Below are 288,358 nucleotides of genomic sequence, written 5' to 3'. Positions count from 1 at the left end.
TCTGCAATTCCATCGACGACAGCTGTCTTTGTCTTGGAGTTTCTCTCTTCGTCGATTTTTTATCACAACCTGTGGACAGCTAGACAAACGTATAGTGGTGGAAATAGAGTTGTATGTGTGCTTTGTTGAATGGTGCACTCGATGGAATATCTAGGAATGATAGTGAAAACATTAGGGGGAAATGTGATCAGATTTTAAAATTTATAAAACATAAAATAGTATCAAAGATGAATAACATTTGGCATATCTAACGAAGCAAAAATAATTTACTGGATGGTGTGAAAGCTCAAGGTAAAGAATTATTAGTTTACAAGCATTTATCAGTTATAAACTGAGTTTCAGTGCGATTTAGGTCCAAACTAAAACTAAATTACAAAAATTACAACTGAAATTGAGCAAAAGAATTAAAAGTTAAGGTTAACGTGCTCATAAAAGAGTAGGTACGGTGTTAACATTTTTTAAATTGGTTTGAGTTTTCAGTCTTCAAATGAAAAATGACTCACCCTGTGCAAGCTCACATACATAGAAAAGAGTTTACAAATGCATAAGATATGTTATAACCACTGTACTAACTACTTTCAACAAAAAACTATGACCACAGTTGAGACATAATGTGACTTATGCACCAGATAGATTAATTAAAACCGAATTAACCCAATATGAAACTTATTTAAAGTGTACAAAAACTTTATTTCTTTCACCTTAATCCCTATCTAAGGGGTCTGATTGGTCTAGTGGACTTCTGTGTTAAAGGTCCTTGTTAAAATCCCATTAATCACAAGTGTATTAAATGTATTTGTTAAAAGACTTTGGTGTTCCAGAGGTCGTCTTATTAAGCTAAAGACCCAATAATCTAGAAAACATTAAAAACACAATTCTCTCAAAAAAGAAGAACCTTCTCTGCCCAAACTTCCTCCAACACCCTACAACAACCCTAACCAAAACAAACACAAGGAAACAAACGCAGTCAACAATATACAATATGCGACCCCGGAAATCTTAGCGGGAATCAATAAACAACAATAACAAAGACGAGCAATCAAAGGAACAATGCTCAATCTGGGGAAGACAAGTGTTTACAAACTTAGACCTCACACTGGGATAATGTAGCTCACCCTTCCACAATCCCAGGGCGAGAGTTAAAAATTGAATGAGTGATTGCTAGGGCAGGGATAGGGTGAGTCAGTCACCAAGTGAGCTTCTCAGGGACTGCAGATCTAGGTATGTACAGTTGCTGTTTGTGTTGTGTTTGGGGTCTCGAAGGACCATTTTTTTGTTAAACCGATACACATGCTTACGGTTTTAGTCATACTAACACATAAAGAGTTATTTACACACACTTTGTAGGACTTAAGTAATTATTTTCACCCAGACAATAATTACTTAGGGCTAGTAGATAAATTGTTTGATTCATAATCAGAAGGTCGTGAGCTCATAGTCTCATACGTCAAGACTTATAAGTTCAAAACCGATTATGGTTTTGGTCATACTGAAACATATTTTGTTGTTTTCAATGCATGCGTTGCAGGGCTAAGTAGTCATTTTTAGAGCTAGGGCTTCTAAATGGAATTTGTGCTTGTCTTTTATTAATCAGGGATCGTTTAAAATCATGTGTTAATTAGGAATTGTTTTTTTCTGGTTCAACCATAAGAAAAGCTAGAATCGTTTTGATAGTTCAAAACTGGACCTAATTGTCCGGGGTTTCGTTTCAGTAGTCTAGCCTAAAGAACCAACCGATATAAGTCAGTAAAAACGCTGAAAACTTATTTTTCCAACATTTATCGCACACTCATATTCAAACATCAAAACCTTCTTTTTCGGTGTGGTAGAAATCTAATGTAGAGAATCAAAGAACTGTCTTAAGTCTAGGACATCACTTGTAAGATTTTCTTCTTTGTAAAAATAATTTCTTAACAACATTTTCGGCATTTTTTGAAATTAAAATCATTATTTTATTGGTTGTTTTATTGGTTTTGGTTGGTTTGGTTATTGGTATTTTAATGCCTGATGGATCTCATTTTTTTAAACCACCTCAAACAGACTAGATAAATTAATAAATCAGTAACAAATATTTGTTAAAATTTTGTAAAACAATATTGAGGCAAGGTTGGGAGCTGAATTATAACAATTAACAATATACAATCTTTTGTTCAGTGATTTGGTCAGCAAAGAATGATGTAGTACGAAAGAACACCTGTTTAAATTTATTACAGTAATTACACTACAATAAAAATGTTTATTTTCAAATATATCTGTTTTAGCAGAAGGAAATCAATTAAAAGCAAACGTAACCTTAAAAACTTTTCACATATTTTGATATTTTCAACTACATTTCTTTGCATTAATTAGTTACCAAATAAATAATTTTCCATTATATTTTTGATCCCTTTATACATTCTGGATGTTATGTCAAATTTAATACATGTAATCACCACCTATATCTTAAATACAATTAAGTTTCAGAAAACCGGTTTTCCAAGAAAGGACTTGCCCCAGATCTACCCTTCTAATTGTCTTAAGATGACCGACGTTTTAATGTCCTCTATATTCAGGTCAACCGCGTGCTGTGAAATTGCTATTTAATCGATAACTAGTTGTGTTACCAGATAATGGATGTTGACAACTTAATTTGTCTTCGGTAACGACGAAAAGGTTGGTTAGTCATAGTGTAATGCAGCAAATCGACATTTTGGATTGCAATACAATTTTGTAATATAAGAATAAAAGTTGCTGTAGACGTTAGTATACTGTAGTAGAAGTATCAAATACCCACTTTAAAAATATATCAAATGATAAGTAACAAAACTGCTGTTAAGAATTCAGACCGCTTAAAGGATACTAATGTTGTACGGGATGTTAAGTGGTTGGGGTAAGCTCTTCCACTATGTTAAAGGGCCGAATATAAAATAAAATACTTTTTTTGCCGTAAAGCGCAGTAAAATACAAGCCATATGTTAAAATTAGTAATTATAATGAATAAGGTACAGCACAAATAACTTATATTAGATATACCTTGGTTTTTGTTGCCTGAGTTCTTGTAGGTAAGATGTTTGTGACACTATATAATTTCGCCACCTTATGTGGTATCTTCAGGGAGGTCTTGGAGCAAGAACTCAGGCACTTAAGTGCTAGTTAAGTGTATATGGACAAACAGCTTTGTATGCCAAAACGGTTGACGACGAATTACAATATGTTACAATACCACACAACAACACAATACAACAACAACAACAACATGTATTACAATATGTTAGCCACAAATGAACGTTTTAACTTTTTGAGCTTTAAAGACTAATGTCACAAAAAGATCATATACGAACTTGTACAAAAGGGTCCGGAACCAATAGATTCGACGGTTTACAAAATTAGTCCAAATAAAATCAATCATACCATGGCAGTTCCATTTCAATCGAGTTCGGTTATGTATTTTACCTACGACCGTTTTTTATATATATATACTAGCCTTTTCTATTCAATTTCTAGAATTTAAAAAAAATAGCTTAAAAGTATTTTTTACTTACTTTACAGAATTGTTTTGTTACTTTACAGTACAAGTTTGGTTAATAAGGTTCAAGGATTGAGAGAAAATAAGTAAAATTGTAATGCTTTGAATACCAACTTATCAGCTGTTAAGGCCAACTGAATTTATTATAGTATAATGAGTGAGTGGTTGGGACAATGATTCGTTGCATCAAAATCAGTGGCAATGAGAGGTTATAAACGAAAACATAACCTCTCTTAGACGTTATGCGCAGTGATTTTTAATAATTAAAAACCGGTTTTAGGTAAAGTAGTGTACGCATTTCGCGTAATTAGCCTTTTAAGATCTTTAAGCGATCGTTGCAAAATTTTCACGGGATTATCAATTAATGTTTCCTTAGCAAGCTCACATTTCAGACCACTTACACCGTAAAAAATCCCGAAGAGTATAAACTCACAAAATTCCCTAAAAGCACTTTCTCAAGCATTTTACGAGTACCAATTCGCGACTTTCACGACGAAAATAACCGGAATCTTTCTCAAATCCTGAAATACAACATCCTTCTGGTTCTCATCCTCTATTTTTGGATTGCGGATGCGTGCGGTGAATTAAACCTGGAAGTAACAGGTGTAAATGATGGGAAACACGACTCAAAACAAATATAAATGTAAATACCGCTGGACTTGATGAACGGAGTGGAATGAACCGGGGCAATAATTAAGCGGGAACAGCGGTCGCGGACCAGAACACCTGTTAAGCCCTACGGCGCTGCGGACCCGCTACCGCTCACCTAGATAGAGAAGCGACCTTCACGTCCGGGGGTAGAGGGAGTTCTTAGCGCCGGAGAAATTTCTTTGTGAGAATTTTGTTTTAATCAATTATGTAAAATATCTTGGTGAGAGTGAAAAAGAGTTTAAAGTTTACGCACTAGTTAATTTTTTTAGATGGGATGAAGTTTGGATTCATTGTTTGTCTCATTTGTTGTTATTGCTTATTTGTATTTTTATATGTTGAGGAAGTAGTTTTGGGGTTGTAATCTGCGATTGAAGATTTTAATGTGTATTTGTGAAACCTTAACAGGAGTTAAGTTATCGTACCAAAAACTACTTCTTTCAAATCCAATCACACAGGAGGAATTTTTAATATTTTAATTTGTATAAGATAAAATAACATCCACCATCACCAAATTACAAAATGATTAACACATGTTCCTTCACACAATAATTTTAAGACTATGAGTTTCGGAAAGCAAAAATCCTGTGATAGTTCAATGGTTTAGGCCCTGAAATCGCAATTTCCATTTTGTTCCGCTTTCTTACTTAGTTTTCATAAGAGATTCTACAGTTGGTAGTAGCATAGACAACAAGAATTAAATGTAGACTGTCAGCCCTGCTGCGGTTACCATGGTTACCATAGGTTCTGGCGCACACCGCTGGGAGTGCCATGTAGTTACGTAGTGCGTACGCCGTAATTACATGGTGCTCCCAGTGGTGTTCGCCAGATCCTAAGGTAACCACAGCACGGCTGACGGTCTATATTTAATTCTTTTTGTCTATTAGGTTCCGAGCCACTGGGTAATTCCTTCAACACGTAGAGTTTCAGTCAACTGGTCTCGTGCTCGAACCAGTTTAATGTTAACTGTAGCGTAACTAATACAAATAACAAACTCGTAATGGATGTAATTTAATCAGGTTTCCATCTAGTTTAACAATTTAATTATAATCTACATTTGTTTTTAACACCAATTTAAGAAAATCTCACTTATAACTTGGATGATTACTTATCTTAAATTTAATTGGCCATTGACAAAAATTTAGATGTTAAACTCACAGAGTCAATTTGATTTAAGAGAGGATTTAAGGAAAAACTACCAAGGGGCGTAAAGAATGTACCAACCATATATTTTAAGGTTGCGGGGAATTTAAATTCTCAGACTAGACTCCCTAAGAGGTAGTCCCTCACATTTAACTGGGTGCGGAAATCAAATCTTTTGGTCCAGTACGAATTCAAGAACAACGTAAGAGAATGGTAGCTAAGACAAATCTAGTTTAAAAATATTAAACAGTGGAAATAATATTTAGGGAAGGGAAATATAAAGAGTGGAATTCCAATGCGTAATGATGAATAGAAGAAATTAAAAAATATTATTTGGTTTCTCAAAACTAGTTCGTCATCCATTGATTACTTACGAGGGATATGAAGAGAACGAACTCTAATATTATACATATTGTAGATAAACCGTTCATACCATCGATGAACTTACTTCTCAACTTTCAACTCCAACATTTATTCCATTCCCTTTTCCGTATCCAATCTTCCGCGAAATCTACCGCTTACTTTACCTCATTGACGAACGACGAAGCCAAACACTTTGTTACTTTCATAACCGCAATAAAAAGTCGGAACAAGTAACTAATTGGACATAAACGCTAGAATAGAAGACAAAGCACGGTCAATTAGCTCTTTAAGGCAACAAAGCTTAGGTAAGGAGCCACTTTATCAATAATTCAGGACAAAAGACAACTTGGAAGACAAAGCTTTGATTCAGCTGGACTATGATAAATCCCAAGTATTGGGCATTAGAGGCCGCCAATAATTCTGAGATAATTGCACGAGGCAGGCTCGTAAAGTCGTAGTTATTGCCTGATAACAATACACCTCATACATTATTTATTGGCCAATGTGTTGCTCGTGATACGTTCATTGCGAGTATTGTCTGGCCAAAGTCTCTAACGTTGATTGTGAGTATTGGCTGGCCACACTCACGTTAACTGTGAGTATTGTCTGGTCAATGTTTCTAACGTTAGTTGTGAGTATTGGCTGGCCAAAGTATCTAACTTTAAGTGTTGTCTTGCCAAGTTATTTAAAGTTAATTGTGAGTATCGTCTAGCCAAAGTCTCTAACGTTAGTTGTGAGTATTGGCTGGCCAAAGTATCTAACTTTAAGTTTTGTCTGGCCAAGTTATTTAAAGTTAATTGTGAGTATTGTCTAGCCAAAGTCTCTAACGTTAGTTGCGAGTATTGTCTGGCTAAAGTCTCTAACGTTAGTTGTGAGTATTGGCTGGCTAAAGTATCTAACTTTAAGTGTTGTCTGGCCAAGTTATTTAAAGTTAATTGTGAGTATTGTCTAGCCAAAGTCTCTAACGTTAGTTGTGAGTATTGTCCGGTAAAATTCTCTTAAGTTAGTTGTGAGTATTGTCTGGTCAAATTCTCATAAGTTAGTTCCGATTATTGTCTGGTCAAAGTTTCTAACGATATCTGTGAGTATTTAATGGCCAAAGTCTCTATGGTTTGTGTGAGTATTGTCTGGCTAAAGTCTTCAACAACGTTATTTTATTGCTTAATATTCTCTGATCTAAGTTCTCAAAATATCCTTTGAGGGTTAGGTCGTAAAGAGAGCAGACACATTTAAGGAAAGGTTTTTCGTTGCTTTACCTTTTTACGTCCAAAGATAAGAACAAGACGAGGTTATACATTGAATTTTTACCGGCGTACGAATTGGTAAATTTCATTCTTGATGAATGCAACTAGAGTAAATTATATGTTATTCTGTTAATCATTTATATGTCTAAGCTAATTAATTTTCCAAGCATTAATTTCCAATGACTTTTATGAAAGTAGGTTCTTTGAAAGCGGATACTGTTTTTTGTTTTTGTTTTTTTCTAAGACTCTCATCCTTTAAGGCTGGACATACAGTTTTATGTGTGTTTCAAAACTCCGATTCACAGGAAGATGACACAATTCATTAATAGTGACTAAGATTCGTACACGGCTTCTAGGGGAGTACCATGTTCTAGCTACTAAAAAAACATATAATTTTTACATGCAAAAACACTATGAACAGCGTTTCACCCAACCGTATCACATATACAGGTGCACCACTCGACCAGACAAACAGATTATGCAAGGAGTTGCGACAGTTTTAATTGGAAAGCGGTCGAAGACCGGCTACAATACTACATTGTCAGATGCGAGAAACAGGGCAAAACCGGTATTTTTTCAACTTAAGGGAAAGTGGGAGAAATATTCTTTTACTGTTTTTGGAAATTAGAAAGCAGATTCGACGGAAATTCGTTGGTTTTGGATAATTAATGTTGTTGTTGTCGTTGTTGTTGTTGAAAAAGTTTATTCAATTTGCATTTTAATTTTTTTATAAAATTAATTAGTTAAGATAGTTAGATTTTTTTTTATACAACTACGTATCACGAATAAAATATTTAAAACTCGTATAAAATATTTAGATATAAATATGTATTAGGTTATACCACCTTATTTATCGTGGTTGTGATGCATTCGTTATTTAAATCTGGACTCCAATACAAAATTGATAACGTTATTCATCATGTTTCAAAAATGTCAAGAATAGTTTGCTTACAATTTAATTAGTAAATTAGACAAAATCTTAGTATTTTATAAAAAGCTCATAACTTACTTTGTAAATAGGATGGTACGTACTTCCGTAGATACTTAGAATCAGCAGCATTTTTTAAACACATACAAAACTCAGTGTTTTTTTTTAATCTCTACTAGTTTAAAAAAAGTTCATGCCAAAATGATATTGTTTAAAAATTTATTATAAACACAATTCCAAACTAGTTGCAATAATAAAATATGTAAAAACAAATCATAGAGTTACAAATGATGTTTCATACTTTACAGAACTAGCTAAAATCGCAATCATGTCGATTATCACATTATATTTTACTTTTATTTCAGAATTTACAGGCATTTTACACCTTCCAATAGTCCATCCATCGAGTCGTTAATCGCTTAAGATTAATCGACCTATCGAATCACACTCATAATCGACCCATCGAACAAACCACAATCGACCTATCGACCATCCATTGTTGCTGTGACAAAACGAGTCAGACTTTATTTATTGAAGATTAAAACAACCTTATTAGTTACTCCCCGCCACGAGCTTATATCGCTTGGACCGAATATATTTATAATATTTTATCCGGTTCTTCAGTCGGCGCTTGCCGGTCTCGGGACTTTCTTAATCAAATACTGAATTTACGATGTATTGAATCACTCGTGGCGTCATTTTCTCTCGACAATAATGAGTCGCCGTTTTTCTCTTACGTTTTGTAATTTCGCTTTATTATTTCGTTACGTTCTGCTATCTCATTTGTTTTAAATGCTGGATGATGGGTTGATGTTGGGTGTTGGGTGTTGATTTTGTTTATTACTCATCAAGTGTTTTTGTTGTTAATTCGTTACCTACTCATGTTAAAATTTAGTTTTTGTTCGAGCTAGGAACGAACAATCTTCGCTGAGATTGTTCATATATATTGCTGTATATATTTAAATCTAATTATTTGAACAATTTAGTAGTATGTGGTGTTTTAAAAACAATCTAAGGAAAAGGTTAAAGACTAGTAGAAAATGTGTTCCTTTACTAAGTTTAATTTTTAATAAAAATGCACTATAATATTCTTAAATATTAATGTTCTCAAAATTCAACCTGCAAAAGGTTTAAAAGACCATTCTCAACGAAATCACTACAAACTATTTCAAACCACAGTAAGGTATCTAAACATCTTAGATGGATTCAATCTAGAAATTTAGCAATCCGCAGATGTATCTAAACCACATAAGTTTAACTAACTCAGAGCATCCAGTTTAAAGAGTATTTTAATTTTAAGTTTAAACAGTATTCAAAATAGATATTTATCCAGCTTCTAGAGATGTATTTAATTATTTGCTTACCTATAAATTAATACAATAATAGGTTTTTTAGTACCTCCGTCAAATAGTCTAATGATGAACATTCAATCTTTCAATGTACTATTTGACGAAGGTACTTAAAAAACGTATTATTTTTTAGTAAAATAGTCAGGGGCAAGAAGCATGAATTTTGATATAAATTAATCTTGTGGACATTTTAAGATCACCTACCGTTTTATATATTATCCTAAGTTTTTTCTTTTCATTTTATATTTCAAAAGTCATGTTTAGGCTGAAGATGTATCCAAACCTTAGAGATGTATTAAGCTCCAGAATAGTATTTAAGAGCTTGTGATGTATTTAAACGCCAAATATGTATTTATTTCCTTGGGATGTAATAAAATCCTAAATATATATTTAAATGCTGGAGATGTATTTAAACCACCCCCAAGAGATGAACTTTAACCCCCCGCCCCCAGAGATGAATTTAAACTACACCGCCCCCAGAGATGTACTTAAACCCCCCAGAGATGTATTTCAACACCCCCACCCCCAGATATGTATTTGAACCCCCACCCCCCAGAGATGTATTTCAACATCCCCACCCCCAGATATGTATTTGAACCCCCACCCCCCAGAGATGTATTTGAACCCCCACCCCCCAGAGATGTATTTGAACCCCCACCCCCCAGAGATGTATTTCAACACCCCCACCCCCAGATATGTATTTGAACCCCCACCCCCCAGAGATGTATTTCAACACCCCCACCCCCAGATATGTATTTGAACCCCCACCCCCCAGAGATGTATTTAAAACCTCCAGAGATTTATTTAAACCCAAGAGATGTATTTTAAACCCCGAAATGTCTTTTAACCCCGATCTACTTTAACTAGAGAAATCTACCTCGCTCGCAAATATCCAAACCACACACAATTCATCTTAACTAAAAATGTATCAAAATCACATATCTTTAGTTATGTATTTAAAACACACGAATATATTCAAACCTTGCCTCTATCTAAACTAGACACGTATCTAAACTACTTTTTTTCTGTTTCAGACCCAGAGGGGAAGGTGAGTTCCATCCGTTATTTATTCGCCACCAAAGGTCACCAAGATTTGATCCGGCTGTAGTTCATGTAGGTAGTTCATACCATGTAATTAAACATACGACACTAAACTACGTGCTGGTGTGAGATGGCACGTAATATTTATAGCCATGCAACCTTTCATGATAAACGGACGTGCAGAGATCTTGTGCGTGAATAAATACTAATTGAATTTGAAAGGTCTATTTATGAATATGTTGGATTTGTTGCTCTATTTAACGGGATTGGAAAAGGTTGAAATTGAACTGTGAATTGAATTCAACATTTGTTTTGAATAATAATGATGGGAAACAGTATTGGATTAGGGGAAAATGGAGTACAGTATAAATTTGTTTAAACCAATAATTATAGGTTGTCTTATCAATAATAACATTGTTAAATAAGTGTCTTGTAGAATGTGCTAACATTCTTACGTTACACAGAATTTTTATTAAATTTATATTGTAAAATTATAAACTATAAAAAGTCAATATTTCACAGAAAAGTTATCGTTCTAAATGTTCGTTTTATAACCAGCTTTATGGAAAGTAATACTTATTTCAGATAACACATTTTAAATTATTTAAAATTATCAAATATTGTTTTTAAAATGCTTTCATTAACAGTCTGAGCAATTCCCGATATTACCTTATATTTAATAAGTCGAATCTAATAAGTAATCTAAAAATAATTCTGAGAGTTGTTTAATTGAATGAATTAATGAATGGTTTATTCCATTAAATTTGCTACATAGTATAAATGTTTTCGTTTGATAACGTTACGTTATGATAACGTTAATAAATGATAACGTTACGTTGTATACGTTTAAATTTTTACTATAACTATTACATTTTACAACAAAGAAAAAAATCAAGAAAACTGAAAGAAAAAATTAACAAAGTTGTGAACTTAATGTTGAATGATATAAAAAAAACTAACAAAACGAACATAAAGTACATAATTTTGTAGCTGTAGGTAGTATTTTGAATTCACTCTTTTAATACTTAGCAATTGCTCGATTTCGAGAAAAGAGGACACTACTAATAACATGATTATCAGTAGGGTTATTATTGTAAATACTATTTTGAAGTAAAACATTGATAATAAATTAAAATTTGTGTAACATTAATTGACTTTTAATTTAAAATAACAAATTTGAATAACGTATATAAATTATTTGTCTCTATTTACAACTTTTTTCTTCATCTTACAATATATTTTACACATATTGCTCTAACATTTTATTTATATTATACTTTATTTACAACATACCTTTTTATTGCATTATTTTATTAATTTACAACCGGGTAAATGGACTGTACGTTTTAAATACATCGATGGTTTCGAAATATTTCATCATTTCACCTTTTTTACATTATGCTGTGTGTAGTCATATGATTCTTTAATATTTAAAAATTGGGAATTTTTTAGCATTTCCTCAAACCCGTTCAATTTACAATTCAGTTTTTTACAAATCTCCATTGCACAATCCACACCGTGCATAAAATAAAAGCAATTACTGCGTATTTCCGGACGTCTCTATCAATGGCGTCTATTTCTGTGGCGATATTTTCTAAGTCATAATATAATTTGCGTCACGACTCTCGACCACTGAAGCCATCAGAAAGTAAAGTGTGCGCCTCCTACTCTTATAGACCTCGGCCCATTCAACATCTAAATGATTGTGTTTAATTATACATTTCCGTTATTTTGCAATTTCTTCATCCATGGCGCTCATCCAGAATCCGTAGTGAGAATGTGAGGAAGGGATATCGAATGAACTTTTTGTGGTTCATGTTTCGGGTGGAAGGTTGATTTTGTAGAAATTTCTATTGTAATAATTTGGGTTATTGTAATAAGTTGAAAACATGTTTTTTTCGGATAGTGGTTTTGTGTTACAGGAACAATTTATTAATATAATAAGAATTTTTCTATTAAATAATTGTTTGTTGAATTCTTTTGTTCATTGTTATTATATATTAATAAACTAGATTGTGACAAGAGTTTATTTAAAAATGTAATTGATTTTTGAAACATTTTTGGTCAGTAAAGATATTTTAAACGGTTGTTATAATAAACATTTTAAAATAATTTCAATAATGCCGACAAAATATTATAAGATTAAACTTTTATTTTAGCACATTTAAGAAATTGTGGTGATTTGAAATTATTTTGTAAAATAACCTAAAGTAATTTAGATTCATTTATGTAAAAAACTAAAGTAATTAGAAATCGTTCATAAACCGAGTATTGATGCAATAGGTATTATAAACTAAAATACAGACTAAAATGTATTGGATCGAAATAAAATAAACTTGAACTTGATTTTTTTATTTCCATCAATTTCTATTAATAGTTTTCGCTGTAAAAAGTAGATTAATATAAAAAACCTAAACCAAAAGATTGTTCATTTTAATGGTGTGAATGGACGACAATTAATTGAAAACAATTATTAATCAGCTATGTTTGTGTTATTAAATTTATGGAAAGTAAATAGAAATAGGTCTAATAACACACTTGACATATTCATGGCATTCGCCTATTGGGTCTGATAATGATTGGAGTATCGAAACAGATGACCGCTTACAGTTTTTTATAATATAAATTATGTATTTACCGTCTTATGTTTCAAAAGTGTTATTAAACCTACTTTTATATACGTTTTATAAATAATTTCAACAGTAAATTTAGCATAACTCAATAAAAAAATCATATATTTATTATCCAGTAAATACGTTTACTTCCCTATTATTGCCCTCATTAAAAAACCCACATTTCACTATTTCGCCACCAGCAGTGAAACTATGCAACAAAAAACCTTACTTTTTACACTTAGCAAATTAGGGGGCCAAACAATCGGATTGGACAAGCCCCCAACACTGAGATAATCCGGAGTTTATTACCCCTAATGCTAGCCCACACGCAACAGTGCTACTAATGAGTAAAAACAACGGAGATAGAAATGATGGACTCACCTGTTCTTCCGTCTCAACTGTACATCCGGTCGCGTATTTTTTGCGTCCATCTGGGTCCATTGAGGAGAAGCCAAGGCCCATTCACCCCCCCCCCCCTCTCCCACACAGAAATATGCTGAGATAAATATAGGGGACACTGGATATCACCTGGGCTGAGTATCAGTAATGCGCTGAGATCAGCTGATTTGAGGAAAGGATCAGCTGTTCTGAAGTTATATTAGCTTATGTGAGGTTAAAGGATGTTTAAGTTTACTTTTGTTTATGGAATTAAAACACTCCTAAACGTTTTTAAAGAACATAATGTATGAACCCGAACAATGGGACGATTCCCAAGGTGAAATTTTGATCTTCAAACTCTTATTTATTTACAATATATTCAAAATGTCGAAATATTTTCAATATGGACTTAAACCACTCCTAAACGTGTTTTAAACTTGAAACTTTAAATTGTTTCAAAATATAAAAAATATGATCCCGAATAATGGGTACATTTCCAAATCACGATATATTTAATTTTAAAACTCTCCCTCTTCTACAAAGTATTTAAAATTACGAAATATTGTTTCGATTATTATTTAAGTTTGTATATTTTATATACTGTATATTTTGGTTGAGTTTTACGCTGGTTTGTTTGTAAAGTAAACGAGCCATCAAAATTAATGTAGTGTTAGTAAATATTTTTTTCATTTTTTTGTGGAGTTTATTTCATATGGGTAAATTTTTCATGTGATAACTGAAAAAAACTTTACTTGCCTTTGATAAACATCCGCTTACCAAAACAGACAGAATTTAGTAATAAAAGTAAAAAAATAATTCCCTAAACTCGAAAGTTTGGTTGAAGTAAATCTTATCGCCTTAAATAAAATATAAAAATTAAACCAAAATCCAAACACCTAACCTAATGAACAGCCTTGAAATAAATAAACCTTAAACAATTAATAACAAAAATAATAAATATGTTCAATAGTGTATATAGGGGTGGTAATGATTTTATATTTTATTTTGAGTTTTTACTCTACATGGCGTATCACTGATTTAAGTAAGGTGTAAACCTAACCTATCAGCTGGTTCAATTTTCTTTCACCCTAAACCTTCCATTTAAACATACATACTGCATTTCAGCACCATGTTATGCTATAGATAAATTATTTTAGTTAATACAATTTAAAAAAACTCTCAAACATTACCTAAACCTACATAAATCACAACCAACTTCTTATAAGTTCAGCTCAATATAAAATTACCCAAAATTAACCCGTTCAAATAAATCACCCCTTAAACAAGCTTCAACACGTAACAATTATATGAAGGGGAGAATTTCAAGAACTTAAGGTAATTGTAGAGGAAGAATCGTTCAAAACGTCATTTGTTTCAGTTACCTAACTACGGACCCTCCGTTAAGACTGGCAAAGTTTTAAATGCTTTAGACATTAGTTTTGTTTAACGAGCCTTGAAGCAACGACACAGGTTCAACTCTTCTGTTATGCAAAGATTCCCCAACTTTCTGTCAGTAATTACGTTTCTGTATTTTGGAACATTGCAAGTCATTATTTAGTTAATTTTAGCTGACGAGTTTAGTTAATCGTTGTTATTAGTTTTGTACAATTAGTTGTTTTACTTATTTTATCTTTAAGCTATGGTTATTTGATGATTTTTTAACTTTATAGTTTCATCTCTTCTTTATCATTACAAACATAATCATTGTCATACACGTTTTATTAAAGAAATACATGTTGCATATGCATTGTGTAAAAAATAAGCAATTAGTTAAACGAATATTAAGTATTTAATTGCCATTTTAATTTATTTACCTTTAAGTCCAAACGGGTTTAAAACTAGGTAAACCCAGTTCTGCTAAAATTATTTAAAAAAATCAAATAGGTAGTGTTAAAAAAATAATTTTGCATAGTGATTTTTCACTTTTGTAAGACAATGACATGGATTTATTGTTTTTTTAACTGATTTTGAATGTAGATTGAGTTAAAAGTATAGGGACTTGTATGTCGTAACTCTGTTGTCTACGATCAGCTGTTTTTAACCATCAAAAATAGCTAGGTCCAGTTTTGAATCATCAAAAAGCTGCTGACTTCTAATAGCTAGACGATAAATATACAAAAAATATACATAGTAAATAAACAATAATGTATTTTAATGTAAGCTATAACTAAACTACTTTACCTAAGTCGCACGACGTATTAAGGCAAAAATACACTACACGAATTTTTCCAAACTATTGTTTAAAATCGGTATACCGCTTGTAACACTATTAACCAGTATTATAGTAATCCACTACAACGCCTATTAATCATTAATGGCGCCCTAGGCGTTTATGGAGGAGCTACAGGTAGCATCGAGCTGTATAACAATTAGGCGGTGTTAATGCTGTATCGCCTATCGTGCCCTAGGCGCAGTCTGGGGATTGGCGCACACTGCTATTATAATTATGTAGTAGCCTTACCTGCATCTATGATCTAGTAGCTCCTATTAGAGAGTATTAACCTTTTTGGTTTCCTGAAGGCAGTTTTCATATTTGACTATCGATATCTGAAGTTATGTCTTAGTGCTAGAACATTTGAATTGGTCAATTGTACACTAATTAACTTTGTTTGGTTTATAAAGTGTTTTAACAATTGTCTATTACCTTTGTATAAACCCGTAAAGAGTTCAATCTTTACGATTGCTTATTTACACACGGGTCTTTTCAAGAAGAGCGTTGCCACTCTTGAACAGTACGCCAAGCGGTTGGGGTAGGATAGTTGATAGATGATGGTTACAAATATGGTAGCATTTACAAAAATGTATTCTTTTTCTGCAATACACTGCAAAAGAGGGCACGAATATACATTGATGTCTTTGTGAAAACTTTCTCATCAACATATTACACAAGATCACAATTTTTGCTTTTTGTATATATTTTGTTTGTCATTATACTAAACTGAACGAAACAACATTAAAGTAACATAGCCTAACCAATGTAAAAGAGTAGCATCTCTTTTCTTGAATATACCTATATACTTTCTATCTTTGAACTAGTGGTAAGATATAGTTTTTAGGACAAAATAGTATAAAATTATACGTAAAAATTACAGTTCAAAAAGTTATTGCAACTTTTGTAATTTCCCCCATAAACTATAGTCACTCCCACGGCTTACCCATGATAAAAGTTGTTGTCAAGCTAATGGGATGCTGATACCGTTTATGCATTTACTTCTTGAACTACTAGTAAGCTGTAAAACGTATAAACGTAAGCTAAAAAAAAAAACAAATCAATCACAGGTATTTCAACTCAAATCTACTTTTCTCAACCGTTACGTACTCGAATAAAGGAACAGTTGCACAAATAAAGCGAAAGAGGCAGTTTAAGAGAGGGTGCTTAACACTATTGTCACCCTAATTGGCGCCCTCTAGCAGCCTAAGGCGGTGAGCCTACTGTCAGCACAGTACGTGGGTATACTGTCAAGTGAGCGGGGGAAATGGAAACGGGAAATGTAACAGAATCGCGGACGACACTGGTTACTTATTCGTAAAATTATTTATATGACTTAATTGTATTGAGATTGATTAGATAGTTTGTGAAACTTCTTTATACTGCACTGACAATCCAAAATATCAGCAAACTGACACTATCTTCCTTTTATGCTTTCAACAACTTATCATAGCTGGTAGTAACAATGAATTCCGTAGTTAAATCAATAATAAAATTCCAGACATTTCAGTGTTTGCAAGGTAGCTGTATCAGGGTGGTCTGTGCTGATACTTCCAGACACTTCAGTGTCTCCAAGATATCTGTATCAGGGTGGTCTGTGCTGGTACTTCCAGACATTTCATCGTCTGCAAGGTAGCTGTATCAAGGTGGTCTGTACTGGTACTTCCAGACATTTCATTGTCTGCAAGGTAGCTGTATCAGGGTGGTCTGTGCTGATACTTCTAGACATTTCATTGTCTGCAAGGTAGCTGTATCAGGGTAGTCTGTGCTGATACTTCCAGACACTTCAGTGTCTCCAAGATATCTGTATCAGGGTGGTCTGTGCTGGTACTTCCAGACATTTCATCGTCTGCAAGGTAGCTGTATCAAGGTGGTCTGTACTGGTACTTCCAGACATTTCATTGTCTGCAAGGTAGCTGTATCAGGGTGGTCTGTGCTGATACTTCTAGACATTTCATTGTCTGCAAGGTAGCTGTATCAGGGTAGTCTGTGCTGATACTTCCAGATATTTTAGTGTCTGCAAGGTAGCTGTATCAGGGTAGTCTGTGCTGATACTTCCAGACATTTCAGTGTTTGCAAGGTAGCTGTTTCACTTGGTCACCGCAGGCATTTCAGATCTCGTTTCGCCGCCACCACAAACACTACAGACGTCAGTAGCCGACCTGTCCAGGCTCATTCTGCTCTGTTGTTTCACATTCCGATTTCGGCTGATTACACCAGAGTGGAACTAAACCCGACCGCAACAACAGATAATTGTGACTCATCTGGTGTGGCTTTGTTCTACTTTCTAGTAACCGACACTGGGACTTCCCGTGTCAACTCATGTTTTTTCGCTAGCAAATGTAATTGACGTCATGGGGATTTTGAAATTGGTATTTTTTACTATAGTTTATATAATCACGTGTCTGTCCGTATGTTTGTTACTTATCCATTATTACTGTGGTGTTTAATTTAGTCTTGGTTTGAGCTCTTGTGTTTTAAAAGTTACTGATTAATAGGCCTATGTGTGTAAAGTGTCACATGGTAGAATTATCTTCCATGAATCATTTTTTCCTTTGAAGATGTTTAGGATATCCAATATCCACGAAATTAGTTGACTACAAAAACTTCTGCTTGTGTGTGGAAAATGGCGGTTTTATTATGAAATATTTTGTTAGCTCGATTAAAACATAGAAAATAAAGGATTAGAGGTTTTATGGTTTAGATTTTTTTCAGTTTAGCCAAGACAACATGGGATAAAATAGAGGTTGTTTGAATAAAGACATATATTTACTGTCCGGATAGTTTTTGAAATATCTAATTTTCATATGTAAAATTATAAACAATTGTATGGTCCTGTGACTACATTACTAAGATACCCTGGATGGAGACACCAAAAACAGCAAAATAAAAAAATCTACAATTTATTTGTTATCTGAGAAAATTAATCAAGTTAAATCAACAAAAAAAATAGAAAAAAACACATTTTTTTTGTTTTCCATGTTAATAGGTCTAACATTAACAGCATAGATTTTAAAACAAAATTGAATTAGTATTACTAAACGATAAGACTGTAAAATATACTTTAAATTTCATCTTTTAATTTTGCCTAAAACTTCTTGCTAACGAGTAAAGTCTGCCTAACCAGACTAAAGCGAAAGAGGCAGTTTAAGAGAGGGTGCTTAACACTATTGTCACCCTAATTGGCGCCCTCTAGCAGCCTAAGGCGGTGAGCCTACTGTCAGCACAGTACGTGGGTATACTGTCAAGTGAGCGGGGGAAATGGAAACGGGAAATGTAACAGAATCGCGGACGACACTGGTTACTTATTCGTAAAATTATTTATATGACTTAATTGTATTGAGATTGATTAGATAGTTTGTGAAACTTCTTTATACTGCACTGACAATCCAAAATATCAGCAAACTGACACTATCTTCCTTTTATGCTTTCAACAACTTATCATAGCTGGTAGTAACAATGAATTCCGTAGTTAAATCAATAATAAAATTCCAGACATTTCAGTGTTTGCAAGGTAGCTGTATCAGGGTGGTCTGTGCTGATACTTCCAGACACTTCAGTGTCTCCAAGATATCTGTATCAGGGTGGTCTGTGCTGGTACTTCCAGACATTTCATCGTCTGCAAGGTAGCTGTATCAAGGTGGTCTGTACTGGTACTTCCAGACATTTCATTGTCTGCAAGGTAGCTGTATCAGGGTGGTCTGTGCTGATACTTCTAGACATTTCATTGTCTGCAAGGTAGCTGTATCAGGGTAGTCTGTGCTGATACTTCCAGACACTTCAGTGTCTCCAAGATATCTGTATCAGGGTGGTCTGTGCTGGTACTTCCAGACATTTCATCGTCTGCAAGGTAGCTGTATCAAGGTGGTCTGTACTGGTACTTCCAGACATTTCATTGTCTGCAAGGTAGCTGTATCAGGGTGGTCTGTGCTGATACTTCTAGACATTTCATTGTCTGCAAGGTAGCTGTATCAGGGTAGTCTGTGCTGATACTTCCAGATATTTTAGTGTCTGCAAGGTAGCTGTATCAGGGTAGTCTGTGCTGATACTTCCAGACATTTCAGTGTTTGCAAGGTAGCTGTTTCACTTGGTCACCGCAGGCATTTCAGATCTCGTTTCGCCGCCACCACAAACACTACAGACGTCAGTAGCCGACCTGTCCAGGCTCATTCTGCTCTGTTGTTTCACATTCCGATTTCGGCTGATTACACCAGAGTGGAACTAAACCCGACCGCAACAACAGATAATTGTGACTCATCTGGTGTGGCTTTGTTCTACTTTCTAGTAACCGACACTGGGACTTCCCGTGTCAACTCATGTTTTTTCGCTAGCAAATGTAATTGACGTCATGGGGATTTTGAAATTGGTATTTTTTACTATAGTTTATATAATCACGTGTCTGTCCGTATGTTTGTTACTTATCCATTATTACTGTGGTGTTTAATTTAGTCTTGGTTTGAGCTCTTGTGTTTTAAAAGTTACTGATTAATAGGCCTATGTGTGTAAAGTGTCACATGGTAGAATTATCTTCCATGAATCATTTTTTCCTTTGAAGATGTTTAGGATATCCAATATCCACGAAATTAGTTGACTACAAAAACTTCTGCTTGTGTGTGGAAAATGGCGGTTTTATTATGAAATATTTTGTTAGCTCGATTAAAACATAGAAAATAAAGGATTAGAGGTTTTATGGTTTAGATTTTTTTCAGTTTAGCCAAGACAACATGGGATAAAATAGAGGTTGTTTGAATAAAGACATATATTTACTGTCCGGATAGTTTTTGAAATATCTAATTTTCATATGTAAAATTATAAACAATTGTATGGTCCTGTGACTACATTACTAAGATACCCTGGATGGAGACACCAAAAACAGCAAAATAAAAAAATCTACAATTTATTTGTTATCTGAGAAAATTAATCAAGTTAAATCAACAAAAAAAATAGAAAAAAACACATTTTTTTTGTTTTCCATGTTAATAGGTCTAACATTAACAGCATAGATTTTAAAACAAAATTGAATTAGTATTACTAAACGATAAGACTGTAAAATATACTTTAAATTTCATCTTTTAATTTTGCCTAAAACTTCTTGCTAACGAGTAAAGTCTAATATTACATTTCGAATTAAAGAAACCAACAATAGGAATAAGAATGACATTTTTAACTTAAAATCGACTCTACAACCCCTCTCAAACAACCTGTTGCTCAGACGGATTTAACTGACAATGAATCTCACAATAAGCCACCCCAGAAGGGCGACAACTCCTATTCCGCGAATTTACAACATCTGTTTTCACTTGATAAACTATTTCCGACAAAACAATGATAGTCCCATCATTACAGTAGATTGGAAAGAATGGGTTGCCACGCAATTTTTTCCCCGGGTTATTAGAGTTAGTTCTCGCTCAAAAACCGTCGAAGGAACGCTACCTAATGGGCCTGGGACAGATGGTATACCGCGTTGTGCTATATTGTGTTTTATATCATTTTGCAAAAAAGGCGGCGTTTGTTCTTGAAGAATGCTACGTTCGGTCTTTCAACTCGAATGTTTTAAATATTCTCATATGTGTGTAAATCATAAGGTATGATGTGAAAATTGCGTGTGGGAAAATTATATTGAGAAGTGGACAGACTAAATTGACATATGGTAAACCTGGAGATTTAGAATAGTTTAAAATATGTAAGTCCGATAAAAAATAACTATATTCTGGGTATTTGCAGGTTACTTCAACTTTTAGTTAGTCTTACGATCACTAGAACGTTATTTTAGTAAAACCGCTTGTATTATGTCTAAAAAAAAATGTTAACTAATATAATGTAGCCGAAGAAGGAAGCGCGCACGTTAAAATCTATCCTAAATTAGGACGTAAAACACAGGACACTGTAAAATTACAGAAGTCAACATCCTTAGACGATTTACATTACAACGGGTTTCAGATACTGCATTAAGATAAAAGGTCTACTTTCAAAAAAATTTCAAGACCAAAGATTATTTAACCATAAATATTAAGAAAAAAGAAAAATCAGATGCCAAGATCATCACCTGATGTTTATTTATTTATCAATTTGATGTTTTTTAAGGTGAGGTTAAATATGTTACTCTTGTAAATGGCCTAAAGGTCGAAACATGTAGAATTAAAAAAAATAATAATTTCTGCGTACTGAGTTAGTATGTTTTCTTTAATATTTATAATAGAAGGCCCTTTATCCAAACAATTGCATAATAGTAAAAAAATGGGAATATTGGTACATCCAGTTCGTTGATAAGGAGATAATAGAAAACACAAACGCACCTAAAGTTACTGAACTTAAACAAATCTTCATATTATTTGGTCTGACTGGTAAAGATGTGTGTTTTTAGTGGTAGACAATTACACGATTTTTATATGTTTGGTGGAGCGAGCTAGTCTAGTGGTAGAGCGTGGACTTCGGGGCCCGGGGTTCCGGGTTCAAATCCCGCCAATCACCATTATGGAGTTTTTGAGGTTTTTTTAGGAATTAACTATTTATTTTTGAAAGTGCTTGACTTTAGCTATACTCCCAGAGACGTGTTGTTTGTAAAATAATATCCAACAATATTTCTGGCAAACATAAAAGTCCGTATACACAAATCAAAATAACCACCTTATTATGCAGTCTCAACAATCCAGGAAACAAACACAAGAATAAATTCCCGTTTAGGAAACCAGACATTTGTTCCAGCTCGTAGAATCAGTGGGTAGTCCCATATTACCGCATCTCGTAAGTTTAGTATGAGTATCAATCATTTTCGCTACGTACCAGAATGATTTACTTTGTTGGCGTGCAATACCAATAAAGATTTATGGTTGTGTTGAGTGGGGTTCGCACGAGCAGTAGTGGATTTGAGCTTAGATAGTGAAAGATTTTGCTTAAGTGTTGTAATCGATTGTTTTAGAAGTTTGTGAAATGTAGATATGAATACGAATGTCAGATAAAAACACATTTAGTTATAAAATAAAGTTTTGAAAATGATACTGCAACTTAAAAGTACATTTCACCACAAGGGCGTAAAGTTGTTCTTTTCGACTAAAGGCCAAGTTTTAAAGAAGTTGAGTGAATTTTGAAAAGACACTTTGCTTGTACGATAAAATATATTTTTCGCCATTTTGCACCATTATTTAAGCTAAAGAAAACGGAAATACTTTTCATGTAAAGATAACTTCTCAAAACTATTTCCAACTTTGACGTTTAACTCTTGGGTGGTCTGAAGATCACGTGATAGGAAATTCAAGGTTTAAAGAAGCTGCAAACATCACAAAAAAGAAGAAAAAATTGAACAACTCCGAAGAAGAAAAAAGTTACGGAACCTAAAAGTTACGGAACCTATAACTACTTCCAAGTTCATTTTAGGACATATTTCGAGTCTTCCTTGAATGATAAATTGGAACAATTTCGTCATACAGGAATATTTTGACTAAATGAGCCCAAACCACAAGGATGAGTCAATAGTCAATGGACAGAAGCTACAGGAGTGGTGCAGGCCCGTTAGAGCCGGAGGCGAGCATTCCGGCGCACGCACACAAACACACCAACACACACACTTACACACCAACACACGCACTTTAGCCACTTGTCGGACCGGCCGCTCGCACGCCTAATAACCCGAGTTTTTCAGGAATCCAACATTTTAATTGAACGCCTGCGAACCCCGGACCTGTTTACCTTCGCACTTCACGCGGAGATGAGCGCCCGTTTATCGATACGGTGAAAGGAGTTGATTTCATAAGTTGAGGGTTCGGCAGGAACAGGTATTGTTGCCTAACTTTGGTGGAATTGGAGGAAAGTCTTCAAGATGAGGTTTTGAAAAGGTAACAGATTGGGGTCAATTTGATTAGGTTTTAAAAATACGAAGAAACCCATGTGCAAATTGCTAATTTTTTATAGAGTTTAAAACTCAATTTCAAGGAAATAGTTATTTGTACAACTAGACGGCTCGTGAGTAAGGATTTCTCTCGAGTGAGGCGATTGCACTTTGCACTCGAGTTGCACATATATTTTTTCCTACGGTTACCATAAAACAAATAAATTGGTAAAGAAATGTGCCTTCGTTGCAAATCTGGAGTGAGACAAAGTAATTAGAGTGAGACAGTGTTAACCATTGAATTGGCAACTTTGCTTTCTCAAATCAGTGAGAGTACATGTACATTATTAGGTAACTGTAGAAAAAACATTTTCTTGTAGATTTGCATAGTTCCTTTATAAGTTAAAATAGGCTCAAAAATAAGCACAACAAATTTAATTTAATTTAAAAATTAACACAGACCTTATGGGTTGCCATGATTAAACGAATTAACAAAGAAATATAAAATGAAAACAAATTGTAGAAATTCCAATGACACGTTTTATTTACAGCGTGGGGTGAAAATAGAGAGTCTGTACATTACATATATTTGATAGAGTGTTAAACCAATGGACGAGCTCTAGTTCATATTTAAACTGTGATAAAAAATCTCTGTCAGCATCATTAGATCTTTGTAGGAATGGCAGCTGAAAAAGGGATGTCACAGAGAAAATCCTCAATTTAACCCTTATGTACCTGACTAAAAAACCTGTTCCTTTTGGAAACTTAGGAGTCATCCTGAAAAGCTCGAAGACTCAACTTCATCCTCATACTCTAAACTTCTTACGAGTACCAATTTCAGAATATTATACTAATATCACACAGTTTTAACCCCTTTCACCAGTTACAATAGTCGGTACAAGTGCGGCGGCGGCACAGGCGTTGTCTGCTTGTACTCCAATGTATCATTCATACTTTACACCATCATGTATTATGTATCCTTGGAACATCCTGTAGTGGAAGTTATGGTGTTCGACTCGCCTTAAATAGTAGAGAAGCGCTATATTGCTTGTACTTGTTGTCAAAGAAGTCACCGCTGGTGGTAACGGTTATTTTTAACAGTAATTTTTGAAGATTTTACACCACGTTTAGGAAACTCCTTCAGTTTTCAAGTGACTAATTATTAGTCTACATTTACCTAACTACCTTGTCTAACCTTATCTACCTAATTTATAGACCATCTTGAAGGCTTGAATGATTAAATTAATGAAAATCCTCCTTTATCGGGACGAACTTAGGACGTTCGTCCCAAGTTAAAGGAAAATATGGACCTCCATCAAGACTATATCAAGACTATCAAGACTATCCATCAAGGCTCATGGTCCTTTATTACAGCTAACATTTTAAGGCTTCGGACGGATAAGACGGTAAAGTTATGTTTAGTTTCAGTTTCATTTTGTTTTCGTATATTGTTTTTAGGTTATGTTATATGTACCATATGTGAAAAAACTTAGGTTAGGATTAATTGTATATGTGAATTTTTGACAAATTTCCTTACCGAGCGAAAAGTAGAAAACACTATGAAAAGTCCAGACACTAAAATTAAAAATTTGTAGGTACAGTAGTTGTAATTTCATAGCTAACACTACTTAATACTCATATAAAATATATGATAGACTCATATGGAACTTAGCCATCCAACCCCGTTGTATTTGAGGGCAGCGCCTTCCAAAACTTAACCGCAATTTAGGTGCTGCTAATAATTTGCATAAGTGCGCTAAAACGGCGCTAATAGCAATAATTGGAACAAGTCATTAAACTAATGTTGAAATACACACTGGTCTAGTACTACAATAAATAACCTATGTTATTATTAGGTAGTTAACAGAGTGATTTTAATGTGTCCAAAAATTAAGAGGTCGTCGGTTCGATCCACAAGAAAGACTGTTTTTATGGTTCAAAATTGAACCCACCTGTCATTGGGATTTTTACTCGAATTTATGGGTTTGTCTAAAAAAAAACAGCTGTTCTTAGTAATTTAAAAGCTACACATATATTTTTCATTCCATTCTATATTTGATTAATTCATATTCAGCTTAAAATATACACCCGAGAATGTGTTGCTGTCTTAAAGAATCCAAAAGATTTGGATGTACTGTAATACGTAAAAATACTCAATAACATACAGACACTCTTCACTCACATTCTTTGCAATACTATTTTAAGGTTTAACTCATGAAGTAATAAAACTGTTTATGAACGAGCACAACCAGAAAAACTTGTTCCATTACCTTACGAAATGAAGGAAATCGTCTTGCAAATAAACAATGCAAAAATCTGCATATATAATGTCATGAGTGAATATTAAAATTTTCCTTGTTGAAGAAACCGCATTCTTTGTTAAAAATGTTTCTCCACGTAAACGTTTCGGTGCCATAAAATAAAATCATCAAATTAAATATGCCCAAAAGAAAAATTAAATACTTCGACATTCACCTATTGGGTCTGATGATGATTGGAGTGCCCAAAGAAAAAGAATATTGATCTATATTAATATTTGGATTGTGTTTAAGAGATGTTAAAAGGAAAATAAAAATACATATTTGCAAGAAAATTAGTTTTTGAATTAATACACTGAAACGCTTTCTTTAGAAAATTGAATTTGTGTACAATTTACATCAAGTTAGGGCCTTTAAATTAACCTAATAAGTTTTAATAATTTGAAGCTTATATATAGAGGTATTTCATAATTGCCATAAAATTAAAATTACTATAATTTGCAATTTTAATTTTAAAGCGACAATACTTAGAGACTTAAAAAGTGCATAATACGAGCATAATCATACTTTCTAGAAACGTGCCTAAACATCATCGGAAATCTACTACCTTTCGTAATTTCTTTGTTTTATTCTAATTGAATTTTCATTAATCCGGACAACTTGATATCTCCATTAGTTCGGATTATTGAAGGTCTACTGTAATTAAGAGGGTTGTGTTGCTAACCTAGAGGTTATACTCTGTATGGTGGACCCTGTCTCCTGACCCAACGCCTACCTGGTCAGTAGTTCCAGATAGACGAAGGTCAGTAGACAGGTTCCATCATACAGACTATAGTGCCTCAAACTTCGGTGCTAGGATATGGGTTCGATTGCCGAATAATATGAATTTTTTTAATTTAAGAGGCTAGAATAGCACATCCTCAAAAGTGTTAATAATAATTTAAATCAAAACACTGGCATTCACATTATAGATTAAAGGATTTAGGAACAAACCAATCGAAGACGCTTCAGATTTTTAAATTCATTTTATTATAACTCCTAGGATATCTTTCTTCGTCCAAGATCTTACTCGGTCCTCCAATTACCGAATTCCCAGCTACCGGTAGCGTTTAGATTAATCGACCGGTCGACTCGGTTCCCACGATCCGAACGAAGCCGAAGTTAGCCGAAGTGGACCGATCTGTCAGACCGACTAATGGTCATTCTTTTGGTATCGAAGATGACACCCAATATTTCCAAGTTGACATATCGTAGCTTTCCCACGAGCTGCGGCTGCATTCCTAAACGCGAAATAACCGGTTTTTCTGAAGCTACTATTCAAATAGCCTCTATTGTCTGACTCATTATCACTGAGAGCCTCGGAACACGATCTAGGTTTGGTGTTTGGGAGAGAAATCGATGTAAAATAGAGTAATCATGAGATGACCCATGTGCAAATAGTGCATTTTGAGCAGATTAAAACTTATAAAAAAGTAGCCGATTAAAAATCAATTTTTGTCAACTTCGTCTTTTGTTTATAATTAAATATTAAATTGAAGGATCAGCTGTTTACATTTAAAATTGTTATTTCAGCATCAATGAACCTTTGAAAGCGTAGTCTAAAAATAAAACGGGAGGGGGCAAATCCTTATAGCAAATTACCTTTTTCGTTACCATTTTTCACTCTGCTAGGTAATAAGTTCTAAAGTGGAGCATGAATTGTAAAAATTGGGTAAGTAGGGCAGCTGAAAAAGGATGTTACAGCGAATACTCTTACTGTATGAAGTATAAAGATCTTTTGAAGATGCAATTTTATTTTTCAACTGTCAACTGATGACAATGTTATTGTGTGTTTTGCAATTTATTGTTACTATTTCATTTTAGTATTTAAGACCCTTGGAACACTATCTTTGTGCTTAATATATTAATCACTGTAACTTAGAGTAAAAACTAAACTTACTCTCTTTTTTAGTCCGGTTTATATAGTGTAATATTTTTACTGATCAATTATTTTTATTTGATCAACTTACCTACTGTGAGCAAATAGAAATATTTTACTCTTAAAGGTTTTTTTTATATTGTAGGGTTTTTGAAAAAATAATCTAGGAATACATAGTCGAATGAACGCTTCTAAACTTAACTCCTAATAATGTTTACTAGATTAACCATATCAAGAGGTACATTTCCTATGTTTCAAGAAGAAGAAATGAACTAAATATTTATGTAATGTATTTTAGTATTCAACTGTTTCATTTGGAGACCACCAAACCTGTACTATAGTCTGTCCCCCACAAGAGGGACTCATTGTACTTCTGTATCCCCATCTTTTACCCACCGTCCGTTGTTGTCTTGGGTTACGTCATCGCTTTGGCGGTCTTCTCCCCAAACCTCGACACCTAATCACTCAAGGAATTTATCTACTGAAGAAACCTTTCTTCATAATTCTTTTATAATGGGTGATGTGTTCCGGGAATAAATGTCTCCGTTTTGTTCGGGTATGTGGAAAATGTCTGAGGTATTTTGATGCTGTGATAGCCGGGCTATGAATATATTTCATTCTGTGTTCGACCAGTTGGAAATGATGAGAGGATTCGTAATATATCTGTATTTTTCAAGGGGGGTTTGTTAACCCAATATTGAGGACGATAATTGATTTTGTTCTAATCTGTTCACTTTTGTTAATAGGAAAAAAATATCTTTATGGACCAGCTGTTGCAAACTTTTATAAAAAAGATTTTAGGTTGAATAAGCTACTCACAGTACGTGCTACTGTCAGAATTAAAGGAGTGAGTATAGTGGTTAGAGGGTGGGACTTCGGTCCCTGAGGTCTCGGGTTCGAATCCCGCTCAGTCACCAATGGATTTAATCTCAGTTATAATGCCACAACTCCTAGGTCTAGGCTGAATTAATGTGAAAAATAATCCCGGGCTCGTGCCCAACGTTATAGGAAAAAAAACTGTCAGACTTCAAGATGTCAATTAATTTAGTATGTTGTCATATTTAACGGGGCGTAAAGACACCACAGCTTAAACAAGTTTACTTTTAGAAAACAAAAGTTGGTGTGGACAACATAAATAAGTAATTGAAAACAGTATTAGCTGAAGGCTAAATTTATCTACAGTAATTTTTATCATAAGACCTGCTACAGCTTTTATAATAAATACCCCCGCCGCAGCAAACCTGCCGTCTAAGCGAATTTCCATTTGGCCGAATTGATTTTTAATTGATCTATTTAAATAACATTAGGTTTAACGAGTACCTAGGTTTGCTGCTACAAGGAAACTAATAAAGTAGTGTGTTTTTAGTAAAATATTGATAGCTTACTATAAAATAAATAAATTTGCCAAGTTTGATCAAAATATATCCATAAACAAGCAAACTACAACATTTTACAATATTCTCCATAAGACTAACATGGGAATTTTAAATTTACCATTTTTTTAGTTTTCTCCATAATCATTAACCGTACAAAAACACTTTGATATACTGAATTGTTTGTTTTTTTAAGCTCTTTAAGAAGGTTTAGAGAAAAATTGGGAAATTTTGTGTTTTGAGGGTAAGAAGTGAGAAAAACCAATTTTTACCCCATAAAACCCCCCATAAAACCCTGTTCCCATGGTCCGATCATGCTGGATCGCGAACTCATTCAAGTTTATCCCGCCTTACACCTTCAAACCAAATTTTATCAAAATCGGATAAAAATTACTCAAGTTATCGTGTTCACGGACACACATATATACAGTATATATATATAAATCTATATATATATATATATATATATATATACATATAAAAATTTGAACGAATGGTGTTTTTGGCCTCTGGGGACATTAAAATGAAAAAGTAAATCGGTCCCGGGCTTAAGTCTTACCATGAGACCTACGGTAATAGCTACTTCCCTATAGGGAAATTCGCTAAAAGAATAGAGAATAAAATTTATAGTACTATCCATAGTCAAAAGCTTTTACCACCTTAAATTTGGTGTAATGGCCCTGTATTTGTTCGATTTAAATGCAATATAGTCTAGATTTTTACATAAGGGAACGTTTTAATAGAAATTTTATTCAAGAAATGTCATAATATTTCAGTCAATTTTCACTCCGACATCAAATAATAAGACTTAAACATTCACCTATTGGGTGTGATGATTGGAGTGTCCAATAGAAATCCATCATCACTTACCATCTTTTATACGTATCGTCTTGTGATTCAACAGTATAAGTGAAAATTTTACAAGTTTTATTAAACATATATTTTGTTCTTTCAGATTAAATAAGGAACATTTAAGTAAGTCAAGCTAAAATCGAAACACATTCGATCATAATACGACTCATTAAAAATCTATCGACGACGTATAAATGAGATGCAAACAGATTACAATAGTTTCATGAAAGATCGTCTTTAACAAGCATATAATTGAAGCTGACCTAGCAAGTGTAATAAGGCCTGACCAATTACTTTGGCACACGTACCCCCCCATATAGAGGGGGGGGTTAAGGGGGGGTTATCTGGAGGTACGTGCGTCTATGCAGGACGACCGCACGCATCAGCACTGCAGCCAATTAATTATTGTTTCAAGGCTATTATTACGCAGAAAACGGATAACCTGAAGGTAACTTCAATTATAAGTCAGTGAGATGAACTTCTAGACGAGTGTTTAGTTCAGAGTTAGAAAGTTGTATGCTTTTGGGCTTTTGGAGTGGGAATTGTGAGAGGTTGTATGTTAATTTGGATATTTATTTATTTATTTATTTGACGGTAACAACCATTTACAATAATATGCTAATATGCTAAAAATTCTAACAAAACAATACATATGAAAGATTTGATGACTAACATTGTTATGGTGCGTTAACATCATGACATATTTTTACAATAGATGATAATAAATGCGTGTATAGTGTTATAGTACATGATTAACTACACAAAAGATAGATATTTGCTTAATGGCTAAAATATGAAAAATTAACAAAGTGATGATTGCAATACATATAACAAGACAGACAAAATAATTGAGAATTGACAACAATGACATTAATAACACAGCCATAGTGATACATGCAATAGTGTTGAGCAAAACAAAAGAGAAAAACATTGAGGAAGCAACTGACATTAACTAAATACATGTCTCCAGTAACTAGGATTTCCACAACAGCTCATTTATAGTGACTTTGAAAGACTTATGACTAGAATTGAAGAAGTCAACTTATATTTTGGGTGGATCGTGTGAAATCGGCTGCGTGAAGAAACAAACTTTCAATTGGACCAAATATTTGGGAGGATACGCAACCACATCACCCTTAAACACTTAAACAACCACACACTACTTTAAGGACACAGCTATTTCTTTTTAGGGAAGAAAAGAAATGTGCATTTTTCCTAGCATATTAAATTTTCCTTGGTTTTGTGGAAATGGATTAATGGAAATAATGTTTCTCGGTGAGAGGTTATGATAAACCGATTTTTTTTTGTTTTCATTTAGGCTGACACCACCTCTGCCAAAAAACCAAAATCCATTTTTCATGAACAAGGATAACTAAAGACGACGAAACATAATGCACACTGCAATCCAAGGACTATGTAGTTGATTAAAAAGGAATTGCATTAAGAAATTTCAGTTTTGCAGCCAAATTCTCTGTTTCAAGTCAAGTGCCAAAAACAGCCTTTGATAATTTTCGTACTTAAAATAACATAATAACTGCAAACTGTATTTTTATCTTTTATGCATCAACTTGACTTTACCAACAGTTTTTAAGCTTGGCGATTTTTTTTTTTAGTTTGACCTACAGCTTAGTAACGAATACGAACAGTCGGACCACAGTTTCTACAGCACACACCAAAACGCATTATCCTTTGGAAGGATTTTAACCAAAACCATGAGAACATAAGTCCTGTGTTTTTGGTGCCACGGAAAATATTAACTTTTAAAAATCCAAATAGAATTATAAATACATTTATAAAATGCAAGACAATACTAAAATAAAAATAAAAAAAATCAATTTGTGTTATTTCTATAGCAAATTTAGTGGGATACATTTTATGTTTTGTCAAAAAAACAATTTCTTTGTAACAAAGATAAAAAAAAAACATATCCAACCTTAACAATGAAGGATACTTCAGTCAGTATCTCACTCGCACGTTAACCCTCTTCTCATGTCGACACCATAAGTCCCATAAAATCGTGACGTTACAGTGCTTCTTCAACCCGAGAGGCTTAGGCAATCCACTCGCATCACCTGATTACGAGTATTTATACTCGTGCAATTGGCAGCACTGCGTGTCGTCATCGCTCAACAATGAAACACCTGTTGTCAGCAGCGTTGCCAACGTTATAAAACTAACTTTCCCAGCAATTACATGTACCCGTTCTTTATGCTGATCGTTTGCTAGAGTTTAAGCGTTTGCAGGATCGTTTCTCGTGTCTTTGCTTACGACCCGCCCAGCTTGTATCTCTTGTAAATAGACCTATTAACGTGTACAACTTAGTGTTATTTTGTTTTCCGCAGTACAAGTTTGTTTTCGTGCAATGTTGCTGGTGCAGTAATTATTAATTCTCGTGTTAACGAAGGGGAATCAACAGTGTTAACTCTTGGCAACAGTGAATATACTTTTATTTAGCTTATATAACTATGCAAATCCAAGCATCACAATCTTACGTGAAAGAAATTATACATCCAAGTTATTCATCCTCTTTTGTTCATTTCTTTACCTAAAAATGGCTAGGTAGTCTTAAAAACACAATATAAGGTGATTAAAATATTGTTCAATGCACAATTGGACATATTCACATTTGACTTAAAACGTTAAGGCAAAACATATCTTCGGTCTCTAAGTAAGTAGATGTGAGTAGGGGGTAAGTATATGTTACATTAGGAGCATCTGCCACAACATGCATAATATTTCAGATAGTAAATGCGACATATTAGCGAAGTTAATTAGTTTATCATCAATTAATATTTTCCAATACGTTGGTTTGGCGTCCCAAAGTCTAAAGAGTTAGGCCTATACAGTAGATTGTTAAAGTGATCTACCTCAATGTCTAAAGAGTTGCACAGTAGTTAGTTCCGGTTATCTTTCCAAAGTCTTAAGAGTTGCACATAAAATCTTTAGAGTGATCTGCCCCAAAGTCTAAATCGTTAAACAGTGGTTTGTTATAATGACCAGTTCCAAGTCCAAAATGTTACACAGAAAATTGTTACAATGATCTGCCCTAAAGTCTAAAGTGTTACACAGTAGACGGTTAAGGTGATCTGCCCCAAAAGTCTAAAGAGTTACACAGTAGATTGTTACTGTGATCTGTCCCAAAGTCAAAAGAGTTACACTGTAGATTTTTACAGCGATCTCCCCCAAAGTCTAAAGAGTTACACAGTAGATTGTCCCCAAAGTCTAAAGAGTTACACAGTAGAGTGTCCCCAGAGTTTAAAGAGTTGGAAGTAGATTATCCCCAGAGTCTAAAGATTTACAAGTTAATTATTACTGTGATGTGCCCCAAAGTCCAAAGAGTTACACAGTAGAGTGCCGCCAGAGTCTAAAAAGTCACACAGTAGATTATTACAGTGATGTGCCCCAAAGTCCAAAGAGTTACACAGTAGAGTGCCCCCAGAGTCTAAAGAGTCATACAGTAGATTATTACAGTGATGTGCCCCAAAGTCCAAAGAGTTACACAGTAGAGTGTCCCCAAAGTCTAAAGAGTTACACATTATATTGTCCCCAGAGTCTAAAGAGTAACACAGTAGAGTGTCCCCAGAGTTTAAAGAGTTACACAGTAGAGTGCCCCCAGAGTTTAAAGAGTTACAAGTAGATTGTCCCCAGTGTCTAAAGAGTTACACAGTAGATTGTCCCCAGAGTCTAAAGAGTAACACAGTAGAGTGTCCCCAGAGTTTAAAGAGTTACACAGTAGAGTGCCTCCAGAGTTTAAAGAGTTACAAGTAGATTGTCCCCAGTGTCTAAAGAGTTACACAGTAGAGTGTCCCCAAAGTCTAAAGCATTAAACAGTAGATTGTCCCCAAAGTCCAAAGAGTTACACAGTAGAGTGTCCCCCAAAGTCTAAAGAGTTACACAGTAGATTGTCCCCAAAGTCTAAAGAGTTACACAGTAGATTGTCCCAAAAGTCATAAGTGTTACACAGTAGATTGTCTCCAAAGTCTAAAGAGTTACACAGTAGAGTGACCCCAGAGTCTAAAGAGTTACACGGTAGAGTGACCCCAGAGTTCAAAGAGTTACAAGTAGCTTGTCCCCAAAGTCTAAATGCTACACATTATATTGTTACAGTGATCTACTCCAAAGTCTAAAGAGTTACACAGTAGATTGTCGCCAGAGTCTAAAGAGTTACACAGTAGATTATTACAGTGATGTGCCCCAAAGTCCAAAGAGTTACACAGTAGATTGCCCCCAGAGTCTTAAGATTCTCACAGTAGATAATTACTGTGATGTACCGCAAAGTCCAAAGAATTACACAGTAGAGTGCCCCCAGAGTCTAAAGAGTTACACTGTAGAGTGTCCCCATAGTCTAAAGAGTCACACAGTAGATTGTAACAGTAATCTCCCCCAAAGTCTAAAGAGTTGCACTACAGATTGTTCCAAGCAGAGCAGGTGTTTCGTCATTGTAACCGAGGCAGGGCGTCCAGGATCATTAATATCCCGAGTGAAAGGGTTAGCCATCAATGAGTGAGGAAATCAATCACGGGAGCAAATTAGGTAAACATTGTGAGCGAGTATCAATGGGCCTAATGACGCGGTCTGGACGGATCCATTATCCCGCTAGAAGTAGTGATATTCTTGTCTGCAGCATCAAGAGTTTTGCGGATAGTTTTTTAAGTGCGAAAATTTTTGTTTAAAAAAATATATTTATGAACTTAAATATTCATTGATTTTATTATTGAACACGAATTTCCTGTAATGTATGTGTTTTTTTAACTTAGTTTACAAATACAAGTTTTATATGTAACAATTTGTAAATAATGTATAAAATCGAAACTAAATATTGATTTTAAGATATAGCTTTGGTAGTTTGATTCGGGTAGTCAAATTGTAATCGGAATTCCAAAGAAAGAATTTAGCTGTTGATTTTACTTTGTTGATTGGAAACTTGGGATTTTGATTATACAAACTGTTGTTTCTTTTTGTAACGCTTAACACTTAAGCTTTAAGTTAACCCATCAAGTATTTTTTCTCTTAAAACTTACACGCATGTACTATGCTTGACAAACTAAATGGTCACTATTTAGTCTTTTAGTAAATAAATACTTCATTTAGGTTGAATACTTTATGTAACAAATTATTTCACTGAAATAAAATCTGAAATAGTTTAAGATAATTGAGGAAACTTTGGTAAAAATAGTTCAGTTACCGCATGGCCTTTAATGGAGAGTTTCTAATACTGAGAAGTGTTTTGTGTTGCGATAAAGTTATAATTTCTTTTCTTAATTGGTAAAAAAATGACAGGTCATAACCTTATCACGTTGCAAAAAATTCAATGATCAATATGATTGAAAACCCGGTGTTCAAAAGTACAAAAGTGTACAAAGGTTCAGTACAACTTCTAGATCAGCTTCACCCACAAACACATTCACAAGAAAAATCGCTATGTTTTAAACCGATGATACAAATTTGGCTAAGTGATGTCTAGAAAGCCCACCTGTTTGTATCGCCTTCACACTACCTTCCAACCCAATACAGGAAGCTTGTAAAACCCAATGTTGTGGCATTTAAACTGGAAATCAGCCTATAAATCTAGTGGTTTCATAAGACAAGAGAATGAGGACAATAATTGTGCTGGTGATATGATTTACCACTTGTATCCAGGCCGGTTATGTAACTCTGAATGGATTATCTCGTCCTGTCCAGGCACCTGCTAGTGGTACAGGTTGTCTACTGGGGAAAACTTTCCACTTTGTGTCTCACAAACATTAATTATTTTGAAGTTTAAAGATTCTCTCCCCCCTGTAACGAGTCTTTAATGACATAGACTCAATGACACACTTCAAACAAGTGATTTTACAATTTCCGCTGTTGACTTTGCTCGAGAAAAACATTTGATGTATTTGCAAAGTGTAGACGCATTTAACCTTTTTCTCATCACCCGTGGTACTTTGAGGAGATTCTAGTTAGCTGCGTATTAAATCTACTTAAGGATAAATATATTAATTAAAAAAGAAGAATAAGAAAACTGTACAATTCATTTGAATACAAAATGTAATGTTCACAAAAACTCCTGCACAAGTATTTATTGTCACAATAAGCCATCTAATAGTGTATGTACTTAAATATTGTTCATACTTCACATATTGAACACATATTGAACAATGTGTGTGCTTGGAGTAGTAAACTAAAGTTAGGTTTAGATTATTACTTTGGGATTATCAATGAAAGATTCAAAGAAATCCTTAATACATTTGAATGAAATAGTGACCATACAAAGTAGGTATTTTAAGCCAAGTATGAAATGGAGATGAGTGTAGGATGAGTGGCGCGATCTTGTAGTTTTGTTAGTGACTAAGGCCGACTTTTCCTTAGACACAGCTGTTAATTAACAGCCGATACAGCCAATGGCAACAAAGTTTATAGTGGAATCCGAACCACATTTTTACCTTGGTATATACGAATTGGTCTAACTTTCAGAATATTACTGCGGATAGTCGTAGTACTCACTCGTGTGGACGTTAGTCCACACCAGGGAGTATCGCATCTACAGTGCATGCCTCTAAATATCCACAATTCGTAACCTCCTAGTAGCTGGATTACAGGACGACGCCACCCGTCCTAACCTGAGCTTACCTCTAAAAATGTTGAATAACTAATAAATATTTTATAGTATTTGTAAAATAAAAATCTTACCCTAAACACAGCATTGAAAATTTTCAACTTTTAGTTTTGTAACCCTATTGTGGGTTATAAAAAAGTGTGGATAATCTATCCTATAATTTATAGTAGATAATTTATAAAATTGATAGATAATTTATCCCTAAACATAAGTGTGGATAACATTATATCAGTATGTTAAGTCAAGAAAAGAAATGTCGTAAATTTATCGTAAACGTAACGTTTTATGGTTTAAACTACAACTTTTCACTTTTTGTGACAAAGCTATGCCGCCGGTAGTTTGGAATCTACTTAAAACTAGTTAAACATTTTTGAACGACCAAGTAAAAAAGGTGTTTGATAGAATAATTCGTGTCTTTTTGGAACTCTTTTGCAACGAGGAATTAAATTTATTGCTCTCAATCTCGTCTATAATCTAGTTCATTTCTCATGGCGCCACCGGGGTCCAGTAGTAAGTTATGATGCTGAATCTACGTAAATCATCATAAACAAATAACATCCCGACACTCTCACACACACACACACACACAGCGGTTAGAAGGTCCAGTGCCTTAGGCGCAGTTTTGAACTCATAAACAACACAGGTTGCTCCCGGTCGACCGACGAGGCCAATATATCATACCCCATTATGCTAATTTGGACCCAGCCTACAAATTATCTCTGAGGTATTGGCGTTAATTTGTGTTAATTTCTTTTCTTTTGACGCTTTCCTTCGTGGTTATTATCGTTATGCCATTTGGGAAATCGTTGAAGTTACTTTTTAGTAACAGTTATAAGTCAGATTTCGTACCTTGTTTGTTAGATTTTGTGATCAATTTGCTATTGAAATATTCTAGTTATTGCAATTCAGTTAGAGGTTGGACCATCCAGTGTTAGTAAGATGAAAGAAAGCATTTTATGAAATTTATTACATAATTACTAGCATATCTCTATTTCTTGTTTTAGAACTGATATATGAGAAAATCTTACCATATTGAGTAAAGCCGAGTTGAATAAGTTAAAAATGATTGTTAACTGTAATAGTCTGTAACAGGCCAAAAACGGTAGTGTTTTGACATCAAAATGATTTTTTATATTTTTTATTAGTAGTCAATGGGAATAGTGTCTCGTTTTTTAGACTTCATCGTGACAACACTTAAAAATTTGTTTTCCTAAATTTGTGATCTTAGGTAAGGCATATAGTTTAACAAATTTCTTCAAATCATTATAGTGTTTGGTTATGCATCATAATAACTAGACAGGATTCTTAGACCACTACAAAAAAGGCAAACAATCCAAAACACAGTGGAAACATAACTCTGATAAGTTTCAAACCCGTAAACTCTATTAGTAAAATTTCTAATCAACCTACCAACTAAACATATTTCCTACCAACATCAAAAACGTAACTCACCCGTTAATCGTCCGAATTTCCCAGACAAAAGGCCATAACTAATTTCCAAACTTAACCTAATAACGGGGGATGGCGCGCGGGCACGATAACTCAATTGAACGGTCAAGAGGACGGGGTCAGAGGGTTTGAACATGATCACTATTAACCCTTAACCCCTTCCATGTGTGCCATTGTCTGGGTAATTGTACAACATAACTCTTCGCTACAATGGGAGGCAGGCGCCAACCGACTTATCACCAATCGCTAATCCCTCGTGTGGGAAATGTAATTAAATAGTGGAGAGAATGCGGGAATTAATATGCAGACGTGGTTCGCACATGAGATTGATTCTCGCTGGATTGTCTGTTGTTTCGTGTGTATTTGATTTTAGCTGTGGAATCGCTATGTTTAATGTGTAGAGTATGATTCTCGTGTGAGGATTGATTGTTGTAATGTGGAGATTGCTTTTGAAAGTAGAACTATGTTGCGAAGTTTGGAGATTGATTCTCGCTGGATTGTCTGTTGTTTCGTGTGTATAGATGGATTTTAAGTGGGGTTTGATTCTAGCTGTGGAATCGCCATGTTTAATGTGTGGAGTATGATTCTCATATTAGGATTGATTGTTGTAATGTGGAGATTGCTTTTGAAAGTAGAACGTATGTTGCGAAGTTTGGAGATTGATTCTCGCTGGATTGTCTGTTGTTTCGTGTGTATAGATAGATTTTAAGTGGGGGTTGAATCTAGCTGTGGAATCGCTATGTTTAATGTGTTTAGTATGTTTCTCATATTAGGATTGATTGTTGTAATGTGGAGATTGCTTTTGAAAGTAGAATATATGTTGCGAAGTTTGGAGATTGATTCTCACTGGATTGTCCGTTGTTTCGTGTGTATGGATAGATTTTAAGTTGGGTTTGAATCTAGCTGTGGAATCGCCATGTTTAATGTGTGGAGTATGATTCTCATGTTAGGGTTGATTGTTGTAATGTGGATGCTTTTGAAAGTAGAACGTATGCTGCGAAGTTTGGAGATTGATTCTCATGATGACGATGATGATGTGGGGTGTGATTCCAACTGTGGAATAGTGTGTTTTGATTGTGGAGTATGATTATCATGGAGTTGGGATTTATTATTATAACGCGGGGGAGCGAGCTGGTCTAGTGGTCAGAGCGTGGGACTTCGGTGCCTGAGGTCCGGGTTCAAATCCTGCCTAATCACCAATGGCTTTTATCCAAGTGATAATGCCGCAACCCATAGGTCCTGAAGTAATGTGAAAAACAATCCCGGGTCTCGTGCCTAGCGTCCTACGAAAAAAATATTATAACGAGAAGATTTATTCTAAAATCGGAACAATCTGTTTCGCGATATTTGGAGTTTAATTGCATCTGGGGTAGTAATCCCTCGATTCACAATTAAGAGAATTAATAGCTCTCGATATTTTCTGCGAGTAATGTATATTCTTGCAGTGGAATCGTCTATTAATTAACATGGGATTAATTCACTCTGTTAGGCTGGCTGTTGTTTCGTGTGTGAGGTTTGATTCTGGCTTTTAAATCTTGTGGTTTATTATAATGTTTATAATCGATTCTACTATGTAGGATTGTTCTTTATTTCTTGGCGTGTGTAGATTGATTATTCCTGTAAAGTTTCTCTTGCTTATGTGCTGCTTTAATTGCATTAGCCCAAAGACATTTTGATTGGCCAGTAGTTATTATTACACTACAAGGCATACAACGCCATCTTTGAAAGTACCTGTTAAATCAAATAATAGACCAAACTGGCGTACTTTTAGTGATAAAAAAAAAATATATAAATCCGAACACAGTAATTTTAACAAAACATTTTTACTCAAATCCTCCTTTTCAATCACGAATCGTTCGGAAAAATAACCACTCACAAAAGCAACAATTTAATTAGGCAAATCCGTAAAGCACTAAAGAATAGGGAGAGGGGAATCGATAGCAAAAAGTGAACAATCGGGAAATCGAGGGGATTTCCTTTAACAAAACAACTTTGCTGATCAAAGAGTGCATGCGTAATGGAGGTCACTTGAAAGGCAAAAAAGGCCACCGACAATCATCTTAAATAATTAAAGAGGTGGTGTAAGGGTCGTAGGGTCGGGAGGGATAGACTCCCGGGACCTTCCTTTGACGGAAGCCCTCATCTACATATTGCCGGACTGGGCAAAGGCATTGTATCACTCCTGAAGCTGCTTCGCCTCTGTAATGCGCTCGGCGTCAACTGAAATTCAAATTCGAGCTTAATAACATCAGCCCACAGATACTCGGGGATAAGTTGTAATGTGATTTTCAACTCGCAAATGACAGTGTTTGGAACTATGTAAATCTTAAGTGTGAGGACATGATTGTTTAGTATATGGAGAGAATATATAAATCGTCGTGGTGTTTTTACTTTCGCCCCCTATAATATATGCAGTATTGTTTTGTCAAAATTTTCGATTTTTGGGTGGAAATATGTATTTTGGGTCCCTATAACCCCAAAATAGTGGTTTTTGAAATGGTGTCTGTGTTTGGATATGTACGGAGATACTGAATACAAATGCGGTACGATTTTTATTAAATTTGGTATGTAAGTACCAATTCATAGAAGATATTGCATCAAAATAAACAAATGAGATAACTCAACCTAACAATGCTGCCCTCACCACGAAAATTAATGTAAAACACAAAAGTGTATCACATTTATTTTCAAAAACAGACAAAAACTACATTATAGGGATTTTGAACAACCCTTTAAGTCACATGACCCTTAAACGTAAAATTCAGAAATGATGTTTATGGGAATAAGCTCAAACTAAAACGAGAATGTAACTGGAAAAATACCGGGCAACCACGAATATTAGAACAGAAACGGTATGTAACAGAAACATAAACAAATGACGTCACTGTTCCGAATGTCTAGACTAATAGCATTAACAGCTGGTTTGTAGTTTTTCTGACAGTTTCATCTAATAAATAAAACAATGTTTACTTTTGGGCCAGTGACATAATTGGGTTATGTTGATGGTCCATACCGTTTCTGATCTAATATTCGTGCGGACAAACTACCCTCACAATCATGTATCCACAAAATATTTCAAAACCAATAAAAGGTTAGGTTTAGCTAACCTTATCCCTCAAATTCTGATAGAGCGAAATTACCTCGTGAGAAATACACATTTACCCAGAAAATTATAGAAAGTTCATATTAAAATAAGCTTGAAGATAAGACTAAACATTATAAATAACCAACAACCTAACTCACAAAAGAATCCTATAACCAAATTTACCACGACAAAGCATGGCATAGTAAATCAAAACGACATAAACTCGTCGGGTAATTAGTCCTGAGCATCTGCGGCATTTACGATATTTACGACAGTTACGACGACGTCGTAATTCATAACGTGGCTGATCGCACATTTGTAGGGGCGGCGGCGCGGCATAGATCACATGGGGCAAAATAGTGCGTATCGTATGTCTGCAGGAAGAGGCAGATCATCAGGAAGATATAGTGCAGGATATATATACATCATAGGGTACGTGAATTGATCTGTAGAAGGGGTTCTTTGTTTTGGGGTTGTGATGCGTTGTTGGAGATGTGAGTCAAAATCGTAGGGGGAATCAATTGTACGTCAGTGAGGTGAATTCGATATGTGTTTTCAGTACCTTTGGAGCTGATCTAGTTGTAGAGTGGGACTTCGGTAACCAAGGTCGCGGGTTCGAATCCTGCCAAACATCAATGGATTTTAACAAAGTAATATCGGGACCTCTATCCTGAAGTAACGTGAATAAGAATTCACACCTAAAACATAGAAGAATAAAAAGAGTTAAAAATAGTAGAAAGTACCCGTTTAGTACTGATACATACAGTTAAGAACCGTTACTGTATTACAAAATACATGAGTTAGAGCAGGTTAGGTAATGTAGAAAAAATAATGTTGGGGAAATGATGAAAGTGAAATAGCCACCCTAAACTAACCTGAGCCGATTTTAAATGTAACGCTAACGGATTTTTATTGGCTTATTGATAAGGGGAAGTTTATACCAAGTCCGTTGACAAATTGTTATGATATCAACATAGTAGGCATTATTCATAAAAAAAGTACCATTTATTGATGGTCGACTTATAAGGATTACGTAAGGTAAGCTTTTCTCATTCATTCGTTTGAAATTAAACTTAGTGATTCCGTTGTTTTAATGTTGTATTTTTAAATTCATCCATTGCATCATCAATTTAATTCAACTCAAAAATCGCTGACGAACCCAAAGAACAACTCCCAGGATGTGAATCCCTATTTAAATGTCCGCAAAACGTCAGGAATAATATATAGCGCACGCGGTAGAAATTCCGCTGATTACACCGTTTCCGAAGACCTGTTCTTTGCTATCTGAGGTGAGAATAGATCGTGCGATTGAGCCGAGGTGATATTAGTCTATCACCTTCGATTGATGTATGCGAGAAGTCGTGTCGGCAGCGTGGGACTTATTGAATATATCGTGACCAGCAACACTAGCGCTGCACAGGCGTAGTGGGAGAAACAAACATCTCCAAGTCGTGCTGTTTGTGGTATTGTTGAGGAGAAACAAAACCTGTTGTGATATGCGAACTGAGTGAAAGTCGAGGAGAAAAATGTGATTAATTTAGTGTTAAGTAGGTGTTGTTTGAGCTTGGGTGAATCTTTTGTTACTCGTTGTTATTTGTAAGTACTTGGTAGTAGTGTAGCGAACTACCGTGTAGTAGCTCAGTGCGTCTTGGGGTGATGAGCCAGACATCGATGGTTCCAGACGTTCACTGCACTGGCCAATTTGACTTTGCCCATAAATGGTATCTCACTGCCTTTGAACCACATTTGATCAGTACGTGAACTTCTGCACCTGCTCAACTCTTGTTTTGCTTTATATACTCCACGCATGGTTGCGAGTACTTTGTAGACAGGCAAATTTAAGATTTAAAAAAACCACCAAACTCTTGAAAAAAAAGTCTAAAGTTGAACTAAGTTTTAGTTTCGGGACCCCAAAGTCGTATTGATGGTTGACACAAATAGAAATATGTAGAGAGAAACTAGGTTGCAAGGAAAGGAAATCGCAACTTATTCTAAATCCTCAGAATGAGTCTATCAAAGTAGCATTCACTTCGTTCCACTCCAACAAAAATCTTACATAAAAAGCCGTTCAATGGAAAACATGGAAACAGGTTTAACATAGAGTGTTTCAATCAAGTGTAACGGCGGCTAGCGGCCTACAAGATTTACATGGAGGCCGACGACCTAGGCTGGGCAAAAACTAGGCGAGTTTACATCCAGACAATCAAGGTACAGCTCTTAACGAGGCGCTATGTCACAAAACGCATCGTCGCGGTAATAGCTGCTAAACACACGCTGCAACCGCTCCACGGTAGTAACAGGTATCACGGAAATACCTGTTATTACTTTCTATCGCTACAATAAGGATGCTCTTGGCAGTTGTCGAGAACTTGGAAAAAGGAATGTCGTCGGATGTCTCTATCTTCCTGTGTTTATTTAAGGTGTTCCTGTGACGATTTGAAACGGCTTCTGAGAAATGTGAAATCGAAACACTAGAATGATTGTTTTAAAAGCTCGATTTGTAGGTTAGCTACTATGGGATTCTTTTCAACTTTTGGACTTTTCTTTCAACCTATTTCGTTTCGTAATATTTTTCTTGGCCACAGACGCTTGAGAAAGTTGAAGATTATTTAGAATTCCTTTATAATACTGCAGAAAAAAGGTAGCTTAGCAGTAGCTCCGTGCGGTAAGTCAAACAATATTGGTTCAAGACTGGTTGCCTATAGTTTATTCAAATAACGGATGAGACTACTGCGGCCTATGAATAAGGTTTGTATTCATTGACCGCATGAAGGCCCCATCCTCGATCGCCTTCGTAATTTGAACTAACTATAAACTTACTAGTGCAGTCCCACTGGATTGTCCTTCTGACTTTACTTCACTGTCTTTGGACCACCCCACTCTTTGGTAGTATGTGGTGATCGAAAAAATAGTTTTAAAATGAGAAACGTTCACCTTAATAACATTTAGCTCTTGTTTAGAGGATGGTTATAAACTGTATCCTACATCGGTATGCTTTACTTGAATTTATCCATTGACATTTCCACCATTGTCTAATTGCCCAGGCACGTTGTACAAAGAACACATTCCCCTCAAGAAGAAGAATATTGTTTCTGACTTGAAAATTGATAAGTTGAAGACATCAATATGGGGCAAAACAAAATGTATTGGTGATTTGGGAGTCAAAACATCTAGAAAGAATTTTCAGCCTATTTCAATATGATACCTTTTGTTTTTACGTGGTTGAATTTCATTAAATGAAGTTCAACCAAGAAAGTGTCCTCTTTTAGTCTCTTAAAGTCTTAAAACAACTTTTAACTATCCCAAAATCAAGGATCAAAGATTGAGTAACAGTAGAATGAGTATTTAAAAAGTATCAACTCTCTAGACAATATCCCACACACCTCAGTACACGATGTACATCGCAAGAGCATCTCATGAGTTGTACAAGGCTGTAGTGACGACATGTATGTAGATCGTGCCAGGAGAAGACCTCCTTTGTTAGGAGATTAACACTTGAGCCTTCACAAACACCGCTTTGTAGCATTGTAGTATTGTGGTCGGCCTTGTATTGTCAAACACTTCTGTTTACACGGCCTCTCGCCTCTAGTCACGGCTGAGGTGTTTAAGCAACCCAGGTTGGGAAACAGAGCTTTTAGTTGTCTAAGTACCCCTGTGGTCTTTTATTTTGTGTCTTTTTCCTATTTTTGTGTTTCGAAAACTTTGACATTTCATTCTTATTACTATGTAATTGTAAGTCAACATTTAGGGCAGCGAGCAAGGACATCAGTCTCTAAAGGTCCCGGGTTCAAATCCTGCTATATCGCCAATGGATTTTATCGAAGTGATAATACCGCAACCCCTATGTCTATATTGAAGTGAATTTAAAAATTACTCGTGTCAGAGACAAGCATCCTATGGGGAAAAACAAACCTTTTGTAGATATCCTAATTAATAACAAAATGATGAATCGCAACTAAGTCCAGAAACAATCTTACTCGGAATTAAACGAGTGAGCTTCAAATTTGAAGGCTAACACTAAAATCATTAGGCTGCCTAAACAGTTAATTACAACTTGATTTCATTTGATTGTAAAGCACGTTCAAATATCAATGTCAGCTTTTGAAAAGGAAATAATACCTTACCAATTCCAATATCTAGTACAAGTTTTGTATTGCTTATGTAGTTACATTTGATATTCAATTTGATGTATAGTAAATATTAGTTCAAGTTTGAAATTCCATTTCACCAGGTACTCGGAGAGATTTTAGAACTTAATTTCAACATGATCAAACATAGTGGACCATTTGTTACCCGCCAAAACTGTCGTGTTTACCCGCCTAGTGCTGATGGACCCAAAAGAGCGGAATGTCGGCGAAACCGGTTCAGTTTCAGTAATAATTAACCAGCATTCCGCGCTGTAACGGGTCCCTGTTTCGATCAATTATATGGAGCAGTTCCACGACCGCGATTGCCGACTGGTCGCAGTACAAGTGACACGTTTTTGTAAGCGTTATGCGACTCCGAGAAAGCATTGTGATCAACTCCGGTCGTCTTAATGGCAGAAATCTTCTGATTCTTTTTTTTATCTCGTGAAAGGAAGTTTCTTGCATGATAGTAGGTCTTTTAGTAAAAGGTTGTGATAATCGTGTTTTGAGTTTCCAAAACATTAATAAACCCCTGATAAATTTTGTGAATCCTCAACCACTAACCACCGTATGTTTTCCCCTTCTCATATTTTATCTTGACTATGTACTCCTGATTCAGTTACTGATCCGTCAGCTACTACCAATCGCTGTGGCTCTCATACTTTATTATGGACTCCTAATACAATTGTTGATCCACCAGTTTGATTCCTGATACATTTGCTATTACTATTTACAGTTGGTCTATGGGTAGGGTATGTACTCTTCTCTTCGTACTTTGCGATGGACTCCTGATACCACGAATTCCTCTTATTTATGCATCAGCTGAACTCCTAATACAGTTTTACAGCTGACTACTGTTAATGTATGTATCGTTCCATAGTTTACTATGGGCTCCTGATATATTTACGGTGTCACCAACTACTATAAACTACTATCAGCTTTCACACTATGGACTCCTAATACTACTAATGCAGTTGGTAGTGATCCACGACCTACCAATCACTGTATGTTTTTCTTCTCCCTTACGTAACTATGTGCTCCTGATACGTTTACGGTGTCACCAGTTACAATAAATCACTATCAGCTTTCACATCATAGACTCTTCATACCGCCTGATACAGTTGCCGATCCACCACCTACCAATCACGGTATGTTCTCCTCGCCTCATACTTCACCATGGACTCCGAGCCCCCGGCTCAGCGGTCAACTGCGTCCAGTTAGCGTAACTTGGATGAACAACCGTTTATAAACTGTGTACAGAGGTAATTGGCAGTTAGCGAGGAGGCATCAGTCATACAGCGCTGCTAAGGTATTGACCTCACTAATTGGGGACTCTAGGTGCTCGAGACGAATCTGGAAAATATACCAAAATTTCAGGGATCAGTTATAAGTGACATGTTTGAGCTTTCACTGAAGATTCAGTAATGAGGCGTAAAGTGAGTGGTACTCAGTATTATTTGTAAGCATAACTTAATTTAACAAACGAGATGCATTAGTTGTGATACTATTTATGCACCAAGTGTAAAATTTTGAACCTAATCCTCGAAATTTACTTTCCTGCACTTCTGTATCTAATGGTTCAATATTTATTATGCTTTGTGAAAAGTCATACAGTTTCATTAATTGGGTTTAATTTATCCATCGTTATGAAGAGCTCACGACACAGGGGTGAAGGGCGAAAGCCTGATCAAATCCAGCTTATAAACATCACCCGAATTTCGATAAACCTTAATGCAAAACCGTTAAACCCCTTTCACCGTGCATTTCCGATTTCACGCCGCAATTAAAAATCCGTCAAAGGAATAAAGTGATCGTGGGAACGGTGAGTGGGGATAATTGAAAATGTTCGGTAGCTGGAAACAACGGGTGCACAGGGATCGGCCAACTTAAACATAGCTGTTAAAGATTAGCGATAAAAGCGTAGTAAAGCGAAGCGAGTGGCGAAGGCGGGCTGAGATTACAGGGCAGCGGGGATCATCGCGGATTCGTGCGGCGTTGAACAACAATTCACTTATCTCACCGGTAATACCGCGTTTTAGAACATTCTGATATTCTGGTAGTAGTGAAATGGGTCTGTAATTGTTGTGATCGGCGTGGTCGCCGGGCGGGGATTCGCCGTCATGACTGTGGTTTTCAGGTGTTGAAGGTAGTGAAGTGTTCGGCAAAGGTCAGTAGATAATGTTGGTTTATAGTTGTTCATCTGAAATGGATACACAGTAAATATTTTAACAATTCCATGAAAATCTTTGGTTAAAAGTGATTATTATGTAATTTATTTTAAGGTTTTTTGAGATATGTCCATACAACATTTTACACCAACAGACAAAAAATAGATATTTTATTTAAGCCATTTGCTGGCACCGTTTAAGTAACTTTAGTCATCACTGGTTATTTGAAAACATTTATAAACCAAAAAAGGTTTTTTGATTCAAAGATTTATTACAACAAAAAACAAGATTATAAGAGAAATCCTTTTATAACAGAGCTTAACCTTTCATAACATAGCTCTTCAAGATCCAACGGTGTTTGCCCAAAGTCTAGTGTTATCACCCTGCTTGACTCATCTATTGATAACAGAGGTGCGTTTGTGATAGTCCTTATCTCCAAGGTGCCTCCAGAACAAACAATTTGCATTTGCACAAGTTATTTGCTTTCCAGCGTTAAACGTCTGATAGGTTGCGTATCTTGGTTTCTCAATGCGACTCAAGAAAAAGTCAAGTGGGTTAGCTCAAGCTTTAGATTGGTAGGTTTCGTGTAGATGTCACTATTGCTGGTTACAATAAGGGGGGGGGGGGCAAACGAACAATCATTTAGCTGTGCTGGACTATGGTGTTAGACAATAATTCAGTAATTTAACGGTTTGAATTTGAAAAATTTTTCTGGTACATTCCCACTCAAAAAGCAACATAGAAACAAGAATAGAACCTTAATAATTCATTCCTGCAACGTAAATTTTTCGTGTGTATTTTTACAGCTAATTTTGTCCTGGGGTGATTCCGTGATGAATGCAGATACTCTCCTTATTATCATAAAATAAATGCCTAATTACATTTGGTACGTCATATCAATAATGTTCAATGGCAGACTTCATCACAAACCAATGTAGATAATACTAAAACTTATTTTCCCATTTTACATTTTACGCATGTTTTTCCACTACCTCTTCAGCACTTATACTAGTAGTACGCTTATTCTGCGCGTAACGGGATGAGTGAACATGATCGCAGTAATGAAAGAGTCCACCCACACCTAGCCTACTTACCGGTGTCACTGGTGAACACAATGTTATTTGTATGGGCAAATCAACCAAATCTTAGTCAACAACAATCCTAACTTCTCATCCATTAAAGTCAGCAAAGTCATTGGTAATATACGTAATGGATTTCCAACAGTTATCGATAGGAGGAAAATCCATCGTTCCTGTACAACATGTCTTTTGATTAAATGAAGCCTATTTCCATATTTGTTATGAGGCCTATCATAAACAAAACTAAGCCAAACTGAACTAATCTAACTTAACCTAATTTCCAAAGCACGATGTAAGGAATCTCCTAAAAAATATTGTATGGCTTACAATGATAATTTAAAACAACTATATCGTAATTATATCATCTAAAAATGATTAAAAATCCAATATATATTTATCTAACTAATGAAGGGTTCCCACACTCCGGACTGCTCGCCTCAACTACTTCCATCACCACTTCCTACGTCGTGAACATGTTTCCCTCCCTTCCTATGCCAATTTAGTATTGCAGGTACATTAACCTAACTGTCACAAAGGGTCCCCACACTCCGGACTGCTCGCCTAAACTACTTCCATCACCACTTCCTACGTCGTAAACATGTTTCCCTCCCTTCCTATGACATTTAAGTATTGCAGGTACATTAATCTAACTGTTACAACGGGTTCCCACAATCCGGACTGCTAGCCTTGACTACTTCATTCACCACTTCCTACGTCGTGGACCTGTTTCCCTACCTTCCTTTAGCATTTTATTATTGCAGATACATTAATCTAACTGTCACAAAGGGTTCCTACACTCCGGAATGCTCGCCTTGACTACTTCCTTCACCACTTCCTACGTCGTGGACCTGTTTCCCTCCCTTCCTTTAGCATTTTATTATTGCAGGTACATTAATCTAACTGTTACAACGGGTTCCCACACTCCGGACTGCTCGCCTTGACTACTTCCTTCACCACTTCCTACGTCGTGGACCTGTTTCCCTACCTTCCTTTAGCATTTTATTATTGCAGGTACATTAATCTAACTGTTACAACGGGTTCCCACACTCCGGACTGCTCGCCTTGACTACTTCCTTCACCACCTCCTACGTCGTGGACCTGTTTCCCTACCTTCCTTTAGCATTTTATTATTGCAGGTACATTAATCTAACTGTTACAACGGGTTCCCACACTCCGGACTGCTCGCCTTGACTACTTCCTTCACCACCTCCTACGTCGTGGACCTGTTTCCCTACCTTCCTTTAGCATTTTATTATTGCAGATCCATTAATCTAACTGTTACAACGGGTTCCCACACTCCGGACTGCTCGCCTTGACTACTTCCTTCACTACTACTTCCTACATCGTAGACCTGTTTCCCTCTCTTTCCATAGCATTTAAGTATTACAGATATATTAATTTAACAGTCACAAAGGATTTCCACACTCCGCACTGCTCACCTTTCCGCTTCATTTACCACTCTCTACGTCGTGGACCTTTCCCCCCCCCCCTTCGCATAGCATTTTAGTATTACTAACATCTTTGAATATTTAATATTCAATGCCAACATTAAATTGAATAATGTAAAAAGCTGCTTTGTTCTAAATATATACATATCTAACAAAAAACCACTAAGTGGTAACACTTTCCCCGCCAAGTTAGCAATCCAAAAAAGTTAATAAATCATTACTTTTTCCGCCAAGAAAAACAATGTAATGTATGTAAGTTTGGCAACTTGGCGGCAGACTTTTGCTTGGTTTTTTTCATTTAAGTTACGTTCGTGGATAATTTCACAAATCAACTTCTCTAATTAATTAGTCCAACTAAGTATAATTTATGAAATGTGGCACAAATAAGGTCAAATTTTGTAAAATAAGCTCTCACCTAGCAATGTACCAATGGGAGGGATACTTGCTCAATGAAACTAGTTTTATGGTATTTTTTAAAGGGATCGAGCAAAAGTCTGCCGCCAAGTTGCCAAACTTACATACATTACATTGTTTTTCTTGGCGGAAAAAGTAATGATTTATTAACTTTTTTGGATTGCTAACTTGGCGGGGAAAGTGTTACCACTTAGTGGTTTTTTGTTAGATTTTATTTATTTTTGTAGAAAATTAACAGTTAAAATAAAAATCCTCTTTTCTCTGATATATAGACCACGGCACAACTACATCTCATTTAATTTCAATAATATTGTTAATGTAGAACTAAATTCTACATTTTTGGTCTTATCTGCTTTAAACAGATTAAAAACTTTTTGATACACGTACCAAAATTACTATTTAACAAACCCACTGGGCTTAAACTCAGTTTCAAATTTCATCAATGCTCATCTTGAACAACATAAAATGTGTTGATGTTACATAAGTGTTCTAATAATTAAACCCGTATATCTAAAGACTAGTGTAAATTGAGCCCTTATTAGAGATGTAAAAATGTAATCAAACTAATTAGGTTTGTTAGAAATAGCATAAGTCAAAACAAATATTGAATAACTCATTTATCCTAAATTTACATATCACTTTTTAATTGCTTGTTTAACATATGTAGAGTGATTTTCCCGATCGTTTTATTTGTTTTAGTGTATCAAAACATAGAACAAACCTTAGTACTAGCGTACTAGTACTAAGTTTCAAGTTCCTACGTTTCATATGTTTTGATAAGTAGTATTAAACTGTTAAAAATGACGAGCTGCTATACCAGTGTACCATCGGTACACTGCATTTTTCAATGGAAAGTATCGGGGAATATCACTGCTCTAAGTAATTTTATATAGTAAGTAGTTCAAATCATTCAGTATACCTGAAAAAATACTTTATAAAAGTATTAAAATAATTTTTCAGCTGTTCCTATGAATTTCTCTAACATTTAATTAATTAAGATTTAATCGCAGCTGGTCCTTCTTTTGTTTTGATTTTAATCCCATGTTATTTAAATGGGCCAAACTCGTACTTTGAGGGCTTGCCAAGGGTTTATGGGTCAACGCACCGACTTGAGACCCTCAAAAGGCACATCTACACGCTAAGGGCTTTCAAACAACATAAAAAACATTAAAATTGAGCCAGTGGTTTGGGCTGTAGGTCCGTCAACATTTAAGGAGAAGAAGGAGAACACGGAAAATTTGTGAATTTTCAAACTAGTTTTTCTTGGCTCAAACACAACCGTTTTTTAAATTCTTTTTTTTAATTTTGTTGAGAATGATTGCCCCTATCCAGTAGATGAACAATTATTTTAATAGCTTTTGTTTCTTCAGAGCTATAGACGAGTAAAAAAGCCACTTTGTCACGTCATGTATATATACACTGCAGCAGCTGTGTACCGCTGGGGGACTTGGCGGGGCGAAACGCTGCCGCGTTCCTTAATATTTTAGTTTAAAGGTTAATTTTAATACTGAACATAAACGGTATATAACTGTCGATTAATATTGTAAAGTTAAATTTATTTTTCAGAAAGTTGTGAAATTTAATTAACTTAAACAACATTATTCTGAAACCTGTGAAATTATAATGATATATATTCATAGACGCCAAACTGTTTACTCCATGAATGAAATAGCTTAGAGTAAAAGTCGTTCTCTCTGTCTTAAGTAGACAACAAAATTGTTGGTCGCAAAAGGTAAACAAATGAAAAGAAGAAGAAGGTAGCTCCTAATGTTATTCTTATGGGACAAATTTAAAATTGTTTTTAAGGTTTTTATAATTACTACTGAACAGAATTGTCTAGAATTTTAATGAGGTCTTCCCACTGGAGTCATAATTATTTGTGCAAAATTTGAACGCTATAAGTGCAACGGTTCTTGAGTTTTTGGTGCGAACACACGGACTCACAGACAACTTTTCTCCGACTCCGCTATACACGATACATAGATTCGTTCACTTCGTTCACTCATCTATTAACACAACCTGACAAAATGTTCATGTCCAAGTCAAACGGGACTTTGAAATATTCCAATTTCTACCTGAACCAATACGACAACCCCGTAGTTCTGAAACGACCCAAAGGTTTTTTACATTCTTCCACCAGAACACTCTTCCATCCTGTCTTGACAATGATCTGGGGCGGCGCAAACAGGTTAACAGATTGATGCGATGGATGACTGTGATTATTGTAATAGTCGCAGTGGCAGTGGCGTGCCCCAGGGCTGCGTTCTTGGACCGTTATTGCTAAATATTTCATCAGTGGCGGTCAGATCCTTAATGACACCTGTGGGAACCTGGATATACCCCTCGGCCACCGCTGTTATTAAAGAGTTGCATTATTTTCAGCAATTTTCATTTACGTTTTGTCCATTATTTTGGAGAGAAAGCTGTCGGGTTCGAGTAAAACTCGATGGAAAGTTTGATGAGATAGCGATGTTAGTTCGAAGAAAGTGTTCGTTTTGAGGAAATAGTGGAATGTAATCATTTTTATGAGTGATCTTGTTTTACTCCCTGTGGTTTCGTTACACCTTCCTTTAAATCAGGAATTTTGTCATTAACTCTGATTTTGTTGAAGTAAAATGTTTTTCTTGATTCAATTCCATCCCGTTTTTCTTGATTCAATTCCATCCCGTCCAATCGCTGCAGTACGTCTAATCAATTTGCGGTTGAACATAAACTAAAACGTACTCATCTCCCTTCTTTAAGATGTGTACTATAGTTGGGTACTACAGTGTACTTGCAGTTACAACAAAGATAATAATATATTTTGTTCTTACCGGCTACTCAATCAGGGGTGATACTGCACCACGGCCGTTTCGGAGATAACTCCATCTTCAGGTGCGTATTGTTACACTAAACGTATCCAAGGGCCTCAAAACGTGTCTTGTTTAGTTTAGTGTACCACTACGCACCTGAAGATGGAGTTATCTCCGAAACGGCCGTAATGCAGTATCGCCCCTGACTGCGTAGACGGTATGAACAAAATAGGCTATATTATTATATTTTCACCCAATCTGCCTCACTCAAGATTTACAATAATTAAATGAAAAATGTAATAGAAATAGAGATATAGATAGAGATAATTTACTCCGCTGACTCATCAGGGTTCTTATTTTAAGGTAAAGATGAGTAAATGATGAGTGTTGAATTGATGAGAGGACAGCTGTGTTACTGACTAAGACATTTTAACATTAGACCTATCAGACCCACTTGTTGCGGTCCCACAGACCGATTCAATCGTTCAGACATTACAGAAACAACACTAGACCTATCACACACCCCTGTGTCGGTCTCCCAGACCGATTCAATCGTTCAGTCAGGGCAGAAACAACACTAGACCTATCACACACCCCTTTGTCGGTCTTACAGACCGATTCAATCATTCAGTCAGCACAGAAACAACACTAGACCTATAACACACCCCTGTGTCGGTCTCCCAGACCGATTCAATCGTTCAGTCAGGACAGAAACAACACAAGACCTATCACACCCCCTTGTGGCAGTCCCAGACCGATTCAGTCAGTCCCGCACCGCTGCGGAAGTCAGTGTCACTACGTGTGAACCTGCCACATAATGAGTCCACATAGTGATGCGGTCGCGGCTAAATCGACGCGATATTTCAGAACTTCCTCATCAACTTCGTTTCACGCCTTTCTTCCTTTAGCAACCCTTTTTGCAATCATTCATGTCGCTTAGCTCGTATAAACAAAGCTCGTTATTTTCTCGTTTTATTTTCTTAGTGAATAATCCGTGGCGAGTAATTGGATTATGGGTTAGAGGTGCATCCAAGATGGGTTTAGAGTAAAGAAGGTGGATTTGGTGTCTCTTTGATTTATTTTTAACGTTAGTAGAAACTATGACAAACAACAATTAAAGAACTTTTAAACGTCAGATATACATTTTGACTGATATTTTTAATTAAAATATAATATCATTTTCCATTGCATTTTCTTGTCTACGCCGTTGACATTTTTCAGAGGAGATGAAATAGAGTGTATTATTCAAACCCTTTTGGGTAAGCAGTCCTAAACCATAGGGTTTGTGGATGTACCGCTACTACTCTACTACTTACTCTACTACTCTAGGCTAGCAACACACCCTTAAGTTATCACATTCTTATTTCATTAACACACCACGAATGTAGGTAAAGGCATGTAATATTTAAAATACTTAAATTTATATGTTAGTACTAAAGGATTAGATGATTTGGATAGTGAACCGAAAGTTCAGAAAATTTTGTAAAAAAATAATTTATAGCTAAAAAATTATTATTATAAAATAATTTATAGAGAAAACAAATAAAAATTAAATATTGTAAGGCCAAGTAAGGTATTTTAGGAAATTATTAAAACTACTTACAGCTAATCACAAGTTACATAGAATTTTTTCTAACATTTATTTTTGTAACGAACTTGTTAAATTACCTCTTCAAATGTCTATTAAAAGGATATTTTCCGAAAAGATGAGAAGGAGAGATCGTCTGGTATCACCGCCGACATCACGCTAATAACGCGGCATTCCGTCCGGTAATCGTCGGCGTAAACTCACGATTACCTCCGGAAATTGCCGATTAAATTGAAATAATAAACAGCAATCTGGAGAGCAGCGATCGCCACGATCTCCGTGATAAATCGCCATCCCTATTGTAGCAGTAACTGTTTCCACCTTTAGATGGACGGCGATTAAATCTGATAACTCTGTATTAGCGGGTCCTACACTGTGTAGTGAGTTTTAGAAGTGGTCAATTGTGGATTTTGAGAAGTCTGAGACTATACAGGGTGTTTGTAAATACCCCCGCTGTAGCAAACCTGCAGACTAAGCGAATTTCCATTTGCATGAATTGAAATCTATTTAAATAACATTAGGTTAAACGAGTACCTAGGTTTGCTGCTACGCCAACAAAGTTTGTTTTTAGTAAAATAATAATAGCTTAGTTTAAAAAATAAATTTGCCTAGTTTGATAAAAATATATCCATAAACAAGCAAACTACAACATTTTACAATACTCTCCATAAGAATAACATGTCAATTTTGAATTTACAATTTTTTTAATTTAATTTTTTTTTTCTCCGTAATCAATAACCGTAAAAAAACACTTCAATTGCTAAATCATTTCTGTATTTAAGCTCTTTAAAATTGTCTAGAGATAAATTGGAAATTTTTGTGTTTTGATGGCCAAAAATTAGCAAAAATCAATTTTTAACCTATAAAACCTCTCTTAACTCACAGTTCCCATCGTCCGGTCATGCTGGTTTAGTTCCCTATTTATTAACTTTAGTTTAACAAGATCTACGCTAGTACAAGTAAATCGGTCCTGGGCTCAAGTTACTTACCATGAGACCTACGGTAATAGCTACTCCCCTATAGGGAATATTGCTAAACCACTTTACCATTCCCCCATCCTCTTTCCGCGCGGCTTAAAATTTTGTTTAATCAGCTGGTTGGTGTATATTTAGCTTGGTAAACAATAACAAATAATTGTTGAGTTTCTAGAATCGCAATGGAAAACGCATTGTGTGGGTTCATTGAAACCAAGTCTCGTGTTGTTTTTTAACGGAGATTTAGGACAAGATACATTGGAATCTTCATTAAATACCTACAATTAGGGCTTGGTACTATAGTCTTGGACACTGGCAGTGCGCATCACAAAAAAGGGAACGGTTGCCCCAGGATCAGCGATGAAGAATGTGTTAACAAAATCGTGAACAACCCAAAAACACTTTGAAGTTAGGTAAACTCCTTACTATGTACTAAAACTTGAAATTATTTCCTTGACTTTAATTGTTATTTCATAGCTTTAAATGGAGAAATAGAGCGTTTATGGTTGTTTGAAGCTGTAAAGTGTTTTTATAAACACCCTGTATAAAAATACTTTTCATCACTACATACAGAAAGTAGCTGTCCTTATACTATATAATATCTGAAGGCAATTTCTACGAAACATTACTCCTCCGTTAATAATGGACGGATTTTTACAAACAATGTGTCAAAATTAAGAATTTTTTGTGTAGACGCCCCCCTTTCACCAATTCCTGAAATAAAAGTCCTCGGGCTTTGCCCCATAGGCCATCGAAATACCAATGTATTTCTCTTGAAGAAAAGATTTTGTTAACTTAAACAGACGAATAATTTGTATTAATAAATTTCTGTTCATAGTAAACACATGATACACACAATAGCGTTCGTTTTCAGAGTGAGTATATTTTCAGTTTCGTTAACTGGAGTGGGAGTGATTGATTACATTATCTTTGAGATGACTTTTTTATGCCATCGGAAATTATGACTGTTATTTGTTTTTGAATAACGCCTGTACTTTGGAATTGCTCAAATTAAAACAACAGGTTCACTAGTTTTCTATAACAGCTGATTCAAAGAAAATAATTGTTTTCCTCTCTAATTCAGAACAAGGGATGAACGATCAGCTGATTTTTTTTTTTTTTAATTACATTCAATGCTAAGAAACGCAATTTTCTAAAATAACCTTCCTTAAAAACAATCAGCAGATTTTCTTGCTCTAAATTTAAATTTACTTTCCCTTGCTCTCAATCAGTTCTCCATCTGCCCACCACGTAGGCTGTTGTTTATTTAACATTAATTTTCACAATTTAAATCAGCTGTTTTTACTGTTCAACAATGTAAATTAAACAGAAATATACAAAAGCTAGTGTTGCTGTGTTTTTAGCATAGTTCCTGTTTACAATAAACATAACCTTGAACATGTAATCGTTTCATTGCCAGGTAGGAATTTTTCATAACCACTTTTCGGTTATGAGTGGAACCCAAACACATAAAAAAAATCTAAGATTTTGAAGAAAACATAGGAGGAGAAAGTTAAAACAATTACACTACTAAACCTGCTAAAACTCCGATTTCCCCCACAATTGGCCTGAGAACCGTCGGATTCTTGTGTTAAAACAATTTGCACTCGTGTCAGACCCCGTGGCTACATACAATGCCCTCTAATAGCCTGACAATAGCCAGGGAGACAATGAGAACTAACTCTGCTCTCTGGTTGACTACTACATAGCCCAGTCAGGACAGAGGCAGTATCAGTGACTTACAGGTATTTTGTTAACTTTTACAATGGCTTAATTAGTCTAGTATTTGTTAAACTAATGTTATTTAAATAGGAAATAAATTACATTTAAGGAGATATGTTTTTGAAAATCAAATGAGGCAAAGTTAAATTTGCTTACTCTGCAGGTTTGTTGTGGTGGGGTGTTATTTTAACTCTAACTTGAGTGTTTGTGATTTTTCAAACAATAGGCCTAAAGATTTGGCGTCAAAACTGTTAATATTGCTAATATTGAGTATTCGTAATTACCTTTACATTGTATTGTACTTAATTATCAATCATTATAGCACAAGAATCTTTTATTAAAATCATAAACAAAATTAAAAATGTAACTAATATGCGAACCCAAATGGACTTATTTTAGTTCATACAGTAAGGGATGGGTTTGGAATGGAATGTAAAATACAAGGGTATTCATTAGTTTATCAGGAAATTATTAGCTTTATTACTAGCTAAGAACAGCATTTTCTTTAATCAGGATTATGTATTAAACGTCCAACGATTTAGAACAAATGAATCCAGTTCAAAACTTTAAAATGGCTACTGGTTTTTCTCAGGTTTTAATCAGCGATATTTTGATGTGAGCACTAAAACTACATAACCACCGAGCTATAAAAATATCTCATAGTAAAAACACAAGTAAATCTGCATTTCCAAATTATCTGTTTCGAGTTCCACAAGTTTTTGCTAAATATCGCATCCAAAGTTAGATTAATATCCCCTTTTTTCACAACAACTCTGATTATATTCAACGCTTACTAACGCCAAAACAATGTTCCCCTTCTCACAATATCCAGGCAGGTCACGATCAGCGGATCGTTATATCTTTATACGCTGACTCAGAAACGGTTAATCCTCTCGTTTTGTCCAATAACATTTCTTGTCCGATCATCCTTTTGATTTATTTGAAATCTGCACGAAGCATCCTGTTTGCTTAATGAAGCTGTCTTGATATTTCGTGGAAAGAATTTCGTTTTAAATTAACTTCTGGAGGCAATTTGGCCAGTAGGCTCCTAACAAGTAAACAAATTGAAGAGCAATTTATAAGACTTTTTGAATGTTTTCTAATCATGTTGAAACCTGTTTGAACCTAGATTACTGGACTTAGAGAAATTCTGTGTTGTAATCCATCATATCATGTATTAAAGCCACTGGTGCCAATTGTTATGTAATTTGTACTGTAATAAAATATTTAGAATCTGTATTGACATTTCCAATATACAGGGTGTCTCGTGTATGAACACATGGTATTATGGAGAAAAATGGTCATGCATTACGAAAACAACACGTTTCTCTGTTATTATTTATCTATTTTTAACAGACAAAATATCATTGAAAACTACATAAAATTTACCAACTTTTATCTCCCTTGCAATTCCTTTGTAAAGTTAATGGTCTTCGTAAAATTTGTCATCAAATATTTTAAATGGCCGCCATTTTGAATCGGTTTATTGTTTTTTGGTATAATTTTAAACCAAAATAGGTCTTAAGAAGATAAACATTTGTGCAAAATCTCAACGCTGTATAGAGACAGTCGGTAAATTAGGCACCACAGATCCATGTTCTCATGGTGAAATGTGTTTGTCTTAACCTAAGCAATAATATACATGTGTCCAGAGAGTTACGGGACACCCTGTATTATCTGCAAACACTGGTTTTAAGTAATAAATAGTTTGATTTGATTTCATGTTCAATTGATTCCGCTGTTCAAAGATTAAAAATCTTCATTTTCTATGATTGACTCTTGTTTCTTTTTTTGTTTTGTACTTAAATGGCAAATCAATTAATCAATTGAGAATGCTATATGGTGTAAATTTAAACTAATAGACTTCAAAATCTTTAGCTATATATAATGTGTTATCCATTTTAGCGAATTTCCCATATAGGGAATAAGCTATTACCGTAGTACTCATGGTAAGACCTGGACGCGGGACCGATTTTTTTTTCGTTTTGAGGTCCCTAGAGGCCAAAAACACCATCCGTTTAAATTCATATATATATATTTATATATTTATATATTTATATATTTATATATTTATATATTTATATATTTATATATTTATATATTTATATATATATATATATATATATATATATATATATATATATATATATATGTGTCCGTTAGCACGATAACTCGAGCAAAAATGATCCGATTTTGATGAAATTTAGTACAAACGTGTAAACCTACGTTTATTCGAACGAGTTCGCGATCCAGCATGATCGGACCATGGGAACGGGGGTTTACGGGGGGTTTTATGGGGTAAAAATAGGTTTTTCCCATTTTTGACCCAAAAAACATAAAATTTAGCAATTTCTTTCCAAATCATTTTGTAGAGCTTAAAAAACAAATAATTTAGTATACTCAAGCGTTATTATACGCCTAATGGTTACGGAGAAAATTCCAAAAAATTGTAAATTTAAAATTCCCATGTTATTCTTATGGAGAATAAGTAAACTGTTGTAGTTTGCTTGTTTGTGAACATATTTTGATCAAATTTGGAAAATGTTTTTATTTCTTACTAACTATTAACATTTTACAAAAAAAAACAGTTTTACCCTCCCTGATGCAGCAAACCTAAGTACTTGTTAAACTAATTCTATTTAAATAGGGAATAAATGTTATATTTTTAAGTAGACATTTCAGTGTAAATCTAATCAGTCAAATGGAAATTCGCTTAGTCTGCAGGTTTGCTGCGGCGGGGGTATTTACAAATTTTATCTGCAGAATTCCTGAATAACCTAAAGTACGGAAGTTTAGTGGATTTATCAAAGACAACCAACCAGTATTTCACCAGACGTAAGAAGTGTACTAATAGGTTTGGCGCCGTTTTCGCGGATCTTGGCGCCAAATGTACAAAAATTTTATCTCAACTTCGCGATGCATCTAATTATATTTTCATACTTGACTAAATCTTACATCCTACATACACCTCTGATATGTTAACTTTGAATGTGTTTGAACAAATAGTTGTCTATGAAAAGTTTATTCGGAGTACTGTAAGAAATTATCTCTTATAAAGATTAGTCTCAGTTTTGATGAAATTGCTAGGTGATTGTGTTTTAGAGTTTGTTGATGAAATTGTATAGTTTGTTAATTTTTTTTTAGTTGATGGGGATATAATAAATTTGGATAGTTTGCTGTACGTCCCAAAATGAGTTTGGCATTATAAACTTAAAATCTCATTATATCAGGAACTTCAGTTAAAGGGCTTTATTGAATCAAATTTAAAATATTGAAGATACATCAGCTGTTGGATTTTTTTAGTATATAATTACTTTTACTTGAGTTAACCTTTTGATTATACCATAGATTTCTATATTGCATCAAGAACAGTGACGGTACGTTTTTCTTATAATGTTAGTGTTCAAAGTGACACAAGAATCATAAAGTTTGGAAGGAGCCTTATGTGTTCCAATTGGGGAAAACGTGCCTGTAGAGTATTTTTACTTGTGACATGGACATCGATAAAATTAATTTACATAAAAAACAAGTGATTAATCAACCAGCAGTTAGCATTGGATGAGGCAGTGATGAGTTAACATATTTTGTCCTCTCCTAGTGGTGAGGCACGGGCAGAACAACTAGTAAAACGTGGTTGCAAACCATTGAGAACCTTGGACAAATTGTGATCAACCACATTTATATCTATCTCATTTACACTTTACGATGTCTAGTTATACACCGGTCCCTTTCGTCAATACCGCCGCAGGTGGAAAGTTAACTCCCTCCACAATGGCTTCGGGGCTATTTTCGGCGGGAACAGGAACTTGTAAACTTGTCATCGGATCATTTGGAGGCAGCGTGGGCAAAAATCCCCGGGGTTTTAAATGTTTTATCGGCAAATCCGACGTCTTCTCAGGTCGTTGAACCGGTTTGCGCCGTCATTTGACAATGTTTTTCTTCTTTTCACCCCAACAAGTTGGAGTCCGTCCAAAGTCAATGTTGAGATTGACAAGTCACATTATTACATGTCAGAGTTGCGAGGAACAGCTTGTAAATCGGAACATCTGAGATAAGGTTAGCATAAATTAATTAAGGTTTTTGTAACAATCTTACTAACTAGTTCTATAGCAATTAGCTGGAAAATATGTTGATTTCTTGTTTTCCAATATGTATTAACGTCAGTTTGTATAGTGTTTAAAAACCTTTCTTTGATAGCTTATGATCAAATATAAGCAAAATGAAGGCACATTGCATGTTTGTCAACGTAATATATTAAACTTTTAAACAAATGGTGAACAGAGGAAGGGGTTTGTAGTGTACCAGCTGGTGTTATTGTCACATGTTTTAAGATGAATTAATTGTCGATATGTTTACAGTTCAGTTGTTTGTTTACTCACTTAGAATACACATCATGTTTTCAAAATATGTCTAAATATTTTATTCTATTAATATAATAAACCACAACACTACAGGGTTTTAACGTTTAAATGTACCATAGAAAAATCATTGATTCAATAACGATTAAGAACAATTAGATAATAAAATAATGCATACTCAATAAAGGATAGAAAGTAAAATATTGAATATACATTTAAATTGAATAAATACATATATTTATTTTAAAGAGTCATTGTAATAGAGATGGGATGGAGGCGTTGTCCTGTAATGCAGCTACTAGGATGTCACGAATTATGGATATTTATAGGCATGCACTGTGGATGCGATGCTCCCTGATGTGGATTAACGTCCACAATACGACTATCCGCAGTATTATATTAAGATTTAGGCCAATTCGTATATGTACCAAGGCAAAAATGTGGTTCGGATTCCACTATAAACTGTAGGTCCCTTAGATGCCATTAGCTGTATGGGCTATTAATTAACAGCTGTGTCTAAGGAATGTCGGCCTTAGTCACTAACAAAACTATAAGATCACGCCACTCAGCCTTCACTCATAATTGGGTAAAAATACGTACATATTGGTGTCCTTATCTTTCATACTATCTTAAAAAGGTGAGGTGAGGTGAGTTCGAACCATTACCTAAAAAACATGTGAAAAATACTGAATACATTATAAAACCCACAAAATTCATCTATAAATAGCTTGTTAATCTATAGAACTTCTTGAGTCAGGTCAAGTTGCTGTTATTTACAAAGATCAGCTACCTAGTAACAAACAATCAACAACTGGTGACCTTCTCTCTGAAAAAACTCGGTTATCCTGCTGGAACTCAGCCTTTTGTTAAAGTCCAACACAATAATAGACAGAAAGTAGTTTTTACATAAGCCAGTTGCTCAGGCGACCCACGTCCTTTGGCAATTAATATCTCCAGCTTTCACCGCTTCTGCGACTCCTACTGAAGTCGGTGCGGAAGTGCAAAATTCCGAACGAGAACCAACCCACAGCTATCGTTGTATTTTGTGTTTTTACAGAGCGTTATGTTAATTCAGAAATTAATGTTTTCATATCACAAAGTTAACAGTACAATTAAAACTTTGTGGACGATTTCAGGGTGTCTAGTGATCACTGAAATCGGAAAATGTTTTCTATTTTACTAGAATGTCACTTAGGCTAGGTGTACTAATTTTACTAGGAGTGACCTAGGTTACTGATTTTACCAGGTGGGTCACCTAGGATACTTATTTTACTGATGGTTACCTAGTTACTGAATTTACTAAAGGTCACCTAGGTTACAGATTTTACTAGGGGTACGTAAAAGACCAATTTAATCTAAAACGATTCCTAGCTATTCAATATAGATTTAATATAGATAGATTCAATATAGATTTAATATAAATAATAGGGTCACAGCTATTAAATAATTTGTAAAGTCGGATCTTTCCATCTGATGAAATAAGAAGCAAAAATATTGAATTCATCAATTTAATAACTAAATAATTTTTTTTCATCAAGGATAATACGATCTATTTCTCGAAGATCACAAATTTTCCTGATGAGAATAGGATCTTAATTTTAAAAAATTCCACCATAAAAAATGTCTGGGATCGCAGTATACATGCTTTATTGTCAATGAGCTTTCTAGAACAATATTAACTGAGGTAACATTATTTTCAAAACCCGAATTTGTTTAAATATTATCTTTGTGTAATATTAGATTACTGCACAGGCCATTCATATTCAAACAGTACAACAATAAAAAGTCACTCAAAAAGAGGAAACACTCTGTAAAAATCCTGAAAGTCAAAATCAACTTAAATCGCCTCCAGCAGGTGATTTGAAGGCCAACTAAATGATTCAGGGGAACAGAATCGACAGGAAATATGTAATCGGAAATGCGAGCGGGACAATCGCCCCCCGAAGATTAGCCCGCGGTGACATTGGGGGGACCCCCTCTATTGTACCCCCCCCCCCCCCCACGGGACGAGTAGTCTTTGATGCTGTCACCCCTAGATATGACACTGTAATATTGTCTGAATCCACAATAAGAAAGACGCCGCGGAATAAGGAGCAGGTGAGAAATATTAATGAGCACAAGAAAGGGGAAGTTTGGAAAAACAATGTTCAAAGGGAAACTTTGTGTTTTCGTCATTGTGGTGAGTTGGTCTAGTGGTTAGAGAACATGACTTCGGTTCCAGAGGTCCCAGGTTCAAATCCCGCCAAATCACCAATGGATTTTATCTTGTGATAATGCCGCAACCCCTAGGTCTAGCCTGAAGTGATGTGAAAAACAGTTCCGGGCTCGTGCCTAGCGTCCTAGGACAAAAAAGTAATCATTAGATGAAAATCCTGTTAATGGTTCAGTGTTAGCTTATAGCTTTATTAGTGCACTATTATACATTGGAAACTCTTAAATTGCATAAACTCATGTAACATGACGAATAAATAATTTGGATATTTTTTATTGTGTGACCTTTACGAACAGTGATGTAATACAGGGCGTTTATAAAAGAATCATCAGGTTTTAATGGCATGTACCTCGCCCAATTCTTGTCTCACATTAATATTAGAAACATGTGCTTAAAAAGCATGTTTCCAAGTTTTATAATCAGCTGTTCAATAATCAGTCTTGGTTTTTTTATTGGACGTGTTTGCATGTTTGCAAAATAATTACAACTCAAGAACAAAAATTTGTGTTTTTCATTACGGTATGACAAAGTGTTTTTCATTAAGTGCATATTTAATAACCGTCCAGCGTGAGTTTTGGAGTCATTTTAAAAAACACACTAAAGCATTTTAAGGTGGTATCGCCAGTTGAACTCTGGAGGTGTATTAAAATGTAAAAGCAGTGGTCACGCAAAAGTTCTCTTAGAAACTGAGGTGGATTGCCAGATTTAACGATAATGACTTGACCCTTCTCAAATGGCCCCGTAGATCTTCTGATCTTTCGTTGTGTGATTTTTTACAACGTTTTTATAATGACAATGCCTCAAACACTTCAAGAGCTCCATGGACGAATTCACAATGCTGTAGATTCAATGAACCTTGCGATGCTAGCCGGTGTATGGGACGATTTAAACATAAATTGGAAACTTGCTCCACGGCTAATGGACGGCACATTGAGCACTTATAGGGGTATCTTAGAAAAATTTAAGAGTTCTTCTTTCTGTTGATATATTTTATAGCCATATTTGTTAAACATTAACGTCAATAAAATGTTTTAAAACCTGATGATTCTTTTATAAACGCCCTGTACATTAAAAAGACTTAAAATCAAATTGGATGAATCTTGATGGCCGGGTTACAAATTATAGACTTTATCTTTTTTTAGGTATATGCATAACAACTTTTTGCGTTTACTTGATTCATTGGGTGACAAATAGAAAGTGGATACAGATTCCAACTTGGTGTATTTTTTGTTATCATATAAAGTGTCTGCCACTCTTAGATCCCTAAAAGTGTGAATTTATTACTTTTTGCTGCAAAATATCTACTTTAGTATTGATTATTTAAAAAAAAAACTTGAGTAAACGTAATTAGCTTCCAAGCATTATCAGTGTTTTTCTTTCACTCTGTCTACTTTTCATTCTGTGCCGTTACATACACGTTCAATCTTTAGGACATATACATTTTAAAGCACACATTAAAATTGTGATTAGCTTAGGTTTTTGTTATGATTTTAATTTTAATTGGTTCAAATACCTACATGATTTTTGATGACACAATTCTTGTGGAGCTTAACAATGTTTTTATGCTAAAAACTTAATTAACTCTCTTTTGCTAAAACAAACATCAGTTAGTTGTTATTCCCAATTATATTACAATGTATAAAACGCATGGGGGAAAAATTAAAAATATATTTACAATTACCTGGTTTTGAATTAAAAAATAATATTTATTAACCCGTAAACTAGGGAAAAATAATAAATTTTACCAAAAAATGTTTTAGACAAAACACTTTACAATTAAAAACAACTCATTTAGTAATTTAATTTAAACCGCCATCACAACCACATTGTCCAGCATTTCTCACATTTACTTGTTTTAATCCAATTTAATCGCCAAAAGCGAACTCATTTCTATATTGTGATTACTCTACAAAAATAGCAATTTTCTCGGTGATTTCTTGTCAAACTCACGCCCAGTGGGGGTCTTTCTGGGGAATTACTAAAGACAAAGAAGTCGGCTGTCAACGACAGCGATTTTTATAAGGGAAAGAATAATTATTGTACTCCACGGGGCCCGACGTTTCTTGGCATTTTGTAATCAGCTGGTTCTTGGCAAGCTGTTTATAAAACTTGCGCCTTATAGTGGAGACGTCCAGTAAACAGCTGGGTTTACTGCTGTACTGGACCGGAGCGAATTGATGGGGAAGAAGAAGAATGCCGGGGTCGTCAGCTGACTAGTGGGAATGTTATGATACAGATCAGAATCTTGGATCAAAGTGGTTTAGAATTCTTGTCATATCAGAGAAGGTGAAGGTACAGTGTTTTACGGGTTTGAGAAAAAAAATTGTAGATGTTTGTTACTAGTATTATTCAAGTAGTGTACTTTTTTAGTTTAGAGAAGGTTTGTTGTTTTTTATCTGACCAGTTTACTAAGTGAGGTTGGTTAGGTTTGGTAACTTAACAAAATCTTACAAAACTCATCTAATCATACTCTACATAACCTAAAAGTACTGTTTTCCAATATCCATTCGTTGTAAAATGGTTTATTAAATTATTTTCTATTTTCAAGGGTTTCTTTTATTTCTATATGATGTTCCCTGTTGTCTTGTAATTATTAAGTACTAAAGTCAATATTATTTTTTATCGATTGTACTTGTCGAATCTTATGTATTTTTATCAGATTTTTCTTACAAAAAAGATCTATCGTGCTTTTGTTTTTTTCCATTGTTGTTTTGTAATTATTAAATACTAAGGGTCAACATGACTTTATATCTTTTGTGAATCTGGTGTATTTTTAACAGATTTTTGTTCCTAAAAATATCTATTCTACATTAGAGAATAAATTGTGCTTATAATGAAAAATAGATCTCACAAAACGTGTATTTTAACAGAGAGACGTTAAAGGCTCAAACTTAGAGAGTTGAGTCTGATATATCTACACACTTAAGTTATTAATTTATCCAACAAAACAAAAATCCATCTCACCTTCTTCAACAGAAATATTACCGTGCACAAAATCTATATCGATCTCGAAGGACCAAAAAGAAACCGAAGGGTTGTGATGCACACAATTCATCAATTCGAAAAATCTCCCCGAAAATAATTGTGCCCAAAATGAGAAATAGATCGCGGAGAGAAAAGGGAAACTGAAAAGGCTCGAACAAAAGCAAGGTTGTTATCGTCAAGTGAAGCGTGTTGTGGTGTTTGTTATTATTCACCGCATTGTAGCAGGTTATCCGGCCGATCTGTCCCGTGAGTTTGCATATTTCGAGAGGAGGAGCTGAAAGACCGAGTGGCAGCGCAAACAAGAAGGCATTGTAAGTAGAGATGAGGTGCTCAAAGGTTTGTGTCCAGCACTTGACAAAATGTGGGTCAGCTGAGACAAAGGGGTGGCATTGTAAAGTCTTTTTACTCTTTATGGTGGAAAAGGGTGTTTTTGAGTGGAAGGGGGTATGTTAGTATTTTATAATATAGTGATACAGATAGACATATTTAGTTAGAACGGGTATTATATCACTTCATTTGTTCGTTTTGTGATATCGCTTCTATCCCTTTTTCAGATAAAAAATACCCCTGCTACAGCAAACCTACACCCTATTGTACCCCTCAAATTTTCGGTTCTGATGTTTACTTAGCGATTTCCATTTTGTCTGATTTTATTTCTAGTAATATTGATGAATTTAATGGATGTTGCCTCTGGGGACATGAAAACGATAAAGTAAATAGGTCCCGGGTGTAGGTCTTACTACGGTGATGGCTACGGCAATAGCTTCTTCTCTATTTTCCCATATGAGAAAGTTGCTAACATAGGTTTCAATACATCCCTTTTAGATATAATTCTTATTGGTCATATAACAAGTGTTGTAAGTATTTTTATATCCTATGATATCCAGAGTTTATTTTGTTTATATATTGATAGATATCGACTAGTTTTGATGTTTTTTTACATAATTTCCTATATTACAATCAATACGTAAGGCATATACATTTTTTATTTTACCCTGATATAACATAAAAATAAAATTAATATTAAAGTAATTATCATCAAAGAGATATCAAAAGAAACTTAATATTTCCCAATAGAATATAAAATCTTCTTGCAGTATCTTACATCAATAAATCGTTTTAACTACGGTTATAAATTAATTATAAATTAAGAGCATTGTTCAAAAAGAGCTGGGTCCAGTTCAAAACACTCACAGACTTCGAGCGTTGACTTTTTGCGCTTTCATCACACCAAACCAATAACCTAAGCTTAGTCTTAAAAAAAGATTGTTTATTGTAAAATTTAGTTGGTTTACTGGAGGTAGCCGAATCGTTTTCAAGGAGGTTCCGGAGGAGCCTGTATCAAAATGTTAATTGTTGGATGGCCCTTGAGTTGATGATCCCTCCAAAAAATATCTTTTTTTTTCATTCCATCTGCGTTAACACACTCAAAATTAAACAAAATCAATAAAAATATATAGGTTACCGACACAGCATCTCCATACAAATTGCGTACTACAGGAAACTTTTATGGATCATCCCCAAAACCCCAAAGGAGGATTTAGGTCAGTATGACGTCACCCCACTCGACCCTTGTCACACTGGAGGGGTGAATACTATTAGTAGTTCCATTGTCAACTCTCAAAGGAAGTGACACAATGTTAGGTCGTGTTCTTGCTTTAGTACTTTAGAATCCTCCACTTCTTGCGCTGCTGGCAACAATATCTCATTGACAATGTTCAAATTGTTAGTTTTTAATTTAAAGATGCTTTAAACAAGTATTTCAGTGGTTAACTGGGTTGAAAGTTAAAATTGGATTCTCTTATTAAATTCGATCACACTCATCGGCATCTTTGACCAAAATTGTCTAAAATCGTCGTGGTACCTCCGCTTCTTGCACTGGCTACTAAGTCTTTTGATGAATCTACAAATTATAAGTTTGTTTTTTAAAAAGGCTTTGAACACTAATTGTAACTTATGGTGTCAAGGGTTATCTGAATGGAAAATTTTCACACTCATCGGAACCTAATCGATTTTCTGATCAACAGACTTAATAGCGCTCGCCTTTTAATCTGAAGTTTAATGGTTCAATACCGTCTGGAGTCGATTTTGCACCTAGATTCTATTTAACATAATGGACTATCAGTTAAAGATGCTATTTGACATTGGACTAACAGTTAAAGATGCTATTTGACATTAGGCTATCAATTAAGGATGCTATTTGATATTGGATTATCAATTAAGGATGCTATTTGACATTGGACTATCAGTTACAGATACTATTTGATATTGAACTATCAATTAAGTATGCTGTTTGACATTGGGCTGTCAGTTAAAGATGCTATTTGACGTTGGAATATCAATTAAATATGCTATTTGACATTGGGCTATCAGTTAAAGATGCTATTTCACATTGGGGTATCAATTAAAGATGCTATTTGACATTGTGCTACCAATTAAAGATGCTATTTGACATTGGAATATCAGTTAAAGATGCTATTTGACATTGGAATATCAGTTAAAGATGCTATTTGACATCTGGCTATCTATTAAATATATTATGTAACAAAAGTTCGATGTTAGACATTAACAATACCGTTGGACCATTCCTTTACAAAACCTTTAAAAATACAAATGGCGTAGATAAGCCCAAAAATACAGTATGATTCATAACAAAATATGCATGATCTCGAACTCTTCTTCGAGAATACTTCTCGTGGACCTAACATTCTCATCTTACTGTGAGAGTTGTTTAAGATTACTTATCAGCTGTTCTCACTAGAAGCGTGTTCTCAAGAGGTTGGCATATACCTCACTCGCACACGCACTTGGTCTTATCCCTTGGCAAACATTGGCAAAGATAGGTGAACGTGAGTACCTTGAACTTCCCAGGTTTTATCTGTCTTCTGTGAATCAGGCTGAGTCATCAATGAATGCCTTGCGAATCGGTGAAGATTTCAGTATGCAATGAGAAATTGGTATTTGAGTATCCTCCTCTAATGGATTTTCTGTTGTGATTTGTGTTTGTTAGTTTAGTTTTACGTTAGTAAGCCTTGCACAGCTAAACCTGGTCAGTAAAAAGGTTGCATTGCTCATCTCACTCCATTATAAACTACTTAGATTCATATTTATCTTAAAATACACATTTGAGGGTCTAACAGATTTTTCTTTACTATTTAAGGGAGAGGAAGAATATGCGTTTACGTATATAGGTGGCACTGCGCATGGTAGTACAAAGCCACTAAACCGTGGTTTCCAAAGAAAATGCAATATATAATACAGTACTACAAATCTAGAATCAAAAGAGTAGACGGATAAAGGTTTCAAGAATACAAATTCGTTTCTCAATCGCTTACTTTGGAGTAGTTTTCGTATTCTTAGCTTCAAACAATGTTATGAACAGCTGTGATAAAAATACAAAAGTCAATTCAGATAACCCTAAATAAATGCTTTTATTAAAGCTCTAATTAGATAATCATTTTACAATCTTTACTTTCCAATTATCACCTATTTAGGTTGCCAGTGACGTTAGTTTATCAGTGACTAAGCCCTTTGTATTGATCAATTGTCAAATATCCGTTCTCACCTTTCCTGATGTTTGTTTTTGTTATCTAAGTCCTGATAACTCCGAGATAGACTCAGTATTGTGATCTGTCGACTCTTCACCTCGAGAAGGCATAGGTCAGTATAGAGCAGAGCACTGGGGAATTCCTAATGCATTCACAGATTATTTTAGCAGTACTTTGTGAATCCACTTAAAGTTCAACTGTTTTGTACTTGAGTTTCATTGAAATAGGTACAAATCTATGTTAATGTTGGCACTTTTAACGTTTAGTAATATTATTTTGTTTTGTTACAGGATTTACATTTTGGAGTGAGAATGTTGAGGTGAGTCCAGTTCCAAAGTTTTATTCTTAAACATTTATAAATAATTTAGTTTTATAAGCATACTAAGGTGTGTAAAGATAATGAATACCTTAGTGTTTAAAAAATAACTGCAACATTTTATTTGGTAGAGTAGAAATCTATAATTGTTCATATATTCATTTTATTACATACTAGCAGAGTACCCGTCCTTCGTGCGGGGTTGGCATATAAGTATAAATTGCTTATTGCAGTTATACTCAAGCTTTGCCTTTGCAATGGGGGGAGAACGCAGTTTGATACAAATTACTTCTTTAAATTTAAATTTACAGTTTACTATAGTATTACATATCTACCATAGCCATCATTTTCAACCAATTCACCTAAACAATAAAGAGAAAAATAAATATAAAAAATTTTCAAAATATCACAAATGGTTCATTAAATTAAAAACATAAACATTACTGTAAAAATCCCTACTTTGACAGTTCTCATTGCGTATCGCAGTTTTTGTTGCTGCTTAGTTAAAATTAGTTGTTTTCATAAATGCAAAAAAAATAATAGTGCTGCATCCTGTTGGTTAATGTTATAACTGTTTAATGCTCTTCATGTCATAGAACCAACTTTTTTAGTTGAAACAGCTGACTAAATTCGTTAAATCCCTTTAAATATGAATACTCATAAGGTAACATGGGGAACTGCAGAGCCACTGGGGTGGAGTCCGAAAGGATTTTTGAGATAAACATATGCCTATATGTTAATCGGGAATGTGAGGTATCATCATGCCAAATTTCATCCCAATCCGTGTAGTAGTTAATGCGTGATTGAGTTTCAAACAAACAAACACACAAACTTTCACATTTATAATATTAGTAAGATCATAGATAAATCTCAAAATTTAACCGAATTCTTTAGATTTACAAAATATTTCAATCATCCAAATGTTTTGTAAACTTAAAACCAATAAAAAACAAATTATAAGTTAAGGTTTTTTTTATTTATTTGAATGGAAACGGCCACATAAGGATATAACAAACAAAAAAACAAGATAAAAGGGCCCTGAAGTTAGCTTGAAAATTTCCAAACAGTGGCAGTGAACCCATGTAAATTTATCCAAAGGTAACTGCAATTATAGGTTTTGTTTGCTTAGAGGCTTTTCAAAAATATACTTTGACATTATCTAGCAATTAGTGAAAATTAAATATATATATATATATATATATATATCCATTTCAATAGTAGTTCAATGTCAGAACTGGAATAGTTTTAAAAATTTCAAGGTAATTATTTCAGTAAAAAAATAGATATTGAAAAAAAAAATCAAGCCAACTTGGGTCGTGCAAAATCTTTTAAAAACCTCTCAAATTCATCAATCACCAAGAACGATTTGTGCAAAGCGAATCTCATCAAGACAAACGAGATTTGGGAAAAATTGATTAGAAGAAAAATGAAACAAATCTTCCAGTGACACATGCAATCCTAAAGTAGTTACAAGGTAACACTGTTCATTAATCAAAAAGAGGGGTAAGGGTTGAAAGGGGGAGGTGAATTTACAAAGAAGCAATAACCCCCTTCCAGGGCTCGCCCGGAGTCTGAAAGAATAACGGAAGTTACCGTAACGACTTTTCGCAACAAAAAACTAAATGAAGTTCTACATCCACACGTGTCAAATATAAAAGGACGCGATCGGAAATTGAAAGAAAATTACTTTCCATACTTTGTTCTGAACGAAGATGTCAACGCCAGTCTACTTGGAAATAACGGTGCTGTACGTTAGGTTCCGGATGAAAATATTGATTAAAGTGTCTTTTATTAGTTAGGGTTATGAATAAATTTATATTTTTTTATAAGATGAAACTAATCTAAATATAATTTTACAGCTAGGGTTAAACAATTTTAAGGAAACTTTCGGGATGATCTTACAAGTAGAAAAATAATTTAAGTTTACCACTAAAACGAATGCTTGTTGTTCTTTTCATTTTTGTATGATCCAAGAATTTTAAAGTCATAAAACTCTGCTTTTTAAAATCCATGTTACTTATTAATTACTGTAGTATATCGATATTTATTTACATGTCTATTGATGGAACTGAATGATTGTTCATAGAAGTTAAAATTCTAAAAGTAAATAAATATTCCGCTACAATTCTTTTACTAACAAATTATAGATTTTTGATGAAACATTTATGAAAATTGTACACATGTTTGGATTAGGTTTCTCAGCATTTTTCTCGCTACATGTGTTTTTAAAGAAATACCTGTGCCCGTTATAATTAGTATATACTTTAAGATATTGATTATATTTTTTTAGTGTTTACATTAAATTTTCATTAACGTTTGTACATTTATGAATTGGTAAGATGGGTTAGGATGGAGTAAAATGATATATGCAACGATGGTTGTCATTGACTAAGAACAGCCATTCCTTTTGTTAGAATTATTTATTAAAAGTTCAATGAACAGAACAGCTGAGTGAATTTAAAGCTAAAAGCTAACTTTTCTCAGCATTGAACTAGTGAACTTATGATTGTCAAGTGAGCACAAACCTCTATACCCAGATATATTATTTTGTTAATCATGGGTCTACGATTACCAACTTCCTTTATCAGAAAATTACATTTCTCGTTAAGAATAACTGTCGTTAGACCAAACCGGACATCAATAAAAAATGTAAATATAATAATGATTCCATAGAATTAACTTGTTGTTTTTACATTAGCTCAGTCCACTTCACCACACAATTACAAACCAAGGAAGCTTTAATGATATCCCGGAAGACACAGAGATTCTACTTTCTCCTCTTTTCTCGCTTCGGATCAAATTCCCTCCAAATCGTACGGCCTGGAGGTCTCTTGGCGCCAATTTTTGAATAATTGACCGCCTCATGATCCATGACCGATATTCGACACTCGCACTGCGCCGGGAGACGAGTTTTATCTAATTGTCACCCTTGTGTGCCATTCGTTATGAAAAATATTGGATTTTTCCCTCAATGCAGTTTTAATCTCATCATACGTTCTTTTTTTGGAAATTATTTTTTGTTGCTTTGTTAAAATATTGCTACTTTTTGTAAGTTCAATCATGGACAAAAAGAAATCAACTATCGTCATCTTTGCTGTGTTTACCATAGGTTCTGGCGCACACCACTGGGAGCGCCGTTTAGTTTGTAGCGCGTACACCATAATTACATGGCACTCCCAGCGGTGTGCGCCAGAACCTTTGGTATCCGCAGCACGGCTGACGGTCTATACTTAATTCTTTTTATCTATGGTTTAATGGTCTCATTAGGTTGTTTTTTTTTACAAAAAATAATGAATTTATTAAAGAAGTATATTTTAAGAATGTGGTATTGATAGGCCTACACATATTGGTATATATCTACAATTGTTACCTTCAAATATAAATGTTGTTGGTTCGAACCCAAACGGAAACAAATCTCGAAGTGTCATAATTGTCCAGTTGATCATTGGGCTAAATAAAATTGAATCACTCACATTAAACAATTGCTACGACAGACCACAGACAAAAGTAATTAAATATAGACTGTCAGCCGTGCTTTTGTTACCATGGGTTCTGGCACACACAGCGTAGTTACGTAGCACGTACGCCGTAACTACATGGCGCTCCCAGCGGTGTGCGCCAGAACCTATGGTAACCGTGGCACAGCTGACGGTCTCTATTTTATTCTTTTTGTCTGTAGACAGACTGAGTGAAGTAGTTTTGTTCGGTTTGTCTCTTCATTGTACAAGTCCTCGTACATATGGTTGTACTCTCTTCCAAGTTATTCTTTTAGGAAATATCCTTATAGGTCAACACAATTTATTTCTTCTTTCTCGATTTGAGGATTCAGAGATATAATTCGTGGTCCTATTCGATCTTCCCGTCCGGTCATTTAAAAAAAATCAATTATTATTGACAGATGGGTCCACTCTTAAGCCATCAAAAATGTATTGCAGTGTATCAGAATCAAATGAACAGCCGATCATTACGACTATAGTCTGTATGGTGAAACCTGTCTACTAACCCTCCTACTTACGAACTGGTCAATAGTTTAAGGCCCGGGCCCAAACAGATCAGGTAGATGGTTATGAGACAGGTTCCATCATACAAACTATAGTACAACGTTCTCAAACTAAAATCAGCACATCTGCAAATTATAGCAAATATTTCTCTCTATTCTTTTTGTACCCTCGCCTACATTGAAAGTAGAAGCAGCGATTGCGCCAATGCCGACCGATACGTAAACAGATTTATAGAACCAGATTCGAACAATGAGCCTAGAATCATCATTGTCATGATGCAAATGCGATCAAAATTAGCATGATTTGATAACGATAAAGACACAGAGGAATCGCCTGCAGTGTTATTAATTGTGCAAATTAATTAACTGCTTTATTAATTCTCATGAAGTAATTAGACAATACCACGATGAATGGTAATGCTATTCTTTACTTATGGTAATTCAACCCGTCCCGGGGCCATCGTTTGCTTATCTTGTACTTGCATTGTTCTAGAAGCGTTATTGCGTGCAATTCGTCAGGTAATTGCAATCTTCATTGTTTTTGTAATTGAATTGCAATACGCACGGCAATTAAGGTTGGTTTAGTGTTTTGCGGTGCAAAGCTCGAGTGCATGAAATTAAACCGTGCCGAGGCGGCGAAGAGAACTTTCAATTTCTTTTAGAGAAAAAGTTTGACTTTTTTGAAACTGTTATAGTACTATTTACTAGCTGATATTTTACTATGTACAGTATTGCAAAAGTTAGTGACTTCCACCATGAGTCATCCAAACAAGAGTTAATTTTTCTTCTCCCCTACTATTAGAAATTCCATCCCCAAGTTAAAGTTGTGAGCAGTTTTTAAAATTAAAATCTTCCTAGTTAATTTGAGCCTCCGACAGATTGTGTTGATCTAAATTACTGATTTGTGTCAAATACGCGATCTTTTTTACCAACTCAAACTAATGACTTATTGTGAGCTATAGCAACTGTTATGGCTCATCAACTACGTCAACACCAAAAATAAGGTTGAAAATAGAATTTTATTCACCAGCGCATTCTGTAAATGGCTCACACAACTATTTTATTTTTTTAGTAAAAATGTGGCAACAGCTGGTTCATATAGATAGTCTACTTCAGTGTCTAAATCCATGTTCGTATATCCTACTGTAAATCCATCTCACTTAACCAGAAAAATTCCGAAAAAATAACGTGAAAAATCAGCTGATTACCTCTACACCAGCTGATTATAATTTATTCTAGGTATAAAAATAACTATTTCAACCCAACAACCAATGAGAAGAAGCAATTTTGCTCCGAAGTGTCGTAAACAATTAAAATCACACCTTGCGAAATTTCCTTTGAAATTTACTTTGGGAACGTTAAAGCTACACACAATGTCATTTATCTAGTTTCTCAGTCGCCATTTTCTAATCCTCCCCAAATCCGCCGTCTACATTGTCGCGTTTATTTGTGTCTGCGGTTTTGTCGGCCAATAAGAAAGGCTGGTTATCCCCCGGCCTCGCTAGGCGGCACGTTCTTGTTTTTAACTTCTTTACTAACGTCTTCTACTTAAGCTGTAAGAATTTACGAGAAACAGTCGCCTGAGCCCTCGCATTTGTTTTTATTATACATTCCATACTTATTATTTATGTGCCTCTTTGAGGCTATTTTCGTCCCGGAGTTTCGTGGGAGGTTGTATTTCCACGCTGGATTCGACGGTATTTGGCAAGAATCGGAAGAACTTCCGCTAGTCAAAGTGGATTCGCACAACGTTTAATGTTAAATGGATGTCGTGGGTTAAAAATACAAATGTTTGTTGTGGGATGTGCGTCAGTATGCTCGTAGTAGCTGGTGAAATTTTGAATAAGGTATGGAGACAGATTGTTTTGGAATGAAAGGATAGTAAAGAAATTGGACTAAAATTTTGATAACCGTTACCCAATATAATAAACCAATATAGATTACTTCACATGTTGTATTAATTAAATAGACATTTAGGCTACACATTGAGTATAACATATGTGAATTCACTACTGCACCTACAGTTTTCACATCATAAATATCGTATCGATGTACTCTTATTATTCTAAAATGGATAATACGGTAGTTTATTATTTACTGTACAAATTATGGTATTTTTGGTGAAATACTAAAATATTGTAAGCTAAATGATGAAATATGAATAAAATGTCTACAATAATAAGTTTTTGACAATAGTAATTTCCGTTTGTACTCGAATAGTATGGCAACATTTTTACTACATTCTTTTCCAAGCTCAACAAATACATACAGAACTTAATTCAAACTTCAAGTTTGTTTTTCATTGCTGTGTTGCGTGATCTATATTTACAATATAGTAAAATGCATACCACTTAATTATATTGAACTAAACATTATTTGGTCGCCATTCAATAATATTTAAAAAATTAATAAAAGATTATTATATCTAGTTTGTAAACTGAAAAATCTTATAAGAATCTTTCATTTACAAAAACTATATTAAACCTTGTCACAAATAATTTAATCTGAAATAAAATAACTTCCAACTCCAAAACTTTGAATTTCCTTATAATATTTCAAGCAAAACTCCCCATCTCACAAAGAACATTCAGTTAATTAATTAACGTAAACAAAGTCGAGGTGAAGAAAATCAGAGCATTAAATATGAAGCTTTCAACTCGAATTCAGCAAAGGTTATGCAGATGTTATGCAAATGTGAACTTTCAACCCCGAACTTACAATGGTAATTGTACGGTAATTAATTACAGTAATTGTTTAGGTAATTGTTTCTCTGTAAACTACCCCTAATTACCCTCCCTTTTCTCACCCCTCTTTCTGTATCTCGACTCAGATTAGCAGTTTCTTGTTCACTTTTTTCTTCACCCTTTTCCCACCCTTTGCTCCAGAATAGACCTGAGTGATTGTATGGTCCCTTTAGCCGCTTCCTGTCTCGGCATCGCTCGTTAATCCTATTCTCTAAAAAAGTGTCCCGTGTCGTTTTATCCAAAAACAACCCGACAATCCTTTTGTGCTGGGGATCAAATTCTTAAGAGTTTTTTTTAGATTCCTTAAAGTTTTTTGAGCTTTGTCATTTGCTATGAAAGTTTTAGGGTAATTGAATATTCCTTTTTTGTTTATTTGCAAGTTTTTGTCGTTTATTTTACATGTCCTTCTATTGGTTTTGAAATTACTAAAGCGTAAATTAACTAAATAATTCTGTTCAAAAAATTGCAACCTGTGCAAGTGTTTCAAGTCAGTTAAGCTTAAAGTGTGTGTTAAATTCTGCTAATATTCCCGTTTCATTTTTAAGTTAGATTTTTCGAATAGTGCGTTTTCGTTTTTTTTTTATGTCAGAGGATAGTCATACATAGGTATAATCACATAGACGTAGATATTTTTCAGTAAATAAAATGTTTTCAAAACAGTAAAACAATACATACTAAACGTAGCTAATATTACAATTTATTTTCATCTTGTCTAAATGGATGATAAAACTATAGAAAGTATGGTAAATAATGATATACAACAGACCAGTTTTAGACCGCAGAATATGAAGTTCCATATTGTATGAGTCACATCTGGTGTTTGACCACTGGACACATAACACTGCTCTACCGGGTAGCTAGGGACACATAACTGCCTTGTTCCTTCTCGTTAAATAGGGAATGGTCTTGCACATGCATAACGTTTTCTACACATTGGAAACCATAATTTTCTTAAGTTATATTTGAGTAAGTCAACATAGGGGTTATAATGTGTTTATTAATTTCGCGAGTAAATTCGTGCTAAAATATTAAATATATTGTATTAACAATATTTAAATAATTAAATATTTATTAAATAGTAAATATTTGTATTCTAATAGTTTTAATCGAAAACTGTAAATATCAAAATTTAACTTTCGTTCGATTTTTTGTTTGTAATATGTAGGAGTTTATAAATACGTACAAATGATATCTTACAGTTTTTGTATGTTTTATTTTATTTTCAGTACAAAAATTTTAATATTTATCCGTCATGGTAAAGGCCGTCAGACAGAAACATTGAAAAAATAATAGAACGCTTTCATTTGTTAAAACTGGGTTTGAATGTGGTTTTAAGCGGTAAAAGTAAGTTTTTCTCCATTAATGACCCCTAAACATACTTAACAGTTTCTTTCCATACCCATTTTGTAGGTTTTAAACACAAAAAATGTAATATATTGAGGCGCTGATGTAATGGTTATCTAATGGTTTCAAAAAATTAATAAAAATAAAAATTATTTTTGATTTTTTCACGTTATTCATATGGAGAATAAGTAACCTTTTGTAGTTAACTTGCTTATTGGTATATTTTGATAAAATTGAGCATATGTCTTCATTTCATTATAATATACGTGGAACCTCGATAACCAGACCCTCAATGAAAAGTCAACCTTGATAACAAGTATTATTTAATAATCCTAATGAGAGTCTTGTTATCGAGGTTCTACATTGCCATTTTACTAAAAACACTCTTTATTACCTTCCCTGTAGCAGCAAACCTAACTACTCACAAAACTTATTTTTATAAATAGTGAATACATCTGACAAATTTAAGGGAACATTTTAATGAAAATTTAATCAGCCAAATACAATCTGCTCAGTCTGCAGGTATGCTGTGGTGGGGAAGACACACAGACACAGGTTGTTTATCCAGCTACTGTGGGGTGAAAGTTGTACACCGTTACAACAAAGCTCTAATACATGCATCAGTCTGTGGGCGCTCGCCCTACTTGCCGCGCATTAATTGATATGTTATTACATGTTGCTAATCGCTCTATGTAAATGGGCGCTGCCTGTTGCGCCTTGGGCGCTGGATGCTGCGATCGCCGTGATCTGCCCAATCATAACGGTATTAGATGTACGACGCTGATACGGTGACGAAGGAAGAGGTGAAATTGTTGAGAAATAGTTGAAAAGAAAGATATTTTGCAATGTGGATGAATAGACTGTTTAATTTCATTTTGCTGATGTTCTAACAAATATCATTTAGCAACTGTTTTACTGATTATGACTTGATGTCATAAATTATTGGTGGTCATAAATTATTGGACACATTTTATGATTACATAAACCAATAACCAAGCAACTTAGAAACTTGGAAATTGTTTTATTGAATGGCAAATTTAAAATAGTTTTATACAGTAACTGCAAAACAATAATTACATGAATGTCAATAGTTATAAAAAGTGGTTATAAAAAATGTGCAAAAATCACTGAAACAGTTTGTGTAAGTTTTTTTCTTTAATGACTCGTGTTGTGGCATATACAGCATGGCATAGTTAGCATGGCAAAACCAACAATGGACCTTTCTACACCAGCTGTGTATGATATTTGGTGAAAAACCTCAAACTGACTTAAAAGTAACAAATTTACTAGGGTTCAATAAAAAGCAAAGTTTTTGGTTTAATGAAAGTAAATCTGCAATAACAGTTCGAAGAAGGTTTTGTTTAGAGTAGAGCCGTAATTCTCCGTGTAAAAATTTTATAAAATGGTGGTACAGTCAGTACGAATGACTGGGAAGTGTCCAACATATAGTCTAAAGGGTCCTCATCTCAAAAGAACATAACTTGCAATAACAGTTGAGGTGATCTTGATTGTGTTTTTATAACTACTTTTCATAATTGTTGACATTTTTATAATTAATTTTTTGTAGTTACTGTATAAAACTGTTTTAAATTTGCTATTTAATGAACCAATTTCCAAGTTTATATGTTGCTTGGTTTTTTATTTATGTCATCTTAAAATGTGTACAATAATTTATGAGCACCCTGTACTGTTAGTTTTTTTAACAACAAATTCTGTACCTGTAGTTTTTTGTTTATTTATTTCCATCCCTAAAATAAAACTTACAAAAGAAAACAATTTACAAGATGGCGAAGTGTTTGCACAAGATTCTTAAAATATGCATTCACTATTATTCTATAGGGTAGTCCATATATAAATCCCAAAGTACCCATATACTTTTGAGAAAACTATAAGTCACACCCCCATAAACCAAATACTTAAAATGTTCGTCATGACGAGAAACCTTGCGCAAAACTATCCATTATTTCATCAATTGCCCTTTAAGGTAATTCTTTTCTAAAGGGAACTTTCGATATACCTAATGTTAAAAATACCTCAGCTGTACTTATTTGTTCGTTATTCTTTTAATTTATTACCTTATTAAAATGTGATTATTTGTTTGTGAAGTCAAACGGGGTAATGCCCGTGGGTAACAGCTAGTTAACATAATTGATTATTAACATTAACTATCTTCCAGTTATAAAATAAACGTACATATTTATGCTTTTATTGGTATTTAAATTAAATAATAAACTTTTAGACAGTTATTTCAATCTTTTTCATTTGATTGGTCTTAACCAATTCATACAATTTTCCCTTTTGTGTTTTATATGCTATAAGAGTGAAATCGTGCTAGCTAAATTGTTTTAGTCCAAATTAATTAGGAACGAACTATAGGAATGGATTCAATGATATTTTGAATTCAGTATCATTTAATTTCCAATGATATTCGTAATTCTAACAGTGTAAGTTTGGATTTGAATTTCGCCAACAACTTTTATCTATTATGATTCCTCACCCTGTTTTGGAACCCTCTTTAAGCTATTTATTCCAGTTATTATACAAATGTTGACGTGATAAAAGATAGCTTGATATTTTAGACGATAACTGAATCTATATTAAGGACCCTTACACAGAAAGGCTATACGATAATTTCAATACATTTATTCAATAACATTATCCAATATTTTATACATTCTTTAACATGTTACACCATGTATTCTTACCCCTAAGACACTAATATTTTTGAAGCAAACACATTCTATATCAGTTACTTGGAACAGTTTATGCACAATTATTTACATACGGTGACTAAACAATTTGAGACAAGCGTACATAAACTGTTCCAAACCCAAATGCGAGCGTCCCATTGGTTGGCACAACTTAGGCCACGCCCTCCACCAAACTGCGGCCAAGTACCATTATCCGCTTGACAACTGTAGGTTTGTTGTTTATTTCTACCATGTCCACTTTTCTCTATTATTATACGACCTTCCTGTGTTGTGCGTCAGAAACCCGCCATTTGCTTTTGGGTGAATTTCGGAATCTTGTGGGGGTTTTAATTTTGAGGAGCACTTAGGGTGTTTTTGTGGCTGAAAATGTGCCAAAGTTTCAACAGAAATTCATAGATCAGACTCGTAGATAGACTGTATATATACAGGTCATTATGTGCTTTAAAATTTCAAAATTGCAATTTAAAAAGTCATATAACGTCATATCACCATTTGATAAAACTTGTGGCAATCGATTCATTTACAATAGTTACGGTATATAATTTATATAAAGTTTTATGAAACAATGATTGATAACTGTATCATAATCTTTGAAAGATCGTCGATATAACAATTAAATAACTTAATATGCAGTATAATGTTTGAAAGAACATCGTTTTCTCGAGTTTGAATGCTATAAACTATGGTTTAAATAACTTTTACTACCGTAAAGTTTCTTGCAACCCTTTTAACGTTAAAAGTATACAAATATAAATGTCAATAATGGTAATATTTCTAAAATTATACTAACATAATAGAGTGGTTCTTATTATCACGCTAAGTAATTATGCACGAAAAAACTGCAAAGACTCGAAATATAATCTCACTTTCATATATGAAACATTTTGAATACTTATGTTTTACATGTTATTCATACATAAGTTTATGTTTCATAAGGCTTTATTTTGTGTTATTATGTAAACAAATATCATAATGTATTGATCATACATTACTCCAGTCGAACGCTCATTTACTTTCGTAAACATTTTTATATATCCCTGTGAATATAAATATGTAAATTTGTTGATCGAAGACAAATCATTACTTTTATCCGATGAATTCATCAGTGTTCATTCGGTTTAGTCAAAAATCGATTAATCGACGCCACACCTGAGCAGATCAGCTGTGCGATAAGTTTCCCACTTTATGATTACACGTGGAATCTATAATTACTGCAGCATTTTGGCACCACATAAAAACTCAGGATGGCGAACAGCTGATTTCTTAACTTGTTTAGAGCTTTCAACAGGCTATATATTATAATGAGATTTATGTAAGACATTGTAACAGTTGTATATGTCTACAATATGTAGGCCTACCAGCTTTTTACTATGCAGACCAACATTATTGGTATTTTTCATATCTTTTTCAAGTTAAAATTAATTCATTAACATTTAGTGTTAGATTGTTTCACAAACAATAGAAATATAAAAAAATGCACACTAGATTAAATAAATGTCCTTATGTGATTTTGAGTTTCTAATTAATATTATACGAAACAATTACAATGTTACTTTTGAGCCAAAGTTAACAGCATGCAAAACAACAATTTTACAACTAATAGCATAAAGTCAATTTAGGATGGGACTTAAAACCCCCACATTGAGGTCTTCGGAGCTACTTAGATTTCAACAACTTACGACTTTGAAAACCTACCAATATTTTAGTCTCATTTGTCTGTCATACTTTTGAATCCACTGTTAAGTAATTTACCCCCGTTGCAGACCTGCAGACTAAGCGATTCCCATTTGCCTCATTGGATTTCCTTTCAAATATTTCTTGAAATAATTTCAGATTTTTTACATTTGGTCTCACGAGTACCTAGTGTATTTTTATTAAAATGTTAGTAGTTTCATTTAAAATATTTTTTTTTTAGTTTTGTCAAAATATATCTATAAACAAGCAAGTTAAATCACTTAACTCTTTATCTATAAGATTTTTAATTAACGTTATTTTAAATTTTCTTCGTTATTAATAACTGTATCCAAACACTTCAAGTCTCTAAATTATTTGTTTTTTTAACCTCTACTAAATGGTATAGAAAGAAATTTGGATATTAAATGTTCTGAGAAAAAATAGAAAATACCAACTTTTACCCCATAAAAGCTCAAGACTACAAAAACTACAAAAACATTTCACGAAATACTAACATTTTCAAACGCTGATATAGAGGTAGAATTAAAGTGGTTTGCAGGAGAATATATTGTGCGCTTCTGCGGAGTTATCGAAGCCACCGTCCACCAATACGGACATAAACTATGGCATGCAAGTTTAAAGCGGAGGCTAACTTATAGCACAGTGTTCCAGGGATTGGGAGGGATCGGACCAATAAGAGTTTCATTTCTTTAGAGTGCACAGTGTGTCAGTGCGTTCAATGGAGGATGGACTTGGGGAGGGATAGAGGTGCATTTGAACTTTACTTTAAAAAACAAATTTTGAATTTTTGTTTGTTTTTGAAAATTAAAAAAAAATTTGCAAAAACAATGTTAAGGGATTTAGATTATAATTAGAAAAGTTAGTGACGAGCTAAGGAATTATTTATATAATTATTTTTACGGTGAATGTTAAGATTAATAGTTGAACACAATCAGAACATTAAATTTGACTCATTACTTAAATTTAAAAATAAATAATGATTTAATGTGACAAAGATTGTTAAGGTAGAAACAAAGTAACAACGGAAACAACAACTATAGTGATGATAATTTTTAGTAGGGACCGTTCTAAAAAAAAAAATAGTGATATTAGCTTACACACTTTAAGACAACCTTAATAAATTATAAATTCAAAAAATAAAAAAAATAATGTGATTCCACTTGCACAATTATCATCAGTCTAAAGAGTCTAACATTTAAGATTTTACCATAATGTGATCATATTTATTGGGTTATACGATTTTGATATTTTATTGAAATATTAAGTTATATATTAAGAGAATAATTAATTGCATCTAGCAAACTAATTAGAAATTATAGAGCTATAAGATTTCTAATGTAAATATAAGTTTGTAAAGTATTTAAAATGTTACATGGGTATTGATATTAAATAGTTTGGGATATTTTTTATTTACGATGTTTAAATTCTTTTATAACATTTATTACAATGGTTTATAAATACTTACGATATCAAATATTTCTTTAAACATGGCATATGTCATATATTTCTTCGATCATAAATTATATCCTTTCTAATAAATTAACAAATTATTTTTCTCAAGGAAAATCACAGTCTAACAAAGTGTACAATTTATAAGTGTTATTTGACGTATCTTTTATTTACTTTCCGTAATTTATATTAAAATATCATACAGAATTTTTTGATATTAAAAAATTAATTTTCTTCATAAAACAGTTTTATCCAAAGTTAATGTTTTAATTCAACCATTAGTTTCTGGTTGACATTCCGACTAGTTAGTTTCGATAGTTACTAAAATAAAGTTCCCAAAATAATTTTCCCTATATTTTTTTACACTTTAAAGGTGTACCAAAGTCCTTCCCCCGGCGAACAGCCTATAGGCCATGTTTTATGTCCCGATGTATAGCCAGCCACTAAGGGTCTTTACTGAAAATTTATCTCCGATCTTCAGTGTTTTCTTCCGTCCATGTTATACTTTTCCCAGCAAAGGGGAGTGGAGATCTCGTATCCATGGGGCTTTATGTATTATTAATTCCCATAACATAAAGTTTCGTTTGATCGCTGCAAGTTTACTACCAATACTGTGATGGTCCAGTGGAGTGGTTATTTAATTTTTAAAGGGCTTCATGTTTTGTGTTGTGTATTTTTTGGTAAAGAAATACATTTCGTGAGTAAACGTCATTTCCTTGCAGTAAATTCGCTGTTACAATGCTACATCTAATGTTTAAAGGCAGTTGAATATTTTGATTACTATTTTCTTTTATTTAACAAATTGTTATCTATTACTACAATACAATATTAGAAAAATAGTTTTGTTGTAAAAAAAAAAAAACAAAGCATGACTTGTGAAATTTATATCATCAATCTAATTCAAATATTTTTCACGATACTAGTTAAGAAACAAGATATTGAAATACAAAGTGATAACAACTCTAGATATCTAAATATGTTTTAATTACCATTTGTAAATGTTGTAATACTTTGATCTAATCAATAACAATTTCATTGCTAGCCTAGCATTTTAAAACTGTTGATTTGAAAATTTATATACAAAATTATGTGTGTTAAGTTGTTGGTAAAAGTTTGTTCAAAACAGATATTTGTTTACGAAAACATCATTCATATATTAGTAATCTAAGTACTAAGTACTATCACCACATAAGATTAAAAATCCTTGTAGTCGAATTTGGGCGAATTATTGGCAACTTTTAAAAACATTGGAGCGTTGATTATAGCTATTTATTGCTTTAAGTCATAAGTCATTTATTCAGCCAAATCAACCAAATACAATTAGTGTTAGCTATGTCAAAAGTGTTGGCTATGTCAAAAACTTTGTTACTAACTTTGGAAATCTTTAAACCAAATACGTATATCCATCCAAAAGTACAAAAATACGTTAAATAACACTTGTAATTATACATTTCACTTATACTGTTTACTCAAAAGACGGTAAATATATACAGGGTGTCCCGGAACTCTCTACCAATATTTTAGGGCATTGATCCTGGGTAAGAAACGTGCCTAAATATCATATTTAAATTGTCCGGAAGTCCTTAGTTACTCACACAGCCGCCATTTTGTTTTTTCAGTTATTAATTTTTTTCTAAAGAATGGTTAAACATACGAAATGGAAACTTTGCACAAACATTTATGCCAACTAGACAAAGCTACAAAAAAATTATGAAAATTTTTCAAATTCATAAAACAAAATGGCGGTCATTTAAAATTTTCTTTCTTAAATAACTCAAAAGCCATTGATTTTAGAAAAATTTTAAATGACCGCCATTTTGTTTTATGAATTTGAAAAATCGTGACAATTTTTTGGTAGCTTTGTCTAGTTGTCATAAATGTTTGTGCAAAGTTTCCATTTCGTATGTTTAACCATTCTTTAGAAAAAAATTAATAAGTGAAAAAAACAAAATGGCGGCTGTGTGAGTAACTAAGGACTTCCGGACAGTTTAAATATGATATTTAGTTATGTTTCTTACCCATGAGCAATGCCATAAAATATTGGTAGATAGTTCCGGGACACCCTGTATAAAAGATGGCAAGTGGTGATCGATTTTGATTGGACACTCCAATCGTTCAGATCCAATAGACGAATGATGAAGAAGCTATTTATCTAAACTATTGCCTGTCCTTAGGTATAGCAGCCGAAAAGAAGCCCACATTATAAATGGTCAACCTGGCGTTAAGAGAAAAATATTTAATCACCACCAACGTCTTTTAGTCTCAATAATTGGGATATTGAAAACACAACAAATATTCTTCATATTTACAGTACATCAAAGTCCACCTGTCGTGTCTAAAATCCATATGATGATTTGGTTTTAGTGTCTACATCACTGTTAATATAGTACCATAGACAAGAAGAATTATAGACTGTCAGCCGTGCTGCGGTTACCATGGTTACCATAGGTTCTGGCGCACACCGCTTGGAGCGCCGTGTTACGTAGGCCGTACGCCGTAACTACATGGTGCTCCCAGTGGTGTGCGCCAGAACCTATAGTGACCATGGTAGCCACAGCACAGCTGACAGTCTATATTTAATTCTTTTTGTCTATGGTAGGACGTCGTCAAGGTACGACCAGGTTATGTGACGTCAGCTGTTCACTGACGGCCAACGTTGACATGTCAGCTGACCGAGAGCCTCAGTCTTCTGTGACGTCAGCTGTTCACTGACAGCCAACGTTGACATGTCAGCTGACCGAGAGCCTCAGTCTTCTGTGACGTCAGCTGTTCACGGACAGCCAACGTTGACACGTCAGCTGACCGAGAGCCTCAGTCTTCTGTGACGTCAGCTGTTCACTGACGGCCAACGTTGACACGTCAGCTGACCGAGAGCCTCAGTCTTCTGTGACGTCAGCTGTTCACGGACAGCCAACGTTGACACGTCAGCTGACCGAGAGCCTCAGTCTTCTGTGACGTCAGCTGTTCACTGACGGCCAACGTTGACACGTCAGCTGACCGAGAGTCTCAGCCTTCTGTGACAAGTCGTGCTGGCGATATCTGATCACTTCACAATGGATATGCTAAAACAGAGGCGCAGAGCTCGTGGGAAACTAGAACTGAACTTCGTCTGGGTCCTCGGTGGCCGGGACAAATAGAGGACAGAGAACATATAAGGAATGGGGAGTAGAGGACAGAGAATAAAGGGAAAAGGACAGAAGATATAGGAGTTAAGGAGTTGATTATAGGACATAAAACTAATCTTGACTGAAGGACATATAAGACAGGGGATTATTAGAGGATAGAGAACAGATACTTAAGGACTGTAACTCAGAGAACCCATGTAAGGACATCATGGGACGAATGAAGTACAGAGGAAAAATAGGAAGGGTAAAAATAGAGGACTGATAACAAATATTTGACAGTTTGAGGATAGAGGTTGAACTTTGCACAGAAAAAAGGGAGGAAAGAAATTGGGGATATGTCCAGAAAATTATAAAGTAAAATAGATTAGAGTTAAAGAGGAGTTTTTTTTAGGAAGGGACAGAAAAAAATAATATGAATCCAGGACAAACTGAAGTCAAAGAGTACATACAAGATACATTAGCTGTTGCCCACGGGCTTCGCCCCTTATTACTTCATAAGTATTAATAATACCATTGATTGCTTAAATTAAGCTGATATAAACAAAACAGAATACAGAAATACAAACAAATAATCACACCTGATTTTAATAATGTAATAAATAGGCAAGAAAATATAATAAGAATAGCAAACAAATAAGAAAAAGCTGAGGTATTTTTAACATTGGGTATATGGAAAGTTCCTTTTATAAAGGAATTACGACCTTAAAGGGCAATTTATGAAATAGTGGATAGTTTTGCGCAAGGTTTCTCGTCGTGCCGAACACCTTAAGTATATGGTTTATGGGGGTGTGACTTTTAGTTTTCTCAAAAAATCATGGGTAGTTTGGGATTTATGTATGGATAGTATGGATTAGGGTAAAAGTGCATTAATGCATTATAAGCAAATCTAAAAGTTAAAATAGCTTACTGAGCTTAACAATTGTGAAATCTCTTGATATACGATTTTGTTCATGTATAGTTCAATGATAAGTAAACTGATATAAATTGATTCTCCAATCGAGTAATTTCATAGTACATAATAACTATTCATTAAGTCTTAGTTTCACGAAGCATGATTACTTTAAAAAACAAATTATGATTAAAATACTCAAGCCATATTTAAACATCAAACACAAGAAACAAGCGTACTACAAATTATATAAACTCAAACTTTATAAAGACTCTCTATTATCCCTCAAAAGAAACAGCTAATTTGATTACATTCTCAAACAGCAGACGCAGAAACCTTTCAACAGTGTCTCGCTCATTTAGAATATTATATCGGTAATAAAGAGATTTCCATACAAAGCAAGCCCCTGATTAAAGACTGGCTTTATCCCAAGATCAAGAGGGAGACTTTAGCAATCACGGAATTGACGATCCAGAGCATTAATTACATAAAAGCCTTATCCTGAATGGCCAGAGTGCGGTCTGCAGAAACTCCTGTAGAACCATAACGTGATCAAAGTGATAAATCTTATTGTGTTTGACCTTTTGACCCTTCGTTTCATCCGGAAAATATCATTTCACCTTTTCGATTTCTTGGGTTTGACTCTGGATGAGACGTTCGATTATTTTTATTGAAGTAGGAGAGGTCTGAGAAGTAATGGAGCATGGACATAATGGAATGTAGTTTACAGTTATCAGTAATACAAATTTTTAGACCAATGTAATAAAATAAGAAAAAATATTGGAAATTTTAACAACTTTTCTTAGGTACTAATACATTTTCTAGCAACTTTTTTTTTTGGGGGGGGGGGGGATCTGATAGAGCAAAAGAACACATACAATAATTTCAAAGATGAATATGTTAAAAATTACAAGATTGTTTATATTATGTGTTCCCTTCGCTAAAACACTGGAACATGTTCAATCATAATTCTATTTAACTACTGTTAGGTGTGTAGCCTAGACCTCGTATGACAAGTTCTTTAAAAAAATTATTTTTAAGAATGTTACATAAAATTACTCATACAGAAAGTATGTGTTGATAAGATTCAAGGGAGCCAGTGAAACTCTTTTTGTGCGCTGTCTTACAATACAATCAAGAAGTTTAACCTTAAAATAACCATATGTAAATATAAAACTTATGCCTGTTGAGTCTTGATATTTAGCAATTGCCGCTTTGTAGAGCTGGTTGACGTTTCGAATGAACTGCATCTTCAGAATAAGCTATATTTTTACTATGTTGAACGCCAATTTAACTACATGGTCATCTCCTGAAAAAGAAGAATCGCAAGTTTTGTTTTTGCCAAGGAAGCCTGTCTTCCATTTTATACTATCTGACTTCATCACTCTTAAACATTTCCGCAATCCAATTAACTAACTCTTTAATTCATCTCAAAATGTCTAAACGTCCCTTTCCGCCATTCCCGTCTAAAAGTCAAGCCGTAGATTCCACAGATATACAGGTAGCTGTCGAGAGCTGAATAAAATGTCGGCTTTTCATTAGCGAGGACTCCTGATATTTACAAACAGGTGGGAATACAGAGGTCGAGGAATTTGCCGGTTATTGTAACGGAGAAAGATCGAGCTCACAATTAGATGGGGAATGTGGAGAAATTTAATACTGAGTGGTAAAAATGTCAGAGAATTAAATCCGGCACTATCTCAACATGTGTGTGTGTGTGTGTGTGTGTGTGTGTGTGTGTGTGTGTGTGTGTGTGTGTGTGTGTGTGTGTGTGTGTGTGTGTGTGTGTGTGTGTTTGTGTTTGTGACAGTGAGAATCTCACGATCCAGTTGTTCGGCTCGAGAAAGGATCTCTCGCCACTTGACCTTCTCTCCGCCTCCAGATTCTGTTCTGATTGAAGTAGCTACTCGCCTTTGCATGTTTACAAGTTTGCACGAGTGTGTGTGAGTGTCAGAATGCGTGTAGGCGAGTCGAGTCCACTCACCCGAGATGCACTGCAGTTGCATGACGACGATTGTGGAGGGTGTGAGGAAAGTTTGTAGAAGACATGAGAAGTTGAAAGATCGTGCGTGTAACTTGGTGATTTGGAGATTTCGTGATGACTAACTGGTTATGAGTGATGGTTTGAGACTTGTAAATTTGTTAAATTTCACTACGGATTTAGAAATGCACATGGTAATGTATGTAACGTAAAATTTGCCAAAATGAAAAGATCCAATTTTTAACTTTGTTCAATAAAATTTTCATATAATACGAACAAGGCTAACTAGGGAGTAATAACTAAAAAAAAATTATCACTGTTGCATGTCATGCGCTGGAGTTTATAAAATTACAAATTATTTCGGATGTAATCATGATATTTTATTGATCAATCAAATTTATTAAACAATTTTGTATCCATAGTGTAGTATAGAGCATAAAGGATTCAATTATCAATGTTGATACTACACCATCAATGATTTTGGCAAATTCCTTCCGAATACTTAAAACCTTCTTTCCAGATTCCAGCTGATGAGTTGTAGGCCGTTGGACGATTCTCCGCATTTTCCCGCTGTAAATCAGATTCGGCTTTCATTGTTATCGAACCGCCGAGGCACAATGGAAGTGAGGCCGCGGAACCGGTCAGCGATTATCATCAGTTAATTGTCGGCATTAGACAATAGCGGTCTTTGTCGCACCTGCAGCACCGTGTATAGAAACTTGCGGGGAAAGCGAGCCCGCGGGGACGAGACTATTAGACGGCGCATGTCCGTCATTACGGCTACCTGAACACAATCGCCCACGTATCCGGCCCGAAGGACCAAACTTTAGATCCGGCCCGAAGGACCAAATTTTGCATAAATATACGTAACCGGCCCGCCAACCTCTCATTTCAGGTCGTTAGTAGTTGTAGATATTTTATGATTGTTTTCGAGACTGAAATGCAGAAGCACAGTAATAAAGATTGTTTTGTAAGAGATTTTAGAGACAATGTAATTTAAAAAGTAGTTTAAATATTTGTTGCGAAGCAATGTTTTAGATTTTTCCTATTAATAAGGTTTCTGATCAGTTTGAATATATTTAGCAGCATGATTTGATTACAACACTTTTTTAAACAAAAGGCTTCTGATGTCTATATGCAAATAAAATTCAGTTTCCTACAGAACGTTTGTAATACTTTTATACTTTTTTAATACTTTTTCAATGAAACGGCGACAATACAAATTAGGCCTTTTAAGCCAAGTATGAATGGAGATGAGTGTAGGATGAGTGGCGTGATCTTGTAGTCTTGTTAGTGACTAAGCCCATACAGCTAATGGCAACTAAGGGACCTACAGTTTATAGTGGAATCCGAACCACATTTTTACCTTGGTATTAACGAATTGGTCTAATTACCAGGATAGTACTGCGGATAGTCATAGTACTCACTATGACGCTAATCCACACCAGGGAGTATCGTATCCACAGTGCATGCCTATAAATATCCACAATTCGTGACCTCCTAGTAGCTGGATTACAGGACGTCACCGTCCCAGTCCTTTGGTACAGCATCCCTAAAAGAGTAATTTTTAGTTCACAAGTATTATCGATCAACGTAAAAATCAATTTAACATTATTGTAAGAAAACATTACCCCATCAATCATGGTAATTACCAAATACAATAACAATCTTTCAGAAACTACTCCCATCTCTGATTACTCCTGTAATCCTCTGAATCTCCCCACACTCCCGAATTCCGAAAGCGCCCTTATCTGATCCTACCCGGCAAACTTTGCCAAAGGTTATAATAGCGGCCTCAGCAACTTGTCGATCACTCTATCAAGACGCTGCACATTAATTATTCCGGCGTTATAGTAACCGCTTCAAAGCCCCCTTTTATTCCCTCTGACCCTGTCATCCAATATAGCATTATCCGCTAAACTGGCTCGTGCTTTACTACCGGCCTGTAATCCTGTTATAAGTTTATGCTTTGCCTCGTCAACCGCTATGACAAACTGCATATGTAAATAACTGGATTAAATAAGAATTCTTGAAGTTTATGACAATAATGAAGACCATGAGAGGAGGAAGTTTTAAAATGTTAGGGATTAAATACGCTGACGTAGTATGTGTGGTATTGAGATTATTAAATATTGGGTGTTAAATTATTGGGATTATATATTTAGATGGGTTGTTTCTTTCGCCATCTTCCCAAATAAATGACAGCTGGATCCAGTTTCAAACCTAAACGCTACTGACTTTTCACAGGATCGAATTGGAGACCTTATTGCTAGACGAAATACCGCATAATCTTTAGCTACTCACCTGTTATATTCTTTTGTTCTTCGGTACTAAAGAACGTTTTTTTGTCTTTGACACTTTTCATGTTTGATTCACTGTATGTAGCCGTCACATCTAGCTGCGTAGCTGAAACCAAAATGGTAAAGAAAGATGAATTTAAAAGCAATAAAACAAACGTTACAAAAACCAACTGATATGGTGACTACCAGATTTTTTATTTTTTACTAGGTGTCCCAAATAGTTTGTCCGCTATTTTGTCATACAAATTTGGACTGAAAAGTTTCTGACAGCTTAAGAATGAGGGGTTTATAACTATTATAAATTTATTCGGTATTTACAGTTTTTACAGAAATAAACATGAGAATTATTTTGTAAAAAAATCTTAACATCATGCTTGGCGAATAAAATAAAATTTTTTCTTGTGACGGCCAGGAAAACGGAAAGGGGCGGTTCAATACTCCCCATCCCCCTTATAAAGTATAACTATGCACAAAACGAAAACCTACCAAATTAAAAACAAATGTCAGTTATATTTAGAGTATCCCGGTATTCACCCGACAAAAATTCATAGACCAAAACTCTAAACGCCTCATCCCAATCAATAATTCCACCTTAAATAATCAACTACATAAAAAACAACGTAGCATTATATCCTAACGAGATCATTACACACACTTGAATTTTCAAAGAAATTAGAAACTGCAATAAATCATGAGTTAACTGCGACGATAGGGCGTGTCGGCGCTCGTGCGTGAAAGGCAACGAGACCCGTGTACGGTCGACACGGCACGCAGACATGGGACGTGGCATTTCGCGTGCCTCGGACATCCATGGGTCATCCGCGACATCTGGTGCGAGGGGCGGTCAGGAGTCTGGAGAGTGTGCAAGGCTGAAACGCCATCAAGTTTAGGCAATGGTGCTAACTTTATCATGTTAGTGTCTTAGGTGGCATTTTGAGTGAATGAGTTTCAAATGCTTTCAGAGCTGTTCTAAAATGTTCTGTACATGACAGGGATTGAACCCGGTTCCTCTAATACCAAAGTCTAAAACGCTAATAAATAAGTGAGGAATCACACACGATCTTTCTGAAATAACAACAAAAACAAAGTATGATGAGTGTATAACCATAGACAAAATGAATTAAATATTATATTCAGCCGTGCTGTGCTTAGCATGGTTACACTAGGTTCTGGCGCACACCGCTGGGAGCGCCTTGTAATGCGAAGGCCGTAACTACATGGCGCGCCCAGCGATGTGCGCCAGAACCTATGGTAACCACAGCACAGCTGACTGGTCTATATTTGATTTTTTTTTTGCCTATGGTATGACCAATGCTGAAGAGGTTAGAATCCTAGAACAGCCTCAGTAGAGTCATCGGATTGAATGATCGTGATAATGTAACTTCTTAATGTCTGGTCTTTTCCAGTTAAGACATTGTATATTTGTCTTGAATATTTGTAAAAAACGATTGGTGTTGATCGTTTTGTCGAGTTATTACAGTGCTCTCCTAGTAATCAAAAGGACGGCGGTTCGATCCTGAGAAAAGATAGTAGCTTTTTGGTGGTTCGAAACTGGACCCAGATGTTTTTGATCATTGGGCTTCCAATACAATGGTGGTGACTAATAAAACAGCTGATCTTAGTCAGTAACAAAGCTACACAGATCACACTTCATTCTACACTCATGCTTCACTCATATTTGGGTTAAAATACGCACCTAGGTGGCGTCTCAATTGGTAATAAAGAAAAAAACAGTAGTTTAGTTATGGGGATGTGTTTTCTAAGAAATAGTCAGACACTGTCATATTGTACAGTGGGAAAATAAATTGCATCAAATACCTGTTTATTACTCTGTCTGGTGGGCTGATCTAGTGTTTTAAAACGCGAGAATAGTTTGGTATTCTCGAGATTAAATGCCTCCAAAAATAAAGGGATTTTAAATACTTAGGGTAATAGCGCAATTCTTAATCCAAAAAGGTGATATATATATATTATTTTAAGCCGTGTGTAGCCTTGTTACTGACTAAGATCAGCTGTTTCATTAGTCACCACCATTTTATTGAAAGCCCAATGCTCAACGACATCTGGGTTCAGTTTCGAATCATCAAAAAATTACACACTTTTCCCATGATTGAAGCGGTAACCTTCTAATTACCAGGTGAGCACTAACCACTGAGCTACCCAGCAATAGCTCCATGACGAACGGTGTGTATAAATAATTATTTTCTTGTACAGCCGGAGTCGCCTCCATTGACAAGCCCCTTGCACATGTATATGTCATAGGCGCAAACACTACATGGTCATCTTGTACCCGCTACGTCAAGTTTATGATTTATTTATCGTCGGCGTCCTTTAAGTCTCGCAGTGCAAGAAAACACGGTTCGTCCGCTGTGAGTGAACTCTTAAAGTGGAACTTGGCTGTTCCTGGAGAATTAATTTGCTAGTGATGAATTTTTCTCTAGTAAAAATATCTGATATCGTATGTAAATTTTTTTCAAACCTGAAAGAGTTGTGAAAAAAGAAGAATATCCATGTGAAATTGAATACGTGTATTTCTTTCCCCATATGTATATTTTTCATCTTACAATCCATGAAGATACTTGATAAAATTTTGAGAAAGTTGATTTCTCGATTGTTATTGTGTAGGAGGCTCTATACAAAATACTGTGCGAGTATAATGTTCCTATAACACTTAAAACATTTTTTTCATTGTTATTCTCAACCAACCAAAACACTCAAATGAACATAAAATGTGAAGATTAGTGTCAAAAGAGTAAAAAGATTTGATCAATTTTTTGGTAAAACTAGTCGCAAAATTCTATCAATGGAATTGCGATAAGCATGTATTTTAACTATTCTAAATTGTGCTAATCTCCAGATACAGTGCGAACTTCGGTCCCTGGTTCAAATCCCGTCAAATAATCAATGGATTTTTTCTAAGTGATAATGCAGCAACCCTTAGGTCTAGCCTGAAGTAATGTGGCTAGTAATGTGGCTAAGGCAAGTATATGGAAATACCTGATTAAGTCAATCAACAGATATCATAAGTATTTTTTGTTAACTAATTAATGTAATCTTCAGGCTGACCATCATGATGATTTCAGTAACTCTACTCCTTTCAATGCACTTACACTTCAACAAATACCCAAAAAAGTAGCAATCGGTATTTATATTACACTTTCAACAGTTTTTAGGCTACTCCGCACAGCATAAATGAACTCCCCCGACAAAACTCATGTGCAATGAAACATCCAGACCACTCCGCCCACTTTAGTTTTGAAACCATCTTCAGCAAAGTGAAAGCGACAATAAAAGATGTTCCAAACATTTGTCTCTTAAAGTGGATAGCGTTGTAAACTCCAGTTATGCTCGGCAAGCCTTTCATCAGACTATGAAGCTATGAAACAAGGGGGAGATATGACAGATGCTTCTGCTCCTACTACTTTTGACACCCTTGTCTCTCGCTATTAGCAACCATAGTCAATTTGGCGTTAGTCTCCCACTTGATACATTGGGAGTTTAAATTGGGAGTCTTCATCAGTCTATATCAAGGTTGAAACTCATTTTGTTTTTGGGGGTACCTCAGGGATGCAGGCTGGGGCCGTTTTTCTTTTAGTTGTTTATTGATGTAAATTGTATCTAAAATATGGGGGTTTGCCTAGATTCCTAAACTACAAGAGTTGGGGTAACCTCAGGGATGCAGGCTGGGCCGCTTCTCTTTTAGTTGTTTATTGATGTAAATTGTATCTCAAATATAGGGTTTCCTAGTTTCCTAAGCTACTAGAGTTGGGCTACCTAAGGGATGCAGGTTGGGGCCGCTTTTCTATTAGTTGTTTATTGATGTACATTGTATCTAAAATATGGGGTTTTCCTATCGTCCTAAACTACTAAAGTTGGGGGTACCTCAGGGATGCAGGCTGGGGCCATTTTTCTTTTAGTTGTTTATTGATGTAAATTGTATCTATAATATGGGGTTTTCCTAGCTTCCTAAACTACTAGAGTTGGGGTAACCTCAGGGATGCAGGCTGGGCCGCTTCTCTTTTAGTTGTTTATTGATGTAAATTGTATCTCAAATATAGGGTTTCCTAGTTTCCTAAGCTACTAGAGTTGGGCTACCTCAGGGATGCAGGCTGGGGCCATTTTTCTTTTAGTTGTTTATTGATGTAAATTGTATCTATAATATGGGGTTTTCCTATCGTCCTAAACTATTAAAGTTGGGGGTACCTCAGGGATGCAGGCTGGGGTCGTTTTTCTTTTAGTTGTATATTGATGTAAATTGTATCTAAAATATGGGGTTTTCCTATCTTCCTAAACTACTAGAGTTGGGGGTACCTCAGGGATGCAGGCTGGGGCCGCTTCTCTTTTAGTTGTTTATTGATGTAAATTGTATCTAAAATATGGGGTTTGCCTAGATTCCTAAACTACAAGAGTTGGGGTTACCTCAGGGATGCAGGCTGGGGCCGCTTCTCTTTTAGATGTTTATTGATGTAAATTGTATCTAAAATATGGGGTTTTCCTAGCTTCCTAAACTACTAAAGTTGGGGGTACCTCAGGGATGCAGGCTGGGGCCACTTCTCTTTTAGATGTTTATTGATGTAAATTGTATCTAAAATATGGGGTTTTCCTAGCTTCCTAAACTACTAAAGTTGGGGGTACCTCAGGGATGCAGGCTGGGGCCACTTCTCTTTTAGATGTTTATTGATGTAAATTGTATCTAAAATATGGGGTTTTCCTAGCTTCCTAAACTACTAGAGTTGGGGTTACCTCAGGGATGCAGGCTGGGGCCGCTTCTCTTTTAGATGTTTATTGATGTAAATTGTATATAAAATATGGGGTTTTCCTAGCTTCCTAAACTACTAGAGTTAGGGTTACCTCAGGGATGCAGGCTGGGGCCGCTTTTCTTTTAGTTGTTTATTGATGTAAATTGTATGTAAAATATGGGGGTTTCCTAGCTTCCTAAACTACTAATTAACAGCTTATCATATCGTGGTTATTTGCCTAACTGTCTCTATTTTTAATAGTAAATTTATTGACTTGGATACTGGAGTAGATACTGACAAGGCTGCCTCGTCTATTCTTAAAGTTATTTGGATGGCATGAGCCTTTTGCAAAGTGTATTGTTTGTTTATTTATATATTTTCACCCGTTACAATTGTAGATACGGGACAGTGGTCTTGTTATTTTGGCATTTTGTAAATATCGGGTGGTAAAGCTAAAACAATATTTTACTGCAAGACCTACAGTCAGGAGTTCACTTTAAGAAAATTATTTCGTATCCCAAACCTGCCTACATGTTTAACGATAAAATGTAATATTTGTACAGTTGTATACCTATAATCATATATGATGACTTTTCCCCTGAGTGGTATAGAGCGAATTTTCACGTTTGATATTTATTTCTCGTTGTTTAATCAACTTTGGAACTAGTATAACCAAATAAAATGAATTGGTACACACATTTGTAAACTATATTGTTTCCTCTGGTGTTTTAACAAAAGAGTACATTTTAAATTAAAGAGTAGAGGAAAAATTCCTACATCAACTCACTGAAACGTTATTATACATGAAACATAGATACACCAATGATTTGCAAGTGAAAAGTAGCCATTGCGTTAAAATCATTGATTATACCCACGCACTAAATACTATTAATGAACAGTTTAATTAAATTCAACCCCATAAATCAACCGCCACAAAGTTAACAGCTGACTCTAGGTGTCTCGGTAGTCGGACATAAACATAAACACCCCATAAACCTCGGTCTGTAATGAGTTGTTATAAGCTGCAATTTTACACTTTATGTTCCCTTGTAAGCCGCGTATTACCATTAGTCTTCCATTACACTCTCGGAGTTATTGTTTCACTGATTGGCTTTTTGCAGTGTGGACGTGTGAAGATTGTAGTGAAAGGAGTCAAAGCAGAGTTGGGAGGATGGTTTTGAATAGATAAATTGAAATGTATATGATGAGGTGGAGCGGGAGGTTGTGGTTGGTATTTCGAATTTTATAGTGATGTTCCGAATTTAAATTTCAACGATAGCAATTAGGTTTTTGCTACGCAATCCGTGACTATAGTAAAATCTCTCTGTAGCTATAGATGTAGTAAGGAAAATAAAAAAAATAAACTAAAAGAGAATGTGTAAATGTGTTAAACTGTATGAAGAACTTAGTAATAGCCAGTGCTAGAGGCACCAGAGTGAGCTGGTCTAGTGGTTAGATCACGGGTCCCTGTTGTCCCGGGTTCAAATCCCACCAAATCACCAATGGATTTTATATAAGTGATAGTACTGCAACCCCTAGGTATAGTCTGAAGTAATGTCAAAACAATCCCAGGCTCGTGCCTAGCGTCCTAGGTCAAAAAGAGGTAAATACTGTGTCTCCTCTCCTGAAGGACTCAAATCAAATCCTTCACCATTGTTATCAGCTTTGTGAACTTCTAGATAATATTCCTATTTCTTCCCCATGTAGTTAAAGGGATGATGACGAATTATAAATTAAAAAATTTAATGTATCCAACCCACTAAATTTTTACTTGACATCCAATTCAATTCTTTTGGTCAACGACGTACATGTTTATGCGTATTTAAGCTGAGTATGAATGAATGGTAAGTATATTATAGAGTGAGATGATCCGTGTAGCTTTTTTACTGACCTTAGTCCAGTTTTTTCATGACCAGAGTCATTTATTCATTCATAACCCCATATGATGGAGGAATTGTAAAATTTATTGTTGATTTAAAATAAACAACATGCAAACCTTTGAATCTCATGTTAATTCAATATTCTTTTAATTGATACTGCAACTTTTATATTACATCAAAACTATACTTTTCTTTAAATTCACAACAAGTAATTTCACGTTCGCTAATATCTCACAGCTAAAAGCCCTATATCAGCCGTTATCACTGGATCCCATCAGGTCCTAATCCGTCCAGAGTGTCCCAATGGGGGGGGCAGGGGGGGTAATATGGGGGGGGACAGATTGGCCAGCAATGTCCCGCCAAGTCGCGTAAAACTGGCGGCTTACTGTCCAATCTCCGTCCAATTAAGTGAAGCCACCTCGTCCCGGCATTGTTGTACTCTTCAGCGGTCTTTGGCGCGTGAAAGCTCCTGTTATTAAATTCTCTTCGACACCAGCAGAGTGGGTTTTCTATAGAGGGGATTTTAAAGATTTAGGTGGGGTAAGATGTGATAGGGGATTAAACTGGAGTGTGTAAAGTGTTGTGATTAAAACATGCTGCTAAGTGTATTCCAAGCAATCCGTGTAAGGAACTAACATCTAACCTTGTCAGAAACCTTATTAGTTATAAATTCAAAAACATTGCCTATTTAAAAATATTTTAACTAACCTTGTCCATGCTATCTTACAAAACTTGAGCTTCTGCATTTCTGTTTCGAAAACAATCATTAAATATGTATAACTCATAACGACACGAAATGAGAGGTTGGCGGGGACTACGTATATTTAGGAAAAATTTGATCCTTCGAGCCGGATCTAATGTTTGGTCCTTCGGGCCGGATCTAAAGTTTGGTCCTTCGAGCCGGATACGTGGATAATCGTGTTCAGATTACTGTTAAATTGTCGTATGGCTTTTGGAGGACGTTTAGTATAGAGAGTTCTCTCCTGAAAGGACTGACATTTTTGTTTTTGAAATGAGGTAAATATACACTTTTAAGCTACATTATCATAGCATCACTACACAACCAAACTTCGTTGAAAATTGGCGGAATTCGAGATCCAGAAAGAAGGTTGCTTTCTCAACATTAACTAGTAGCAACCAAAAATTTAAAACTAAACTATCACGTCTAGACAGTTATTGAGATGAAAATCCCCTTTGTGGAAACGACAAACTCAAATCGAATTTATTTCTCAACATTACAAATAAAATTACAAGTTTATCTTCAAAACAAAATACAATGAAGGTAGATTAAAAGCAGTACGTTAATTTGTACACAATTTACAACAACATAATCCTACTGAACTACTTTCTAGAGAAATAGAGAGTAGACATATAGTATTTCAATTAATAGCCCTACATACTGTATAAGTGACTTATCATTTACAAATTTCGCTTTCCAATATTGGTACGATTTTTCAACTTCACCACCTCCTGCCAAATAGAGACATTCTAGTGACAATCATTAGACATCTAAAGACAGTTCTAACAAGCCTACAAAGCAGCGTCACCCAGACAGAACAATACTCCATTATTCTCTTTCATCCACTTCATTACCAATGGCAATATGGTCTAAATCATTATCTCTTTACTCCCCTTCAGGGGCCGGATTGATGCTAATTCAGTTCTGTGCAGCTAAACAAACAGCACAACAATAAACTACAGGGAACTAATGTTTGGAAATCAAACATCGTTTCAATTTTGTTGACGATGATATTCAGTTAACTACGAGTGGTGACTTGCTGGTTTTGAGCCTGAGGTTACTGGGCTTGTGCCTCGGTTGTTAACAGATGTGATGTTACTGACATTGAGTTTTTTTAGCGTGCGTTACTTAATTTTTTTCAGCGTTATGGTTGTTGATAATTAGGTTGTGTTTAGTAATTTGTTTGTAATAGCTACCGAATATTTGTGTTTTAGTCTAGCTGCAGCGAAATAGGTGTGGTGCGATTTCTGAAACCTCTATAGCGATCTGCTCCTAGATATTTAAAGTTACTATGTTATAATTGAGAGTAAATTATGAAATTGGTTCTTTTGAAAGTAGTAAGCTTAAGAATAGTTATTTGTTTAACTAGTCTCGTGTTACACATTATATTTGTTCAACAGTTAATATAAATTGTATAAATAATTGGTCTTTCAAACACTGTACAACACATTTTTAGGTTAGGTTAAATCCAAACGTTGAACTAAATGGGAATCCCTGAACCACCTGATCGTAGTCTTAGTATCTTTAAGTGTTGCCAGCCTATTTCCAAGCGTACACGAATTAGGTTATTATAAAAGCACGCTGTTTTGATTTGTTTGGTTGGAATACTGGTGTGCGACAAAGTAAAAACTGTGCGGCAAAGTAAGTAAATGTAGCAATTAGCAGCTTTCTGTAATCAGTGCAAGGAAGCCCACTTTGTCGGGTGACTTTTAGGGAAATATTTTTAACTGTCCAGTGTGTAATTTCAACAAATTAGATAGATTTTGAAAAATTTATGTAATCTTGATTATTGGTCTTTAAATAAATGATCCTGACTGATGAAACAGCTGATCTTAGTCAGTATCAAAGCTACAAAGATCATCTCGCAACATTCTACACTCATCCTTCACTCATATTTGGGTTAAAATACACACCTACGGGATGTTCCATCTCAATAAGCTGGTAATTAATTTTGATTATATGAATATTAAACATTTTATTGTTTTACAATTTATATTCTAAGATTATTCTCTACTTATTAGGTATTATATTACAACCAATTAATTTCGTCAAATATTCCATAGCTGTCTCATACAGTTAAAATCAAATAATTAATTAACCTAAATCAGCCTAAATCACGAATCAACTCACCAACTTCAATCATTGTAGAGACCGTAATTAGAAAACTCGATGAAAACAATTTTGAACTCTTTGTCAACGATGAATGGAACTCGATAAGAAATACTCGAACCGAAGAAACCCTCAGAAACGACATAATGAGTTGATTTCTCCAACCGTCACTGGGATGAATTGGTGTCAACCCCATGATTGTTGTTATCCCCCTTCCCGCCAAATCTCCCTCCATACAGGCTAATTCATCACGTTGAAAGGAGATTTGGCGCGCAAAACTTGCAATAAGCGTTCCCTCGGAAAAATAATGTCAATATCTGTTGAAACGCTGAATGGAACGTATTCAGCACCTAATACTTTCGTCGCCGCGAAGAAACGCTATATTATGTCGGGTTTAAGAAGTAATCCGACGATATTATGAGGGATTTCGACAATTATTGGTGTAATACATTGTCGCTTGGCAACCTCGTTTACAATGGCAACCCTTCCCCTACCCTAGGGATAAAATACTGTATTATCCCTCCCTTCACACCATTCGGATAAGGAGTCTTAGCGGTTCCTGTTGTAATAGTGGGGATTATGTGGGATTATTATCTCTTTGCTCGTGATTTGGAAAATGATTTTGGTGCTGAAATTATTTGATGACAATTGTGTTTCCTTAGATGTTGAATTAGTAATATTTTCACAATAATTAGTTGGAAATCCTTAATCAGAATATAAATTAAATTGAAATTACGTATAATTAAGTAGATTTTAAGAACAATCGACAAATATTTCCAAAACTGTGTTAGTATTTAATTTGTTTATCTAAATAAATAATTTTGTAATAAATGTAGTTAGAAAATATTAGATCATAAACAAACTAGACTGTGCGAGTATTAAAAGTGTTCGCCTTCTAATCTGAAGGTCGCTGGTTCGATTCCAAACTAGATCGTTTTCACAGATGTTATTTGTCGTTAGATATCAAATAATGATGCTTTCTAACAACAGGACGACGTTAAATATTAACAAGGGTTTGGACCGTTCCCTTATAAAAAATGTTTACAAACGCCTTTCGAGTAGACATAAAAATATTAATACGAATATAATTTTAGCATCGATTTATAACTTTTCTTCCGATACTTTCTGTACGTAATACATTAACAAAATATTTTGTGACACGGTGGCATTGAAAAGTGATTTATTGTAAATTTATTTAATATAGTTTTTAGTCAGTTATCTGGAAACGAAGTATAGATCTTAAATAGGAAAAAAAAGTGTTTAGATAATTTATTAAAGCGCAATAAATTAAAATCGCAGCATTTACATTATCGCATTTTAACCAAACGTGGCTATTATATTAATTTTTCAATACAAAAGTTTAAATAATTTTCTTTCTATAATTCTAAATTATTCAATCTACTACGATTATTATTTTATATAATATTCAAATTGAGTTGTACTCCATGAAAGAATGTCAGGTCCACCGATATGCCGTTGCCGTGTTTCGCCACAAAAGCCCTTTTACTCTTTGACATTAATGACGGTTTTTCTTCTCCATTCACAGCCAAGATGGATCACCCGCCACCCAATAATGGATTAGTTTTCATTATGTTCTCAGCGTCTCTTCTCCCACAATAAAATTCCGCATCTGGAAACTCTCATGGAGCTACCGCCCTTGCGACGTTCTAGACGGGTGAAGATTATATAAAAATGTATAACAAACACAATCTTTAGATATTGATAGAATTATACGTTTAACACCTATGCTGAAGTTTTACCATGTTTTAGAAAAAAAGGGATATTGTTATCGCCTGAAAATGTTCTGGTCACTAGATGGTATTTGATATGTATTGAGGTTTATTAAATACTAGAGACAATAACTGGATTTGGAAATTTTTTTTACAAAAACTTTTTCCGTTATTTTATCATGGGGAAATCACCTTTAGAAATTAAAATGAAAAAAAAAAACTCTTGGATATGCCATAGATTAATACTTAACTACAGTTTTTCAAAATAAGACCTCTGATGTGTTCCATACGAAAACCACTTGACGACGAAAAATACTTTCTCCGTATACTATTTATAGGGAGAGAAAGTAAAAAATTAAACAAATACATTTACGTTGAAGACAAATCAATAAAATTGTATGCTTTTTAGTAGTCATTTATTTTCGTTGACCAAAAACGCAAGGGGAGGTTTATTTCAATGTAAATAGCATCTTGTCATCTTTCAAAATATATAGACTACCAAAGTATTTAAGGAGAGAAAATATAAGTCTGATACTGTCGTGGTCATAGTTACTACTCTATGAGGGATGATTCAATTACGTGTATTCCATATGAATAAACTAGCCACAATTCAAATAGAAGATTTTGAACCACTATCAAGTAAATGTGAAAATGTACTTGCTTTGGGTTGTCGTAAAATAAAAACAAAAAAATATATCCTGTGCACGAGACTACATCGACACCATTATTCAATAGTGCATACTCAGAAGACTAGCCCAAATAAAAAATCATAATTTTATACATACCCTAAACGCCATTCCAGGTACTTAGGTATATTAGTAAATTCTGAAATAACCGAACTACTGTAGTATTTATAAAAAAAATATAAATTTCACACAGTAAACTTAAAATGCACGGATATGTATTCTCCAAAAATGTATAAAAAAAAAATTTTAACCTAGATTATTTGTATCTACAAAATGGCCTTCACTCTTCTTTATGTGATTTATTTTTTATTAACACCCACACATATATGAATATCTTACGTTGTAGCATAAAACCCCTACACACCCCTACAGATCACAAATTGCCCTTGTGTTTCAAAGGTGTTTCAGAGGGTCGGGGGTGCAACTGAGATTGTTTACAAGGGAAGGGTTGCTGCGGTATTTTTAAGCCTCTGTATTAGACGTATCAGACAAAACATCCGCAGTCTACCCTCATGGCAACCCCTTCATATACTCCGGTGTTGGGGGTTGATGGCCTAGTTTGGCTTCGTTTTTAGTGTTTCTTATATTGTTGGTGATGTTTTTGTGGGCTTTGCACTTCTTTATTTTCTCTGGTGATATTCAGTACTCGATTAGATACGACGAAAACATACAAAGGAATATATAAAAGGCAAAGCCCTCACTGACTCACTCACTCACTCATCACTAATTCTCCCACTTCCCATTTACCTAGGACGCTGAAATTTGGTACACCGATTCTTTGGACATTAAATAGGAAAGCTAAGTAGTTTTTATTCTGATCGGGATTCCGGGCTCCACCCCAGTGGCTCTGGAGTTTCCCATGTTAACCTTATGATTTTTCATATTTAAAAGGAATTATTGAATCTTAACAGCTGTTTCAATTAAACAAGTTGGTTCTGTTCTGTGATGTTCAATAGCATTAAAGTTACAAGGATTACCAACAGGGTGCAGCACTATTATTTTTTTTTAATTAATGACAACAGCTAATTTGCAACCAAAAGGTGAGTGAGCGTAGCGAACGAACTTCAACCTGGAGGCGAGTTAGCGTAGCGAACGAGCTAACCTGAGGGCAAGTGAGCGCAGCGAACGAGCTCCAACCTAAAAGTGAGTGAGCGTAGCGAACGAACTTCAACCAGGACGTGATTGAGCCATGCGAACGAGCTCACTTATGAAGTTAAACGGGGCAAAGCCCGCGGGTACAGCTAGTATATATATACAATCGTCTTGGAAAAGTCAGACTATACACAGAACCTGAAATGTTCTTATTGTTGAAAACTTTATTGTTCCGCGGCCGAAATACGACTAATTTCTTTGACAAGTTTCTTATCTGCTACAACTTTTTAACTAAACTGGCCTCACCACAATTAAAGTACTCTGATATTATAATACGAGGAACTGTTTTATAAATAGTTGGAAGAATGGTAAGCCGATGTTTAAAGCTTTTATTTGTGACCCAGCGAGTTATCTTTTGATTATTAAATTCGCACGTTATCCTTTTTAATAACATTTCTACAAATGTTTCCCACTCATAGACGCTTTAGGTTGTTCACAATAACAATTATAAATTCTAAAACAACGTTATTTCTATTTCTTCTACTTGGTGGTGTTATGACTTTCCTATGTTTCCATAGTTTGCAAATTGCAAATGGCTCTTTCAATGAGTGCTCAAGAAATGCAGCACAATGTTAATTCAGTTTTCTTTTGAGTACATTAAACCGTCCGGGCTTTCTAACTTTTTCCCATTGTAATATTTACGCCAACCCAAATTTAAATAGTAAATATTTAATTTCAACCAAGTTAAATTAATTAAAACTGACCACCATAATAAACATTTGTAGTACACGTTTCCTTAAATTGCAACTAAAATATTAACAGCAATTAAATTATCCAGCTGATAATGTAAACAAATATGTTCTTCCTCAGGATAACATGGGAACTTTAAAAGCCACTGGGGCAGAGCCCAAGGGAATTTTTCAAAAATGTATGGTCAGTTTGCAAATCTACACACCTACTAATTTTGGTGTATAATATGTGCGGTTAAATCTTAAAACAAAATAGTATATTACGTTACTAGTCCTGAAAATAAGTGTTTACTGGACGAGTGTGGTTGTTCCCGTGCGAGACGAAGTCGAGTACGGGATTACCATACGAGTCCGGTACACACATTTTTTACGAGTTACGTACGATAGTTTACGCCGTACTACTAAATATTTACAAATCTTTATATATGACCACCAAATAAAGGACTAAAAATCACTAGTCGTAATCTCTAAGAGAGGTTTTTTTGTTTACAAACACTCATTGCAACGCAAATACCGTATAATCAGCTGATTGGTGTCCGGTAAAACTCATTACAGTACAGTAGTACGCAATGAAACCCCATTTGATTAAGCTGGCGGCAAAAAGCTGTTTTCTGGACTAAATCCTTGCGTGGGAAGTTCGTCAAAATATTGTAGTGTGGCGTAAAAGCCTTATTGTTCACAAAGTTTCATGTGGTGTATTAATAATATAGATTTGAGAACTGTTTTTTCTATTTTAGAATTTGATTTTTTATCATGAAAAAAGAAAATCTGGTTTTACAACTGAAAGATGTAGAAGGTACGTGTCAGTTTCTGACACTTTTTTGTGTTGAGGGGGTGAGGGGGGGGGGGGTAAAGAGAGGAGTCTAGCAGATACGACAGTGCAAGTCACCTTGCCTCCATTAGCAGCTGATTTATCTCGTTGTTCGCTGCATTAACCTCTACTCCGCTACTGGTGCTGATAACAAACCAATCATCGTGATAAGTGGAAACTGATCAGCCAGGATTTGTGCTGCCTCAAGTATAAAGTCTACTTAAACTTAACGTGGACATTATGTTTAAAGTTAATTACTTTTATCTACTTCTCAAACGACTTTTCTACGTTTTTTGCAAATGGATAGAGTAAAGTTACAAAATAAGTTGCTGGTGGCTGGTTGTATTATTCATGCTAAAACGAATCGAGAATATTCATTTAAATACTTTCGATCTTGATTTAGATTTGCTGTAACAAACAATACGTAGGTGTCTTGAAATAATAATTACCATGGAACCCCGAACATCAATTACTGGAAACGTTACATACAATTCTTAAGTATCTACACATCTTACTGGGCAACCCCTCTCAAATACTCATGAGTCACAAGGCTACATTTCAACCGTACTGATGAAAAATTGAAACCGTTTAAAGGGGTTTATTGGGTAAAAATGAAAAGCTAAGGATGTTTTTCTACACGATATGATCAACATTCATCCGTTATTACGCATACTATATACTGTTCGGTATTTAATTCCATCTACGAATACTAGGACAGTAATGGTATAGATCAAAACCATAAACAAACTACACCACTGGCTCGATAATAAACATGTTTTTATTATTTTTTTACGGTCAAAAAACTTTTAAAAAATTTGTTAATTATATTTGTATAAGATTCGGGCCAAAGACGTAATTAGTTTTTATTAGGATCCATACCATTTCCGTTCTAATATCCATGATTACAGTTCATTCATGAACTAGAAAAGCTCACCAATTCCTCTGCTTGATAAGGTCCAAGCACAAATGTCTGAAAACTACGTCGGCGAACAAATTCAAGGTTAACACACCACAAACATATTTTCATAATAATCTATTTCAGTTTACTGTTTCAATCGCACTTGGCACACATTGATCCACTCATGAGTCACATAATGAAAACGTAGCGAAGATTGAAACAACAAAGAGAAAGAGTCACTCAGCCAGTAATGGACGGCGGTAAACAAAAGAAGCTAAGAATATCGACGGAGACGTGAGAAATAATAACCGGGATACAATATAGATGATAAACCATCGGCTAAAAATGGGACGCCAGAAATAACAAAGCAGAGATGATTGTTGGGATGATGGAAGTGTTGTGGCTCAGAGACAACGGAATCGCTGCGTTTTGTAAATTTGATTCTCGCAGTGATTTTGTAGTTTTTAAAATATATAGGTTAGTTTTACGTCGATGTTTTATGTAAAGGATATTTGATATGCTGAGAGCGTTTCGTAAATAATCTTTATATGTTAGCCAATACCCTAAGGGTTTTCGTTGTAACATCCCTTTTTCAGCCGTTTTACCATTGGAGGTGTCCTCAAAGCTTATAATCTAGTGAATATAGACGTATGGTAGAATATTAAATTTCATCACTAGGGCGTAAAGTGACTTTTTTCGACCCGATCTCAAGATTTACGATCGAAGCGAAGCCGAGGACAGAAAATGAGCGAGGGTAAAAAAGACACTTTTTTCCCATGAGTTTAACCCGCTTAATACGTTTACTCATATCGCATCATTATTAACTAACTAAGCTAGAAAGCTAAAATACTTTTCATGTAAAGACAACTGATGTAAAAGACTTCCAGCTTTTGTTCGATTCTGCTCATGTAAATAAACAGCCGTTTAGTAATTGATTTATTTAATTCGTCTATTACGATTATGTTACCGTACATTATACGATCGATATGTCGAACTTTTGACAACAATAAGCTAAAACGTCACTTAATAAGTCAAGCAATAGCTTAATAATTTTTACCCTTGACATTGCAACAATTGAAATTAACAACAGCTATTTTTTACTCCCTAGGGACTAAAGGTTAGGGAGTAAAAACGCTACTTTAGACCCTCAACGCATGTATAAAAAACGGCTGTTCTGCACTATGACGAAAAGGTAATTTAGGGCTTCACCCCTGAAGTTTGACTTATTCCTTGAGTTCACTACCATCAAAAATACTATGACGCTGACCAACTCTCTTTATAACGGTTTAAATATGAATTTTTAATTTTTAATTACAGCTATCACAGTTTCCGAAGTCTTGTAAACAAGAGATGAACCAGCTTATGAAAATGGATTTCAAAAAGGTCACTTTTTGACAATTTAAAACCTGATGGAGGTAGGCAAATCACTCTTTAAGGGTTTAGTTGAACATTTAACAAATTAATTTTACTCTAAATTAATATTTTTATTTAGCTAATCAGTGTCTTAGAAATAATAATCTTTGAAAAGTAATAGGGTATTGCAATATTAGTTTTGCCACGCTAGTAAGCTTTTAAGCCTATTTAAATGCACCCGAGTTCACTCGTAACAATATACAGAAATAACAATAACAATATGTCCAAGTAAGCTACCTTCGCCACAGTATTACTGCTGAAGCCAAATAGTCTTGTTTTGTCTTCACATCCAAGTTCCGCCTTAACATATCATTTTGTTTGACCTCATAACGATCAGATTGTGCCGACTCGTTCTAACTCAAGCAATTTTAAAGAGGTAGTTTTGAAAGATACATTTGTTGTTGGAACTTGCAAGCACGATAAAAAGCAACTGCAATAGAATTCTGCAGTTTACGGTTATTATAGCATAAGATGGCGATATGTTTCTGGATAATTCGAAACGCTTCCTGGCTAGCAATGTGAAGGAGTTTTGTGATACAAATATATTTTTATGTATTTGATAACATGCATTCAAGATTATGAGCTACATTTGTGAAAATCAAACAACCATATTGAAAAAAAAAATTTTGTATAAAATTATTAACATCACAAGGTGTATTGTTGGTATAAAAAATCTGTTGATATCATCAAAATTGCTGAACAATGATCTTATACCAGCCAAATGAGCAAACAAACTAAATCTTGTAAACTATTAGTTAAATTGAACTAATTTTTATAAAATCATGGTAATCAAATTAACAGGTTTTATCTGAGTAACCAATGAATTAAACTAATTCGTATCATCCGGAAAACCAAATAAATGACCTATTATCATACAAATACAGTAGCTAAATTAATGAGATACTATCCGAACAACCAATCAAGATAAACTGTATCATTAGGATAATCAAAAAGTCAAATATCATTCGAATAACCATACAATAAATCGAAACTCTTCTAAATTTTGAAAAACCAGTTTTATTACCCAAAGTACTAATAAATTAGTTCGAAATAATTAATCACATTCGATTTCATCGTAATAAAACGGGCTATAATTATAGAAATCAATAAAATGTGTCATCCGAATACCTATTTATTCGGATTTGGGACACTATCCGAACAGCAATAAAACAAGTTCGCGTTATCCGAATAGCAATAAAACAAGTTTGCACTATCCGCATAGCAATAAAACAAGTTCGCACTATCCGAATAGCAATAAAACAAGTTCGCACTATACAAATAGCAATAAAACAAGTTCGCACTATCCGAATAGAAATAAAACAAGTTCGCACTATACGAATAGCAATAAAACTAGTTCGCACTATCCGAATAGCAATAAAACAAGTTCGCACTATTCGAATAGTAATAAAACAAGTTCGCACCATCCGAATAGCAATAAAACAAGTTCGCACCATCCGAATAGCAATAAAACAAGTTCGCACTATCCGAATAGCAAAAAACAAGTTTGCATTATCCGAATAATCACCTAACGAGTCTATCCGATCACAATGTTAATCAGTTTTCCCACAACCCCGTCTTACCTCACAATGAGTTTGGTGTTACAAAGTGTTTCTGCGTTGAAGGGTTGCCACCCTAGAGTGGGAGGTTATCGCTATAGATTTCCCATTAATCACGTGTTCTTATCTCCCCCCTCCCCCCTCCATGTTCCCGGTCCACACAATTAATAATCCTCGATCAAAGGGATGTTTACAATAATGTATTATGTGTTTGTAGTCGTCGCCGCTCAATATCGACTATTATACCTAAAGCTGATTAGTGTTAAGCTTAAGCTGATTGCGGTGATAATAAACAGCTTTTTATCTGATCTGCTAATCTCGTTGTGGCGCTACTTGTTGAGTTCGTTTTGTATCTCGATTTATGAGGTATGTTGTGATCTATTAATTAAATGATTGGCATTGATAAATTATATTTAAAATAATGAATTGATGAACTGAAGGTTTAAAGCTTTATGTGTTAATGGATATTGTCATAACGTTTTTAATAGTTGGTGTACTACAAATTAGAGAATGAAGGTATATTTCAGTAAATTCAACATCGACTGAATAATTAACAGGCTGCGTACTTTTAACCCTCTAATTTGTCTATTCTGGTAATGAAAAAAACATAGAAATATACATATTTTGTAGATTTTACTAAATTATAATATGTACAGCTTACTACAGTTTTTCTAGATTTAACCATAGACAAAAAGAATTAAATATAGACTGTCAGCCGTGCTGCGGTTACCATAGGTTCTGGCGCACACCGCTAGGAGCGCCGTGTAGTAATTAGCGAGTACGCCGTAACCACATAGCACTCCCAGCGGTGTGCTCCAGAACCTGTGGTAACCGCAGCACAGCTGACGGTCTATATTTAATTATTTTTGTCTATGATTTAACTATCCTTTTATCAGAAATGGTTTTAATTTTTCTATTTGCTCTAAACATTTGTAACGTAAAGCAAAGTCTGCCCTAGAATAAGAGGATAAAATAAAACATTATAGTCTGTATGACGGAGCCTGTCATTTGACCCTTCGTCTACATGGGAACTGGGTAATGCCCAGGACAGTCCCAAATAGACGGAAAGTCTGGAGATAGGTTGAATAATATAGACTATAGAAGTTAGGCTTCCATCCACGGTTAAAGTCAACAGTCAAATCCTGGTCTCGTTAAAATGTTGAAATTACTGACCGACGTTTCGGATGAGTTTCTCAATCCATCTTCGAGGCAAGCTACAATTCAACTGATAACGATTAAAATGTAGCATATAAAGTTTTTAGTCTAAAGTTGAGTGAATTCTTATCACGACCAGTGTACAATCTTCTATACAGTTGCATCCTACCCCTTCTCCTTGGCTGTCCGCTATATAACCAGTTTCTCAAGTTTTCTGGTTTGCAAATCTGCATATTATGACTCCTAGGCAATGCGTTTTGACTTGTTTTGCTAGCGACTGGATTAATAAAAGTCTACAGTGCCAAAGCGGCCAATCGAGTATTCCAGGCCTTGTGAAACTAAACTAAATCATAGTGAATGTTCTGAGTGAAGTATCGAGTAGTTTGTAGAAAGTACAATGTTGCAGGTGTAGGTTATTTGAATTTTGAGTGATTGTACAGTAGGCTATAAATAATAATTCTGATAGTTGAAAAAGGTGAGGTTGAAAAACGTGATTTTATACTTCTAGACCTATACGTCTACAATTAAAATAATCGTTTCTGAGGAACCGACTTCACGGACCTTAAAGTCATGAAATTAACCTAATGCCTTAAAATATTTCACTCTTTCGAATTAGACTTTTACAAAAGAATGATATAAGTTAACTGGTCCCATTATCCTTACTCTAAAATTTCAGTACTAAAATATTAACCAGTAATATTCCAAAATATTTGTTTAAAAGATACATCTACAAAATATTGTAAAAAGCCATCTTTGCAAGAAGCTCTAAGAAAAAATGCACGCATGAAATGGACTTTCTAAAAACATCTTAAGAAAATTGTTAAAATAATAACAATTACTTTTGTAACAAATGAGTTTTTCTGTAAGCAAATATTAGAGCGATAAGTATTTCTGCAAATGTTCAGTTGTAGAAAAGAATTTATAATTAGCGTTCTCAAAACATACCTGCAGCATTTACTCCTGCAACATTTCTAAATGATCTTTCTGCAACAAGCTTTCAGGCAACAGACTTCAGCGACATCTCGGACAACCTCATTTGCAGCATCCTAGCAACAAGTTGCCGGCCGCGATAACGCTCTAACGGGATAATGGAGAGATAGATTAGCGAGGTTGAGAAGACGATAAATTTGTCACGAAGGGGAAAGATGATAATTAAGGTTGCAAGGAAGAAAGTAAAAATGGGTGGAGGAGTCGTAATACGTGTTGTGTTTGTGTGTGTTTGTGTGTCTGTGTGTGAGTGTGTGTGTGAGTGAATGAGCCTCTCCCATTAAGAGGTTGGATGGCTATGTTTGAGTTCCAATTACACCGGCTACAGCGCTCCCTGTGAGAGATGGTAGGAACTAGAGGCTGCAGGCAATTGCTAGAAGGTAAAAGTCTTCTATTGTAAAAGCTACTTAGAGCTACTCAAGGGGGTTTGTCTAGTTCGAAAAGTGCATTGTAATTAGATGAAATTGAGTCGCCAATTAGTAGTTCATCTATCATAAATAAAACATACTTCTTAATATACTTTTTCATCCTTATGAATGAGCTGAAGACTTTGCTACGATTAGTTCTGCCTGGAATAAGTTAAGGATGTTTATTTATTGTTATCAAATTGATTATACAACGGTTTTGGCTAGATATAACGATATATATAAACAATAGTTGGCCTCTAGTATTATTACCAAACCGTAAACCACAAATCCTTAACCTAAAATGAAAGGGAAACTCTTAGTGGAAATCAGCAAATCTTAAACGTCACAGACATGGAAACAGTTTCATCTTTTGTAATACGATGGATGATAAGTCTACTAACACTATTTAAGGTCTAATTTAAGGTCTAAGTTACCATTCGTAAATACAAAGAACTCGAAATGTAACCAATCACTCTTGAACTATTGGGCTTTTAGTACTTAATTTAACTTGCTCAATCAACTAATCTTCCAAGGAATTACACCATATTCCACAGCTTACACTTACTCTTAGCTTAAAATACGCGAAAATCAAAAAACATTGAGCTTAATGTTCGTCTTTATAAGTTAGCTTTACAGTTTTCCAATTAAATGATTTTTTTACATGTTAATGCTTTAGATGTTAATCCGCCAAAAAATAATAAATTGATATTACCATTGAAAAAATATTAATACTTCAACGGGTCTAAATGTAGGTATAGATGCTTTACATGTATTGATATCAAATTATTAGACTAGACGTATGTACAGTAGTTTAATGAATTTTTGACTTAACTTTGAATTTGGTTAGAAAACATGTATAAACTAAAATAAAACTGCCTAATTTGGTATGGACTTCAGTATAAACCCAATTTATATTATGCTTGAATGTTTTTGTATTGATTCTGATGGCATTGGCAGCACTGAATCAGCTGTTTTTTTTTTTTACTGTAAAAGAAACAACAGTTTTAGGAAACAACACGTTTTCTAACCAAATTCAAAGTTAAGTCAAAAATGCATTAAACCACAGTACATACGTCTAGTCTAATAATTTGGCCACCCTCTGTAAACAAAATTTTCACGATTTTTCACGGTTAAATAAATAAAGGTACGATAGAAATAATATTACAGCTTCGCCTCTATCGTAAAACTTGATCTCGGTTGGAAAAGAGTCACTTTACACCCTAGTGATGAAAAACATATCAATATCCGTCCAACAAATCTATCGAAAACAGTAGTTTGTGTATAGAATAATTTGCTATCGTATCGTTTTCTATTTTTAAGATGGAGAATATTTACCAATCAAACATAGACAAGCCGAGGATCTACATGGTAGTCTAGATTGGCTTTGTAACAGTCAGACTGACGGCAGCGCCTGTGGCCGATATCGGCGCCAATTAAAAAGAATAATGGGCGGGCGACAGGCGTGTGATTGGGCGTTATTTAGCCTACCAATTACGTCCCATTGTCTAACGACTACATCTGAGCGCCTCTCCGTGATCTGTCTTTGGGGAGGATTCCGCGAGTGACAGTAGCAACGAGAGTTTCGTGTCAGCTGTGTCGTGTTGCAAATGTGTCACTTCTGATGAGTTGCAACTGGAACTGTTGCAATTGATATAGGTATGTCACTTGTGTCAAGTTGTTGCAAATGTGTCACTTCTGATTAGTTGCAACTGGAACTGTTGCAATTGATATTGGTTACCGGTTTGTCACTTCTGATAAGTTGCAACTGGAACTGTTACAATTGATATTGTTTATCGGTATGTAACTTGTGTCAAGTTGTTGCAAATGTGTCACTTCTGATTAGTTGCAACTGTTTCAAATGATATTGGTTACCGGTTTGTCACTTCTGACGAGTTGCATCTGGAACTTTTTCAATTTATATTAGTTATCGTTTTGTCACTTGTGTTAAGTTGAGTTGTAACCGTGACAGTGTATTTTGTGACGAGTTGCAACTAAAGTGTTTTAGTTACGTTGATATTGTTTGTCGGTTTGTCAATTGTGTTAAGTTGAGTTGTAACCGTGACAGTGTAACTTCTGAGTTGCAACTGAAACGGTTTCAATTTATATCAGTTACCTGGTTGTCACTTGTGTTAAGTTGAGTTGTAACTGCGACGGTGTAACTTGTGACTAGTTGTAACTGAATGTGTTGCAATTATGTTGATATTGTTTATCGGTTTGTCACTTGTGTAAAGTTGAGTTGTAACTGTGACAGTGTAACTTGTGACGAGTTGCAACTGGAAGTGTTTCAATTTATATTTTTATCGGTTTTGTCACTTGTGTCGAGTTGTTGCAAATGTGTCTTTTCTTAAGGGTTGCAACTGAAAGTGTTTCAATTGATATTGGTTACCAGTTTTTCACTTGTGTTAAGTTGAGTTGTAACTGCGACAGTGTAACTTGTGACATTTGGCAATTAAAGTGTTGCAATTATTTTTATATTGTTTATCGGTTTGTCACTTGTGTTAAGTTTAGTTGTAACTGTGACAGTGTAACTTCTGAGTTGCAACTGAAACGGTCTCAATTGATATTAGTTATCGGTTTGTCACTTGTCTTAAGTTGAGTTGTAACTGCGATAGTGTATTTTGTGACAAGTTGTAACTAAAGTGTTGCAATTACGTTGATATTGTTTTTCAGTTTGTCACTTTTGTTAAGTTGAGTTGTAACCGTGACAGTGTAACTTCTGAGTTGCAACTGAAACGGTTTCAATTGATATTGGTTATCGGTTTCTTCCACATATATTAAAATTTGTTGTAGCTAAAAGTCTATCATTTCTGACTAATTTTGGTTGAACGTGTCTATGTTTTTGTGTGTATTAAAGCAATTGGAATTTCTTACGTTTATTTAATCAACGGCCCAAAAAAGTCAAATTCATATTTGTAATCACTGCATACATTGGTGGTACATTGTGACCATTTTAACCATTAGAGTTTGAATTACATTTATAGTGGCTATCGGTGAATCGATAGTGTTAAGCTGTAGTATGACTAACTAGCTAAAACATTGTTACTTGTGACAAGTAAAAAATAAACGTGTTTCATTAACAATAATATTGGTGTGTTATGTATTTTGTGTTGGCGTTAGCTGCAAAAATGTTATGAGTTGAATTTTGTCTTGAAAATGTAATTTCTATCCAGTTTTTTTTTCAAGTGTTTTACAAGTGTTTTTTTCACCTTTGTCGAGTTCAATTGGAAGAGTGTAACATTTATTGAGTACTTATTCCGATTTTAATTGTCAGTGGGTGGTTTGTTTCGAGTTGCAGTACCTAGAATGTCACTTGGGCTCTGTTTTAGTTTGAGTCGTATTGCAAGATTGTCACTCGAATCGTAGGAATGGTTTATTGTTTCCAAACTAAATACTTGCCATTTAAGTGGAGTATTCATTTCAAAACTTAATATTTGTTTGATAACTAAATACAAATTTCAGTCTTGTATCCAAACAAAGCTATTTTAATGTGGAACTTAGATATCCCAAATTAATTGGCGCAGATGTAAAAACTGTTTTCAAATGTTCATTAAGAAAAAGTTCATAAAAGCATTAATCTATAAAAAAAACCAAATAATCGTTTAAGTACTTTTCAACATACTTCAATCAGTAAATCTTTGAATCAAAGAAGTAAGCCACAGCAAAGCATCAATGAAGGTAACCAAAATGTTTCTTTGGACCAAACCTTATCTACTTGAGAGTTTCAGTTTACAAAACCCTCATCAAATCATAGGATTGCGAAAGTCGAAATAAGAAAGGTGAAAGGGTCTAGTAAATTACAGGATTTTCCAGATATTCTTCGGTATTCGAGGGACACTTGGTCCATTCAGCCTTAGGCTCTCATTGGGACATTCTATCTTACCACATAATCTACACAAACTAACGAAAGTCTTTATGTGGTTTAATTACTTTCATTTAAAATTTAGATTGGGTTCTTAAACATTTTGATTGATTTATTACTAATTTGTTTTGAGTAATCCAAGTGTGTTTTGGTTTAGTTTCACCTAACCTTCTGTTTTAATTAATAGTTGGGCGAAGATTAAAATTAAAATTAATTTACTTTATTCAAATAGTTGTAAAGGTATATAAAAAAGTCTAAGCATTTTTTCTGTGTGAAGTTTTTCAGAGCCTAAGAATATTAATTTATAGTTGTGGTAAAATATAATTAAGCCTTAAATTTGTTGTCTCAATTTCCCATTTGGGTTTTCTTTCTGGACATTGTTAGTCTTAGTTAATTTTGAGTCATACGTAGAAAAAACATCCATAATCGTATTAAGTAAAGCAAGGGTGAATTGATACACATAACCTAATTAATACACTTTAATTTGCGAACCTAAGACATCTGTTTTTATTGTTGTCCATCGTGTTGCCGCCTTAACCACTGACTCAACGAAAATAATTTATTTTTACCAAATTTTTGTACAAAGTCAGAACATTTCTGTACCATTTGAATATTGATACTCGTATTAGTTTATAAGGTTTCAATACTTACCCTTTAAATAAGATCTTTCCTTTAGTTTTTATGAACGGAAGTTAGCACGACTGGACATTATTCACAAATAAAACATGAAGATTAATTTCTATTGGCTCTAAAAGTCTGTGTGGGCGTGATAAAGTAGGATTATAAAGATATAAAGGAACATTAATCATAGTTTTTGAAACACCCAACTAATTTTTAATCTTGGATTAGAAATTGAGAACGAATCAAAATTATAATTATAATGTAAGTATATTAATAGCTGATCTGTTAACAAATAATTGTTACTATTTTTTATCTCAAATTTTTTGTATTGACATGGAATTAAATTTGTTAGTTAAATTTGAAATAATAATAATATGTTAAATATCTTCTATTTATTTATCATCTTAAAGTAAAGTTAGCGCTTTTTAGACCATAAGGTGTTTTTAAAATTTGAATTAGTAATGTTAAGCACGTATCAAAATAACATATAACTACATGGAAGTCTGTTAGTATTTTTTTTTTTTTTAGTATTTGTCATCAAACGTTAAACATGCATTTGAACAAAAATCTATTATAACTGTCCTAAAATAGTGCTTGCAATTTAACTACATGTTTATCTAATAGTCGTTTTCTGATACAAAAATCTTTTTTTAAACCTAGAACATATATTTCAACTGGAATTAATTATAATTATCCTAAAGAAGTTCCTAACATTTAAACTAAATCATTCACCAGTCGTGTTCATGTTCTATATCTATTTCTTTGTTTTCAGAAATTCCAATGGCAGAAGGTGAAAGAAAATAAAAAGGTAAGAATAGAATAAGAAGAATAAGAGTAGAATAAGTGTACAATCATATAAATCAACCCTATAATGGGTTGTAGGTTAATTTTATTAAGATTATCTAAAAAAAAAACGAAAGTTGTTCTAAAAAGCTGGTGTACTAGAGAAACGCTTATTAAAGACATTTTTTATTTATTACTATTTATTTATTCGTGGAATTTAAAGTTAGAGTAAAAAAACATTATAATTACTTGATAATAGGTTAATATAACCGAAAATTAACACAAAAAGAAGCACCACACACTACATGTCAATACGTAAATATAAAAATATAAAATATTCGTACAATCTAATTATTATCAATAATCAATTATAAATGATCAATAATTGAGATGGGGACGCCACCTAGGTGCGTATTTTAACCCAAATATGAGTGAAGGATGAGTGTAGAATGGTGTATGATGACCTGTGTATCTTTTAAGATCAGCGGTTTCATTAGTCAGGATCATTTATTTAAAGCCCAACGATCAGAAACAGCTGGGTCCAGTTTCGAACCATCAAAAAGCTACTGACTTTTCTCAGGATCGGTACATAATCGTTACTTTTGAAGATAAGCCACACTTTAGACTACAATTGTTACATTAACTCAACTGTTTAAATGAACAACACAGAGCAAACATAATCCCACTATTAGTAGTTACGGCACACATAAAAACAGAGTTTACAGTTTAGTCGTACTTATGTCCTTTTCACTTTATAAGATCTATTTCAAGCGGTTTTCCGCTGCCAACTCAGACAATTAAAACAAAATGAATCAGCTGGTGTTGTTTTGTTATTGTTATTGTCGGCTTGTGGTATTGTTGGTAACACTGTTGGCTTCCCGCCATTTTCTGACATGTTAATGATCACTCCCTCCAATATTACCTTTGTCTCAGTCTATTCTTTTTCGTAACACAGTAAAACCGTCGGTTTGTTTCGTCTATTTCTGCGATCTTTGTGATTTAGACAAAGGATTTAACGCTTTTGTTTGTGGTTTTTAAATTGCGTCTTTTGATAGGCTAGTTTATTTGCACGTTAGACCTTTGTTGTTTTAATGAGCATAAATATCCAAAGTTTATTATTTGTTGAGAGTGTAGTTGTTTTCGTGGGGTATTTCTAGAAGCTTTTGTTGGAGGGATCCTTCACTGGATTATTAATTAAGACCTTTCACTTCTTAAAGTTGGTTTCACTTAATACATTTCCATAATCAGATTCACGAAACGTTATTGATATAGCAAATTTGTCTGATTCATACATAATTTAGAACATTTGCAGCTTAAACTAGATTTTGCTATGTAATTGTGAACATCAGTAGAAATTTGGTATGCTTTACACTTTAAGGCATATTTATGATAAGAGTACTTAGGTCCACTGTTTCAGTTTATGTCCTTATTGGTATATATTATGGGCACATTCATAGCTATTTGTCCTATAATACCTCACTGTGGGCCAACAGTTTTTATGGTAACAGGTTGCTTATACTTTAAAAAAGAAGGTGGTGAGTAATTTGTAGTGTGAATAGAAGAACACATTGTAAGTCCCTTTTTGTGGGTCTTAACATTCTCACATTTCCATCTTTGTATGTTTTGGCAAGTTTGTTGTATTTAAAAGAAAACATTCCTCACTTTGAAAAGATATCTGATGTGCACTAGACCTAAAGATAATCTGTCCACACTAAGACATTAGTATACAGCCACTCAAAATAGTTTTGAGTACCAAGGTGTTAAAATGTACAATTTCTTCCCTGCCTCCATCAAAAACCTGTGTGTTTTAAAATTCAAACAAGTTTGAAAAACCACTCTAACCCAGGCTTGCCTGTATAAACATGAAGAGTACTTTGGTTTAGAGTTTAGGTTATTTTAGTGTAAATGCCAGAGCCATCTTGATTGTTTTGTTTTTCGTTTGACGATTGTCATGAACTTTGTACATAGTTTTAACGACAATAAATCATTCATTTCATTGCACGTTCTTACCATTATAATTGATTATACTAGAAAATAATTGGATGATTTACTACTTTTACCGTTTATATGATTACAATATAAACTCACATTACATAACAAAACCCATTGGTGATTGATAAACCTCAAATACAGTAATCACACAAGGGCAGAAGTCCGTTACTCTATGACCCTATGACTATGGTGAGATGAATCGCAGTTAATCGTAGCAGTTACAATAATGACAACCAAAATAAATGTTTATGCAAAATTAAAAATTTAACTCGTTCCCAGATAGCTAAACATTATGTATAATTATTTCCTTATTCAACCATTTAAAAATCCAAATGCGTTATAGAATCATTGGTCTAAGAAAATATACAACATGAGGTTTTACATAAGATCGGTCTGGTTATATAAATGCTTACCAATAATTATTTTAATAACCATTTTAACATATTAACAATCGTTAAAATCAACTGCTTGCAACATACTCATGTCTATTCACTTAATTTGTATTTACGTGTACACAAATATCATAAATCTTTGAATTATGTTTAAGATTATATGCAAAACGCATCATAGGTTTATTATGGTTTTGTCTATACTTTGATGTTGCTCATACCAAAGACTTAGTCTATAATCATATAATTGGTAATTTACATAAATAACTTTTAACACAACAATTTCTCAAGTCTCCCAATAACTCGCCATCTATATTCTGTATGATGGAACCTGTCTCCAATTCCTCCGTCTACCAAGGGACTTTCCAATGGTTTAAGACCTGGGTTGTTCCCAGGTAGTCAAAGACAAGTTATATCATACAGACCATATTCTGTGGACACTTTACCTTTCCACTATCCGCTATCCGCTAACTCGCCACTTCCGCTGGCCCCTGCCCAGCGACTACGATCAGCTGTTACTTGTCATCTTCTCACCGGAAACACTGCACAAATAACTGCGTCCCTCCATTCTGATATCATTATCAACTTCCGCTCCAAGACTTTCCTTGTTTTTACATCCAAAAATATTCGTACACCTTGATTCGGATCCAAGCCAACATTCTAGTAAATTTTTTAAATGTGTTAAAACGTTGTTATGACTTCGTTCTAGTTTGCTAAAAAAATGTTCACTTACATTGAAGAATGGTTTCATGAAGATTTTTTTAAAAGAATGAATCGATACATGCAAATTTGTAAATAATTATATAATCTCAACAGATAAATGCGATCTCAAACAAAAATGTAATGGAATGTAGTCTATAATCTAACAACTTGCGAGCCAGTTCACAGTTGTCTGTAAAATAAACTCCAATTCACTAATATATGTACATATTTCAAGGACAAGACATCGTTTACTAGCAAATTGTTCAGTCGATGGAGTCGTCAGATAGTTAAAACAAATTTACAGATATTAAAAATTTAGATGGTTGAGTTTAAACTATATGACAGTACAACAGACTGAAGAACGCCACTATCACCTGTTAAATACGATGTTTTAGATCTATACATGTATAAATCTGACTAATATTAACCCTTAATAGGAAATAATTACGTAAGTTTAGTTTTACATCATTTCAACATATCAGGGGCTATAAAACATTAATATCTACACTGGAATACCTCAATAAAGCACCATCTCTTTAACTTGGACATCTCCAAACGTTTAATCGTTTAACCAATCAGCTGTTTAGCTGATATCTTCCTGGCTACTGTTGACAGGATGTGAAATGACCCGTTCAAGTTCCATTGTTGTCATTTCTCAGCTGTGTTGTCGAACAGCTGATTTTGGCTCGCTGCCTTCTCTATTGTGTTTCACAGCCTCCTCTATTGTTTCACCGCTAATCGTCGACATTCCTTTTTCATTCACTCGATCAAAGACAATGGTCGCTCGTTAACCGTTCGGTTTCTAATTTTGATTCGTTAAGTAGTTAGTTCTCGTTAGTGCGATTGTTGATTCGTTTGGTTGGTTTGTAATTTATTTGTTGAAGGCGCCTTTGGTGATCACGGATAGTCAGAGAACCAACTAATTGATGAAAGGTTGGTTATGAACTTTTTTGATGGATTATTGTACAACAGCTATTTGTGTTTAAGTGCGCAATAACTTTTTGTGCTCGTAATACACACAAGAATTTTCCTACCACCATAATTAACTTATTATAACACACTGATTAACTTTTTAGATGCAAATAAGATGTAATCTAGGTTATGTTATTTCTTACCGGTTGTTAACTAGTGTACTAGCTCCATGGCTGTGATTGGTCTTGAAACGACAACTGTGAAATCAGCTAATTTAGCGAGCGGGAATGATTCATTCCCGCTTTAGAGCGGCAATGAGCTATTTTGCGTACTGTTTACAGGTATGGAAAAATGATAATTTCCATGCAGTGGTAGGTAAAAACTTTTATTTGGGTGATTTAAGATTTACCAAAGTTTGTGATTCTCTTTTTTATGTAGAAATTTGTCAATTCTTTAATCTCAGATTATGTTCGACAAATAAGATGGGTTTTTTTCTTATAATTCAACGATAAAATTAATTAATTATAATTTAGGCCTAATGCTGTAAAAACAGTTTTTACTGTGTACGTTGTCTTCGATGTTTTCATCATACAAAATCAATAGTTTAATAGCTTGTTTTAGTTATTCTTATACAATTTGACAGATTTATTATTTTCAATGTACTGCTGCACATGTTGAGTTGATTCAACCAAAACAACTATTTATTATGTAACAGTAGTAACCGCACACTCACATTTTTAATCGATATAAATTGTTCGCGAAAAACTGAAGTTAGAATTCCTTTTATCATGATTCGTTTTCAAAAACAAAGCCTGTCTTGGATAAGTTAGGAATAATTATTCTTGGACACAAATTTGCTTTATCGGGTGTAATAATTTAATTTATTACAATCGCAGCTGTCCTTACAATATACACATGTACATTACATAGTAGTTTTTAAAACAGTATACACCTTTTTTAAAGGTAAAGTATGTAATTACAAAATAAAAAATAGTTATATTATGTTTATTAAATAAGTGTTGCATAATAGAACAGAAATTAAAAATTGCAACGGCGCCAAAAGCAATTTAGCTACTGCAGAGTCGTGCAGGTTGCTTCTCGCAGGAATACTCGGGCGCTGCCTCCAAGTTATAGAGATATCTTTTTCTTTCCAGATTTCCCACGTCACCAATAAAAAAATAATACAATATTCAAAAACATGTTTAAAAGGCATTATTTATAACATAACCAACGTTTCAGTGGAGGATATATTTTTAAACCAGCGGTATATTTTTTATTCATTTATAGTTTATACTTTTATTTACATAAGTTTATCTCTATACTGATGATCTATTTAAATATTTTATGTTCCTACTTTAATATGAAATTTATTGTTCAAACTAGGCGTTACATTTTTATTTTAACTGTAATGTATTTAAATTTAACATACGTTATGGTGAAAAAAGGAAAAAAATATACTGTTAATACTGTAGATGATTATTAATTGTTCTTTAAATAAAGGGTACTCTTGAAAACACAAAAGGATAAAAAGTTTTAAAATTATTAAATACCTAGAAGATCACCCAAATTGTATGTTAACTACTGTATATCTAAGTATATTTTGTATACTTCATACCAACTTCAAACAAGCTAATTTAATGAAATATGCTTCTAAATACTGAAGCAAGTCACCCTAATTCATCTACCAAAAAAGGTTAAGTTTAATAAATTCAAATAGAAAATTTAGTTGTTATAGATAGCTACGAAATAATTAACTGTCCTATACTTTGTATTGCAATTATATTTTAGTATTTTAATTTTTTTCATCATAAACTGTGCAAAGAATAATATAATACCACATATAAAGTACTTCATTCAAAATATGCCCTCTGAAATAACCTCTTTACACTATTTCCCATTATTGGCCAACTCAATTAAAATCCACCGTCACAAAACGATCTGAAAATTCTCACAATCCGAATCCACTCAGGTATTAAAACGATCGCGAACACATTCACAAAGAAATAAAAGTGGATTATATCCAGCGGGGTTTAAACTAATCAGTGAATGAACTCAAACCGGAATATAGGATTGGCATTGTACAGGGAACGCTGGTATTGGAATATCGAACCGAACTGAATGGAAACGGAATCGTACCGATAAATAGGGACAACGGTTCAGGGACAATTTGGTGATTAAATGGTGATTGGTAGAGTGGTTTACAGAATACTGTGAGGTGGATCGATAGTCAATTGAATGTCTTGGAGGGGTTTTGTCTTAAAACCAGGAAAAGTCTTTGATTAGTGAGGATTTTATAGGGTGGGAGCTATGCGTATTATTTGTTCACTAAAGGTTTTTGTTTACGATAAGTTATTGTTTTTTCTTCCATTTTAATGTATTATGTGTTTTGTATTTAGGAGTATAATAGGGTAAAATCGATCGAGTCCTTTTATGGATTTGATTATGCAATTGTTGATCTTTTTCCGTTATATCACAATGTTTTTCAGGTTGAAATGTCATGATGATCTACAATGTACGGTTTACAGTTTGGGTAGGTTAGGTTGGGTTGTGTTAGGTTAGGTTGGGTTTAGCTAGGTTAGGTTGGGTTTAGCTAGGTTAGGTTGGGTTAAGCTAGGTTAGTTTTGGTTTAGTTGGGTAAGGTTGGGTTTAGTTAGTAAGGTTTGGTTAGGGTTAGGTTAGGTTGGGTTAGGTTAGTTTTGGTTTAGTTGGGTAAGGTTTGGTTAAGTTAGGTTAGTTTGGTTTAGTTAGGTTAGGTTGGGTTTAGTTAGGTAAGGTTTGGTTTAGTTAGGTTAGGTTCTAAAAATAACCTAAAACTTCAATTATGTTTTATTAAAATGCCTCAATTTGTTTCAACCGGCTTTGTAAATAAAAGAGTTTGTTTCATTCTTATAATGTCTTTGTGTATTTTAAAATACCATTTTAATTACTTTAAATACTTAATAACCATACAATTACATTTAATTTAACTATTCCATCATATCCACTTAAACACATTCTACTTCCAGGTGAAAGGCTAAATAAACCTACATTAAGGAATCCCGCATGCAGAAGAAAGGCTCTACGTTTAGTAATTAAAAACACTTTGACCGATTTGTAGCAATCAGAATGTCATTATCGTCGAGGCAACGTTCCAGTGTACTTATGTAAGAGTTATGTGTGTGTGTGTGTGTGTGTGTGTGTGTGTGTGTGTGTGTGTATGTAAGTGTGTGTGTGTGTGTGTGGAAATCGTTAATCACGAATGTACCCTGACTAATGACTGGCTGTCAACGAATCCTAACTTTCAAATTGAAACTGGATCCCCGGTTCCCGCCAATCGTTCAATGTCGACCGAAAAGCCCGCCAGATTAGCACAGTTTTTACCCGATCAGCTGACAGTCTTATCTGCGAGTTGGATGACTGATGAAGCAGGATTAAAGGATGTTTTGGATTTGAGTTTAATTTGAGTTGAAATTTCTTCGTGTGGGGCGACTTCTTGTTTTGCAAATGTTTGATTAGTAGTGTAAAAATGTTAAAGAGGAAAAAAGATTATTTTTGCATAGGAAAATACAGAGTGTCCCATAACTCTCTACCGATATTCCTGAATAAGAAACTTATCTACAAATCATATATAAATTTTCCGGATGTCCTTAGTTACTCACATAGCCGCTATTTCGTTTTTTTCAATTATTATTTTTCTTCTAAAAAGGGATTAAATATATGTAGTGGAAACTTTGCATAAACATTTATGACAACTAGACAAAGCTATAAAAATGCATGACAATTTCTCAAATTCCTAAAACAAAATTGTTGCTATTTAAAATTCTGTTTATCAAATAACTCAAAAACCGTTGACTTTACAAAGGTTTTAAATGGCCACCATTTTGTTTTATAAATTTTAAAAATTATCATAATTGTTTATAGCGTTGTCTACTTGTCATAAATGTTTGTGCAGAGTTTCAATTTCGTATCTTACCACTCGTTTTGGAAAAGAAATAATAAGTGCACAAACAACAAAATGGTGGCTGTGTGAGTATTTAAGGACTTCTGGACAATTTAGAAATATTATTTAGATAGGTTTCTTACTCAGGAACAATGCCCTAAAGTATGGTAGAAAGTTCCACCCTGTATATCTTATATGATAACTATGATATGGATTTTCTGGAATAGGGGGTTGAGTCTCTCTAAATTTTGTATAATCAGTGTACATAAATACGGGAAACTCAGAATAACCTGGCAGTAAAAAACGGTTTTTAGTTTTAATTTACTTATATCAATTTTCCCTCTACAACTGATTTCAATATTAGTTTTCAATTTACTCCAGACCTGTATATTAATGATTTAACCTCTACGACAGACCAATATCAGTTTTTCCCTACGACTGATCTCATAAAGTCATTTCAGCATAAGTTTATACATGTATATGAGTTTTCCTTTTGCGACAAACCATAAAGTTTTCTATTCACGGTGGATCTTTATATTAATTCCCACTCTACACCATTACTTGTGTTGAGACGTATCTACAAACATAGACAAAAAGAATTAAATATAGACTGTCAGCCGTGCTGCGGTCACCATGGTTACCATAAGTTCAGACACACCGCTGTGAGCGCCGTGTAGTTACGTAGCGCGTACGCCATAACGGCGCTCCCAGCGGTGTGCGCCAGAACCTATGGTAACCGCAGCACAGCTGATGGTCTATATTTAATTATTTGTGTCTGTGATTCAAATTAGTTTTCTCTCTACAGCAGTCCTCTGTATAATATCTCCCATTTACAACATTTCCCTTCTCCCATCGTGGAAGTACAATCTTTCAATTAACTTTGTATGGATACCAAATACCTTTATACCTTTATATCAGTTCCCCATCAACGACAAACTTAAGTTTGATTTCCCCTTAATGAAAACCCTCTGTATAGCTTCATCTCTCTACGAGATTTCCCCCTTATAGAAATAACATTTCAACGTTATACGATAACCTTCTATATCATTCCCCACGATAACTCTATATCAGTTTCCCCGTGACACAATATCAGTAATATCAGTGACAATATCACCGTGTCTGCGGTAGACCAGTGCAGTGGTGTGTTGTGGTGGCGGCTATAACCAGAGAGCTAATTCCGCCGGTGACGTATTGGAGCAGTTCATTCATGGGCTAGCGTCGACCTATTATATCGCACCGGGATTGCTGTATACCTACCACCGTAGACTGACTGGATCAAGTATAAATACAATAGGTAATTAATTAATTTCTTGATATATTTATCACAATTATTGTTCATGTGTCTCGCTTTTACTCAACCACACTTATTACATCTACAGCCTATAACATTTTTTTTTCTAACAATGATTCTAATTCTTTCCACCCCGCCTTATGAACATTGTTTAGAAAAAGTTTATATTATTTACAAGTAAAATGTATCATAACACTCACAACTTAATTAAATTTATTTTTACTATGTGAGATTAGTTTTTCCACATTTTATATACTTTACCATAACAATTATAATCTATATTATTATTTTTTAATATAGTAGGTCAGATTTTCCTTGAAGCTTTTAATTCAGGAAAAACTTTGAAACTGTAAAATTATTGTTTTCATAGGTTAGAGAAAATACCCTCTTCAGAGATCTCTGTTTAACTACATAAATAATTAAATACTATTTTTGGGCCATCGTGCTGCTTAATTATAAATTAAACTAACATTTTCCATGGACAATAAGTAAATATAAACAGATAAACAGCAAATCCACCCCAAGAATCCTTTAATACATCGCTACTAACAGTAGTTAAATCTTAAAATTAATTTAAACAAATCAAAACCATCAATACTCACAGCATAGTTTGAGGCTAGCTGGTCCGGTCACCAACAGGTGTGAGGCTATGTGTAGACACTATGTCACCGGACACGGAAGTGAGGCTATCTCTGGCGCGCGCACTTCTGGCCACTTCCGGTCCACTATCACGTCATCAGCTGATACAGATGTGGCTGTGTTCTACACTTGCATTGAGATAAGGAGTGAGGTGTACCTCAGGGATGCGTTTTGGGTCCGTTTTTCTTTTTTTATCGCTATAAGACTTGGACAAGACCAAACTCGTAAATTGAACCACAAGAATGCTCAGGGATGAATTTCGGCGTGATTATCTTAATTGTCTTGATGTCGGGGTAGAACTTATTAGGATTAAACCAACCTAATTAATTATCGTACTTGTGATTGTGCTCTAAACTTGAATAGTAAAAAAGCAAGCAGTCGATGTCGGTGTCAGGGGTCCATTCTTCAATCTTATGATTGGTGTTTACAATGCGATGACAAACATACGTTCTTTGCGTTCTATATATGCGTTTTGGATCAGATTTTTTTCTATTTTGGTATTTTTACTAGAGGAATTATAGATGGAAGTACTTAAACGTTTTTAGGGAAAGCGGTCCAACCTATTGTTGTTAAATTTAGTAATAGAACCATACGCACTAAATAGCTTGTGATTGATCATCTATACGTATATTTTCTATTCTTATCTTATATCGCTGATGGATTTAGTAGGATCTATACGTATATTTTCTATTCTTATCTTATATCGCTGATGGATTTAGTAGGATCTATACGTATATTTTCTATTCTTATCTTATATCGCTGATGGATTTAACATATAGTAGGGAATAAAACAAATCTTTTGAATTGATTGATTATATTTGTGTAATTGCAATAACATATGTTTCATTTAAAAATTATGTTTCACTAGATATATTGCTGGTAAATCGCCTTGATATATTTTAATTCTAGAAGACAATGAAAACAATCCACACTGCACCAGTATTTAAATGCTTTTCACAATCCATTTACTCCTACAGAATTTCTGTTGCTCTATTGTTTTGCCAAGCGCATTCCACACGAGCAATTTAAACAGCGTGACAGGAGGAAAAATTAAAATATTTCCATCAGTTATGACAGGACAGAAAACAAAAGCCAACGTTTTGTGGCAGTATTCTCATTAGGGCGAACAGGTGCTTCGGTGAGGCTATATCTGTATAGCACCGTTGACAACAAGCAACAATAGTGGGACGTGTGCCATCCACACACACACACACACACACACAGAGTATGAATAGCCCACACCGAACGCTGGATCAAAATGCGGTCTATTCAACGAGGGTGCTAGATCATTCAGTGGGGAGTCCCGGCCTCCCGCGAGAATTTAGGATTCTCCGGGACGATTTTGGTTTTGGATGTGACCCGTTGATTTTGGATATTTCAGTTAAAGTTCTCGTCATATTGTTGAATATTAACTCTGAAGGAAGAGTTTTGAGGAGAAGCGATTCCATCCCCTCCACTTCGCCCTTGAAATTGAAATTGAATGTTTGAAATTGATATACAATAACTTAAAAAGTGGTGGGGGATCCAAGAAAGCTTCCCCTAAAACAGTCTAAATTTCGTTAACGGACATTAATTGAGTTTATGTGGTGCTCGCTTCACAATCTAAGGGTCGCAGGCTTTATGCGAATCAAACATAATGCGGAACCTCGATAACAAGTCACACTTGATAACGTGTCATTTTGAAATCCCCTTTAGTTTATTTTAGTACTAATAACAATTATTGCAAACCTCGATAAGAAGTCAACATTGATAACAAGTTTTATTTAATAATTTCGCGACATTCTTGCTATCGAAGTTTTACCGTAGCTTTTTAACTGTTAGATTTGCTTCAAAATAAACAAACATCTAGTCATCATAAGCTAGTACCATCTCTAAGGTTATTTGGATTTATATAAGTGGTAATGGGAAAATAAATAGCTTACCTTAGTACGTAGCAATTGTGTTGGTAAAGGTAATAATATGTCAAAGAATCCCCAGTTTTAGGAACTCAAATTAATTTGTTTACCTTTGGTTGGCCTAAGTTCCACTACGTAACGTAAATTGGTTGGTAACAACCCCCACCCGCTAACATACAATTATCACAACACAATTTAACGGTATTTCAGAAAATTAACATTAAAAAGAGCCACAATGTTTTACGACGCCCAACCCCCAATGAGTGTGACAAGTAAAATATTTTAATCTCTTTTCTATACGCTTTTACTCATCAGCAAGATCGTTTAAACTGCAAATTAGTTTCCCTGTAATTAAAACTACTTACATGTAACTAAACTGTTTCAACGAGCAGCAAGTTGTCCAAGACAGATGAAATATAATGAGGAAGTAGTCGATAAACGAACGGAGTAGGTTGTTTTGACTACCTGGCCATATGGCATCTCTGGATGTTAATATGGGTAATTATAAGTAGGAGGTTCTGTTTTGTACCAGGTTAATATGAAGATTGAAGACCATCTCGGCTGATGTTAATGAGTGCGCAGCAGCTGCAGTAAATATAGAAACAATCTACAATGCAAGTTTGGTATATTTGGGAGAATCGTGTAACTGACAGCAGTACACTCTTTTTTTGCTTAAGGGGAGTCCAAGGTCCTATGTTTAGTAATGTTAACTAAATGTCACTTTTCTCAGGAGTTAGAAGAGGTAGGATAGTGAAACTTGGTATACTAATACACTAGTCACAGACACAAGATTTTTCATTTAAAATAAAAAAGAATTATTTTATGGGATTTTATGGATTTTAAAAATATTTGTTTCAAAAATAAATTTAGTTTTTTTAAAGACTTCTACTAAAGATATGATGACATCTTTATGTCTGTGTTTGGAATAAGTAACTAAGACTACATGGTAAAAATTTCACAGCTGTATGTATTACCAGTCCTGAAAAAATGGCATTAAATTTCTAAAAAGTAAAGTTGCGGAAATCGGTAAGAAAATCCTCCAAGGGTCAACGAGTTTTACCTTTAAAACGTCACTGCAATGTTATGGAAAATATATTTTTTTATACATTTATAGGTTAGTAATTAAAAAAGTAAGTATGCCATTTTAGAGAAGAAATTCTGTGCTATAAAAAGGAAAAATTTTAAAAACTATTTAAAATTTCGACCTGGACTCCCCAATATAATCATATTTAATATATTTAAACATATAAATAAATTAAAGATGTTCAATATATTTCATCATGTGCATAGTTCTATTTGGTCTTAAATTAGGGAAATGGCATAAAAAAAACATCGTCACTCTTTAAAGTTATCAGAAGTAAAAGTGTCTTTTAATTGTCTACTGCTGATTAATACGGATAAAAGGTGGAAAGAGAAAATGGATTTGAATAAAAATACTTTGCCATATTTAGGAAAAGCATCTACATTTTTACGTATAAAATTTAAGATACTATTATTTGAAGTTTTTTGAATGCATGAAATGAATTATTTAATAATAGCACAACCCTGAACACATTTTTATTTCACAGACAAATAATTTTCTCAGCATTATTTGTTGCACTGCCGCTTTTAGAGAACACTTGCAACACTGTCAAGTTGTGGAATTCTTACAAAACTGTCCAGTTGTGGAATCCTCGCAATATTGTTTCTCTTGTGTCATTATCGTGGTGCAAAGACGATGTAACGTCTTCCATCTGTCTACACGATCATGTTTCACGCTTGTAAAGTTGGCAACGCCACAATCAGCTGACACCCTCGTTGTCTCATTGTTGGGTGACAATACTGCCAACCTTGCAGGAATGATTTTAACAAGCTTTGTTAAGTAGTTTCCACAAGAGAATGGCTCTTACAATTTAAAGTTGAACATAAGTGGTTTTGTATTTCTTATAATTTTAATTTATACAGTAGCGACAAAATATCTGTTAGGAAACATATAAGGAATAAGCTATTACCGCAAATATCTTTGGTAAAATCTGGATGCGGGAACTTTCACTGGAAATCGGGTTATTTCAACCTAAGCTATTAACATTTCACGTAAAACACACCTTACACTACCCGTAACAGCAAACCTAGGTAATCGTTAGAGCCCAAAATATTTAAGTAGGGAAAACCTGTCATTTTTAAGTAAAAATAAAATCCATTGCGGATGGATATTTGCTTAGTCTGAAGTTTTGCTCCAGTGGGGGTATTTTTAATACTTAGCTTGCAGGTTTTAGTAGTTCTTTCTACACCTCAGGTTTTTTTTATCTCTGATTCTTATTTTTCAACGTCTATGTACTTCATTTAATGTTATGTTTTCCCATTTTTAAATCAAAATTAGTTCTTTTTATCGCTGGGGGGAAAAGAAACCAGCTGGAGGGAAAATAGCTTGAAATATCAATCTATATACTTGAAAGTCTATTTACAATACATTTAACATTGATATCATTGATCTTGAGTCATACTATAATCGATGAAACGTTAAATAATTATTTAAATTGACAACACCTATTTTAGAACATACGCGAAAAATCAAACTGGAAATTCCTTTAAACCTGCTTGTCGTATACACTCTTTTTTAAATAAATATGTATGGTGGACATAAGCTTCAACCTAAAAATTAAATTTAATTGATTATAAAATTTTCTTCCCCAGGGGTTTCGTTCGTTTTTCGTCATTGTTTATTAGATTATTGCTTTTATCCCTTTTTGGATAGGATTTTGTTTATTGTAGTTAATTAATAGTTTATTTATTCCTTTTTTTACATATATGTATGGATTTTATAAATAAATGACCGAAGTTCCGACCTTAGTTTCTACAGCGATTACATTTATTTCATTTATTGTATTGATTTTATTTATTGTCGTTTGATATACAATGTACAATTGTCAAAGAGCAACAAAGACATTATTATTATTAATATTAAATATCTAAAACACCAAGTTATTTCGTGATATTAATTAATAATCAAACAAAAAAACAACAACAATTCTAGTACGATAACAATTTAGGAATATTTTTTTATTTACGATAATTACTCTCTACTCTTAACTACTATCAATTGGCCAACCGCACATCAAAGAATTCTATTCATCTCACAAAGCGAACTGTAATATAAACAAACCTTAATAAGTAAGAGAATAAATAAGAGAATAAACAATTTCTTTTGCTACTCCAAGAGCGTTGGAAGGGTTTGTTTTAGGGTTCCACAAAACCCCTTATTTGCTCAAGCTTTGTCATCACTTTGTTTTGGGACTTAAATATGCAATGCGGAGAAAACTTTTAATGTGTTTGTACAGGGTAACTCAAAGGAATATACCCTTTGCAGAATGTATTTTTACCAGAGTTTTCACTTATTTAACTGTGATTATGTAATGAGTTTGGGAATGTTTTCACAATGTCAATAGTTATTGTGATTATTGGGTTTTATTGAGTATTTTGTTAGATAGACTTATTCAGGCAAAGATGAGGAAAATATATAATACCTACATTTTATTTTGAAACTGACATGTCCAGGGTTTTATCTAACTTTGTAGGGGTAAGTAAATTAAGTTTTCACAGTTTTCATCCAACTCTAACATTACATCCAACACAAATAATAGTTCGTTTTATGGATAATTTCCGTAGATTAATGTCCCGGTTGTTATTCCTAGCAGATATATTTTACTATTTCATATTTATTAATAATTTACAGTTTTATTGGATTTTTAAATTTTCTATAATATTTTGTATTCAAGAATTTGTCATTTTTCCTTGCTACTTTAACGTCGTTCCTATTTTATGAAACAAATAACGGAACCAGATTTTAAATCAACTTGTTTTAGCGGATTTTGGTTTCATATAAGTAATTGTTGTGGGCAGTAAAAATTAGTGTTGCTATGTTGGCAACGCAAATGCCAGCTGATCATTGTTGGCGACCAGCTGTAAACTATTCTGCCAACATTCCGAAAACAATGCCACTGTTGACATCAGCTCGTACGTAAAGTATGTCACCTTCTTTAAATTATTGTTGCTAGTTGAGCGCAATGATTTTAAACTAACTAAAAAAACAAATATTTTTGCTGGGAGTTATGTGATTTGAAGGGTTATTTCAGCCATTTTCCACTACCTTAAGTCACCTCTCATGATCAAAAAGAAGGACCCAAAACAGGTGTATATATATATACCCTAAACCCTCCCCCCTACACCCTGCCCCCTACATCCTCCCCCCTACACCCCCCTACACGCCACCCCTACCCTACACTCAATTTACAAAATAAATTCTTTCCCACATACTATTTATGGGGGAGAAAGTCAATTTTGATTCCCAGTGTATTTAAAACGAAACCTCATAAGATTACCCCCCATTACAACGTTTCTAGCCCAATCACAGACAACTTCAAAGGGGTTCCTTATACAAACCCTTTCTCCTAATTGTCTAAGCGGAAAGTTCACGATGCAAATCCTCCTCCGATATAATTATAAAAGGTTAACTTCGGTCTCATGCAAGTTTCAGGGTTTAATGCACCGCTGAGCTTAGTAATGTTGTTACAGTGTTATACCCCCCCCCCCCCCAACAAACTACCCCTTTCATCCCTACAGATTGTTTGTAAGTTCTCGCTCCTATTAGTGACTTCGGATGTCTTGTCTTGCCTACATTATTCATTAGTCGTAATGTGGTTTTGTAGGTAGCGTATAGCGTCGATGTAGAAATTGGAGGTAAGTTGTTGAACGTGAAAGTGAAGTGAAGGAGTTAGAAAATACATATATGATAACAACATTGTTTTTCTTTTCAATATAAGAAATGTTCAAAATTATTATTTTCTTCCCCATTGCATAATTATATGGAGTTGTATTTTTTTTTTGTCTAAACCTTCAAGTTTGAGTTTTGGGTGTAAATATCCGTTTTTGGTCCCCTGAATCCAAAAAGTGGTTTTCGAAATGATGTGTGTGTGTGGTTGTGTACGGAGCTACAAACTAAATATGTGGTACGATTTTGATGGCGTTTGATTCTTCGGTACTAATCCATAATATCTTCAGGTTTTTTTCATTTTAAAATTGTATTGAAGTTTTCTCATAAAACCCGATAAAAACGGAAAATCGGATTTAATAAAACTGTTTGATTTTGATAAGATTTTTATATTTTATGGTCCTTTTAGCTCTGAAAATGGTTTAACGCCCATGGCTTAAAAACTACAGTTCAAAAGTTATTGAAATAATTTGTAGTTTTTTTTACCATAAACTAGCATAGTTGGTTACTCCCACCTCTTATCCATTAAAACTGTTGTTGACAAGATATTCAATGAAGGTATGCATCAGCTAGCTGATACCGTTTATTGTTTTTATATAATATATAATCATAGACAAAAAGAATTAAATATAGACCGCACACCGCTGGGAGCACCATGTTGTTACGGCGTACGTGTTACGTAGCTACACGGCGCTCCCAGTGGTGTGCGCCAGAACCTATGGTATTCGTGGTAACCACTGCACGGCTGACAGTCTATATTTCCTTATTTTTCTGATATAATCTACTACTTTTGAATGTTTTAAGTTTTTTTTACGAAATTCTGATCAGTTACTATCTAAAGTGAAAAAGTTGTTACAAAGCATAATTAAATAATATCCCTATATCAAATTAAATCTTAATGTAAAATAGAATCTTGCTAGGATTCGAACCAGCTACCTTCAGAATAAGTGAGCTATACAATCATTACAGTTAACATTTAGTTAATTTGGTAATCATTGAGGTCACTTTTGGGTTTTATCTTACTATTCTCGAATTTTAACAGCAATATAAAAATCAATTATAAGTCAAATGGTTTATCTTGCATAGAGTACAGGCAAATGTGGTTAGAATTAAAATATTATCTAAGACAAAGAGATAAAATAATCGTCAATGGAATAGAATAGATAGATTTTTACATGCAATATATTTTGTTTAGCTTTATTATAATTGTACTACTAATTGTATAACTGACTAACTATGTAAGATTATCAATATCAGATTGAAAGACATGAAAAACAAGAAACATAAAAATAACCACCCTCCCAGGTAAAAACGTAAACTCACAAACGTAAAAATCGCTCAAACAACAGCGATGAGGAACAGAAGATGAAAAAGAAATCGGAAACAAACAAGAGCGAAGCAAATAACCGGGACGCGACATTTTTAATGAGTTAACATCAGAGAGAAAATGGCGGACGTAACCAAATAAAAGAATTAACCGACTTTGGGCTGTTTGGACGCTCTAAGCTTGTCCCGTAATTGACAAAAAGATCTCAAACGACTCTCTCATGTGGAAAAATTCAACAGACGTCTACTCGCCATTGTAGCAATAATTAAACAGCCCTCCTCTCCAATTCGTCAACTCTAATTGCTTCTTATTTAATAACATTGTGCGTAACTTTGATTTTAAATGTGAAAAATTAATTGGAAGTGAAAACTTGCAAAGTTTGTTTGAAGTTTGTGACACTTGGTAAAAAAGTGAATTTTTGGGAATGTATTATCTTTTAGAAATTACGAAGGGTAATTGGAGTTTCAGATTTAAATTAGGATTTACGTTTTTGGAAATATTTTGAACAATAACCATAGACTACTTGATAAAAGTTATGGAATGAAGTTTACTAATTAGTTCAGCTTTGTCATAACGTATATAAAAGTTAATAATATGAAACCATTTTCTGTTTCATAACGTGTTGTGTATAATTTTAAAAATACAAATAAAATCTTTACTGTTTCCACAAAAAGTTTTTAAAATTTAAAATTTCGGAAACTTATAATTTAATAATGTTATTGAAAGGCTAACTGCAATTTAACGTTCATAGTAAAATTATAAAAAAATAGCTTATACAATATTTTGTGCAATATTATTTACAGTATTACTTAAGTAATTGTGTGTTACTAATTTGTAAATATAGAGGCATTGAGATGTAAGAATAAATCGGTTATTTATTTGTAACTGTTTACACGTTTTTTGGAGTTTAATAAATATTGTATTACATTAGTTTAGTATTAACAACAGACACACACGCCCTAACAGACATGATCGTTCAAAGAATAATAAATGAGGTGTTTTTAATAATTTATAAAATGCGTATTTTGACTATCTCCCCCTATATACATAGTATATTGAGAAAGTATTGTTTTCTTCAAGACTATCGAGTTTGATTTTTCGGTGTTATAGAACGTGGGTGTGTACAGAGCTACAGACTACTCCTGTGGTTAGATTTTGACGTAATTTGGTATGTGAGTACTTCCTCTGGTATCTCCAGGGTTTTTTTTTATTTTGAGTGATTTCGCCATACAAAACCATAAAATAGTGAGAAATATCTGATTTTAATATTGTTTGAACGGTAAAATTTGAAATTAAGTATGTTATGGTCCTCTAATTCTAAACAAAAAAGGTACAGTCTCCATTACTGTAAAAACTACGGTTACAAAGTTATTGCAAGTTTTGTGATTTTACCCATAGTTATTCCCACCACTTACCCGTTATAAGGGATTCTGTCAAACTTATGAAAGTGTGTGTCAGTTTATTTTTCATAAAAATAATATGAATTTGTGATTTTACTGATTTCTTCCTCTTTTCCAGGATGACAGCGAAGTCCGAGCTGTGAGAATGTGTCCGCATTGAACGTGACGGGTGAGTGAGATCATATAGTAGAGAATGTATATATATATATATATTTTACCTTAACGGTGAAGTATAAAGTGTAACTCATATTTTAACCCCTATACACATCATACAATTTTGATAGACAGTTTTTTTTACAACCATCATACAAAATATATACACATTATTGTATTACCAATACATAATTAAGGTTAAGGTATTAGGTTTTAAGTATCTTACGACTGATCAAGGTGATAAGAGAGTTTAAGGTTTATTCAAAGCTTTAAAAACTTAAACGTCGCATGAGTTGTTTAAACATTGACTTCGAATTTTATTTGAAATCTAAGTAAAGTTCTGCTTGATTACATATTTGTCAAACTGTATGTTTTACTATCAATTCAGGGTGGATTTATGTGGACATTACAAGTAAGTAATGGTAATATGAAAAGCACTCAACAAATATACCAGAATCAAAAACTAACCCCACCAACTATCTACACGTAAAGACTCCAAACGTGTTTTCGACTTGGTGTATCCATCGGTGTTTAGACAGACATGTCTCTTGTCTCTTGGGCCCGCGCATGCGCAGAACAAGTTTATAGTAGTTTCGGAAAATTATACAACATGGAAAATCCTGACTTAATTTCAACATACCTCAAAAATATTGACAACCTTTCTTGAATGCTAATTGATTTCCGATAGTTATTATCCTCGAAGCTACATTTATCTTTTTACAGACCGCACAGTTTTTCAAAGGTTTCCGGTTTCATCCTATGGCAGTTTTGAAACTTTTCAGGGTGTTGAAACAACTGTCTTGTCGAAGTAAATTGACTGGACAACTGATTGTCTTTCCAATAAGGATGGTTCCAGAATTCTCTTCGAACATGTATTCTCTTCGAACATGTATTCTCTTCGAACATGTATTCTTCGTTGTCGTCGTCTTCTTCTCCTCAACACCAACAGCAACAACACATTATCTTCTTCTAACGATGACATTATTGAAACCGATGAATTTTGTGATTCCCTCACTTTCATGTCGCCAGCACGTGCCTCTTCCATGGTTTGTATTTTATTGTATGTCGCCGACATCATGCTAGCGACATCAGATATATCAGCGACATTATGTCGGCGATACCTGTGTGTAACCCGCCTAAAACTTGTTTAACGCTCTGGACATAAGGCAAACGTGGACGTAGAATTTGTCTTCTGTTGCCTGACTATCTTCTAGAACAATGTTTACAACAAAAAACTGTTCTTAGAGGATTTTACTTTATGATCCTCGCTTTATTTATATGTCGTTCTTCATAGCTGAAATCTTATTTTTAAGTTAAACACTTTTGCTAGAAGTTCAAGTTATTTTTCTCAATGTTGAAGAGCACTTACCCGAATTTGAAATTCTCTTAATCTAAATTGAAGCCCCATTGTTGAATTTGAACATATTTTACCCGAAATAATAAAAAAAAAAAACTGTTTGGTCGATCTCTAAACTGTCTTTCTTGAGGTTACAAATTTCTTGCTCAAAGATGATGCTTCTTTGTTCGAAGTCAATAAATTTTCTCCGTTGTAGTCGGGGAGTTGAAACACCTTTGTCCGAAGGTAAATAGTCTTTATGTGAAATTAAAACATCCTTGCTCGAGGTCAAAATTGTTTTATAGGTGAAACAGTCTTGCTTTTAGCTTTTATTTAATACTTTTCAATTAAATGGCGACCATACAAAGTAGGTATTTTAAGCCAAGTGTAAATTGAGATGAGTGTAGAATGAGTGGCGCGATCTTGTAGTCTTGTTCGTGACTAAGTCCGACATATTCTTTAGACACAGCTGTTAATTAATAGCCCATACAATGGCAACTAAGGGACCTACAGTTTATAGTGGAATCCGAACCACCTTGGTATTAACGAATTGGTCTAATTATCTGGATAGTACTGCGGATATTCGTAGTACTCACTAGTGCGGACGTTAATCCACACCAGGGAGTATCGTATCCACAGCGCATGCCTATAAGTATCCACAATTCGTGACATCCTAGTAGCTGGATTACAGGACGTCGCCACCGTCCCATTCGAACCTTTAGCTCCCTGATTCATAAGCTCCAATCTTATCAAATCACCAACAAAAATAAATCGTAACAAAACAATTTTTCTAGACCCCCACATTTGTTCCCCCAAGTGACTTTCCACCCCACGGACCACAGCACAATCCGACTCTCAACTCTTCGGTCCCAATTTGCGGACGGGCGCGCGCCGCCACTTCCAGTACAATTAAATAATAAACCCTCCACTCGGGGGCCGCTCCCCTGCGTGTGGCCCACTCGTGTACCTAATCAGGGATATTGGCGGGAATTGTTCACACGGCGCTGCGAACGATCGTGGAAAAATAATGAACAAGGACCTTTTTGACTTATTGTGGCGTGCAGGTTTCGCTTAGGGATTGGATTGGAGATCTGTGATTTAATTGGATAAAAAAATGGAATTTCGACTATTGATTTAACACTATGTTAAAGTAGTGGTTACACAAAAAATTATTTTAGTTGAATTAAGCGACCGAGTGAGTGCGTTGTGATTTTCAACCAAGTGAAGATGATACGACTTATTGTAAGATATAGCATATTTTTTATATCACCTGACTAATTAACACAAACCAAAGGCGAAAATTGAATTATGAACGGTTCTAACTATTCTTGTTCATTCAGCTATGTTCTTTTTTTTAGTAATAGGCTACAACTAGTCCATAAACGGGTTGTCTGCTTATGAAAAAAAAAATACTCCCCTTCAGATTCATTACGCGGAACAGCTGAAGACAATATTAAGGTCCTGTTTAGATTATATTTAGGGGTTTTAAATGTTAATATAGACAGTTTTTTGTCATATATGTTAGTTGTGTTTGAAAGGAATGTCAATAGTACTTTTAAAGAAACCCAAAAAATAAAATGAATGTTCCTTAGCAACGTGAACATCAAAATCCTTCATTATTATTTTTTAAATGTGTGTTTTGTAATGATTTAGGAATGTACTGGACCCCGAAGCTACAAAAACGCTTGAATCAATTGGGTAATTATCGGGTTTTGAACCCCCTAACACACTGAATAAAAGTCCCTTCCATTTACCACCACACCAGCCTTGAAAACGGAAATATGTGCAGCTGTAAACCACAGTAAAACCTCGATAACAAGACTCTCATGGGGATTAAATACCAATACAGACCCCACAGTGTCTTGTACCGTTGGAACTGTGTTGGGAGTCTAAGAGACTTCTTATCGAGGCTTGAAAAAACATGTGATTAGGGCTCAAATAAATTCAAGGTGTACCCAAAATGACACTTGTTATCAAGGGTGACTTGTTATCGAGGTCCTGCTTATTTTACGAATTAAATCCGTGAGATTCTCAATTGTTTTACCTTGTAATTATTCAATATCCTTGTGCCTCTCTATGTCGTGTTTTGGGGGGACTGTTAAGGGGCACAGGGGGGAGGGGGGTATAAAAGCCAGCGTCAGGTTTACAAACACTCTGCAGCGGCGCTTTTGATCCCCAACATCTGACATTGTGGTGTGGGAAGATCAGTCATAAATTTGTGATCTGCGTCTGTAGCTTGTGTGTCGTGTTTTGGGAAAGATGAGATAAAATAAGATGGGAGAAGTATGGCGTTTAGTGTTAGATTAGATTAAACTGACTATCTCGAAGGGTTAAATTTTTTTCTCCTATGGGTTGATTAATTCATAAGTTTTACATATTATTACTTTTTTAGGAGTTGCTAGTTTTTAATTACGATAAGCCATAGATAAAAAATGTCTTCATCTACTACTATCCACCATGGAATACTGATATCGTTATCCTCTAGGCCTTAAGTCGAGTTCTTAGTTTATGTCCAAGATTTGATTCAAATAAATATTATAACGTTTCTGTAGATCTTGATATAACTGAATCTACAAAATTACTGATTTTTAAACCAAGTTTACGAAATATACATTAGGTTAAACATGGCGTAGATGTTTCCGACAGTCAAATACAATAATAAACCTATATCTTCATCACCGAATTAATAGGTTTACACGATTGTAACTTTTGTGAAACTTACAATAGTATTTGGTACTTTTCTGCTATACCTATCACACATTAAAGGTTAGGCTAGGTATATAAATAAGTTTCAATCAAATATAATGAAACATTAACTTATGTAATTTTAAAAATATTGGCAACATTTAAGCATGACACATTTAATAATCAGCTTTTTAGTATTTGAACACAATGTGAGACAATTAAAGAGAAAATCACTAGCGGTCTTTAGAAGAAAGGTCCAGTATCTAGAAAATAAAACAAACAAATTATTGACTCGCAACAAAAAATACATGACGATTAACCTTGTATTACAAAAGGAAGAATAAAACAGGTGGGAAAAATGGAGGGTAACTCAAGGAAATTAAAGACAAAAATTACACTGTACCATTTTACTAAAAGAAGGGAATAATAATATAAACAATACCTCCTCTGAAAGACTTGTCCCGTATTTTTCTGTCCTAGAAGTTGTGATGTATTTTTATAATGTTCTGGACTCCAAAACTTATTTACTCACCAAATGTGCCTTTGAGAGGGGTTTAAATCTAAGGGATAGTAAAACTAGAGGGAGATCTAGGAAATTAAGACAAACAATTAAACTGCCCAATTGCAGTTATTCCCTTTAAAATCGATAACAAGTTAACAATAGCTTATTCCCTCATCGGGAAAGTCGATAAAATTATCGAATATTGGAAATTAGCTAAAAAGGGAATAAGAACTTAAACAATATTACCTCTATGAGAAGAATTTGTCACGTATTTTACTAAACCAATCCACCAAAAGTCACTACAAATAACTTTCCTCGTGTCCGAAGACGATGTATTTTTAATAGGGTTGCGGACTTGAGAACTTGGGGGGAGAAGATCTGGAAAAACAAATTATAGACTCTCCAATACACCAACCTTTGGGGGGGTGTCGGGTAAATTTAGGGGGGGTACAGTTTAGATAATTTAAAAAAAATCACTGTTATCGTTAACAATTCGAACCGCTAACTAGTTTAGGAATTATTCTCCGGGGTTGATCCATTCAATTAAAATTGTAATACGCTATTGTGGGCGGGTTGGTGGTACAGGGTGGCGCGCGGGGGGCGGGAACTCAACCAATGGCGTGGGGAGGCGGTACAATGCGCAAGGTTTTGCTTTGTAGCCGAACAACCTAACAGTGCAACGGTGACAGTAGCCTGACTACGGACTGTGTAGAGCGCCCGCACCCGCACACACCGGCACGCCCGCACGCACGCACACACTCAACGAAGAATGTATAGTGAAGAGGTAGGTGGAGTGACAGTGTTGTGAACATGTGATGTATAAGTGCGGAGTTATCGGGAGAACGACGATTTTGTAGTGAATAGTACCGATTTTGGGGGTGATAATTGTGGATTGACGTAATGTCAATCGTTAGGTAAAATAAATTCAGTAATCGGATAGTGCTAGTTATATGTAATCGAATATTGTTAATTACCAATCGGAAATCGAATAATGTTAAAAAAATTAGTAGAAGAACTCAGGTAAAAAAAACTACGGATATAAAGTCAATAGTGGGGTTTCGTACTGAATTCGGGTTTTGTGATAATTTTGCATCGTTGAATTGACGTAAATGCGATCATTAAGTAAAATAAATTACCATTCGGTAATCGGATAGTGCTACATTGATAACAAAAGGTGCTAGTTACTGATCTGTAATCGATAGAAAACAAAAAATTTATCGTGGATACTGATTACGGGTTTTTGATTCAATAATTTGACATCGTGGTTGTTTCTTGTCGTGATGACAAGGTAAAGAAAATTACTAATCGGTAGTAGGATAAACAAATTTACGTCAAAACAACAAATTTATATTGAATACCTAGTACTGAATTCTGGTTTTATAGATAATTGACATCGTGGTTGTGATTTCATAGTCAGAATCAATAAATAATTTACCGTCTAATATTTAACCGGTAGAAAACAATGGTACTTTATTGTGGCGTTTATTTCAATATTAGTGATAATTTAACATTGAGCCTGACATAATTATAATATTCAGGAAAAGAATATTATTTAGCGTTTATCGTATAAATACTAGGTGGCGTCACCATCTCAACGATTGATAATTGATATTTGAAATACAAAAATTTTAAGAGTACTAAGCTGGTATAAAATATACCTTTGTACAATGGTATACCTATCCTCAGTTTCTTTAAGATGATGTTATAGTTAGTCGAATAATAAACAGATTGCATATTCATATTTTAATAGTTTTCTGTGGTAAGCCTACTTCGAAACCAGTAGGAAATTACAGTACCTAAATAGGTTGTACTTATTATATTTACTCATAACAATATCATATTGTGTACTTAAGAGTTTACTTATCAACCAATTGTTAAGATAAATTGGTAATAGTTTTCAAATTGTACAAACAATTTATTGGACTTAAGAAACGGTATAGATTAATGGCACTTAATAGTGGATTTTACCAATTGCAGGTTCTCGTGATAATTTGGAATTGTATCTGCGGACAATTGAATGACAACCGCTAGGTAAAAACTATTAATGTTAACCCTTTTAAATTACAGGACTTAATAGAAAAAAAAATATATAGGATCGCAAAAACCGTCGGAAAAAGGAAATGCCTTGTGTAGTATTTCCCACCATAACAATAATTTGAAAACGTGGCTGTTACATGTTTATAAAATAAATACCAGATTATTAGTAAGAATTTTTAAAGGGAAGTTTTATTATCATTTTAAAGGTATGAATAGTTTAAAATGAATACCAACCAAACACTAAACTTTGGTTGGCTATTTGAATTTTTTTTTAGTTTTGTAATATTAGGAAAGCATTTTGGTAATGTTAAAGAAAAACAAAAAAATATTTGTTTCACATTATGGGTTCTAATCTTGTTTAGCACTTTTTCACCTGTCAATTAAAAAATTTGACAGTCTTCGTTTTTACAACTGAACATTTCGTTGAACTGCATACTAAATTTCAACTGAATTTTGATAAAATTTCTCAAACAACTAAGAATTTATATTTGTGCTAAACAAATGGTCAGTCTTTTTTACTTTATATACATAATTTTAAAAGGTAAAAAAGATTAAGATGCTCTTAGCACTAACTAATCATTAACTAAACCGTGTCATTACCATTTAATTAAAAAAAAACCATGCGGCCCTTTTGTAGGTGTTCAAAATTAGAATCTTCCTCCAGTTCAAATATTTTACAGAGCCTTGTTGGAGAGTATTAACTAGCTCATATACCCATTTGGTTCATTTGGATTCTAGAGGGAAGTATTTTGGTATTTATATATTCAGCAGCCCTACAAAAGTAACTGCATTAAGTGCATAGGATTACACAAGGTATATTGAAAAAAAAGTATAGAGTGGTAAAACATATAGTATAGTTTATTGTTTTATATTAAATATAATACGTGTATAGTGTATAAAATAATGAAAATCCATAAACACTTATAATAGTTAGTTTTTAACAGAATTTATAACAATACGGTCCTTCAGATAGACCCTACATCTATAATATACAAATATAAATAATGATTTGTTTATTATGGTTTCTTTAAATTCAAATCAAAGTGATTTGAAAATTTTAATTGGAGTGTATACAGATTTCAACAAAATAATTATATTTTGTTTCCCAATAAGTGCAGTATGGAGTTTATGACAAATCAAACACTGAAATACATAAACAATTTCGTACTATGGATCCTATGAAATTTGCTCATTTGATCCGTGTCAAATACAAATATTTTTTTACATTCCCAGTCGGTTATAGTTCTACATTCTACATTTTGCAGGCTTCTTCCTGGCCAATGATGGTAGTTTTGGGTTATTGTATACGTATTAGGAAATCCTTTGAACAGGATCAAAATTTCAGTGTCTTTTCGTTTTTCAACATGATTATTTCCCCAAAACACAGGTCGGGTTATTTTTTTCAAAGAAATAGTTTAAACCAATTTTTTCTTAAATACAGTTGATTTTGAGAAACATACTTTGATATTATTTAAAATCAAAACAATCCTCCATTTTATTCGTCAACAATGGAAGCAAATTGAAGACTTTTTCTGGGAATAAATGTAATAAAGATGTTTTTAGGGACATGAAATAATGTAATTTATAAACAAAGCAAATGTTAATTTTATTCCTCACAATAGAAGAAAATCAAAGTCATTTTCTAGGAAATATCATCAAAACGTTCATTCTATTCACGATTAAAGCAAATCAAAATAATTTCCTAGAAATGTAATAGAGTTGTTTTCAGGTACATAAAGTAATGTCATTTATAAACAAATCAATTGTTCTCATTTTATTCCTCACGATAGAAGAAATTAAAAGTCATTTTCTAGGAAATGTCATCAAAACAATTGTTCACTCTATTCACGATTAAAGATAATCAAAATAATTTCGTAGAAATGTAATCGAGTTGTTTTCAGGGACATAAAGTAATGTCATTTATAAAAAAACAATTGTTGTCATTTTATTCTTCACGATAGAAGAAAATCAAAATCATTTTCTAGGAAATGTCATCAAAACAATTGTTCCTATTCACGATTAAAGCAAATCAAAATAGTTTTCTAGAAATGTTTTAGAATTGTTTTTAGGGACATAATAAAGTAATGTAATTTATAAACAAAGCAAATGTCAATTTTATTCCCACAACTGATGAAAATCAAAGTCATTTTCTAGGAAATGTCATAAAAACAATTGTTCCTATTCACGATTGAAGCAAATCAAAATAATTTCCTAGAAACGTAATAGAGTTGTTTTCAGGGACATAAAGTAATGTCATTTATAAACAAAACAATTGTTTATTTAATCCCTCACAACGAACGCATATAAAATTCGTTTCCTAGAAATGTAATAGAGTTGTTTTCAGAGACATAAAGTAATGTCATTTATAAACAAAACAATTGTTGTCATTTTATTCCACACAATAGACGCCCTGTGCTGGCAATTCGGTGATAAGATACTGACGCGACTGATCGTACATTCATTGATAAGAACCAGACTGATAACAAGAGTCAGCCAATCTAGTGTACAATGGCTTCTTGTCTTTGTCAGAACTGATAGATGTGGAAGCTAACATCGCGTAGTTATAGGGAAGAGTTTTGAAATAAAGTCTTTGAATAATAATTTTGCTTGACATAAGTGGGTTCAATCAATTTGTAATATCTTGATGAGAAAATAGTTTTTACAGTGATACAGGACTGAACAATCAGCATTCCTAAAGCTACTTAGACTCTACGTATTTTCTTAATATATTTGGTTGTTTTATATCAAAGACTTTATCATAATTTTAACTTAAAGTGATTGTCAAAAAAGTGAAAGATAAAAAACGTTCATTGGACCTAAAGATTGTAAAGTTTTGTGTAATCAATTCCCGAGTACTTTTAATAAATAATTAAGCTCTACCAAATAAATTGCTTTGTTCAGCTATACAGTCATAAGTGAATACAATTTTTTTACATTCATTTGTGGAACTTAAATTTATATTTCTTTGTCATGTCGTGTGTGTACGAATCTATGTTTTTAGCAAAACCTTTCCTCATCAGATGAGTTGGAATTTAAATAAATGTAATTTGTTTTTGCATCAAACGTACAATGAGATAAAATAATTAAATTAGTAATTACCTTAAAAATAAGGACTATTTCAGACAAATGGAAACCGGAAAACTTGTATGTTGTAAACGATAGTACGTAGAATCATCAGCTCTCTATTTAAGAAGAAGAAAAATATAAACTGGCGTGACTTAAACGCTCAGAACAAAAAAAGTCCGTCAAAATTGTGTAACCTTGCAAAGTATACACCTCTGAATCTGTAGGATTATAATTGACTCTGGGGGTCGGCCGGTCTAACGTTTAGAGCACGGGACTACGGTCCTAGAGGGTCACTGTTCAAATCCCTCAGAACACCAACAGCTGTTAGCTGTATGGTAAGCATCACCCTGTGTTTGGGAACCTAAATGATAAAAAGGTGTCAAATTCGTGTTGAGCTTTTTTGCATCTCCCCTGGACAAGAAATAAGATAAATTAATAAATTAACTTATTAATTTCGTGTGAAATCTCAATTAAAACATGAACTAATAACTTTAACTGTTATTGAAACATTAACAATCTCACATTCAAAAACAATTAACAAACTACACAAAATCCAAACGTTGACAAAAGGATTCAGAGATCATTAAAATGTCCACGCAAACGCCACAAAGAGAAAGAGGTACAAACAATAAACAAGAGAGGGGGATTAAACGAAGAGTAATAGCGATGTAATGGAGACACAAACAATAAAACAGTTGAAACAAAGGGTGAATCCTCCCCTTTCTCGTGACAATAGCAACAATGCAACAAGTGGGCTTGACTTTGAACTGTATTCGCTTTGCGGGTTTATGGAAAACGACAACGGGTTCTTTTGTTTTTGCTGAAAGATACGCGGTTAAATCTGGATTCTTTAATTGGATCTTTTTCACTGACATCGTGTTGTGTTCAAATCAAATATTCCTTTTTCTAGACCGGGATTGCGCCAGTTTTAAAGGGTTAAAAAGGGTCCGGCGCCGGGATTGCGCCAACGCTACCACAGGTGGGTAATCGGGTAAAGATGGAATGTAACCTAACCTAACCTGATAATGAAAGGAGGAACTTATGTCGAACTTGAAGTATTTTATAAACTTGAAGAAATTCCTCATTGGCGCAATTACGGAGTGGCGCTTTGCCGGTGTCTAAACCCTATTGGCGCAATCCCGGTGGACCGCTCTTAACATATTAATATTCATGCTTGCGTCAAAATTTACTTATAAAATACCTAATGAACAATGACATAAATATACATTATTTCAGATAATCTCAGGTCTAAAAAACTACAACATATTTATGAAGAACTTGTAGGTCACATAATCTTTTGCGCTAAAAACGATTTTCTATTTTCGAATCTTTTTCAAAGTTTCCGTTTTATATCCCTAATATCACATACCGACTTTAGTTTGTCAGTTAAATAGTATGGTGTCATTATCAAATATGTGGATTTTTTTAAAGGAGGTTTTATGGTATGAAATGTTCAATTAGGATGTTTTCTAATGTATAATTGGGTTGGGGATTCAAAGGTTGAAAAAACTATGGTTTTGTTAAAACAAATAATGTTGCCTGTTCAATATTGAGAAAATCCAATAAATGTCATTGACTTTAGAAAATGGAGCTTAAGTGTGTTATTGGACTTACAATAAAAAATCCTGGCTAAAATAGTACTATTTTACCACTGTTTCAACCAGTTATCCTTTAGTTGGGGTAGAGATCCAATGGAAATGGCATATTAGCTAGTTTGCTTATGGAAAATATATTTATAAGTCTCACACAGAAAGAAATTTTGACCACTTTTTTTCTCTCAGTATATTATGCATGTGATATTTGCTGTGATATATGCTAGAGTTAAAAATAATCTGTTCCTTTGCTTTGACATGAAACCACATTAGGACAGGACGACGTCTGTCGAGCCAGCTAGTTTAATATAAAAATGGAACGTCAATTTCCATCCGTAATCAAATATTTGTGTTAAACTTAGTGTACAGCAATCATGTAAAGGTTATAATACGCTCATCAGTGCATCTGCGTGTTAATCAAGTGATTCGGGATATTTTACCCTCGTATTTTTAAATTAAGGATCCTATACAAATAATTTGATTGTAAAAAAGCAGATATGTTTAAAAGTACCAAAACAGAACATTCAAATTGTACAAACAGTATTAGTATAGTAAAACAATTATATAAAAACTAAATAATGTATTCATGGATTTGTTGACCTAAAATATAATATTATTATCATAATTTCACAAGCATTTTGTATAAAGAAGTTTATATACCATTAAATCCCAAATTTATTTAACTAAAATCATTTGCAATACAACAGTTGAAGCGTTTTCAAACAAGAGTTTTTTAATTACAAAACCAGACGAATCAAATAATTTACAATTGATTAACCGACTTTTCAAGTTGAAAACTATTCAAACGTTGACTCTCAATGTATTTATATTTGTTCACGCACTCTTAACAAGAGGATAAACTGAATAACGAATTTTATTAGAATGTGTTTTACAATAGACAAGAGCCTTGTAGTGTACGATGGGTGAATAACTCGCAATTATATAGTGAATAGATCGCAAACAATCATCTGGGAGATAATTAAGATTATGTTCAATTGTAAATGGTTGAATGATATAAACAAAGAGGGGTGGTTATGCATTTGGCTTTTTGTGTTTGAGTTTTGTTCTCTAGATTTTGAGTATCGAATGTCCATTGTATTTAGGGATTGAATAGGCAGATGTTAGAAACCAAATACGTTTGGGAAAGAACGAAACCATCAAGTTTAATAGGATTGGGTTTACATGAATAAACGGTGGGGTAAGACTAATTTAAATTAGTGCACATATATTTCTCTAAAACATATAAAAATTCTCAAACATAATTGTTTTTAGTTTGGCGCTCTAAACAAATTTAATAGTGTTCCCACATGACACCAATGGTTTTTATGAATGTCTGATACACTTTTAACAATCTGAGCTTGTATCTATGTGGCTGTGTAGTGATGTGGCTAGCCGTGCATTAGTGTTGCCATGTAGCCATGCTGTTATTGTCCATCAGCCACTTGACTCACAAACCGCTTTGTTCCAGCTTTATTGTTTTAAGGCATGCTGCTTTGATTACATAGCCATATGGAAAGATAACACTACAGTGCGTACACTGGGAGATGAGCCATTCTAAAGAATCAGCTGTTTTATCACCGGTAATAGGTTTTATGAAGATCAAAGAGATGATTTCGTCAGCTGTGAATTATACTGTATATTTAATACATTTATGGATTTATCATAATTTTGGATCAGCTTTAGGTTAGTCATATCGTATAATGTTACCTAAAATATTATAGATACATTTGATCTAACATAGCGCACTTAATACAAAAGACACATCTAAATACTCTTCAGATTTTTCAAGAGGAGTTTACTTGCACCATTTTAAGACGAATATTATATTCCGTAAAATATTAAGCTGAAAAGCTTGCTATGTTGTACTAGTAAAATAGACTGAAATATGGATTAGAATAATACTTATAACAATTGTGAAGTTTTCTATCACTAACAGTGTATACTTATTCCCATAGTTGTGTTAATTTAAACATTTAAGTACCACTTTATCATTTTCATTTGCAACTAGAGAAGGAATAATAAAATCATATATTCTCTAAAAGGACTCAAAGTCATTCGGTCGCTGTTTTCCTGTAAAAATTCAGGTGAATGTGTTTATGTAATACGAATAAATAACAATATGAATACAGATTATATCAAATTACCCTTTCAAACGACATAGTGAAACATCTCTAATGTAAATAAAAACAACGAAACCGTCCTTAATAGTTTTTATTTCCATATCAATTTAAAAGCTACACATTACAAACATCATTTTACTAAAACACTCATATTTTTTCAAATAAACCCCGCTAAAAGCAAGTCCAAATACGGGACGGGATAGTTCAACGTATTGTTATTAAACAGCTGATTCTGTGGTATATACGCTGCCCGTATTGGAGGTTCCTATGTTTCATTTCGATTATTGTTTGGCAATCCCACAAACATGCATGGATGCCTGGATATGCATTCTATGCTGCCATCAGTATATTGATACACCCGCATTGCTATTGCGTTTTTTTTTTTTACCGCAACACTCATTTTAATTACGCATATTTCCGATGAAATGTATCTTGTTCGGACAAAAAAATTTTATATGAAGTTTTAGCAAGATGTAAATATTTTAATGTTAGAGTTGTGATTAGAATAGTTTTTAGACTTAAATTACATTGCTCAAAATGTATCAGTTATGGGTCATATCTGTATCTTCGACAATGTTTTTTTTTATATATATATAAATATAATCGCGTTTTATAAAAAAAAATATTAATTTTATTTAATAAGGTTATCTAATTAAAGGATATTTCGACAAAGTCTGTATACTTAATAAGACTAAACTAGTTTGTGTGTATGGATTTATCTGGTTCGAAAAAACTGCATTTTTATATTATATTGTTAAAATTGCAATATTTTAGATTAAGAATAAATGTCTACAAAGACGCTTAAATTACGTTAGTGTGAAACAGGTTTCAGGATTAAAAGGCTCTAACTGTATTTAATCAAAACAAGTTTGTTAATATATTAAAGGAAAATTAACTAAAATTGAATTAAGTTTACAAGAAAAGTATTTTAAAGTATGTGTAGTATGAGTGTTTCAACCTATTACAGTATTAAATAAAAAAATACATTGTTTTAAGTATCGATCTTAAAAAAAAAAATAAAAAAAGAATAATATACCGGACACTTTTGTTATATGTAAAGCTTTCGAATGTAGAGCGATATACTACATTCCATCAGTTATTATTTACCATAAACACTTGTATAAAAATACTTATGATAGGTAACTACATTATTTTTAACCAAGTATAACTAAATGTGATGATATATAATCTACAGTTTGATTTGGATAAGCCTTTTGATTGTAAGAATATCGGATGACTAGCTATGTTTACAATTAGATAGTCATACCGAGTAGAAATAGTAATCAACATACCTCCAAAATGAACCAGACTTAGATTTAAAATCGTATTCGGCTGAAAGGATAATACGTAAGGCAATACAGTAGACCCCCTCTTATCCGGACACCTTTTAACCCGACATTGGTTTAACCTGACCACAATCGGCAAAAGTAATATCTCTTTAACCAGACAATTTGTATCAACAAATCGGTTTAACCGGACTGGATCAGCAGGAAGTGGGAGTTATTGGAACGATTTTTCGTGGGAAATATTTGAGACCGATCACGTGTCTAGTTTTACTATTTTTATGAAATAATCATTATTTGTTTATATAGTATGCATTAGACGTTCCTAATCCAACGATTTAACAGGAACCCAGTTATCCGAACTTCCCTTTGTCCGAGAAGTCCGGATAAGAGGGAGTATACTGCTTTGTGCTAGTAATATGATACAATTATCTACAGCACTGCAGTTCTAATGGTGTTGTTAACACACGTTCCTTTGTAACAGGAAGTTGATAATGTTATCCTTGCTGAAGATATGTGAATCAGACGATGCTGACTTGTGCTGAGTCTAAGAGATATACACTCACCTTGGAAACAACAGATTATCATCCATTCACCAGGCGTTTAGTGATTGTGAATTGTCTAGTTTCTGCCTTCCTCTAGCCGAGTGGGTTATAGAGCTCGCATTATAGTGGTCGTTGGTTCGACTCTGAGTAACCAGTAGCTTTTTGATAATTCAAAACTAAACGGTAATAGGTATCCTTGGTTACCTGGCTAAAGAAACTGCTGATCTTAGTCCGCAACAGTTTTGTTATTTACCTATTGGGTCTGATGATGGCTAGTCCAATCGAAATCGATCAATACATACCATTTTATATACAGTACTAACAGAGTACCCGTCCTTCGCACGGAATTGGCGTATAAGTTAAAAATGCTTATTGCAGTCATACTCGTGCTTTGCGTTTGCAATGGTAGGGGACACGGTTTAAGAAAATTGGCTTCTTTTAATCTACGGTATAGCACCATAGCCATAATGTTCTACCACCGCACCTAAACAATAGAAAAAAGTAAAGTTTTCATTGTATATCACAGCTTTTTGTTGCTAATTGGTTCAAATTTGCTGTTGTTATAAATGAAAAAAAAAATAATAGTACTGCACCCTGTTGGTGAGCCTTATGACTTTTTAATGCAATTGAATTCAAAAAACCAACTTGTGTAGTTGAAACAACTGGAAACATTCATTAATTCCTTTTAAATATGAATGCTCATAAAGTTAACATGGGGAACGACAGAGCCACTGGGGTGGAGCCCGAAAGGATTTTTGAGATAAGAATATGTATATATGTTAATCGGGAATGTAGGCTATCATCATACCAAATTTCAACCCAATCCGACCAGTAGATAATGCGTGATTGAACTTCAAACAAACACACAAACTTCCACATTTATAATATTAAGTAAGATTTACCGTCTTGTGAGTTAAAGGTTGGTATAAGTGTAAATATACGTTTAAAGTGTTATAGACGTAATATTTACGTAATATGCTCATCAAGATGTTACTTAGTCAATAACAAAGCTACACAATAAAACACTTCATCTTAATTCATTTCTATTTACTTTAAAATACGCACCTAGGATTAAATATCTACATGTTTTAGCGTTGTGGCTGTAAAACCCCTAAAAATAAAGATAACTCAAATTCTTCAGAGACTGAATCGGGAAAATATCCTATACATATAGTATTGCCTAGAGTACGTGGGTTGTCTTTGCCCAAATGTCACTTAAGTAAGCCCTAAGGTTTCTGCCAAATGGAAATTCTGACGGATACTGCATTTTTACATAATACTCGTGCTATACGCCTTTTAAAATCGTTACTGTAAATTTAATTTACAAATAATTGAAAAATCGTGAAGCAATTTCAAACTCATTCTACAAAAATCATGTAACATCAAGCTCGAAATAAGATCACACAATTATATAGTTTACAAACAACAATAAAAGCTCTGCAATAAATCCAGAGAGTACTTTAGTTCGGAATCTCAAAACTGAAAGCAGTGGAAGTTCTAAAGTCCAAATATAATAAGTCCATTAGTCTCGCCAATAAAGATAGTTGTTGACGAGCGAGTTTATAAAACAAACCGAACATTTGAAAGCCGTTTTGTGGCCGCAGCAGACAACTTTATATCACTTTGTTCTGGTGGAGTTTATGTTCCGAACACTTAGGTGTTATAGGCTATCACGGTTATTTCTGAAGAAGCAATAGAGTAGTTTGCCGTTGGACTAGAGGTTGTTGTGTGAGAATCGTTTTTAACGTGAGTTTTAGTCAATTTAGTTACCATCTCCTAATTAGATCTATTAAACATAAATCTATCAACCATTAATCTACCAACTAATAATCTATCAAATATCACTCTATAAAAAGATAGTCTCACATAACCCATCTAATTATTAACAATTAATCTATCAATTACTAATATTTCAACCACCAATCTAGCAATAATCTGTTTTTAATTATTGCATATCGATGTTTGTGAACAAATGTTACTGAGTTTTATAATTATCATTTTTATAAAAAGTTCGGGTCGTCCCAATTTTGACAAATTCGGATAAAATCAAATTAGTTTATTTTATACCATTTATATACTGGAATAGTGTAAATTGGTGTAATTCATTATACTAATCATTCAAACATAACAAAACAACTTATAAAAGGTCAAATTTGTTTAAGAGTGGATCGCTTACACGTTGTTGTTTAAGAATTTCTTCTATAATCTAGTTCTTCCACCATGATCAAGAAGGGCGGGCATTAATTGCGCTCACTGACCTTAGTCAGATAGTTGGGTATTCCTGAATTGCGCCAACTACTCCAGTGAGCCACCCAATACGTTCATTAACTGCACCAAGAGGCGGCCCTTTTTGACTATATAGTTGAGTAGGAAAGGTTAGGTTAGGTTAGGAAAACATGTAAATAAGGACATTCATTCTGTCTGCAACTCACCCCTACCTGGCTTGGACTTGGTGCAACTAAGGAACATTTTTTTGGTACCTTTGGCGCAATTAATGCACGACCATCAAGAATACCAGTGTATTTCCCAAGTTTCCTGGTTTCTTCGACAACCTTCCTCACGACTTCCATCCTGTGCCTCAGCCTCCACCTCGTAGTCTGTCGGTCTGTCCATTGTCACAACCTCATCAACATCTGCCCCACACATGTGGCCCGGGGACGTCTGGCGTTATGGCTAACAGATTGTCTCTCCCTCCTCCAGTTTCGGCTCTTTTGTCTTTTGTTACAGAAGACTCTCTGTTTGCATCCGTTCATGAGAAGCTCCCATGATGAGAATCACTTGATAATGCTGTGACTTTGAAACTTGGAGTTGGTCGGGATAGATCAATATTTTTTTCTGGAAAATCTATAGTTTTTTCGAAGTTGAATAAAATTACTGTTTTATTGTGGCTCTCATTGTTGTTGAGGTGCCGAAAACTCTTAGATTTTTCAAGATCGTCATGGTTGAGTTTTGCTATACAATATATAGCTGCACTGAAATCTGCTAGTTTTTGTAAGAACTTTCGAGGATTTGCAATTACGACCTAATTATATCTTATGAGATTTATTTGTTGAAACTACACAGATTCATTTTTCATCGAAATCTTCCTAAAAACAATGATATTTTTTGTTCCTAGTTGGGAAATTAAGTAATAAATACACCAGAGTATTTTTAAACATCGTAATGCTACCAATTTTACTAATTGGTATGGCTAAGGCAACATTAGTATAGGTACAATATTTTTTATTGAATGAAAAATTTGTGAATCATTCTTGAAGTGAGAAGGTTTTGTGCTCTTAATAAGAAAACTAAGGTCCTTTTGATGGACTAAGGTCAAAGTATTAGTTTATATCCTAAAAAAATATTCTTGCTTTTAGATGTCATTGAGTAGTGCTTAGGTAGAGTATTGTGTAAAATATTTGCATTAGTACAATAATAAAATAGTTTTGATTTGTTACAAATTTTATCCATACCAAAGGAACTGATGGCATATTAAATGCTTGCAAGAATTTCACTTAGTTCATTGATTTATGAATAAATAACACTGCAGTCCTAAAATGTCTTCTCTTCATCGTCCTTCGTCCTCTCAGCTTCTGTAGCTTCCTCCAGGATCCATTGTCCAGCAGAAGTCACGACACATTTGCTCAGTTAACATAACAATACGCTGACGTCATCACTTGACAAACAACGGATAATATTGACAAGTCCTTCACATCCTGGGAGAACCCAGTCTCTGTTGAGGACGATCCTCGCTAGGGTGTACGTTCTGAACATGGGAATAGAGAGGTTGTGGACGAAATAAGCTTTAAGGTTGTATTGTGTAACATTGGATTGGTTTGAAGAAATTAAAGTTGTTGGTAGTATAAGATAGTTGAAATCTTTATATAGCTGTTTGAATAATTATCTGGTTTATTTTGTGAAATAAACTTAAAATGCCGCCGGGAAGGTACAATCAACGGTATTTAGATGCTTGATTAAAATTATAGGATGTTACACGAAACTCCTTTTAATATTTATATGAGTGTTCCCAGAGTAATTAAATGCATAGTGAGTACTAACGTATTAAGAATTCAACCTATTTGCGTAGTAGTTTTCTATTAAGTTTGGAATTTTTTCTAAGATTTTTTAACACAGTAATTGATTTATGTTAATATATTTTTCTGATCATTCCAAATTACCTTAAAATGATGACCTCATAAACATGTTTCAACAATACTGTAATGTCATTTTTTGTTTCATCTACACAATAAACTTGTTTCTTAAACAAGAAACTATTTGGATAGACATACTGCTCACACTGACCTATCTATTACACATCTATCACACTTAACCTACCGCTCTCACATATTCACATCTACACTCATATATAAATTACACACACACATACACATATCGACCCCACAAAACACAAGAGCCGTCAAGCACCCGGTGATTGTCACCTTAACAAAGCTCGCATTTCCAATTAAAAGTCGCGATCGAACTCTGAACTCGACTCTCGAAACCCTCAAGCATTGTATAACGATCCCGGCATCTTACCTTTGTTCTAAATCGTTCGAGTGCGCTTGCTTCGACTCCGAAATGGAAAATAATTGTGGTGGAAAGAAACAAGTCGAGTCACAATAGTCCTCTTCAGCCCGCACCGCTGGATTCTTCCGACGACATTTTGTTGTAAATTAATGCGCGAAGAATTTCACGGTCGTGTCGTTCTTGTGCAAAGACTCGCCAGATTCAGCTCATTGTCTCCATTTTCCGTTTTGCAATTTTAACTTGAAGAGGAAACATTGTTGGATTAAGAAAGATTTGTTTCTCCTCTTTGTGATGGTGTTGTTGATTGTTGGAGCTTTAGGGGTTTCTTTTCTTGTAATGTCGCCGATTTGTTTAAACTTGTTTAAACAAACAACCATGTTTAAACAAACAAACAAACTTGTTTGTTTAAACTTAAAGTATAAAAGCTCATTAGGTGTCGGGTCTTCAGATTGATGAATATGTTTTCATCGCAAAATATTGTAATCAACTGTGAACAATCTCATTAACATGTCTATTCTGTTACAACTATTAGATCGAAGAAATATTTCAAAGAGTTCTCTTGATTCTAATTTCACTACTGAAAAATAATTAACTCTTCTCTATCGATTTGTTTTACTGGTTTGTAAATCTATAGATTCATAGTATTTCGTTGGAAGAAAATAGAAATGGAATATGTGTTTCTTGTAGAAGGGTCTCGAGGAAGATAATCAGAAGGACATAGGAAGTTCAGAAAGAATGGGCTCAAATGGTGTCTATTTACACGCTTTTTGCGCTGATCAATAGGAAAAGACTCTTCCACCTTCCTCAAATAAGCACATTTTCCAACGGTAAGCAACAAAACTCATATCGATCTTTCATAATCATGAACTTCCACTGGTCCACTCTTTTCAAATTGATTTTCTATGGCATTTTCTCATAGTATCTCTTAATGATTAGTAACAAGACGAAGAGGTGAAATCATTCTTGATTTGGTGAGACAAATTAGTAAAAACATGGTAACAACACCATACTCTTTATACATTCCTTGAAAATACTTCCAGTAAAGGGTACCTAAATATCATACTCACCAGAAACTCTGAGTTATGTTAAACCATTGTCTCAGGCTTGCAGCTGCTAGACTGTCTAGGTTTGTTTAGGCGATTCCGTTGTTTCTTCGACGCAACAAGTGAGGTTCCCCACCCTCTACACCCCTCGCCTCCGCCCCCTTGGCTCACCCCCTCGGACAAGTGTCCCAGTAACATAAACCAGACTGGGACCGCAGCTGCCTGTGGCAGAACATCACTCATGGTTTCCTGGGGAAACGGGGAATTAGAAGGTGCAGAATCCTGGTAAGATCAAGACAAAGGACCAGCACAAAGGATTGTTAGAAAACCTAGATTTAGAGGAAACACTAAAATGGTTCTTTTTCGTATTTTTAATAAGAGTTAAACTTTTAAATATGTTCTATCACTTTTAGCATAGACTAACCGAAGAAGTTTGTTTTATCTATGCTTGCAGGCAGTTTTTAAAAGACAGAAAATTTTTCTGGGGACCCAAAACGGATTTAACTACTCAAAACTCAAATTCGAAAACTTTGACGAAAAAAAATACTTTCTCCATACACTACGGTACCTAGAGGGAGGGAAAGAAAAAAATCATACTCCCGTTCCCTAATAACGCGTTAAACTTAAACATTCCCTTTTCCGATTGTATTTTTCCACGTTATAATAAATCTAATAACGAAAGAACCCCCAGAACCTTTTCTCAGGTTAACAAGCGGTCTTTTATCATGTGTTAAACAAAAACCTAACGTCTTTTAACGACGATTCCCCGAGCATGTAATTCTTTGAAATGTTTCTACTTTCTTAAGCGTGTAATTCTTGCTTCCACGGCAAACGTTGAAGACGGTCTTAGGGTTTGTGCCTTTGTTGGTCCAACGGATCTGAAACCATAACAATCTTGATGTTATAATAATATGAAGTAGAATGCATTTTTCTCTTTTGGCTTCATTAAAAGAATATTTATTAGTCTACACTTTTTTACTATGAATTATATGGTTGTTACATCCAATATAAGATTGTGTAAAAACAAGAATGACTATACCAATGGGGGAGGGAGGTTGAAATAAAAGGTCATTTGAAAAATAAAATAATGTAACAACTAATGTATTGGACTCCAGCACATGTCCAAGGGATTATAAGAACTTAGCCCAGACGTATTTATCGAAAACATAAGTTTTTGATCAAAAATGACGAAACATAGTTTGATAACTTATCAAATGATTTTACTTCTGGTCATTTTGCATTTCTGACACTCTTAACATATTAGATTTCTAACGTAAATGTGATTTAGAAGTTGCAGAAATAGTAAAGGAGGTACAATTGTAATTCAATTAATTTTAAATAAAAGAAAAACTGGACGTAACAATTAATCAAATTACAGTTAACATTCTTTTTCACTTTGCCAATTGGATTTCCACACATAAATCAGATTTAGAAGTAAAATAATTATTAGAAGCTAACAAGTGAAATTTCAATACAAAAACTAACGAAATCGTAAGACACATTTTAAAATAATGACGTCGCAATCAATTCATCATACAGAAATCTACCTTTCTAACACAAAAAAAAATCCCCTCAGATTTCAAGGGACGAAAATATTCAAAAGTTAAATTCAAATTTTAAACCCTTAGACGTATTTTAAAACTGTGACAATTGATTCAACGTCCACCTTTCTGACACACTTTGCAAAATGGATTTCCCAGAATCCAAATCGGATTTAGAAGTTAGGGATGAATCAAGTCCACAAGTGTATTTGGACAAAACGTCCACCTCAGGCTTGTGAGGGGAATATAGATGTGAACGATTGTGTCTTTCGACCCTCGACCATTCACACTACGACCCATTGAATCTCGTATTATTATGTGGGCTACGTCTCCTCTGGACTAATAAAGTTAAATAGCTTTGTAGAACTTATTGGGCTACAAATTAATTTGACATTCATTTATTAAGTTAGAAAGTATAGTCATTTGTGTAGTCTGTGTGATGTAACCTGTCTCTTGATCCTTTGTCATTATTATTATCAATATGAGATGGGGAAGCCACCTAGGTGCGTATTTTCACCCAAAAATGATTATGAAGCTTTATTACTGACTAAAATCGTCTTCTTCGTGATACTGAAACCCTACTGGACTGAGGCTGTTTTAGGACTATGTCCTCTTCAGCCGAACATCATCAGGATCATTTATTAGCCCAATGATCAGGGACGAATGGGTCTACTTGGGACTGGCACGGACTGTAAACCATTTACCAATTCCCAGGTAGACGGAGATTCAAGACAAGAGACAGGTGCAATTATACAGACTATAGTGCTTTCCTTCAATTCAAAGGCTGATGGTTCAATTATGAGCAGAACTAATTTTGGAGGCAGGTAGAATCAACGTTTTTGAGTTAAGACTTTTTTCAAACATAATCGCCTAACCAATAAAAAAAAAATACTTATAATTTAGTGAGAATGCATTACATAGGCTCACAATACATAATTCACTTACAATATTGTGAGTAGACTTTTCATATTTTTTTATACCTGAAGAACTCTTAACGCATGATTCAAGTTGGTGATCTTTGAATAAGCTAATGTTAACCAAAAGTTTATTTCTTAAGCGATGTTGTATTATTTTTTATTTACTCATCGGTTGAAAAAACTGAAGTCAAACAGCCGTATGTTAGTTTTGTATGGTAAAAATCTGTTAAGATAACAGGAAAAATCTATACCCCCCTCTTACACCCTCTTATATAGACCGAACAGAACTAACTTTTTAATAGTGCCCAACTGACCGATAGCATATTAACCTACAAGGGAGCATCTATCACAACCTAAGCATTTGCTTTACAAAAGGTGATAGATCATAATACGATCCAAACACGACATAATACATTCATAACGGTGGTTTGACAAAAACCGGTCAGACAAAAACCTTCCCCTAGAGAGCGGGAGCAGAGTGCAAGGCTTATAAACAACATTATAATATTGCATAAACAAGGGCACAATGGAGGGGCACAAAAAGGCAAAGGCATTCTAAGACCTGTAAATATTGGGCGAGTTGAGAAGGGGATGGAACTACCCCATGTGGTCCACAGATTGGCTACACCCCAGCGATATGGGTCACCAGACTGGGGTTATCAGGGGTTGGGGTTGGGGGAGGATTTGGAAAACGAGAGTTAGACTTTGGGAAAGAATACTTGTGAATTTTTGAAAATTATAAATGCATCTTGAAACTTAAGCATTGTGTTTTGGTCCACTAGAACAAGACAATCAAAAGTCTAGTTTGAACCTTACTAAACATTAATACTTGTGACAAGTGATTATTATATTTCCTTCTACTGTTAAGAAATCAATTTTTTATTGCAAACATCTTTCATTTAAAAGATAACCAATAGAGTGAATTCTTCTTACTGAAGAAAAACACATTCCTCAATTGGCATCATTATAAAGAATCTTAAAACATATCCTGAACAGATGTATTCTGTAAAAAAGAAGCATGACTTAGAACATAACCAACTATAAACGAGTTTCATACATTCCTAATCAATTTTTGTCAGTAAAAGGAAGAGTTAAACCTGAGTATTTTTTTCGATGTGCCTAACACATGTATTGATCAATTTCGTTTAGCAACAAAAAAAACTAACATATACACTAAACTTTTTAGTGGAAAAGTTACAATATAAATACTATAATCAATCTTCTCTAGGAGAAAAAATTTTAACACAATCCCTAATTAATTGTTGCTCAACACATCCCCTCATAATATTTTGGGAAACAATAAACATAACACATTCCATGACCAATTCTCTTCAGTAAAAATATCTAAAACCCCCTGATAGTTTATGTTGAAAAGGTCAAAATGTCAGTAAGACACCTTTGCTGAGTTTGGACAATTCGTTGTTTATCAGAGCAGGCTGAGCAATGGATATAATCAACAGACAATCGCCTCATCAGGCGTCAAAGTCACCCCCGTCCAAACTGTCCGTTTGTCTGTTTGCGCCCTTTTTCATTTGCACTTCTTATTATAATCTGTCGAGGCCTGTAATTCGTTTATTGCCCCCATTGAAGCTGACAATAGCACCCTCTGCTTTTACTTTCATCTTGTTTGTGTACCAAGGAAATCAACAACAAATAAAATTATTCTGAGTTTGTGCTAGAGAGATTTTTGTGCTGTGATTTAGCCTAATATTTACAACGAATTAGGTATTCAATATTTTTACCCCTATTTTTCATGATATAGTTATTTTCTGGCGTTTTTTCGTTAGGTTGAGCTTCAATGAAAAGATTGGTTCACATTTTAAAGAATTTATCAGTTATATATACTGAAATATAGAGCTGACTTTTGTCCCCAAATATAGCATTATGTCCAGAATTTCCAAGGGTTTACAATAGTTTTATTAATATCGCAAAAATTCCCCTTTTTCTAAAATGTCGTATTAAGCAGTCGGTCATTTTGTGTAACTAATTTTATAACAAAAATTACATCAAAAGTAATATTTATCAGTTTGTTAAATCGTGCAAAAATGTATACGCAATCTCGTTTTAGTGTAAAGCTAATACTTCCCTTTAACCTGTTTGGATATGTAATTTAAAAAGACTTATTTTAATTTTGAATTTTATAATTGTGTCCATACAAGAAGCGTGTTCTAATAAAAAACGTAACCAAAATTTAACACACATGAAAACAGGTGTCAAATTTAACCATACGGAGAAAAAGACTTACACTTTTTAAATTAATTATTTTAATATATTCTATAACCTTTTCCCATTGTAAAAAAATCAACCAAAATATTAACTTTTTACCATGAACTTTCCAAACTAATTTGTCGACCCTAAAACACTTGTTTTAGTTTTCCCCATCAATTCTATTCTCTCATTCATCTCACCGTCACTCCGATTTTCCACGGGTTATCCATCGACTAATAATTACCCGGTCTCCGACACAGCCATACAATATTTATAACCCACAATGACACGGACAAATGATCGGTCAACTACAGTTCCGGCAGAGTGTCGTATTTCATCCGACGTTTTACCACCGATTTTTATCGGTTTCCTCCCTTTCGCTAAAAGTCCACTTCTTTTGTCGTTTTTCAACCTCGGTTTTCCGGCTGCTGAATGATTGTCTCTCAAGGGTGAAAAATGTTGTCAAGTTGAGCTACTTGTATCAATAGGGCTGCGGGAAAAGGTGGGAGAAACTTTTGGTTCTTTTGACCTTTGATAATACGAGACAGACTGGGAAGAGTGTTTGAACTTTAAAATTTGATCGAAAATAATACAAATAAACAGTATTAGCAATCAAATACACAATTTCTCCCGTTAGCTAGTTAAACCCTAGTATCATTCCAAGAAAAGTAGTGATATTATAAATACTAGGAATATATTCCAAAAGTTTGAGCTACGATTAGTTATTTAGATTATTTATTTAAACCCAATTTGCAACATGAATTGTTGATGCATAGAGTATTTGGTTTCATTTTTATTCACTTGAATCATCATAAACCATCAGAAATAAACAAAAGTGCAGTTTTTTCTGTCCCACCTTCACATTCTAGGACGCTAAGTTCTAGCCTGGAACTGTTTTTCACATTACTTCAGGCTGGTCCTAGAGGGTCGTGGCATTATCACATGGATAAAATCCATTGGCGATTGGCTGGATTTGAACCCGGGACCTCGAGCACCGAAGCCACGCTCTACCACTACACTAGCTCGCTCCCGTAAACAAAAGTTCAGTAAAATAATGTAGTTTTACTGTAAAAAATTAAATATTTGTAAAAGGTCTTATATCTTGTTAAATAGATTTGTGACCACAAAACTATTTCTTAGAATGTTCTCCTAACACTTCCAACCAAATGTGACATTTTGGTCAGATCAAAGACACATCGATCAATTCCAAAGTAAAACCATCTTTGGCAAGTTTTGGCGACGAGTTTCTCATCATTTGTGGCCATTTATCCGAATCGATGGTTTTGATTTCGACCACGAATAAGTCTTTGAAACCAAGGGTGTGGTTTAACCACTATCCTTGTTCTTGATAGGATTCAACGCAAAAGGAAGCACTTTGAAAGACCAGGGTGTATAGTCCACGTGACGAAATATCCCCTTTATCCTTAATTGGAAACCCGTAAATAATTAGTTGAAACGACTTTGCTATAATACTAATTGAAAAGCATCCCCTTGAAATTAAGATCGCTGAAGCTTTCACGGGCTACGTGTGTTCGTTTTAGACTATTTGGACCGAATTAAGCAACTTGAATGGGGAAATGAAGTTGTTACTCGTTAGAATGTTAGATGAAGTGAACATGTTTACTATTTAAAAATTCAGTGTAAGTGGTAGTGAATGTAAATTATTCATAGAATTGATTGATTAAGGTACCTAGTCTTAGGGTTTTTAATCGCCTTTAAATTACACTCAACTATTTAGTTTCATATTCTCAAATTGTATTCAATCGTTATTTTTTTATACAAATATGACGATGTTTAAAAACTAAGCAGTCAGGCTTTGTATGTCAAAACAAAAATTAAATTAGATACATAGATAGCAGTTTAGATACTCATTATATATTTTTCCGTGATAAGGTATTATTTTGTTTATAACGCATGCTCTTCTTCATATACTGTATTGTATTTCGCCCAAATCCCATTTTTAGATTGATTGATTTGTAAATTATTGACACCGTTATTATCTCATAGCCCACACTTAAAAAATATGAACCAATTAATTTTATTCAACTATTTTTGGTACCTACCGGCGTACAACGTCGAGAGAAATTCCCCAATATTTTTACTGAAAAAAGCATTAGTATTTTGATCTATTCTGTCAGTTGTGTATATCAATCAGTGGATAAATAAACAAAACTAACATGATATATTCACGTTTGGTAAAAATCGATCCTACCGGTATTTTACTTATACCATAGTATGTATTTAAATGGAAATATAGTTGATCCATTATCATATACAGTAGTAATGTTTCTACAATGGCTTTAAACACATTTAAATACAATTACTATACTAAAAGTGTATTACTTTACAAATTAAAAATTGTAATTTTATTTAGACAGCAATATAGGAGATCATAGTAATTTTTCCACAATAATTTTCCTCTGACCGGATGTGTCAAGCAAATGGAAACAAGAAGGGGTGGAAGACTTATTCCGTGGGAGGGAAGAACCAAGGTGGTGGGTGGGGATGCTGTAGCACTTAATCGATATCAGAGTCCTCGATAGGTCCCCACTAGTGACGTCTCGCGACATACACACACACGGGGCCCGACACACACACACACACACGCACACACACACACACACCAACACACACTGGGGGTGGTTTACGAGTGTTGTTTCCTGTGGCAGTAACATTACCCCCCGTCGTTTCTCAACACATTGTTCACTACGATTACACTCGGGGCTTCAGTCAATTTGTTACTCGCCAGAATCATTGCGGGACACTTAGGGTGGTCATTCTTTCTCCACTTGTCCAGCAGCCCTTTAATGTTTTTGGAGTCGTTTCTGCATTGTGCTAAAATGTTCGTTTGTGACTTGTGAAAAGTACACCGATTTTTATTATTTCTGTACACGAACACTAGAAAAACAGAAAACCAAAACACTTTAATATAATAAGTTATAGTACAATTTTGATATTGAAAAATAATAAAACATTTGCTATTTAAATTAATACCATCTTTAAACTCTCTTAAGGGTCCTCCACTTCTTTCTTGTCCTCCTTAGACACATGCTGCTGGCCCTTAATGTCGCACAGATGATCGCATTAGAAAAATACTGGTATGGATCATAAACATAAACAAATAACGTTTTTGGCCCCAAAGTAAACAAACCCCCTATACTAATAACATTAATTAACATTTGGTTTTGTTTACTTTCGGGCCAAACACTTATTTTCTTATGTTTATGATCCATACCGGGTCTTTTCTGCCATTCGTAGTTCCGTATATTTGGGGTAAAGGTAGAGTGCAGGACTTTGGTTCCTGAGGTCCCGGGTTCAAATACCGCCGAATCACCAATAAAGTTTATCTAAGTGATGATTCCGCAACCCCTAGGTCTAACCTGAAGTAATATTGGAACCTATTGAACCTTGGAATATATTGAATTGGAAAGAGAATGGAGGAAAATGTGGTAATTTTATGTGGTAAATTTTTTTATGTGAAATTCGCGGGTCTACTGGTCTGGAAACCACACTGAGCTTTATCACGCCCACCTATCTGTACAGTCAATTATTATATAGTCTGTATGAAAAACTCTGTCTCCTAACCCTCCGTCCATCTGGGGTTGGCCTGGGCCTTAAACCATTGGCTACTCCCCAGGTATGCGGAGGGTCAGGATACAGGTTCCATTTTACATACTATAGCTAGGTCTTTAAGGAAAATAAAAAAATACACTCATGTCATAAGAAGTTGATTGGTTAATTTTGGAAGGTATAATTATTGGCGTTCAAAAGCAGGGGAAAAATCAGACATACATAACATACTTTTTGAACGGACATTAAATTTGTCATCCATAACACTTTAAATATTATAAAAAGTAGTTATCCTTCCATCGTCCATGCCTTTAATTACTATCAAAATATCTTTCAAATAAATTAAACATAATGATTTCTTGCGATAAAGTATTTAACTATAGATAGACTTCGGTTTCCTAAATTCAATTATATCATTTAAACGTTGGTAAGTTGTTACTACTATACCTATTAGTAGAACCTCGATAACAAGACTATCATGAGGATTAATAAGACTTAATATCAAGGTTGACTTCTTATTGATATTTGCAATAATATATGATTAGGAGTAAAATAAATTCAAGGGAAATAGCAAATAACACTTGTTAACAAGAGTGACTTCTTATCGAGGTTCCACTGTGATATATTCTTAATCTCTGTTCCATTTTTACAAGTTAGCTTTCAAATGACTTTCCGAATTAATGTCCGTATCAATGGGTTCCAACCAATTATTGAGATAACTTTTTTATACTCTGTTGTATAAAAAAACACCGAGAAAAAAAATCTAAAATTTAAAAAAGAAGGAAATCGCGATAAAGAAAATCAGACAAAGTTAATAGATTTGTCAAGACACAATTGCTCGCAGACATTGTGACGAAAGCTTATTAGTTTGACAACGAAGCATTGTCCGTCAGCCTCTGTACACAAGTTGTACAATGAGGTTGATTGCCGATCTGTCTTCATTAGCCTCATAACAATGCCATTGTCGCGACCTCCTATCTGCATCTCTGGATATTCTCGCCCAGATTTATCGTGAAACGCGAGATCCGACTTCCCCTCACACTAATTAGGGAATATTCCGTTCCGTTTTTGTAAGAATTAGTGTTTCTTGTCGAAAACGTTGGAAAGTGTAAGAAAAGAATTGGGTTTTTTGTAAAATTGTGTAAGAAAGTCAATTATGTTTAAACAGGGTATGTAACTTGAAAATTTCAAATTTATGTAAAAGCTTTTGAATATTTTTTACCCATTGATTTTATACATCAAAGACATTTTTCATTCAAAGTGAACCTGGTGAATAGGAACGACGACAAAGTCAGACACCGCTAAAGTCCGACAACGATAAAGTCAGACAACGACGATCCCGGACACATTTTAAAAGTGTCCGGAGTTAGCGCTGAGTAGCCCTCGTATGGTGTTTTACTTTTTAACTAGGTTCTAGCCCGGGATATGTTTCACGTTTCTTCAGATTAGGGTAAAATCTATAAGTGAATTGCGGGATTTTAACCCGGGACCTCGCGGAACGAAGTTCCATTACCTACCGACTAGCTAGACCTGATATAGTTTTGTACGATAGAAGATGTATTTTAATATTTGCAGTTTTTACAATATGAAGTGACGTGAGGATTTAAACGTTGACATTTTAGAAACAAAAATATCTAGAACAAAAATCGGACTCTAGTTCAACAAATTAAGACACAGAAGAAAAGGCATTGCTTCATGTAGGTTTAGGATTCTAAAAGGGTGTGAACAGCAGAGTTAGTAAATATAAACATTTCAATAAAAAAGGGTAGCTTAAATATAAAAGTTTAAAATTAAAAGACGTTGAGGGATTTCATTGCCACTTCCTCTCGTAAGCTTTTAGGACTTGAAAGTGGACTGAAATATCAGATTCCATCATTTTTTTTAGATTGAAAATTTCAAAGATCTAAAGGAATTTTACTGCACCTTCCTCAAGTAAGTTCAGAACGAACCTGCAGAACGTCAAAGCTAATTATTGATTTCATAAATCTCATAACTTCTCTGTACCTTCCTCAAGTCAGTTGAACCCAAAAAGCCGAAGAGAGTGTAGTTCCCATCCCGGCCACTAGAAGTCAGCACGCGCCAACCCAGAAATAGCCTCTGCCAGATTAATAAGTGGTATTCTTTCTGGAATATCTTCCTGACAATGGTGAATGAAGGGCAGGTGCGCTAGTGTCATCTTCGCTCTCATATCTCCATCTCGTTCTGTCCACATCTTTCTCTCCTACTCATATTTTAGTGCAGCAAATTATTTGGATCCGCTCTCGAGTCCAGGTGAATCGTAATTCACCACTAATTATCAGTTGTTGTAAACCCGGCATTTGGCACAGAAATCGGTTTAATTCATGGGCTCAACTCTATGTACTTCTGTCGCGCTTATTTTGGAAACGCTATTGCATACGAGACTGCAATAAAACACGAATGATTTTTTCAACACTAACGTATGTTTGGTGTCATAGTATGTTTTTTGTTGCTAACTATAAAAATTAAAGTTTGATCATGTTTTGATTCAATTTTGAAGATAATAATTCACGTTTGTATTAGTTCCAGTAAAAATTTAATAGTTGTGACTAGGTACAATTTTAAAGTGAGTTGGTTTTAAAAGTTGGGTTACTTAAGCAAACATCTACGCCATACATGAAAATTCGGAAAAAAATAGTATTTTCCTTGAATAACTTTTTTTTCAGAACGTCACAAATCAAATATCACAATTTTTCTCATACTATAACTGCATTTGCATATAACTACGAAAAAGTACTAAAACACAGTTTTCACTAGAAGAGGTAATTTTGTAATTTACCGATCTTTTAACCCGTCATATTGCTACCTGACTTTGAAACCTCAATACACCAAACACTAACATTTTAGAAACATATTTTCTCTACATTAACACCAATTTCCTCAATTTAAGAAATCCAACGCTACAAAACGGTGGCAACAAATTGAAACATTATCTTTGGATTAATTAGTTGACAATTTGCCGGAGACAGGGAGATGAGCCCCATTTCCTCCCCACCCCCCGACCTGTAGACCCTTGCACCCCTACTTTGGGAAGTGGGGTCGTGTGAATCCGCTCAGGCTGCTTTTAATTTACTATTCTGACAGGAATGTTAACAATGCTCTCACTGGGACTTCTCAGCTGTTTTGAGTGAGTGCAAATGTCATGATGTATGTAGAACTGTGTATGTTCACAATATTCTCTATTATAGTAGAAAAATATACATAGAGGGGTAAAAATCTTTTAATATGTTTTACTAAATTGTTTATTTGAAAATGAAATCGCACTCTCCGATTTGTGTAAGTAAGGGATAAACATTTTCTTTTTTACATTTTTCATCCTTATGAATCAGCTGAAGGTTGCAGCCTATTTTTTGTATAAAGTGATTTTGATAGATCTAACTTTTTTGACATTTCTTAACATTTCACAAAATTACAAATAAATTTAACTAAGTAAAACGTCCCTTTCGTAAACAATTACTACCATTGTATTATACTCAAAGAGTGAACAATCTTGTAAATTTACCAAAAATAAAGAACATCAATATTTGTACTATTAAAAAAGTTACACTTTTCAAAAATAAATAAAGATATTGAAATGTTGATTTATTTGAAAAAAGACACTTTTCAAACTAATTGTACATCATATTTTTTCTACATATGTTATTGTGCGTACCACACTTGAAACGATCCAATATAAAATACCACTTGAAATCGAGGTTTTATATTTTACAATAGGAGGATTGTTTCTTTGGTATCCAAATTTTACGGAAATAGGTCAAGTTTAACAGAATGGTTAGAAATAGGTAGTTTGAAGAATAAATTGATTAGTAGGTAGTAATGAAAATCGAGCATTTTTGGTTCCCGTCCTGATGAAGCCGATGAAAAAAATTATATTTAGTTAATTTCTTATACTGCATCGGTTCTCCTTTGCGCTGATTCATGTTCCATGCACAGGTCCGAAATTTGTGTGGGCGGAAAAATTAAATATTATAAAATTAGCAAAACTCGAATAAATATACAGTATTTTGTTTTCCTGAAACAGCTGAGTCAGTAACAAAGCTACACAGATCATCTCACTCTATCAATTACACCATAGACAAAAATAATTAAATAAAGATTGTCAGCCATGCTGCAGTTACCTTGGTTACCATAGGTTCTGGCGCACACCCCTGGTAGCGCCGTGTAGTTACGTAGCGCGTACGCCGTACCGCAGCACAGCTGACGGTCTATATTTAATTATTTTTGATTATGATTATACTCATCCTTCACTCATATTCGGGTTGAAATATGTAGCTAGATGGCGTCCCATCTCAGTTGATAATTGAAAAAATGTAAAATATTTAATTTAAGTACTTATCAGAACATGATTGTATGAATTGTGCCACAAATAAATACATTAATACTTTAATACTTTTCAATAAAATGGCGACCATACAAAGTAGGTATTTTAAGCCAAGTATGAATGGAGATGAGTGTATAGGATGAGTGGCGCGATCTTGTAGTCTTGTTAGTGACTAAGGCCGACTTATTCCTTAGACAGCTAATAACTAATAGCCCATACAGCTAATGGCAACTAAGGGACCTAAAGTTTATAGTGGAATCCGAACCACATTTTCGCCTTGGTATATACGAATTGGTCTAATTTTCAGGATAATACTGCGGATAGTCGTAGTACTGACTCGTGCGGACGTTAATCCACACCAGGGAGTATCGCATCCACAGTGCATGCCTATAAACATCCACAATTCGTAACCTCCTAGTAGCTGGATTACAGGACGATGCCACCCGTCCCAGTTGGAATTATACACAAGTTATGCTAACACTCTTTTCTATTAAGAAAATAACTAATTACTTCCAAATTTAAAATGTCAAACCATTCACACAATTCGAGTGAAAAACCCATCGGGAAAATTCGATCAAAAAATGGCGCAACGCAAATAAGACTCTCATGATGAATGACTAAGTTCAAAGATGATATCACTGGATGCCTAATGTGACAACAAACATAATGGCCGCATTAATGTTCAATTCACCACATAATGTGTCGTTGAGCAGTCGTTACACATAACTGGCATAACTACAACACCACTATTGTTGTTTACATAACTAACTGCCTTCATTGCAGTCTATTATGACGATTGCCATCTCTAAACTGCAGTTTAAATTCTCATCAGATTATTTTTTCAGATAGGAGTGTTATGATGTTTTTAATTCTGCATTATAGTTTTTGATAGGAGATCGAATTGTTTGAAAGATTAGAGGTGAGACAGTGACGATGGTGCGACTTGAATTTTTATTTGGTAAGACGAATTGTTTATAGGTAAACTCCCTATCTTTTTATTTTGTTAAGATTAATCCTTACATCTTGTACACAAATTTTAATCCCAGCTGTTTTATTTTTATTTTCCATAACAATTTTAATTTCTATTTGAACCAGTTTCAAATTATATTTTGAAGGGGTGTTATCTTAAATGTAACGATTTTGAACATTTTTAGGAAAAGTACTTAGGGAAGTTAGAGTTTTTACATATTTAATTTGCAAAATAAATGCTCTTTCACATTATCTACACACGTATTATCGTCTGATCCTTGAATTCTACTCTAAATAGACTTTTACTGTAAAGAAATTTGGTAGTACCATAGATAAAATATACTAGTCTGTGGTAGTACCTAAGTTACTTTTCAATAAGTTACGTGTCAAAACTCTTTTTTTCTTACACCTGGCTAATTTGTACAGTATTGTTGAATCATTCGTTGAACATAACTACCGGTGTTTTGAAATTGAGATTTGCAAATTCTGTTGATAAAATCAATGTTATAGGCAGCATGACAGTAGAACTTTTCAGAAAGGGTTCGCCTTCTCTGCATTTGATATGTCAAAAACTATGACGAATCCTAAATGAAAAAGTCTCCTATGATGGTGGTCTATGTGTTTAAAGCTTATACCAGCTATGTACCTATAGTGTGTATGATGGAACCTATCTCCTGACCGGGTCAACCTGGGAATTGACCAAGGGATTAAAGCCCGGGCCAGTCCCTGGTAGGAGACAGGTTACATCATACATACTATAGTAGAAGCCTTTAAGACAAAGGCAAGATGGTATTTAGAATAATTCTGACTTTGTCTCCAAAAATGCTCATCTCTACTCCATACAATCCACACCTTAAATCCTGATTTTAATCAACTCATCAAAATCTATTTATCTCTAGGGACTCCTCGAAGTAAGTAAAATACTAAATTATTGCCTCCTCTAATACAATGACGAGATAAAAGTGGCAACGTCGCAGATCAGACCAATCGTAACAGATGTTGCACGAATCCAAACGAAACCTCTGTGCAATGTTTATACATATACATGTTGTTAGTGTTATTACCATCGTGAGGCCGGCAGTGCGACGTTGCCACGCCAACACCGCGGCCCTGTAGGCCTATTAGAGTAGGCTATGGCCAAATCCATCCTCAGTTTGATGGATTCTTCACTACCCAGACACCGTCTCCCACTCTGCCCTGGTGATCTTCGGTAGATCATTCTCCAGCAGTTTAGCCGGTTCATTTGTTTCCCAATCTTCCCCAGATGGGTTTACACGGTTCAGCTGGCTAGCTGTTTACCCTTCCACCCTTACAACTAATGTTGTCACTTCGCAGTTTATTTCTGAGTTTGACACTGTCTAGGTTTGCCTCAGATGCGGTTGAATGGTTTGATGATGTTTTTTTCGTGAATTTATGTTCAATGTCGAATTTTTAAATAGATTTTAATGAATAACGCAACTTTCTTTTACTTAAGGTCAAGAGGGGACTTAAAGTAAAATGACCAAGTTTCTAACTTATATTGTTTTATCTGCCAACTAAAATATGTAAAGGAGTCTATCTGATGGAGCAAGTATCCATAAATATATATTTTTTGTTGATTTTATATTTTGTATGTACCAATAGAAATTTAATATAGGATTTTACAAGGAAACAGTATAGACCAATTTTTAGTATTTTGTTTAGTTTTTTTTTTAGGTTTTCTTTACAAAAATACATATTTAAAAAATATTTTTTCACATTCATTCGATTTTGTTTTTATCTTCTTATCCTAAAATATCTAAATTTCTGGAATTGTAATTATATGGTTTGTTGACCATGTATAGATTGAAGAGATATTTTATTCTATTACTTGAATATTTTGTTTAAAGCAACATAATAAATACTTCGTGTTTGTCCTAGGGATTTATTTTATTTCCGTATTTAGATATTTGTCTCTTATAGTTTTATTTAGTGAAGTGAGTAAGCGGAGTAAAACATTGTATTCGTACATTATTCAAGGAAAACTACACAAATATTCTAATTTGACAAACTTCTTTACAGCGAATCGACTCCTAGTACAATGGCCATTCTTGTACGCTTATCACTGTTATCATCACTAACTGCGCCACATTCCCAACACAGAGCGGACATTCAGCTTAGTACATTAGATTATCCGAACAATTTTGTGACGCATTGCATTCACAGTGGCAAACAAGGAGCATTATTATATCAGCTGTTCTGACTCGTGTAGCTGTCTTGTGCCGACGCAGCTTCTTAGCAACATCTTGTAGAGTATGAGTTTATGGTTATTTGAAGGAGTTTAATGGATGGCGAGGGACATTAAGATTCTGAAGGATGTAGAAGGGATTTGATGTATATTTTTGGGGAATCACAAACAAATTAAGGTACTTATAAGAAAATATCGTTACAGCATCATTCACACATTTGAGAATTTCTTTTGGATTTAAATTGTCAAAAATGCGTTCTTAGTTCCATTGTGGGTTCTCTTGGACTTCTCATATACCGAGATAGGCTCAAAATTATAATTATTGAAAAAATTTGTTAGCATTGTGTTGAGAGATTTTTTTCAACGGAGACAAGACTTTTTAGTCAAATAAGTCCAAGAGGTTGTAAAACGGATTTCCATTATAAGTACCCTTTAACATAAACCTGTTTGAAAACGTCAACTCCATCCTTAATTGACCGAGTCTTTTTCACAAAAAAATTGCTAAGAATATTTTCTTTTTGTTGCAGAAATATGTCTTCTAAACGCAAGTCTCCGCCGTCGAAGCTTCAAGAAGGCAGTGGAGACGGGGCGACGGGGACGGACCACGAGGAGCCCACAGGTCCCATGGAGGCGGTAGCGTCACCTCTAGCGTTCTACAATATGACCGCTCCAGAAGTGGAGGCGCGTCGAACTCCTCCACAAGAACCTCCAGCGTTCTACAAGCTATCCTCGGCGTCCTCGTCTTCGGCAGCGTCCGGTAGTGAAGTGGAAGACTTGTCTCCGGAGGACGAACTTTTACGGTCTCCGCCCAACAAGAGGAAGAAGGACGATAGTGAGAATGATGAGTGCGCGAGGTATTACCCCATGAACTGTGCGCCTAGGCCGGACTCTCTCCAGGCGCTTCTGGCGCTCAACCAGAGCGGCTTCCTGGACGACCGCTCCCCCCGGCGGCGACGCTCGGGGTGCGAGAGTCCTTCGGAAGAGAAGAAGGCGTTGTTGCATCTCAACAACAACAGCACGACGCTGAACCACAACTCGGCTGTTGGAGGCAAGAGGACCATGGACGATGTGCTGAAGCGACTGACAAACAAGATGAACAACAGCACATTGAGGGATCCCTCTTCGCCCACTAAGCCACAGTGAGTATACATGTTTATTTTATTTTTATATTCTTGACACTATACTCTAGTACGGAGTTATTTGACACTTCACAAAATAACCCCACTCCTAAAAACTAAAATCCACCTCCCCACTCCTAATAAAATCACTCCTTATTCCGTGCGTCAAGCTAAGCATCGAGGTTTGCATCATTATCACATTGTTAAAAGCCATTTATGTATGATTGTTGGGATCCAAACCCAGGACCTTGAAGACTGAAACCCCATGCTCTAGGTCAGCTCCCTTGACAGAAATATGACCATGTAGTCGGTTTAAGTCAAAGACACGGTACTAATTGGATAGATGAATTCCGTTAAGCAGGACATTACCATATTGTGTTTGTATTCTAATGATTCAAGTAACTTTGTTTCTATGTAATTTGCACTAGTCTGATTTTTAAACTTATACTCAAACAATCTAGAGGGTAAAGCCTTTCCCTTTTGGCTCTATGTATCAGTTTAGGGCTGTTACTTTTATTCACGAACTACCCCTTTGCTTTTCTCGATACGTTCCCCAGCTGATTAAAGATTTGTATATTTCTATTACAGTAATACTAAAAAAACTTCTTGTGAGTAATATTTTCTTTCAAAATAAGAAGAGTAGTTAGTCCATAGCTTCGGTTAGATTCAAGAACACAAGCAATGAATATCAAAAATATTTTTCTCCCGAGATTTGTAGTTAATTTTGAGTAAAATTCAATGACAAAAACGTTAATTTGCATTTCAAAATTTACATTCATAATTTTTTTAGAAGATCTACGATTCGTAATTTCAATTTTAAAACCATATTTCCTAAAAAAAAAAACATCTAATACATTTACAATTCACTCAACAGTACAAAAACAGAAAGAAATTAATTTAGGAAATGGACTCCAATAGTTATTTAAAGCTTTGCAGCGTCGATTGACAATGTCCGTCCACAGAGAAACACAAAGTCCAGTGGAAACAGAAGGGATGTAAACAGAGAGGAATTTTGCACAAAATAAATAATCATCCGGTGGAACAATAAACCAGCCATATTGCCACAAACAAACGTTCTTGCCCATCAAACAATGTCTGGCACAAAAGGGAATTGAAATGTTTGTGAGAAACAGAAAGCTCAGTATTTGAATGTTTGATGAATTTGAAAATTATATGTAATATCAACAGGATGTTGTTTTCCTTTGTGGTGTTTAAATGCATTAAAATGTATGAGATTTTAAATGTTAAATATTTAAATTTTCTGTAATTTAAGGACAGTTTTTTTTTATTTCTGTTCATAATTAATGTTGAATCCATGCGAAATTTTGTAAATTGCAGTAGAATCATGGATTTTGTTTAGTACCTGAGACAAAATAAATAATTTAAATACTACCGATCATATTGAAGAAGAAATAGGTCGCATAAAATTATTTACTTAGATTATCTACCAGGGTTAGTGAATTGGTTATAAAATAAGACTTCTTTATGAAGTCTTTGGTTAAAATCCAGCTAATTATTTACTAAGAAAAGCTAAAATTGCGATAAACACATGACCGAGTAGTTCAAAACTATATGACGCTAGTAAAAACACTGGTTCATATTACTAATCTTTGACTATAAATGAAATTGAATATCACATTTTCATCAAGTTGTAGCATTGATTTTAGATACCAAACTATTCATCCTGTCCACATGAACAAGCAGATGGAGATTTTCATTCAAATCGAAGATAGTTGAATAAACTTCTACAGAGGGCTAAATTAACACTTTCTCTCTTAGTTCTTGTTACTAGTTGACGTGACAAAAAACGCTCATAGTTAACAATAAAGATTTTCTTGAAGCTTTAATTTGTTAAAAGTTTGATTATTAAATGGCAACCAGTAAACTGCATCAGTACACTTTTGGTATCGTTGTTTGTCATTCTAAGATTATCCACAACTTTAAAATGAGAATGTTTTGTCTATGATCACCATAATCAAAGACTGTAGCCATTTTTGAATAAAAGTATGAAAAAATGACATTTGACCTCGATGAGTTTGTCATTCAACAATTTTCTATGTGAATAAAATATTTGTAATACATGTCCACGATGGGATATGTACTTCAGAATATAAGATCACCAGTATTATTAATTGTTATACCATTTCCATCTCATCAACAATATGTCGTCTCGAGAAGCAGGAGAAAGAAGACATAATATTAGAATTGTAATTGTATTTGTTATAGCATGTAACACATTCTGAAAGATGCTCATTTAACCATTCTATTCAAATAAACCTACACCTGGTCCAGAGGTACATCTACTCTAGAATTCAAAACTCAACGAGATAACAAAACGAGAATTCCAAGGCAGTTCCATACTCTCCAACAATACAATTGTACCTAACGACTTAATTAAGTCATAATGCCGTTTATAGCGAAGACTCGAAGGCGTCAAGGGTCTCGTAATGAACTTCGCATTATTAAAACACGAGCTACTTTAAGGGCGTGACCGGCATGCATTGCGAGTCTCCCGGCATGCATTGCGAGTAACACAATACCCCCTCAATTGGCTGATGTCCTCTCCATGCATTTCCTCGCTCCTGGCTACTTATTCACACTGCTACATTGTGTCTCGTAGGTCTGTCAGGGACTTATAATTATATCGCAGTTGAATTTCGAGTTGTTTCTCCGTTATTAATTCTAGTGTGGAGTTTGGAATTAGGGTAAAATTTAATATTTCGGAACCGATTTTGCAGTTTAGTATGACGTGTATGATGACGTACAGTATGTTAGAAATATTTATTAATTTAATAAATCTGCTGGATACCACAAGTAAACAAAAAGTATATTCTTAACGCACATGGTAGTGCATAGTAACTTTGACTATTGATACCTGAACATTCCCCATGTTTAACTTGTTGCGAGTTTTATCATCAAAATCGTCGTAGTTGATGTGAGCCACCGACGGATTGTGCTGATCTATATTACTAATTGCTGTCAAATACACACACTTTTTTGCCAAGTCAAACTAATGAAATTACTGTATTAAGAACTATTGTAACTGTTTTGACCCATTAACTTGGTTAGCAACAAAAATAGGGTAAAAAATATAGTTGTAGGCACTAGCTGGAATTTTAGAATTGACTACACTGAAGAAGACATTTCGTCCATATGGGCAGCTTCGCAAATTTATTATTAAAAAGCACATAGTTTTTTTAATCAGTCACAGATTGTACTAGTGTCAAAAATTCTATTTTTACCTTATTTTTTGTTTCTAAGACAGTTGACGGGACATGGCAGATGCTTAAGTTTACAATAACTTCTCCTAGTTTGATTTGGTTAAAAGTCCAAATATTCGACAGAAATCAGTAATTTACTACAGCGCAATCTGTTGGTGGCCTACTTTAACTACTCCCATTTTGACTTAATTCTATGGTAACGGAGAAATGATTTTAACCTGTATTATTAGACAGTGCAATTTAAACAAAATCCAACAATCAAGAAAATATAGGACTCCTTTTGAATGATCAAAACCTTATCACCTACCTATACACGGATAACCACTCAGTACTGTTTAGGTTATTTTGTACACCCCCATCACTTTTTATACCCCCCTCCCAGTTCGCAGGTGGCCCACTATTGTAGTTACTGCCCAGTCATTGTGTACCGTGTGTTTGCTTGACATGTAAACACACTTCGCCCCATTTTCCAATATTTCCCCGCATTGTGGGCCACTGTCAATATTTACCATACGAGTGGGTCCCCGGTAGTCGTGCCTTCACGTTAATTTTTTCTAGCACGATTTAACTTGTAATGTTCGTTTTTAGATGAAATTTTGGAGATGATGAAAGTGTTATTTCTGTGAAATTGCTTGTAGTACGTAAGCTATGTAGTTTGGAAATTGCTATTTTGTATGGATTGTGGCACAGCTGGTCTGGTAGTTAAAGCGCGGACCTTCTTGCCTAGTTTCTCGGGTTCAAATCCTGCTAATCACCATTCACATTTTGCTACGCGATGTATTGGCTCGATGGATAAGAATCTATGCTAAGCCGAAGGTACTTTGTTAATGAGAACTATCTGTCTGTTTTGAAGGTTTTCTACCATGAACGCCGTCTTGCAATTTTGTTTTTATATTGAATTGGTCTCTTAAGCAAACTACTGTTCGGGGGATTTGGGACCCTTTATAAAGTTAATAAACTGAGAGCAAAAATATTTCAATATATTTTACTCAATATATTAAGATACTAACTATTTTCATTTTCATAAATATGAGGTTTTCAGTATATAAACCTTTATACTGAGTACAAAAATCATATAGGCCTATTCAGGGTCGGTGTAGTTGTTTAAAATAATATTTTTGTTAGTAATTACTCTTCTAAAGAGAGTTATCAAAAATGTACCTAGCAAACGTACAATTTGTTTTGATCTTAAAGTTACAATAAATGACATTTCAATACTCTTCAGAAACAACAAAACATGTTATTTTACAAGCTCTCGTAATCATAAGAGACACTCAAGATGCAGAAACTCGAAATGTAACAAATCGAGTTTCGAAACAGCAACAATCGAATAAAATAGGACACAGACAATCGAGTGAAATAAGTTCGATTATTGTTACGACGAGTAAATCGGATTGTAAGGGTTGCTAGGGCCACGCGGCTGATTATAAAATCGCATTACTGTTAGCAACAATATTGGTTCGAACCTACAATAATGCAATAGCGAAGCCTGCGGACTAAATCAAGTAAAAGAGCGACGCCGCGCCAATTTATTTATATTATATCCTGTGTTCGAGCACTGACCTATCTCTAGAATTTCAGTCCGATCGATAAGGGGTTGGCTTGTTTCTCTTTAGTTTTTATTTACATCGAAATTATTTAACCAAAATTGAGTGAATGCATAGTTATGGAAATTTCTTTGATTGCATTCAGCTAGTTTCGTCGTGAAGTTATTTCCATTCTCAGACTAAACGTGGATATTCTTTTATTGTAGACTTCTAAAAGAATACAGTTACTTAAAAATAATACACTCACACAAAAATGACACGAAATCATACGCATATTGCAAAGATCAGCGGATTTTGCAGAACTATAACTATGCATAAGTGCATATAAACTATGCATAAGTTTGCATAAACAGTTCATTTGTATTTTTATTTTACTGGCTACAACAAAATGGTAATTATCGTGCAGCTTTTAGTGTAAGGAGATTAAGGAGAGCCAGACTCTTTTTCCTAGAGGCGTCTCCTTTTTTCTCTAGAAAGACAGACTCTGGTTTAGGGCCTATAGGGTCATAGGATTACAATTTAGTATACTTCTATTTTGTCTGAGTTTGCTCCAAAAGAGCGCACAATTGCCTTAAGTGATGTAAAAGAAACATACCTACTAAGGTTTATATTTTGAAAACTTGTCACAACAGTTCAATACTTACTATAGTAAATCTATATGAAATTCCCTAATCCAAAACGTAAGAATTTTCCTTTCCAACATCAGAATTTCTCGAATTTAAATGACCACACATATTACTTTAAAAATAACCTCAAACAGAAACATCAATTTTTAAAGATACACATTCCCACAGTTCACTCCCAGCCTCAAGACAATTTTTTTTGTTCTAGGACGCTAGGCACGAGCCTGGGATTGTTTTTCACATTACTTCAGGCTAGACCTAGGGGTTGCGGCATTATCACTTGGATCAAATCCATTGGTGACTTGGCGAGGATCGAACCCGAGACCTCAGGGACTGAAGTCCCGCGCTCTAACCACTACGCCAGCTCGCTCCCCGCCTCAAGACAATAACCCAATCACAAAGGCTCTGAGATAACGTCGACCTCTTTGTTTATTTATACGTCACCCTTTTTACCAAGGGAGGTTTAACTTTCATTGGCAATGATGTGGCCCCGTCTTGTCTGTTTTGTAAATTATTCACCTCCCCACAACTCCGCATGCCCCCCCCCCCCAAGGGACCACTCGAAATGGACGTCGTCCTGGCCTAACTGGTTTAAGCATTTTTTATTAGAAGGTCACTCGTTCTGCTATTTTTTGCCCAGAGTTTGTGATTTTTATACTGGGCGTGGCCTAAGAGATCGTGGAGGAATACATTGTTGTAAAGTTTATAAAAGTAGTGTTGATAAATTATTAATGTTTTTTATTCGTTTTATTGCTATGTTTTTAACCAATTACAAAAATTGTTTTGCCAAAGGTTTATTTAATTGAGCATATTTTATTTTTTTATTTTATTTTTTGTTTGATTTATTTATTTATAAATCAATAGGCAAGCACGTTTCTTTAAACCATTTTTTCTGAGCTCGTGTGCATCGCTAGAAAAGTATACGCATACTGTTACAAAGATATTTTATAAAAAGTTATAAAAGAGGCTCAAAAATAAGCACAAAAAAATAATTTAAAATAAAAAAAAAAAATAGCACGTGCCTTATGGGTTTCTATGCTGGTGATGAAATAACAACGAAATATAAACAGAAAATCAAAACAAATGGTAGAAATTTCAATCACATGTATTTACAGTGAAAATAGAGAAGTCTACACATTACGTATTTCTGTTATTTCGACCACTGGACGAACTCTAGTTTTATTTAAATCGTATTTAATTTACTTCGGCCAAGTTTAACAACCTTAGGCTTTTGGCCTATCAATCATATCAACTATTAGACACATTCGCTCTATCATTCTAGAAAACTCACCCTCAGGTCAGACTACAGATCCCGAAACGTCGCAAAATCTTTTTTACCAACACACTACAGAAAATTTCCACAACAATCTTGTTAACCAACAATGAACTACAAACAAAGAGTGTACCATATACATATTCACCCCACTCAGGGTCGTGATGTCACCACTGCACCCCTCTTAAATTATTCAAACCCTACAATGCGCTTCCAATGCCCTTTTATCCAGTTTCCACTGGCTTTTTACAATCAATTTTCCAAAGTAGCAACAATAACGGAATTAACTGTATCGCGAATCGGGCTAATTGTTTTATATCGCGAATATTCATCGTTTGTTGCTCCAACAAAGCTGCCCCTGTGAATTCAATTTGCGATGTTTTCATCGCATCAATGTCAGTTAAAAGGTTCTATTCGGATGATAGCTCTTGTTTTGCTGAAATACACGGATTAGTGTTCAATAGTGCAAAATGTATCGTTTGGAGTTCATAGAGTTTGTATCGTGTGTTGGAAGTTATGAGATTTGATTGTTTAATGAATAAATCGAATCGATGTTTATTATTCTGAAGATTGCAGAAACGTCGATTTATATCTTGTAGCATTTTCAGACCTTACAGAAATGAGTTAAAAAAATCATACTGCATGTATTTTTGTTGTGGTCATAAACTAAGAACTTTGAACTTAAGATCCTGGCCAGCTCATTTCTTATCAGTCAGCTGAATCAGATCGTTCCACAACATCGCTATGTTAGTTTACTGTTACGTTAAATATTGTAGAACCATAAAAAAACATATTAAACATTTATTTCGCATTGTGAATTGTTATTGGAATACAACATTAATATATTTATCCAGTAAAACTTCATTTTCAATTGTTACAGCTTTCAAGATGTTTGTAACTAAATCTTTTTGTAAAATTTACCCAATTTTAGTACGTATTTTAAGCTAACGATAAATACAGAGTGAGTGTAGAATATAGTGAGATAGTCGATGCACATTTTTTTACTAAATATTTATTTCATCAGAATCATTACAATAATCAAGTCCAGATTAGAACAATTATGAACCTACCGACTTTCACCACTCTAAGTTTCATATTTTAAAAATTACTTTATTCAGAGAACATTTTAAAATTAAATACTCCTACTCCTATTTAGGTTTGCGCTTCTGTCCATTTCCATTGAGTTTGTTTTAAGTATCCAGAAGGTTATATACTTACGTGTTCAATTGTTTCAGGTTGGACTGTGATGAAGGAAGTTTACAAAACTTAGCTGCAAAACTTCAACATGAAATTCTCAGAGAGCATCACCAGCTTACGGAAAACAGAAGGTAATAACTAAAATATGTTATATTCATTGAAGCAAAATTTATGTTCTAAGTAACATTAGTTTATATGGTAACTGTGCATCGAATAATTTCACAATTGGCAATGTCATCTAACAAACATACTTCTGTGTACTGCATATGTATTATTCTAATGGATGTTGTATGTTTTTAGTGTATGCTGCAAAGATATTGATAGATATCAGTTTATGACGAGTTTTGTCATTTTCTAATGGATAATGACAGTTTTTAATGGATAATGACAGTTTCTAATGGATGATGACAGTTTCTAATATATATTGCCAGTTTCTAATTGCTATTGCCGGTTTCTAATAGATATCGACGGTTTATAATGGATAATGAACGTTTCTAATGTACAATGGCAGTTTATAATGAATAATGACAGTTTCTAATATATATTGTCAGTTTCTAATGGATAATGACAGTTTCTAATTGCTATTGTCAGTTTCTAATATATATTGACAGTTTCTAATGGATAATAACAGTTTCAAATGGATATTGTCACTTTCTAATTGATAATGACACTTTCTAATGGATAATGACACTTTCTAATGGATAATGACAGTTTCTAATGGATAATGACGGTTTCTAATAGATATTGTCAGTTTCTAATGGATAATGACAGTTTAAAATAGATATTGTCAGTTTCTAATGGATTATGACAGTTTCTAATGGATAATGACAGTTTATAATGGATATTATCAGTGTCTAATGGACGTTGTCTGTTGTCAGGATGGAAGCAGACAACGGAGAGCGAGACAACGTCACGGCGATGCTACAACTCCAGAGTCTGACCGGAGACAACTTTCTGGAGAAGGAGCGAAGATTGTCGGAGATGATTCTGCAGCTTCAGATGGTCCGAGAGCAGTTGCTGAGTCAACAGGAGCAGCAGAGCAAGGTAGGATCAGCAGCATTGTTGTAGAACACAGGACCTCTGTACTGGGGACACAAGTTCGAATCCTGCGCATGACCAACGGTTTTTAACAATGGAAAATTTGAAATATAGTTTGCGGCATGTAATGGTAAAAAAAAAATGTATATCAAAATAAATTAAATTGTAGAAGAAGGTTTTGAACACGTGAAATTGAATGAGTATTTGTGTCCTTGAATACGTATGTAAAAATAAGCTGTATTAAAAGATGTACTCTACAAAAATTACCATAGCTAATAATATTAAGCAAATCCAAAAAACACAAAAAGAAAAAGCAAGTTGAAACACTGGTAAAATTACAAACAATCAAAAATTAATTTTCATATTTATTATTAGTCCAGGGTCTTTTTTAGAAGAGGAACACCACTATTTAAACTGTGGAAACCCCACAGTTTAGGTTAGATAATTGTTGAGTTTTTGTCATTATTTCTGTTCAGTTAATAATAAAAACTAAACTTGTGAGCTATAAAGTAACCAAACCTAAACTGCGATTATTCCATGGATAAAAAAGTGGCGGCCCTCTTCTGAAAAAGACCCTTAGTCCAAGTAATTGAAAAGAAAATTGCAAAGATAACAAAATCAATATTTCGTACAAAAAAATAAGAACCCATAAAAAATATGTAACAAACTAAAGATATGAGATTGATCTTTGTCTTATTGCAACAAACTTAAACCCACTGTCCCAGAAGGCTTATATTTACATCCCACCAATCACCAATGAATACCGTATGTGATAACTTAGTGGTCTGAACCTAACCCTAGGTGTCACTGTACCATCAAAATAAAAGGTAAAACTACATTTATCCACCATTTCAATATCCAAAATAACAATTCATCTTGCACTCAAATTTTGGCTTTTGCACTCATTCGTTTCCTTTAGGTAAATGTATACTCTAAGTTGACTACTCATATTTTTACAACACCTTGGGTTCCGCCGAGTATTAAAAGAAGCGTCATTCCAAACTCATATTGTTTATGTCTGTGGCGAGGGAGATGTTCTAGGAAGACCCGATTCTCTTTACGCCGAATCGCCGAACATGACATGAACTACTAGGAACCCTGTGTGCCGCTTTTATGGGGCGTCAAAGAGTTGTAAACAACAACACAAGGTGAGCATCCATGGCGGTCTCAGCTGGGCATTCTTTTGATTTTGACGTTTTAATCAAACATAACCTCTAAGGATTTTAATTTTGGAAAAGCTACTTTTTATGGATTAAATTTTAAATACTCATAAATACTAAATTTTCCACCAAGTATACGATTTTACCTAACTGCAGGATGTAAGAACGCTCTTACTACACTTGTAACGTAAATAGCTATTACACGTGCTCTAGACCTAATATTTCGCTTGGTTGATAGTACGTACCAGTAAGTTCATACCACAGTCCCATTTTATGTAAAGTGTACTTTTGAAGTTGAAGCTTAAACTAAATAAGAATTAACCCCTCCCCCCCCCCCAAATTAGTTCGAAATCATGCATTATACTTGGTGTAGGGCCTTTCAGCCACCTTAACCGAAGAAGAATTTCCGAAGTTAATCTTCTACCTTTTTTTATGAGGATACACGAGCACGGGACTGGAGTTAGGCAACTTAAGAGTGTGCTAGGCTAAAACTTTGCAAGATGTCCTTACCATCTTCCAAACCATAAACTACTGAATGGTCTTAAGAAGTTGTACACTAGTGCCTTTAATCACAGACAATATAATACTTTAATGGTTTCCATTGTCTGTGCTTTAATGTCCACAAATACCTGTGTGCTAAAGACGAGAAGGCAGTAACAATTAGATTAAATCAGTGGAATATAAACCTGCAAAAGCGGTTTTGGTTCTGCTAGCCCACCTTTTTTTATTTTTTTTCTATTTTCCTAGTATATGTTTCTGTCGCTAAAACTTCAAGTTGCAAAGGGTAATATTTGTAATAATCATTATATGCCAACCAAGCGATGAATAAATCTCAGATCAAAACAGGTTTATACAACGTGTGTTATTAACTGCTGTAAAACCCGCACACACTATAAAACATTATATGTATTATAAAATAAACTATATAAAATCTTTGCGCCTTCATTTTGTTGAACATAATTTAAAGGCTGTACCCATTTTGCGTCGCTTGCGCCTTAGATTGCTATAGCTGTTCAATATTAATCTAAAACTAAATATTCAAAGCAAATGGTTAATATTCAATACAGTAATTGTAAATAATGAAAATAAATGGTCAGCGTCCAAAGTAAAAGAGTAAATTCTAGAAAGCCAAACTTGTCCAGGATAAAAGTTACAATAACGAAAGTTATATTTTTATTTGTACGACGCAGTTGAGCTTTGAAGAACAAAAACAAAGCTGAATTTCCGCGAAACATGTATCCAAGCTCGCTGTTTTGTGTGCTTCACAAAGGTGCCATTCTTTTCGGACAAAGGCTCGCTCGATAGCCTTCTCCTTTTCCCTCGCTTTTCGCTCGCCTCTCCATTTTCCTTCATCCTTCAACTCCGCCTTTGTCTATGGAGATATTCAAGAGCGAATGGCTTTTATTTCCCGGTTTATTGAGCACGCCTGTGTTCCAAGCTTTCTTCTGAACGCTGCTCGGGTTCACAAAAGATGCGCTGAGTTCGATTTGTGAAGGTAACTTTTACTGTTTTCCAAAAGAGCGGAATCGTTGGTCAGTTGGGAGCTCTTCATTTATGTTTCTTATGTTTTGTGAATGAAAATTTTCAACTGGTGTAAACTGGAAGAAAAAGATAATTGATTAATATTAAACATTTAATTGGATTTGAAAAAACTGTATTTTTAATAATATGCAATGTTTTACTGTTGAAAATTCTTTATTAGTGGGTAGAGGGGAAGGTGTATTAACCACAAAAGGATTATATAAATTTTACCAAATGAAATTGGTGCAATTCATTTAATTCTTTCGCACTCAAGCACTTTTATATTATATCATCACCTGCCATGTTTTTTCACATTTTTTGGGGGGCTGGGACATACTTTTACTATCAATTAGTTTTATTTATTTTTCTGCTTCTTGAACAAAATAAGTACTTTTTAAACCTACTTATGTAGTATTTATTGTTAGTTTTTTTTATTCCAGTATAACTATTGAATCCTAAAATACCAACTGCACAGCCACTGTGGTATCTAGATTTTAGCAGACCCTACACTCACTTTACAAAAGTACAATTTCGTCTCAAAACAGTGATTTTATGATAAACTGAGCCAATAATAATTAACTGAATGTCAAATAAGAAATCAATTTATTTATCCTTCTTACGTTTGTTCATTCGGTCAACGAAATTCCAAAAAACTAATTGCAAAATCGTGTTAGACCTTTTAGCAACCCAGTATACTTCACAGTTGACCGATGTACAGTCTTGTCACAAACAAACTGAGTTTTATGATCAGGTGAACCAAGGCCGCACTAGATATACTATATATATACACTAGTATATCTAGTGCGGCCTTGGTTGAACTGATAACTATTCGTTCAATAATGTATCTAGTTATTCTTCCTACGATTTTTATCATACGAGATCCATTGAACCCTGAAACACCAGTTACAGCCGTATTTCTAAGCCACACTCCTTACTGGTTACCAAGGTATAGGTATATCTTGTCACAAAAACTTTAAATGATCAGCTCATTATCATTGTCAAGAGCTGGACTGATAAATAACCAAATTGTTCAATGTTGTAGCAATTTACTTATTCTTCTTAAGTTAGTTTTTCGAGGAAACCTATCGAACCCTCAAACTTTAAGTTACTCCACAACAACGTCATACCTTTTAGCAACTCCGTACAGACCGAGGTACAGTCTCGTCACATTGTCATTGTCCTCGGTGACACTGTCAGCGGTCGAGGATGATCTCTTATTCACACCTGACAATGAGTCGCAGCAGGTCGTGTGTCGTGGAGCACGTCTCGGGAACAGTCGCGGGTCCTGGTTCCCAGTGGCTCATCACACCCACGCTCGGGACTTCCGACACCAAGGACTGGGTCCTCGCCCCTCATTGGGTGGCGAAGATTTTGAATTTTCAAAGACAAGAGCCTAACGTACTTAACAATTAGTTTGGAATAATTTAGAAAAACTAGGAACCTTCAAGGAAGAATAAGGACGACGTTCAAAGGCGAAGAGTTGGTTCACAAAGATTTTGAAATTCCAAAGACATAACCGTGGTGTCTCAAACGTGTCTAGCCGTTATCATTTGGAAACAGTAAAAGGTTAGCATGACTGGGACGGGTGGCGTCGTCCTGTAATCCAGCTACTAGGAGGTCACGAATTGTGGATATTTATAGGGATGCACTGTGGATGCGATGCTCCCTGGTGTGGATTAACGTCCGCACTAGTTAGTACTACGAACATCCGCAGTACTATCCTAATAATTAGACCAATTTGTTAATTACGAGGAAAAATGTGGTTCGGATTCCACAATAAACTGTAGGTCCCTTAGTTGTCATTAGCTGTATGTGCTATTAATTAACAGCTATGTCTAAGGAACATGTCGGCCTTAGTCACTAACAAGACTACAAGATCGCGCCACTCATCCTACACTCATATTTGGGTTAAAATACGCACATAGTGGCGTCCCCATCTTAAATAATTGATAATTGAATTGATAATTGATGAAGACGAAGGGACGATCTCCAAAGGTGGGAAGTTGGCTAAATTTCTAAAGACTTTTACATCTCAAAAGTCTGTAGCCTTTCGTCAGCTTTCGGAAACACTAGGACCTTACCAAGAAGATGAAAGGAGATTTTCAAAAGCGAAAAATACGGTCAAAATGATTTTGAATTTCCAATGTAACGAGGGTTGCGTCTCAAACGTCCGTAGTACTTCGTTATCATTTGGAAACACTATAAACTTAAAGCATGAAGATGAAGGACAATATCGAAAGGTGAGAAGTTGACTGAATTTCCAAAGACTTGTAGCAATTCTTTAACTTTTAGAAACACTAGAAACTTACGGGAATGTGGCATACGATAACAAAATTTAAATACCCCCGTCGCAGCAAACCTGCATACTAAGCGAATTTCCATTTACCCGGCTTGATTTCTACTAAAATATTCCCTATAAATTTTCAGATTTATTTCCTATTTAAATAACATTATTTTAGTGAGTAGTTAGGTTTGCTGCTACGGGGAAGATGTTGAGGTGTGTTTTTTCAATTGAAATATTGATAGCTTAGTATAAAATAAACCAAATTGCCAAATTTGATTAAAATATATCCATAAACAAGCAAACTAGAACAGTTTATTTATTCTCCATAAGAATAACATGGGAATTTTAAATTTACAATTTTTTAAATTTTCTCCGTAGTCAATGAACATTCAAAAACACTTCAATATACTAAATTATTTGTTTTTTTAAGCTCTTCAAAATGGTCTAGAGAGAAATTTAGAAATTTAAAGTTTTTAGGGTCAAAAACGAGAAAAACCCATTTTTACCCCATAAAACCCCCCATAAACCCCTGATCCCATGGTCCGATTATGCTGGTTCGCAAACTCGTTCGAATTAATGTAGGTTTACACGTTTGTACCAAATTTCATCAAAATCGGATCAATTTTGCTCGAGTTATCGCGCTAACGGACACATATATAAATATATATATATACTTTTGTGCCCACCCGGTTTGGCAGTCAGTGCGCTGGTAATTTACTCGGTGTGGCAGTCACCCGCCCGAAAGCCAGTCAGCTCTCCCATAAGCCAGTCAGGTATGGCTTCCCGTGCACTTTATACGTATGAAAACAGCAAACCGGTGCTGCTGCCTGTGTCGATAAGCGTAACTGCAATACCAATGCGGAGACTGTCTCATCGTGTGTTCTATCGTGGAGTAGTGTAGCCAGTACGGCACCCTACCCTACTTTGTAGCGGTAAAACCCAGCGGTCTGTAACCTTCGTTTACTCCTTGTTACTATTTGTGTTGGGATAGTGATTAACTACGTGTTAATGTTTAAACATGTTCATACTCCAAATAAATATGATGCACCTCTAATAAGGATCGTCGAATATTAATTAATTATAATTGGTTGAATCTTGATCCTACCCGTTCATCATCTCATATTTTAAGTTATTTTGATTTTTTTTACCTTCAGTTGAAATTTGAGTCAACTTCTCCTTTATACAATATTTTTTATCCTAGTATTTACAGTGTTTCCACGGACCGGGAACTATACGGATTTTCTTTATCTCGAGAAATATACGTGAATCTTGTCCGAGATACTGGAACTGTTTTTTACGCAATTGCGTAACGCGAAGGAGTAACTATTACATATGACAACGATATTATTCTATCTGATAAGAATAACCATGAAACTACACTCGAAAGATAAAATATTTTTATAATAATTTCAATTTTACAAACAAACTATTACAGGAATTATATTTTGGGACGGATGAATGATAAGGAAGCAACAAAAAGTGGTCAAGAGTGCAAATACGGTGGGGGGAGGGGGGTACAATATCACGAACGCCAGAAACGATTATTTGTTTACTTTTCAGATTCCTTATCAAATCTCTCTCTCTCTCTCTCTCTCTCTCTCTCTCTCTCTCGCTCTCTAACAATGTACAGATTGTGGAATTTACGATTTAAGTTTTCCTGCAATTATTTCAGTTCAATCCCATACCTATCCTTATGGTTTCCTATCTATTATTTTTCAAAATAAATAGTAAAGCAGGTTAAACTATTTTTTATTTTATTTTCTTGAAACCAAACACTCTTTACCATCCGGTATTCTGCAGAGTCAAATGTTTAACACTGTGTTTATAAAAATTGAATGGCCACACAATTTTGTGTTTTATTTTTTTTTACTAATAGTAACTGGGATATTTATATATACCAATAAGTGCTGCAAGCTGTAATAAATGCTGTTGATTAATATCAAAAAAAGTTATAATTTATTTTGTATAATACATCGGTCATTGAATAAAAACCATAATGGGTTATCTATTTGTAACTTTAACGTTTTTCAGTCTAATATTTCGATATGAACGATATATTTTACTATTTACGGTAATTTTTATGTGCAGTAGGTTCCCAATTATTGAAATATTACAGTTCATTTAACAAAAATAAGATGGAAGCAAAACGGAGAAATATCGATCAGTATCGTCAAGGTCAACCTATACGCTCGCACCTACAGACTGACAATCGTGCACTGACACTGACATACTGACAATCGTCTGCTTCTGTCTGCTGTCACAACACTACAATATTTTGTGGTTGGGTCGTTGGGTGATTAGTAACCATGACAACTTGTGGATGTAGAGAAACCAATGAAAGAATAGAACAAAGAGAAATAATAAGAGGTGTTTTACATCGTTTTTATCTTTATCTTATTTTTATCATTGTTATTATTACCAGAAAGACTTAAGTACAGTACTATGATTTTATGGTGTTTTATGAGTTATTTAATATTTTTATCCCCATACTTCTGTTCTGAAACATCATGTAGTAGTAGCCTAGGATGACTACGGTATCAGTAGTCTTCTAGTCTACATTTTCATTTTGTTTTGTTCTTTACGTGATTTACTACTGTACAGTAAGCAAGTTTTGTTTTGTTTGAGTAAGCATACGGTGTAGTTTTTATTAGTAAACCAAGGTTAATGACTTAACATATCACGGTTGCGCAATACCTATTGTATTTTGACTATGTAAAATGCAAATTTATAATCACGTTAACGTCCATTTATATAGTGTCCCGGAACGGCATTGTTCCTGAGTAAGAAACATATAAATATCATATTTAAATTATCCAGAAGTCCTTAGTTACTCACACGGGGAAAAAAAGTTTTAGGCCTAAATCATTTGAAACCTGTACATTAAATTTTTTTTGGTCGAGTTTTCGACCACTGGACGACCACTAGTTAAAGTTAATTGTATTACAACAATCTTTATAGTAAGCAATATAAGCTTGAATTGGACTTATCTGCCTTCAGCTAATCAATCATATGATAGTACGTTAGAGAGTAGGCCCATGCTGAAGTTTTACTTATACTTGAAGAATGACTTAATTTAGTACCAAGAAATAAATCACACCCCTTACATACACTGTGCTGTTTTAATGCTGTGTAGTTGATTGCTACTGTATTAACCTGTGATCGCATATTAATTCATTCATTAGGAACGTATTTAAAAAAATACTACTTTTATTTTTTTAAATTTCTATGATTTATTTACAATAACAGAAATGTGTAAGATTAAAATAAATTAATGTTTTGCATTGTCCATTTAAAGTTACATCATAGTAAATTAAAATTCCACTCAAACTTAAACAATAAAAGCCGAAATTAGTTATACAGAAAACACGAGTTTCCTTTATATTGCTTTTACAATCGAAATATACATACTGAGCCACGGCTCGGTCCCCCGGTACTTTTCATTTTAAATATTCAAATAAAGTCGATTAATTTTCATGTTTTATGAAACGTGACATAGCAAATTTCCACGGAACTTTTTTTGTCGGCTACTACTTTATTTAATTTTTTGGTCAGGTTAGTTTAAAAACAGTGGATTCTGTATACAAAAAGCGAAATGTTCTAAATCATATTTTTTATTTTTGGCTTATGTACGTAATTTAAATTGTACGAGAGGGGCTTCCCACCGTGCCGGATTGCGCCGTGCGGGCATATTTTGATCCAGTGGCGGGTGTTTGGTGTTTTGAATAAGAATACTGAATTGCTCGTTTTAAGATCGTATTATTACAAATTCTATCATTTTAAGATTCGCTTACACTTACGAGAAATGCATTTTCCATTTGTACATTTCTCAGGTACAAATTTTATGAAATAACGTACATTATTGCTTTGTTTGACAAGTAGCTGGGGACCGAGCTTTGTTCGGGAAACTTTACACTTTGAGAGTATTCCTTGGTCAATGTAATGCTATCCCAAAAATAATAATTTGCGGTATTTTTTTTCTTGACATTTAACTTCTATTCAAATAATAATATCATAGTGTACTGAAATGATGAGATAGAAGAGTTTTTAAAAATTTGTTTGGTTCCCCAAAATGGCCGAAACTATAGAAATTACCCAGTATTTTTCACGCTGAATTCAAAGAAGGCTATTAGTAGTATGAAAATCTTCCCACCTTCCTTCCTTTGAAGTATTAGTCACTGCAAGAACTTGGACTCGCTCCAAAACCAGAACCGAAACGTTTAATTTACCCTCAATTTTTAAAATGTAATAAGTTACAATTTTCTGGAAACTCAGGACACTTTCTGACTGAAAATAATTACGGTTGATCCTTGTTGGTGAGTACCAAAAAGGAACCTTAGGTATAAACATGGTTGTATATCCAAGTTTGGTTGTCCTTGATATTGCACTATTTCATTGACACTGACAAATTAGGGCTAGGCTGCACTATAAGTTAATTGGGAGTTTATTTGATATCTAGTCCTAAGCTTATAGCCATCTTAAGGCAAACATAACCAAAACCTAACCACAGATATATAAATATAAGTGATATAAATATAAACACTCATCCTCTGTAGGCCTAAAGCTACCTATCTATATTTTTTTGGGTTAGGATTAGTACTTTTTTGAGAGAGTGTCATTATGTACTGAGCACACTTAGATGATATAGGGTATCAGTGATTTATGAAATTATTTATTTATAAAAAGCAACCTAACGGAGTTACCTTAATGATGCACCCAGTATTTAATACAAAAAATAAAGCTTATGCCTATGTATATTAGTTTTAAAACAGAGTAGGCCTAGAATAAGGCACCTATAATCTAGATTAGGCATTGATTAGTGTTTATAAACTAAACATGGATGAACCACTAAGTCAAGCTACTAATCCAGTTGTTCAGGCTAGGCTAAACTGAACTGTGAAAGCATCCATCTCAAAACGGCCACAACTTAAGAACAGATCCTAGAATTTGATTTATTTTAAACTTTATTTTTCTGAAATAGATAGCTAAACTGTCCAGTGCAATCATCCCACACTGCAAATAGCAACACTCAAACTTAGTTAGGTAAGCTAGTGGTAGGTTACAACTAATTATTATCCCTGTGACCGATTCAGTGTAACATCTGACATCAGTCAGAATCAGACGACATTATTGACAACGACACTCGTCGTGTCGTTTCTTTAATTTACGGTATAATATAGTATAAAACATCTACCATATCCATAATAATGTTCTACCACTGCACCTAAACAGCAGAAAAAAGCAAATCACCAAATTGAAATCACCAAGATTCGCACAATATGACAAATATATATATTAATTTGAAACTGTTTTTCTTTGTCATAGCTATTTTGAGAGAACGGCTGGGTGTAGAAACTCGGTAGAGGTGTCTAAAGAAAGGTCTTGGTCTGTAGATGAGCCATCAAAAGAAAAACATGGTGAATTCCCTTGGGGCTCTGCCCCAGTGGCCTTTAAATTCCCATCCCTTGTTATTCTTATGGAGGAAAACGGGGTTTTGTCATAGCTAATTTGAGAGAACGGCTGGGCGTAGAAACTTGGTAGGGGTCTCTAAAGAAAGGTCTTGGTCTGTAGATGAGCCATCAAAAGAGGAACGAGGTAAATTCCCTTGGGGCTCTGCCCCAGAAGCCTTTAAAGTTGCCTCTTCAGATTTGTTTACATTACGACCTTATGCATACATTTGCACTACTTTTGAATGAAACAGCTGTTAATATTTAAATTGTGATTTACTAAATTTGTCAAAGTGAAGTACAGTAATTGCAATGGGGTTTTCTGATTTTAAATTGGATTTTCTTCTGCATCGTGTCATGTTTTGCAATATAATGTCCAATTACCAAATCAGTGGAAAATCCTAATATCACAGTAACTCTTAAAATTATTTCTTTTGGAGTTAACTTATTTCTATTGTATGGGTTGGTTTCTGCCTTTTTCAACACTTCTTGGAGATTGTACGTAGGTGATATTTGTTGGCATATTGCATCTGTGGACGAAACTTGGGTTGGTGTAATTATTACAATGGAAAAGAGCAAAAAATGCTGGACAATTAGATATAGGTTAAATATAAAACTGAATTAACAATTTTCTACATTTCTTGAGCAATCATTGAAATAATCAATTTGCAAACAATGGAAACATAGAAAAAGTCATAGAACACAACTAAGTAGAAGAAATAGAAATATATTTTTTTTATTTATAAACGTTGTCATAGACAACCTAATGCGGCTATGAGAGGGAAAAATTTGTAGAAAACACTAAAAAAACAAGATAAGCTTTTTGAAAAAAGAAAAGATATTTACAAAAGATGTTGATTATATCTAACTGTTGTTGTAGATCGTGAGTATTTCCATAATCTTTGAGTTGCCTGTAATGCTTCGCAATTGCTCGAATTCGAGCAACAGGTACACTAGTTATTTATAAATTAAAAACAGTATATCTTTTGTGCCAGTAGTTAATGCGTGATTGAACTTCAAACAAACAAACAAACATACAAACTTTCACATTTATAATATTAGTAAGATAAAATGTATTAATTAAATATTAATTACTATTGTGTGCCCGTTCTACGCACGGGGATCCTCTAGTGGTCAGTTGAAACCTTCCTAAATAAAGAAAAACTATTGGTTTGCATATTTTCAGATATGCTAGCCAAACTATTATATACAAACAAATACAGTATCTGACAGTTTCAAGTAAAAAAAAATGCGTAATAGATCTATGAGGGGTACACTTCCATATCTGTTGGCACAAACAACTAAATTAGTAATATTGATTATTCGATTGTTTAATTCCATATATCGTTTGGTTAGTTAGGTTAGGTTAACCTTACCTAACTTACCAAACGATATATAGTTAAAATACTATACCTCAACCTCGCCATTAAACATTCAGGTTGGAAATTTCACTATCAAAGGTGCTCTTGGCCTGTCCGTACGGAACACTGAGTTATATGCGCTACCAACTTATGAATAATTGTTTAAGCCTACGAACCCAAGAGATTGATAATTGGTCTGTTGGACGTATGGTCCAGCGAGCAGCACATAGCGTTGAGAAGACACATTAGAAATACGATTTGAGCATAATCCGTAACAATCACCCACTGTAGTTGTCTCTAAACACTTTACACAACCACCATTGAAGTGCCGTCAACGAGTTGAAACCTTATATGTAAGCTATTGGTAACGCTTATGTAAAAAATGTAAGTTTCCCAGGCATATAGAACACTGAGTCAAAGTCTTTTCCCCGGTTATAAACCCAAAACTCGATAGAAATTCTATACACAAAGAAGCTCTATTTTCATTTACGGTTACCCTACACATTATTGCACTTGCGATTAATTAAAATCCGTCATGTAAGGAAAAACGGTTTTAATCCAACTTGGTTTGGATTTGCTTTTGAAACTTGATCTGAAATGATTGCGGTATTTGTAAACAATATTCAATGTAAACATATCAGTGACAGCTAGAGAAAAATAATCTTGATCCGAACAGCTGTTCGCTATTTCATATGATGATTATGTGATAAACATTGTGAGAAAACTTGACAAAAATCGCACAAAATTGGGTTTTAAACGTCCGTAAGTTTTTTTTACAAAGTAGCGAGGCCATATTTTAATAGCTAAAGACACTTTCGCCAATTCAGTGGATACATTAAAATGATTCGAGGATCTTGATAGGTACTCTCGTTTTCAGGAGAAGGCCGCGTAAAATGGCCTTTGGACCGTGACAGACGGAAGATAGACAACAACGGAATTGAGATAATAATTGATGATTGAGATAATAACGGAATTGAGATGAAACTTTTTTCGGATTCTTGAATGTTTAAAACGTAAAAATAATCTAAAAGTTGATGATTCTGAGCAATGTACAGACAAAACGGGAGCGTTTCATAAACTCCAAATTTCACAAACTCCAACGCTTAAAATATTAAATGAACAGCGCGTTTCATAATGTCCAAATTTCATAAGCTCCAAAACTATAACATTCAAATAATCACTAGTTCACAATGTCCAAGTTTCACAAACTCCAACGTTTAAATATTAAATAAACAGAGCGGTTCATAACCTCCAAATTTCATAAGCTCCAAATCTATAACATTCAAGTAACATTGTGAAACTTTGGAATCCCATGGGGCGTAACTCAAAGAAAACACGTTAAATGTAATCGGTATATTTGTTAACCAGGTACAGGGCTACCTCTTGAATTGATATAGATAATAAATCGAAAAATAAAGAAATATAAGTTGATTGATTATTGGTTCTAACAAAAGGGTAAACAATCAAGGAACATGATTTAATTAAGTAACCACACATCACTGAGTCTATATCTTCATTCTTTCTTGTAAAAATTGCTTTGATTGTGGCTATATAAAATAGGGAAGTAATATTTCACTGTACAACGAGCTCAAAAAGCTCGAGAACCAGCAATAAGATGGAAATAACCGGCAGAACCTTTAACCATCCACTGGCTCGCTAGTCGCTACCCCAGGTCGGTCGGTAGCCGGGTAGCCCATCAATGGAACCCGTTAGGCTCGCCCCTACCTCTCGCCACAAAAGAGACAAGAATTTTGCCTTGTTCCACACGCCTTTGATTGTTTGAGGCGGGAAAACTATTTGTGTGCTACGGCCCGCGCAACACAGGATATTGTTTTCGTATTAGTTGGCCTTTTCTCCAAGATGACCGTGACCGTTAACTTATTTTATGGACTCCCTTGGAGAATAATTCAAAACTACAAAGAACATTTCTAATCCCACAGTATACTAGCTATTTAAATTATAAACACTTGAAAAATATTTTTGGACGGTAAATTTTACAGCTTTTTGAAATCATCCAAGATGGCCGCTTGCCTCCAAGGACTCAACAAATAGGCCTAATTGTGCGACTATAAAGGAATAACTTCCCACCTTACGCTTGCGAATTAGTACGGTACATATTTGTATCCACAGTTGCCAGGACGACTATTAAGACGACCAAAGATTACATTGACATTTAGGTATTTAATCTGTAGAATAGTAATTGTTAAGTAATCTGGAAGGCAACTAATTAAAATGAAGTGCGAAAGATGGGTTATGAGAGTGCTCAATGCCTGAAGCATAATCCATTTGTTTGAGGTGCGGATTTTCAAGCTTGTAGAACAAATAAATATCACAAAGTAGAAGGGCAGGGGTGAAAGTGACTGAAGTGACGGGATACCCGGGTGTATTTTCAGTGACTGGATTCCAGTGGTATGCGGTAAAATATATAGTGACTGGCTTAGCAGCACAAATTTTACGTGACTGGCTTTCCCATGCAAATGCGGTGGTGACTGCATTAGCATAGCATTTTTTACGTAATTATATTTTAGTATTTTTAAGAAAAAAAGAGATATATACGTTCAGATATGTCTAGGCTTAAGATATTTACCAACATATATTATATATATATCATAGTCTTGAAATATATTGGGGGGTGCAACTGACTGACTTCCAGTGTATATTTTATGTGACTGGCTTCCCGGGCGCGGCCGTGTATATATATATATATATATATATATATATATATATATATATGAATTTGAACGGATGGTGTTTTTGGCCTCTGGGGACCTCAAAACGAAAAAGTAAATCGGTCCCGGGTCTAGGTCTTACCATGAGACCTACGGTAATAGCTTATTCCCTATATGGGAAATTCGCTAAAACAGAATTTAAGATAACGAGGCCTCATTGTGATACTGAACGTCCTCTCCAGTAGAAATTCGTATATTACAATTCAGAAAACGTTAGATACTGATCGTTGGCGTAACTAATATACTTTTAGAAGTGGAGTGAGCTGGTCTAGTGGTTAAGAACGTGGACTTCAGTTTGGTCTGGGTTCAAATCCCGGCAATTGCCAATAACAACATGGAATAATGAAGTTCAAAAATATATAGCTAGAACGAACAGCAAATAAATAAATAAATCTAGACTTAACTACTGCTATGTTATGTTTTCATGTCGTGGCAACATATCTATGCTACGTATCGTACAATTAATTAGTCAAATCTAAGAAAAAAGGAGTCTATCATAAGATAGAATTGTGTTTTTTTTTTTGAGAACTAGAGTGAGCATGACTCGTTCCATTCCCCTTTAGTTTCGTTCATAAAGAACCCCGTTCTTTGACCTTCATCACTATCTATTATCTAACCCCTGATCACGTGACCGTAACCGCAGTTATCACTGCGATCACTTTGATCCTTCGAGCCGGATGCAGTATTAGAGTATTAGCGGCCTTTTCACTCTTTATACCATATTGCTTTTTTAATTGCAATTATATCAGCGCACGCCAAACAGATAATACAGGTCGAATAATACCCGAGTGGTCTACCGACTCCAATTTGGACTGTTTGTGCGCTCAGAAAGAGGAAATTTGCGGAAAATTACTACCTTTGAGCGCCCGCTGCGGACAATGGCGCGCATTAATTGTGGCTTGTTGCTGCGGATTGTGCACTCCCTTCCATACAGGATGGGTTATTTACCGCTGGTTTTGGACGCAGTGAAATAAATCTTTATTGGACGTTTGGGTTTTGCTTTGGACATTTTTTTCAATTGGAGTTTGAATACAGGTATTGTTAATCTGGTACTGAATAGTTTGGGTAGTTAAAATTGCTACACATATGATTCATACTTAATATCATTAAAGTGTGTAGTTTAAGGCAATGGTGATCGAAGTATGAGTATGACTAAGCCAAACTGCTTATTTAATAAGTACTATTATTTTAAGTACGATGGTTAAGGGTGGCTGGGCTCGGTTTCCAAAAATTTAAAACCCAATTCAAGGAACAGCTGGGTTCAATTTTCAATCAAAAAGTTACTGACTTTTCTCATGATCGAATTGGCAACCTTTTAATAGGTAACTGAGAACTATAATCATCTAAAACAAAAAAAATGTACTTAAACACTTCTATTTAATTATACACTTTAATTACAAAAAAAATCGGTGTACCTAACACGACCTACAAACTTATCCCAATAAACGAAACTGACGGTTATCGACTTCACAAAAATACATTGTTTACAGAAAAAAAACTATTTTTTTCCATACTGTCCATGATTTATTACAGACCTTTGTGAACAATTTCATCACTCTACAAACATAAAACAATCCATAAAGTGTACATCATATTCGAATAGTCCATTCTCTATTCCTTTATCAAAGTTGCCAACTAAAACCTCAATTCCAACTCCACTTCCTGCTCCTGCTCTATTCCTGTCCCACAATCGTGCTAGATGACATTAGTTGGGCCAATTATTAGTTGAAAGGGGCCATTTTGTGTGGCTATTTCTGCCGGGTGGAAGAGCCAAGCGCTCGCCCCCGCTCTGCATCACTATTGTTTCCAAAGCCCAGCTTCTTCTCATACATTGTGTTCTGTAAATTTAATATGCTTGACAATTTTTAATTCAGCAGATATTTAAAAATTATTGTAAGATCAGGTTCGGTAAGATTTTTATATTGGAACAAATTATTCATTCATCAATCATTTATATTCAATGGAACTTTGATCGGATCTGGTTTGTGTATTCGAGGAAGATTCAAAGATTCTTATCAAATTAACATTTAATTTATCTAAGTAAAAAATTGTATACCTACTTGGCCTACTAATTCATGTTTAGAAATAATCCGTTGATACTAGGTGTACTGAACTTTCCTAGTGTAAAACAATTCATACAAACCATTCATGAAATGGCAAAACATTAAGCATTATGAGTTCAGCAGGTTCAATGAAGAACTAACAAGCTAACAAGTTTTAGAATAACTTACATAAAGTTAACTAAAAATAAACTAAGAACTTATTCAACCCTTCATTTTGTATGAAATTTCTTAATGATTCATCAAAGAATATACATACTTTTGCTATCGATTAATCAAGTGTCTTTTCAAGCCCTTGCCAAACAATGGAAAATTTACTGCAGAATATTTTCTCGATGATTAATCAAATCAGTCTGATAACAAATGACAAAGAATCAAACGAATAGTCATAAGAATCAGTTTGAAGTTAACACTAAACTATATAAAAGTCTTACGAATATAATATACACGTATCCAACCACAAAATACTGAAAATAAGAAATGCCATCCCCATATTCAGAAACCTCCTCCAATAGCTTCGAAGATACGCATTTCCCGATCAGTGAGGTGGAAAATTTGAAATGAACCCATTGAAACACCTTTATCCAACATATTAGAGTTGTTCCTTTGATTATGTCTTCAATAGTTTGCTTTTACTTGGCGAAATAAATTGAAAAATGTCTGATATAGGAACAGATCGGATTCAGTGAGGCAATGTATTGAGTTCGCCGTCAGCACAACCAGTCAACAGCTGTTATCTGACTTTATCAGCTGTTCACTTATCAGCATTATATTCCCTCCTTTCTGCATATTCCTTCATATTTTCTCAGCTGTGATATCATCCTCTCTATCAGCTGTTCTCTTATCAGCTTTATATTCTCTCCTTTCTGTATATTCCTTCATATTCTCTCAGCTGTGATATCATCCTCTCTATCAGCTGTTCTCTTATCAGCTTTATATTCTCTCCTTTCTGTATATTCCTTCATATTCTCTCAGCTGTGATATCATCCTCTCTATCAGCTGTTCTCTTATCAGCTTTATATTCTCTCCTTTCTGTATATTCCTTCATATTCTCTCCGCTGTGATATCATCCTCTCTATCAGCTGTTCTCTTATCAGCTTTATATTCTCTCCTTTCTGTATATTCCTTCATATTCTCACAGCTGTGGTATCATCCTCTTTATCAGATGTTCTTTTATTAACTTTATATCCCTTCCTTTCTGTACTTCCTTCACATTCTTTCAGCCTTTTTATAATTCTCTCTATAAGCTGTTCTGTTATCATCATTTCATTCCCTCCTCTCTGCATCAGTCTCTTCCAGTTTCTCTTCTTTAATGCTCTCTCATAGACCTCAATAGACTGTGAAGTACAATAGGTGAAATTCTACTGTGAATTGTGAAATTTAATATACTTTATTAGGATCAATTCGTATTTATTTCGACAAGCAAACCCGCGAAACAGTTTGAGCCCAAAATGAGTGAAGAATAATTGTACGAGTACGACAACCATACCTATGAAAATCACAATACCTTAAGCCACAAATCCAATATATTTTTATTTGATAAATTTTCTGCAAACTCCTTTTCCCTTAAAACTTATGTCTGTCTGTCATGCAGTATGTTATTTTTATTTGCGTATTCATCCAGTTTGCTTCCTAATTTTTTCTTTACAAAGGAGTTTTCCCTTTCAAAGGAAGGATTTTCTTTAATGTTTTGTTTGACTTTCAAAGGATCTGAAGGGGCTTTTATTACCATATTGTTGACCGACCCTTTCTTCTGCTCGCTAAAGTATAATATTCCCAGAAAATATAATTTAATTGGTTTTCGTCTGAGCGTATACGCACAAATATAATCTTTAAACGAGTTGTAGCATTAAGATGGCAAATTTGAGTGTCCTTTAAATTTGAACTTAGTCCACAAAAGCATACGCCATAGCTGAAATTTAAGTTAAATTAATTATTAAACTATTTTTTGTTTGTGTGGCTGAATTAATTCTTTAAGCGGTTGTTTTTCAGATTCTTAATGTTATTGTAGTTGGTCTATTATGTCTGAATCATATGTTTTTATATATTTGCAAATTACATAAAATAAATAAATTATTGTACCTGTTAGAAATATTAAAAAACAACAGTGATCACTCGTTAAATAAAATACTTAAATTCAAATTTCGGTTTCGATGTGAAAAATAAACATTCATCTTTTGTACATATCAATGTTCTTATTAAGGTATATATGTGCAAACACATTTTGATAGCTCAAGAAGAACACAAGAAACAATAATTTTTCACTACTAAAAACCATTTAAACAATAATTAATATAGAGTGATATAAGTACAGCTGGAGCACCTTTTGGACCCCTTGTATCGTAATTTGGTACCTTCGCCAACCACGTCGCCAGGTGGCAAGATGGCGGCCGCTACGGTCCACACCTGCGAGTGGCTGCTTCTATTGTCTCGCCGACCAATCACAGCGCTCCTTTGTTCGCCAATCACAGCCGCTTCCCCCACCACTCTACCCATTGTTTGCGCGTATCAGACAGACAATTAAACACAATTGTTTCCTCCCCTTCTTCACGTCTCAGCGCTTTTCGCCGACTTCTCTCTCCTGTATTTTCCTTCGTTCCTCTTAAGCGGTGATAATCTTTGCTTCGTGTTTGTTTTTGTTGGAGAAGTTTTCTCTCTCACTCTTAAGGAGGAGTTAGGAAGATTATACTTGCTTTAGAGTTTTAATGAAATATTTAATGCTATCGAAGCAATTATTAATATTTAAACCAACACGTTTTTGCCGAATAGTAAAGGCATTCTTGCCTGATATTTTATATGTCCTTTTCATCTCACATAACCTCAAATTTTAGTTACACTTATGCTTTGCCTAATTTCTGTAACACCGAAAAAAATAGTTATATCAGTCAGGAAGAGGGAGAAAAGTCTATCCCCCGTGGCAAACTACACCCTAAAAAGTGAAAGACGCGGTGTTTTCAAAGATTGAAACAGCATTGTCACCTACATTCGCCACACAATCCACGAAACAGGAAACACCCAGAATGCTCTTGGCTCATTTCTGACAGGATGATAAATACGAGTTGCCGAAACGTTCGAGGCTCGACGGTCCAGCGAGCGCGTGCAAGTGTGTGTGTGTGTGTGTGTGTGTGTGTGTGTATGTGATGGTGTGCGTGCGTGCGTCTGTGACGTCACGGGGCCCATTCAGCCCCAGTACATAAGTTACTCTGCTATTTTTGCTGTGACATGACGACATTCATTCAGAGTTCCAGCTCCTCTTAACCTTCAGTTTTCTTTATGTCCGATCCAGGATTGTTCAAAGTGACGTGAAAGCTACTCTTTTACATTATATCTTTGTAGATGGGTTTATTTTTATGGCACCTTTGTTTTATTCGGTATCGATATTGTTTATGGGTTGTAGATGAGGTCATTCACCTTCAGCTATGAGATGGACAGTAATGCTGATCAAAAAGGAAGACTTTTTTTAGATTAAATATTCTTAAAGAAAGTCGCAAAAAAATTTTAATCATTGACATGTTTGTAGTTTGATTTAATGTTTCGATTAGTGATTGATAAACAACTTTTTCTTGAAGTTTTTAATTTTTTCTTGATGTTTTTTTTTCTTGACGTGGTATTTTATACTTGGTTATTAGCTTAGAAGGAAACCATTGCGAAAATAGAACCTGCATTTCATTACAGTGCATCTAGTCATTTATCATTAATCATATAACAATTTATAGATTGTTTTCTAATTTATTTTATCAATTACTATAGTTAAAATCTTATGCCTTATATTTGTTCTTCTTTGGTAGTTATATTAGGTAATATCACATGTGTTTTTGCATCAGCTGCACTTAAAATGCTATCTTGATCATTGCACTTTTTGTAAAACTTTGTAATCCGTCGGATTAGATAAAATATGATAAAATACTATGGACACTATTTGATCCAACATAAAATATTAAACATAACAAGATAATTGCGCTTATTTGATTCTTCAACTTAATTACTTCCTTCGACAACCAAGGACCTCCCAAGACGAAGTATCCCTCAATTATCCGTGAAAACTAGAACAAGCATTGATCTTCGGGGACCAATTAAAGTGTGTTTATACCTCAGAGGAGACAGAAACAGGGGAGAAAGACAACCGGACACATAAATAGCCGAGGAATGGAAGGTTGCCCGTTAAAATATGTGTGTGTTAAATAAACGTAATAAAGACGAGAAACAAGTTCGCGTTAGATCAACTTGGAGCATTCCAAGTTGTAGGAGAGGAATGGTAGAGCTGAGAGCTTGCAGACAATGTTTCGTGTGAGTTGGGAAATTTCAGGAGTTGAACTTTTACTTGTATGTACGGAGAAAGTATTTTTTCGTCAAAATCTCGAGTTTGAGTTTTGGTTGGAAATATCCATTTTGGGCCCCCTTAAAAAAGTTGTTTTCGAGGTTATGTCTGTTCGTGTGACTGTGTACAGAGCTACAGGCTACACATGTGGTCCGATTTTGATTAAATTTTGTATGTGAGTACTAATCTATAGTATCTCCAGGTATTTATTTTATTCATTGTCTAAGTTAGATTTTCAAAATTATGATTTCTTCATAAAAAAACAACGAAATGACGGAAAATCGGATTTCATGAAAACTGCTCAAACGATTTTGATTTAAGTTAAGTATGTTATCCGGGACAAAACGGTAAAATCCCCGTTAGACTTTTTACGGTTCAAAAGTTATTGCAACGTTGCCCCATAAAACCCCATAATACAATGAAAAAATCGGATTTTCAAAAGTAAGGGTAAATAGATTTCGAATTTGTTGATTTTTCCTAGTACTTTAGTAGATTAATTTGCGCATTAGTTTTAGATCCAAGGCTTAACACTAATTAACAAATATAATAAAAAAGGAACTCAGGGCTGTAAAAAAACATGTATATTATTTTTGTAAATTGTAACACGAATATCGAAAATTGGAATTGTTTTCCTGTTATGCTGGTGAATCAACGGGCTTCACGACAAACAGGCAATATCAACAATTTGAGAAATATGTATGGCTTATCTACGGGAATATTCTTTTATTATAAAGGGGTTATTATACACACAACATTTCTAACTCAAATAAACGCGTTGAAAATCATACACACATTAACTTTTATTGTCCAACGTACACAAATGGACTTCGTTAATTTGAATTTTTAGTTTGTGTTTTGCTTGGAAAACTATTAAAATAAAATAATATATTGAAACTAAAAATAATTATTTTTTCATTAACACCTTTCCATGACATTTTCATCAGCTGTTTTCTAGACTGATATTTTCTCGCACTTATATAATTTAGACAATCTCAAGAAGATCGAACAGACACTATAATTGTGGTTCTCCGAGGTGGAATAACAAGCCGTATAAATCCTTTGACGGGATACGTCTGGGGGGCGGAGTCCCGAGGGATCAGGAGGAAGTGACGCGACACAAACCTTCCCTGACAACCAATCATTGGTGACAAGACATCAGTAGGACATCGTCTGATGATGTCAGGTTTGCGTCGAACAGGGAGTGGTAAAGTGGAAATGTCGCAATCCGCATCTAGACGACAATTGTCTTGTTCCTCCTCCACAGGATGTAGCACTTCAATTTTCTAATACTAAATTAGCAACTAATGTACTTGTTAGTGGTAAATATGTGGTTCCGATTTGTATATTGTAAAACAATGATGTTTAGGGATTGTTGAAAATCAAGCAAGATGGAAAAAACTTAATTTACCCCTAGGAATTGATCTCATTGTCTTATTGTCATCGTGTGTTTTCAGTATAACCATACAAAAATAATTAAATATAGACCGACATCTGTGCTGAGGTTAGCATAGGTTCTGGCGTCCACCGCTGGGAGCGTTGTGTAGTTAAGGCGTACCCGCTACGTAACTACACAGCACTCCAAGCGGTGGATGCCAGAACCTATGGTAACCGCTGCACAGCTGACGGTCTATAATTAATTATTTTTGTCTATGGCATGGCCTACTGATCATGTGGTTAGACATTTGAATTCAATCAATAATCTGTATCAGCTGACGGTTCTCTGTTTAGATAATTTTCTGTCATTCCATCGTATAGATAGTCGAGTAGTTAGAGTGCTCGCCTTCAAATCTGAAGGCCACTGGTTCGATCCACGCGAGATCATTAACAGACTCAGATTCGATTTGTCATTGTGTTACCAATTAATGATACTTTCAAGATGGTAGCAAGACCGGGGGCTTGGACCGTTTCCTTTCGAAAAACTTTAATAAATGCCACTGGCGCGTAGACACGAAAAATAAAATAAATAAACACATGACAACATACAACATTTTTTTTAACTTTGGCAAATTAGTGTTTGATTTCGTTTGTAGATTTTATCCTGAATATGCAACTTTAAATTGTCCGGTTTACCTAGCCCACCTTGACCATTTGGCATAAATGTTGGCTGAATAAAGCTGATCTTAGCAAGGCTGACAAATTAATTTGTAAGACCCTTAATCGTTCATATTTACCTTAAAATAGTTCAAATACACACAGTCGTTTCGGTATCGCATACATCATAAATATCAACCTTAATATTATTCTTCCAATAATACATGTTTTTTTTACATACGACTTGAATTAATTTGTATAAACATTCCTTGCAGAACGTAGCCTCCATGTGAATGTTGAAATACTCCGAATCTTGCGATTCTCACATAATTTACTCGAGGAGCCGAAACGAAATCATCTTCTACGCCACTACATCATCTCACAATTGCCCGAGTTTCACAGACTCTAGCAAGCCCCTTGATCTAGTAACACCCTGAAGTAATCGCTCCAACACTGCCAGATACACCTAGGGTACGCCTCTTGCTAATTCAGCGGTCACGCGCCAAAGCATTCACAATTGTCTTCGTTGAATATATCATTTAACAAAGACGGCCGTTTTTCATCTTCCAGCTAAAAATAGTGGACTAGTTCAAAGTGAAATTGCTTTGTTAAATTTGTCAAGAGGGACGGTGATAATTTAGATTTAACTAGAAGCTAAATTTGGAGCTGTGAACAGTTCGAGGAGGATGACGCTTTTGTCACACTCGTTGAGATTTCGTTGTCTCCATTTTTGATTTTACGGAAAATATATATAATTTAAAAGTATTTTGAAAGACTTTATATTTTGTTAAAGGTATTTCGATAACTTATATACTGTATTTTTCAAGTAGCGAATACCAATTACCATACAAGGCCGTGTCGAGATAGAAGTGGCAACGTCGCAGTATCGGCCTAGGTATTTATGTTGTTACTATCGTTATTACTGTTATCACCATGGCAGGCCAGCCGGTGCGACGTTGCCACACCAACTCCGTGGCCTTGAATGAGAGGACGCTATGGTATATCTCTTTTTTGGGAACACACGTTGGGGCCTTCTCTGAAACTACCCTTAAGTGTAATATAAAGTTATATACTCACGGAGGTAAAAGGTTCTAGATATTTCATGGAAAGCATTGCATTATTTTACACACTCACAGTAAATTTTTTAGGTTATTTCGACCCATTTTCACATGATTTTCGCATTACAGAAAATCTAAACCTCCCCTAAGTGGGGTCTCTTGTGTTGGGCAAAATAAGCTCTTGTCCAGTAGTAATGTGTCGGGGCATTATCTGTAAGATTATGGCGGGAGATGACAAAGATTCGGCGGGAATTAGTGCTGTGGTGACGCAGAGGGGGTGGTGGGTGTAATCCGGGAACACTCTCAACACAATATTACATGTACACACACACACACAGACACACCAGCCGCTAATACATAAATACTCGAATACACATTTAACTGTGCTGTACAAAAATATGCATTTCAATTTTGTCATTATTCGCATAATTTAATAAGTGTTACATTTATTACCAATTTTCGATTTTTTTTCATAAATTAGACAAATGTTTACACAAATATGATTTGTATTAGAACCGTGCACCTTAACGTGTATATAAGAAGTACCAGCGTACCTTTTTGATGATTGTTTACTTACTGATATTCATTTTGACGAAGTACGTTATATATATTAATAGTATGGTGACAAACTTAGTGTCAAATTGATAATTAGTGAATGAAAAAAATTGCCAAAGATTATATTTGAGTATTTATTGCGTAATTAATTACATTTATGAAACAATCATTCTTTCAGCCAATCAATTGGTTAGTACCAACTAAAATACTTTAATTTATGTTCAAAGGTATTTATTTACCAACATTACGTTGTATATATAAACGCAGTACAAATAACAGCATGAGCTTTACCAACCAAGTACAAATATTTTCTCCGTGTTAGCACCACATCAGATGGTCTTTTAGGTGACATTGAGTGATCTTAGTCATGTTCTTGTGTACATCATACCTGTCACGTGACTTGACGCTGAGGATTGTGGGACACGACGCTGAGGATTGTGGGATAGTGTCGCGCGTATTTGTAGCCGTGTTTTGTGACGTTGACGAGCTACGTACCACAAAAACACGAGGGACAACACACACATCAGCTGGATGCAACATTCCCGTGTTTTTGTACCGTCCAAAACAGTCAGTTACATAATTAAAACGACTCTATTACTGGATATTCCTCTACTGAGCAAATATAAACTTTGTAAGAGTTGTTGACGAGATTAGACGATGATAATAATAATAATTCTTTATTGCTTTCAGACAATATTTACATTGTATAGCAAAGGTCAAGATTGAATACAATACATACGACAATATATATGATGTAATATACAGACTAAGGTGAAACTTGGGTGATTTATTTATAAAATCTATATATATATATCAAACAACGAATGAATAAAATGATTAATTAATAACAATGAATTAAGTACAATCCTAATTGTGACAACAACGATAAATATATCAATAAAAGCTAATAACGAACTAAACCCCTGGGGAATGAAAATTTTGTCTATGAATTCAGCTCCAACGATGTTTCGTGAACGATTCATTTTGGATATCAACATGTTTTGTTGTAATTACCTATATTTTGTTGTAGTGTTTTTGTTTTGTTTCGTTGTAAAAATAACAACGAATTTGAAATAATATATGGTTTAATCATAGTATTGTTTTGTCATCCCATAATTGTCTAGTATCAATTAAGTATCACATTTACATGTACAAATTCAAGATGACGGCGAAGCGTGATCACTTATTGATTTAAACGATATTCAAATTATGTATCTTTTTTGCAGCAGTTGTTTCTAGATTTTGCAAAATTGACTAAAGAAGATTGGATAATTTACCCTGAGATCTTTTCAAACCTCTACAAAGTCCGTTACAATTTACTATTATTAGAAATTAATGAATTTAAGAAATATAAAATTGAAACATTTCTCATCCGACGTAATTTTATTGTTTGAAATTTGATCGGCAAAACTATTTTTTCACATTAGGATACTTTATTTTAAGTTCAAGATTCAAGATTCTTTATTTCCAATAATGTACAATAAATAAAAAGTGACATATGTTATAAAGGGAAAATATGACTACAAGTCTTTGTGTGAGGAAAGTTAATTGTTGTTCAAAATATTATCGTGAACATATTCTGTTTAATTGGAACCTGATTCCGACCCCATTTTCGAGTAGGAAGGAACCTAGACATTCTGAAGTAAAAATACACAGTGTAGTACAATGCACAAAAGAAAAAAGCTCACCTGAATGTGGGGACTTTTTCTGATTCCAAAACTTAGTAAAACAACTATTTTACCAACCTAAATGAGAATTAAGTCTAATTAGAAAAAATATAAACCCCAAATTTCCCACTAATTTCACTCATTACCCCTGAAAGCATATACATAGCCATTAAAATCCCAGATCCCCAACTCATGACGTCATCCTGGTCTACTAAACTCACTAGCCGTGATAAGGGCTCTCATTCATTGTTCTAAGGCGGCGTTCATTCTAATTAGTTCCAACAAAAGTAAGAGTTTTTGACGAGAACCTTTTATTCCCTCACAAGCCGTTTGTTTTCCAGTCACCGCTTTCGGGAAATACAAAGCTAGCGTCAGCTTAATAGTGACTTTTGTCCGGTCTTAGAGATGGCTGTCAAAAGGATTTGGTAAGAGCTTGTCGCAAGGGTTTAGTATTAAAGTCCTTTGAGACATCTTCGGACCTTTGCACAATGGCGTACTTCATTATTCGAATGCTTTCTTTTTGGAATACAAATTTAAGTGGTTTGGGACTTGAATGGGGGTGTTTTTAATCATTGAGATATTTTATTAATTTTACTGTTTGTTTTATTTCTTATGATCTAGTTTAAATTTCATGCATTAGTGAATAGCTTATTGCCTTAATTGCTGCGTTTGATAAGTCTATTCCTTTCTAAAAGGAAAATTTCATAAGATTGTCTGATATCTTGCTTTTACTGAGTCAAATTTTACATACAATTCTTGCTGTTTTCATATTGATTGACTGGGTAGTTCAGTCTTGCTCATATGTCAATCAAATTTAACTGTTCGAACCTGAAGAGTCAGTAGCTTTTGATTCCGAAACTGGGCCCAGTTTTCCATGATCATTAATTTCATTTCTGACATAATGCTTCTCGTAAAGGTTCGTATATTTTATCTACACCTTACCCTACAGTTTATTATGAATCCTTCATGGTATCCTCGATTCGAATGTGGCATTCTCTTCCTGACCACATTAAAAGAAAACCGTGCAAGGTTTGGGACAGAGTTCAAATCCATTTTGAGGAGCATGTATGAGTGGGCATCTCGCTCTGGTGTGACGGGTTGTTGGTGGCTAGATTAAATAATTATAGTTAGGATTAGTCTCTTCAAATTTATTTAATGTCATTTAAGATTTGACCATTTTATCCTATACTCTAATACGAGCAATGTTTGCTTGTATGCTTGCTTGCTTGCTTGCTTGCTTGCTTGCAGAAAGATCTCGAAAACGGCTCCGACGATTTTCTTCAAATCTTGTAAATAGTTTATTTTTGGCCTAAAAACGAGTTTCATGCAGTTAGAACTGCCAACAAAAATCTAATTACGTAGAAAAATGAAACTGAAAATCACATTTTTTTAACATTAGTCTTATGGGTTGCTAGGTAACCATGTTGGATGAATTAAATAACAAGGATAAAGTAAACAAAAGACTTGAAGTTGTAGCATGTGTTCATAGTAAGCCAACTACCCACAGTATACTAGCAAATTACAAATACAGTACAAAAGGAAAACATCACTTAATAATTAGCATAATATTTAGCAAAGATTATACCCTTATGGAACAGCTGAAGACAATTTTATTGTTAGTTCATGTACGGTTTATGTAGAGGTCGTGTTTTGTTTACAATTTGTTTCCCGTTATTACAGCCATTTAAAACCTCGTTTAACCAAATAATACGATCTAATCATAAACAATAACTTGTCCCCTAGTTATATAACCAAACAGTAAAGCACAAATCAAGAAATTAACCCCAAAATAATGGAAACAAAGTTTCATCGACACTAGCGCCTTTGTGTCGCGTACATGAACTAGACACGAAAAACGTGCTTCAAAATTTACAATGGGATGAGAAGTCTACATACTGAAGATTACTCGATACATTGTAGGGAGTATGTTTTATAGTCTATGGTTTTATCTATGATTGTAGTCAAGGGCAGCAGTGCGAAGTCTGGGATCTGTTTATGACGATTAGATTAGATTAAGGTATCTGCAATCCTAAAATGCTATGGGAAGGGAAGGAAACAGGTCCGCGACATAGGAAGTGGTGAAGGAAGTAATAAAGGCAATCATAAAATGCTATGGGAATAGAGGGAAACAGGTCCGTGATGTAGGGAGTGATGAAGGAAGTAGTGAAGGCGAGCAGTCCGGAGTGTGGGGAATGTTTATGACGATAAGATTAGGGTATCTGCAATCCTAAAATGCTATGAGAAGGAAGGAAAACAGGTCCGCGACGTAGGAAGTGGTGAAGGAAGTAGTCAAGGCGAGTAGTCCGGATTGTGGGAACTGTTTATGACGATTAGATTAAGGTGTCCGCAATCTTAAAATGCTATGGAAAGGAAGGAAAACAGGTCCGCGACATAGGAAGTGGTGAAGGAAGTAGTCAAGGCGAGCTGTCCGGAGTGTGGGAACTGTTTATGACGATTAGATAAGGGTATGGGCAATCCTAAAATGCTACGGGAAGGGAGGGAAACAGGTCCGCGACGTAGGAAGTGGTGAAGGAAGTAGTCAAGGCGAGCTGTCCGGAATGTGGGAACTGTTTATGACGATTAGATAAGGATATGGGCAATCCTAAAATGCTATGGGAAGGGAGGGAAACAGGTCCGCGACGTAGGAAGTGGTGAAGGAAGTAGTCAAGGCGAGCTGTCCGGAGTGTGGGAACTGTTTATGACGATTAGATAAGGGTATGGGCAATCCTAAAATGCTATGGGAGGGGAGGGAAACAGATCCGCGACGTAGGAAGTGGTGAAGGAAGTAACAAAGGCAATCATAAAATGCTATGGGAATAGAGGGAAACAGGTCCGTGACGTAGGAAGTGATGAAGGAAGTAGTGAAGGCGATCAGTCCGGAGTGTGGGGAATGTTTATGACGATAAGATTAGGGTATCTGCAATCCTAAAATGCTATGGGAAGGAAGGAAAACAGGTCCGCGACGTAGGAAGTGGTGAAGGAAGTAGTCAAGGCGAGTAGTCCGTAGTGTGGGAACTTTTTATGACGATTAGATTAAGGTGTCCGCAATCTTAAAATGCTATGGAAAGGAAGGAAAACAGGTCCGCGACATAGGAAGTGGTGAAGGAAGTAGTCAAGGCGAGCTGTCCTGGGTGTGGGAACTGTTTATAACGATTAGATAAGGGTATGGGCAATCCTAAAATGTTATGGGAAGGGAGGGAAACAGGTCCGCGACGTAGGAAGTGGTGAAGGAAGTAGTCAAGGCGAGCTGTCCGGAGTGTGAGAACTGTTTATGGCGATTAGATTAAGGTATTTGCAATCCTAAAATGCAATGGGAAGGGAGGGAAACAGGTCCGCGACGTAGGAAGTGGTAAAAGAAGTAGTCAAGGCGAGTAGTCCGGAGTGTGGGAATTGTTTATGATGATTAGATTAAAGTATTTGCAATCCTAAAATGCTATGGAAAGGGAGGGAAACAGGTCCGCGACGTAGGAAGTGGTGAAGGAAGTAGTCAAGGCGAGTAGTCCGGAGTGTGGGAACTGTTTATGACGATTAGATTAAGGTATTTGCAATCTTTAAATGCAATGGGAATGGAGGGAAACAGGTCCATGACGTAGGAAATGGTGGTGAAGGCGAGCCGTGTGGAGTTTGGGAATGGATTTATGCATCTCCAATACTAAGGTGCTTTCAGAGTGAACTAATGATTTTCCCCGAGCAAAGCTCGGTCCCCAGGTACTTTTACCTTTAAATGAAGAGTTTGTTTGTGTTTAGAGGTTAAGTGGTTGGAAGGACTAGTTAGTTCTAACTTCAAAACTCTCAAATAAAGCCATATTTCATTTCATGGTTGGGATTTGTTTAAAAAATCATCCTGAGCAACAACAAACAACACAGCTACAACAACAAACAACAAACAAAGCTACACAGGTACCCCTACTTAATTTTACATCAATATTTAATCAGTCTCTTCTCTATACTGTAGTAATGTCGGTTCAAAACCATCCCATTCAACGTTCCAGTGGCATTAAAAATACTTCTCGGCCAGAAACCAAAATAGCACTTGCATGTCCCACCTTATGTGAGAAACGGAACTTATCAGATTATCATGGATCGTCTTTTTGTTTATGGCTTATAAACTATTCCTTACCGTAGTATTATGAGGAAAAAATCTGAATTGTAAATTTTCTTTAAATTCCAAATAGTTTTCATTCTCACACCATCATCCAATCATAAATGCTTTGTAATAATTCCTGTATAAGAATTACTTTAATCATTGAGCTACTCAACTATAGCAAAAAAGAATCTAGGAAAAAGCACCGTAGCTTTACTACAATACAACTATTTTCGTCTATAGTTTAAACATTTAGACTTTATGATAACTAACGTAAGAAGTTTCTGAGTGTAGTGGAACAATAGTGTGGACTGGAAGTAAACGATCCTTTGACAAAACAATTAACTACAATGAAGCGAAGACACGTCACTTGGCAGACGAAGCGCTTGTCATGCTGCAAATAGTCAATTCCACTAGTCTAGTCAACGAGGCAGAATAGAATTTGACACGTATGTTCTCTCAAATCTCTGCATTATCTTGTTTAAAAGGAACATTGACAAGGAAAAATTACTTGTGGATTTTCCAAATATACATATAATATTGGGGCTCTTGTAGTTGGACTTTAGTAATGTATAATTATAAAATTCTTTTTTCGGTGAAGTGAATGTGTATTTGTTTTGGCTGTTTCATTACGTCATTGGGTTAGTCTATTGTTTTTAGTAGACTCTCAAGTTGCTAAAGTTATTGCTTGGTAGCTTAGTGTTTACCATAAAAATCAAAGGTTTTCATGTTAGACATTGAAAAAGTTCGGAAGTATTTTTATGGTTCTAAACTGGAATCGTCTGTCCTTAATCATCGACTCTCAATAAATAGTCTAAACAAAAAAAGCTGATAATTTTGAGAAAAGTAAGTTGCTTTTAGATGGCTTGAAACTGGACTCAGCTCACCTTCGTAATATATTAATGATTTATACTGACTAAAATCATCTGATTTTAGTCCGTAACAAAGCTACACAGACCATTCATACTCATTATCCATACATTTTTGGGGTAAAATACTTTCCAGTATCGTCCCGTTTCATAATATTAGTAATTGGGATATTTATGCAGTTTGAAGCCAGCGTTGAAATTAATTGAAAAATACCTCATTCAACACACAAAGTTAGGCCTATACATCCCTTTTACATTAAACAAAATGCTTGGTATAAATACATATTGGTATACAACAAAGATATAATAGTGCTATCCGGCTCCGAGGGACCACTTTTGTGTCTCCCCACACTCGGTCCCTAGACGCATCTACATCTGAACCGCGCACATGTCACCCTAATACACTTGCTGGGATCATTGCTTTGATGTTGGCAAATAATTGTTCAGATGGACAACTGTCATGGAGAGGACAAATAAATGGTCAAAATAGGTTTGAAGGACTTGTAGTTGATTAGGTAGTTATTTGGATTAATCGACCCGTCGTACAGTTGTTTAGTGGGTAGAGTAATTTGGAAATCGGCTTTTCATTAGAGGATTTTAATGTATTTTAATTGTTATGTTGCTAACAGAGTTTTCTATATCGTGCTGGGGATATATAGAACATGCTCAAATAGAAGTAGCTTAAGATTCCCTATTAACCCTCAAATGCCTATGGAATAATAAAATATATGAAGAAAGTTAACACAAAACTATTGTTGATGACTTGAGTTGGTGTCACGGTATAAATAGGCTTAAAATAAATAAATTTATACTAAAATTTAACTCGAATTAATACTGTAGCCTGAAAAAAAACTTTCCAAATCCAAAATACCAGTACAAGCAAAAATGTTCATTTTTGTTTAATCTTTTTTATAAAGCAAATTTATTATGACTCCAAACAATATTTTGATTTATACTTTGTCACATAAAATATTTCTCTATGTTGGCGTCGCTTTCCGAGTGGTTTTTGCACACACCTTCTATCAAGGAGAAGCGGGTTCGAATCTAGACAGTCACAAATGTATGTTAGTATTGTAATAATACCGTGAACCCAGGGTTAGAAGCTGTAGCTTCCCTATTTAAAATTTGTATGTGTCTACTTTGTGACGAGTTGTTGCATTGGTTCTCACACGAATATTTTATTCCAAAACAAACATAAAACTAATTATATTCGGAAGTACTAAAATCCAAAAAATAGTTTGTTCCCACAATATAAATCATAGCTGGAGTTCCGCATAGTTGAATTTGTTTCTGATCGACCGAACAACTGGGCGGGCAAAAAACTTTGTCCCAGTTTAGGGCTGCAGGATTTATTTTTGACCCCGAGGTCAGACAACATATGTCGTGCAAAAACTTGGCCCTTGAGTAGGGGGAAAGGTCGAAACTGGGCCGAGGGTGGAAATACAAAACTTTGCCAGATTATCAACGAAATATTAGTGGGTATATTAAGATAACCGATTCTTTAGTTTTTTAGCACCGGTATTAGAACAGAAAACAGAAAATCGTAAACATAAACAAATGACGTCACTAGCCCGTAACCACACACTTAGTTTAAGAAATATTGTGCAACATTTTATTTTATTGTTACAAGTCAGGAGCCCCGCACAACAATAGCCAGGCGCCGTCTCAAAAGGGTTGTTTGTCAAAACGGGATTTCTCCGAACGTACCAGTGATAGACAATAGACCTATGTCAACGGACTACGTGAATAGGCCCTCCAGAACCTTCTACAGTTCTACGCCGGTTTGTAAACAACGGATACTCGAACTCTCCACTCTAGAATGTTCCACGAAAAACTTATATAAGGGACCGTCCTCCAGCACATGGCAGTTGAGTTGAGTTGAGCCTTCCGAGAATCGCCGCACCAAGCGCCCGTCGGTGTTAGTGACCAGTGCTAGTGCTAGTGGCAGTGACAGTGTAGTGACAGTGAGAGTAACAGTGTAGTGACTCTAGTGACAGTGTAGTGACAGTGTTGTAACAGAAGTGATAAATCCTGTAGAGGCTAGCTGTAAGTAGAAACATTGTAAATTAGAATAGGCTTTAGCTAGGTTTAGATAGGGTTAGTTAGGTGTTAGGTAATTTTAATATCTGTAAATATATAATAATTAGTGTAAATAAATAGTTATTATAAAATCGCCAAGTTTTATTTGTAAAGAACCCGTTAAGCCGGCAACAATTGGTGTCAGAAAGCGGCATTATTTTGGCGATTTTATTTGTAAAAAAAAGAATTAAGGATTTTGTTAGATATTAGTAAGATTCAAGGTCTTTGTTACATATTAGTAATTTGTGTCGTAAATTTGTTTACAAAGGATAAAATCATTTATTGTAAAATTATTGTAATTGTTTTGCATAAAAATGGCTTTCAAAGGTGTAAAACTTGATGAATTAAAAGTAGCTGATCTTAGGAGAGAATTAGAAGAACGAGATCTAGATACTAGTGGAACTAAATCAGCCCTTCAGGCACGCCTTAAACAAGCTTTAATTGATGCAGGTGAAGACCTAGATAACTTTTTATTTGAAACATCTGATATGAATAAAATGCTTAAGAACTTAGAGTCAAAAATGTTAGAAAATAGTAAAACATTAGAAAACCTAGAAGCTAATATTGAGGCAAAAATGTCAGAAAACAGCAAAACATTAGAGTCAAAAATGTCAGAAACTAATAAAACTTTAGAAAATCTAGAAGCTAATATTGAGGCAAAAATGTTAGAAAATAGCAAAACATTAGAGTCAAAAATGTCAAATGTAGAATCAAAAATGCTAAACAAGTTAGATGAGTATTCTAGCAAAGTTGATGATTTAGAAAGTAGGATGAATGAAATAGATGAGAAATTTAATTGTATAGAAAAAAATCTAGAAGATAGGTTAGTTAAGCTTAGGCAGGAAATTGCTGCATCGGGGAGCTTCACACCTGCGTCATCGGCTAGCACTGGCGAACTTCAGCAGGACAACGCCCTAGAAACGATCTCCAAGCCAGCGCCCACCATTGCTGCCGTTGCCCCTCAGAACATCGTTCCTCATTTCGATGGCAAAACCCCCTGGGAGGACTACATGCTTCTCTTCGAGACAGCGGCTATGGTCCATGGGTGGACCGATGAGACAAAGGCTTCAGCACTGTGCCTTGCACTACGAGGCGATGCATTAGCTGTTCTGCATGCTATGCCAATGGCGGAGCGGAAGAATTTCGCTGAACTAGTAAGAAGATTGGACATGCGCTTCGGGCATCGACACATGGACCAGCTTTACCGATCTCAACTGCGGAACCGGATCCAGAAACCCAGCGAGTCACTTCAGGAGTTTGAAGCCGACATTGCTCGCCTGGTGAGAAACGCCTATCCATCGGTCACGGATGATGTCTACGAGAGTTTGGCGGTGGATAAATTCCTCGACGGTCTACGTGAACCCGAGACACAACAGGCAGTGAAGCTCGCCAGACCTAAGACCCTGAGTGACGCACTGACACAGGCACTGGAGTTCGAGGCTGTACGGCAGTCGGTGAGAGGTCAGGCCCGAGTCCGTGTGGCAGACGCAGAACCTACATCTCCACTCGACATCGAGGAGCTGGTGAAACGAGTTCTGGAGGCGCTAAAAACACGTCGCCGGCAGATACGCTGTTGGAGCTGTGGACAGATGGGGCATCCCCGGAGTAAATGTCCTTCGACCACATCAGAACCGGAACAGGAAAACTAAGGAGGGTTGATGGAAAGGGGCAACCGTCAGCCCGCGATTTGAAATCCCCGAGGAAAAGTGTTAAAGTTGCTTCACTTGGAAGTCAGTCAAGCAGTTTCTACATAGACGGAAAGGTGAACGGGCGTCTCCAAAGCTGTCTTCTGGACACCGGGGCGACTATGACCATCCTGAATCCAAACACTGTGTCGACTGAAGATATTTCGCCAACATCATGGTCTCTACGTACAGCTACAGGTCAGCTGGCTCAGGTCTATGGGCAGACGGTTGCTACCTTCCACATCGGCGGCTGCGTGTTTCAACACTGCGCACTTGTTGCCAACATAGACGAGGACGTGATTTTGGGAACCGATATAATGGTGAAGTTCGGATTGAAGTTGGACATGTCAAGGGGATTAGTGACTCTCGGAGATGAAGATGTCATACTTCGGCGCGGAAAGGATATCTCTGCACGCGTCCTTCTATTGGAAGACACGACGCTACCAGCACGCAGCCAAGTCATCGTTCGAACTACTGTCGAAGGAGAGTGGACTAGTGGACAAAGTGTTCTTCTGGAGCCAGGAACTGACAGTGAATCCCAGCTTGGACGTGGTGTTTTTGTCGCCAGATCCTTATTTAACTTAGGACACGAAAATCCGGTGCGACTGATGAACTTGAATGGTTTTCCTGTGACAATAAAAAGAGGAGTAACGATCGGAACTTGCGTGGCTGTTAATTCGGTGGTACGTCAGCTAAAATCATGTCTGCCATCCCCAAACGGATTGCCGAAGGAGCTGGAAGATTTCGTGGAGAGCATATGTCAGGAGCTGACGCATCAACAAAGTGCTAAAATAAAGGACTTTATTACCAGATGGCAAGATGTCTTTGAGTATGGAAGTGGCCCTAGAGGAAGAACGAATATAGTACAACACAAGATAGACACCGGAGATGCAAAACCCATACGTCAGGCCCCAAGACGACTCCCACTGGCAAAACGTGGCGAAGCCGAGAGAATCATAAAGGAGATGGAAGCGGATGGTGTCATCGAGCCTTCTAACAGCCCTTGGGTATCACCTGTGGTACTAGTGAAAAAGAAAGACGGCTCAACGAGATTTTGCGTAGACTACCGCCTTCTCAACAATGTCACCAAGAAAGACAGCTACCCTCTACCCAGGATTGATGACACACTCGACACTCTGGGAGGATGTCAAATATTCTCAACTTTGGATCTGAGAAGTGGCTACTGGCAGGTCGGGCTCGCTCCTGAGGACAAGGAGAAGACGGCGTTCTCTATTGGGACAGGACTTTGGCAATTCACCGTCCTGCCTTTTGGACTTTGCAATGCCCCTGCTACTTTTGAAAGGCTTATGGAGAACGTCCTCAGGGGATTGTCATGGGAGACATGCCTGGTATACTTGGATGACATTATCGTCCTAGGCAAATCCTTCGAAGACCACCTGAAGAACCTGGAGAATGTCTTCATGCGACTGCGGACGGCTAATCTGAAGTTGAACCCCAAGAAGTGCAACTTGTTCCGCAAACAGGTCAATTACCTCGGCCATGTCGTATCAGACAAAGGAGTGTCTGTAGATCCGGAGAAGATCAGAGCTATCACCGATTGGCCAATACCACAAGATAAACACCAAGTTAGAAGCTTCCTTGGCCTGTGCGCTTACTACAGGAAATTTGTTAAGGGATTCGCTAATATTGCCAAACCGCTAACTAAGTTAACCGAAGACAAGAGAACCTTTGTTTGGGATGACGACTGCGGTAGGGCTTTTGAAGAGCTGAAGACCAAATTATGCAGCGCACCCATATTGAGCTATCCACAATCAGACGGAAAGTTCATACTAGACACGGACGCCAGCAATACAGCCATTGGAGGAGTCCTTTCTCAGCTTCAGGATGGAGAAGAACATGTGATTGGATACTTCAGTAAGGTCCTGTCAGCGCCTGAGCGTAATTACTGTGTCACCAGGAGGGAGCTTCTCGCGGTGGTTAAGTCCATAGAACACTTTCATAAGTATCTGTATGGACGAAGGTTTCTCTTGAGAACGGACCATGCCGCACTGATGTGGTTGCTAAGATTTAAGTCTCCGGAAGGACAGGTTGCAAGATGGTTAGAAAGGTTACAAGAATATGACTTCGAATCAATCCATCGTGCGGGACCGAGCCACAGGAATGCAGATGCACTATCTAGAAGACCGTGCGGGGACAACTGCGTGCACTGTACACGCAAGGAAGACAAAAGTGCATCAGTTCTTCGCGTGACCGCCGTTGACGACGAATGGGACAGTAAGAGACTGTCTGAGGACCAGAAGGAAGACCCAGACCTAAAACACGTCATGCAGTGGAAGATGGACAATAAAGGAAGACCGTCGTGGCAGGATATTGCTCCATTGTCTAAGAACGTCAAGACCTACTGGGCGCAGTGGAACTCGATTTTAATGGAAGAAGGAGTTTTGAAGCGAGTCATCGAATCGGAAGAAGGGGGGCACCGAAAACTCCAACTAATAATTCCAAGGAAGAGGGTTCCTGAAGTGCTAAGGGAAGTGCACGATGGAATTTCTGGAGGCCATCTAGGGGTACATCGTACACTGGTGAAAGCAAGGGAGCGCTTCTACTGGGCTAATCAGAAAGACGACGTCATAGACTGGTGCAGAAGGTGTGCGACCTGCGCAGCATCAAATGGCCCTGTCAACAAACGAAAAGCCCCAATGAGGAAATACAACGTAGGTGCTCCGTTTGAGCGCATCGCCATTGACGTAGCAGGACCGTTCCCCATGTCCGATTCTGGAAATAGATTTATTTTGGTTGCAATGGATTACTTCAGCAAGTGGGTAGAGGCCTATGCATTGCCTAACCAGGAAGCGGTAACAGTTGCAGATATATTAATCAAGGAAATGGTGAGCAGATTTGGCGTCCCACTCGAACTTCATTCTGACCAAGGAAGGAATTTCGAGTCAGCGGTATTCTCTAGAATGTGTGAAGTTCTTGGTATCCGGAAGACTCGAACAACACCTCTTCATCCACAGTCAGATGGCATGGTAGAGCGCATGAACAGGACGATGGGAAGGTACCTGTCAAAAGTTGTCTCCGATCATCAGCGGGACTGGGACCAATACCTGCACCTGTTCCTACTTGCGTATAGGAGTTCGGTCAACGAAACCACCGGCCAGACTCCAGCCAACGTAGTTTTCGGCCGAGAGCTCCGTCTTCCGTGCGACCTGCAGTATGGTTTGAAACCAGATGAATGTGTCGTTGGTGAGGATTACGTATCCAATCTTCGGAAGAGAATGGACGAGATACACGAGAAAGTCCGTCGCAACATATCTGGAGCAAGCGACAGGATGAAGGAGAGGTACGACGTGAAGGCCGAGAAAGGAGGGTTCACACCTGGAGACCTCGTGTGGCTACACAATCCCAGAAGGCGTCGTGGATATTCGCCAAAACTCCAGAACTCGTGGGAAGGACCCTATGAAGTTATTTCTCGTTTAAATGACGTCATCTACCGGATTAAGAAGCAACCAAACGGCAAACCCAAGATAGTCCATTTCAACAGGCTTGCACGCTACAAAGGTGATCATGGCCAACGAGAGGAACAACAAGTTCGGAACCTGTCGACCGAGCCAAAAGACGCCGTGCCTGAGAGACGTGGGAAGGAAGGACCGAGGCTGTTATACAAGGACCTCTTCACCTTGCCAGTGGAATATGCCTTGGCACACTGCGTAGCAGAAGATCTGAGAGCGTCGCGAGGTATAGCCACAGTCTTCAGAAAAAAGTTTGGAGGGACCGAAGATCTTGAGCGTCAGAGCCCCACCATTGGCACGACCCTTCACCTGAAGCGCAATGGACAGCATTTGTTCTACCTCGTAACAAAGGAAACGTCAAACAATAAGCCTTCCTACGAATCGTTGAAGAAAAGCCTGCAAGACCTACGTGACAAGCTCCTTCGGATTGGAATAAAGAAGCTTGCTATCCCCAGGCTGGGATGTGGTTATGACGGATTGGAGTGGAGGATCGTGAGGGATATGGTGCAGGAACTTTTCGAGGACACTGGCATCGACATTGTGGTCTGTGTATACAACCCGTGGGGAACCGGAGACATTATTGGTCCAGAAGATCTCATGCTTCGAGAGAAATCTGTTCTGGGGCAGAACAGTCTTAAGGAGGGGGTAGTGTTACAAGTCAGGAGCCCCGCACAACAATAGCCAGGCGCCGTCTCAAAAGGGTTGTTTGTCAAAACGGGATTTCTCCGAACGTACCAGTGATAGACAATAGACCTATGTCAACGGACTACGTGAATAGGCCCTCCAGAACCTTCTACAGTTCTACGCCGGTTTGTAAACAACGGATACTCGAACTCTCCACTCTAGAATGTTCCACGAAAAACTTATATAAGGGACCGTCCTCCAGCACATGGCAGTTGAGTTGAGTTGAGCCTTCCGAGAATCGCCGCACCAAGCGCCCGTCGGTGTTAGTGACCAGTGCTAGTGCTAGTGGCAGTGACAGTGTAGTGACAGTGAGAGTAACAGTGTAGTGACTCTAGTGACAGTGTAGTGACAGTGTTGTAACAGAAGTGATAAATCCTGTAGAGGCTAGCTGTAAGTAGAAACATTGTAAATTAGAATAGGCTTTAGCTAGGTTTAGATAGGGTTAGTTAGGTGTTAGGTAATTTTAATATCTGTAAATATATAATAATTAGTGTAAATAAATAGTTATTATAAAATCGCCAAGTTTTATTTGTAAAGAACCCGTTAAGCCGGCAACATTATATAGTGTACGCATGGATAAATGGCAGTGCCATCATAATTTCAACACTGAATCCAACGCAAGTAGGAGCTGAAAAGTAATTTATAGGTATACTTGGTTACGTGCAGTTGAGTAGAAATAACGGCACTACTTTACTGGCGGAATAACTGCAGTTTGGTACATTGCGCGTAAACTAATTTTCTGTCAAATTTGAAGATAATATTATCGTTACATGAATCTTATGTGAAAGTCCCAAAACTGTAAATTATTACTTTTATGTTTAAGAAATAGCTACAAAGCTTATATTAGCACATGTTAAAAATGGTAAAAATTAATACTATAAAATAGAAACTTGCCAAACTTGAACATTGTCCCGAAACGGGGAATATTTGTGGACAGTTAACAGAAATTCTAAATTATACAGGGTGTCCCGGAACTCTCTACCAATATTTTAGGACTTTGATCCTGCGTAAGAAACGTACCTAAATATCATATTTAAACTGTCCGGAAGTCCTTAGTTACTCACACAGCCACCATTTTGTTTTTTTAGTTATTAATTTCTTTCTAAAGAATGGTTAAACATACGAAATGGAAAATTTTCACAAACATTTATGACAACTAGACAAAGCTACCAAAAAATTATCACGATTATTCAAATTCATAAAACAAAATGGCGGCCATTAACAATTTTTGTAAAATCAAAGGTTTTTGAGTTATTTAAGAATAAAATTTTAAATGGCCGCCATTTTGTTTTACGAATTTGAAAAATCGTCATAATTTTTTTGTAGCTTTGTCTAGTTGCCGTTATTGTTTGTGCAAATTTTCCATTTCGTATGTTTAACCATTCTTTAGAAAAAAAAATAGTAACTGAAAAAAACAAAATGGCGGCTGTGTGAGTAACTAAGGACTTCCGGACAATGTAAATATGATATTTAGGTACGTTTCTTTCCCAGGATCAATACCCTAAAATATTGGTAGAGAGTTCCGGGACACCCTGTATAGACAAAAAAAAAAAATCACGATTTTGGAGACATTTTAAAACTTCAAGGTAAGTTCTAAATTAATCTAATTAAGTTCTAAGTGTACTTAACTCTATCAGAAAAAGTATTATTTTTTCAAATGAGTTATAAGTTCATAAATTGACAATTATATGTACAAGTGGAATTAAAATGCTTTTCCCGTGTATATCCATTTCAATAATTTACACCGAATAGATAACCACGCAAAACACCGAGAGTAAAACCCGTCGTTCTAATTCACAAACACTCCGCGTGCATGAATTAATCGGTGAAAAACTTGGACGCGAGTTGTAAAAAATACAGCAGGTATGGTGTAAACCTGACAAAGCAGTAGTCTGTCAATGCATTCTAACTCATACATAAAGGGACTAACAAATGGACCATTATCCGTCGAAAGGTAGGTTGCCATTGTATCTAATGGAAACGAGGGACAAAAGAATTAAAAAAGGTTATTTGCATGCGACGAACCAAATGGACGCCGGGCATCGTTAATAAATTGGCAGCTTTTTTGTTTGACGACCCGTTCGTTTTGTTTTCGCATTCCCGCCAATCTCGATATTGGCTGCAAGAATGGCGGGAACTGATAACATTAATCCTTTCATCGAATTAAATTAAAACTATTTGAAAATCGTTTGTGTGTTTTAATCAGCTGGATGTGTGATTCTATGGGACATTCGAGCTATGTGGAACTAATCGGGCTAATTTGTCCGGTTTGAATGGATACTTTCAATGTTTCTGGTAAATTTTACATTTATAATTTATTTTGGGCTGTAGTGGAAAATGGACATTTTAACATGATTTCGTAATGTATGACTTACAAAACTAACGGGGTAGCGAGCTGGTATAGTGGCAGAGCGCGGGACTTCGGTCTCAGAGGTGTCGGGTTCAAATCCACCCAATCACAAATCGATTTTATCTAAGCTATAATGCTGCACCCCTTAGTACATCCTGAATTATTGTGAAAACAATTCCGCAGTTGAGCTTAGTGTCGAAGGAAAAGAAAAGAAAAACTACAAAACCGACATATCTGAGTGCTTAGTTCAAAGCGGAGATGAGAAAAAGATGTATAGATTAATTAAATTACCTTTGTACATGTTTGTTTAGGATAGTGCAAACAAATGGATATTTTAGCTAAAATAATTTCCTCAAATAAATGTTAATTCAAATGTAGGACAAGAACGAGAAGAGTTGACGTTAGAAAATAATACTTGAAGAAGGGCTGCGTTGTTTAGAAAATGACCGCCAGGACTCGATTAAATATTCAGGGGCACTCAGCCCCCCTTTCTATCACCGGGGGGGTTTAAACCACAACACAAAGACTACACAAAGCTTCATGAGTATGTGTGATAATGCGTTGAATACCGACCTTTATCTTTCGAGGAAGATACAAACACACATTGACTGAAGTTAAAATGATCTTGAACTAGTTTTTTCAATGGGAGATAATAATATTCGAAGACCGACAATATTAGAATTTAGTTTACCTGTTTCAATGCAAGTTTGATTTATTTTAGTTGAATTTTGTTTTGTGCAATGAAAAGTTGACAACATATTCAGGTCAGAAAACTTCGTGTTGAACAGTTTTAACTACGAGACCGAGGAGAATTTTTGTTTGTTTTTCGTGTCATTTTTGTAAATTTTATTCCGACGAACTCAACTATCAGGGACTTTTCTCGACTTTCTTATAGGATGTTTGCAGTGTAAAACAGCTTCGGTTGAATCAATCTACAATGGATTGAATCGGTAGAATTGCAGGTAACTTAAAGCAGTTTGGTAATTTAGACCCAGGGCAGGGATCAATTCATAATAAACAGGTTGAACGATTTTCGAAATGCACTTAAACTTAGTTGATTTTTCCTTATCTTTTGAACGACTAGCAAGTCCACTTTCATGAACAAATGAGGGGCGGGGGTAATTTCGGGTAATTCGGGTAAGTTCGGTTTACATCCTCCATTATTGCTGATTTTTTACAATCGCTGTAATAGTTTTGACTTTTTAATTTAAAGCGAAGGAGGATGTGTTTACTTTCATTTCAATAATCATTGGCTTCGTTTTGTGGTGTGTTTCTTCTTATACTCGTGAACCGTTTAAACCTTCTGGGCAACAAACTGTTACATTCGTCAGCAAAAACTCTTAAGTACAGAGAATTTACAATAAAAATTTAAACTTTTTGAGCAGATGATATACACAAATCATTTGTTTCAAGGTACAGACAATTAAATCGCCAATTCCCACTTCCCTCATAGCTTCCCTCCAAATGCAAAGACAAAGTATTCAGATCGGTCCAGTCCACTACACGGGTTCCCCTCACCGTTCACGGGGTGACAAAATACTTCTGGATTTCGTTCATAATCTCTCGCAGCAAAAAACTCCCCCCTCCAATATCTCCCCCGGCTAGAAATAGCCGTACAGATATTCCTAGTTTTTTGTGCTCTCTATTTATAAGGTGGGGCACCAGTGGCACTGGCCTTAATTTTATTCGGATGTTCAACTATGCACGCGTTCATTACTGTGCAACAAAATTGACCCAGAGATCCAAAGAATTTAGTTTGGCCACGATTCTTTTACACGAGTCTATGTAATACATGGAAAATATAACCAACACTAATTAGAAAAACAAAACAACAATGCAAGTCAAAGTCAACATATCGAACCACGCAAAGGTAAGATAAATAACAAATAAACCATAACTTATTGTACCTTAGATTTCAAGAGTTTTCCTAAAAGCCAATCCCTTACAATTTTGTTACGTTTCAATATTGATATATTTTGAATTTTCCCTGATGTAGATGGTGATAATTAGGATGACGTGTAGGGAGAAATGAGGGAAAAAATCCCAAAAACACTAAGTCATACCACTAGACGATAGTTATATCAAATTTATCAAATGGTACTGATACTTGTTTAAATGATTGTACCATAGATAAAACATACTCTTGTACTCAAAGCTACTTTGGTGCGGAAAGGATTCTCTTTGCGCACGCTCATCTCAATCACCCCTCTGATGCGATCCATAGAGCATGGAACAGTTTGGAAATTAAAAAAAATTAGCAAATATTATTTCTAAAACATAATTAATAAATACACGTTTTTAAAATACAAAATTAACTAATATTTCTCAAAAGATTGTGTTACCTTTGTTCATTGCATTCAAATAAAATTTAAGGCGCTGTCGCTGCAAAATGATTGCAGTGCCTATATTGCGTTCAGCCAAATGCAGGCGCAAAAGTATTTTTACCAATTAATACGAGAATAAAGGCCATACGTGAAGGAGTTATATGAACCAAACTTCAAATATATCGTGACAAGTAAAAAGCGGTGTCTAATTTAAAATATTTAAACAAGTAAAATTAATTTTTTGATTAGGTTTAATTATTTTTATTTCTAGGTTAGTTTATAGTGACCTATTCTCAAATATGCACATGTCATTTTTGTTTTAAAAACTGAATAAATAAAAGTAAACATTTAAATACTAAAAGAAGCGCGTCTTGTACAAGTTTAAAGTGAGTAAAATTATCAAATAACTAAAAGGAAGCAGCACTTGTGCCTAGTGTGACGCCAATTTTTTTGTCTTTTTAATCGAGTAACCTTCATCCCAACTTGATCACGGCATTGTCATTTATCTAAATCTATTTGTGAACTCCTTGATTCGAACCCGGCATCCTCAATAGTTTTAGTCCCACTCTAACCACTATAACCGATTTTATAGTTTGCACAAATAATAATTACACTTCACACAATCATTTTAATGCAAATTATAGACAAAGGCATTTAAAAGTACATTTACAAAATACATTTTAAGCACAAAATTAAACCTCATTAAATAACATTCTAAACAAAATGTTTTTAAACATTTCACCAACTTTGCGCTTCCAAACATTATTTCCCTCTACATAGCGATACATTAAACCCTTTCCATTTAAATAACACAATTTAGCAAGTTTGTTTGACATAATAATTGCATTTTCTCTTTCGACAATGATGAGCATAATAAAGTGATGTAATGTAATTCTTGTTTTGCTGCTGATTATGAATTAATTAGTACATTATTTCAATGTAACTCGATGTTGTTTAAAACTACGCTTTACTTTGAATTTCACGAATCATTAAACGTAACAGAAACTACATCAAAGCTTCGGTTATTATTGTTTCGATATATTTGTCCAAAGATAATTAAAACGGACATAATAACGTTTGTTGCTAGTGATTTCCAGTTTGGGATTATCATAATTGAAAATTCATTGATATTGTGATTTGGCTTTTCACAATACGCTATGTCAATTTTGTGTTTTCAGTGTTCAAACAATCATTAAACAAATACATAGGTTATTTACTCGGTTTCAAATTAAATATTGCACAAAGTTATGCTTTGTTTCATAAATTACATTTAAACTACAATTTTAACAGGCAATATGCAGCTTAGTGTTATAAATAATTTGTCTTTTGAATATAGTTTAGTTAAGTAGAGTTATTATTATAAGGAAACAATTTTAACCTTGTTCTGAAGGTTTATATAATTATAGCTTGTTATATATAGCTGTTATATATAGCTGTATATATATTGTTGTTATATATAGCTTGTTCTGAAAAGCTAAGCATTATCCAGTAACTAAGACAGAAACTATCGGTGAGTTAGTAACTAAGAAAAGCAGCATAATAATAATCAGTAAATAAACGTGTTTAATTAGTCATAAACGTTGTTCTAAAACCTATACATGGATCGGTAACTAAGAAAAAACTTAAGAATTGGAAGTAATATTGTTATCGTTATTTGTTGTTAGTCGTATTTTAATCGGTTTGTTAAATTTTTGAATGGCTCTGCAGTTGTAATGAATTGATAAATAAATAGCTATGCGTAAGTTTACGACTATGAATCAATAGCTAAGTGAATTCGTAAGCTAAAAATAAATAAATAAGCGTGAATTGCTAACCGAGAAGCAATAGCTTAATTCTTTTTATTACTAACAACCGGTAACTAAGCGTGATTCATTAGCTAAGAATCTCACGAAAACATAACCATAACCCACTATCTCGTTAAATAAGCAGAAAACTACCAATACACTATATAAAATTCAAAATGATCCCAAAACTTCATAATCTATCCATATAATTGGGCTTCCCAGAATGGCTAATAGGCATTCAACAGTGTCTTTATAGGGTCATTTACAAAACAAAAGCATTTATGTTCTAAGGATGAGCTCCAGACAATAAAGTATCTGTTGTAAACGAGGGGCTTTGGGCACATGGGCCGAAACACAAGGGACTCTGTCCAAACCGGAAACTGGGATTGTCCGTCTGTCTGTCTGTCTTCCTCTTCAGATCACCTCTTCATCTTTTAGTGTCGAGTAAAAATGACCATGTATCGTGAAGTAGATCTATTTCTTTGTTGTATCGTTGATTTTGAATTGTGCAAGCAGACTTATACTATTGTGAAATTTGAAGGCTGTTTGAGGTTTTTTTTATGTTGGTTACGATTGAGTTGGCTGATCGAATGAATATGTTTCTCTTATTTTGGAGTTTAGAAATGAGTGCTTTGCGTGTTGCTTGAGGACAACCATAGCTTACGATTATTTTGTTAAATTAAAACAAGTAGGTTATGTTTGATTACAACAATGCGTTAAAAACAAAACACTTCCTACTAACTAAGCATGACAGAAAAAACATTCTTGAACGATAATGATAAAGTTATAAGAGAGTATGTTTTATTTAAGGTAAGTTGCAGAGAAAACACAAAATAAAACGAGTATCGATTAAGATTTGCTCCTGTAAAAAGTAAAATATTTCTTATACATCAATTTAATTATACTACACTAAAAAGTGGGATTTCATTTACATTGGTAGCTTTGAACTGACCAAATATAGTAGTGGGACAAACTATTAGAAAAATAGGAATTCAACTTTGGCAAACGTTTTAATAATTTCGTTCAACTGGTTACAGCTGATCTATGTTGATTGCCTACTTCCATGTGTAAAATCAATTAAAATACGACAAACTTGGAGTATTCACACTCCTTAGAGGGTTTTTATTTATTTTTACTATGCGGACACTACTAACATTTTGTTAACCTCTATCCAACTACACCAACAGTAAATCTTTACAGCGAAATTGCATCTTGAGGAAAAAATACAGTAGTCAAGTATGAGAACAAAATAAATTTTCTTTTTTAGTACAAAATTTGTATTTTTCCATTGTATTTGTAGTCCAGTATTATCTAACACTATCATTCAGTGTTTGATTAGAATACGATAAAAAAGATACACCATAAGAACACGACAAAATTAGGAAAAACTAAATTAGTCATACACATAAACAAAAACCCCACATATTTCCGACAAGTTTTGGACATGATTTGTACTTTTTCATCATCAAAACTCCTGTATTCCCCTCCTCCAACACAAATTAAAACCAACCCACTCCAAACAAGATATAATCCCATAACCGGAGTTAAACAATAATCACGGTTTATAAAGGTAGCGCGGTGCCATATGGGTAATTCAATTTGCATAGCCGAAATTAAGCCCGTATTGGCGGTTTATCAAAAAGACCGATTGAAAAATAATCCAGATTGAAAGCGACCCCTGGAAGGACTTACAAAGCTATTGATAGCCATCTACACATTGTCCATGCTAATTTGTTACTGCGTGGAGCTTTTAACAAATTGCTACAAAACAGTGGCCATCCCCCATTGTGGGACCCCCCGGGGCTGTACTGATTTGTCAACATCCCCCCCCCCCCACGCAATGAGGGGTAATGAGTACGATCTGTTAACATGGGTCATTGCTGACTGGATATTGTATAATGTATGAGGATGAAGCAAGATTATTATTAGTTTGGCTAATTGTTTCGTGTGTGATATTATTGGTTACAGTGTCAAAGTAGACCAAATGATGCTTTTAATTTCTCCCGTCGAGGAAATCTCCGTTTTTGGTCCCCTGTACCCAAAAAGTGGGATCGAAGTGATATCTGTGTATGTGTGTGGATGTGTAAAGAGCTACACCCAACGCATGTGGTTAAATTTAGATGAAATTTTTGTACTAATCTATGATATCTTCAGGCGTTTTTCATTTTTTAATATTGGAGTTTTGGAGAATTCGCATGTTCTCAAAAATGGATCGGACGATTTAAGTTATGGCCCTTTTAATTATAAACAAAATGGTACAACTACCAATGCTATAAATGGTACGGTTTAAAGGTTTTTGCAATTTTTGTGATTTTACCAATAAAATATCATAAATAATCACACTCCTTACCCATTATAATATGGGTTTTTGGCGAGCTAATAGGAAAAGGTCTTCGTCAGATTGCTGATGCCATTTATTTACTTAGAGAACGTTGTCAAATGAACCTCTAATAGAGTAAGCTAATATTACAATTCTGTTTTCTCCTTAGGTTTTCAACACTGGATTAGTTATCGGGGTATAAATGAGGATTTAGTTTAAATGTTGTCCTTTTAGTGTGGTACAATAAATAGTTGGTGTGTTAGATTTTTTGCAAATCACTGCCTTTTTGCTGTTTTTTTTCAATCTTGATTACGCCGGTGGAATTTTTTAGAGGAGAGTGAGAGATAGAGTGTGTGTGTGTAATTTAAACGGGTTTTGGGAAAACGCTCCAAACCATTAAGGATTTTTAATGTGCCAGGAATCGAACTCGTCCTCACCGCACCGAAGTCCGAGACACCAACCAAAACAAAAATGTCTTGAAAAATATTAAAAGTAATAAATTTTTTCGTGCGAATGGATATTTTTGTAATCATTTCATCACCACCAAAGGTTATACGTTAATATACAACAGAACGTAAATTACTACAAATTAAAAAAAACTATAAAGTTTTAAAATGCATTTCCTCGAGTTTACTTTGTTATCCAAATAAAAATAGCATTACGTTATAAAATAATTACACGTCAACATTTTTGAAACAGCCTCTTTCATCCAGAGATTGTTTGAAATACGAATTAACTTATGTAAATAAAAGTCCGTTTTAAAAGAGCTGCAAAATGCGGAGCAGAGAGATCCCGTTTCTTCTGACAATCCTGTAATACGAAATCCGTTATCGTCAGTTGTTTTAAGTCAAAAGAATAAGTCCTCTTTGAATTACCATTTTTATATAACCCCACAAAGCTTAACAAATGGATCTTTATTTATAAAAGAATGAATTATTCTTCAGCTAAGAGAAGTGTACACAAAGCCGAGTTCTTTGGAAACTGTATGAGATGGGATGAGGAGGGAGGGTTGCGTCTAACCTTACTGAACTCGAGTAGGTAGAAATTGTATGTTTTGGAACAAAATGTATATTACGTAATACAGGTTTAATATTGAGTTAATTTTTGTACAATTTATTGTAGTATGTTTTACAATAAATAGGAATCAAAAGTGATTTCCGTAGATGGTTAAAAGGCTTAGGTTGTTGTCAATAAGTATAACGTACTTGGCCAAATTATACCATGTTACGTACTTTTTGTATATTTCAGGTGATCTATTTTGCTGAACGATGGACTATATGTTGTTATCTATTTTATTTACCTATACTACCATTGAATAAGGAATCTGCTTTAAAAAATATACTAGGCCTATTCTATTAGCAGATATGTTTTTGAAAATGAATTCATAATTATCAATTGTCAGTTATCAATCATTGAGATGAGGATGCCACCTAGGTGCGTAGATGATCTATGTAGCTTTGTTACTAAGATAAGCTGTTTCATTAGCCAGGATCATTTATTTAAAACCCAATGATTAGGAACTGCTGGGTCCAGTTTCGAACCATCAAAAAGCTACTGACTTTTCTCAGGATTGAACCGGTGACCTTTTACAGTTTACAAACCGCTTTGCAATACTCTGTTGTGTGCAAGGTGTGTACATCAGCGCAGATTTTTAATTTCATTATTTGGTAGGTTTATACTCTTTTAAAACTCCTTCAATAACAGAATACAATATAATATAGCACTTTACGGATTATCCACACTTGCCAAGTACTTTAATAATAGTTAGCAAAAAAATTTAAAAAATAATTTCTTAAACAGAATTTTTAGTAAAAACGTACAACAAATATATTTTCGTCCACACAAATAATTTTTTTCCACTAAAAACTGCAGAAAAATCAACGAGTCTTGAAAATAAAAGGTCTGGAAATAAAGAAGAGCTGTAAAAAAACAAAACTCGATCGACCGTTGAGCTGAAACTCGACTCAATGCAGCGAATAATTGAGGGAGATAACGGAGGCTGTATTGTCCGTGGAGCATTCAACGTCAAGATCTTCTAATGAGGGATATAACTAACATTGGCCGCCATTATTCCGTAAAGATGCTCTGAAAGCTTCCCCGCCATTCTTTTATCAATATGGATTAAAAATAATTTCAAAAGAGGGCTAGAGAATACAATATTCCACGGAGGGGTGGGGCGTTCAAAGGGTGACCTGTAAGACGGGCCATTCAGTCTATAAACGATACAGTTCTGTAAAACTAAATAATTGGAAGCCCGGTGCTTTTATACGCCATTTGTAAAACTCCGCTCCTTAAGAACCTATTCATTTGTCCAATATTGTTTCTAAGGCAACTGTTTCTTCACTCCGCCTTTATGTTGGTATTTTTCAGTAATCGCTGACTTCACGGTCTGCAAGTTTTAACATTTATTCTAAAATATTTTATAATGTCGGTTCCTTAATAATGCTTTGATTGTTTGAGTTAGAAAATGCACGCTTTGGGAGTGCATTTTTGTGATTTGTGAAGTGATGAACAAGAGTTAATTAGTGTACGTGTGAAAAGCACGTGTAATTTTATCAGATGTTACAATCGATTGAAAAACTTGGCAATTGTTTTCAAATTGAATTACAGTGTTTATTAGCGAATTTCCCATATAGGGAATAAGCTATTACCGTAGGTCTCATGGTAAGACCTAGACCCGGGACCGATTTACTTTTTCGTTTTGAGGTCCCCAGAGGCCAAAAACACCATCCGTTCAAATTCATATATATATATATATATATATATATATATTTATATATGTGTCCGTTAGCGCGATAACTCGAGCAAAATTGATCCGATTTTGATGAAATTTGGTACAAACGTGTAAACCTACATTTATTCGAACGAGTTCGCGAACCAGCATAATCGGAACATGGGATCAGGGGTTTATGGGAGGTTTTATGGGGTAAAAATGGGTTTTCCCCATTTTTGACCCTAAAAACTTTAAATTTCTAAATTTCTCTCTAGACCATTTTGAAGAGCTTAAAAAAACAAATAATTTAGTATATTGAAGTGTTTTTAAATGTTCATTGACTACGGAGAAAATTAAAAAAATTGTAAATTTAAAATTCCCATGTTATTCTTATGGAGAATAAATAAACTGTTCTAGTTTGCTTGTTTATGGATATATTTTAATCAAATTTGGCAATTTGGTTTATTTCATACTAAGCTATCAATATTTCAATTGAAAAAACACACCTCAACATCTTCCCCGTAGCAGCAAACCTAACTACTCACTAAAATTAATGTTATTTAAAAATGGAAATAAATCTGAAAATTTATAGGGAATATTTTAGTAGAAATCAAGCCGGGTAAATGGAAATTCGCTTAGTATGCAGGTTTGCTGCGACGGGGGTATTTTTTATTTATTTCCGGAGAATCTGCACCAATACAAATATCTTTTAGAAATATTCAATACTATGTCGTTGTTTCATTTTTAGCGAATTTCCCATATAGGGAATAAGCTATTACCGTAGTACTCATGGTAAGACCTGGACCCGAGACCGATTTAATTTTTCATTTTGAGGTCCCTAGAGGCCAAAAACACCATCCGTTCAAATTCATATATATATATATATATATATTTATATATATATTTATATATATATATATATATGTGTCCGTTAGCGCGATAACTCGAGCAAAAATGATCCGATTTTGATGAAATTTGGTACAAACGTGTAAACCTACGTTTATTCGAACGAGTTCGCGATCCAGCATAATCAGACCATGGGAACGGGGGTTTATGGGGGGTTTTATGGGGTAAAAATGGGTTTTTCCCATTTTGAACCTAAAAACAAAAGATTTTGCGATTTCTTTCTAAACCGTTTTGTAGAGCTTAAAAAAAGAAATAATTTAGTATATTGAAGCGCTGTTGTATGCCTAACGGTCACAGAGAAAATTCAAAAATAGTGTAATTAAAAATTCCCATGTTATTCTTATGGAGAAAATGAAAATTGTTGTAGTTTACTTGTTTATGGGTATATATTGATAAAATTTGCCAAATTTATTTATTTCATCCTATACTATTGACGTATGGTCAAAAAACACTTTTTACCTTCCCCGTAGCAGCAAACCTAAGCACTCTTTAATCTAATTTTATTTAAATAGGGAATAATATGTCTTATGTATGGAAATATTTTAGTAAAAATGTAATCAGACGAGTTGAAATTCGCTTAGTCTGCAGGTTTGCTGCGGCGGGGGTATTGTTAAATATACTAAACTTTTTTAATCTTAATACAAAAAACGCAAGATTTTCTTGGTTGAACTTGAACCTCATTTGTTGTTGACTTTGTCTTATGCATGTACCTTGCAAATTACGGCAATAAAAAGTTTCTGATTTCTGATTTCTGCAAGCAAAGATACGTTAAATCAAGGAAAACATTAACATGTTGAAATTAAAAAGGTAAATTAAAGATCCATAATCAATTTTTCTATCAAATATGACATGCAGAATAATGTATCAGCAGATTTTCGTTGAGTCTATTGACTTGACCTATTATTTTTTTTAGTTGTAGTTAAAGTTAATTTTAACTACAAGACTTTTGAACCGAATTCATGACATAATACTAATTATATCTGCAATGTGTTATTTTTTAACGAATCTTCACGCCGATTGTCATGACAAAATGTCTCGATGGCGAATTTGATGTTTTTTCCTCAATCCTACATTTTAATCCCAACTAAAACAAATCATCAAAACCATAATTAATACTTTCCACTTCCCAAAACTTTTCAATATAGATGACTAATCGACCCCCAATAATCCAAACAAGTGTACTTCTCCGAATCATCTCTAAGAAACTAATTTTCAATTTCCAACTTTTAAAGATCTCAAGTTCCATGCGAGTTGGATTTCAATCTACATCGGCCACTTCAAACACAGATGTCAATTTGCCCAAATTGTTTTCAAAGGCTCAAGTCATTAAACTTGGAAGATGGAAACGCAGAATGTTGAGTGATCAAAACTTGTTTCATTAGTGGTATTTATAAAGTGCATGTTGTCTGTATCGAATGTTGAAGTTGTGATTTTGTCCAAGCTCCAGTCTAACTTTACCACTTGTCACTTGAAGGGTTAATTTATCAGAGAGCGTCTTCGACTTCCAAAACTAATTTGAAATAATGATCTTGGCCTGTGAAGAGTTTGGATCTCCAGTTTAAAATTTAAAAAGATGTTAGAGTAATTTAGGATGGTGACTTTATATTGGGTATTCAGGATAAAGTCTCGTCGAATAAACGTATATCAATATTCAGAATCAAGAAATATACTTCTTATGTAATTATATATCCATCTATGTACAATAGGGGTTTTCTGAAATCCCTTTTTCAACTGTCCTACTGAACAGATTTTTATGATTGAGTTGTCATTGTAAAACTTATGATCTAGCGGAAAGGCGAATGGTAACTAACGGATGGTAGTTTGATTTTTTTAGAGTTTGCTATAAAGATTCAGTGATGCTTACCAAATTATTTCACGACCAAACAGCTGATCTTTTGGATGAATGTTTAACCACAGTCAGATTGTAAACAAGAAAAAACAGAATATTACAATTGATTTTAAATAGGCTACTTTTATAACTGTAACCTGGTAGTGATAGCTAAATCACCCTTATAACGCGACAAATATAATTTCTTCAAAATTACTAGGTTTATTTTCACCTAATAACTGCCTCAAACAAACACAATCTTTTAAAAGTGAAAGAGTTTTGTATTACCCATTTTGCCTAAGAATCGAACCATATCGAAATGGGATGGTTTCATTCTAAGAGTTTGGAGGCCTCTGGTTTTCTCACATGACGAAATCAAAAGGTTCGTTGAAAATAAATCATATAATTTCAAAAATAAACTGATATTATATCTCTGCTTTCGAAACAAAGAATATTTAGTTTTATAGCGATATTGGAAATCAAACATGAGTATGGAATCGATTTAAACAGTACAACGTTTTCTGAATTTCTGTATCACGAATCTTGCTCCCGAAATAAACTAATATTCCAACGTTTAATTAGCAAATGTGTCCAAGCAAATCAGAGAACCGAAGAGGGGGGGACAATGATAATCCAGTAACTTGGCGGCATTATCTCTTTGAAGTCCGCATTCTGAATGCAAACTAAGCACAGAGACCAATCATTTAATGGGACGCCATCTTGAGTACCTAACTTGGCTCTCGGACTTAACTTTGTACACGTGGTCAAAGGTGAAGCTGACCAAGACCTAACTCTTAGACCGGACACTCTGCTTTGCATAAAGTTTGTGTAAACTACGTCAGCTTTAAGTCGTGCTTGTGGGGCCCCCAGGGGTGTGTTACGTGAGAAATTATACACAAGTGACTCTCGATGATACGATGTTTTACATTGTTGGATTTTAGAAAAGATACCAAATGTAAATAAGAATATTAGAAAAGTTTATTGACATAACCTTGTTATGATTTTTAGACTACTAGGGCTCAAATTAATGCGATTTGAAGTTGTTATACTAGGAAACATTAATAATAAAAATATTGATTTAGTTTAAGGTGGCTGTAAACCCGGAAGATTAAATAAACACTAGTACACACAAGTACACATCAATTAACACTAATAAAGTTTAACTATTGTACATATATCTACCGATAACTAATTTATTGCAGCATTTTATTAACAAGTTGTAATTGTGTACATAATAAGAAATAAAGTAGTTTTTTCCTGTAAAATTCGTTATAAAAGAATTCTGTTAGTGTTTCTCAAGAAGCCTGTGTGACCAGAAAGTATAAAATATAATAAAAATATCCATCATATCTACCAAAATAACCCTCGTTTTAAATTGTCATCACATCGATTTTAAAACCATCATATTTAGAGGCATGTATTGATATCAATACTAAAAAATAACATATTCGTAAGATCAAATTCCCAATAAATAATAAAAAAACTTGAATCCTATTGCTTTCCATTTTAGTATGTATTTTATATTTTTGAAAATGTCTGTGATCTGTTTTCCCTCACGATCAATATTTTTCAAATCAATTAATTTTGAAATTAATCGTTAGAGGAGTTGTTATGTATGTAGATCAAATAAAGAAGCTTACTTATTTGTTTAGGATATTTTTATATATTATTTTTGTTAATTATTGCAAGACTAAAAACAGTCAACTTAAAATTGGAAAAAATGTGGTGTGTTTCAAATTTGCAGTTTTTCAAAATCGATTCCAAAGCATGAAACTACAAAAGCTTCTTACTGAAAGTACATGAACATAGTCTAATAACAATGAAACAAATATACTGAAACATATATTTACACTTATACTGTTGACTCTAAAAACGGTAATTATGTTTCAAGTGCTACACGTGTTCTTTATCTAGCCTGATCATGCCTTTAACGTTATTTCAAAAACTGTTGATCACAATCCAAGTTCTAGCCAACATTTACTTTATACTCAAAGTGACTCAGTTCATAAGCAGTCGCCCTGGGGCATGTGACTTGTACCAACAATAAGAAGCTCGGGGCGTTCATGTTTGTAGTCATATCTCTGTTACACAAACATCTCCAGATTATGAAGTTGCCACTGTTTACGTTTGCCCTTTGATCCGAGATGCTGCTAGTGTTTCTATCACGTCATTCTCAATCCCCGCCTCTTCCTCTCGACAATTCCCGCTGTCTGGAATAAACCTATTGTAGGCCATCATTCCAGAATAGAAAGTCTTCAATTGTGGTTCATTACTTTGTTGAATCTGTGAAAGCAAATCTCGTATTCATACTATCTTAATTTAAATATTTGACTATTGATACAAGTGGACGTTCCGTCCTCATGGAGTTGTCACCGTTTTCTTTTTATCAAAATAGGCATGAACTAAACTACCGACAGAATGCGCTGATTAAATTACTAATTTCTGTCGAATATGTGGTTTTTTACAAACTAAAACTGTTATAGGGTGACTTATTGTATGCATTAGCATCGTCTATATCAAGTCAACTATTTCATTGACAGCAAATAAGGTAGAAAATAGAAAGTTAGGCATAGATAAATTTGTGTTTGGCTTACAGATCTATATTCTTCTTGAACAAAATTCTGGTGACAGCTTGTCCAGATTGGATGTACACTTCGGTGTCCAAATCTCAATGCTTCAATAGATTAAATTTAAACCATTTAAGACTAGTTTCGCCGGATTTTGACAAGAGCGTCTTGTTAAACTTTTTGTGCTATTTAACTGTTTGAAAACTATTTAAACCAGAAGAATTTTTGTACAAACAAAAGATTGACCTCTGGTATTAAACCTAACAGACGTCAGTGCATTATAATCGTTGTCAACATGAAAGACGTATAAAAAAGTTTTACTATTTGTCGTTTGAATGAGAAGTTGCACTGTTCAACTTCATAGGTTCATGGAGCAAAGCCGAGGACAGAAGATATTTATATATTGTGTGTGTTTCGATGGTTGGAATTCTCTAAACAAAAGAAAGTACTACTCATTTTATTGACGTATTCTTTTTGTTTTTCAAGATTAGTTAGGGCTGTAAAACACGGGATTGAGGATTGACCACATTGCTAAGAGTCCTTGGTGATTGGCGGGATTTGAACCCGTGTCCTAAGGGAAGTATTGTAATCTAACAACGAGAATATCAGCACATTTTCGTAAAAAAATAGAACCAAAAGTCAATTAATGACCTGATGGTTCGACATACTGTTCGTGTATTATAGCATTATAGCTGTAAGCTATTTAAAAATATAACTACGAAGATTCGACGAGAAAATTCGTGGAGTTATCCCCTTAGTCTGTAGTATGGTCACATGCAACGTGTGATAATGTTACCTTTTTTGGAGAATTAGTGTAGTTATTGAAGTTCCAAGTTAGATCACTATAACTTGTGTGATAATGATACCTTTTATTTTGTAAAAAAACCTGTAGTTATTGAAGTTTCAAGTTATATCACTATAACTTGTGCAATAATGATACTTGAGCGCTGTTTGACTCGTTCAGTAAAACTATAAAGAGCCGCGTCCCCGGTAGTGGGAACAAAGTCTTGACAAAGCAACGTTTGTTTCTGTGTCATGAATGAAGTGTATGAATTGGAGACTTGCCCACATATATTTAGGTGCGGCAGCCACGCCAGAACTCCCGGCACCGCATCTGATCCCATCCAGCGTCACATCACTTCAACACTTGGAGATCACTTGCACTTCGCACTTCACTTTGTATCTTCCATTGTGCAATGCTACATGATCATATCACTTAAACATTTGGAGATCACTTGCACTTCGCACTTCGCTTTTTATCTTCCATTGTGCAATGCTACATGATCACATCACTTCAACACCTCACTTGCACTTCGCACTTCACTTTGTATCTTCCATTGTGCAATGCAACATGATCACATCACTTCAACACCGAGATATCACTTGCACTTCGCACTTCACTTTGTATCTTCCATTGTGCAATGCAACATGATCACATCACTTCAACACCGAGATATCACTTGCACTTCACACTTCACTTTGTATCTTCCATTGTGCAATGCAACATGATCATATCACTTAAACACTTGGAGATCACTTGCACTTCGCACTTCACTTTGTATCTTCCATTGTACAATGTAACATGATCATATCACTTGAACACTTTGGAGATCACTTGCATTTCGCACTTCACTTCGTATCTTCCATTGTGTAATGCAACATGATTGCATCACTTAACACTTTCGAAACGATCACTTAATTAAACACATTACTTTAACACGTTCGACCTCTTGCCGTGTACAAAGAAGAATTTATATAGATAGGTAAAAATATTGGAGGGATAATAAATGAAGGTCCGGTACTCTGATATTATACCGACCACACACCTAATAATTATAACATAACCTAACCTAACCTAAGGGTGGACTATGTGAGAGGTTAGGTTACGTTAGGTTAGAAAGATTTTAATGTTTAAACCAATAAGTCTTATTTGGAAGTCGATTTATCGGTACCTATAATACCAAAGTAAGTAAGAGAATAAGTTTTTTTTATATTTCATGTAGACCTTGACCCTGACATCATAGAGTATGGTGTGTACAGTTTCGCAATCTGAATCAGCTGATGTACCTCTTTGTTGCAGGCGGCTTATGTGAATGCTGAAGCTCAAAAACAGTTGGAGCTGCAGCAACGGCTTCAGCAAGAGCATCTGAAGCGTCAGCAAGAACACATTCTGCAGCAGCAACACAAGATTCAAGAACTCCAGGTGTGATGTTTAACATGAAATGGAAAATAAATATAAGATCTTAGTAGATTTTTTGCAAAGTTTTGTTGATAAACACATCCTGTTATAAAATTACGTTTTGGGGTTCGTTTTGAAATTGTAACGTTTGAATAGGAATTTGATTAATCTTTTCATACATCAATTACCCTGATTTAGAAGAACCTAATCACAGGTGCACTGTGCAGATTAATTTCGTGTTACTTTATGTTCAAAGGAAAATGGATGGATTACCTATGATTTAAGTGACATCTACAGTTAAAATGGTTTCGAAGTAACCTACGTCTTCAGTCGTGTTAAAATAGACGAGAAATTCCAGTTTCAGAATACAAGTGAACTTGTATCTTACATTTTATTATGCATTTTTAAAATCGTGCAGTGCTCAATTTCCAATATGTAAATCGATGCTATGCACTATTTAGTATGTGGCAATGAGAACTTACATATTTTACAAATATATAACGTATTTAGCGTCAAAAATAAAAGTACCTTGTATTAGAATACAAATTAAACTCGCCGTCTGTTTGCTTGGAAAAGGGAATTGATTTTTACACAACGTTCTCCCGGTATCCAAGCTCCTAATAGTTCAACAGTTCCACCACAGACTGCAGCACTCCCCTATCATACTGCCAACTTAACTTTACATCAGTTCACGTCATATTACTCATTATGTATATAAAATAAAGTAATCTGTGTTTTTAACAGTCATGCCTGTTTGTATTATTTAAGTTAAAAAGAATGAATATTGATCATATATCTCTGTTTATTTAAAAATGTTATAAGTTACTTTTCCAAGTAATTGTTAATGCAATATTTGAAATAATACAATTTTTATGGCAGTAAAATTTCACTCACGTGTTATATTAATAGAAGTAGTATGACAGCAGTACACCTTACAATATTCTTGGGTGTCTGGTTAAAACTAAATGTTCCTGTTTCGTGGTGACTGACGCATCTTCAGGTTCATCATCCTCTTCAATGATTTATCATAAGACTTTCGAACACAAAAGACCAGTTGACAAAGACACATTTAACAAAAATACTTTAACATTACGCAAACGTTTGGTTAGAATCGTATAAAAGTTACAGTTCAAATTTATTGCAACTCATGAGGTTTCCTTTTAAAACCCATAAGGTAGCGGAAAATCTAATTTTGATTAAAACTCAGTACATATTTCATGGTTCTTATAAACAAAACAGAATCACCTCGTTGTTGTAAGAAATACGGTTCAAAATTTGTGATTTCCCTAATGAAATATCACTCCTATTACTCATATTGCTTACTAATATGTAAGCAATTTGACAAGCTAATAGAAGAAAGTGTATGTCAGTTTGCTGATACTGTATATTTTTCTTAGTAATCAATACATTTATTGTTGTCTGCAGAACCAGATCTCTTGTGGATATCCGCCGAAGGGGCTTGGACTTACGTCCCCGCAGAGTCTCATGTTTCTGCCATTTCTTGATCAGCTGAGAGGGAACGTCAACTCTTCTCCCTCCACTCCTTCCACCAACACTAACACCTCAGTGTCCGGCTCGTCTGTGAGTATTGGCCCAAAATATACTGAATATAAATATTATAATAAGTACAATCGTTGACTTTGTGTAGTAAAATAATAAACTGTCAACTAGAGGGGCGAGCAGGAAGAAGTATATTCGTTCCCCCAAGAATTTTTCCCAAACAGTGCTTTTGTTGTGTTCCATAGTCGTCTGAACAATAATTTGCGATAGGATTAATTTGGTGAGTCGGTAGCACCACAGACTTAAGGCCCAAGGCAGCAATGTTGTGGATTCAAATCTGGTGGTACATGCCAATTTTAGCCACTGATGGTGGTTAAAAAGTTTGTATTCAACAAAAATCAGTCAGTACTTTACATCAGTGCACTCTGTCAGCTCAGTTTGATTACCATTTTGGTTTTTAAGCTAGCGACAACTTTAACATGGAGATGTATTGTCTTGTATCAATTGTCAAAGTTACTAAGTTGGTTGTTTGTTTCAGATGGCTCCCCCTGTACCTAGTTGGGTGACCTCAGCGCCACCTCCTCGCAGCCCTGTCCCCTCTCCTGCCCCCCCTCCTCAGCCCCCTGCTGATCCTGACGCCCCCCTCAACCTCACCAAACCTAAACACTCGCCCAGTCCTCATCCCGTACAAGAGTCGCCCCTCGGCCCACTAGCTGCTACGGCTCCTAAACTGCTGCCTCCAGGCTTAGTCATGCCCAGGGCGTTTCTACACTATGCAGGCCTTCCACCCCACGTCAACCCCACAGGTATGTATATAAATTCTTCAAATAGACAGGGCAGGGCCATTTTAATAAATGGGTATAGGGTGTGGGTTTGTTGCAGGCACAAGAAAGAGAATAGTTCCCCCACAAGACAAGGAGGGGGCACAATTATCTCTTGAGCCCATAGCGAATCACATGCAAACCGCATCACTGGTGCAGTGTATTCCAAAAAGGACTCAATAGCTTTGACAGCTAACAGAATTCAATAAATTTCTCTTACAGACATTTGAGTGTTATTATTTACTTAAATAATAAATGTTTCCCCATTTTAGCGATATGTGTTTAATCATCGCTTCCATGAGTGATGTTGGATCTTAAACTGTTAGGACAAAATCAATTTTGTACCACATTTACTACAGCATGTCTGAAAATGAACCATATCATTGACAACTAGAGCCTCCATTTCCTTACAAGGGTGTTACAAAAAACCATCATGTTTCATATCAAATGTTGAAAGTACCAAGTTAGGGTTACTTTGCTCGATAATTTAACTAAGATGCGAAATGAAAATAAACTTTTGTTATTGTATATTCATTCTGCATCACCAGTTAATGACATATTGCACATAGTTTTAAGATGAAAAGCTGATTTTTTTGTACATTTTTCACCAAGCTCAAGATAAAGTTGTATAATACTTGTTTAAATACCCTACATACCAGTATTAAACCACGGTGATTAGATTGTTTTGTATTAATTTTAACACTGTGCTATACAAAAACTATATAAGTAAACATTAGTATAAACACTTTAAAAGAACTACTTCAAAGGCTAGGTACAGTAGCTGAGTAGAGTGGTTATAGTTTGTCCTTGGTAATCAGATGGTTCCTGACTCCTTCAGAAATATCAGATGTTTTTTGATTGATTTAAACTGAAATCAGCTGTCCTTTATGATTGAGTGTTTTTAACTCGTCCTGGTTAAAAAGAAACAGCTGTTCTTACCTTCACCTGCATTCATATTTAGAATGAACATTCTCACACAAAGACTAAAACATTTAAGCAAGGACTGTACCTAAATAAAAAATTACCTCCAGAAACGTCTTTAGAAGTTATTTTTTATGTGAGTTTCTATTTCATAATGTGGGCTCCTTTTGTACCCTAGGGTTCACCACACACCGCCTAGGCCAACGGCGGGCTTCTCTAGTAAAAAAAAAAAAAAAAAAAAAAAAAACTATCATACCCAGGTTTTATCCTGTTGTATTTTAGTCAGTTTGCTTTCAGCACTTTTTTCCAAACTGTTATGTCATATTAGTTAAGGATTGTATGTTGGCAAAGTTTTTAATTCAATAAATTTGTTCTAGGCAAACTGAGCATGTCTCCAGGCAAGGATGGAGATAAACTTCCTCCTTACCCGAACCTTCATCTGTACCCTCCCCACCCTCCGCCACCCATCCGGGACGACAGCAAAGAAGAGTCGGACTTCATGGCTGCATGTCACAGTAAGTCGAAGCACAGAGAAAACTTGCTTATTTAACAGTGCCTTTTCAGCTCTAGTATGTTGTGAGGGAAATATACTTGTGACAAGCAAGGAAGAGCCCGAGCAGAGATCACTGTGCGAGAAATTCCCATCACACAGAGCACAGGGTCTTCCTCCACTGTTAGCGTTGTAGTTCATGAGGGCGAGGGGGCGGTGTCGGTTTTTACCCTAGACACCACTTGTACCATTGCATTTTTCCTCTGTATCTAATTTCTCTATGGTCTATATCAAGGCAACACTAAATAAAAAGACAGTAATGCTCCTCTGGCATGACTTCATCATAAGCGACGGCAATGACATAATGTTGACGTTGTTGATCTTGTTGACCATTTGTCTCCTCTGATTAAGGTTATATTTTTGTTTTCCGAGAAAAGATTAAAACAAGCAGCTGATCACAAACGGCAAACATTGTGTCATTGCTGTCCCCTATGATGACGTCATGCCAGAGAGGAGCATATGTACATTGAATTAAGTATAGTGAGGATTTAATTTAAACTGATAAACAAAAACTGACATATACTTTCTCCCATTATCTTATTAACAACCCTTATAATGGGTAAGCAGTGAGAGTAACTGTGATGTTTTAATGGGTAAAATTACAAAAATTGCAATAACTTTTTAATTGTAATTTTTACAGCATTGGGGGTTGAACGATTTTGTTTGGAGTTAAAAGGACCATTACATAATGAGTTTCAATCAAAATCTTTCAAAGTCATATGCTGAAAATTATATGTTTTCGTTACTTCCAGGACGCTTTATCTGCTTTATGTGGTTTATTCCATTAAAAATAAAAAAAATAAGAACTTGCCTGGAGATACTATGGATTAGTACCAACACACCAAATTGCACCATAATCAAACCCCAGGTGTCGTCTGTAGCTCTGTATACATCCACAAAAAACCACAGACCTCATTTTGATTTTTTTTTTTGTTAGGGGAACATAAACTAACTCCACCCAAAACTCTAACTAAAAAAGTTTCAAAATCAATTTTCTATAAGAGTATAGGAGTATACAGAGGTATAAGGGGAGAAAACAAAAAGGTACGTAATTCTAATATGAACACAATTTTTGTTACAGTGTGGGGACCTGATCCTTCCTACAAACTTCAAGATGATAACAATGATAAAGGTAAGTTAAGAAGTATTATATCAATCAAGTTTAGGTACCCTGGTTGTGTTGGTAAATATCCAGAAGTATAGATTGATATCAAATTATCCTTGAAGTATAATTCATTTTGTGTGTCTGTCGAGTCCTGGATAAAATTGCCGGAACAAAAAAACAGGTGAGATAGTCCAAGGCTCCACTAGAAAAAAAGATAATGCTGCAGCGCAACAGTATGTCTCAGTGGTGGATAGTTGCACTAAAGATGCCAGATGTAAACAGCCAGCTATTTACCTAAAACATATGGGATACGGCAGTGAATCTATCCACAAGTGTGACATCATGGATCCTGCAGCATGGCCTGTTTTTCTAATGGGGCCTTGGATATGCCCACGAAATTCAACTCTACAAGGCACCTCACCTAAATTCAGAAAATTTAAAAGCAGAAAACAATTCAAACAACATTTAAAAGCTAGTATTCAATCCCCCCTATAACAAATATGCTACTTTAATGAGTAAACAAAGCCACCTTACTGAAACAAAAATAAGAAACTGTATGTACATGAATTTTTTAAAATGTCTTCTAAGAGAGAAAATTAGAATAGTTTCCATTAGTTGAACGATAAAACAATACGATTGATGTTGCAGCTAAGATGGTGCGTCAGCAGAAGAGAGAGGGGGAAAGCAAACCTCACATCAAGCGGCCGATGAATGCTTTCATGGTCTGGGCGAAGGACGAACGTCGCAAGATACTCAAGGCGTGTCCTGACATGCACAACTCAAACATCTCTAAAATACTGGGTAAGAATAATAAGCTCAAGAATTTGGTTAGTAATAGTATACTTTGTACCAATGGCCGGCCAAAAATGAGGTTTTGCCAGCTTGAGATCATAAAAAAATATTTAGAGGAATCAGCAAAAATAATATTAAATATTTGCTAGGCAGCTGTGACAACAAAACAAGTCTATTGCAATGCATATAATTGGATACAGCTTGTATACATTAATGTTTTAAGTTGCAATGTTAGATGTCATTTACATTCACTAAATGTTTTTGTTTATTTGTTATGGTTTTGTTTATAGCCACTCATTGCCAAATATAATCAGCTGGTGTGTCCGGTAAAAACTCATTACAGTACAGTAGTACGTAATGAAACCCCATTTGATTAAGCTGGTTGCAAACAGCTGTTTTCTGGACTAAATCCTTTCATTGGAAAGTTTGTTAAAACAGTGTCTGTAAATATGATTTACATGTGTATAGAAATATCTAAAGAGACAACAATCTTGCGTTGTTCCAGGAGCGAGATGGAAGGCAATGTCAAACGCAGAGAAGCAGCCATACTACGAGGAGCAGAGCCGATTGTCTAAGCTTCACATGGAGAAGCACCCGGACTACCGCTACAGACCACGACCTAAGCGTACCTGCATCGTTGACGGGAAAAAGATGCGGATATCCGAGTACAAGATGCTGATGAGACAACGACGCAATGAGATGAGACAGCTGTGGTGCCGAGGAGAGGCTGGGCCGTCAGGAGCTCCTGGACCGAGCTTTGGCTTTCCTCCGGACGGATCACTCTCACCTTCGGAGATGCTCAGTTTTACCCCCGGCCATTCGCCCACAGGCATGCACGAGGACGAATGAGCCTTCGACTCATCGACTCACTTCGGAATGTGGTGACAACTCTATATGTGTTAGCTCAAATACAGTAGAACTGAAGCTAATTTACTCATCAGGATTTTTTTATGGGATAAAGATCAGCTCTGATAAATCAGAGGTACACAGTAAAAGTTCGCAAAATATAACATTGCTGTGTCCTCCTAATATAGGACCTCTTCAGAGCGTAGGAGTATAGTGAACCAAAGTGCTGCGGTAACTGATAAACAGATGGAGAGTATGGAATGAAATATAGAGCGATAAAGAATCTATCCTATTATCTGTAGAAGTCCTATATAAAAGAGAAATATCAGCGATACCTTTTGTGGCATTTAACTATGTGTATTTATAGTCCCCAGACTATAATTACTTTTGTCAGTTAAGCTTGTTAAACTTTATCTCTTTTTTAAGAACCCATAGTGCATACCAGAATTACCACAAAGATAAATAATTAGCAATGATGTTTTTGTTTGACTTTGGCTAGCTGTAATTATTTAACAAATGTTAAGTTAAAACCTTTTTCACTGTAAAGCCAGTGAGTGGTTAATTTAAACATTAAAAAATGCTGTATTTTTAATCAACGTTTAATTCCTAACATGTAGTATTGATTTACAAATTAAAAATTAGAACTGTAAAATTAAGTTAATGTACCAGAAATTTTTGTAAGTTTTCAAACATATGTTCTTTCATGTTGTTAAAACTATTTTTTTTTGGAATTTCTAGGTATTTCTTCATATCTGTAATTAATTGTTCCTTGTAGTGAAACAAAATTTTGTGTTTACACGATTTTATAGCCAAGCCTAGTTAAACGATTACAGTTCCGGCCGAGATCCAAGTGATCGCACATCGAAGCAACCAGTGATCATTCCCACCCGATCCGAGAGTGAGTCTGAAACAAGACTGAACAGCAGTGGATATTGTCAAGTGTTTGTCAGCTAGTCTAGCATTTATTTATTGTGTACAATACGAGTGAAAGATAAACATTTTTAAGAATCTTTTTCAAAGATCTCGTGAGAAAATAATATTTATCATCTGAAACTGACGTTTTCTGTTCAAAAGATTTTTCAAGTGGTTTGAAAGATTCCTTTACAGCAAAAATAGCTAAGTAATTTCAAATTCAATCAATTTTCTTATAGCTTTGTTACAAATTATATTTTTACGTTTCGAGATAAGTATTTTTCAATCAACTCTTTAACAGTCCTAGAGAACAGAAGGGTGTCATTTAAGCTAATGATGTTTGTGTACATTTTATTGTTTATTTTGTACATACTCAAGTATTCTAGATCTCAGCGGCATTAGTCTCGTGCGATCTGTTAGTTGGTACCAAAGTCGCAACTGAATTGTTTTTTGTTATTTATTCAGGTCAATGTGAATGCATGTTATCATTATTTGATGTAAGAATATTTTTAGTCTTAGCCTAAATGCATTTGAGATTTTACAGTTTTTCATAAGATTAATATAACTGTTTTAGTATTGTATATAGAAGCCACGCGATTGGTTATTGTGTTAGGTAATGGTTCATATGTAAATCTCGCTATGTAGATACGTGTTTGTAAATATTTCATGTAAATACGCTCTAGTGCCATCTCTGTGATGCCCGGTTTGTCGATATTGTTGATATTTTTTAACGGTTAGTATTTTTACAAACGCATTACTGATATTTATTTACGGTGATTTATGTTCAGGTTTTCACTCGGTAAATATAGTTTAGTTGTAAGTAAAATTTGAGTACAAGAAAAGTTAGTGCTCTTAAGGGATTGCAGAACTGAAATGTATTTCTCGAATTAGTTTCTTTTAAAATATTTTTAACTTTAGGAGTTATTAAAGCACTCCATAATACAATGTATTACAGTATATCTGAGCTATTACATGTAAAGAAAAAGGCGACGTAAGGATCTCAATCTATAACGTTATGAGTGTCATAAGTATCAAAAACTTACAACCTATTTTTATAATTTTCATAATTTGATTTTTTTTATTAATTAAGGTTTTGAAGGAAATTATAAATATTTATCAACATTTTTTATATGAAAAATATTAATTGTCTATCACTGTTCCACGTTTTTTAAATTATGTTATTAAAAATCCAGCTGTTATTGACATACGTAACTTCATTCACTTAGCAATGTAAAAATCTGTTATTAAAGAGTGGGTAGGTTACAATTTGCCATCCTTTATAAAGTTTAAAACTAATTGTATCAATTCTCTTCCTAACTGTTTCAGGATAATAAGGTATAACTTCATTATTTTTTATGTTCAATATATCCTTATTTTCAACCTAGATTTATAAATTGTTTTTACTTAAGAAGATTAGTGATGATATAGACTAAGAAACCCCAAATATTTGTTTTTCATTAATTATAGTTTTTCAATTATTTATTTATAAACTAAAAGGGTCGATTGTTGCAAAGGAATTTGAAGAGTATTTTTTTAACAGCGATGCTGTAAAATAGCATAACTCTGTATTCTCAAAAGTTCCTTAGATCATCACATTATATTTTAGAACACGGTTAAGCTTCGTAATTTATTTGTTCATAGAAAGTTTGTACAACTCATACATAAGATAATTGATGTAACTTTTTATAAATATATATAAATAGATAGCTATTATTTATTGAATTTAAATGCCATTTACCAATGTATTGTTATGTAGCCTTTGTAAATAATAGCAAATCTTCATGTATCAATAAACTGTCTGTTTATACAAATTCATTTTTATTTTATACCTAGTTAAATTAGTGAATTATTTATATAATTACACAATTAGGACTAGAATATTGGTAAGTGTAACTACAGACTATAGACCAATAGACCAATTGGTTCTATAGTCTGTGGTGTAACATAAAATTGCCAGATGAAAGGTTTTAACAATGTAAACTAGAGACAACGGATTTCATGGAAGGAAGAACAAGTTGATATGTGAACATTCAAAACACCAGTACCCATAGTAATCTGTGTTCAACTTTCTCTTACACAATTGTGCACAAATACAAACCCAAATACTGCATTGAGTGAGTTTGTGAGTTTGCAGACATATCACTTACAAGTTAAATATCTAATAGTAGCAGTCTACCAACCTCCATGTAACCAACTTAATGTATTTATTGACAAAATATCTCTATTAGTTGATCTAAAAGGAAAGCATTTAAATATTATAGGTACTCATGGGTGACTTATAAATATCAACCTATCAGACCACTCTCTTTGAACAACAAAGTATTTGGCTTTCCTACCGTCATTGTCATATGGCCTCACTAACATAGTTATAAATTTCACTAGAGAAGTTTCAGGCTCAAAAAATCTAATATACCACAATTTTTTCAGAGGTAACAAAACAGACCAATTAATGAGCCACAAACACTATATAGCTAATAGACAAAACATTAGCCATTCCCAACAGTAGAATCCGAAATAAAACAAATAATTCATCAGTTAAAAACAATATAAGCTCAGGAGCTGATGAAATACCATCAATGAGTTTTCAGACTTCATCATTAATCCTCTAACTCATCTCATAAACCACTTTTTTCTGCATGGACAATTTCCCAATGCACTCAAACTTGCAGTTGTAAATAAGGACAATTATCAAAAGGGGTTACCATACGAAATGTGTTAATTATAGGCCCACTTTTATGCTTCCGAGTTTGTCCAAGATATATGAAAAGGTTGTTTTAGAGAGGCTCTGGGCATTTCCGGAAATAATAATATCATATTCAAAGATCAAGATGGATTTGTCAAAAGGAAAAAAAGTGCAATATTTTCCTTACTGAACCAAGTGTTGCAAGATTTCATTGCAACACTCAATGAACATTTTCTTCGATTTGAGTGGCATTTACATTGGTTGACTATGACCTCCTTCTAGCTAAATTAAATAACATGAGAGTCCGAGGAGTTTCCTCAGAGTGGTTTTTAGTTTTTATTATTTTTAAAAGGAGGGAAACAATGTGATGAAATACAATCCATAGATCACAGATCACACCGGGCTACAAAGTAGATTTAAGTCTTCAGAAACCCCTGTAACGAGAGGTGCGCCTCAGGGATCCGTTCATGTCCCTGTTCTATTCCACCTCTTCATAAATGACCTCCCCTCATTAATAACCTAAGGTAAACTGTGCCTTTTTGCTGATGTTACTTCCCTAGCATTATCCAGCCCTTTCTTAGAGTCACTCTAGCAAATGTCATTCATAGAGGCAAATACCTTGCTTCAGTGGTTTGTTGTTGTCAGAGGCTCTTCAGATACACAATAGAAAAAAAAACTGATTGTTGCCCATTACTGCGCTCAGGAGGGTCAACAATTAACATCGATAATTCTGTAAAATATCTTGGCCTAACCATCAGTGATGACCTGAGATGGCACCAACATATCGGCAATATATCTGCGATACTCACGGCAGTTTGCTATGGTTCGAAGGCTCCAGCCACTCCTGGAAAAAGACGTACTAATGAAGATATATCATGGCTGTTTTCACAGCATCATGAAATATATGATCCTGCTATGGGGAACAGCCCAGCTGCCTAACGAGTACTTCTCCTGCAAAAAAGAATCATAAGATCTATTTTCTCGGAACCATTTCTCGCACACTGTAAGCCATTGTTTGGAGAGGCCAAGGTTCTCACCATGATAGCGCTTTTTATCCTGGAGTCAACACTGAGCGTAAAGAAGAATCCACACCTCTTCCTAAAAAATGCAGCATTCCACAAACTACAACACAAGGCAATGTAAAAATGTCCATATAACCCAGGTAAACTCCACTTGGCCCTAAATTTATGTGCTCCAAGATTTATAACAAGATCTCAAATGAAATAAATAATATTAAAGAAATAGAAAAATTCAAGATTTCACTCAAGGATTATTTATTGGCCATACTACATACTGACATAGTACTTTGAGGATGAATGAAAAGGCCAATATTTTTGACGACCACAGCGCAGGGACGCTTCCAGTGGGAAATCTACAAGTATCAAGTAAGTTGATAACCTCCTGGAAACCAACACTGCAAAGACCCAGGTTATCAACTTTCGAACCTTCATTCATCTTGTACATCAGTCTGTTAAATTCAAAACTTTAGGCATACATATAGATTATTTCATTATAATTCGTACTAATTATAATAATAATTCGTAATAATAATATTCGTAATAATTTTTCATTCGGTTGTTTTTGACAACAGATACGGATTACGGAAGATTACCCATTTTTGGTCTCCGGTAAAAAAATATTCTCTAAAATGAGAGCTCACCTCGTGGTCCAAAAACTCGACCAAAAGTCTGTCTTGTGAAAACTTCTCTATTTTCACCCCACGCTGTAAATAATTAAAACATGTGATTGATATTTCTTCATTTTGTTTTTATTTTCTTTTTTAATTTTTCTTTTATTCAAAGTTAATTTTTAAAATTTCAAATTGCATTTTTCGTGCTTATTTTGGGGCCTATTTTATTTATAATTGGATTCTGGACATATACAGGAAAATATCTTTCATTTGGTACCAACCGCTTGTAATACGGTCCAGTAGTATGGTCAGGCTAGCTTGCAAAAGTTTTTTAGTCCCCAAAATAAGTGGCCGTAATTTTCAAATTGATATCCATATTGAATATTGAAGGATATTTGGCATACTAAACAATGAATTAGAATAATTAGTTGTTTGGTAAAAAAAAAACAACAATTTCAGAAGTTTTATTGCGGACATTTTCCATCACGAATGTAAAAAAACAATACACAACGTTTCGGGATCTGGAATCTGATCCCGTCTTCAGGTGAAAAAACTTAACTAACACATTACAACTAACAATACACAAACGCCCAACCTAAGTTGGAATACACTACCGAGGGTAGTAGTCAAAAAATATGCACTGTATAGCAGTCAAGTCATGATACAACATGCAATTAATAACAAATCACAAAACACTATAATCTATAAAAGGTTTACGTACAAAAAACTCACACAATGGAACACTAACAACACCGTACGCTATGACTCCACCAATGAGACTGAACCAACATGGCTGACCAATCGGAAACACGGAGACAACAAAAATGGCTTCCGGTCCCTGGAAAAGTAAAACCAACAAAATGGCGGAGCGATGTACGATGCCGCAAGATGGGTGTTAATTATGTTTATTCATATCACGAGTTTTACTACGAGTTAACATAACGTGCGAATTTTGAGGAGAATTCGTCATTTCCCTATTTATTGAACAATTAAGTTCCCTATCCTTTAGTTCCTTGTTCAAAATGGGTAGCCAAAGTGGCCTTATTTCAACCGATGACTGACTGATTGGTTGGTCTGCTAATTTAATGTATGAGGCTTCAATGAGTTTACGTTTGAAAAAATGAGGTTCCTTATGGACAATTTTTGCCTCTTCAAAATTCATACGATGATTTTCGGACCAGCAATGATGAGCGATCTTAGATTTTTCCACTAAACCTTTTTTGGTGTTTTCTCTGTGTTCTTTGATTCTAATGTTCAACGGTCTTTTTGTCTCGCCATAGTAAGGCCTGGAACAATCATTGCAATTTATTCTGTAAACACAGTTTTTAGTATCCTGAGTGTCATTTTTGGGTTTTGTTTTGACGAGACTCTGCCTAAGTGTGTTTTGTGTCCTAAATGCTGTTTGCACATTAAATTTCCTAGCAACCCTTCTGATTTTTTCCGACAGTCCTGACACATACGGGATTGACATGTGGACGAGTTTTTCCTTGCGATTTTGTAAAGGTTCACGCGTAGCCCTATCTTTCTTGCATTTGTTTATAATGGATCGAGGGTATCCGTTACTAGCCAAATCCTGTTCTACTTTCTTAATTTCATCCTTTAACTCATCCTGATTGGAGCAAATGCTCTTAGCCCTGTCAAACAGAGAGTAAGCAACCCCCTCCTTGACAGAAATTTGGTGGTTTGATTGAAAGTTTAGATACTGCCCTGTGTGTGTCTTTTTTCTATAAACAGATGTTCTAAGACTGTTCAAATGCTTTTCTACGCACACGTCCAAAAAGGGGAGTTTGTTTTGTGATTCCACCTCCATGGTTAGTTTTATGGAGGATGAAACGCTATTAAGATGCTCTAAAAACTCATTCAATTTATCATCTCCATGAGGGAAAACCACGAAAGTGTCATCGACATATCTCCACCATATCCTCGGTTTGAGCCGAGCTGAAGCCAAAGCTTTTTGCTCAAACTCCTCCATAAAGATGTTGGCAAAGATAGGTGACAATGGTGACCCCATGGCCATACCCTCATCTTGACGGTATAATTTACCCTCTAATTGGAAATAGTTACATTGAGTACACAACTCCAAAAGTTCCATTATGACGTTAACAGGGAGTTTAGTTCTGTTTGCTAAAGTATCGTCGTTTGTGAGACGGGTCTCAATTATTTTTAGGGTTTCCGAAACGGGGACATTCGTAAACAGACTTTCAACATCGAAGCTGACCAGCTTGTCAGTATCAGCCAGTACGATAGATTTAGACTTTTCTACAAAATCTTTGGAGTTTTTGATAAACGAATCAGTGTTTCCTACTAAAGGCTTTAAAATGTCCAGAAGGACTTTAGACAATTCCCTACAAGCAGAATCACGGGAGCTAACTATTGGTCTCAGAGGAACGTTAGGTTTGTGGATCTTAGGTAACCCGTACATGTGTGGAATTTTGGAATGGTGTGGTGTCAACCGAGTCCTTTGTTTGTCGCTAAAAAACTTTTTGTGTTTTCTTAGAGTACTAGCGATTTTACGCTCGAAAGTTTCTGTGGGGTCTTTTTTCAATTGGGTGTATTGGCCAGATTGCAAAGTTTCTAACATTTTTTCTTCGTATGTCACAGTATCAAGAACTACCGTGGCATTCCCTTTATCCGCGGGCAAAATCTTTACAGTACCGTCTTTCCCAAGGACTGATACTGCTTTGGTTTCCTCTTTACTAAGATTAGGTTTAGGAGTAGGAATTTTCTTTAGTAAAATACTAGCTTCACAACGGAACTGATCCCCCTGAGACTCAGGTAACTGAGAAACAGCAGACTCAATCCCTGTCACAAAATCCAGCGTTTTAACTGATTTAGGCACAACGGAAAAATTTAGCCCTCTGCTCAAAACAGAAATCTCAATTGGGTTTAGAACTTTAGAAGACAGATTCACAACTTGGTTTTTTGCATCATCACACTGTGAAATTTGAGTATTCCTATCAATGTTATCGGGAGGTCTGAGATGTTGTAGTTTAGCCTTTTGCCTAGCCTTCACATTTTCCGATTCTTTGTTGAACCTATTTTGTATGCTTTGAAAAATGTTTTGAAAATCAGAACCTATTACTAGTGCCAATTCAGCTTTTTTGTTCTCAATAGAGCTTTTCAGAAGTCTTTTTTCTAAACGGTGGTGTTCAATTCTTTCATTGATTAGAGATTTAGAAGCTAAAGACATTATTTTGCTGGCTTTGAAACTTTTGTAAGGAGGCTTTAGGTAAAAACCTTTAGGTATCAAATTTTCACGTTTGCATTTCACAAGAAAGGTCAAATGGTTTGTGTGATTAGCCAATTTTAAATGCATTTGTTCCAATTCACTTATTTGATTACTTACTCCGGGTCCGTACCGAGAATCAATTCTTTGTTTGAAGTTCATTGTTGGTGATGGTGAGTTAATGTTGTTCAAAGGTTTATTGCGGACATTTTCCATCACGAATGTAAAAAAAACAATACACAACGTTTCGGGATCTGGAATCTGATCCCGTCTTCAGGTGAAAAAACTTAACTAACACATTACAACTAACAATACACAAACGCCCAACCTAAGTTGGAATACACTACCGAGGGTAGTAGTCAAAAAATATGCACTGTATAGCAGTCAAGTCATGATACAACATGCAATTAATAACAAATCACAAAACACTATAATCTATAAAAGGTTTACGTACAAAAAACTCACACAATGGAACACTAACAACACCGTACGCTATGACTCCACCAATGAGACTGAACCAACATGGCTGACCAATCGGAAACACGGAGACAACAAAAATGGCTTCCGGTCCCTGGAAAAGTAAAACCAACAAAATGGCGGAGCGATGTACGATGCCGCAAGATGGGTGTTAATTATGTTTATTCATATCACGAGTTTTACTACGAGTTAACATAACGTGCGAATTTTGAGGAGAATTCGTCATTTCCCTATTTATTGAACAATTAAGTTCCCTATCCTTTAGTTCCTTGTTCAAAATGGGTAGCCAAAGTGGCCTTATTTCAACCGATGACTGACTGATTGGTTGGTCTGCTAATTTAATGTATGAGGCTTCAATGAGTTTACGTTTGAAAAAATGAGGTTCCTTATGGACAATTTTTGCCTCTTCAAAATTCATACGATGATTTTCGGACCAGCAATGATGAGCGATCTTAGATTTTTCCACTAAACCTTTTTTGGTGTTTTCTCTGTGTTCTTTGATTCTAATGTTCAACGGTCTTTTTGTCTCGCCATAGTAAGGCCTGGAACAATCATTGCAATTTATTCTGTAAACACAGTTTTTAGTATCCTGAGTGTCATTTTTGGGTTTTGTTTTGACGAGACTCTGCCTAAGTGTGTTTTGTGTCCTAAATGCTGTTTGCACATTAAATTTCCTAGCAACCCTTCTGATTTTTTCCGACAGTCCTGACACATACGGGATTGACATGTGGACGAGTTTTTCCTTGCGATTTTGTAAAGGTTCACGCGTAGCCCTATCTTTCTTGCATTTGTTTATAATGGATCGAGGGTATCCGTTACTAGCCAAATCCTGTTCTACTTTCTTAATTTCATCCTTTAACTCATCCTGATTGGAGCAAATGCTCTTAGCCCTGTCAAACAGAGAGTAAGCAACCCCCTCCTTGACAGAAATTTGGTGGTTTGATTGAAAGTTTAGATACTGCCCTGTGTGTGTCTTTTTTCTATAAACAGATGTTCTAAGACTGTTCAAATGCTTTTCTACGCACACGTCCAAAAAGGGGAGTTTGTTTTGTGATTCCACCTCCATGGTTAGTTTTATGGAGGATGAAACGCTATTAAGATGCTCTAAAAACTCATTCAATTTATCATCTCCATGAGGGAAAACCACGAAAGTGTCATCGACATATCTCCACCATATCCTCGGTTTGAGCCGAGCTGAAGCCAAAGCTTTTTGCTCAAACTCCTCCATAAAGATGTTGGCAAAGATAGGTGACAATGGTGACCCCATGGCCATACCCTCATCTTGACGGTATAATTTACCCTCTAATTGGAAATAGTTACATTGAGTACACAACTCCAAAAGTTCCATTATGACGTTAACAGGGAGTTTAGTTCTGTTTGCTAAAGTATCGTCGTTTGTGAGACGGGTCTCAATTATTTTTAGGGTTTCCGAAACGGGGACATTCGTAAACAGACTTTCAACATCGAAGCTGACCAGCTTGTCAGTATCAGCCAGTACGATAGATTTAGACTTTTCTACAAAATCTTTGGAGTTTTTGATAAACGAATCAGTGTTTCCTACTAAAGGCTTTAAAATGTCCAGAAGGACTTTAGACAATTCCCTACAAGCAGAATCACGGGAGCTAACTATTGGTCTCAGAGGAACGTTAGGTTTGTGGATCTTAGGTAACCCGTACATGTGTGGAATTTTGGAATGGTGTGGTGTCAACCGAGTCCTTTGTTTGTCGCTAAAAAACTTTTTGTGTTTTCTTAGAGTACTAGCGATTTTACGCTCGAAAGTTTCTGTGGGGTCTTTTTTCAATTGGGTGTATTGGCCAGATTGCAAAGTTTCTAACATTTTTTCTTCGTATGTCACAGTATCAAGAACTACCGTGGCATTCCCTTTATCCGCGGGCAAAATCTTTACAGTACCGTCTTTTCGTCGTCCACATGTCAATCCCGTATGTGTCAGGACTGTCGGAAAAAATCAGAAGGGTTGCTAGGAAATTTAATGTGCAAACAGCATTTAGGACACAAAACACACTTAGGCAGAGTCTCGTCAAAACAAAACCCAAAAATGACACTCAGGATACTAAAAACTGTGTTTACAGAATAAATTGCAATGATTGTTCCAGGCCTTACTATGGCGAGACAAAAAGACCGTTGAACATTAGAATCAAAGAACACAGAGAAAACACCAAAAAAGGTTTAGTGGAAAAATCTAAGATCGCTCATCATTGCTGGTCCGAAAATCATCGTATGAATTTTGAAGAGGCAAAAATTGTCCATAAGGAACCTCATTTTTTCAAACGTAAACTCATTGAAGCCTCATACATTAAATTAGCAGACCAACCAATCAGTCAGTCATCGGTTGAAATAAGGCCACTTTGGCTACCCATTTTGAACAAGGAACTAAAGGATAGGGAACTTAATTGTTCAATAAATAGGGAAATGACGAATTCTCCTCAAAATTCGCACGTTATGTTAACTCGTAGTAAAACTCGTGATATGAATAAACATAATTAACACCCATCTTGCGGCATCGTACATCGCTCCGCCATTTTGTTGGTTTTACTTTTCCAGGGACCGGAAGCCATTTTTGTTGTCTCCGTGTTTCCGATTGGTCAGCCATGTTGGTTCAGTCTCATTGGTGGAGTCATAGCGTACGGTGTTGTTAGTGTTCCATTGTGTGAGTTTTTTGTACGTAAACCTTTTATAGATTATAGTGTTTTGTGATTTGTTATTAATTGCATGTTGTATCATGACTTGACTGCTATACAGTGCATATTTTTTGACTACTACCCTCGGTAGTGTATTCCAACTTAGGTTGGGCGTTTGTGTATTGTTAGTTGTAATGTGTTAGTTAAGTTTTTTCACCTGAAGACGGGATCAGATTCCAGATCCCGAAACGTTGTGTATTGTTTTTTTACATTCGTGATGGAAAATGTCCGCAATAAACCTTTGAACAACATTAACTCACCATCACCAACAATGAACTTCAAACAAAGAATTGATTCTCGGTACGGACCCGGAGTAAGTAATCAAATAAGTGAATTGGAACAAATGCATTTAAAATTGGCTAATCACACAAACCATTTGACCTTTCTTGTGAAATGCAAACGTGAAAATTTGATACCTAAAGGTTTTTACCTAAAGCCTCCTTACAAAAGTTTCAAAGCCAGCAAAATAATGTCTTTAGCTTCTAAATCTCTAATCAATGAAAGAATTGAACACCACCGTTTAGAAAAAAGACTTCTGAAAAGCTCTATTGAGAACAAAAAAGCTGAATTGGCACTAGTAATAGGTTCTGATTTTCAAAACATTTTTCAAAGCATACAAAATAGGTTCAACAAAGAATCGGAAAATGTGAAGGCTAGGCAAAAGGCTAAACTACAACATCTCAGACCTCCCGATAACATTGATAGGAATACTCAAATTTCACAGTGTGATGATGCAAAAAACCAAGTTGTGAATCTGTCTTCTAAAGTTCTAAACCCAATTGAGATTTCTGTTTTGAGCAGAGGGCTAAATTTTTCCGTTGTGCCTAAATCAGTTAAAACGCTGGATTTTGTGACAGGGATTGAGTCTGCTGTTTCTCAGTTACCTGAGTCTCAGGGGGATCAGTTCCGTTGTGAAGCTAGTATTTTACTAAAGAAAATTCCTACTCCTAAACCTAATCTTAGTAAAGAGGAAACCAAAGCAGTATCAGTCCTTGGGAAAGACGGTACTGTAAAGATTTTGCCCGCGGATAAAGGGAATGCCACGGTAGTTCTTGATACTGTGACATACGAAGAAAAAATGTTAGAAACTTTGCAATCTGGCCAATACACCCAATTGAAAAAAGACCCCACAGAAACTTTCGAGCGTAAAATCGCTAGTACTCTAAGAAAACACAAAAAGTTTTTTAGCGACAAACAAAGGACTCGGTTGACACCACACCATTCCAAAATTCCACACATGTACGGGTTACCTAAGATCCACAAACCTAACGTTCCTCTGAGACCAATAGTTAGCTCCCGTGATTCTGCTTGTAGGGAATTGTCTAAAGTCCTTCTGGACATTTTAAAGCCTTTAGTAGGAAACACTGATTCGTTTATCAAAAAACTCCAAAGATTTTGTAGAAAAGTCTAAATCTATCGTACTGGCTGATACTGACAAGCTGGTCAGCTTCGATGTTGAAAGTCTGTTTACGAATGTCCCCGTTTCGGAAACCCTAAAAATAATTGAGACCCGTCTCACAAACGACGATACTTTAGCAAACAGAACTAAACTCCCTGTTAACGTCATAATGGAACTTTTGGAGTTGTGTACTCAATGTAACTATTTCCAATTAGAGGGTAAATTATACCGTCAAGATGAGGGTATGGCCATGGGGTCACCATTGTCACCTATCTTTGCCAACATCTTTATGGAGGAGTTTGAGCAAAAAGCTTTGGCTTCAGCTCGGCTCAAACCGAGGATATGGTGGAGATATGTCGATGACACTTTCGTGGTTTTCCCTCATGGAGATGATAAATTGAATGAGTTTTTAGAGCATCTTAATAGCGTTTCATCCTCCATAAAACTAACCATGGAGGTGGAATCACAAAACAAACTCCCCTTTTTGGACGTGTGCGTAGAAAAGCATTTGAACAGTCTTAGAACATCTGTTTATAGAAAAAAGACACACACAGGGCAGTATCTAAACTTTCAATCAAACCACCAAATTTCTGTCAAGGAGGGGGTTGCTTACTCTCTGTTTGACAGGGCTAAGAGCATTTGCTCCAATCAGGATGAGTTAAAGGATGAAATTAAGAAAGTAGAACAGGATTTGGCTAGTAACGGATACCCTCGATCCATTATAAACAAATGCAAGAAAGATAGGGCTACGCGTGAACCTTTACAAAATCGCAAGGAAAAACTCGTCCACATGTCAATCCCGTATGTGTCAGGACTGTCGGAAAAAATCAGAAGGGTTGCTAGGAAATTTAATGTGCAAACAGCATTTAGGACACAAAACACACTTAGGCAGAGTCTCGTCAAAACAAAACCCAAAAATGACACTCAGGATACTAAAAACTGTGTTTACAGAATAAATTGCAATGATTGTTCCAGGCCTTACTATGGCGAGACAAAAAGACCGTTGAACATTAGAATCAAAGAACACAGAGAAAACACCAAAAAAGGTTTAGTGGAAAAATCTAAGATCGCTCATCATTGCTGGTCCGAAAATCATCGTATGAATTTTGAAGAGGCAAAAATTGTCCATAAGGAACCTCATTTTTTCAAACGTAAACTCATTGAAGCCTCATACATTAAATTAGCAGACCAACCAATCAGTCAGTCATCGGTTGAAATAAGGCCACTTTGGCTACCCATTTTGAACAAGGAACTAAAGGATAGGGAACTTAATTGTTCAATAAATAGGGAAATGACGAATTCTCCTCAAAATTCGCACGTTATGTTAACTCGTAGTAAAACTCGTGATATGAATAAACATAATTAACACCCATCTTGCGGCATCGTACATCGCTCCGCCATTTTGTTGGTTTTACTTTTCCAGGGACCGGAAGCCATTTTTGTTGTCTCCGTGTTTCCGATTGGTCAGCCATGTTGGTTCAGTCTCATTGGTGGAGTCATAGCGTACGGTGTTGTTAGTGTTCCATTGTGTGAGTTTTTTGTACGTAAACCTTTTATAGATTATAGTGTTTTGTGATTTGTTATTAATTGCATGTTGTATCATGACTTGACTGCTATACAGTGCATATTTTTTGACTACTACCCTCGGTAGTGTATTCCAACTTAGGTTGGGCGTTTGTGTATTGTTAGTTGTAATGTGTTAGTTAAGTTTTTTCACCTGAAGACGGGATCAGATTCCAGATCCCGAAACGTTGTGTATTGTTTTTTTACATTCGTGATGGAAAATGTCCGCAATAAACCTTTGAACAACATTAACTCACCATCACCAACAATGAACTTCAAACAAAGAATTTCAGAAGGTATTGCCATACAACAGATACACTTATCAATCAAGGATTTTTAAAACCACATACAATCCCATCAACGTAAAATTATACAATAGCCTACATTTTCCTGTGAACAAACAAGGCAAATTGGTAAAAAAATCCAAAATTAGTAGAAAAAGATCTTGATCTTCTGGAGTGACGTTCACGTGTTACCGCCATTATAGCAAGTAATGGATTGGAGTGCTTCAAGGTTCCACCCCATTCAACAAACCGCAAAATCCAAGGTGGCGGGTTAACGTGGTGGCTCCTTGTCGGGGTGGCACCTAGACGGGATACGCCACGGCCACCTTTAACTACAGGCCGCGGCTTGGTAGAATTGGCAACGTCGCAAGTGGTGGTGTTTGGTGACAGACGTTCCATGAGATAACATGGCAGACAGGTGACATCAGCTCATTAATTCGCAATTTATTGATTTAAATTTAAATTTATGAACATACATTTATTAAAATATTGAAAATAAAACATACAGAATTGAAAACTGAAACAATATGAATTAAAAATCTATATCTGTACATTTTAAGTGGAGTCAATATTGTCATAGTCCAATAACCAATATTTCGTAAATTATTAGCGGCTTCCAAACAAAACAGCTGTTACAACACCACTTGCGACGTTGCCACTTCGAAGGCCGCGGCCTGGAGTTAAAGGCGGCCGTGGATACGCGCGACATCCCACCACCTCGAATAAAATGTGTAGTCGCGGTAGCGCATAAATGCCACATACATTATCTCCTCCGTCTTTTTCTATTTCTTCTTTGTATTTTGTAAAATTTGACAATAATGATTTGTCTGGACACAGCTGTCATTTAAAACAGTTGACGCCCAGGCCTGCTGCCCGTGTTGGACTATGTAAATTTGACATAGTCAACTGACTGTTAAGTTTGACATAGTCAACACTGAACTAATAACATGTTTTTCTGTCTATTGAATAATCTTGTACATTTTTGCAAATCATTATGTTGGAATAAAGACATGATTAATTCATTAATTCAATGTGCCACAAGCCCCCACAACAACATGCCATCAGTAGAAGAAGTTTTGGTGGTAGTGGTGGGTTATCATGGTACGAGGTGGCACTTTGTCGGGGTACGGAGTGGCACATAGGCGGAATCAACCTTAACCCGCTACATCTATACCTCCTTAATGTTGGGGTGGGTTGACAGGAGCGTACCTGGAGTATACAATACAACATTTTATCTTCGGAATAATGTGGTGGTTTTTAATTATACTGTAGGCAGTATCAAAAGACTTACAGCCACTTGGTCCATTTGCTTTACATTAAGATTAATATCCCTGTTACCGGTACTTCATTGAGCAAAAAACATACAGTGAAGGTTTTAATTATTGTTAATTAATTAATTATTGTCGTATATTTATTGTAGGCCTAATTTTCTTACTGAGGTAGTATTTTGTATTTCATATTCAACTATAATAGACTAATTAATGTAATCTTTTACTGCATTTTTACTTGTATTTTTTTAGTTTTACTGTATTTTTACTGTATTATGTGCCACAGGTTGATGGACGTTGCTCAGCTTGCTTAGAGAAAACACTCAGTACCATGGTGGAAGGAAAAAACACGGTGTTTTTTCCTTCCCCCATGACTCAGTACCGGATTTACCACTAGGCCGCGGCAAGGCAAATGGGGCCGCAGAGGATTGAGAAAAATAATTTTATGTAGATAAAAAAATAATTTATTTTAAGCCACTAGTTTGCCGCGATCATAATGAGGTGATCATAATGAAGTCCCCACGGACCGAGGGTGATGTTAATGATTTTGCCGCGGCCGCGGCCACGGTCGCCGGTGACGATGTCCCCGTGATTGCGGCTCGCGGTAGACGTTCACGATTTGGCCGCGGCCGCGGGTGTCGAGGTCGAGGATGATGTCCCGAAACACTGATCCAGTCCAGTCCAGAATACAGCACAGCTGCCTGATATCCGATAATTCGGGTTAATCCACTAATCCCAAGAAGTTTTGATTTTAGTTTTAGTCAGCTTGGCAAAAATATCCCTATAACACCCGTCCACTCTGTTAAAATACCCAAATTATCCTTAAGTGGTAGTGGCAACACTGATGGAGCTGGAGCGCTGCTAGCTAGCTAGTGCTGCTACCTACAAATCGAATCTCGTCTCACTTCACTATTCTTTCTTCTTTTCTTTCTTTCTCTTGCTCTCTGCTCTGGCGAGATGACGTGATGTGGGACATGGCTTGGCGTCCTTGTCGACGATTCATGAAAAACGCCATTGGCCGTTATCTTATCATTTTTCATTTTAGTTTTTTGCCCCATCATCGGTCGGACTCGGAATCGCCATTGCTGTAAAGGTAATCTGTATCTGTAAACCGTTGGTTTTGTAGTTAAAAAACATTGTATAGGCTAATTATGTAGGCCCTAGCCCTAGTCTATTTTCTTATCTTTGTTATCGGGGGTTTGCTGAAGTGGGCGACATGAAACTTCATACCGGTTCATTGCTTTCAGTTTTAGTATGCCGAAATTGTTTTATTTGCGAACTCAGGGCTAAAACACAAGCTCAATATGAAAAATGTAAGTTATTGTATCCTAAAACGTACGACACTCGTACCCGTACGTCCTAACGTAATAAAACAGCCATACACATACCCGTGTGCCTACATAACTTAGGCTAACTTACCTGAAGATATGGTTGACTTAGCCTAGGCCTAGTGATGGGGTTATCCAAGATTGCCAAGTTGTAGCCAAGTTATGTGAATGTAGATTTGTTGTGATAGGTTCCTCAAAAGATTCCACAAAACTTAAATGGGTTTGGACCGCTTTCCCTTAAGTGTTCGACTTCTTAAAAAAATGCCACTGGCGTAGATACACGAGCAAAAAGCTTGCTAAGCACTAACTTAAGTAGCATCATTTTTAAATTTAGTTGCTCAAAGTTTACACTGCATGTTTCTCTGGCTGTTTCTTGGCCTAGATCAGTGTAGTAGACTAGGCTAGTTTTGATCGGTCTAGGCCTAACTTTTTTTTAAGCTTCTTTCCTTTAAGTTAAGGTCCAATAACTTAACATAATAGCCTGTTAAATCAACTAAGGCATAACTTATCTTAGTCTCTGAGGCTATTAGGTACAGTAGCCTATTGGTATAGACTCCCTCTTATCCGGACTCCTTGGAACCAAGGCCAGTCCGGATAACGGGTTTTCTGGTTAAGTTGTCCTCAAAAACTTGTTAAAACGGGCAGTTTGATAAATGCGTTCATACAGTAAACTTATTTTACTTAAATTTGGAGAGCCTTAGACACGTTATCACTGGTCTCAAATCTTTCCCACGAGAACAGTCGTTTCAGTATCACCCGACCCACTTCCTGCCGATCTAGTCTGGTTAAGAAACTGATGTGCTGGTTAAAATTGTCCGGTTAACTTAAATTAGGCTAGATGTCATTTCTGCCGACTGTAGTCCGAGTAAATCGATGTCTGGATAAGAGGGAGTCTACTGCAGGTTTACTTAGCCTATTTACAGTTTGGAACCCACCTTAATATAACTTAAACGTTCTTAACTTAATCACATTTAACACTTTTGCTGTGGCTGCGTCCCCGGTTATGCATGGCGTGCTGTGGTGGCGAAGCGGCTGTGTCACCGGGACACAGTGTGTTTGCCCAGTTATAATGGGTTAGGATCTAGCCGTGGATGGTTGTTTAAGTGTTAGTACAGTACCTATTTTGTCTCTTATATACCAGTCTTTAATTTTGTGGTGTAGGTTGGTAGTAAATTTCACCGCATAATCCCCGTCTTGTAAGCTTAGGAATCATCTTGTTGTCCCGTTTTTTCTCCCTCCAATTGGCAATACAATGGAACAGACTATGTTCCAAGTGGTGCTGCTATCTGTGGGTATTTTAGGGAACTACATTGACTCTTGTCGTAGTTCAGCACATCACCACACGTTATTTACTACTTATTCTTCAGATGGAAATATTTTAAAGCCAATCGCCCCGCAATCGGGTTTGTTCGACGCTGCGCAGCATCTGGGATACGCCTGCCTAAACTAACTTTCTATGCCAACATATTAATGGTGGCCATTTAAAATGTTCTGTATTTAGGCTAAGTAATTGTGTAAATAAGTTGGAGCCTGAATCTTGAAGGCCTACCTATTTATTGAAGTGTGAAGATGATACTTAACTAGAGTAATTCATTAACTTAGTCTGAATTCAATTAAATTTGGCCTGAATGCGTAGGCCAAGGGCTGTCAATTTTAAACTTGAACGAGTTTGCGAACTAGCAAGATTGGGTCATGGGTATAATGTAGGTGTTGAGTTTTATTTAAGTTATGATTAAAATTAAGTTATAGACTATCTCACCTACTGAGAGTGTTAAAATAATACCGATCATTTAAAATTCCCATGCTATTCATATACATAGAGATCAACTTTAGGTACCGGTACCTAAGATCTGTTGTTAACTAAATTTGTTTGGGTACTTTCGTATTATACGGATGCCAAATATTTTAGATCGCGCTGCAGCGGTTAGGTTAGGTTTGATTATCATCAATATGTTTGTAGGCCTTTCCTCGTTTCGTTGCCAGATGAGTCATACCAAATTTATGATAACCCAACCTAACCGCCGCAGCACTCTGTATAAGGGAGGTCTCCTTATAGGCCTAATACAAATGTACCTACCTTTGTTTGTTTGTGAAATTTTTTGATAAAATTTTGTATTAACTTGTGGTATCTTAACTTCTTAAATAACTCGATCCTACTGTTACTAATTAAAAAACTTTTCCTTCCCTGTAGTAGCAAACATAAGGAATTATTGTTTTTTACACAGGCCTAGACAATAAATCTTACAAGTTCAACAGAAATATTTTAGTCCAAACCCAATCCCACAAATTTAAGTTGCTTAGTGTGCAGGTTTACTGCAGCGGGGATATTTTATTCACTGTAATTGAAGAAACTTCTTTCTAGAGTCTCTTGGATGCAGTTTATTTCGTAACAGAAATCAAGACTTAAAAGGATTTTCTTAAACTTCAAAATTGTTGTTGATTTTAACAGATAGACGATAAGAACCACAGTCACAGCCACAGTCTCCTGATAGATACATATCATCAAAAGCCTTTTTTTACTGAGTGTAATTTGTCTTCTTAATATTTTATACCCCTCATTAACTTATTAATTCATCTAGGAATTTTATCATTCATATGCCTATATTTTAATTAAAGTACTAATAATTTGTGTGTTTTTCTGTTTCAGGACATTGAGGAGGAATAATTTCACCACCATTGCCATCGCTAGAATGTTTTTCATAAATTATAATCTAAATAACAATAACCGAGGGCTAAAACCACACACTTTCCTTCAAGAGTTCTTTTCACATATTAACTGGTTAAAAAGTAGCCGTGGCACATTTCTACCTCACCCAATTAATCTCTAGTAGTCACAATTTTAATCTGGTTTTAAATTAACAAAAAATTAACATGCTTTAATTTTTAGTTCTCTTCAGAAGCGATAAATTTCAACACAAGTCCTCAAGTTGTGTCTGTAAAAAATTTTGAAACATTCCTTCACATATGAAAAAAGCCTCTTCGTCATGGTTAACATGCTATTTTTTATTGTATATTCAAAAATAAAGTCCCATGTTTATATACAAACGTAAAACTTAAGTTTCTGTTATAATTATTTTGATTCATCATAAATTTGTATGTCCCTATTGTACTTTAGAGGCGTTACCTTATGTTCAATGTTTACACTAGTCTTTGGTTTATGTAATAACGGCTTTGAAACGTCCCTCCACAAATGGATGTCTGTAGGCCTACAGGAATTTCATCGAAAAGTATTAAAGTAAAGTATAGAGGTGATATGTTATGTTTAATACATACCTTTGTCCTCTGTTATAACGGCTTTAAAACGTTTCTTCTCAAATGGACGTCTCTATTATTTTTCACATGCTTTGAATTTTGAGACTCCTTATAGACATTATGTCCCTTGTTTATACAAACATAAAACTTAAATTTCAGTTTTAATTATTTGGATTTTTAACTTTTGTATGTCCCTCTTGTCCTATCAGAGGTGATATCTTATGTAATGATGTTAACTCAAAGCATTTGGTCTCAGTTATAGCGGCTTTGAAACGTTCCTTTACAAATAGATGACCATACATTATTATTTTTCACATGCTTTGATTTTTGAGACTCCTTAGACATGATGTCTCTTGCTTATACGAACACAAAACTTAAATTTCTGTTTTAATTTTTTGGATTTATGACTTTTGTATGTCCCTCTTGTCCTATAGAGGTGATATCTTATGTAATGATGTTAACTCAGAGCATTTGGTCTCTGTTATAGCGGCTTTGAAACGTTCCTTTACAAATAGATGACCATACAGTATTATTTTTCACATGCTTTGAATTTTGAGACTCCTTAGACATGATGTCCCTTGCTTATACTAACACAAAACTTAAATTTCTGTTTTAATTATTTGGATTTTTAACTTTTGTATGTCCCTCTTGTCCTATAGAGGTGATATCTTATGTAATGATGTTAACTCAAAGCATATGGTCTCGGTTATAGCGGCTTTGAAACGTTCCTTTACAAATAGATGACCATACATTATTATTTTTCACATGCTTTGATTTTTGAGACTCCTTAGACATGATGTCCCTTGTATATACAAACATAAAACTTAAATTTCAGTTTTAATTATTTGGATTTTTAACTTTTGTATGTCGCTCTTGTCCTATAGAGGTGACATGTTATGTTTAATAAATTACACAAGCCTTTGTCCTCTGTTATAACGGCTTTAAAACATTTCTTCTCAAACGGACGTCTCTATTATTTTTCACATGCTTTGAATTTTGAGACTCCTTATAGACATAATGTCCCTTGTTTATACAAACATAAAATTTAAATTTCTGTTTTAATTATTTGGATTTATGACTTTTGTATGCCCCTCTTGTCCTATCAGAGGTGATATCTTATGTAATGATGTTAATTCAAGTCATTGGTCTCTTAAATCGGCTTTAAAAGGTCCCTTCGCAAATGAATGTCTATACAGTATTATTTTTCACATGCTTTGATTTTTGAGACTGCTTAGACATAATTTCCTTTGCTTATACAAATAAAAACTTAAATTTCTGTTTTAATTATTTGGATTTATGACTTGTATGTCCCTCTTGTCCTATAGAGGTGATATCTTATGTAATGATGTTAATTCAAGTCTTTGATCTCTTATAACTGCTTTTAAAGGTCAGTTCGCAAATGGATGTCTATACAGTATTATTTTTCACATGCTTGATTTTTTGTGACTGCTTAGACATGATGTCCCTTGCTTATACGAACATAAAACTTAAATTTCTGTTTTAATTATTTGGATTTTTATCTTTTGTATGTCCCTCTTGTCCTATAGAGGTGATATGTTATGTTTAATATATTACACAAGCATTTGTCCTCTTTCATAATGGCTTTGAAACATTTCTTCTCAAACGGACGTCTCTATTATTTTTCACATGCTTTGAGTTTTGAGACTCCTTATAGACATGATATCACTTGTTTATACAAACATAAAACTTAAATTTCAGTTTTAATTATTTGGATTTATGACTTTTGTATGTCCCTCTTGTCCTATAGAGGTGATATGATATGTTTAATATATTACACAAGCATTTGTCCTCTTTCATAATGGCTTTGAAACATTTCTTTTCAAACAGACGTCTCTATTTTTTTCACATGCTTTAAATTTTGAGATTCCTAATAGACATGATGTCCCTTGTTTATACAGACATAAAAACTTAAATTTCAGTTTTAATTATTTGGATTTATGACTTTTGTATGTCCCTCTTGTCCTATAGAGGTGATATGTTATGTTTATTATATTACAGAAGCCTTTGTCCTCTGTTATTATGGTTTTGAAACGTTTCTTCTCAAATGGACGTCTCTATTATTTTTCACATGCTTTGAATTTTGAGACTCCTTATAGACATGATGTCCTTTGTTTATACATTACATAAAACTTAAATTTCTGTTATCTTAAATTTCTGTTATAATTAGTGAGTTGGTGGCTCAGTCGGTAGCGTCGGGGACTTCAGCCCAAGGCAGCGATGTCATGGGTTCGGATCCTGGTCACTGTGGAAAATACTTTAACAGTACAGTTTACCATTGTACTGTAACGGCTCACTCCTTGCTTTGCTGTTAACGATCCACGCACGGGCGGTTAGTCTATGTGGCAAATGCAAGGTTAAAAGAGGCCGCCAACCTCTTAAAAAAAATATATTTGGAATCATCATAAATTTGTACGTCCCTCTTGTCCTTTAGAGGAGATGTATATGTAATAATGTTAACTCAAGCCTTTGGTTTCCGTCACAGCGGCTTTAAAAACGTTCTTTTCAAAAATGGAACCCTCCATTATTTTTCACATGCTTTGATTTTTGAGACTCCTTAGACCAGGGGTTCCCAAACTTTTTTGGTGATGTACCCCTTAATTCGTACTATGTATTAAGGCGTACCCCATAATACAATTAATTTAAAAATGTACACGTATCATTAGTTTGCTTTAAAAAAATCCAAGTTATTATATGCATTCATCATCACTATGACCTATGTTATAAAATCTGTATTTCAACGATAAAATGCAATACAAGATTTTTAATATTATATAAAATAACTATTTTATTACTTTTGTTTTTAGTTATTGATGTTGAAACTTAGTAGGTTGGAATGATAAAATGCAAGAAACTACATTAATACATTTATTTAATTATAATCAATTTACGAAATACAAAATTCAGAATTGTGAATGTCACACGATAAATCTGTCACACGAAAGTAATCAGTTATTCAATGTGAGGGATGAGCTTGAATGGAACGACTTCAACTGCTGATGTCTGGCATAATTGGGCTTAACTTGAGTCTGAGATCACATTCCACTGTATGCATTCGGTTCCTGTATTTATTTTTGATATACAGCAGATGCGAAAATCCCGCCTCGCATAGATAGGAAGTTCGGAACGGGAGTAGAAACTCAACTGCTTTGTCAGCAATTTCACCGTACTCTGAGCGTCGTTGGATCCAAAAATCAATAAGCGTGGTTTTGTTAAATACTTCTTTTAGGTCCAAATCACAGTTTAACTCAAAAAGCTCCTCTTTGAGTTTCAGAGAAAAGCTGTCTTGAACAATTTTCTCAATATCAGCAAAAGGGTTTTTAATCCATGAGTACGAACTCAGGTCTTCTTGAAAGTAGTCTTCTAGTTGTCTTGAGTTGTCTTGAGTTGTCTTCTAGTTTGTAAAGCTAGCTCGGAGGGAGCTGCAATGATCTGATTTTAGTTTTACACTATTGATTTTGTCCATAACTTGGAATGGGGTGTTATAGCTTCCTTGTAATTTCCTGTTAACATCATTTAACATACTGAATATGTCTGCCAAATACGCCAATCGGCTCAACTACAATCCATCTGAAAAACGGTCACGATACTGAAAGTCTGTGTCAGATAGAAAAATTAATATTTCATGTCGAAGTTCTAAAACTAAAGATATAACTCTTCCTCTCGACAACCACCTTACTTCTGTGTGCAGAAGTAATTGTTTGTGAATGCTATCCATTTCATCACACAAGTAATAGGTGTGAGTTTAGTGCTCTGGCTTTGATGAAATTTACAGTCTTTACTGCTTCATTTAATACAGTTTTCAGTAGCGCTGGACATCTCTTTGTAACCAAGGCTTCTCGGTGAAGACTACAATGAATAAATTTGGCTTTTGGGCTTACTTGCTGCACTTGAGTAACAACTCCCTTATGAACTCCAGCCATCGCATTTGCCCCATCTGTGCAAATTCCTACACATTTTTCCCAGTTCAGCTCGTTTTCTCGGATAAATCTGTCTTTTCCAAATATCTCGTCTGCAGTTGTGTGTGAAGGAAAATTTTCGCAAAATAACATGTCTTCTCCGACAGTATTTCCATCTTCGTACCTAACATAACACATTAGCTGAGCCATGTTAGTTGCGTCACTTGTTTCATCAAATTGAATAGCTAAATAATTACTTTTTTTAATTTTAATGAGTAATGTTTCCTTTACATTAGCAGCCATGGGTACTTTCCTGTTAAAGGGAACATTCATTATTATCGATGATTTTTTTTCTCGATATATCGATTTTAACAAATTGAAACATATCAGCTGACAACTACGATAAATATTGTTCAGTATCAACAAACAATAATGGAATGAAACTGTTATAAAAAAATAACCTAACATAACTAACCAAACTTGCTGTGTAACATTTAAAAATTCCGTGTTTAACTTGCCTATTCTGTTATCAAACGGAATTTTTAATTGGTACAGCAAGTTTGGTTGTTATGTTAGGTTAGCTTAGAACAGTTTAATTTCTTAATCCATATAATAGACTATTTTAGCCTAAACAAGATCAGTTGTCAACTTGTGACAATCGGAAAACAAAAATATCGATATATCGAGAAAAAAATCATCGATAATAATGAATGTTCCCTTTAACAGGAAAGTACCCAGCCATGTCACTTATTCTTCTTGAAACAGTATTGTTAGAAAGCGAAAGTGAATCAATCTGTTTCGCCTCTTTTTCTCCTATCATGGTTGACACAATGTCTTTAGTTGCTGGTAGTATTAATGTTTCCCCAATGGTATGTGGTTTGCCCTCTTTAGCAATTCTAAGACTAACTTTATAGGAAGCTTCAACCGCTTTTATATTCAAACTGGTAAAAGAATTTATATTTGTCTTACTGCCTTTTAATGAAGCTTCCTTACGTTTGAAAAAATCCAAAGTTTTATCTTTGTAACTTTCATGTTTTGTTAGGAAATGACGCTTTAAAAGAGATGGTTTCATTGAGTGGTGAGAAAGTGTTTCTAAACAAATTACGCATTGTGGCCTAACTTCATTGTCATGGGCCTCTTTATAAGTAAATCCATAAGACAAGTAGCTGATATCATATTTACGCCTTTTTGATTGAGAGCAAGTTTTTTGAACTAATGGTGTCGCAGAACACATAGTACAACTTTGCTCTTTTGATGAAGATGTACTAGGTACAGGAGTAAAATTACCTTCTTCAAGTGGCGATGAAACTCTTTGCTTTTTCCGAACACTTGAAGATTGACTTAACCACTTATCCAATGATAAAAAAAAACTAACATAAAACTCAAACTGCCTATGAAATAATTAATTAATTAAATTATACGAATAATGCGACTCATGACAAACACTTTGTAAACACAAGTACTGCGCACTGGTGTAATGAATGAGCAGACGCCAGACGATAGACGAAATAGCGAGCGTCAGTGATGTAGCCGCTGGGCGCACAACACAAAACTTCCCTCGCAACCCAAAATTTCCCTCGCCACTCGATCGCGCAAACTGGCATAGTCCTACTTGCGTACCCCCTGGCAATGTCTCGCGTACCACAGTTTGTGAACCTCTGCCTTAGACGTTATGTCCCTTATACAAACTTACATTTCTGTTACAATAATTTTGATTCATAACTTTAGTTTGTCCCTCTTGTCTTTTCAGATGTGCAATAATGTTAACTCAAGCCTTTGGCTTCTGTTGACTTTTTCCTCTGGACGTTTGGATAAAACCTCTGGAAGAAACCATCGTTGGTTCCGGGAGTACTTTGACAATATCAGGGTATGGAACGATGTTGTGATCTTCTTTTGGGGGCCAGATAAATTTATTATTTCCCTGGTTTCTCACAAATTTGATCTCACACCCCCTTTCATAACTGTAGATTACTTGGCCAATGAAATAGTGGAAAATATCCCGTTTAGAGACATAATTTACAATGACCCATGATCCAGGGGTCGGCTCACTGGTACCGGTTGTGTCTTTTGTAGATGATTGTTCGCTGCTACCAGGCATGCTGTCTTCAGGTGCTGGGAATGAATGGATTTTCTCATTAGTTGACAACTCATTTATTCCTATGTCCTCATCTTCCAAATCGGAAAAGCCAAGACTAGCATTCGTTGCGGAATCATCATCATATTCAACACTGGTCAAATCGTCAGTTGAATCACTCGAGTCCTCCCAGTTCTTACGTTTTCTTTTGATGTTTTTCATCTTCTTAGTTTTATCTGTCTTCTTTTTTTCTTTCTTGGATCCCAGATCTTCCTTTTTTTATCTCTTTCTTTAGATTTCCTTTCTTTCCTTTAATTTTTTTATTACTTTTTGAAGTTTTCTTCGTTGAGATTTCCAATGATTGCTTTGAACTGTTAGTACCAACATCAACACCAGTTGGGGGGGCTCTAGGATCGTCAGGGTTGTCCCCGATTTCGTCCAAACTTGCGCTCTTTCCTGGTATGACGTTGATTTTAGATCTTTTCCTGTTTCCTTCCTTTGTAGTTGTTTTGGGGTTTTCTTTGAGCGAAGCTCTTGCAGAATGCCTAGAACTGCTGCACCAATCTGGCTAGACATTAGAGATTCTTTCCTTGCCTTTTCTTCTTTACTGTCTTTTTGATTTGCCAATAATTTTTTTGGAAGTCTTTTTATCACCTGTTCTTTATCAAAAGGATGATTCCTGTAGCTACAAAACCTGATTTTATGTTTTTGCTATTTTTTTTTTTCATATTGTTCAGCACTTTATTAAGAATACTTGGGAACTCGTCTTTGGACAGAGTTGGGCGTTTTCGACCAGGTCCCAGTTTCCATGACTCCAAGGCCTTCCGCCATTCCTTTTTCAGGTGGCCGTAAACACCCACATCCAATGGCTGTGTAAGGTGGGTTGTATTTGGTGGCAAATAAATGAATGAGATGTTGAGCTCATTGCTTTTTTTTTATTATTTCTCCAGAAAAATGGCTAGAGAGATTGTCCCCTATTAACATTTTTTTGCCATCTCGCTTTTTAGCCCACGGAACGACAATCGTATGAAACAAATCCAAGAAACAGCACTCATCGAACCACCCAGACTTTGTTCTGTTGTATCTAGTTCCCGGTGGCCCTCCTAAGGTCCAAGAGGACCACATTCCCTCTGCTTTGTATACCACATACGGAGGTAATAGTTGGCTATCATCGCTGCACGCAAACATAACAGAGGTTGCACTCTTGGTAAAGTTCATTACCCTCTCGGATCTTTTCAAGCTGCGTTTAAATATCATTTTTTTGCTTTTTGGGTCGTCCACCATATTAGTCTCGTCATAATTTAATATATTACCAGGTGGTATTACTTACACTTCACTTGCTTGCAAATGGTTGAAGTAGTTTGTTAAATCCTCTTCATTTGTAGTTGCTCTAGCATACTTAATGTTTTGACACATTCGCTGGCTTAGAATGGCTTGATGACGTTTAAGAAAGCTCCGTGACCAGTCACGTCCAGGGGTATTATCTTTGATGGTTGGCACACACCTTCCACTTGAGTCTAAATAACTCTTCGCTAGCTTTCTTAGACCAAATGAATCAATTGGGAATCCCCATTCTGATATTAGGCAAATGTAGTCAGCAAAGATTGCCTCTTCGAGGGCAGTAAATACTGTAGGATGACCTGGTTTGAAAATTGGGATTGTACTGGGAGAAGAGGCAATGGAAGTGATACTTCGAGGAGTTAATGGCAGTGATGTCGCTCCGATACCGCTACTAGTACTGGTGCTCGTAGAGGGTGTAGCATCACTAGTGGACGGCACTGCCACACTTATAGGACCACAATCAGTTTGTGTATTGCTGGTAGACTCATCTTCCATTTCTGAAGCTTGAGGTTCGTTGATTTGTTTTTGCATTTGAAACCCTTTGATATGTTTAGCCAAACAACCCAAAGAAATATTGTACTTTTTGGAAGCTTCCCTGTAAGATATTTTCTTATTTAGTATTTCACGGCAGGCTTCAGATAACCCTTCTGTGGAAAAGTTACGGTACTTTCGAGCACCCACTTTGCGTTTGCAGGTACGAACCATTGTTTTTATTTTTTAAGCACAGTCTAAATAAAAAAAACATTAAAAGCAGGTCTACAAGTTAAAAAGCACTACGGTTTCACTAAAAAAACTGTTTTCTAAAAATGCTTATGGTCACTAAAAAGCATTACTATAAGCCAACTCTTCTTAAAAAAATTTGATACTAGTTTTCTACTTCAAATACAACCTGAAAAAAAAAGAACAAGTTAAAACATAAAATTGGCTAATTTTTTCAATTTGTTCAATGTAGCCCCTACGTTCAAAGTAGCCCCATTTTTTCCTCATAAAGGTAAAAAAAAAAGATTTTTTTTAACAATTTTTTACTGAAAATATGTATGGGTAAATGAGAACAATTTTATCCCAATAAATCAAGGTATCGTACAAAAAATATTAGAGGACCCAAAATTAATTGGTTTTTTGTCTACACGAAAGAGTTTGACCGGGTTCGGTTTTTTACCGAAAAACGTCGTCTCAGTTTTTATTTTTGTATTTTTTCCTACTCATATAATACTAAACTTATTGTCATTTTCTTAAAGTAGATGAACCAGAGAATTAGGAAATATATAGAATAAGGGGATTAGTATGTATTTAGTGGGTGTTACCCACAACTAAAACATTTTTTTTTTACTTTTTGTTCAAAGTAACCCCATCTGACGGTATGTAGAAGTGTTGAAAAAGCCGGTTGCAATGATCTATAAGAGGATGGAATCGTCCGCTAGGGTCATAATTGGGAGAGTTCTGTCGTGGCAAAGTCCTGGAATCTACAATGTGAAAGAATTTTAATATTGACTCGACTGGAACCTATTCCTGCTGAACGTTTTGCCAAACCACTCAGTTTTTTGAGATGGAGCTGTGTACCAGTAGCTCCGGAAAAATGTTTTTTTCCAAATCCCCATGTTCAAAATTACAGCGATAAATGCTTTCATTTCATGTAAGGTGACGTTACACCAATCTTAAAAAGTTCTGGGCATATTTATTCGTATAATTGGTTGAAGGTATTACTAAGTTTACATCATCAAAATGCCTGTGATGTAGATGTGGCTTGGATTTAGTTAAGTTAAATAAAATGTTCTGACTTAGTATGGCAGCACGCACAAGAAATCTCAGAATTAAATTGAGCCTCAAAACGATCCAATGAGCCCAGTACCGCTACAAATAATGGTAGCAGAGCGTGGTTACGATCCACGGACCTCTGGGTTATGGGCCCAGCACGCTTCCAGAGAGTATATCCCTCCTGAGTCGGTACACTCTCTATGAGTGAGTTTCAAACCCCTACCTATAACATGTCCAATAACAATAACTATAACATACGAATTCCCAGGGGTCTCCACTAACCACTAGTCCATTTCTGGCCTGAGAACAGGTCCTGAATACTTACCAGTCCATGCCGTTAAATTTTTTCATCCCACTTACATGGTCCACAAAAGTCATGGTTAGATGCTGCCAAAGCCATGACCAGTGTTATTTAGCAAATTACGGGGGGTCGTCCACTTCATTCAGCTGCCTATTCCTCAGCGTATCACCTGAAATGATACCACTAAAGAAGAAGCAGCATATTAGGCCAAGATTACAAGTATAAACCCCAATAATTGCTATCAAGGCACCCTCAGAGCGACGAATCATGAAATACGCCACAAACATAGCCACGGTCCCGACTGTCAAAGATTGTATATAACATAGCTTTACAGCATGTACTTATCAATTACACAGGTTTTCGGGAGGTTCTTTGTTTGTATTTTACAAGCAGCTACGGTCCCAATAAGAAAGGTCCTATGCAAAAGATCTTTGGCCAGTGGTATTTTGGTGTACCAGTTATCTAAAATAACTTGGTAGTCTTTAAAAAAAAAAAACTTTGTGACAGCTCATTCATTATTACCTTCTGTGTGAAAGGGTCATCACTACCTGCCAAAAAGTCACGACCACTATATAGAGAAACATAAATGTAACTTGTCTAACTGTCACAGAGTTTAAATTTTTTTACACCAAACCGACAGTGTTTTTTTTTTTTTTTTTTTTTTTTTTTTTTAAAGATGTGTAAGTGTAAAAATTTGTCTATTCTTCATCGCAATAAGAAACGTTTTGATATGGAACAAAATGGTTTTTCATTGCCTTATTTATGGAATCTAATATAAGGGCTGAACTTTACTCCAAGGATCGTAGCCCTGTTGCCCTCGTTGGAGCAATGGTTTATCAGTAATGGGAAACATATATGAGATTAGTTGAAATCTATTTACTGATATTGTATTTGAAAAGAAAGAAGTATACAGTAATTTCTTTGTCGACCAATAATCAACTATGTTATTTCTCCTGTCAATTCCCATATTTATCATTAGGGCGAAGATATTTTTCGACTCACTGGCTGTCACATCAACTCACCTTTTTAATTTTTATTTATTTCTCAGTTCACCTGAAGTTCTTTTTGGGTTTATTATCCTGTTTGCATAAACATTTGTTTTCCTAACAAACATATTCGACATTAGTCGAGTACCGGTAATAAACAGATAAAAGTATGCTATCGGTTTTGAGTTCCTCAGGGGAAATTATGTCCCTACTTATCCCACTATTCTTTACCTTGAATTCACTTTAAATGTTCTGGTCAGGTTTTGGAGGGATCACTCTAGTCCATTGACATAATGCAACCCTTCTAGCCAAAGACATGCTGCTGTCAGGTACATCCGATCGTGCTCTCATCTACGCTGACCTTATTTTTCGGCAAATAGTATTCCCTAAACGTTTTGTCGAAGTACAAAACTACATTTCAAACTTTACCAAAACGTGTCAAAGTGCCAAGTCGTGGCCCGTTTGGTGGAGGACTGAGGTGTAGATTCCAAAATATTTGAAGGAATCTTTCTCTAGAAAAAGGTTGATAATCCACCCAATCCATAGAAAAGTAGTCGTCAATTTCAGGCTTAGTGTTCATTCTCATGTTTATAATGACACCAATAAACGCCTTCATTTCATCTAATGTCACATCTTTCCAAAACCACTACATTGACCTTTTTTGTAAAGGCATACTTTTTTGAATCTTTTCATTTGCTAAAACTTTGTATGGTTGCCATTTCATTGAAAAGTATTAAAGTATAAAAAGTATTGGTTTTGTCTACAATTTCAATCAGTAATTCATCTGTAAAAAAAGCTGGAAGAAACCAAAGGGTGTTCCTGGTTTGTTTCCTAGAGGTGGTTTATATCCACTTTCGTTTTGATAAATACATAAATGAATTGGACATCCATTCCCTCACCAATACTTCATTTTCTGGGTTTACCTAGAACTTAAGCGTTTCCTAACTGGTGGGACATCGTTATCACTACATCGTTCCCAACCGATGTTGTAGTTTAGTTTGGGCCTACGACTATTCCCTGCTCCTCTAGGTCTACCCTGTGCTAAAGCAATGTCTTTAGACAGCTGAGATTTTCTCAATGTTTTTGATTTTTGGTTTCTATGGAAATAATTTGTATTGTAAATAATACTGAAAGAAAGAAAGTTAACAAAAACTCAAACTCTTAAGGGGGGAGTCTGCGAAAAAAATTATTTTTTTTATTTATTTGAATATTTTATCCCAACCTTAATAGCATGTTTGGGTATGCTTCAGAATAAAAAATTGAGGTTTGATTTTTTTTTATACCCACCCCCCCCCTTGGGGGGGGACTATTTGAAAAAATTGCGGTGACTTACAGGAAACGGTCTTGAGCCTACAGTTGTTTCCCTACATTAATAATTTAAATTGTTTTTGTTTCCTAGCAACATTATCTATGACATGGAGTATGGGTTTGTTTGATATCCAGAAAATAGTGTGGTAAAAACATTTTTGAAGTTCTGATTTTAAAAAAACTAAAATTTTGTTGTTTCTTTATTTATTTTTTAATATTTAGTCACAACCAAATCTAAAACCCATACTCCATTTCATAGACAATTTAATGTTGATTAAAACAAAACCAAAATCATGGTGATATCTCTTCAAATACTTGAACTAAAACATTTCTCGTCATAAAATAACACACTTTCGGAAAACGCCAAAAAACTTGACACAAGAAGGTTTAACATAAGATTTATTGCTTGTAACTTACTGTTTTCAGTTAGAAATCCCCAGCTCCATACATTGGACCTTCCTCCTCTATTTTCTTGTCTTCTTCTGCAATATTCTTCATTCTTAAATAGTTTCTTCGCCTCTTCAACCTCTCTGATTTACATTGATTGATTTTCAGCTTTCTGCGACGATCACGAACTTTTGCTAAAACGACACTTTTCCTCCCTGGAGATAAATTGGATTTCTGAAGGGCATGAATGACAGCAGTGTTTCCAAAGTTATACTCACTCACACCTTCTGCTACTGCTAACTCAACTAGTTTTTTTGAAACGCTCCTGGTTTTTTCACATCTGCGCCAAATGAAACTATGCAAACTTTCATTCGCATTTTGAGTTTGCCCCCTAAGACATCTTTGTAACAGAGAGGTCTCAGTTAGCCTCTTGTAAATTGGTGCTATGTTACTTAGCACTACCTCATTTAGTGGTGTTTTTATATTGTCAACATGACTTCCAGGAACTTCACCATTGGCAATGGCACGATTATAAAAACACCAGGACTGTTCATCCGATGGGCATTTTGTGTGTCTGGGCTTCTCATCTGTTGATGAGCAGTGGTGAAGTGTGGCTAGTATTGAGTTTCTCACTGAAGGTACATCTTTATTTATGTTACTAAAAATGGCATTGTGATAGTATCTGGTCAATTTCTGTATTGTGGTGTTCTTCAAGCTTCCATGAGTTTTTCCACCGAGAGTTATTTTCCGGGCCTTACTTATTTTCAGTTGGTTTCGAAGAGCTGTACCAAGCCTTTTAGACACATGGTTGATGCATTCTTCCTTTTTCAGTTCAAACTCACTGCCATACACATTTAAACTCTGTAAGTGTGAAAAAACTTTTGAGTCGCCATCACTAATTATGGTCGAGTACCTGAATTTGTAGTCCACTGAGCGGTTCCACAAAATTTCCGCAGCAGCAACCTCCATGCCTGGTGATGAACCTTCATAGTTCTTGTCACAATCTAATTTATGACCCTGGAACCACACTTCAAATTCAGCGGAGTCTTCACCTAGGTCATGTTTAGCCATTGCACAGTTGCGACAAAACTTTGACAACACACAGTAGTCGATGACAAGACCTGTGTCAATGTGAATAACTGATCCCACGCCGTAATTTGAGGTAAAGCCTCGCTTATGCCATGACCCATCAAAACTTACAGCTAAATCAAATACACTATCATCCTTCAAGCAACTATTCTCAGCTAGGCAGTGCTGTCGGACGCGCGTCCTTGCTACGGACAGACATTCGACTCCCGACATTTTTCCTTTCTTTATAACTTGTTGCGAACATTTATGGTACAGATGCTTGCTCATACAGTCCATGTTCATAATCATTGAAAACTGTTCAAGAGCAGCATGACCTTTACTAATAGAAGTGAAAACTTTCGCAACCCGTATATTAACATCATACCCATCATCGTTGGGAATTTGAGTAGAAGTTGATACTGACACAACGCTATCGGAGCAGTTCTCACAATCTACGATCAGCTGTGAATTGAAACCACATTTCTTTGAGACCACTAGTTTGAGTCCAGATAAATTACAATTAGGACATACAAGTTTTTCAAACAACTGGCTCAAATGTTTTTTGTCTACAAATAAATACTCAGGCGCTGCTTCTAAATTTTCGCCCTCGTTTAGGCCTACCGGTAGTTCAATCTTATTATTCACAAAATCTTGTTTCCTTAGATTTGAATATAAATCACCATCAGTATTTTGATTAGAGATGTTTTGTTCAATCACATTACAATTAGTCTCACTTGTATGTGGCTCGGGTGATGGGCTAGGCCTATCTTCCAATTCAGGTACAGAAATGTTCGGATTGTCAGATTCACTTTCATTTTTTCCCCATCTTTTACTGATAGCTGCTTTTGCCCTAGCTTTTCTAGACTTGGGAGTAGTTTTACTGACCTTACATCTTGTCTTGGTTGGTGCCATTGTATTAGATAACAAAAATAAAACAAAAACCTACAACCAGGTTACCGGTACTGAGTTCAAGGCTATGGCCTAGGTTGGTTCTCACAAAACTTCACTCACAGAAAGTAGGATAAATGCAGCTTTCTATAATACAAAACTAATAAATACTTCTCTATAATATCACATCACTAAACAATAAAAGAACTGAAATAAAATAGAGTTATATTTTCAATACTGTGCAGATAAACAACAGAAGATAAACAACAACAGAAATCAGCTGCTGTATTATAAAAGCAGAAAGCTGATAAACAGAGACAAACAAAACAAAATATCACTGTTATGTAGTGGGCTGGGGGCAAAGGCATTCAAATTAGTTAAAGGTGATTTCTACATTCTGTATATATAATAATGCAGTAATCCTAACTTGAATATAAGAGTGAATGACGAGCAGCAGCGTTCATGCGAAGGTGGGAAGCTAAAATTATTCAGTGTAAGGTTAACTTTAAAAAATATTTACGGGGGTAAATAAAACTTTTTATTGCATGTTTTATATATTTTTTTAATCACAAATGTATACAGAAAAAGAAAAAAATATTTTCAAAATTTGGAAAAAAAATAATTTTTTGTCATTTTAAGTGCAGACTCCCCCCTTAATTTATTCAACTTATTAACTTAAACTATACTGTTATAGCAGGTAAACCTATTTACAACTTAAACTAATCCACGGATTCACAATATGGTAGCAGAGCGTGGTTTCCTGCTTTAACTTTTGAAAACTTTCTTTAAAATTAACTTCTTTACTCAAACTTTTTACAACTTTGAACTTCACCTTCAAGAATAACCAAAAATATCTTCAAGATGGGACCTTCGATTGAAATCTGCCTTACTGCAACTGAAGACTTATATAAAGGATACAACTACAGTATTGGACACCACGGAATTCACGGAGCTACAACTTGAAAGAAGATTACAAACTTTGACTAGCTTTGTGGAGAGCGTGGTGGACATTCAAGATAGACTGGACTCCGAGCCTATAACTGATTATGGACCAACAGGTGAGATCTTCACAGAGGATGAACTTACTAGTACCTTGATGGACTACGACGAGGTCCAAGCTCAAATCTCAGTAATATTAGATAGGTCCCGAGCTGCTCATCAACAGACAACTGAACCTAATTCATCTTTACCTTCATCTGTTCCAAATTACTACGTTCAACTTCCAATATGGATTTTACCAATTTCCGATCACAGCCTCAATGCTAGTGATGACAAAGATGTAGGATCTAAATTACTTGAATCATAATCAATTAATTAACAACAGTTTGGGGTGAGTACATTAATGTAATTATCGGTTTGAGTCGCCTCATTCGACACCTAGAAGCATCGTCCACCCTCTTCACAAAGCTCGTCAAAGTCCGTAGTCGTGTTTGAAGTTGTAGTTCTGTTGATTCTGAGGTCTCCAAGAATGCATTTGTATCGGTATTATAGGTCTTCAAGATTTCAATAAGAGATTTCGCAAAGTGCATGCAAAGAGGACGATCAATGATGCATTCGTTAGTCTTTTCACATAAGCCCTTGTAATCCTAACACAATGCAATTTGCCCTCTCTTTAGTGCGAGGCAGGCCATGAAGATCTTTCTTAATTGGGCAAAGAAACCTTCCTCCTGTGCTCCCCCTATGGCCGCCATTACAACCCCCTCCACCACTCTCTCACATATCCACCTGCTGTAGCACTGGCTGAATCGTCTAATTTCATTTTCCAGGTCAGCGTCGACACGTAGGTCTGGGTGGTTGAGGACTATCTCACCGATCAAGTTGCTGGTTACAAACAGGGAGTTGTTAGCAGAAGTTAGGAAATTAGCATCATTCCTGGAAATGGCATTGTTTCTAATGATGAGTTCTCGGCCTGTTGAAGTTGAGCATATTACATGATTCTTTATGAATTTGTGGTACTTTGACCCTGCTACTGATGAGAGCTCTATTGTAATGAAGTTTATCCTGTCCATGGGATGCCGGGCATGGTGAGGCCCTCTTATTAGGAGCCTTGAAACCAGTCTCATTGTTTTCCCATTTTTGTAACAAGTGGCGTATATAGGGAATATGACAACAGCAGATCTGTCTGCAGACTTATGGGAACCTTTTGGCAAGTAGCTGCCACCGAGCCTAGAGTACGTGTTCGTCAATTTACTTGCGTATATGGCGCATTGGGTCTTGCAATAGATTTTGAGAATGTAAGTCACTGCCTTTCGGGCTGCGTTTGCCATGGGATGTGTAGGTGTGTTCTCTTCTCGGTGTAAGTCATCAAACACTGTCAAGTCTCTACCATGTGGGTCGGCGAGCTCGTGTAGGAGATGATCGAACCAGGGATGTTAGCGCTTCGGCACCGGTGCTTTGTATTCAGGCTGCCTAGTGTCGTTTGCAGAGGCATCGAATTTGAGCTTCTTCATCCCGATTCCTAATGCATCGTGTAGAGATTTGTCTTCTAGGTGGGAAAGCTCACGCTCTCGGACTAAGCAGAATGTGGATCTTTCTCCTTCTGGCTTAGATCTCCAGAGAGCTAGCACTTGAATTGCAGCTGAAGCAAGGTGGTTCAGTCTCCCAACATTGATGTCGCCGATTTGTGCGAGGAAAGCCTCTACCACCTCCAGATCTTTGTCAGCCTCACATTCGATGTTGTCGACCATGGGTTCAGTATTTTTCCACTCAGACTTCTACCTCGGACTGAATTTCTGCCTTGTACAATGTACAAGCCTACCCCTACCTCTACCTTCTTCTGAATTATTGCACCTACCTCTACTGTGACTCCTACCTGTAGTAAAACTTGGTCTGCTTTTAGGACTAACATGCTGACTAGGCCTACTTTCAACTGTATTTTCAGGTGTAGTAGTTAGTGTCTGGAGGTAAACTTATTTCATCATTCATTAAAACATCCTCAAAAATGTCACTTATTGGCAGCAGTCTCATTTGAATCCAAATTACCTGCATTACATTCCCCACCTACACTGATTAGCACAGGTGTGCTCAAGCTCACAACCCTAGGCATAGCCCTCTCTAAATAGGTTTTATGTTTCTCTGGACAGTCTCCTTGATTTCTCCTTTTTCTCCAATAACTCACAAATAACATCATCAGTTATTTTGTTTCCATAATTACAACATTACACTAATTATTGAGTAACGTAAACACAACACGAAACAACAACATTCAACAACAATCTGTTGCAGACAGACCAGACGGCTGATGCAAGTAAAAAGAAGTGTATAGAATTTAGCAGCCAGTTAAAGGAAAATAAATGCCTAGAGTGAGACAAATAACTGATAAAAGTGTCAACGAATGTATATTACACAATTTCACATGAAATCAGACACGTATATTTATTTTAGGCGACTTTTAAAACGGGGTTATGTCACCATTCGAGCGCTGGCGTCCGGCGACCTATACTCTCCGTTCGACCGCAAGGGGTTAAACGATTTCCACATCTAATTCTACACCCAGTGGTATTAGATGATGTCCATGGGGTAGGGTTGTGAGCCCATCAACATGCAGCTATCTTTTACCATCGTACCCACTCCACTTAACGTTTATTTTCCCACCTGGTGTAGACCTTGTGTTTCTTAGAACTAAAAGTGGAGTTTATTGGTGAGTTTATTATTATAAAAATCATGATTTTCTCTTATATGTGCTCTATACAACCCTAAGTTTATGTTTTACTGCAGCCCTACTGATACCCTTACACTTTTTGATTTCTGCTTCCGTGCCCTGCGGTACAATGCAGCACACCTTCTTTCATCTCGTCTTTCTCTATACCTTGGCGTTCGTAGTGCTGTACTGAAAGTTGGGCTTAGCAATGTATTTTTCCAGATTTCTGTTGTCAGAGACAATTCATACGCTTGCTGAAGTTTTCCATAGTTTTCCCAAACACGGAGTTGTTGATTAATTTAAACGAGAGGTCGTCCAGTGGTCGAAACTCGACCAAAAATATGTAATGTACTCACTTAACTATTTTTACCCCACACTGTAAATAAAACATGTGATTGGAGTTTCCTCCATTTGTTTTGATTTTCTGTTTATATTTCGTTGTTATTTCGTAACCAGCATAGCAACGCATAAGATCCATGTTAATTTTTTACAACTTTTAAACTTATTTTTTGTGCTTATCTTTGAGCCTATTTAAATTTATAAAGGGATTCTGCACACCTACAGGAAAATAGCTTTCCAACGGTATGCGTAGATT

The 288,358-nt window shown here is 35.1% G+C and overlaps 2 protein-coding genes across 3 annotated transcripts; one reads left to right on the top strand and one right to left on the bottom strand.

Annotated features, from left to right (window-relative positions):
• Positions 1-70,491: 70,491 nt before the first annotated feature.
• Positions 70,492-252,065, top strand: LOC128986194 (transcription factor Sox-13-like). Of its 2 annotated transcripts, XM_054406399.1 has the most exons (13): positions 70,492-70,515; positions 118,954-118,989; positions 138,296-138,346; positions 175,323-175,934; positions 183,813-183,905; positions 184,653-184,818; positions 242,744-242,866; positions 244,268-244,423; positions 244,881-245,148; positions 246,462-246,599; positions 247,716-247,766; positions 248,388-248,540; positions 249,037-252,065. In XM_054406399.1, the coding sequence occupies exons 4-13, from the start codon at positions 175,327-175,329 to the stop codon at positions 249,378-249,380; spliced, it is 2,100 nt and encodes a 699-aa protein (XP_054262374.1). In that variant the 5' UTR covers positions 70,492-70,515; positions 118,954-118,989; positions 138,296-138,346; positions 175,323-175,326; the 3' UTR covers positions 249,381-252,065. The 2 variants fall into 2 exon arrangements, with proteins under 2 accessions (XP_054262374.1, XP_054262375.1); XM_054406400.1 differs by lacking the exons at positions 70,492-70,515; positions 118,954-118,989; positions 138,296-138,346 and adding an exon at positions 143,538-143,637.
• A 1,712-nt stretch (positions 252,066-253,777) lies between these two features.
• LOC128984748 (uncharacterized) lies at positions 253,778-259,983 on the bottom strand. The gene is made up of 4 exons (XM_054404095.1): positions 259,761-259,983; positions 256,519-257,404; positions 254,010-254,094; positions 253,778-253,816 (listed from the first exon to the last, which is right to left on the bottom strand). Exons 1-4 carry the CDS (start codon positions 259,981-259,983, stop codon positions 253,778-253,780), a joined length of 1,233 nt encoding a protein of 410 aa, XP_054260070.1.
• Positions 259,984-288,358: the final 28,375 nt, after the last annotated feature.

Source organism: Macrosteles quadrilineatus, unplaced genomic scaffold (genome assembly GCF_028750875.1).
Source record: "Macrosteles quadrilineatus isolate MER2022 unplaced genomic scaffold, UCM_ALF_1.0 Scaffold_2__2_contigs__length_208266976, whole genome shotgun sequence".
Lineage (NCBI taxonomy): Eukaryota > Metazoa > Arthropoda > Insecta > Hemiptera > Cicadellidae > Macrosteles > Macrosteles quadrilineatus.
The sequence above is the reverse complement of the archived record's forward strand: the minus strand, read 5'-3'. Positions and strand labels throughout refer to the sequence as shown.

Excerpts from the sequence above, each read along its gene's own strand:
- LOC128986194 (XM_054406399.1), top strand. The coding sequence starts at position 175,327 with ATGTCTTCTAAACGCAAGTCTCCGCCGTCGAAGCTTCAAGAAGGCAGT. Across the intron at positions 244,424-244,880 it reads CCTCAGTGTCCGGCTCGTCT|ATGGCTCCCCCTGTACCTAG; the intron begins GTGAGTATTGGC and ends TGTTTGTTTCAG. Across the intron at positions 247,767-248,387 it reads AGATGATAACAATGATAAAG|CTAAGATGGTGCGTCAGCAG; the intron begins GTAAGTTAAGAA and ends TTGATGTTGCAG.
- LOC128984748 (XM_054404095.1), bottom strand. The coding sequence starts at position 259,983 with ATGTACGGGTTACCTAAGATCCACAAACCTAACGTTCCTCTGAGACCA. Across the intron at positions 257,405-259,760 it reads GGTCAGCTTCGATGTTGAAA|GGATTGAGTCTGCTGTTTCT; the intron begins GTCTGTTTACGA and ends ATTTTGTGACAG. Across the intron at positions 253,817-254,009 it reads GGATAAAAAGCGCTATCATG|GAGTGGCTGGAGCCTTCGAA; the intron begins GTGAGAACCTTG and ends GTCTTTTTCCAG.